Source organism: Mobula birostris, chromosome 12, assembly GCF_030028105.1.
Source record: "Mobula birostris isolate sMobBir1 chromosome 12, sMobBir1.hap1, whole genome shotgun sequence".
NCBI classification, from domain to species: Eukaryota; Metazoa; Chordata; class Chondrichthyes; order Myliobatiformes; family Myliobatidae; genus Mobula; species Mobula birostris.
The window spans coordinates 115233805-115522162 of record NC_092381.1 but is presented as its reverse complement, the minus strand read 5'-3'; the positions used below and the strand labels follow the sequence as shown (position 1 = coordinate 115522162).

General features: G+C 44.0%; 1 protein-coding gene across 1 annotated transcript; it reads left to right on the top strand.

Annotated features, from left to right (window-relative positions):
- Positions 1-136992: 136992 nt before the first annotated feature.
- ppp1r37 (protein phosphatase 1, regulatory subunit 37) lies at positions 136993-287858 on the top strand. Its single transcript, XM_072274543.1, has 13 exons — positions 136993-138734; positions 195499-195596; positions 217130-217175; positions 225098-225198; positions 228746-228865; positions 238169-238319; positions 239321-239476; positions 242532-242644; positions 245283-245424; positions 259758-259924; positions 270869-271862; positions 278782-278874; positions 281608-287858. The coding sequence occupies exons 1-12, from the start codon at positions 137273-137275 to the stop codon at positions 278862-278864; spliced, it is 3633 nt and encodes a 1210-aa protein (XP_072130644.1). The 5' UTR covers positions 136993-137272; the 3' UTR covers positions 278865-278874; positions 281608-287858.
- Positions 287859-288358: the final 500 nt, after the last annotated feature.

The window sequence follows — 288358 nt, the reverse complement described above, 5'->3', positions numbered from 1 at the left end:
TTGTCTACACATGCACATTGATCTGTTTTCTCCACATGCACACTGATTTGTTGTCTCCACATGCACACTGATCTGTTGTCTCCACATGCACATTGATTTGTTGTCTCCACATGCACACTGATCTGTTGTCTACACATGCACACTGATCTGTTGTCTCCACATGCACATTGATTTGTTGTCTCCACATGCACATTGATTTGTTGTCTACAGATGCACATTGATCTGTTGTCTACACATGCACATTGATCTGTTGTCTCCAGATGCACATTGATCTGTTGTCTACACATGCACATTGATCTGTTGTCTACACACGCACACTGATCTGTTGTCTCCACATGCACACTGATCTGTTGTCTACACATGCACACTGATCTGTTGTCTACACATGGACACTGATCTGTTGTCTACACATGCACATTGATCTGTTGTCTACACATGCACACTGATCTGTTGTCTACACGTGCACATTGATCTGTTGTCTACACGTGCACACTGATCTGTTGTCTACACATGCACATTGATCTGTTGTCTACACATGGACAGTGATCTGTTGTCTACACATGCACACTGATCTGTTGTCTCCACATGCACACTGATCTGTTGTCTACACATGCACACTGATCTGTTGTCTACACATGCTCACTGATCTGTTGTCTACACATGCACACGGATCTGTTGTCTACACATGCACACTGATCTGTTGTCTACACATGCACACTGATCTGTTGTCTCCACATGCACATTGATCTGTTGTCTGCACATGCACACTGATCTGTTGTCTACACATGCACACTGATCTGTTGTCTACACATGCACATTGATCTGTTGTCTACACATGCACACTGATCTGTTGTCTACACATGCACACTGATCTGTTGTCTACACATGCACATTGATCTGTTGTCTCCACATGCACACTGATCTGTTGTCTACAAATGCACATTGATCTGTTGTCTCCACATGCACACTGATCTGTTGTCTACACATGCACACTGATCTGTTGTCTACACATGCACATTGATCTGTTGTCTACACATGCACACTGATCTGTTGTCTACACATGCACATTGATCTGTTGTCTACACATGCACATTGATCTGTTGTCTCCACATGCACATTGATCTGTTGTCTCCACATGCACACTGATCTGTTGTCTCCACATGCACATTGATTTGTTGTCTCCACATGCACACTGATCTGTTGTCTACACATGCACATTGATCTGTTGTCTCCACGTGCACACTGATTTGTTGTCTACACATGCACATTGATCTGTTGTCTCCACATGCACATTGATTTGTTGTCTCCACATGCACACTGATCTGTTGTCTCCACGTGCACACTGATCTGTTGTCTCCACATGCACTTTGATTTGTTGTCTCCACATGCACACGGATCTGTTGTCTACACATGCACACTGATCTGTTGTCTACACATGCACACTGATCTGTTGTCTCCACATGCACATTGATCTGTTGTCTACACATGCACACAGATCTGTTGTCTACACATGCACACTGATCTGTTGTCTCCACATGCACATTGATTTGTTGTCTACAGATGCACATTGATCTGTTGTCTACACATGCACATTGATCTGTTGTCTCCAGATGCACATTGATCTGTTGTCTACACATGCACATTGATCTGTTGTCTAAACACGCACACTGATCTGTTGTCTCCACATGCACACTGATCTGTTGTCTGCACATGCACACTGATCTGTTGTCTACACAGGCACACTGATCTGTTGTCTACACATGCACATTGATCTGTTGTCTACACATGCACACTGATCTGTTGTCTACACGTGCACATTGATCTGTTGTCTACACATGCACACTGATCTGTTGTCTACACATGCGCATTGATCTGTTGTCTACACATGCACAGTGATCTGTTGTCTACACATGCACACTGATCTGTTGTCTCCACATGCACACTGATCTGTTGTCTACACATGCAGACTGATCTGTTGTCTACACATGCACACTGATCTGTTTTCTACACATGCACACTGATCTGTTGTCTCCACATGCACACTGATCTGTTGTCTACACATGCACACTGATCTGTTGTCTACACATGCACACTGATCTGTTGCCTACACATGCACACGGATCTGTTGTCTACACTTGCACATTGATCTGTTGTCTCCACATGCACACTGATTTGTTGTCTCCACATGCACACTGATCTGTTGTCTCCACATGCACATTGATTTGTTGTCTCCACATGCACACTGATCTGTTGTCTACACATGCACACTGATCTGTTGTCTCCACATGCACACTGATCTGTTGTCTCCACATGCACACTGATCTGTTGTCTCCACATGCACACTGATTTGTTGTCTACACATGCACTTTGATCTGTTGTCTCCACATGCACATTGATTTGTTGTCTCCACATGCACACTGATCTGTTGTCTCCACATGCACACTGATCTGTTGTCTGCACATGCACTTTGATTTGTTGTCTCCACATGCACACGGATCTGTTGTCTACACATGCACACTGATCTGTTGTCTACACATGCACACTGATCTGTTGTCTCCACATGCACATTGATCTGTTGTCTACACATGCACACAGATCTGTTGTCTACACATGCACACTGATCTGTTGTCTCCACATGCACATTGATTTGTTGTCTACACATGCACATTGATCTGTTGTCTACACATGCACATTGATCTGTTGTCTCCAGATGCACATTGATCTGTTGTCTACACATGCACATTGATCTGTTGTCTACACACGCACACTGATCTGTTGTCTCCACATGCACACTGATCTGTTGTCTACACATGCACACTGATCTGTTGTCTACACATGCACACTGATCTGTTGTCTACACATGCACATTGATCTGTTGTCTACACATGCACACTGATCTGTTGTCTACACATGCACATTGATCTGTTGTCTACACACGCACACTGATCTGTTGTCTACACACGCACACTGATCTGTTGTCCACAAACGCACACTGATCTGTTGTCTACACATGCACACTGATCTGTTGTCTACACATGCACACTGATCTGTTGTCTACACACGCACACTGATCTGTTGTCTACACATGCACATTGATCTGTTGTCTACACATGCACAGTGATCTGTTGTCTCCACATGCACACTGATCTGTTGTCTACACATGCACACTGATCTGTTGTCTACACATGCACACTGATCAGTTGTCTACACATGCACACTGATCTGTTGTCTACACATGCACACTAATCTGTTGTCTACACATGCACACTAATCTGTTGTCTACACATGCACACTGATCTGTTGTCTCCACATGCACACTGACCTGTTGTCTGCACATGCACACTGATCTGTTGTCTGCACATGCACACTGATCTGTTGTCTACACATGCACATTGATCTGTTGTCTACACATGCACACTGATCAGTTGTCTACACATGCACACTGATCTGTTGTCTACACATGCACATTGATCTGTTGTCTCCACATGCACACTGATCTGTTGTCTACACATGCACATTGATCTGTTGTCTCCACATGCACACTGATCTGTTGTCTACACATGCACACTGATCTGTTGTCTACACATGCACATTGATCTGTTGTCTACACATGCACACTGATCTGTTGTCTACACATGCACATTGATCTGTTGTCTACACATGCACATTGATCTGTTGTCTCCACATGCACATTGATCTGTTGTCTACACATGCACACTGATCTGTTGTCTACACATGCACACTGATCTGTTGTCTACACATGCACACTGATCTGTTGTCTACACATGCACATTGATCTGAAGTCTACACATGCACATTGATCTGTTGTCTCCACATACACACTGATCTGTTGTCTACACATGCACACTGATCTGTTGTCTCCACATGCACATTAATCTGTTGTCTACACATGCACATCAATCATGTACACTGATCTGTATTCAACACACGCACATTGATCTGTTCTCTGTGCATGCACATCGATCTTTTGACTGCACATGCACTTTGATTGGTTGTCTATGCATGCACATTGATCTGTTGTCTCCACATGCACATTGATCAGTTGTCTACGCATGCACATTGATTAGCTGTCCATGCATGCACACTGATCTATTGTCTCCAGGTGCACATAGATCTGATATATACATATATACATTGCTCTTTTCTGTGCACATGCACATTGATCTGAAGTCTACACATGCACACTGATCTGTTGTCTACACATGCACACTGATCTGTTGTCTACACATGCACATTGATCTGTTGTCTACACATGCACACTGATCTGTTGTCTACACATGCACATTGATCTGTTGTCTCCACATGCACATTGATCTGTTGTCTACACATGCACACTGATCTGTTGTCTACACACGCACACTGATCTGTTGTCTACACATGCACACTGATCTGTTGTCTACACATGCACACTGATCTGTTGTCTACACATGCACACTGATCTGTTGTCTACACATGCACATTGATTTGTTGTCGACACATGCACATTGATCTGTTGTCTACACATGCACATTGATCTGTTGTCTACACAAGCACACTGATCTGTTGTCTACACATGCACATTGATTTGTTGTCTACACATGCACACTGATCTGTTGTCTACACTTGCACATTGATCCGTTGTCTCCACATGCACACTGATTTGTTGTCTCCACATGCACACTGATCTGTTGTCTCCACATGCACATTGATTTGTTGTCTCCACATGCACACTGATCTGTTGTCTACACATGCACACTGATCTGTTGTCTCCACATGCACACTGATCTGTTGTCTCCACATGCACACTGATCTGTTGTCTCCACATGCACACTGATCTGTTGTCTCCACATGCACACTGATTTGTTGTCTACACATGCACTTTGATCTGTTGTCTCCACATGCACATTGATTTGTTGTCTCCACATGCACACTGATCTTTTGTCTCCACATGCACACTGATCTGTTGTCTGCACATGCACTTTGATTTGTTGTCTCCACATGCACACGGATCTGTTGTCTACACATGCACACTGATCTGTTGTCTACACATGCACACTGAACTGTTGTCTCCACATGCACATTGATCTGTTGTCTACACATGCACACAGATCTGTTGTCTACACATGCGCACTGATCTGTTGTCTCCACATGCACATTGATTTGTTGTCTACACATGCAGATTGATCTGTTGTCTACACATGCACATTGATCTGTTGTCTCCAGATGCACATTGATCTGTTGTCTACACATGCACATTGATCTGTTGTCTACACACGCACACTGATCTGTTGTCTCCACATGCACACTGATCTGTTGTCTACACATGCACACTGATCTGTTGTCTACACATGCACACTGATCTGTTGTCTACACATGAACATTGATCTGTTGTCTACACATGCACACTGATCTGTTGTCTACACATGCACATTGATCTGTTGTCTACACACGCACACTGATCTGTTGTCTACACACGCACACTGATCTGTTGTCTACACACGCACACTGATCTGTTGTCTACACATGCACACTGATCTGTTGTCTACACATGCACACTGATCTGTTGTCTACACACGCACATTGAGCTGTTGTCTACACACGCACACTGATCTGCTGTATACACATGCACATTGATCTGTTGTCTACACATGCACACTGATCTGTTGTCTACACATGCACATTGATCTGTTGTCTACACATGCACAGTGATCTGTTGTCTCCACATGCACACTGATCTGTTGTCTACACATGCACACTGATCTGTTGTCTACACATGCACACTGATCAGTTGTCTACACATGCACACTGATCTGTTGTCTACACATGCACACTGATCTGTTGTCTACACATGCACACTGATCTGTTGTCTCCACATGCACACTGATCTGTTGTCTGCACATGCACACTGATCTGTTGTCTGCACATGCACACTGATCTGTTGTCTACACATGCACATTGATCTGTTGTCTACACATGCACACTGATCTGTTGTCTACACATGCACATTGATCTGTTGTCTACACATGCACATTGATCTGTTGTCTCCACATGCACACTGATCTGTTGTCTACACATGCACATTGATCTGTTGTCTCCACATGCACACTGATCTGTTGTCTACACATGCACATTGATCTGTTGTCTACACATGCACACTGATCTGTTGTCTACACATGCACATTGATCTGTTGTCTACACATGCACATTGATCTGTTGTCTCCACATGCACATTGATCTGTTGTCTACACATGCACACTGATCTGTTGTCTACACATGCACACTGATCTGTTGTCTACACATGCACACTGATCTGTTGTCTACACATGCACATTGATCTGAAGTCTACACATGCACATTGATCTGTTGTCTACACATGCACACTGATCTGTTGTCTACACATGCACACTGATCTGTTGTCTACACATGCACACTGATCTGTTGTCTACACATGCACATTAATCTGTTGTCTACACATGCACATCAATCATGTACACTGATCTGTATTCAACACACGCACATTGATCTGTTCTCTGTGCATGCACATCGATCTTTTGACTGCATATGCACTTTGATTGGTTGTCTATGCATGCACATTGATCTGTTGTCTCCACATGCACATTGATCAGTTGTCTACGCATGCACATTGATTAGCTGTCCATGCACGCACACTGATCTGTTGTCTCCACATGCACATTAATCTGTTGTCTACACATGCACATCAATCATGTACACTGATCTGTATTCAACACACGCACATTGATCTGTTCTCTGTGCATGCACATCGATCTTTTGACTGCACATGCACTTTGATTGGTTGTCTATGCATGCACATTGATTTGTTGTCTCCACATGCACACTGATCTGTTGTCTACACATGCACACTGATCTGTTGTCTCCACATGCACACTGATCTGTTGTCTTCACATGCACACTGATCTGTTGTCTCCACATGCACATTGATTTGTTGTCTTCACATGCACACTGATCTGTTGTCTTCACATGCACATTGATCTGTTGTCTCCACATGCACACTGATTTGTTGTCTACACATGCACATTGATCTGTTGTCTCCACATGCACATTGATTTGTTGTCTCCACATGCACACTGATCTGTTGTCTCCACATGCACACTGATCTGTTGTCTCCACATGCACTTTGATTTGTTGTCTCCACATGCACACGGATCTGTTGTCTACACATGCACACTGATCTGTTGTCTACACATGCACACTGATTTGTTGTCTACACATGCACACTGATCTGTTGTCTACACATGCACATTGATCTGTTGTCTACACATGCACACTGATCTGTTGTCTACACATGCACACTGATCTGTCTACACATGCACATTGATTTGTTGTCTACACATGCACACTGATCTGTTGTCTACACATGCACATTGATTTGCAGTCTACACATGCACATTGATCTGTTGTCTCCGAATGCACATTGATCTGTTGTCTCCACATGCACACTGATTTGTTGTCTCCACATGCACACTCATCTGTTGTCTCCACATGCACATTGATCTGAAGTCTACACATGCACATCAATCATGTACACTGATCTGTATTCAACACACGCACATTGATCTGTTCTCTGTGCATGCACATCGATCTTTTGACTGCACATGCACTTTGATTGGTTGTCTATGCATGCACATTGATCTGTTGTCTCCACATGCACATTGATCAGTTGTCTACGCATGCACATTGATTAGCTGTCCATGCACGCACACTGATCTGTTGTCTACACACGCACACTGATCTGTTGTCTACACATGCACACTGATCTGTTGTCTACACATGCACACTGATCTGTTGTCTACACATGCACATTGATCTGAAGTCTACACATGCACATTGATCTGTTGTCTCCACATACACATTGATCTGTTGTCTACACATGCACATTGATCTGTTGTCTACACATGCACACTGATCTGTTGTCCACACATGCACACTGATCTGTTGTCTACACATGCACACTGATCTGTTGTCTACACATGCACATTGATCTGTTGTCTACACATGCACACTGATCTGTTGTCAACACATGCACACTGATCTGTTGTCTCCACATGCACATTAATCTGTTGTCTACACATGCACATCAATCATGTACACTGATCTGTATTCAACACACGCACATTGATCTGTTCTCTGTGCATGCACATCGATCTTTTGACTGCACATGCACTTTGATTGGTTGTCTATGCATGCACATTGATCTGTTGTCTCCACATGCACATTGATCAGTTGTCTACGCATGCACATTGATTAGCTGTCCATGCATGCACACTGATCTGTTGTCTCCATGTGCACATAGATATGATATATACATATATACATTGATCTTTTCTGTGCACATGCACATTGATCTGAAGTCTACACATGCACACTAATCTGTTGTCTACACATGCACACTGATCTGTAGTCTACACATGCACACTGATCTTTTGTCTACACATGCACATTGATCTGTTGTCTACACATGCACACTGATCTGTTGCCTACACATGCACATTGATCTGTTGTCTACACATGCACATTGATCTGTTGTCTACACAAGCACACTGATCTGTTGTCTACACATGCACATTGATTTGTTGTCTACACATGCACACTGATCTGTTGTCTACACTTGCACATTGATCTGTTGTCTCCACATGCACACTGATTTGTTGTCTCCACATGCACACTGATCTGTTGTCTCCACATGCACATTGATTTGTTGTCTCCACATGCACACTGATCTGTTGTCTACACATGCACACTGATCTGTTGTCTCCACATGCACACTGATCTGTTGTCTCCACATGCACACTGATCTGTTGTCTCCACATGCACACTGATCTGTTGTCTCCACATGCACACTGATTTGTTGTCTACACATGCACTTTGATCTGTTGTCTCCACATGCACATTGATTTGTTGTCTCCACATGCACACTGATCTGTTGTCTCCACATGCACACTGATCTGTTGTCTGCACATGCACTTTGATTTGTTGTCTCCACATGCACACGGATCTGTTGTCTACACATGCACACTGATCTGTTGTCTACACATGCACACTGATCTGTTGTCTCCACATGCACATTGATCTGTTGTCTACACATGCACACTGATCTGTTGTCTACACATGCACATTGATCTGTTGTCTACACATGCACACTGATCTGTTGTCTACACATGCACATTGATCTGTTGTCTACACATGCACATTGATCTGTTGTCTCCACATGCACATTGATCTGTTGTCTCCACATGCACACTGATCTGTTGTCTCCACATGCACATTGATTTGTTGTCTCCACATGCACACTGATCTGTTGTCTACACATGCACATTGATCTGTTGTCTCCACGTGCACACTGATTTGTTGTCTACACATGCACATTGATCTGTTGTCTCCACATGCACATTGATTTGTTGTCTCCACATGCACACTGATCTGTTGTCTCCACGTGCACACTGATCTGTTGTCTCCACATGCACTTTGATTTGTTGTCTCCACATGCACACGGATCTGTTGTCTACACATGCACACTGATCTGTTGTCTACACATGCACACTGATCTGTTGTCTCCACATGCACATTGATCTGTTGTCTACACATGCACACAGATCTGTTGTCTACACATGCACACTGATCTGTTGTCTCCACATGCACATTGATTTGTTGTCTACAGATGCACATTGATCTGTTGTCTACACATGCACATTGATCTGTTGTCTCCAGATGCACATTGATCTGTTGTCTACACATGCACATTGATCTGTTGTCTAAACACGCACACTGATCTGTTGTCTACACATGCACACTGATCTGTTGTCTACACAGGCACACTGATCTGTTGTCTACACATGCACATTGATCTGTTGTCTACACATGCACACTGATCTGTTGTCTACACGTGCACATTGATCTGTTGTCTACACATGCACACTGATCTGTTGTCTACACATGCGCATTGATCTGTTGTCTACACATGCACAGTGATCTGTTGTCTACACATGCACACTGATCTGTTGTCTCCACATGCACACTGATCTGTTGTGTACACATGCAGACTGATCTGTTGTCGACACATGCACACTGATCTGTTGTCTACACATGCACACTGATCTGTTGTCTCCACATGCACACTGATCTGTTGTCTACACATGCACAATGATCTGTTGTCTACACATGCACACTGATCTGTTGTCTACACATGCACACGGATCTGTTGTCTACACTTGCACATTGATCTGTTGTCTCCACATGCACACTGATTTGTTGTCTCCACATGCACACTGATCTGTTGTCTCCACATGCACATTGATTTGTTGTCTCCACATGCACACTGATCTGTTGTCTCCACATGCACACTGATCTGTTGTCTCCACATGCACACTGATCTGTTGTCTCCACATGCACACTGATCTGTTGTCTCCACATGCACACTGATTTGTTGTCTACACATGCACTTTGATCTGTTGTCTCCACATGCACATTGATTTGTTGTCTCCATATGCACACTGATCTGTTGTCTCCACATGCACACTGATCTGTTGTCTGCACATGCACTTTGATTTGTTGTCTCCACATGCACACGGATCTGTTGTCTACACATGCACACTGATCTGTTGTCTACACATGCACACTGATCTGTTGTCTCCACATGCACATTGATCTGTTGTCTACACATGCACACAGATCTGTTGTCTACACATGCACACTGATCTGTTGTCTCCACATGCACATTGATTTGTTGTCTACACATGCACATTGATCTGTTGTCTACACATGCACATTGATCTGTTGTCTCCAGATGCACATTGATCTGTTGTCTACACATGCACATTGATCTGTTGTCTACACACGCACACTGATCTGTTGTCTCCACATGCACACTGATCTGTTGTCTACACATGCACACTGATCTGTTGTCTACACATGCACACTGATCTGTTGTCTACACATGCACATTGATCTGTTGTCTACACATGCACACTGATCTGTTGTCTACACATGCACACTGATCTGTTGTCTACACATGCACATTGACCTGATGTCTACACGTGCACATTAATCTGTTGTCTACACATGCACATCAATCATGTACACTGATCTGTATTCAACACACGCACATTGATCTGTTCTCTGTGCATGCACATCGATCTTTTGTCTGCACATGCACTTTGATTGGTTGTCTATGCATGCACATTGATCTGTTGTCTCCACATGCACATTGATCAGTTGTCTACACATGCACATTGATTAGCTGTCCATGCATGCACACTGATCTATTGTCTCCAGGTGCACATAGATCTGATATATACATATATACATTGATCTTTTCTGTGCACATGCACATTGATCTGAAGTCTACACATGCACTTTGATCTCTTGTCGACAGATACACATTGATCTGTTGTCTACACATGCACACTGATCTGTTGTCTACCCATGCACACTGATCTGTTGTCTGCACATGCACATTGATCTGTTGTCTACACATGCACACTGATCTGTTGTCTACACATGCACACTGATCTGTTGTCTACACATGCACACTGATCTGTTGTCTACACATGCACATTGATTTGTTGTCTACACATGCACATTGATCTGTTGTCTCCACATGCACACTGATCTGTTGTCTCCACACGCACATTGATTTGTTGTCTCCACATGCACACTGATCTGTTGTCTACACATGCACATTGATCTGTTGTCTCCACGTGCACACTGATTTGTTGTCTACACATGCACATTGATCTGTTGTCTCCACATGCACATTGATTTGTTGTCTCCACATGCACACTGATCTGTTGTCTCCACGTGCACACTGATCTGTTGTCTCCACATGCACTTTGATTTGTTGTCTCCACATGCACACTGATCTGTTGTCTACACATGCACACTGATCTGTTGTCTACACATGCACACTGATCTGTTGTCTCCACATGCACATTGACCTGTTGTCTACACATGCACACAGATCTGTTGTCTACACATGCACACTGATCTGTTGTCTCCACATGCACATTGATTTGTTGTCTACAGATGCACATTGATCTGTTGTCTACACATGCACATTGATCTGTTGTCTCCAGATGCACATTGATCTGTTGTCTACACATGCACATTGATCTGTTGTCTAAACACGCACACTGATCTGTTGTCTCCACATGCACACTGATCTGTTGTCTACACATGCACACTGATCTGTTGTCTACACAGGCACACTGATCTGTTGTCTACACATGCACATTGATCTGTTGTCTACACATGCACACTGATCTGTTGTCTACACGTGCACATTGATCTGTTGTCTACACATGCACACTGATCTGTTGTCTACACATGCGCATTGATCTGTTGTCTACACATGCACAGTGATCTGTTGTCTACACATGCACACTGATCTGTTGTCTCCACATGCACACTGATCTGTTGTCTACACATGCAGACTGATCTGTTGTCGACACATGCACACTGATCTGTTGTCTACACATGCACACTGATCTGTTGTCTCCACATGCACACTGATCTGTTGTCTACACATGCACACTGATCTGTTGTCTACACATGCACACTGATCTGTTGTCTACACATGCACACGGATCTGTTGTCTACACTTGCACATTGATCTGTTGTCTCCACATGCACACTGATTTGTTGTCTCCACATGCACACTGATCTGTTGTCTCCACATGCACATTGATTTGTTGTCTCCACATGCACACTGATCTGTTGTCTACACATGCACACTGATCTGTTGTCTCCACATGCACACTGATCTGTTGTCTCCACATGCACACTGATCTGTTGTCTCCACATGCACACTGATCTGTTGTCTCCACATGCACACTGATTTGTTGTCTACACATGCACTTTGATCTGTTGTCTCCACATGCACATTGATTTGTTGTCTCCATATGCACACTGATCTGTTGTCTCCACATGCACACTGATCTGTTGTCTGCACATGCACTTTGATTTGTTGTCTCCACATGCACACGGATCTGTTGTCTACACATGCACACTGATCTGTTGTCTACACATGCACACTGATCTGTTGTCTCCACATGCACATTGATCTGTTGTCTACACATGCACACAGATCTGTTGTCTACACATGCACACTGATCTGTTGTCTCCACATGCACATTGATTTGTTGTCTACACATGCACATTGATCTGTTGTCTACACATGCACATTGATCTGTTGTCTCCAGATGCACATTGATCTGTTGTCTACACATGCACATTGATCTGTTGTCTACACACGCACACTGATCTGTTGTCTCCACATGCGCACTGATCTGTTGTCTACACATGCACACTGATCTGTTGTCTACACATGCACACTGATCTGTTGTCTACACATGCACATTGATCTGTTGTCTACACATGCACACTGATCTGTTGTCTACACATGCACACTGATCTGTTGTCTACACATGCACATTGACCTGATGTCTACACGTGCACATTAATCTGTTGTCTACACATGCACATCAATCATGTACACTGATCTGTATTCAACACACGCACATTGATCTGTTCTCTGTGCATGCACATCGATCTTTTGTCTGCACATGCACTTTGATTGGTTGTCTATGCATGCACATTGATCTGTTGTCTCCACATGCACATTGATCAGTTGTCTACACATGCACATTGATTAGCTGTCCATGCATGCACACTGATCTATTGTCTCCAGGTGCACATAGATCTGATATATACATATATACATTGATCTTTTCTGTGCACATGCACATTGATCTGAAGTCTACACATGCACTTTGATCTCTTGTCGACAGATACACATTGATCTGTTGTCTACACATGCACACTGATCTGTTGTCTACACATGCACACTGATCTGTTGTCTGCACATGCACATTGATCTGTTGTCCACAAACGCACACTGATCTGTTGTCTACACATGCACACTGATCTGTTGTCTACACATGCACACTGATCTGTTGTCTACACACGCACACTGATCTGTTGTCTACACATGCACATTGATCTGTTGTCTACACATGCACAGTGATCTGTTGTCTCCACATGCACACTGATCTGTTGTCTACACATGCACACTGATCTGTTGTCTACGCATGCACACTGATCAGTTGTCTACACATGCACACTGATCTGTTGTCTACACATGCACACTAATCTGTTGTCTACACATGCACACTAATCTGTTGTCTACACATGCACACTGATCTGTTGTCTCCACATGCACACTGATCTGTTGTCTGCACATGCACACTGATCTGTTGTCTGCACATGCACACTGATCTGTTGTCTACACATGCACATTGATCTGTTGTCTACCCATGCACACTGATCAGTTGTCTACACATGCACACTGATCTGTTGTCTACACATGCACATTGATCTGTTGTCTCCACATGCACACTGATCTGTTGTCTACACATGCACATTGATCTGTTGTCTCCACATGCACACTGATCTGTTGTCTACACATGCACACTGATCTGTTGTCTACACATGCACATTGATCTGTTGTCTACACATGCACACTGATCTGTTGTCTACACATGCACATTGATCTGTTGTCTACACATGCACATTGATCTGTTGTCTCCACATGCACATTGATCTGTTGTCTACACATGCACACTGATCTGTTGTCTACACATGCACACTGATCTGTTGTCTACACATGCACACTGATCTGTTGTCTACACATGCACATTGATCTGAAGTCTACACATGCACATTGATCTGTTGTCTCCACATACACACTGATCTGTTGTCTACACATGCACACTGATCTGTTGTCTCCACATGCACATTAATCTGTTGTCTACACATGCACATCAATCATGTACACTGATCTGTATTCAACACACGCACATTGATCTGTTCTCTGTGCATGCACATCGATCTTTTGACTGCACATGCACTTTGATTGGTTGTCTATGCATGCACATTGATCTGTTGTCTCCACATGCACATTGATCAGTTGTCTACGCATGCACATTGATTAGCTGTCCATGCATGCACACTGATCTATTGTCTCCAGGTGCACATAGATCTGATATATACATATATACATTGCTCTTTTCTGTGCACATGCACATTGATCTGAAGTCTACACATGCACACTGATCTGTTGTCTACACATGCACACTGATCTGTTGTCTACACATGCACATTGATCTGTTGTCTACACATGCACACTGATCTGTTGTCTACACATGCACATTGATCTGTTGTCTCCACATGCACATTGATCTGTTGTCTACACATGCACACTGATCTGTTGTCTACACACGCACACTGATCTGTTGTCTACACATGCACACTGATCTGTTGTCTACACATGCACACTGATCTGTTGTCTACACATGCACACTGATCTGTTGTCTACACATGCACATTGATTTGTTGTCGACACATGCACATTGATCTGTTGTCTACACATGCACATTGATCTGTTGTCTACACAAGCACACTGATCTGTTGTCTACACATGCACATTGATTTGTTGTCTACACATGCACACTGATCTGTTGTCTACACTTGCACATTGATCTGTTGTCTCCACATGCACACTGATTTGTTGTCTCCACATGCACACTGATCTGTTGTCTCCACATGCACATTGATTTGTTGTCTCCACATGCACACTGATCTGTTGTCTACACATGCACACTGATCTGTTGTCTCCACATGCACACTGATCTGTTGTCTCCACATGCACACTGATCTGTTGTCTCCACATGCACACTGATCTGTTGTCTCCACATGCACACTGATTTGTTGTCTACACATGCACTTTGATCTGTTGTCTCCACATGCACATTGATTTGTTGTCTCCACATGCACACTGATCTTTTGTCTCCACATGCACACTGATCTGTTGTCTGCACATGCACTTTGATTTGTTGTCTCCACATGCACACGGATCTGTTGTCTACACATGCACACTGATCTGTTGTCTACACATGCACACTGAACTGTTGTCTCCACATGCACATTGATCTGTTGTCTACACATGCACACAGATCTGTTGTCTACACATGCGCACTGATCTGTTGTCTCCACATGCACATTGATTTGTTGTCTACACATGCAGATTGATCTGTTGTCTACACATGCACATTGATCTGTTGTCTCCAGATGCACATTGATCTGTTGTCTACACATGCACATTGATCTGTTGTCTACACACGCACACTGATCTGTTGTCTCCACATGCACACTGATCTGTTGTCTACACATGCACACTGATCTGTTGTCTACACATGCACACTGATCTGTTGTCTACACATGAACATTGATCTGTTGTCTACACATGCACACTGATCTGTTGTCTACACATGCACATTGATCTGTTGTCTACACACGCACACTGATCTGTTGTCTACACACGCACACTGATCTGTTGTCTACACACGCACACTGATCTGTTGTCTACACATGCACACTGATCTGTTGTCTACACATGCACACTGATCTGTTGTCTACACACGCACATTGAGCTGTTGTCTACACACGCACACTGATCTGTTGTATACACATGCACATTGATCTGTTGTCTACACATGCACACTGATCTGTTGTCTACACATGCACATTGATCTGTTGTCTACACATGCACAGTGATCTGTTGTCTCCACATGCACACTGATCTGTTGTCTACACATGCACACTGATCTGTTGTCTACACATGCACACTGATCAGTTGTCTACACATGCACACTGATCTGTTGTCTACACATGCACACTGATCTGTTGTCTCCACATGCACACTGATCTGTTGTCTGCACATGCACACTGATCTGTTGTCTGCACATGCACACTGATCTGTTGTCTACACATGCACATTGATCTGTTGTCTACACATGCACACTGATCTGTTGTCTACACATGCACATTGATCTGTTGTCTACACATGCACATTGATCTGTTGTCTCCACATGCACACTGATCTGTTGTCTACACATGCACATTGATCTGTTGTCTCCACATGCACACTGATCTGTTGTCTACACATGCACATTGATCTGTTGTCTACACATGCACACTGATCTGTTGTCTACACATGCACATTGATCTGTTGTCTACACATGCACATTGATCTGTTGTCTCCACATGCACATTGATCTGTTGTCTACACATGCACACTGATCTGTTGTCTACACATGCACACTGATCTGTTGTCTACACATGCACACTGATCTGTTGTCTACACATGCACATTGATCTGAAGTCTACACATGCACATTGATCTGTTGTCTACACATGCACACTGATCTGTTGTCTACACATGCACACTGATCTGTTGTCTACACATGCACACTGATCTGTTGTCTACACATGCACATTAATCTGTTGTCTACACATGCACATCAATCATGTACACTGATCTGTATTCAACACACGCACATTGATCTGTTCTCTGTGCATGCACATCGATCTTTTGACTGCATATGCACTTTGATTGGTTGTCTATGCATGCACATTGATCTGTTGTCTCCACATGCACATTGATCAGTTGTCTACGCATGCACATTGATTAGCTGTCCATGCACGCACACTGATCTGTTGTCTCCACATGCACATTAATCTGTTGTCTACACATGCACATTAATCATGTACACTGATCTGTATTCAACACACGCACATTGATCTGTTCTCTGTGCATGCACATCGATCTTTTGACTGCACATGCACTTTGATTGGTTGTCTATGCATGCACATTGATTTGTTGTCTCCACATGCACACTGATCTGTTGTCTACACATGCACACTGATCTGTTGTCTCCACATGCACACTGATCTGTTGTCTTCACATGCACACTGATCTGTTGTCTCCACATGCACATTGATTTGTTGTCTTCACATGCACACTGATCTGTTGTCTTCACATGCACATTGATCTGTTGTCTCCACATGCACATTGATCTGTTGTCTCCACATGCACATTGATTTGTTGTCTCCACATGCACACTGATCTGTTGTCTCCACATGCACACTGATCTGTTGTCTCCACATGCACTTTGATTTGTTGTCTCCACATGCACACGGATCTGTTGTCTACACATGCACACTGATCTGTTGTCTACACATGCACACTGATTTGTTGTCTACACATGCACACTGATCTGTTGTCTACACATGCACATTGATCTGTTGTCTACACATGCACACTGATCTGTTGTCTACACATGCACACTGATCTGTCTACACATGCACATTGATTTGTTGTCTACACATGCACACTGATCTGTTGTCTACACATGCACATTGATTTGCAGTCTACACATGCACATTGATCTGTTGTCTCCGAATGCACATTGATCTGTTGTCTCCACATGCACACTGATTTGTTGTCTCCACATGCACACTCATCTGTTGTCTCCACATGCACATTGATCTGAAGTCTACACATGCACATCAATCATGTACACTGATCTGTATTCAACACACGCACATTGATCTATTCTCTGTGCATGCACATCGATCTTTTGACTGCACATGCACTTTGATTGGTTGTCTATGCATGCACATTGATCTGTTGTCTCCACATGCACATTGATCAGTTGTCTACGCATGCACATTGATTAGCTGTCCATGCACGCACACTGATCTGTTGTCTACACACGCACACTGATCTGTTGTCTACACATGCACACTGATCTGTTGTCTACACATGCACACTGATCTGTTGTCTACACATGCACACTGATCTGTTGTCTACACATGCACATTGATCTGAAGTCTACACATGCACATTGATCTGTTGTCTCCACATACACATTGATCTGTTGTCTACACATGCACATTGATCTGTTGTCTACACATGCACACTGATCTGTTGTCCACACATGCACACTGATCTGTTGTCTACACATGCACACTGATCTGTTGTCTACACATGCACATTGATCTGTTGTCTACACATGCACACTGATCTGTTGTCAACACATGCACACTGATCTGTTGTCTCCACATGCACATTAATCTGTTGTCTACACATGCACATCAATCATGTACACTGATCTGTATTCAACACACGCACATTGATCTGTTCTCTGTGCATGCACATCGATCTTTTGACTGCACATGCACTTTGATTGGTTGTCTATGCATGCACATTGATCTGTTGTCTCCACATGCACATTGATCAGTTGTCTACGCATGCACATTGATTAGCTGTCCATGCATGCACACTGATCTGTTGTCTCCATGTGCACATAGATATGATATATACATATATACATTGATCTTTTCTGTGCACATGCACATTGATCTGAAGTCTACACATGCACACTAATCTGTTGTCTACACATGCACACTGATCTGTAGTCTACACATGCACACTGATCTTTTGTCTACACATGCACATTGATCTGTTGTCTACACATGCACACTGATCTGTTGCCTACACATGCACATTGATCTGTTGTCTACACATGCACATTGATCTGTTGTCTACACAAGCACACTGATCTGTTGTCTACACATGCACATTAATTTGTTGTCTACACATGCACACTGATCTGTTGTCTACACTTGCACATTGATCTGTTGTCTCCACATGCACACTGATTTGTTGTCTCCACATGCACACTGATCTGTTGTCTCCACATGCACATTGATTTGTTGTCTCCACATGCACACTGATCTGTTGTCTACACATGCACACTGATCTGTTGTCTCCACATGCACACTGATCTGTTGTCTCCACATGCACACTGATCTGTTGTCTCCACATGCACACTGATCTGTTGTCTCCACATGCACACTGATTTGTTGTCTACACATGCACTTTGATCTGTTGTCTCCACATGCACATTGATTTGTTGTCTCCACATGCACACTGATCTGTTGTCTCCACATGCACACTGATCTGTTGTCTGCACATGCACTTTGATTTGTTGTCTCCACATGCACACGGATCTGTTGTCTACACATGCACACTGATCTGTTGTCTACACATGCACACTGATCTGTTGTCTCCACATGCACATTGATCTGTTGTCTACACATGCACACTGATCTGTTGTCTACACATGCACATTGATCTGTTGTCTACACATGCACACTGATCTGTTGTCTACACATGCACATTGATCTGTTGTCTACACATGCACATTGATCTGTTGTCTCCACATGCACATTGATCTGTTGTCTCCACATGCACACTGATCTGTTGTCTCCACATGCACATTGATTTGTTGTCTCCACATGCACACTGATCTGTTGTCTACACATGCACATTGATCTGTTGTCTCCACGTGCACACTGATTTGTTGTCTACACATGCACATTGATCTGTTGTATCCACATGCACATTGATTTGTTGTCTCCACATGCACACTGATCTGTTGTCTCCACGTGCACACTGATCTGTTGTCTCCACATGCACTTTGATTTGTTGTCTCCACATGCACACGGATCTGTTGTCTACACATGCACACTGATCTGTTGTCTACACATGCACACTGATCTGTTGTCTCCACATGCACATTGATCTGTTGTCTACACATGCACACAGATCTGTTGTCTACACATGCACACTGATCTGTTGTCTCCACATGCACATTGATTTGTTGTCTACAGATGCACATTGATCTGTTGTCTACACATGCACATTGATCTGTTGTCTCCAGATGCACATTGATCTGTTGTCTACACATGCACATTGATCTGTTGTCTAAACACGCACACTGATCTGTTGTCTCCACATGCACACTGATCTGTTGTCTACACATGCACACTGATCTGTTGTCTACACAGGCACACTGATCTGTTGTCTACACATGCACATTGATCTGTTGTCTACACATGCACACTGATCTGTTGTCTACACGTGCACATTGATCTGTTGTCTACACATGCACACTGATCTGTTGTCTACACATGCGCATTGATCTGTTGTCTACACATGCACAGTGATCTGTTGTCTACACATGCACACTGATCTGTTGTCTCCACATGCACACTGATCTGTTGTCTACACATGCAGACTGATCTGTTGTCGACACATGCACACTGATCTGTTGTCTACACATGCACACTGATCTGTTGTCTACACATGCACACTGATCTGTTGTCTACACATGCACACTGATCTGTTGTCTACACATGCACACTGATCTGTTGTCTACACATGCACACGGATCTGTTGTCTACACTTGCACATTGATCTGTTGTCTCCACATGCACACTGATTTGTTGTCTCCACATGCACACTGATCTGTTGTCTCCACATGCACATTGATTTGTTGTCTCCACATGCACACTGATCTGTTGTCTACACATGCACACTGATCTGTTGTCTCCACATGCACACTGATCTGTTGTCTCCACATGCACACTGATCTGTTGTCTCCACATGCACACTGATCTGTTGTCTCCACATGCACACTGATTTGTTGTCTACACATGCACTTTGATCTGTTGTCTCCACATGCACATTGATTTGTTGTCTCCATATGCACACTGATCTGTTGTCTCCACATGCAGACTGATCTGTTGTCTGCACATGCACTTTGATTTGTTGTCTCCACATGCACACGGATCTGTTGTCTACACATGCACACTGATCTGTTGTCTACACATGCACACTGATCTGTTGTCTCCACATGCACATTGATCTGTTGTCTACACATGCACACAGATCTGTTGTCTACACATGCACACTGATCTGTTGTCTCCACATGCACATTGATTTGTTGTCTACACATGCACATTGATCTGTTGTCTACACATGCACATTGATCTGTTGTCTCCAGATGCACATTGATCTGTTGTCTACACATGCACATTGATCTGTTGTCTACACACGCACACTGATCTGTTGTCTCCACATGCACACTGATCTGTTGTCTACACATGCACACTGATCTGTTGTCTACACATGCACACTGATCTGTTGTCTACACATGCACATTGATCTGTTGTCTACACATGCACACTGATCTGTTGTCTACACATGCACACTGATCTGTTGTCTACACATGCACATTGACCTGATGTCTACACGTGCACATTAATCTGTTGTCTACACATGCACATCAATCATGTACACTGATCTGTATTCAACACACGCACATTGATCTGTTCTCTGTGCATGCACATCGATCTTTTGTCTGCACATGCACTTTGATTGGTTGTCTATGCATGCACATTGATCTGTTGTCTCCACATGCACATTGATCAGTTGTCTACACATGCACATTGATTAGCTGTCCATGCATGCACACTGATCTATTGTCTCCAGGTGCACATAGATCTGATATATACATATATACATTGATCTTTTCTGTGCACATGCACATTGATCTGAAGTCTACACATGCACTTTGATCTCTTGTCGACAGATACACATTGATCTGTTGTCTACACATGCACACTGATCTGTTGTCTACACATGCACACTGATCTGTTGTCTGCACATGCACATTGATCTGTTGTCTACACATGCACACTGATCTGTTGTCTACACATGCACACTGATCTGTTGTCTACACATGCACACTGATCTGTTGTCTACACATGCACATTGATTTGTTGTCTACACATGCACACTGATCTGTTGTCTCCACATGCACACTGATCTGTTGTCTACACATGCACATTGATCTGTTGTCTACACATGCACACTGATCTGTTGTCTACACATGCACACTGATCTGTTGTCTACACATGCACATTGATTTGTTGTCTACACATGCACATTGATCTGTTGTCTCCACATGCACATTGATCTGTTGTCTACAGAAGCACACTGATCTGTTGTCTACACATGCACATTGATTTGTTGTCTACACATGCACACTGATCTGTTGTCTACACATGCACATTGATCTGTTTTCTCCACATGCACACTGATTTGTTGTCTACACATGCACACTGATCTGTTGTCTCCACATGCACATTGATTTGTTGTCTCCACATGCACACTGATCTGTTGTCTACACATGCACACTGATCTGTTGTCTCCACATGCACATTGATTTGTTGTCTCCACATGCACACTGATCTGTTGTCTACACATGCACATTGATCTGTTGTCTCCACATGCACACTGATTTGTTGTCTACACATGCACATTGATCTGTTGTCTCCACATGCACATTGATTTGTTGTCTCCACATGCACACTTTTCTGTTGTCTCCACGTCCACACTGATCTGTTGTCTCCACATGCACTTCGATTTGTTGTCTCCACATGCACACGGATCTGTTGTCTCCACATGCACATTGATCTGTTGTCTACACATGCACACAGATCTGTTGTCTACACATGCACACTGATCTGTTGTCTCCACATGCACATTGATTTGTTGTCTACAGATGCACATTGATCTGTTGTCTACACATGCACATTGATCTGTTGTCTCCAGATGCAGATTGATCTGTTGTCTACACATGCACATTGATCTGTTGTCTACACACGCACACTGATCTGTTGTCTCCACATGCACACTGATCTGTTGTCTACACATGCACACTGATCTGTTGTCTACACATGCACACTGATCTGTTGTCTACACATGCACATTGATCTGTTGTCTACACGTGCACACTGATCTGTTGTCTACACGTGCACATTGATCTGTTGTCTACACGTGCACACTGATCTGTTGTCTACACATGCACATTGATCTGTTGTCTACACATGGACAGTGATCTGTTGTCTACACATGCACACTGATCTGTTGTCTCCACATGCACACTGATCTGTTGTCTACACATGCACATTGATCTGTTGTCTACACATGCACACTGATCTGTTGTCTACACATGCACACGGATCTGTTGTCTACACATGCACACTGATCTGTTGTCTACACATGCACACTGATCTGTTGTCTCCACATGCACATTGATCTGTTGTCTGCACATGCACACTGATCTGTTGTCTACACATGCACACTGATCTGTTGTCTACACATGCACATTGATCTGTTGTCTACACATGCACACTGATCTGTTGTCTACACATGCACACTGATTTGTTGTCTACACATGCACATTGATCTGTTGTCTCCACATGCACACTGATCTGTTGTCTACACATGCACATTGATCTGTTGTCTCCACATGCACACTGATCTGTTGTCTACACATGCACACTGATCTGTTGTCTACACATGCACATTGATCTGTTGTCTACACATGCACACTGATCTGTTGTCTACACATGCACATTGATCTGTTGTCTACACATGCACATTGATCTGTTGTCTCCACATGCACATTGATCTGTTGTCTCCACATGCACACTGATCTGTTGTCTCCACATGCACATTGATTTGTTGTCTCCACATGCACACTGATCTGTTGTCTACACGTGCACATTGATCTGTTGTCTCCACGTGCACACTGATTTGTTGTCTACACATGCACATTGATCTGTTGTCTCCACATGCACATTGATTTGTTGTCTCCACGTGCACACTGATCTGTTGTCTCCACGTGCACACTGATCTGTTGTCTCCACATGCACTTTGATTTGTTGTCTCCACATGCACACGGATCTGTTGTCTACACATGCACACTGATCTGTTGTCTACACATGCACACTGATCTGTTGTCTCCACATGCTCATTGATCTGTTGTCTACACATGCACACAGATCTGTTGTCTACACATGCACACTGATCTGTTGTCTCCACATGCACATTGATTTGTTGTCTACAGATGCACATTGATCTGTTGTCTACACATGCACATTGATCTGTTGTCTCCAGATGCACATTGATCTGTTGTCTACACATGCACATTGATCTGTTGTCTAAACACGCACACTGATCTGTTGTCTCCACATGCACACTGATCTGTTGTCTACACATGCACACTGATCTGTTGTCTACACAGGCACACTGATCTGTTGTCTACACATGCACATTGATCTGTTGTCTACACATGCACACTGATCTGTTGTCTACACATGCACATTGATCTGTTGTCTACACATGCACAGTGATCTGTTGTCTCCACATGCACACTGATCTGTTGTCTACACATGCACACTGATCTGTTGTCTACACATGCACACTGATCAGTTGTCTACACATGCACACTGATCTGTTGTCTACACATGCACACTAATCTCTTGTCTACACATGCACACTAATCTGTTGTCTACACATGCACACTGATCTGTTGTCTCCACATGCACACTGATCTGTTGTCTGCACATGCACACTGATCTGTTGTCTGCACATGCACACTGATCTGTTGTCTACACATGCACATTGATCTGTTGTCTACACATGCACACTGATCAGTTGTCTACACATGCACACTGATCTGTTGTCTACACATGCACATTGATCTGTTGTCTCCACATGCACACTGATCTGTTGTCTACACATGCACATTGATCTGTTGTCTCCACATGCACACTGATCTGTTGTCTACACATGCACACTGATCTGTTGTCTACACATGCACATTGATCTGTTGTCTACACATGCACACTGATCTGTTGTCTACACATGCACATTGATCTGTTGTCTACACATGCATATTGATCTGTTGTCTCCACATGCACATTGATCTGTTGTCTACACATGCACACTGATCTGTTGTCTACACATGCACACTGATCTGTTGTCTACACATGCACACTGATCTGTTGTCTACACATGCACATTGATCTGAAGTCTACACATGCACATTGATCTGTTGTCTCCACATACACACTGATCTGTTGTCTACACATGCACACTGATCTGTTGTCTCCACATGCACATTAATCTGTTGTCTACACATGCACATCAATCATGTACACTGATCTGTATTCAACACACGCACATTGATCTGTTCTCTGTGCATGCACATCGATCTTTTGACTGCACATGCACTTTGATTGGTTGTCTATGCATGCACATTGATCTGTTGTCTCCACATGCACATTGATCAGTTGTCTACGCATGCACATTGATTAGCTGTCCATGCATGCACACTGATCTATTGTCTCCAGGTGCACATAGATCTGATATATACATATATACATTGCTCTTTTCTGTGCACATGCACATTGATCTGAAGTCTACACATGCACACTGATCTGTTGTCTACACATGCACACTGATCTGTTGTCTACACATGCACATTGATCTGTTGTCTACACATGCACACTGATCTGTTGTCTACACATGCACATTGATCTGTTGTCTCCACATGCACATTGATCTGTTGTCTACACATGCACACTGATCTGTTGTCTACACACGCACACTGATCTGTTGTCTACACATGCACACTGATCTGTTGTCTACACATGCACACTGATCTGTTGTCTACACATGCACACTGATCTGTTGTCTACACATGCACATTGATTTGTTGTCGACACATGCACATTGATCTGTTGTCTACACATGCACATTGATCTGTTGTCTACACAAGCACACTGATCTGTTGTCTACACATGCACATTGATTTGTTGTCTACACATGCACACTGATCTGTTGTCTACACTTGCACATTGATCTGTTGTCTCCACATGCACACTGATTTGTTGTCTCCACATGCACACTGATCTGTTGTCTCCACATGCACATTGATTTGTTGTCTCCACATGCACACTGATCTGTTGTCTACACATGCACACTGATCTGTTGTCTCCACATTCACACTGATCTGTTGTCTCCACATGCACACTGATCTGTTGTCTCCACATGCACACTGATCTGTTGTCTCCACATGCACACTGATTTGTTGTCTACACATGCACTTTGATCTGTTGTCTCCACATGCACATTGATTTGTTGTCTCCACATGCACACTGATCTTTTGTCTCCACATGCACACTGATCTGTTGTCTGCACATGCACTTTGATTTGTTGTCTCCACATGCACACGGATCTGTTGTCTACACATGCACACTGATCTGTTGTCTACACATGCACACTGAACTGTTGTCTCCACATGCACATTGATCTGTTGTCTACACATGCACACAGATCTGTTGTCTACACATGCGCACTGATCTGTTGTCTCCACATGCACATTGATTTGTTGTCTACACATGCAGATTGATCTGTTGTCTACACATGCACATTGATCTGTTGTCTCCAGATGCACATTGATCTGTTGTCTACACATGCACATTGATCTGTTGTCTACACACGCACACTGATCTGTTGTCTCCACATGCACACTGATCTGTTGTCTACACATGCACACTGATCTGTTGTCTACACATGCACACTGATCTGTTGTCTACACATGAACATTGATCTGTTGTCTACACATGCACACTGATCTGTTGTCTACACATGCACATTGATCTGTTGTCTACACACGCACACTGATCTGTTGTCTACACACGCACACTGATCTGTTGTCTACACACGCACACAGATCTGTTGTCTACACATGCACACTGATCTGTTGTCTACACATGCACACTGATCTGTTGTCTACACACGCACATTGAGCTGTTGTCTACACACGCACACTGATCTGTTGTATACACATGCACATTGATCTGTTGTCTACACATGCACACTGATCTGTTGTCTACACATGCACATTGATCTGTTGTCTACACATGCACAGTGATCTGTTGTCTCCACATGCACACTGATCTGTTGTCTACACATGCACACTGATCTGTTGTCTACACATGCACACTGATCAGTTGTCTACACATGCACACTGATCTGTTGTCTACACATGCACACTGATCTGTTGTCTACACATGCACACTGATCTGTTGTCTCCACATGCACACTGATCTGTTGTCTGCACATGCACACTGATCTGTTGTCTGCACATGCACACTGATCTGTTGTCTACACATGCACATTGATCTGTTGTCTACACATGCACACTGATCTGTTGTCTACACATGCACATTGATCTGTTGTCTACACATGCACATTGATCTGTTGTCTCCACATGCACACTGATCTGTTGTCTACACATGCACATTGATCTGTTGTCTCCACATGCACACTGATCTGTTGTCTACACATGCACATTGATCTGTTGTCTACACATGCACACTGATCTGTTGTCTACACATGCACATTGATCTGTTGTCTACACATGCACATTGATCTGTTGTCTCCACATGCACATTGATCTGTTGTCTACACATGCACACTGATCTGTTGTCTACACATGCACACTGATCTGTTGTCTACACATGCACACTGATCTGTTGTCTACACATGCACATTGATCTGAAGTCTACACATGCACATTGATCTGTTGTCTACACATGCAGACTGATCTGTTGTCTACACATGCACACTGATCTGTTGTCTACACATGCACACTGATCTGTTGTCTACACATGCACATTAATCTGTTGTCTACACATGCACATCAATCATGTACACTGATCTGTATTCAACACACGCACATTGATCTGTTCTCTGTGCATGCACATCGATCTTTTGACTGCATATGCACTTTGATTGGTTGTCTATGCATGCACATTGATCTGTTGTCTCCACATGCACATTGATCAGTTGTCTACGCATGCACATTGATTAGCTGTCCATGCACGCACACTGATCTGTTGTCTCCACATGCACATTAATCTGTTGTCTACACATGCACATCAATCATGTACACTGATCTGTATTCAACACACGCACATTGATCTGTTCTCTGTGCATGCACATCGATCTTTTGACTGCACATGCACTTTGATTGGTTGTCTATGCATGCACATTGATTTGTTGTCTCCACATGCACACTGATCTGTTGTCTACACATGCACACTGATCTGTTGTCTCCACATGCACACTGATCTGTTGTCTTCACATGCACACTGATCTGTTGTCTCCACATGCACATTGATTTGTTGTCTTCACATGCACACTGATCTGTTGTCTTCACATGCACATTGATCTGTTGTCTCCACATGCACACTGATTTGTTGTCTACACATGCACATTGATCTGTTGTCTCCACATGCACATTGATTTGTTGTCTCCACATGCACACTGATCTGTTGTCTCCACATGCACACTGATCTGTTGTCTCCACATGCACTTTGATTTGTTGTCTCCACATGCACACGGATCTGTTGTCTACACATGCACACTGATCTGTTGTCTACACATGCACACTGATTTGTTGTCTACACATGCACACTGATCTGTTGTCTACACATGCACATTGATCTGTTGTCTACACATGCACACTGATCTGTTGTCTACACATGCACACTGATCTGTCTACACATGCACATTGATTTGTTGTCTACACATGCACACTGATCTGTTGTCTACACATGCACATTGATTTGCAGTCTACACATGCACATTGATCTGTTGTCTCCGAATGCACATTGATCTGTTGTCTCCACATGCACACTGATTTGTTGTCTCCACATGTACACTCATCTGTTGTCTCCACATGCACATTGATCTGAAGTCTACACATGCACATCAATCATGTACACTGATCTGTATTCAACACACGCACATTGATCTGTTCTCTGTGCATGCACATCGATCTTTTGACTGCACATGCACTTTGATTGGTTGTCTATGCATGCACATTGATCTGTTGTCTCCACATGCACATTGATCAGTTGTCTACGCATGCACATTGATTAGCTGTCCATGCACGCACACTGATCTGTTGTCTACACACGCACACTGATCTGTTGTCTACACATGCACACTGATCTGTTGTCTACACATGCACACTGATCTGTTGTCTACACATGCACACTGATCTGTTGTCTACACATGCACATTGATCTGAAGTCTACACATGCACATTGATCTGTTGTCTCCACATACACATTGATCTGTTGTCTACACATGCACATTGATCTGTTGTCTACACATGCACACTGATCTGTTGTCCACACATGCACACTGATCTGTTGTCTACACATGCACACTGATCTGTTGTCTACACATGCACATTGATCTGTTGTCTACACATGCACACTGATCTGTTGTCAACACATGCACACTGATCTGTTGTCTCCACATGCACATTAATCTGTTGTCTACACATGCACATCAATCATGTACACTGATCTGTATTCAACACACGCACATTGATCTGTTCTCTGTGCATGCACATCGATCTTTTGACTGCACATGCACTTTGATTGGTTGTCTATGCATGCACATTGATCTGTTGTCTCCACATGCACATTGATCAGTTGTCTACGCATGCACATTGATTAGCTGTCCATGCATGCACACTGATCTGTTGTCTCCATGTGCACATAGATATGATATATACATATATACATTGATCTTTTCTGTGCACATGCACATTGATCTGAAGTCTACACATGCACACTAATCTGTTGTCTACACATGCACACTGATCTGTAGTCTACACATGCACACTGATCTTTTGTCTACACATGCACATTGATCTGTTGTCTACACATGCACACTGATCTGTTGCCTACACATGCACATTGATCTGTTGTCTACACATGCACATTGATCTGTTGTCTACACAAGCACACTGATCTGTTGTCTACACATGCACATTGATTTGTTGTCTACACATGCACACTGATCTGTTGTCTACACTTGCACATTGATCTGTTGTCTCCACATGCACACTGATTTGTTGTCTCCACATGCACACTGATCTGTTGTCTCCACATGCACATTGATTTGTTGTCTCCACATGCACACTGATCTGTTGTCTACACATGCACACTGATCTGTTGTCTCCACATGCACACTGATCTGTTGTCTCCACATGCACACTGATCTGTTGTCTCCACATGCACACTGATCTGTTGTCTCCACATGCACACTGATTTGTTGTCTACACATGCACTTTGATCTGTTGTCTCCACATGCACATTGATTTGTTGTCTCCACATGCACACTGATCTGTTGTCTCCACATGCACACTGATCTGTTGTCTGCACATGCACTTTGATTTGTTGTCTCCACATGCACACGGATCTGTTGTCTACACATGCACACTGATCTGTTGTCTACACATGCACACTGATCTGTTGTCTCCACATGCACATTGATCTGTTGTCTACACATGCACACTGATCTGTTGTCTACACATGCACATTGATCTGTTGTCTACACATGCACACTGATCTGTTGTCTACACATGCACATTGATCTGTTGTCTACACATGCACATTGATCTGTTGTCTCCACATGCACATTGATCTGTTGTCTCCACATGCACACTGATCTGTTGTCTCCACATGCACATTGATTTGTTGTCTCCACATGCACACTGATCTGTTGTCTACACATGCACATTGATCTGTTGTCTCCACGTGCACACTGATTTGTTGTCTACACATGCACATTGATCTGTTGTCTCCACATGCACATTGATTTGTTGTCTCCACATGCACACTGATCTGTTGTCTCCACGTGCACACTGATCTGTTGTCTCCACATGCACTTTGATTTGTTGTCTCCACATGCACACGGATCTGTTGTCTACACATGCACACTGATCTGTTGTCTACACATGCACACTGATCTGTTGTCTCCACATGCACATTGATCTGTTGTCTACACATGCACACAGATCTGTTGTCTACACATGCACACTGATCTGTTGTCTCCACATGCACATTGATTTGTTGTCTACAGATGCACATTGATCTGTTGTCTACACATGCACATTGATCTGTTGTCTCCAGATGCACATTGATCTGTTGTCTACACATGCACATTGATCTGTTGTCTAAACACGCACACTGATCTGTTGTCTCCACATGCACACTGATCTGTTGTCTACACATGCACACTGATCTGTTGTCTACACAGGCACACTGATCTGTTGTCTACACATGCACATTGATCTGTTGTCTACACATGCACACTGATCTGTTGTCTACACGTGCACATTGATCTGTTGTCTACACATGCACACTGATCTGTTGTCTACACATGCGCATTGATCTGTTGTCTACACATGCACAGTGATCTGTTGTCTACACATGCACACTGATCTGTTGTCTCCACATGCACACTGATCTGTTGTCTACACATGCAGACTGATCTGTTGTCGACACATGCACACTGATCTGTTGTCTACACATGCACACTGATCTGTTGTCTCCACATGCACACTGATCTGTTGTCTACACATGCACACTGATCTGTTGTCTACACATGCACACTGATCTGTTGTCTACACATGCACACGGATCTGTTGTCTACACTTGCACATTGATCTGTTGTCTCCACATGCACACTGATTTGTTGTCTCCACATGCACACTGATCTGTTGTCTCCACATGCACATTGATTTGTTGTCTCCACATGCACACTGATCTGTTGTCTACACATGCACACTGATCTGTTGTCTCCACATGCACACTGATCTGTTGTCTCCACATGCACACTGATCTGTTGTCTCCACATGCACACTGATCTGTTGTCTCCACATGCACACTGATTTGTTGTCTACACATGCACTTTGATCTGTTGTCTCCACATGCACATTGATTTGTTGTCTCCATATGCACACTGATCTGTTGTCTCCACATGCACACTGATCTGTTGTCTGCACATGCACTTTGATTTGTTGTCTCCACATGCACACGGATCTGTTGTCTACACATGCACACTGATCTGTTGTCTACACATGCACACTGATCTGTTGTCTCCACATGCACATTGATCTGTTGTCTACACATGCACACAGATCTGTTGTCTACACATGCACACTGATCTGTTGTCTCCACATGCACATTGATTTGTTGTCTACACATGCACATTGATCTGTTGTCTACACATGCACATTGATCTGTTGTCTCCAGATGCACATTGATCTGTTGTCTACACATGCACATTGATCTGTTGTCTACACACGCACACTGATCTGTTGTCTCCACATGCACACTGATCTGTTGTCTACACATGCACACTGATCTGTTGTCTACACATGCACACTGATCTGTTGTCTACACATGCACATTGATCTGTTGTCTACACATGCACACTGATCTGTTGTCTACACATGCACACTGATCTGTTGTCTACACATGCACATTGACCTGATGTCTACACGTGCACATTAATCTGTTGTCTACACATGCACATCAATCATGTACACTGATCTGTATTCAACACACGCACATTGATCTGTTCTCTGTGCATGCACATCGATCTTTTGTCTGCACATGCACTTTGATTGGTTGTCTATGCATGCACATTGATCTGTTGTCTCCACATGCACATTGATCAGTTGTCTACACATGCACATTGATTAGCTGTCCATGCATGCACACTGATCTATTGTCTCCAGGTGCACATAGATCTGATATATACATATATACATTGATCTTTTCTGTGCACATGCACATTGATCTGAAGTCTACACATGCACTTTGATCTCTTGTCGACAGATACACATTGATCTGTTGTCTACACATGCACACTGATCTGTTGTCTACACATGCACACTGATCTGTTGTCTGCACATGCACATTGATCTGTTGTCTACACATGCACACTGATCTGTTGTCTACACATGCACACTGATCTGTTGTCTACACATGCACACTGATCTGTTGTCTACACATGCACATTGATCTGTTGTCTCCACATGCACACTGATTTGTTGTCTACACATGCACATTGATCTGTTGTCTACACATGCACATTGATCTGTTGTCTACACATGCACACTGATCTGTTGTCTACACATGCACACTGATTTGTTGTCTACACATGCACATTGATCTGTTGTCTCCACATGCACACTGATCTGTTGTCTACACATGCACATTGATCTGTTGTCTCCACATGCACACTGATCTGTTGTCTACACATGCACACTGATCTGTTGTCTACACATGCACATTGATCTGTTGTCTACACATGCACACTGATCTGTTGTCTACACATGCACATTGATCTGTTGTCTACACATGCACATTGATCTGTTGTCTCCACATGCACATTGATCTGTTGTCTCCACATGCACACTGATCTGTTGTCTCCACATGCACATTGATTTGTTGTCTCCACATGCACACTGATCTGTTGTCTACACATGCACATCGATCTGTTGTCTCCACGTGCACACTGATTTGTTGTCTACACATGCACATTGATCTGTTGTCTCCACATGCACATTGATTTGTTGTCTCCACATGCACACTGATCTGTTGTCTCCACGTGCACACTGATCTGTTGTCTCCACATGCACTTTGATTTGTTGTCTCCACATGCACACGGATCTGTTGTCTACACATGCACACTGATCTGTTGTCTACACATGCACACTGATCTGTTGTCTCCACATGCTCATTGATCTGTTGTCTACACATGCACACAGATCTGTTGTCTACACATGCACACTGATCTGTTGTCTCCACATGCACATTGATTTGTTGTCTACAGATGCACATTGATCTGTTGTCTACACATGCACATTGATCTGTTGTCTCCAGATGCACATTGATCTGTTGTCTACACATGCACATTGATCTGTTGTCTAAACACGCACACTGATCTGTTGTCTCCACATGCACACTGATCTGTTGTCTACACATGCACACTGATCTGTTGTCTACACAGGCACACTGATCTGTTGTCTACACATGCACATTGATCTGTTGTCTACACATGCACACTGATCTGTTGTCTACACGTGCACATTGATCTGTTGTCTACACATGCACACTGATCTGTTGTCTACACATGCGCATTGATCTGTTGTCTACACATGCACAGTGATCTGTTGTCTACACATGCACACTGATCTGTTGTCTCCACATGCACACTGATCTGTTGTCTACACATGCAGACTGATCTGTTGTCTACACATGCACACTGATCTGTTGTCTACACATGCACACTGATCTGTTGTCTCCACATGCACACTGATCTGTTGTCTACACATGCACACTGATCTGTTGTCTACACATGCACACTGATCTGTTGTCTACACTTGCACACGGATCTGTTGTCTACACTTGCACATTGATCTGTTGTCTCCACATGCACACTGATTTGTTGTCTCCACATGCACACTGATCTGTTGTCTCCACATGCACATTGATTTGTTGTCTCCACATGCACACTGATCTGTTGTCTACACATGCACACTGATCTGTTGTCTCCACATGCACACTGATCTGTTGTCTCCACATGCACACTGATCTGTTGTCTCCACATGCACACTGATTTGTTGTCTACACATGCACTTTGATCTGTTGTCTGCACATGCACATTGATTTGTTGTCTCCACATGCACACTGATCTGTTGTCTCCACATGCACACTGATCTGTTGTCTGCACATGCACTTTGATTTGTTGTCTCCACATGCACACGGATCTGTTGTCTACACATGCACATTGATCTGTTGTCTCCACATGCACACTGATCTGTTGTCTACACATGCACACTGATCTGTTGTCTACACATGCACATTGATCTGAAGTCTACACATGCACATTGATCTGTTGTCTCCACATGCACATTGATCTGTTGTCTACACATGCACATTGATCTGTTGTCTACACATGCACACTGATCTGTTGTCCACACATGCACACTGATCTGTTGTCTAGACATGCACACTGATCTGTTGTCTACACATGCACATTGATCTGTTGTCTACACATGCACACTGATCTGTTGTCTACACATGCACACTGATCTGTTGTCTCCACATGCACATTAATCTGTTGTCTACACATGCACATCAATCATGTACACTGATCTGTATTCAACACACGCACATTGATCTGTTCTCTGTGCATGCACATCGATCTTTTGACTGCACATGCACTTTGATTGGTTGTCTATGCATGCACATTGATCTGTTGTCTCCATATGCACATTGATCAGTTGTCTACGCATGCACATTGATTAGCTGTCCATGCATGCACACTGATCTATTGTCTCCAGGAGCACATAGATCTGATATATACATATATACATTGATCTTTTCTGTGCACATGCACATTGATCTGAAGTCTACACATGCACTTTGATCTCTTGTCGACAGATACACATTGATCTGTTGCCTACACATTCACACTGATCTGTTGTCTACACATGCACACTGATCTGTTGTCTACACATGCACACTGATCTGTTGTCTACACATGCACATTGATCTGTTGTCTACACATGCACACTGATCTGTTGTCTACACATGCACACTGATCTGTTGTCTACACATGCACACTGATCTGTTGTCTACACATGCACATTGATTTGTTGTCTACACATGCAAACTGATCTGTTGTCTACACATGCACAGTGATCTGTTGTCTACACATGCACACTGATCTGTTGTCTACACATGCACATTGATCTGTTGTCTACACATGCACACTGATCTGTTGTCTACACATGCACATTGATCTGTTGTCTACACATGCACATTGATCTGTTGTCTACACAAGCACACTGATCTGTTGTCTACACATGCACATTGATTTGTTGTCTACACAAGCACACTGATCTGTTGTCTACACATGCACATTGATTTGTTGTCTACACATGCACACTGATCTGTTGTCTACACTTGCACATTGATCTGTTGTCTCCACATGCACACTGATTTGTTGTCTCCACATGCACACTGATCTGTTGTCTCCACATGCACATTGATTTGTTGTCTCCACATGCACACTGATCTGTTGTCTACACATGCACACTGATCTGTTGTCTCCACATGCACACTGATCTGCTGTCTCCACATGCACACTGATCTGTTGTCTCCACATGCACACTGATCTGTTGTCTCCACATGCACACTGATTTGTTGTCTACACATGCACTTTGATCTGTTGTCTCCACATGCACATTGATTTGTTGTCTCCACATGCACACTGATCTTTTGTCTCCACATGCACACTGATTTGTTGTCTGCACATGCACTTTGATTTGTTGTCTCCACATGCACACGGATCTGTTGTCTACACATGCACACTGATCTGTTGTCTACACATGCACACTGATCTGTTGTCTCCACATGCACATTGATCTGTTGTCTACACATGCACATTGATCTGTTGTCTACACACGCACACTGATCTGTTGTCTCCACATGCACACTGATCTGTTGTCTACACATGCACACTGATCTGTTGTCTACACATGCACACTGATCTGTTGTCTACACATGCACATTGATCTGTTGTCTACACATGCACACTGATCTGTTGTCTACACATGCACATTGATCTGTTGTCTACACATGCACACTGATCTGTTGTCTACACACGCACACTGATCTGTTGTCTACACACGCACACTGATCTGTTGTCTACACATGCACACTGATCTGTTGTCTGCACATGCACACTGATCTGTTGTCTACACACGCACATTGATCTGTTGTCTACACACGCACACTGATCTGTTGTCTACACATGCACATTGATCTGTTGTCTCCACATGCACACTGATCTGTTGTCTACACATGCACACTGATCTGTTGTCTACACATGCACATTGATCTGAAGTCTACACATGCACATTGATCTGTTGTCTCCACATGCACATTGATCTGTTGTCTACACATGCACATTGATCTGTTGTCTCCACATGCAGATTGATCTGTTGTCTGCACATGCGCACTGATCTGTTGTCTACACATGCACACTGATCTGTTGTCTACACATGCACATTGATCTGTTGTCTACACATGCACACTGATCTGTTGTCTACACATGCACAGTGATCTGTTGTCTACACATGCACACTGATCTGTTGTCTCCACATGCACACTGATCTGTTGTCTACACATGCACACTGATCTGTTGTCTACACATGCACACGGATCTGTTGTCTACACATGCACACTGATCTGTTGTCTACACATGCACACGGATCTGTTGTCTCCACATGCACACTGATCTGTTGTCTACACATGCACACTGATCTGTTGTCTACACATGCACACTGATCTGTTGTCTCCACATGCACATTGATCTGTTGTCTACACATGCACACAGATCTGTTGTCTACACATGCACACTGATCTGTTGTCTCCACATGCACATTGATTTGTTGTCTACAGATGCACATTGATCTGTTGTCTACACATGCACATTGATCTGTTGTCTCCAGATGCACATTGATCTGTTGTCTACACATGCACATTGATCTGTTGTCTAAACACGCACACTGATCTGTTGTCTCCACATGCACACTGATCTGTTGTCTACACATGCACACTGATCTGTTGTCTACACAGGCACACTGATCTGTTGTCTACACATGCACATTGATCTGTTGTCTACACATGCACACTGATCTGTTGTCTACACGTGCACATTGATCTGTTGTCTACACATGCACACTGATCTGTTGTCTACACATGCGCATTGATCTGTTGTCTACACATGCACAGTGATCTGTTGTCTACACATGCACACTGATCTGTTGTCTCCACATGCACACTGATCTGTTGTCTACACATGCAGACTGATCTGTTGTCGACACATGCACACTGATCTGTTGTCTACACATGCACACTGATCTGTTGTCTCCACATGCACACTGATCTGTTGTCTACACATGCACACTGATCTGTTGTCTACACATGCACACTGATCTGTTGTCTACACATGCACACGGATCTGTTGTCTACACTTGCACATTGATCTGTTGTCTCCACATGCACACTGATTTGTTGTCTCCACATGCACACTGATCTGTTGTCTCCACATGCACATTGATTTGTTGTCTCCACATGCACACTGATCTGTTGTCTACACATGCACACTGATCTGTTGTCTCCACATGCACACTGATCTGTTGTCTCCACATGCACACTGATCTGTTGTCTCCACATGCACACTGATCTGTTGTCTCCACATGCACACTGATTTGTTGTCTACACATGCACTTTGATCTGTTGTCTCCACATGCACATTGATTTGTTGTCTCCATATGCACACTGATCTGTTGTCTCCACATGCACACTGATCTGTTGTCTGCACATGCACTTTGATTTGTTGTCTCCACATGCACACGGATCTGTTGTCTACACATGCACACTGATCTGTTGTCTACACATGCACACTGATCTGTTGTCTCCACATGCACATTGATCTGTTGTCTACACATGCACACAGATCTGTTGTCTACACATGCACACTGATCTGTTGTCTCCACATGCACATTGATTTGTTGTCTACACATGCACATTGATCTGTTGTCTACACATGCACATTGATCTGTTGTCTCCAGATGCACATTGATCTGTTGTCTACACATGCACATTGATCTGTTGTCTACACACGCACACTGATCTGTTGTCTCCACATGCACACTGATCTGTTGTCTACACATGCACACTGATCTGTTGTCTACACATGCACACTGATCTGTTGTCTACACATGCACATTGATCTGTTGTCTACACATGCACACTGATCTGTTGTCTACACATGCACACTGATCTGTTGTCTACACATGCACATTGACCTGATGTCTACACGTGCACATTAATCTGTTGTCTACACATGCACATCAATCATGTACACTGATCTGTATTCAACACACGCACATTGATCTGTTCTCTGTGCATGCACATCGATCTTTTGTCTGCACATGCACTTTGATTGGTTGTCTATGCATGCACATTGATCTGTTGTCTCCACATGCACATTGATCAGTTGTCTACACATGCACATTGATTAGCTGTCCATGCATGCACACTGATCTATTGTCTCCAGGTGCACATAGATCTGATATATACATATATACATTGATCTTTTCTGTGCACATGCACATTGATCTGAAGTCTACACATGCACTTTGATCTCTTGTCGACAGATACACATTGATCTGTTGTCTACACATGCACACTGATCTGTTGTCTACACATGCACACTGATCTGTTGTCTGCACATGCACATTGATCTGTTGTCTACACATGCACACTGATCTGTTGTCTACACATGCACACTGATCTGTTGTCTACACATGCACACTGATCTGTTGTCTACACATGCACATTGATTTGTTGTCTACACATGCACACTGATCTGTTGTCTCCACATGCACACTGATCTGTTGTCTACACATGCACATTGATCTGTTGTCTACACATGCACACTGATCTGTTGTCTACACATGCACACTGATCTGTTGTCTACACATGCACATTGATTTGTTGTCTACACATGCACATTGATCTGTTGTCTCCACATGCACATTGATCTGTTGTCTACAGAAGCACACTGATCTGTTGTCTACACATGCACATTGATTTGTTGTCTACACATGCACACTGATCTGTTGTCTACACATGCACATTGATCTGTTTTCTCCACATGCACACTGATTTGTTGTCTACACATGCACACTGATCTGTTGTCTCCACATGCACATTGATTTGTTGTCTCCACATGCACACTGATCTGTTGTCTACACATGCACACTGATCTGTTGTCTCCACATGCACATTGATTTGTTGTCTCCACATGCACACTGATCTGTTGTCTACACATGCACATTGATCTGTTGTCTCCACATGCACACTGATTTGTTGTCTACACATGCACATTGATCTGTTGTCTCCACATGCACATTGATTTGTTGTCTCCACATGCACACTTTTCTGTTGTCTCCACGTCCACACTGATCTGTTGTCTCCACATGCACTTTGATTTGTTGTCTCCACATGCACACGGATCTGTTGTCTCCACATGCACATTGATCTGTTGTCTACACATGCACACAGATCTGTTGTCTACACATGCACACTGATCTGTTGTCTCCACATGCACATTGATTTGTTGTCTACAGATGCACATTGATCTGTTGTCTACACATGCACATTGATCTGTTGTCTCCAGATGCACATTGATCTGTTGTCTACACATGCACATTGATCTGTTGTCTACACACGCACACTGATCTGTTGTCTCCACATGCACACTGATCTGTTGTCTACACATGCACACTGATCTGTTGTCTACACATGCACACTGATCTGTTGTCTACACATGCACATTGATCTGTTGTCTACACATGCACACTGATCTGTTGTCTACACGTGCACATTGATCTGTTGTCTACACGTGCACACTGATCTGTTGTCTACACATGCACATTGATCTGTTGTCTACACATGGACAGTGATCTGTTGTCTACACATGCACACTGATCTGTTGTCTCCACATGCACACTGATCTGTTGTCTACACATGCACATTGATCTGTTGTCTACACATGCACACTGATCTGTTGTCTACACATGCACACGGATCTGTTGTCTGCACATGCACACTGATCTGTTGTCTACACATGCACACTGATCTGTTGTCTCCACATGCACATTGATCTGTTGTCTGCACATGCACACTGATCTGTTGTCTACACATGCACACTGATCTGTTGTCTACACATGCACATTGATCTGTTGTCTACACATGCACACTGATCTGTTGTCTACACATGCACACTGATTTGTTGTCTACACATGCACATTGATCTGTTGTCTCCACATGCACACTGATCTGTTGTCTACACATGCACATTGATCTGTTGTCTCCACATGCACACTGATCTGTTGTCTACACATGCACACTGATCTGTTGTCTACACATGCACATTGATCTGTTGTCTACACATGCACACTGATCTGTTGTCTACACATGCACATTGATCTGTTGTCTACACATGCACATTGATCTGTTGTCTCCACATGCACATTGATCTGTTGTCTCCACATGCACACTGATCTGTTGTCTCCACATGCACATTGATTTGTTGTCTCCACATGCACACTGATCTGTTGTCTACACATGCACATTGATCTGTTGTCTCCACGTGCACACTGATTTGTTGTCTACACATGCACATTGATCTGTTGTCTCCACATGCACATTGATTTGTTGTCTCCACATGCACACTGATCTGTTGTCTCCACGTGCACACTGATCTGTTGTCTCCACATGCACTTTGATTTGTTGTCTCCACATGCACACGGATCTGTTGTCTACACATGCACACTGATCTGTTGTCTACACATGCACACTGATCTGTTGTCTCCACATGCTCATTGATCTGTTGTCTACACATGCACACAGATCTGTTGTCTACACATGCACACTGATCTGTTGTCTCCACATGCACATTGATTTGTTGTCTACAGATGCACATTGATCTGTTGTCTACACATGCACATTGATCTGTTGTCTCCAGATGCACATTGATCTGTTGTCTACACATGCACATTGATCTGTTGTCTAAACACGCACACTGATCTGTTGTCTCCACATGCACACTGATCTGTTGTCTACACATGCACACTGATCTGTTGTCTACACAGGCACACTGATCTGTTGTCTACACATGCACATTGATCTGTTGTCTGCACATGCACACTGATCTGTTGTCTACACGTGCACATTGATCTGTTGTCTACACATGCACACTGATCTGTTGTCTACACATGCGCATTGATCTGTTGTCTACACATGCACAGTGATCTGTTGTCTACACATGCACACTGATCTGTTGTCTCCACATGCACACTGATCTGTTGTCTACACATGCAGACTGATCTGTTGTCTACACATGCACACTGATCTGTTGTCTACACATGCACACTGATCTGTTGTCTCCACATGCACACTGATCTGTTGTCTACACATGCACACTGATCTGTTGTCTACACATGCACACTGATCTGTTGTCTACACATGCACACGGATCTGTTGTCTACACTTGCACATTGATCTGTTGTCTCCACATGCACACTGATTTGTTGTCTCCACATGCACACTGATCTGTTGTCTCCACATGCACATTGATTTGTTGTCTCCACATGCACACTGATCTGTTGTCTACACATGCACACTGATCTGTTGTCTCCACATGCACACTGATCTGTTGTCTCCACATGCACACTGATCTGTTGTCTCCACATGCACACTGATTTGTTGTCTACACATGCACTTTGATCTGTTGTCTGCACATGCACATTGATTTGTTGTCTCCACATGCACACTGATCTGTTGTCTCCACATGCACACTGATCTGTTGTCTGCACATGCACTTTGATTTGTTGTCTCCACATGCACACGGATCTGTTGTCTACACATGCTAAATGATCTGTTGTCTCCACATGCACACTGATCTGTTGTCTACACATGCACACTGATCTGTTGTCTACACATGCACATTGATCTGAAGTCTACACATGCACATTGATCTGTTGTCTCCACATGCACATTGATCTGTTGTCTACACATGCACATTGATCTGTTGTCTACACATGCACACTGATCTGTTGTCCACACATGCACACTGATCTGTTGTCTACACATGCACACTGATCTGTTGTCTACACATGCACATTGATCTGTTGTCTACACATGCACACTGATCTGTTGTCTACACATGCACACTGATCTGTTGTCTCCACATGCACATTAATCTGTTGTCTACACATGCACATCAATCATGTACACTGATCTGTATTCAACACACGCACATTGATGTGTTCTCTGTGCATGCACATCGATCTTTTGACTGCACATGCACTTTGATTGGTTGTCTATGCATGCACATTGATCTGTTGTCTCCATATGCACATTGATCAGTTGTCTACGCATGCACATTGATTAGCTGTCCATGCATGCACACTGATCTATTGTCTCCAGGAGCACATAGATCTGATATATACATATATACATTGATCTTTTCTGTGCACATGCACATTGATCTGAAGTCTACACATGCACTTTGATCTCTTGTCGACAGATACACATTGATCTGTTGCCTACACATGCACACTGATCTGTTGTCTACACATGCACACTGATCTGTTGTCTACACATGCACACTGATCTGTTGTCTACACATGCACATTGATCTGTTGTCTACACATGCACACTGATCTGTTGTCTACACATGCACACTGATCTGTTGTCTACACATGCACACTGATCTGTTGTCTACACATGCACATTGATTTGTTGTCTACACATGCAAACTGATCTGTTGTCTACACATGCACAGTGATCTGTTGTCTACACATGCACACTGATCTGTTGTCTACACATGCACATTGATCTGTTGTCTACACATGCACACTGATCTGTTGTCTACACATGCACATTGATCTGTTGTCTACACATGCACATTGATCTGTTGTCTACACAAGCACACTGATCTGTTGTCTACACATGCACATTGATTTGTTGTCTACACAAGCACACTGATCTGTTGTCTACACATGCACATTGATTTGTTGTCTACACATGCACACTGATCTGTTGTCTACACTTGCACATTGATCTGTTGTCTCCACATGCACACTGATTTGTTGTCTCCACATGCACACTGATCTGTTGTCTCCACATGCACATTGATTTGTTGTCTCCACATGCACACTGATCTGTTGTCTCCACATGCACACTGATCTGTTGTCTCCACATGCACACTGATCTGTTGTCTCCACATGCACACTGATCTGTTGTCTCCACATGCACACTGATTTGTTGTCTACACATGCACTTTGATCTGTTGTCTCCACATGCACATTGATTTGTTGTCTCCACATGCACACTGATCTTTTGTCTCCACATGCACACTGATCTGTTGTCTGCACATGCACTTTGATTTGTTGTCTCCACATGCACACGGATCTGTTGTCTACACATGCACACCGATCTGTTGTCTACACATGCACACTGATCTGTTGTCTCCACATGCACATTGATCTGTTGTCTACACATGCACATTGATCTGTTGTCTACACACGCACACTGATCTGTTGTCTCCACATGCACACTGATCTGTTGTCTACACATGCACACTGATCTGTTGTCTACACATGCACACTGATCTGTTGTCTACACATGCACATTGATCTGTTGTCTACACATGCACACTGATCTGTTGTCTACACATGCACATTGATCTGTTGTCTACACATGCACACTGATCTGTTGTCTACACACGCACACTGATCTGTTGTCTACACACGCACACTGATCTGTTGTCTACACATGCACACTGATCTGTTGTCTACACATGCACACTGATCTGTTGTCTACACACGCACATTGATCTGTTGTCTACACACGCACACTGATCTGTTGTCTACACATGCACATTGATCTGTTGTCTCCACATGCACACTGATCTGTTGTCTACACATGCACACTGATCTGTTGTCTACACATGCACATTGATCTGAAGTCTACACATGCACATTGATCTGTTGTCTCCACATGCACATTGATCTGTTGTCTACACATGCACATTGATCTGTTGTCTCCACATGCAGATTGATCTGTTGTCTGCACATGCGCACTGATCTGTTGTCTACACATGCACACTGATCTGTTGTCTACACATGCACATTGATCTGTTGTCTACACATGCACACTGATCTGTTGTCTACACATGCACAGTGATCTGTTGTCTACACATGCACACTGATCTGTTGTCTCCACATGCACACTGATCTGTTGTCTGCACATGCACACTGATCTGTTGTCTACACATGCACACGGATCTGTTGTCTACACATGCACACTGATCTGTTGTCTCCAGATGCACACGGATCTGTTGTCTCCACATGCACACTGATCTGTTGTCTGCACATGCACACTGATCTGTTGTCTACACATGCACAGTGATCTGTTGTCTACACATGCACACTGATCTGTTATCTCCACATGCACACTGATCTGTTGTCTACACATGCACACTCATCTGTTGTCTACACATGCACACGGATCTGTTGTCTACACATGCACACTGATCTGTTGTCTCCACATGCACACTGATCTGTTGTCTCCACATGCACACTGATCTGTTGTCTACACATTCACACTGATCTGTTGTCTACACATGCACACGGATCTGTTGTCTACACATGCACACTGATCTGTTGTCTACACATGCACACTGATCTGTTGTCTCCACATGCACACTGATCTTTTGTCTGCACATGCACACTGATCTGTTGTCTACACATGCACACTGATCTGTTGTCCCCACATGCACATTGATCTGTTGTCTGCACATGCACACTGATCTGTTGTCTACACATGCACACTGATCTGTTGTCTACACATGCACACTGATCTGTTGTCTACACATGCTCATTGATCTGTTGTCTAAACATGCACACTGATCTGTTGTCTCCACATGCACATTGATCTGTTGTCTGCACATGCACACTGATCTGTTGTCTACACATGCACACTGATCTGTTGTCTACACATGCACTTTGATCTGTTGTCTACACATGCACACTGATCTGTTGTCTACACATGCACATTGATCTGTTGTCTACACATGCACACTGATCTGTTGTCTCCACATGCACACTGATCTGTTGTCTACACATGCACATTGATCTGTTGTCTACACATGCACACTGATCTGTTGTCTACACATGCACACTGGTCTGTTGTCTACACATGCACATTGATCTGTTGTCTACACATGCACACTGATCTGTTGTCTCCACATGCACATTGATCTGTTGTCTCCACATGCACACTGATCTGTTGTCTACACATGCACATTGATCTGTTGTCTACACATGCACACTGATCTGTTGTCTCCACATGCACATTGATCTGTTGTCTCCACATGCACACTGATCTGTTGTCTACACATGCACACTGATCTGTTGTCTCCACATGCACACTGATCTGTTGTCTACACATGCACACTGATCTGTTGTCTACACATGCACATTGATCTGTTGTCTACACATGCACACTGATCTGTTGTCTACACATGCACATTGATCTGTTGTCTACACATGCACACTGATCTGTTGTCTACACATGCACATTGATCTGTTGTCTACACATGCACACTGATCTGTTGTCTCCACATGCACACTGATCTGTTGTCTACACATGCACATTGATCTGTTGTCTACACATGCACACTGATCTGTTGTCTACACATGCACACTGATCTGTTGTCTCCACATGCGCATTGATCTGTTGTCTCCACATGCATACTGATCTGTTGTCTACACATGCACACTGATCTGTTGTCTACACATGCACATTGATCTGTTGTCTACACATGCACACTGATCTGTTGTCTCCACATGCACATTGATCTGTTGTCTACACATGCACATTGATCTGTTGTCTACACATGCACACTGATCTGTTGTCTACACATGCACATTGATCTGTTGTCTACACATGCACACTGATCTGTTGTCTCCACATGCACACTGATCTGTTGTCTACACATGCACATTGATCTGTTGTCTACACATGCACACTGATCTGTTGTCTACACATGCACACTGGTCTGTTGTCTACACATGCACATTGATCTGTTGTCTGCACATGCACACTGATCTGTTGTCTACACATGCACACTGATCTGTTGTCTACACATGCACATTGATCTGTTGTCTACACATGCACACTGATCTGTTGTCTACACATGCACATTGATCTGTTGTCTACACATGCACACTGATCTGTTGTCTCCACATGCACACTGATCTGTTGTCTACACATGCACATTGATCTGTTGTCTACACATGCACACTGATCTGTTGTCTACACATGCACACTGGTCTGTTGTCTACACATGCACATTGATCTGTTGTCTACACATGCACACTGATCTGTTGTCTCCACATGCACATTGATCTGTTGTCTCCACATGCAGACTGATCTGTTGTCTCCACATGCACATTGATCTGTTGTCTACACATTCACACTGATCTGTTGTCTACACATGCACATTGATCTGTTGTATCCACATGCACACTGATCTGTTGTCTACACATGCACACTGATCTGTTGTCTCCACATGCACACTGATCTGTTGTCTACACATGCACACTGATCTGTTGTCTACACATGCACATTGATCTGTTGTCTACACATGCACACTGATCTGTTGTCTACACATGCACATTGATCTGTTGTCTACACATGCACACTGATCTGTTGTCTACACATGCACACTGATCTGTTGTCTACACATGCACATTGATCTGTTGTCTACACATGCACACTGATCTGTTGTCTCCACATGCACATTGATCTGTTGTCTACACATGCACATTGATCTGTTGTCTACACATGCACACTGATCTGTTGTCTACACATGCACATTGATCTGTTGTCTACACATGCACACTGATCTGTTGTCTCCACATGCACACTGATCTGTTGTCTACACATGCACATTGATCTGTTGTCTACACATGCACACTGATCTGTTGTCTACACATGCACACTGGTCTGTTGTCTACACATGCACATTGATCTGTTGTCTACACATGCACACAGATCTGTTGTCTCCACATGCACATTGATCTGTTGTCTCCACATGCACACTGATCTGTTGTCTACACATGCACACTGATCTGTTGTCTACACATGCACACTGATCTGTTGTCTACACATGCACATTGATCTGTTGTCTACACATGCACACTGATCTGTTGTCTCCACATGCACATTGATCTGTTGTCTCCACATGCACACTGATCTGTTGTCTACACATGCACACTGATCTGTTGTCTCCACATGCACACTGATCTGTTGTCTACACATGCACATTGATCTGTTGTCTACACATGCACACTGATCTGTTGTCTCCACATGCACACTGATCTGTTGTCTCCACATGCACACTGATCTGTTGTCTACACATGCACATTGATCTGTTGTCTACACATGCACACTGATCTGTTGTCTCCACATGCACATTGATCTGTTGTCTCCACATGCACACTGATCTGTTGTCTACACATGCACACTGATCTGTTGTCTACACATGCACACTGATCTGTTGTCTACACATGCACATTGATCTGTTGTCTACACATGCACACTGATCTGTTGTCTCCACATGCACATTGATCTGTTGTCTCCACATGCACACTGATCTGTTGTCTACACATGCACACTGATCTGTTGTCTCCACATGCACACTGACCTGTTGTCTACACATGGACATTGATCTGTTGTCTACACATGCACACTGATCTGTTGTCTCCACATGCACACTGATCTGTTGTCTACACATGCACACTGATCTGTTGTCTCCACATGCACACTGATCTGTTGTCTACACATGCACACTGATCTGTTGTCTACACATGCACACTGATCTGTTGTCTCCACATGCACACTGATCTGTTGTCTACACATGCACACTGATGTGTTGTCTACACATGCACACTGATCTGTTGTCTACACATGCACACTGATCTGTTGTCTACACATGCACATTGATCTGTTGTCTCAACATGCACACTGATCTGTTGTCTACACATGCACATTGATCTGTTGTCTCAACATGCACACTGATCTGTTGTCTCCACATGCACACTGATCTGTTGTCTACACATGCACACTGATCTGTTGTCTACACATGCACACTGATCTGTTGTCTCCACATGCACACTGATCTGTTGTCTACACATGCACACTGATCTGTTGTCTACACATGCACATTGATCTGTTGTCTCAACATGCACACTGATCTGTTGTCTCCACATGCACACTGATCTGTTGTCTACACATGCACACTGATCTGTTGTCTACACATGCACACTGATCTGTTGTCTCCGCATGCACACTGATCTGTTGTCTACACATGCACATTGATCTGTTGTCTCAACATGCACACTGATCTGTTGTCTACACATGCACATTGATCTGTTGTCTCAACATGCACACTGATCTGTTGTCTCCACATGCACACTGATCTGTTGTCTACACATGCACACTGATCTGTTGTCTACACATGCACATTGATTTGTTGTCTCAACATGCACACTGATCTGTTGTCTCCACATGCACACTGATCTGTTGTCTACACATGCACACTGATCTGTTGTCTACACATGCACACTGATCTGTTGTCTCCACATGCACATTGATCTGTTGTCTACACATGCACACTGATCTGTTGTCTACACATGCACACTGATCTGTTGTCTACACATGCACACTGATCTGTTGTCTACACATGCATGTTGATCTGTTGTCTACACATGCACACTGATCTGTTGTCTACACATGCACATTGATCTGTTGTCTACACATGCACACTGATCTGTTGTCTACACATGCACACTGATCTGTTGTCTACACATGCACACTGATCTGTTGTCTACACATGCATGTTGATCTGTTGTCTGCCTAAGCACATTCATTTGTTGTCTGCATGCACATTGTTTGCTCTTTCTCACTGCAACGTTAATACATCAGTTAATGCCATCTGCTGCATACGTGCATTTACTTAATTGGTATGTAGGCGCATCTACACAACACTTGTGATCAGTAGATGTCCATTTAAGTAGAACACTAGCACCTTTTATTAGTCCCATAGAAGCTGCTGCAAGTAGTCACATTGCCATCTTGCCAGAAGCTCCCAGTCTACATTTGGCTCCACTTACCTTGTGCCACTTTCAAGGTATCTCTTTAGGATGGGTCGAAGGAGTTGTTGATTACTTGAATTCTTCATGAACAATTTCTACTTATGTGTTCCAAGGAGTAGATGGCTCCCACACCCTCAATCAAAATGGAGGTCTGAGGGATAATGGACCATCGGGAAAACATAATAGGATCAGGAAACGTATAAATGAACTCCAAAGCCGCTCGGTTCTGCAGCATACCCCAGGTCACTGCTGTTCATTGTGAAAATCCTGAGCAACACACACAAGATGCTGGAGGAGAAAAAGGCTCAAAGTTTCATTTTATTGTCACAGTATGCATGTACAACAGAACTCTGATTCTCCAGATAGCTGTTGAATTTAGAAAGACCATGGATGCTGATGAAAATAAAGTTATCAACTCCCCGCCAGCTGGCAGGAAAAAGGAAAGAAACAAAACTTGTAGGCACCAAAATGCCTCCCTCACCTGCAGCACAAAAACAGTCAACGTTCCTCTACACATACCATTCCCCGACCCCCTCACTCACAGAAAAGGACAGTGACAGTAGCACCAAATCCCAACCCCAACTCTTGCACACAAACAATCAGAAGATGACTTACCTGCCAACTAGCCACAAGAAAGAAAATAACAAGAAATAAAGGAAACTAATATACAGTCTAATAAACGTATAAATCTCAGAATATGGGAAACATCTTTTCATCTGCGTACAAGTAGAGCAGCGACACAAACTCAGGCCTTTCATAAAGAGTGACATCCAACTCAGGTCCCAAAGCCACAGATCCAGTTCCAAATACTGCCCAGCTGAGGCCAAACTCGCCGATCTGGCTGCCGACTGTCTCGCACCGAGACATCGCTGACCACCTCTGCATTCACCTTGATGCTTCAGTCTTCCTCGCTGCTTCAAGATGGAGTCATTCATGATCCCCCCCCCACCTTGTCTTTGGTCTTTTCCATGAGCCAGCTTGTGTTCTCGGACCTTTTCGGCATCCCCCACCATCCCTGATCTCAATGAGGCAGCGCTCAGCTCTCCGAACACAACATAGCTCTGGATGCTTCACCTGTCACAGGCTCCAACAGTTTCTATAACACAATCAAGACAAAAAGAACTTGCAGAAGGCATAGTAAAGTGAAATAAGTGGAAAGTTTTGCTAGCTGGAAGGTGTCGCCTGTGGAATCGTTGTTCACTGGCACCATCTTGGCCAACTCAGCAAGTCAGGCAACTTCCATGAAGAGAAACAAGCAGTCAACGTTTTGGGCTGAGACCCTTCATCAGGACAGGAAAGAAAGAAGGAAGAAAGCAGAATAAGAAGGCAGGGGTAGGGTAAGGAGTACAATCTGGCAGGTGAAGCCAGGAGAGGAGGAAAGTAGGTGGGTGGAGGAGTGGGGAAGAAGTAGGAAGCTGCAAGTTGATAGGTGGAAAAGATAAAGGGCTAAAGGAGTCTGATAAGAGAGGAGAGTGGACCACAGGAGAAAGGGAAGGACAAGGTGAACTAGAGGGACATGATGGGCAGGTGAGAAGAGAAGCGGTGAGAAGTTAGGGAATAGAAAATGAGAGTAGGAGGGAGGATGGAGAGATTACTGGAACTTGAAGAAATCTACGTTTATGCCATCAGGTTGGAGACACTTGTGTTTATGTTTTCTTATCTTGATTTGACTTTCCAAAATGCAACACCTTACATCTATCTTCCCCAGCTTACTGGAGACTCTCTGGTAGTCTGGGAGAGTAGCCAGCCCAGTGTTGGCAAGAGGGCTTGTTGAGTTCACAGAGGCCTCAGGGAAGCCATTGTGACGTCAGACTCCATGCAACAAGTCCGGAAACCTAGCAACTAGGGAGCCTTTACAGAGCAAGCAGAGTCAACTCAATAAACCTTGACAAGCAGCCCTGTGAGTGAGTAAAATGCCACATTCTTAAAGCACGGATTTTCAACGAGGTTTGTGTGTACAGAGTAACATACACCCAGTGACCACTTTATTAGGTACCTCCTAAGAAGAGAAGACAAATGTGTCTCCTGTTGCTCATCAGGGTTCGACATGTTGTGTGTTCAGAGATGCTCTTCTGCTCAGCACTGTTGTAACGTGAGGTTACTTGTGTTAATGTCACCTCCCTGTCAACGTGAACCAGCCTGACCATTCTCCTCTCACCACTCATTAACAAGGCATCTTTTGCCCACAGAACTGCCACTCACTGATTTTTTTTTGTTTTTCACACTATTCTCTGTAAACTCTAGAGGCTGTTCTACATGAAAATCCCAGGACATCAGCAGTTCCTGGGATACTCAAACCACTCTGGCTGGCACCAACACTCATTCCACAGTCAAAGTCACTTAGATCACACTTCTTCCAAATTCCAATGTTTGGCCTGAACAACAACTGAGCCTCTTGACCATGTCTGCATGCTTGTGTACACATTGAGTTGTTGCCACATGATTGGCTGATTAGATACGTACTCAATTAACAAGCTAGTGCACCAGTGTACCTAACAAAGTGACCGTTGAATGTATAATGAAACATAACAGTTTCCATTGGGATTTCCATGAGCCACATCAGCACAACACCAGATCACTGCGGCCCACTGCTCTGGTGTACTGACTATGAACTCCTCCCCTGAGGCTTTCACTTGAGCTCCTCAGTGACACCTTTGTCCCTAAACATGAGCCCAATCAAACCTCTGCTACCCTGTTCCCCCCGAGCTACACTGGCTCCCGGCTCGGCAACACTTTGACCTTCAGATGTTTCACCCCATTTCCAAACCCCTCCATGGCCTCTCATCCTGAGCCCTCGATATGGCACTGGCAGGTCAGTTTGGATTTTCCTGCTCAAGCCCATGGACGAGGTTACAAACACATGATCGCGTGGCATTATGCAACTCATTGAGCCATTATAGGTACTCAGTAGTCCATTTAGAGTATGTATAATTGAAAGAATCATCCACATTCAGTGCCTTTAACACAGTACAACAGTATAGTCTTGCTGTGATACAGCACAGAAATAGCCCTTTGGACGGAGCAGGAGCCTCAGGACTCGCACCATCAGGTTCAAGAACAAAAGGGGATAACTACATTCACCTGCCCCATCATTGAGATGTTCCCACAGCCAATGATCTCACTCTCAGGGGCTCCTTATCTTGTTATTTCATATTCTCGTTATTTATTGCTATTTATTGATACTTGCATTTGCACAGATTGTTGTCTTGTGCATTCTGGTTGATCTTTCATTGATCCTGTTACAGTTACTATTCTATAGATTTGCTGAGTATGCCCACAGGAAAATGAATTTCAGGGTTGTATGTGGTGACATATATGGACTTAGATAATAAAGTTTACTTTGGACTTTGAACTTTGATGTTTTGGCTCTGAGGACCTTTTTCAGAACTGCATTGCTACATTGGATACTCTCCAGTTCACCTACTGCTCAAACCAATGCACTGCTAATGTCACAGCCTCGGCCCTCCACTCTGTCCTGTCCCTCTTAGAAAACGACGCTTCCTATTCCAGGATGTTGTTCATCAACTTTGACTGGATATTTAACTCATTCATCCCTCAGACACTGGTGGGTAAGCTGTCCTCGTTGGCACTCAACACCCCTCTCTGTAACTGCATCTTGGACTTCTTGATGGAAAGACCCCAGTCAGTCCGAGTTGGCAGCAACATCTCAAGTTCCATCACGCTGAGCATTGGGCTGCATGCTCAACCCACTGCTGACTCACGGCTGTACTGCCAGAGTCAGTTCAAAATCACATCATCATGTTCACTGATGGTACTACAGAGGCTGGTCTCATCAGCAACAATGATGAATTGACATACAGAGAGGAGGAAGAGAGGTTTGTCAAATGGTGTGAGAACAACAACCAGAGTCTCAATGTGGACAAGGCAAAAGAGATGATTGTGGACTTCAGAAAGGCACAGGTCGACCACTCTCCAATGGCTGGGCTGTGGAGAGAGTGAGGAGCACAAGGCTCCTTGCTGTGCACATCATTGGGCAATCCACACTTCCTCATTAGTCAAGAAACCACTGCAGCATCTACACTTCCTGGGGAGACTGAGGCACGCAAAGCTCCCCCGTCCCCATTCTAACAAGTTTGTACAGGAGCACCATTGAGAGTGTCTTGTCTGGCTGCATCATTATGTGGCACAGAAGCTGCGAGCCATTGAACGACATTACAGTGCAGAGTAGAAACCAATGAGAGGATCACCTGCCCCCCTTAGTGACATTTACCAGGAACGTTGTAGATGAAAAGCCCAAAGCATTGTTGGGGATCGCCACCACCCATCTCATAATCTCTTTGACCAACAACGGTCAGGAAGGAGGTACAGGAGCGTCAGGACTAGGACAGCCAGATGGATAACAGCTTCCTCCCTCAGGCTGCGGGACTAGTGAATACCCGGTCACCACCAAGGTCTCATCACCAGGACAGCAAGTTGTTTACTCTTTTCTGTTTACCCGTGCAGTACACAGGTTGTATTTTAAAATATATTTTATTGATCATAATATTTTGTTTTACGTGCTGAGTGTGATATATGTTTTGTGGGTGCACCATGGTCCAGAGCAACACTGTCTCATTTGGTCGTATATATGTACAATCAGACGTTAAATGCAAACTTGAACGTGAACTTGACGTGGAATTAAATTAGTTAGTTAAGCTCTAGTTACATCAGTTCATCACAGAAACAGAATGTCGATTCTCTTCCTTTCCATTCTCATACCAGAGCATCTATTCTGGGACCACAACATAAACGCCAACACTGAGAAGGCACTACAGCACGTCTGCTTCCTTCGACGTTTGTGTAGATTCGGTATGGCACCAAAAACCATGACAGTATTCTACAGGACACCGCACTACAGGACACGGCACAACAGGACACGGCACTACAAGACACCGCACTACAGGACACCCTACTACAGGACACCGCACTACAGGACACCGCACTACAGGACACAGCACAACAGGACACCGCACTACAGGACACCCCACTACAGGACATCGCACTACAGGACATCGCACTACAGGACACCGCACTACAGGACACGGCACTACAGGACACCGCACTACAGGACACCCCACTACAGGACACCGCACTACAGGACATCGCACTACAGGACACCCCACTACAGGACACCGCACTACAGGACACTCTTCTACAGGACACCGCACTACAGGACACCCCACTACAGGACACGGCACTACAGGACATCGCACTACAGGACACGGCACAACAGGACACCGCACTACAGGACACGGCACAACAGGACATCACACTACAGGACACGGCACTACAGGACACCGCACAACAGGACATCGCACTACAGGACACCGCACTACAGGACACCGCACTACAGGACATCGCACTACAGGACACCGCACTACAGGACACCGCACTACAGGACACGGCACAACAGGACACCCCACTACAGGACACGGCACTACAGGACACCGCACTACAGGACACCGCACTACAGGACATCGCACTACAGGACACCGCACTACAGGACACCCCACTACAGGACACGGCACTACAGGACACCCCACTACAGGACACGGCACTACAGGACACCGCACTACAGGACATCGCACTACAGGACACCGCACTACAGGACGCTCTTCTACAGGCCATCGCACTACAGGACACTCTTCTACAGGACACCGCACTACAGGACACCGCACTACAGGACACCGCACTACAGGACATCGCACTACAGGACACCGCAGTGCAGGACACCCCACTACAGGACACGGCACTACAGGACACCACACTACAGGTCACTCTTCTGCAGGACACCGCACTACAGGACACTGCACTACAGGACACCGCACTACAGGACATCGCACTACAGCACATCGCACTACAGGACACCGCACCACAGGACACGGCACTACAGGACACCGCACTACAGGACGCTCTTCTACATGACACCCCACTACAGGACATCGCACTACAGGACACCGCACTACAGGACACCGCACTACGGGACACTCTTCTACAGGACGCCCCACTACAGGACACCGCACTACAGGACACCGCACTACAGGACATCGCACTACAGGACACCGCACTACAGGACACCCCACTACAGGACACCGCACTACAGGACACCTCACTACAGGACACCCCACTACAGGACACCGCACTACAGGACACCCCACTACAGGACACCGCACTACAGGACACCGCACTACAGGACACCCCACTACAGGACACCGCACTACAGGACACCGCACTACAGGATACCGAACTATAGGAAGGACGTGGAAACCATAGAAAGGGTACAGAGGAGATTTACATAGAAACATAGAAAATAGGTGCAGGAGTAGGCCATTCGGCCCTTCGAGCCTGCACCGCCATTTATTATGATCATGGCTGATCATCCAACTCAGAACCCCGCCCCAGCCTTCCCTCCATTCCCCCTGACCCCCGTAGCCACAAGGGCCATATCTAACTCCCTCTTAAATATAGCCAATGAACTGGCCTCAACTGTTTCCTGTGGCAGAGAATTCCACAGATTCACCACTCTCTGTGTGAAGAAGTTTTTCCTAATCTCGGTCCTAAAAGGCTTCCCCTCTATCCTCAAACTGTGGCCCCTCGTTCTGGACTTCCCCAACATCGGGAACAATCTTCTTGCATCTAGCCTGTCCAATCCCTTTAGGATCTTATACGTTTCAATCAGATCCCCCCTCAATCTTCTAAATTCCAACGAGTGCAAGCCCAGTTCATCCAGTCTTTCTTCATACGAAAGTCCTGCCATCCCAGGAATCAATCTGATGAACCTTCTTTGCACTCCCTCTATGGCAAGGATGTCTTTCCTCAGATTAGGGGACCAAAACTGCACACAATACTCCAGGTGTGGTCTCACCAAGGCCTTGTACAACTGCAGTAGTACCTCCCTGCTCCTGTACTCGAATCCTCTCGCTATAAATGCCAGCATACCATTCCCCTTTTTCACCGCCTGCTGTACCTGCATGCCCACTTTCAATGACAGGTGTATAATGACACCCAGGTCTCGTTGCACCTCCCCTTTTCCTAATCGGCCACCATTCAGGTAATAATCTGTTTTCCTATTTTTGCCACCAAAGTGGATAACTTCACATTTATCCACATTAAATTGCATCTGCCATGAATTTGCCCACTCACCCAACTTATCCAAGTCACCCTGCATCCTCTTAGCATCCTCCTCACAGCTAACACTGCCGCCCAGCTTCGTGTCATCCACAAACTTGGAGATGCTGCATTTAATTCCCTCATCCAAGTCATTAATATATATTGTAAACAACTGGGGTCCCAGTACTGAGCCTTGCGGTACCCCACTAGTCACCGCCTGCCATTCTGAAAAGGTCCCGTTTATTCCCACTCTTTGCTTCCTGTCTGCTAACCAATTCTCCATCCACATCAATACCTTACCCCCAATACCATGTGCTTTAAGTTTGCACACTAATCGCCTGTGTGAGACCTTGTCAAAAGCCTTTTGAAAATCCAAATATACCACATCCACTGGTTCTCCCCTATCCACTCTACTAGTTACATCCTCAAAAAATTCTATGAGATTCGTCAGACATGATTTACAAGGATGTTGCCTGGATTGGGGAGCATGCCTTATGAGAATAGGTTGAGTGAACTTGGCCTTTTCTCCTTGGAGCGACGGAGGATGAGAGGTGACCTGATAGAGGTGTATAAGATGATGAGAGGCATTGATCATGTGGACAGTCAGAGGCTTTTTCCCAGGGCTGAAATGGCTGGCACGAGAAAGCACAGGTTTAAGGTGCTTGGAAGTAGGTACAGAGGAGATGTCAGGGGTAAGTTTTTTACTCAGAGTGGTGAGTGCGTGGAATGGGCTGCCGGCGACAGTGGTGGAGGTGGATACGATAGGGTCATTTAAGAGATCCTGGATAGGTACATGGAGCTTAGAAAAATAGAGGGCTAAGGGTAACCCAAGGTAATTTTTAAAGTAAGTACATATTTGGCACAGCATTGTGGACTGAAGGATCTGTATTGTGCTGTAGGTTTTCTGTGTTTCTATGTTTCTATGCACAGCGGAGAGTATCCTAACTGGTTGCATCATCGTCTGGTATGGAAACACCAATTCTCATGAATGGAAAAGGCTACAGAAAGTAGTAAAGACAGCCTTATTCATCACAGATGAAACGTAGATCAGGGATTCCCAACCTTTTTATGCCATGAACCCCTGCCATTAACCAAAGGGTCCGTGGACTCCAGATTGGACATAGAGCACATTTACATGGAGCTCTGCCACAAGAAAGCAGCATCCATCATCAAAGACTCCACCATTCAGGCCATGCTCGCTTCTCACTACTACCACTGGGCAAGAGGTACAGCAGTCCCAGGTTCCACACCACCAGGTTCAGAAACAATTACCATCAACCATTAGACTCCTGAACTAGCATCGAAAACTTCAGTCACCACACCTCTGAACTGATTCTCAGAGACTCCCTTTCAAGGACTACAGAAAGCATGCTCTCAGTATAATGTACTTCTTTATTTGCACAAGTTGTCGTCTTTCGCACATTGGTTGTTTGCCAGTCTTTGTTTACGTATAGTCTTTTTCATAAATTCTATTGTATTTCTTTATTTTCCTGTAAGTGAGGTATATGTACTGCCTCTGGGGTTTAGGGCAGCAATGAAGGTCCTCCTTTTCTAGCAGTGTACAGGGCTTCCTTCATCGTGTCTGCCACTTCCTCTCAGTTTTCACCACTGTCACACAAGTCCCAGATGGAGACACAGAAAACCTGTCACACTCAGATGTAGAACGATTCTTTATTGCTGTTTCCATACAGTTTAGCTTGACCAGTCAGGGTTGTTAGTTCCTTAGCTGGACCACCAAACCTGGAGGACTGGTGGACCACTCTTAATCTAGCCTCTACCCTTTGACCTGTTGGGCATGGGTAACCGTACTAAGATCCAAAGCATAAAGCCCTAACTCCAGCCAACATTGGTCTCCGGGTCATTGAGGCACGCCGCTCTCTAAACCTGTGACAAGGTTCTAGCCATCTTGGAGGAATGTATATATACTTCAATGATAAATTTTATCTTGACTCTGACTTTCTATCTTTCTGATCATCTTCCATCTGGGATTATTCTACACATGACACAGTACAGCAACACTGTCATACTCTCTTTGTCCTCCTTGTCAGGAAGACCACCTGAGATGTACAACCAGTGGCTGGAGCAAATACAGGCCCAAGCCCTACAGAAGGAGAACCATCTCCCCCAGCAACGTCACTGGTAAGAGCCTGTTCCCTATTAGGAACAGTGGTTGGGAACAAACTGGAAACAATCAGGATTTCAGAAGGCCCCTGTGAGGCACAGTCAGTGGGGAAGCAAGTGGCCTCCATTGAAAACATGGTGAAATACAGGACAGGAATGAAAATAGGATGACACTGGAAGTAGTCAGCAGGTCAGTCAGCATCTGTGAAGAGAGAACCAAGAGTTAACATTTCAAGTCAATGACCTTTCAACAGGACTGAGAAAAGTTAGGGAAGTTTCTAAACTTTTCTTCAAGCTTAAGAAAGGCTTTCAGCCTGAAATTGGAGAGAGAAACAAGAATTACTAACATAATAACATGAGAAATAAGAGCAGGCATAGGCCTGTATTTCAAGTCATCAGAACTAGGAAAAGTTAGGGAGGAAACTTTCTGAACTTTTCTTCAGGCTGAAGAATGGCTTTCAACCTGAAACGTTAACTTCTTGTTTTTCTCTCTCTACAGAAGCTGCCTGACCCACTGAGTATTTCCAGCACTTCCTATGTTTTATTTCAGATTTTCACCATCTACAGCTTCTCTTGTGTTGGGGCTAGACACACAGCATTGATTAGAAGACACTAAAGAGTCCGACTGAAATCAGAGGGGCAGAGGGGTGGTGTTGTGAGCTGAAGGGTTCTGAATGGGAGGGGGGTGAGGGCAGGGGTTCAAAGGTTCAAAGGTCCAATTTAATGTCAGAGAAATGTATACAATATACATCCTGAAATACTTTTTCTTCGCAAACTTCCACGAAAACAGAGAAGTGCCCCAAAGAATGAACGACAGATAAACATAAGAACCCCAAAGTCTCCCCAGCTCCCCCCCCCCCCACGGCACATAAGTGGCAGCGAGCAACAATCCCCACTCCCCCCACTGGCAAAAAAAGCAATCATGGGCACCGCCATCGAGCACTCAAGTGCAAGCAAAACAATAGCAGACACAGAGACTTGCAGTTTCACCCGGCATTCAACATACCGCAGATTCTCCCTCTCCCTAATAAGGGAAAAGGCGGTGTCTCCATTTTTCCCCAGCGAGTGGGGAGACATAGCAAACAACCTGCTGGTTTATGATGTTAAAAGTCCATTACGTTGCTTTTTTCAAGCTCTGTGCTTGAAGATCGCAAAGATCCCGGGTCTTCGGGCCCATAGCAGATATCCCGACTCTCCCGACGACACACGGGTCTCCTGCCGTGACACCGACCCCCGATCCGCCCATCTCCAGAGCCCCGAGATCTCAGGCTTCTGAATTCGAGCCGAACTCTCAGGCCGAACTCTTGGCGTGGTGAACAACGACCAGTCCTGAAACCCCGAGAGCGGGTCCCATTCCCGCAAAGAACTGAAGTCAGCGTGTAACTCCGGGTCAGGGTCTTCAAAAGAACCCTGAAAGGGAAAAATAAAGATATTAAAGAAGGAAATGGAGCTGTTTCTGACTATGCAAGCAAAGGAGTTGCCGTTTAGAGCCATCTTAACTTCGCTTCGCCTTCCAATTTATAGTGATAGTTGAGCAGCATTGGAATTCTCCACCCCAGAGCTCAACCTTTCAGTTGCTAAAATAATACAATTGATTAATACAATAGATTAATACAATATTTAAAAAGGCCCTTCAGCCCAACTCATCTATTCTAACTGAGATGCCCATCTAGGCTAGTCCTAGTTGACTGCATTTTGATCCTTATCCCTCCAAATTTTTCCTATGCTGTCCAAGTGTGGTTACTGTCCCCAGGATGGCATGATAGTGTAATGGTTAGTGTAACACTTCACAGTGACAGTAACTTCATTTCAATTCCCACCAGTCTCTGTTCCCTCCATGACCATGTGGGTTTCCCCCGGGTGCTCTGGTTCCCTCCCATATTTGAAAGACATATGGGTTAGAGTGAGTGAGTTTATGGGCGATGCTACATTGGTGACAGGTGCATGGTGATGTTTACTGGGCTATCCTCAGCACATCCTCAGACTGTGTTGCAGGTTGATGGAAACGACACATTTCACTGTATGTTTCAATGTACAAATAAAGCAAATCTGTGTAATGAAATTGACCTGTATGACAAGACCATAAGATATAGAAGTAGAATTAGGCCTTTTGGCCCATTGACTCTGCTGCACCAGTGGTTGATGCTCTCAGCCCCACTCTGCTGCCTTCTTCCCATATCCCTTCATCCTTTCAAGATCTATCAAATTCTGCCTTAAATATACTCTTAGGAACCAATAATCACAATATGATTGCGTTCAACTTGAAATTTGATAGGGAGTAAGTAAAAGCTGATGTAGCAGTATTTCAGTGGAGTAAGGGAAGTCACAGTGGTATCAGAAAGGAGTTGGCCAAATTAAATTGGAAGGAGCTGCAGGCAGGGATGTCAGCAGAGGTGCAATGGTATGCGTTTCTGGGAGAAATGAGGAAGGTGCAGGACATGTGTATTCCAAAAATGAAGAAATATTCAAATGGTAAAATAGTACAACTGTAGCTGACAAGGACAGTCAAAGCTATTGTCAAAGTAAAAGAAAGGGCATACAACAAAGCAAAAATTAGTGGGAAGAGAGAGGAGTGGGAGGTTTTTAAAAACCTACAGAGAGCAACTAAAAAAATTATTAGAAGGGAAAAGATAATATATGAAAGCAAGCTAGCAAATAATATCAAAGGGTTTTTCAAGTATGTTAAAAAGAGATTCTGGTATGGTGCTGGAGGACTGGAAAATTGCAACTGTCACTCTTTAAGAAAGGAGGAAGGCAGCAGAAAGGAAATTATAGACCAGTTAGCCTGACCTCGGTGGTTGGGAAGACGTCAATTGTTAAGGATGAGGTGATGGAGTACTTGGTGACACAGGACAAGACAGTATAAAAATAAGCATGATTTCCCTCACGGAAGATCCTGCCTAACGAACCTGTTGGAATTCTTTGAGGAGATTACATGTAGGATAGATAAAGGGCATGTAGCAGATGTTGTATATTTGGACTTTCAGAAGGCCTTTGACAAGGTGCCACATATGAGGCTGCTTACCAAGTTAAGAGCCCATGGTATTACAGGAAAGTTACCTACGTGGTTAGGGCATTGGTTTGTTGGTAGGAGGCAGCAAGTGGGAATAAAAGGATCCTTTTCTGGTTGGTTGCCAGTGACCAGTGGTGTTCTGCAGGGGTCAGTGTTGGGACCACTTCTTTTTATGCTGTATATAAATGATTTAGATGATAGAATAGATGGCTTTGTTGCCAAGTTTGCAGATGATACGAAGATTGGAGGAGGAGCAGGTAGTGTTGAGGAAATAGGTAGGATGCAGAAGGACTTAGACAGATTAGGAGAATGGGCAAGAAAGTGGCAAATGAAATACAATGCTGAAAAATGCATGGTCGCACACTTTAGGAGTAGAAATAAATGTGCGGACTATTTTCTAAATGGGGAAGAAATACAGGAGTCTGAGATGCTGAGGGACTTGGGAGTGTTTGTGCAGAACACCCTGAAGGTTAACTTGCAGGTTGAGTCAGTGGTGAGGAAGGAAAATGTCATGTTAGCTTTCATTTCAAGAGGTCTAGAATACAAGAGCAAGGATGTGATACTGAGGCTTTATAAGGCAGGGGTCCTCAACCTTTTTTGCGCTGCGGACCGGTTTAATATTGACAATATTCTTGTGGACCGGCCATCCGGTTGGGGGGGGGGGGGTTTAAACTCACCTCAACATGTCTTTTACAGTTCGGGTTGCCAACTTTCTCACTCCCAAGTAAGGGACAAAAGTAGCAGTCAGATCCCGGGACACTTTACCCCAGGAAAGACTACCATGACCATGAAGCCTTGTGCGGACACCTGTGTGCGCATGTGTGACGTGCGCATATGTGGCGTGCGCATGCGCGTACGTGCCGATTTATTTCCCACAAATTAGTTTTGCCTTAATCTTCCCGACTATACTGCACGTACATTATTTCTACTTTATATAGGCTGTGTATCTATCATATCATTCCTGCTTTTACTATATGTTAGTGTTATTCTAGGTTTTATGTGTTATTTGGTATGATTTGGTAGGGTTATTTTTTGGGTCTGGGAATGCTGAAAAACTTTTCCCATATAAATTAATGGTAATTGCTTCTTCATTTTACACCATTTCGGCACGAATGGTTTCATAGGAATGCTTTACCTTAGCGGGGTAAATACAGGACAAGGGTGGTCGCGTAAGGGACAAACCAATTTAGCCCAATATACGGGATGTGCCGGCAAATACAGGACAGTTGGCAACCCTGTGTTCAAGTTCAACAGTGCATGACAGGGAATGAGGAAAGGTGCAGCTGACTCATATCGTTTCCTCGCGGCCCGGTAGCACACGCTTTGCGGCCTGGTGCTGTGGTCCGCTGTCATAAGGCACTGGTGAGGCCTTACCTTGAGCATTGTGTAGTTTTGGGTTCCTCATCTTAGAAAAGATGTGTTGGCATTGGAGAGGGTCCAGAGGAGGTTCACAAGGATGATTCCAGGAATTAAAGGGTTATCATACGAGGAACGTTTGATGGCTCTGGGGCTGTACTCGTTGGAATTTCGAAGAACGAGGGGGGAGCTCATTGAAACCTTTCGAATGTTGAAAGGCCTTGACACAGCAGATGTTGAAGGATGTTTCCCATGGTGGGAGAGTCTAGGACAAGAGGGCACAGCCTCAGGATAGAGGGGAGCCCTTTCAAACAGATGCAGAGAAATTTCTTTAGTCAGAGGGTGATGAATTTGTGGAATTTGTTGCCACATGCAGCTGTGGAGGCCATGTCTCGGGTGTATTTAAGACAGAGGTTGATAGGTTCTTGATTGGACATGGCATTAAAGGTTATGGGGAGAAGGCTGGGATCTGGGGTTGAGGAGGAGATAGAAAAAAGGATCGGCCATGATTGAATGGTGTAGCAGACTTGATGGGCCAGATGGCCTAATTCTGCTCCTATGTTTTATGGTCTTATGGTTTTAAACTATCCACCTATAGGGGGCTGCACAGTGCCCAGCCCCTCAGTGTCCAATGTTGACATGATCTCAGACTGTGGTCCTTCCCTATACAGCCTGTGAGGTGGCCTCATGAGGCTTCTGTGCATCCCATCAGTACATCCTCCTGCAGCCTGGAATATGGCAGTGTCCTCTCTCGGACATCTGCCTGTGCCAGAAGACCCAAAGATTTAGACTATAGTAGACCCCACACACCACTTCATTCCTCCCACCCCAGTCTCGCCTTGAGATTTTCAGTGCTTCCTCTCATAAGGACATAAGAAGTAGGTCCCATTGTACAATAGCATAGTGGTCAGCACAATGCTTTACAATACCAGTTCATGCTGCTGCCCGAAAGGAGTTTGTACGTTCTCCCCCGTGACTATGTGGGTTTCCTCCAGGTGCTCCGGTCTTCTCTCACAGTCCAATGACGTACTGGTAAGTTGGTTAGTTGGTCATTGTAAACCCTGATTAGGCTCGGGTTAAATCGAGGGATTTCTGGCCGGTGTGGCTTGAAGGGCCGGAAGGGTCTACTCCAGCTGCATCTCAATAAATAAATAAGAAATAGATGCAGGAGTTGGCCATCTGGCCCTTCTAGCCTGGTCCAAAACTCAATAAGACCAAGACTGATCTGACCGTGGACAGAGCTCCATCGAAGTGCCCTTTCCCCAAACATGCATCTATCTGTGTCTTAAATATATTTAACATAATTATTATGTTTGCCCTTTAACAAAGACAAACTTGTGCAGGTAAAAACACTGGAACCATTTTATTTACAGATTTACAGAATGGCTTCAGCTCAATCACATTTTACTTGGGACTCTCCAACCCATCAAGAACATGTGTGTCCCATTCACCGGTATCAATTCTGATTCCAGGAGAACTGTCCACATCACACACTGGGGAATGAAGCTTTTTTATTATGTACACACACAATAACATCGGGCAGTGCAGCGCGGCAGATTTAAAAGGGCAGACGCCCTGCTTCGGGTTTGATTCGAAGAAGGAGTCTGAGAGTCTGAGTGGGAGTGCCGAGAAAGACATTTTTGAAATTTTCGTTTTTTTTTTTTTCTCCAACGGCGTTCTGAGAGGCGGGACTGCGCAGGCGTGTGACGTCGGGCTGTGCAGCGTGGCAGATTTAAAAGGAACAGAGCCTCATAGAGCGGGCAGCGTAGTTTGCGGGCTGCGGAGTGAGCCGGGAGCAGAGTGAAGGCTTAAGGGCTTCGGCTCAACGGGCTTAGGCGGAAACAGGCGAGGAAGGTTTGGCATTCATTTTCTGTTGTTATTTGAGGAGAGGGGCAGTATGAGTGTGAGGGCAGTTTGCTGTTCTCGGTGTCAGATGTGGGAGGCCCTGGAGTCTCCAAGCCTCCCGGACGTCTACATCTGCGCCAAGTGCATCGAGATGCAGCTCCTAAGGGACCGCGTTACGGAACTGGAGCTGCAGCTCGATGACCTTCGTCTGGTCAGGGAGAGTGAGGAGGTGATAGAGAGGAGTTGCAGGCAGGTGGTCACGCCGGGGCCACGGGAGGCAGACAAGTAGGTCACGGTTAGGAGGGGGAAGGGGAAAGGTCAGGTAATAGGGAGTACCCCGGTGGCTGTGCCCCTTAACAACAGGTAATCCTGTTTGAGTACTGTTGGGGGGGACAGCTTACCCGGGGGAAGCGACAGTGGCCGTGCCTCCGGCACAGAGTCCGGCCCTGTAGCTCAGAAGGGTAGGGCAAGGAAGAGGAGGGCAGTTGTGATAGGGGAATCGATAGTAAGGGGGTCAGATAGGCGATTCTGTGGACGCAGTCCAGAGACCTGGATGGTAGTTTGCCTCCCTGGTGCCAGGGTCCGGGATATTTCTGATCGTGTCCAAGATATCCTGAAGTGGGAGGGTGAGGAGCCAGAGGTCGTGGTACATATAGGTACCAATGACTTAGGTAGGAAAAGGGATGAGGTCCTGAAAGGAGAATATAGGGAGCTAGGAAGGGAGTTGAGAAAAAGGACCGCAAAGGTAGTAATCTCGGGATTACTGCCTGTGCCACGCGACAGTGAGAGTAGGAATGCGATGAGGTGGAGGATAAATTCGTGGCTGAGGAATTGGAGCAGGGGACAGGGATTCAAGTTTTTGGATCATTGGGACCTCTTTTGGCGCAGACGTGACCTGTACAAAAAGGACGGGTTACACTTGAATCCTGGGGGGATCAATATCCTGGCAGGGAGATTAGCGGGGGCTACTGAGGTGACTTTAAACTAGAATGGTTGGGGGGTGGGAATCAAATTAAAGAGGCTAGGCGTGAGGAGGTTAGTTCACAACAGGGGGATGGGAACCAGTGCAGAGAGACAGAGGGGTGTAAAGTGAGGGTAGAAGCAACAAGTACTAAGGAGAAAAGTAAAAGTGGCAGGCCGACAAATCCAGGGCAAGCATTAAAAAGGGCCACTTTTCAGCATAATTGTATAAGGGCTAAGAGAGTTGTAAAAGAGCGCCTGAAGGCTTTGTGTGTCAATGCAAGGAGCATTCGTAATAAGGTGGATGAATTGAAAGCGCAGGTTGTTATTAATGATTATGATATAGTTGGGATCACAGAGACATGGCTCCAGGGTGACCAGGGATGGGAGCTCAATGTTCAGGGATATTCAATATTCAGGAGGGATAGACATGAAGGAAGGGGAGGTCGGGTGGCGTTGCTGGTTAAAGAAGATATTAACGCAATAGAAAGGAAGGACATAAGCCGGGAAGATGTGAAATCGATATGGGTAGAGCTGCGTAACACTAAGGGGCAGAAGACGCTGGTGGGAGTTGTGTACAGGCCACCTAACAGTAGTAGTGAGGTTGGAGATGGTATTAAACAGGAAATTAGAAATGTGTGCAATAAAGGAACAGCAGTTATAATGGGTGACTTCAATCTACATGTAGATTGGGTGAACCAAATTGGTAAAGGTGCTGAGGAAGAGGATTTCTTGGAATGTATGCGGGATGGTTTTTTGAACCAACATGTCGAGGAACCAACTAGAGAGCAGGCTATTCTGGACTGGGTTTTGAGCAATGAGGAAGGGTTAATTAGCAATCTTGTCGTGAGAGGCCCCTTGGGTAAGAGTGACCATAATATGGTGGAATTCTTCATTAAGATGGAGAGTGACATAGTTAATTCAGAAACAAAGGTTCTGAACTTAAAGAGGGGTAACTTTGAAGGTATGAGACGTGAATTAGCTAAGATAGACTGGCAAATGACACTTAAAGGATTGACGGTGGATATGCAATGGCAAGCATTTAAAGGTTGCATGGATGAACTACAACAATTGTTCATCCCAGTTTGGCAAAAGAATAAATCAAGGAAGGTAGTGCACCCGTGGCTGACAAGAGAAATTAGGGATAGTATCAATTCCAAGGAAGAAGCATACAAATTAGCCAGTGAAAGTGGCTCACCTGAGGACTGGGAGAAATTCAGAGTTCAGCAGACGAGGACAAAGGGCTTAATTAGGAAGGGGAAAAAAGATTATGAGAGAAAACTGGCAGGGAACATAAAAATGGACTGTAAAAGCTTTTATAGATATGTAAAAAGGAAAAGACCGGTAAAGACAAATGTAGGTCCCCTGCAGACAGAAACAGGTGAATTGATTATGGACAGCAAGGACATGGCAGACCAATTGAATAATTACTTTGGTTCTGTCTTTACTAAGGAGGACATAAATAATCTTCCAGAAATAGTACGGGACAGAGGGTCCAGTGAGATGGAGGAACTGAGCGAAATGCATGTTAGTAGGGAAGTGGTGTTAGATAAATTGAAGGGATTGAAGGCAGATAAATCCCCAGGGCCAGATGGTCTGCATCCTAGAGTGCTTAAGGAAGTAGCCCAAGAAATAGTGGATGCATTAGTGATAATTTTTCAAAACTCGTTAGATTCTGGACTAGTTCCTGAGGATTGGAGGGTGGCTAATGTAACTCCACTTTTTAAAAAAGGAGGGAGAGAGAAACCGGGGAATTATAGACCGGTTAGCCTAACGTCGGTGGTGGGGAAACTGCTGGAGCCGTTATCAAGGATGTGATAACAGCACATTTGGAAAGCGGTGAAATGATCGGACAAAGTCAGCATGGATTTGTGAAAGGAAAATCATGTCTGACGAATCTCATAGAATTTTTTGAGGATGTAACTAGTAGAGTGGATAGGGGAGAACCAGTGGATGTGGTATATTTGGATTTTCAAAAGGCTTTTGACAAGGTCTCACACAGGAGATTAGTATGCAAACTTAAAGCACATGGTATTGGGGGTAAGGTATTGGTGTGGGTGGAGAATTGGTTAGCAGACAGGAAGCAAAGAGTGGGAATAAACGGGACCTTTTCAGAATGGCATGTGGTGACTAGTGGGGTACTGCAAGGCTCAGTGCTGGGACCCCAGTTGTTTACAATATATATTAATGACTTGGATGAGGGAATTAAATGCAGCATCTCCAAGTTTGCGGATGACATGAAGCTGGGTGGCAGTGTTAGCTGTGAGGAGGATGCTAAGAGGATGCAGGGTGACTTGGATAGGTTGGGTGAGTGGGCAAGTTCATGGCAGATGCAATTTAATGTGGATAAATGTGAAGTTATCCACTTTGGTGGCAAAAATAGGAAACCAGATTATTATCTGAATGGTGGCCGATTAGGAAAAGGGGAGGTGCAACGAGACCTGGGTGTCATTATACACCAGTCATTGAAAGTGGGCATGCAGGTACAGCAGGCGGTGAAAAAGGGGAATGGTATGCTGGCATTTATAGCGAGAGGATTCGAGTACAGGAGCAGGGAGGTACTACTGCAGTTGTACAAGGCCTTGGTGAGACCATACCTGGAGTATTGTGTGCAGTTTTGGTCCCCTAATCTGAGGAAAGACATCCTTGCCATAGAGGGAGTACAAAGAAGGTTCACCAGATTGATTCCTGGGATGGCAGGACTTTCATATGAAGAAAGACTGGATGAACTGGGCTTGTACTCGTTGGAATTTAGAAGATTGAGGGGGGATCTGATTGAAACGTATAAGATCCTAAAGGGATTGGACAGGCTAGATGCAGGAAGATTATTCCCGATGTTGGGGAAGTCCAGAATGAGGGGCCACAGTTTGAGGATAGAGGGGAAGCCTTTTAGGACCGAGATTAGGAAAAACTTCTTCACACAGAGAGCGGTGAATCTGTGGAATTCTCTGCCACAGGAAACAGTTGAGGCCAGTTCATTGGCTATATTTAAGAGGGAGTTAGATATGGCCCTTGTGGCTACAGGGGTCAGGGGGTATGGAGGGAAGGCTGGGGCGGGGTTCTGAGTTGGATGATCAGCCATGATCATAATGAATGGCGGTGCAGGCTCGAAGGACCGAGTGGCCTACTCCTGCACCTATTTTCTATGTTTCTATGTTTTCTATGTAATACATCTTCCCCCCTTTTAAAAAAAACAAACACACTAATGTGCACTCATAAACCTACAAGGCACAAGCATGCTTTCCAAAAGATATTTACATTCACTTTAATAGTCATGGGCAAATCAGCAACTCTCAAGCAGTCTCTGAGGTAGTTTTGTTGATCCTCTTTGGTCTGCTATTTGTGTCCACAGATATATTGCTTTCGTTTGCTAATATTAGTGTCTTTCTGAAAACTCTGAACAACAATTTTATTTTTCACATCTGCTCTCGCCTTTGGTGTACTGACAGGTGAAGTGTCACAGTTATGGTTTGGAGCTTGTGGTCATAGAGCCACACGGTTTCTTCTCAGAGGCGTTCCTCATTCTGTCTGGATCTGGTAGGAATGTGGAGCAACTTCCTCTTGCACATCTCCTTGCATGGACCATGTGCCAGAATTGTGATCTCAGATTTGCATTCGATGTCTAGTCTTCAGGACTGGTAGGCTTTTTGCAGTCTTGTTGTGAGACTGTTGCTCCTTTCCCTTTCAATTTATGGTCCTTTAGGTGTCAACAGGTTTTCGTGTACTGTAAGGTTAATGCGAATGGGTCGCTCCATCAACATTTGGGCTGGTGAAAGGCCATTCTGCAATGGCATACTTCAGTAAGTCACCCAACTTCAGTAAGTCCTGTCATCCATCTTGTGTCTTCATTAGTCTCTTCACTACCTTGACCAAACTTTCTGCTTGGCTATTAGATTTTGGGTGATGCGGGCTTGAAGTTATACATTGTAACCGCCAATCAACAGCAAAGGACTTAAAATCACAGCTCAAAAACTGTGGGCCATTGTCTGATACGGCATCACATGATACTCCATGCCTCGCAAACACAGCTTTAGAAAGGTGATGACACTTTGCTGGATTTTGATTGCAGTGTTGCACCCTCTGCGTCATTGAAAAAGCAGTTTGTTACAACAATGTGGCTCTTCCCATAACATTCATCAAATTCACTCCAGCTTTGAAGTATGGCCTGTTGGGTACAAGATATGGTGTAAGCAGTTCTGCGTGCTGCTTTGGTCTGTCAATAAGACATATCTCACATGAAGCAGTGATCTGGCTGATGTCAAAGTTCATTCTTGGCCAGTACATCAACTCATGAGCCTTATGTTTACAATTCTCCTCACCAAGTAGAAATGGAAACATAGGGTCCTTCATGTATCTTCTGGAGCACTTCCTTGCATAGCAAAACTGGAATCGCAAACTCGGAACCTTCGAAGACCATAACTTTCACCACTGACAATTCAGCTCTGCATGCCCAATAATCCTGAATACACATTGGACTGTCATTCTTAGTTGTGGGCCATTATTTCTGTATTGTCTCTTTGATTACCTTCATTGTTTCATCTGCCCCTGCTCCTTTCCTAATTTTCTCTGTTCTATCATGAGATACGAGAATGGAGGTGACAACCATGTCAGCATAGGCCTGCATATCAGCATTAATCTCTTGGTCAACAGCCGGAGGAACTCAGTAGGCCAATCAGCGTCATTTCTAGCATCTGTTCATGTGGCTGCTGCCTGGCCTGCAGAGTTCCTCCAGCGTTTTGTGTGTGTTGCTCGGATTTCCAGTATCCGCAGATTTTCTTGTTTGCGAATTCATCTCTTGGTCAATTTTTTCTTTCTTGTTGACTGCTCAAGAAAACACACCAGCAGCAAATATATATTTTCCCAGTATGATCATCTTCTTGTCATATTTCTGCAGCCTTATCAACATGCGCTGAATCCTTATCGGACAGTTATTCAGTGGTTTGAACATAGTTGAACTCAGTGATTTATAGAACATAGAACATAGAATAGTACAGCACAATACAGGCCCTTCAGCCCACAACGTTGTGCCGACCCTTAAACCCTGCCTCCCATATAACCCCCCACCTTAAATTCCTCCATATACCTGTCTAGTAGTCTCTTAAATTTCACGGGTGTATCTGCCTCCACCACTGACTCAGGCAGTGCATTCCACGCATCAACCACTCTCTGAGTAAAAAACCTTCCTCTAATATCCCCCTTGAACTTCCCACCCCTTACCTTAAAGCCATGTCCTCTTGTATTGAGCAGTGGTGCCCAGGGGAAGAGGCGCTGGCTATCCACTCTATCTATTCCCCTTAATATCTTGTATACCTCTACCCTGTCTCCGCTCATCCTCCTCTCCAAAGAGTAAAGCCCTAGCTTTATGGTCTGTCTCCACCTTGTCCATAAATATACTAGTGGAACCTTTCACATGCATACATGCTGGTGGGAAGCTCTTTCTCTATCTGGACATAATTGGCTTCCACAATTGTTAAAGCCCTTGATGCATAGGCCACAAGTTGCCACGTGTCATCATGCTGCTGCAGTAGTGTTGCTTCCAGGCCATCCCAAAACACATCAGCTAAGATCCTAGTAAACCTTCCCGGATCTTAAACCTCAGCAGGAACTCTTCAGTTATGACTCTTTTCAGCCTCTGTAAACATTCGTCTTGCTTGTGAGACCAAATACACTTATTTCACTTTTCAAGGAGTAATCGAAATGGTGCTGACACAGTAGGTAGTTGAAGTAAGTCATCATCCCCAGAAAACATCTCACCTCTTCTTTGTTTTAATGGCTGTTCTCAACGGCTGACATCTTTCTTGGGTCAGGCTTCACTCCCTCTTCCAATATGACATCTCCAATGAAAGACACCAAACTCAAGTTTCTCTTTATTTAATTTCAAATTGACTTTCTATGTCCCATCTAGCACTTTTCTCAGTTGTGTCTCATGTTATTCCTGGGAGAACTCCCAAACGAATATGTCATCCATCATGGTCTCAACACCAGGTATGCCGTTAAAGATCGTGTGGATGGTTTTATAATAGACTTCTGGTACAGACAGGATCCAATACAGTACCTGAAGAAAGCGATATCTTCCCTGTGGTGTGTTAAAAGTACACAAGCTTGCCCCATCAAGCTTCATTCTGCCAAAACCCAGATGATGTATCAAGTTTGCTAAACCACTTGGCACTTGCAAAACCAAAACATGATCTCCTCCCATATTGGCAATTTAAAATGTTCTCTCTTGGTGGCTTCCTTGAGATGTACGCCCTTGGGTGTAGACATATCCACAATGCTCCAGTTTTCTTTTGCACAATGAACAGTGAGCTCACCCAATCTTTCGGTTCTTCAATTTCCTGAATGACATTTACCTGTTCCATACATGTTGGCTGTTACTTAAGTTTGTCTGTAGGTGCAAACAGAACTTTCCTGTGTGCATGGACAACAGGGGCTACTGTCTCATTTACATGGTTTTGTGTACATTAGGTAAACATCCAAGTACCTCAAAGACATCTGTGTACTCTTCCATAAGTGAAGTGTAGTCATCCTGGTGAAGAGTTTTCGAAGCTACTACGAAAACTCTTTTCACCAGGTTAAGATTTTCACAGGTACTCAGACCTAATATTGACTGTACTCTCCTTTCTGCAATCAGTAACTGTGCCTTTAGGTACTGCCCCTTGTGCTTGAAGGTCACTATACAGCCCCCTTTTACAGGAACATTCTTTTCAGTATAGCCTGTCACTTTTATATTCACTTGGTAAACCTTGTTCTTTACTTTGAGAGTCTTGACCATGGATAACAGATTTACCTGGGCTCTACTGCCAAGCTTGAATGGGATTATTGCCTCATTCACAGTCACTAGAACAACTCATTCTATCATAGCAGTACCGGCAGTCGGCAGAGAATCTACAAATATTTCGTCCATTTCCTCAGCAAACATGTGCAACCTCCTGTTGGTAGCCCCAGCTTGAGATGAATTTGAATTGACTTGAATTGAATTGGTAAGAATGGGCTCCCTCACCTCTGCCCCACTGACCCTCAACACAGGTGTCCCTCAGGGCTGTGTACTAAGCCCCCTCCTTTACTCTCTGTATACCCATAACTCTGTCACCACCCACAGCTCAATCTGCTAATTAAATTTGCTGATGACATTACACTGATTGGCCTAATCTTAAATAACGAGGCAGCCTACAGAGAAGCCATCACCCCTGACACAATGGTGTCGAGAAAACAACCTCTCCCTCAATGTCGCAAAAACAAAGGAGCTGGTTGTGGATTACAGGAGGAGTGGAGACAGGCTAACCCCTACTGACATCAATGGATGTGGGGTTGAGCTTTAAGTTGGCATGAGGGATCTTAACCCTTGGCATTAACATCACTGAGGTTGAGTAGGGATCCCAGAACAGATCCCTGAGGCACACCACTGGTCACTGACCTCCATGCAGAATATGACCCGTCTACAACCACTCTTTGCCTTCTGTGGGCAAGCCAGTTCTGGATCCACAAAACAATGTCCCCTTGGATCCCATGTCTCCTTACTTTCTCAATAAGCCTTGCATGGGATACCTTATCAAATGCCTTGCTAAAACCCACATACACTATATCTACTGCGCTACCTTCATCAATATGTTTTGTCACATCCTCAATAAATTCAATCAGGCTCGTAAGGCATGACCTGCCTTTGACAAAGTCATGCTGACTATTCCTAATCATATTATACCTCTCCAAATGTTCATAAATCCTGCCTCTCAGGATCTTTTCCATCAACTTACCAACCATTGAAGTTAGTCTCACTGGTCTATAGCTTCCTGGGCTATCTCTACTCCCTTTCTTGAATAAGGGAACAACATCTGCAACCCTCCAATCCTCTGGAACCTCTCCCATCCTCATTGATGATGCAAAGATCATCACCAGAGGCTCAGCAATCTCCTTCCTCGCCTCCCACAGTAGCCTGGGGTATACCTCATCCAGTCCCGGCGACCTATCCAACTTGATGCTTTCCAAAAGCTCCAGCACATCCTGTTTCTTAATATCTACATGCTCAAGCTTTTCAGTCTGCTGCAAATCATCACTACAATCACCAAGATCCTTTACGGTAGTGAATATTGAAGCAAAGCATTCATTAAGTTCCTCTGCTATCTCTTCCGGTTCCATACACACTTTTCCACTGTCACACTTGATTGGTCCTATTCTCTCATGTCTTATCCTCTTACTCTTCGCATACTTGTAGAATGCCTTGGGGTTTTCCTTAATCCTGTCCGTCAAAGCCTTCTCATGGCCCCTTCTGGCTCTCCTTATTTCATTCTTAAGCTCCTTTCTGATAGCCTTATATATTCTAGATCTCTATCATTGCCTAGTTTTTTGAACCTTTCATAAGCTTTACTTTTCTCCTTGACTGGATTTACAACAGCCTTTGTACACCACGGTCCCTGTACCCTACCATCCTTTCCCTGTCTCATTGGAACGTACCTTTGTGGAACTCCGTGCAAATATCCCCTGAACATTTGCCACATTTCTTCCATACATTTCCTTGAGAACATCTGTTTCCAATTTATGCTTCCAAGTTCCTGCCTGATGGCCTCATATTTCCCCTTAATCCAACTAAATGCTTTTCTAACTTGTTTGTTCCTATCTCTCTCCAATGCAATGGTAAAGGAGATAGAATTGTGATCACTATCTCCAAAATGCTCTCCCACTGAGAGATCTGACACCTGACCAGGTTCATTTCCCAATACCAGATCAAGTACAGCCTCTCCTCTTGTAGGTTTATCTACATATTGTGTCAGGAAACCTTCCTGAACACACCTAACAAATTTCACCCCATCTAAACCCCTCACTCTAGGGAGATGCCAATTGATATTTGGGAAATTGAAATCTCCCACCACAAAAACCTTGTTATTATTACACCTTTGCGGAATCTGTCTCCCTATCTGCCCTCGATGTCCCAGTTATTATTGGGTGGTCTATAAAAAACACTCAGTGGAGTTATTGACCCCTTTTTGGCAAGGTGACGGGAGAGATTGATGATGATCGGCAGTGAATGTTGTCTACATGAACTTTAGTAAGAGGTTTGACGAAGTCCCTCATAGGAGACTAATACAGAAGGAGCATGGAACCCGTGGTGGGTTGGCTGTTTGATTCAGAGCTGGCTTGCACATAGAAGACAGAGGGTACTGGTTGGAGGGACCTATTCAAGCTGGGTGTCTGTAATTAGTGGAGTTCCACAGGGATCTGTGCTGGAACCTCTGCTGTTTGTGACGTACATAAAAGACCTGGATGAAAATGTAAATGGGTGGGTTAGTAAATTTGCAGATGATATCAAGATTGGTGGAGTTGTGGATAGTGGAGAAGACTGGCAAAGAATACAAGAAGATATAGATCAGTTGTATGTATGGGATGAGAAATGACAGATAAGAGTTTAACCCAGATAAATGTGAGGTGTTGCACCTCAGCTAGGCAAATGTGAGGAGACAGTACACTGCAAAGGGCAAGGTCCTTACAGTGTTGCTGAGCAGAGAGATCTTGGGATCCAAGTTCATAGCTCCTTGAAAGTGGCTACACAGGTCAATAAGGTGGTTAAAAAGGTTTGTGGAATGCTTGCTTAACTAGTTGAGGCATTGGGCTCAAAAGTCAGGAGGTTACGTTGCAACTTTATAAAATGCTGGTTAGGCCACATCTGGAGTATAGCACACTGTTCTGGTCACCCCATACAGGAAGGGTGTTGAGGCTATGGAGAAGGTGCAAAAGAGGTTTCCCAGGATAGAACATAGAACATAGAATAGTACAGCTCAGTACAGGCCCTTCGGCCTACATCGTTGTGCCGACCCTCAAACCCCGCCTCCCATATAACCCCCCCCCACCTTAAATTCCTCCATATACCTGTCTAGTAGTCTCTTAAACTTCACTAGTGTATCTGCCTCCACCACTGACTCAGGCTGTGCATTCGACACACCAACCACTCTCTGAGTAAAAAACCTTCCTCTGATATCCCTCTTGAACTTCCCACCCCTTACCTTAAAGCCATGTCCTCTTGTATTGAGCAGTGGTGCCCTGGGGAAGAGGCGCTGGCTATCCACTCTATCTATTCCTCTTATTATCTTGTACACCTCTATCATGTCTCCTCTCATCCTCCTTCTCTCCAAAGAATAAAGCCTTAGCTCCCTTAATCTCTGATCATAATGCATACTCTCTAAACCAGGTAGCATCCTGGTAAATCTCCTCTGTACCCTTTCCAATGCTTCCACATCCTTCCTATAGTGAGGTGACCAGAACTGGACACAGTACTCCGTGTGGCCTAACCAGAGTTTTATAGAGCTGCATCATTACATCGCGACTCTTAAACTCTATCCCTCAACTTATGAAAGCTAACACCCCATAAGTTTTCTTAACTACCCTATCCACCTGTGAAGCAACTTTCAGGGATCTGTGGACATGTACCCCGAGATCCCTCTGCTCCTCCACACTACCAAGTATCCTGCCATTTACTTTGTACTCTGCCTTGGAGTTTGTCCTTCCAAAGTGTAGCACCTCACACTTCTCCGGGTTGAACTCCATCTGCCACTTCTCAGCCCACTTCTACATCCTATCAATGTCTCTCTGCAATCCTTGACAATCCTCTACACTATCTACAACACCACCAACCTTTGTGTCATCTGCAAACTTGCCAACCCACCCTTCTACCCCCACATCCAGGTCGTTAATAAAAATCACGAAAAGTAGAGGTCCCAGAGCAGATCCTTGTGGGACACCACTAGTCACAATCCTCCAATCTGAATGTACTCCCTCCACCACCACCCTCTGCCTTCCGCAGGCAAGCCAAATCTGAATCTACCTGGCCAAACTTCCCTGGATCCCATGCCTTCTAACTTTCTGAATAAGCCTACCATGTGGAACCTTGTCAAGTGCCTTACTAAAATCCATATAGATCACATCCACTGCACTACCCTCATCTATATGCCTGGTCACCTCCTCAAAGAACTCTATCAGGCTTGTTAGACATGATCTGCCCTTCACAAAGCCATACTGACTGTCCCTGATCAGACCATGGTTCTCTAAATGCCAATAGATCCTATCTCTAAGAATCTTTTCCAACAGCTTTCCCACCACAGACGTAAGGCTCACTGATCTATAATTACCCGGACTATCCCTACTACCTTTTTTGAACAAGGGAACAACATTCGCCTCCCTCCAATCCTCCGGTACCATTCCCGTGGACAACGAGGACATAAAGATCCTAGCCAGAGGCTCAGCAATATCTTCTCTCGTCTCGTGGAGCAGCCTGGCGAATATTCCTTCAGGCCCCGGGGACTTATCTGTCCTAATGTATTTTAACAACTCCAACACCTCCTCTCCCTTAATATCAACATGCTCCAGAACATCAACCTCACTCATATTGTCCTCACCATCATCAAGTTTCCTCTCATTGGTGAATACCAAAGAGAAGTATTCATTGAGAACCTCTCTCACTTCCACAGCCTCCAGGCACATCTTCCCACCTTTATCTCTAATCGGTCCTACCTTCACTCCTGTCATCCTTTTTTTCTTCACATAATTGAAGAATGCCTTGGGGTTTTCCTTTACCCTACTCGCCAAGGCCTTCTCATGCCCCCTTCTTGCTCTTCTCAGCCCCTTCTTAAGCTCTTTTCTTGCTTCCCTATATTCCTCAATAGACCCATCTGATCCTTGCTTCCTAAACCTCATGTATGCTGCCTTCTTCCTCCTGACTAGATTTTCCACCTCACTTGTCACCCATGGTTCCTTCACCCTACCGTTCTTTATCTTCCTCACCGGGACAAATTTATCCCTTACGTCCCACAAGAGATCTCTAAACATCGACCACATGTCCATAGTACATTTCCCTGCAAAAACATCATCCCAATTCACACCCGCAAGTTCTAGCCTTATAGCCTCATAATTTGCCTTTCCCCAATTAAAAATTTTCCTGTCTTCTTTGATTCTATCCTTTTCCATGATAATTATAAAGGCCAGGGAGCGGTGGTCACTGTCCCACAGATGCTCACCCACTGAGAGATCTGTGACCTGACCCGGTTCATTACCGAGTACTAAATCTAGTATGGCATTCCCCCTGGTCGGCCTGTCCACATACTGTGACAGGAATCTGTCCTGGACACACTTAACAAATCTGCCCCACCCAAACCCTTGGAGCTAATCAGGTGCCAATCAATATTAGGGAAGTTAAAGTCACCCTTGATAATGACCCTGTTATATTTGCACCTTTCCAAAATCTGCCTCCCAATCTGCTCCTCTGTATCTCTGCTGCTACCAGGGGGCCTATAGAATACCCCCAGTAGAGTAACTGCTCCCTTCCTGTTCCTGACTTTCACCCATATTGACTCAAAAGAGGATCCTGCTACATTACCCACCCTTTCTGTAGCTGTAATAGTAATGCCTGGTAGTCCCTGACCAGTAATGCCACCCCTCCTCCCCCTTTTCCTCCCTCTCTATCCCTTTTAAAGCACTGAAATCCAGGAATATTGAGAATCCATTCCTGCCCTGGTGCCAGCCAAGTCTCTGTAATGGCCACTACATCATAATTCCATGTATGTATCCAAGCTCTCAGTTCATCACCTTTGTTCCTGAAGCTTCTTGCATTGAGGTACACACATTTCAGCCCTTCTACCTTACTGTCTTTACACCGTTTATTCTGCTTCTCTTTCCTCAAAGCCTCTCTGTATGTTAGATCTGGCTTTACTTCATGCACTTCTTTCACTGCTCTATCGCTCCAGGTCCCATCCCCCTCACAAATTAGTTTAAACCCTCCCGAACCATGCTAGCAAACCTACCTGCAAGGAAATTGCTCCCCATCGAGCTCAGGTGCAACCCATCCAATCTGTACAGGTCCCACCTTCCCCAGAAGAGATCCCAATGATCCAAAAATCTAAAACCCTGCTCCCTGCACCAACTCCTCAGCCACGCATTCAACTGCCATCTCCTCCAATTCTTACCCTCACTGTCACGTAGCACTGGCAGCAATCCTGAGAACGTCACCCTTGAGGTCCTGTTCTTCAGCCTTCTGCCTAGTTCCTGAAACTCACACTTCAGGACCTCATCCCTCTTTCTGCCTATGTCGTTGGTCCCAACATGTATCATGACTTCTGGTTGCTTTCCCTCTCGAACCAGGATGTTGTGCACCCGGTCAGAGACATCCCGGACCCTGGCACCTGGGAGGCAACAAACCATGCGGGTGTCCTTCTCACGTCCACAAAATCTCCTGTCTGCTCCCCTGACTATAGAGTCTCCAATGACCACAGCTCTCCTCTTCTCCATTCCACCCTTCTGCACCACAGGGTCAGACTCTGTGCCGGAGGCCCTGCCACCGTGGCTCACATCTGGTCGGTCATCCCCGCCAACGGTATCCAGGACAGTAAACTTATTATTCAGGGGAATGGCTACAGGGGTGCTCTGCACTACCTGTCTACTCACCTTCGCTTTCTCCCCTCTGACTGTCACCCAACGACCTGCTTCCGACAGCCTAGGTGTGACTACCTCCCTGTAGCTCTCATCTATGACTGCCTCATTCTCCCTTATGAGTCGAAGGTCATCCAGCTGCTGCTCCAGATTCCTTACACGGTCTTCCAGATCGCCCAGCCCTATGCACTTCTGGCAGATGTGACTCAGTGGGAGAGGGGCGTTCCCCCAAGACTGCCACATCTCACATGAGAGGCACATCACCGTCTCAGGAGACATTGTAAAAACTAACTGTGAGCTGGTTGCTGCCTGGTTTAGAGGATACGTGCTATCACGAGAGGCTGGATAAACTTGTGTTGTTTTCTCTGGAGTGTTGGAGGCTGAGGGGAGATCTAATAGAGGTTTACAAGATTATGACAGGCAGATCAGTGGACAGAGAGTATCTGTTTCCCAGGGTAGAAATGTCTAATACCAGAGGGCATGCATCGAAGGTGAGAGGGGGTAGATTCAAGCGGGGTGGGAGGGGTAAGTTTTTTTACTCACACAGTCGTGGATGCTTGGAATGCGCTGCCTGGTACGGTGGTAGAGGCAGATACAATGGAGGCTTTAGATTATGAGGGCACTCAGTCCTCTTTTATTGTCATTTAGAAATGCATACATGCATTAAGAAATGATACAATGTTTCTCCGGAGTGATATCACAGAAGACAGGACAGACCAAAGACTAACACTGACAGAACCACATAATGATAACATATAGTTAAAGCTGTGCAAAGCAATTCCATAATTTGATGAAGAACAGACCATGGGCACAGTAAAAAAAAGTCTTCTAGTCCCAAGTCAATCGACTCCCAAGTCCCCGATAGCAGGCGGCAAAAGAGAGAAACTCCCTGCCATAAACCTCCAGGCACCGTCAACTTGCCGATGCCTTGGAAGCAGCCGACCACAGCCGACACTGAGTCCATCCGTCCGAAAACTTTGAGCTTCCGACCAGCCTTTCGAGCGATTTCGACCTCTCCCCGGCCGCTGAAATACACAAAGCCGAGGATTTCGGGGCCTTCAGCTCCGGAGATTCTGGACCACACAGTAGCAGCGGCAGCGAAGCGGGCATTTCAGAAGTTTTCCAGATGTTCCGCTATGCTCTCACGTCTGTCTCCATCAAATCAGAATTGTGCACAGTCCCCTACTTGACAGATAACAGAAATTCATCACCGAAGTGGCCGCGCACGCTGCCATCACGTCGCCATCTTCTCTCCCCTCCCGGGGGGAGACTTTTGCAGACGCACATGGATATTAGAAAGATGGAGGGATATAGACATGGTGTAGGTAGGAGAGATTAATGTTTTTTGATTTGCTTTTCAGTTGGTTTGGCACAACATTGTGGGCCAAATGACCTGTTACTGTGCTGTACTCAATTATACTCTATCGGTGTGCGCTGGACAGTGCGGCTTGAAAGGACCATGCTGTACCGGTGAATAAATAAATAAATAAATAAAATTAACTTAGCTGATGTTCTTGGAGTTTCCTGGGATCAGCCTCTGCCTGTGCAGCACTTTAAAACGCTGATTATAACCCTGGCTGAGAGTTGGTTCTGGCTCATGATCACCATCTAGTGACCACTGCTAAAAAATTGAAATCAGCATCTGCCTGGGTTGGTGATGAGAATAATAAAAGGGGCAGGTGCAGGCCATTCAGCTCCTCTATAGTAGGTGCACCTCAACTATGCTTTCTCCTTATCCCTCAATTGCTATAATTAACAAAAAAATCTGGTAAATTTAATTAAATTTGCAATTTGGTTTTTTGTTGTCATATTTAGGTGGCGGGGTGGAGCTACGCCTCTACCCAAGGAAGTGTAAGGCACTCCTTCCCTCTGTTAGCCTGCAGGTCTCCCTTGGGCAAGGTGTAGCACCTGCTAGCCTTCCTCCCCACCCTCCCCCAAGTCAGGGTCAGGTGAAGGTGGTGGATGGTCATATGAGACCATGATCACCTGCGTCATATGGCCTGGCACATAACGAATTGGTACAGTTATTGGCATTGATTCATTCTGGTCATGTATACTGAGATACAGTTAGAAGCTTGTCTTGCAGACTGTTCATACAGTCAGATCATTACACAATGCACTGAGGTAGATCAAGGTAAAACAGTAACAGAATGCAGAATAAAGTGTACCGGCTACAGAGAAAGGGCAGAACAGGTAAACAATAAAGTGAAAAATCATAATGAGGTAGATTGTAAATCCACCAGTCCATCTTATTGTACAAGAATCAGAATCGGGTTTAATATCATCAGCATATGTCACAAAATTGGTTCACTTTGCAGCAGCAGTAGAATGCAATACATAATAGAGAGAAAATAACTGTGAATTGCAGGAAGTATATGTATATTAAATAGTTAAATTAGATAAGTAGTGCAAAAAAATAGAAATAATGACGGAGCGAGGTAGTGTTCATGGGTTCAGTGTCCATCAGAAATCGGATGGCAGAGGGGAAGAAGCTGTTCCTGAATCATTGAGTGTGTGTCTTCAGGCTCCTGTACCTCCTCCCTGACGGTAGCAATGAGAACAAGGCAGGTCATTGGTGATGGGGGTCCTTAATGATGGATGCCGTCTTTATGAGGTATTGCTCCTTGACGTTGTCCTGGATACTACGGAGGCTGGTGCCCACGATGGAGCATGGATGTCTGTTAAAGGGTTCTTCAGCCTGGCCATACATGTTTTTGTATCCTCTGCCCAATGGGAGCGGGGAGGGGAGAAGAGACAATGTACAGGATGGGCTGGCTGCTTTACTGAAGCAGTGAGAAGTGTAGACAAATTGCCGGCACTGTAGAGCTTTGCACTAACTGCTGAGCTACTATGCAAAACTTTCTCTGATATCCCAACACATCCTAACATGAATAAAATTGAGTCCTATAAAATTCTAAAGCTCCACATACAGCCTGGCTCAGTAAATGTTGCACGGACCTCTATAGACTGAGTTTAGTAGCCTCGTGATTACTCAATTAAATGTCTGCACATTTTTAAGTTAATATTATTTTTTTACATTTTATTTTTAACAAACACTAATTTCTTTCAAGTATTATTAGAACATTATTTTTCAAACACTGAAACAGCTCCACACCAGCTACCACAAGCAGGACATTCCATTCCTGTTCCCATCCCCGTCGCCATTCCCATGCCCTTTCCCATTCCCTTTCCCATTCCCATTCCTATTCCCATTGCGATTCCCATTCCTGTTCCCATCCCCATCCTCATTGCCATTCCCATTCCTGTTCCCATTCCCATCACCATTCCCATTCCTATTCCCATTCCCATCACCATTCTCATTCCTGTTCCCATCCCCATCGTCATTCTCATGCCCTTTCCCATTCCCTTTCCCATTCCCATTCCTGTTCCCATCCCCATCACCATTCCCATTCCTATTCTCATTCCTGTTCCCATCCCCATCGCCAGTCCCCTGCCCTTTCCCATTCCAACGTGTTGGTCTATGGACTTCTCCTGTACCGTGATGAGGCCACCTTCAAGGTGGAGGAGCAACACCTTATATTCCATCTGGGTAGACTCCAACCTGATGGCATGAACATCGACTTCTCCTTCCAGTAAAAAAAATTCCCTTCCCCCTTCCTCTATTCCCCACTCTGACCTTTCGCTTTTTCTCACCTACCTATTACCTCCCCACTTCCCCCTCCCCCGGATCCCCTCCTTCCCTCTCCCCCAACTTCCACACTCCTCTCCTATCAGATTCTTTCCTCTCCAGCCCTTTACCTTTCCCACCCACCTGGCTTCACATCGCCTTCCAGCTATCCTCCTTCACCTCTCCCCCCGCCCCCAACACTTCTTTATTCTGGCATCTTCCCCCTTCCTTCTCAGATCTGAAGAAGTGCCTTGGCCTGAAAGATCAATTATTTACTCTTTTCCATAGATGCTGCCTGACCTGCTGAGTTCCTCCAGCATTCTGGGTGTGTTGCTTAAAACGCTTAAATGAAATTAGAAAAGAATAGAAGAAACCAAAATAATTACGTATAGTATGACATTTTGGTCTCTGCACTGTGTGTGTGATATATGTCGAATGGGTTCACCATGGTTCAGAGGAACATCGTTTTGTTTATTAGTATATATGTACAGACAGACAACATTAAACTTAAATCATAAAATAACAAGGCAAAAGAATCATTTAATAGAGTAATCCTGCTAAATTTATTTCATTGATCTATTACAGTTATGTATTATTATATTATGGATTTATTGAGTATGTCTGCAAGAAAATGAATCTCATGTTTGTATATGGTGACCTATTGCACTTTGATAATAAAGCTGATATGAACTTCTGCACTTGCTGAGCTTCTTGTGTGTGCTGCTCTGGATTTCCGGCGGCGACAGAACCTCATGTGATTTCTTGACCCACTTAGGCAGGCAAACCGGAGGATTCCCCAGGCGACCACGACCATCATTCCACACCTCAAGAAATTGAGGCCTGATCCTGGCACCCTTGCTGCCCCCCTGGGCAATGAGGTCCCCTGGTTACACTGCGAGAGAGGGGCCAGGAGAATCCCGAAGGTATTACCTGGGAACTGGAAGTGGATGGGGTTCAAGGGTGTGCCAGGATACCAAACGTTAGGAGCCCTCTCTGTCTACAAGCCTACCAATGAGCTGACCACCAGCTTATCAATGGATTGTCCAAAATTGTACAACAGGAAATCGGGAACTCATCCTATGAATTGCTCCAATCAGAAACTAGAGCTACACCATATTGACAGACTGGACCGGGATAAAAAGTATGGTTTATATACCACACAAGGTGAGTGTCAACATGGTTGTGAATAAGGACTGAAACAAATAAGCTCAATTCAATTCAATTCATTCAGCCATACCCGAATCCAGCCAAACAAGACATCATTACTCCAGGGCCAAGGTGCGAAACACAGTACCAACAGTCACACACAGCACATACAAGACAGCAACCACATAAAGGTAAGATTCAGCCATGTAATAAAGAAGTCCAGACTCGAGCCATCAATCCCGCAGAAATCTACGGTTGATCATAATATAGCAGGGGTCCCCAACCTTTTTTGCACTGCGGACTGGTTTAACATTGACAATATTCTTGCGGACCGGCCGACCCCCCCCCCCCCCCCCCCCCCAGTGTTCAAGTGGGATAAAACTCACCTCAACATGTCTTTTACAGTTCGGGTTGCCAACTTTCTCACTCCTAAATAAGGGACAAAAGTAGCAGTCAAATCCTGGGATACTTTACCCCAGGAAAGACTACCATGACCATGAAGCCTCGCGCGGGCACCTGTGTGCGCATGTGTGACGTGTGCATATGCGGCGTGCGCATGTGTGGCGTGCGCATGTGCGTACGTGCCGATTTTTTTCCCGCAAATCGCTTTTGCCTTAATCTTCCCAACTACACTGTACATACATTATTTCTACTTTATATAGGCTGTGTATTTATCATATCATTCCTGCTTTTACTATATGTTAGTGTTATTTTAGGTTTTATGTGTTATTTGGTATGATTTGGTAGGTTATTTTTTGGGTCTGGAAACGCTCAAAAATGTTTCCCATATAAATTAATAGTAATTGCTTCTTCGCTTTACACCATTTTGGCACGAATGGTTTCATAGGAACGCTCTACCCTAGTGGGGGAAATACAGGACAATGGCGGTCCCATATTGGATAAACCAATTTAGCCCAACATACGGGATGACCCAGCAAATACGGGACACTTGGCAACCCTATGTTCAAATTCAACAGTGTGTGCCAGGAAATGAGGAAAGGTGCAGCTGACTCGTATTGTTTCCTCGTGGCCCAGTAGCACATGCTTTGCGGCCCGGTGATTGGGGACCGCTGCATTACATAACACCCAATCCAGTATAACTAATCCCCTCACAGGCTCAACAATAAACTGCTCTAAAAAGCTATCTCATAGGCATTTAACAAATTCACTCTCTTGAGATCTATTACCAACCTGATTTTCTCAATTGACCTACATATTAAAATTTCCTGTGATTCCCTTTTGACGCGCTTTTTCTATTTACCGCTGTAATCTATGGTCGCATCCCAGCTACTTTTGGGAGGCCTGTATATAACTGTCTTTTACCCTTGCAGCTCCTTAACTCAACCCACAAGGATTCAACATCTTCTGACCCTACGTCACATCTTTCTACTGATTTGCTGCCTTTCTTTACCAGCAGAGCCATGTCACCCCCTCTGCCTACCTTCCTATCCCTCTGATACAACATGTAACCTTGGACATTCAGTTCCCAACTACACCCATCCTTCAGCCACGATTCAGTGATGGTCACAACATCATACCTGACAATCTCTGATACTGCAACAAGATCATCCACCTTATTTCTTATACTACGTGCATTGAGATACAACACCTTGAGTACTGCATTTGCTTCCCTTTTTGATTCTGCATCCCTAATGCAAAATGATCCTCACCCTGCTGGCTGCAATTATGTCCTTTCATCTGCCTGACCTTCTGAGCAGTCTGACTGCACCCTATTTTCGCTTTTTTACAAAATGTCCCATCCTGAGTCCTTTCATTCTGGTTCCTACCACCTCTGAAAATTAGGTTAAAACCCTCCCCACCAGCTCTAACAAACCTCTCAAGAGAATATTGATCCCCTTCAGGTTCAGGTGCAAACCATCCCTCTTGTATGGGTCAAACTTCTCCCTGAAGAGATCCCAATGATCCAAGAACCTGAAGCCCTGCCTCATGCACCAGCTTCTCAGCCACACATTTATCTGCAAAATCATCCTGTTTCTACCCTTGCTAGCATGTGGCATGTGCAGCAAACCAGAAATTACTATCCTGGAGGTGCTGCTTCTCAGCTTTCTGCCCAACTCTCTAAATTCTCAATTCAGAACCCCATTGCTTTTCCTTCCTATATCATTGGTACCAATATCTGGCTGCTCTCCCTCCCTCTCTGAAACCATGCAGACAGTGCGGGGATGGTCAGGATTGAATCTGGAGTCTCTGGACCTGTGAACCATATAGATACTGTAGGGATGATCAGGTTTGAATCTGGAGAGTCTGAACCAGCAAAGCAGCAATTCTACCTCCGAGGTAGGAAATTTCCTGGGCCATGGATGAGAGCAGTTCATTAACCAAAGTGGAACTTATTGAAGAGTGTCAAAGGACCTGTTTTCCATTGGCCAAACAGTGATTTTTATGAATGACTTGGATAAAGAAGTGGAAGGGTGGGCTAGTAAGTTTGTAGATGACATGAAGCTTGGTGGAGTTTTGGATAGTGTAGAAGGTTGCCTTAGGTTACAACAGGACATTGATGGGCTGAGAAGTATCAGATGGAATTCAACCCAGAAAAGTGTAAAGTGATTTACTTTGGAAGGTCAAATTTGAATTTGGAATGTAGGGTTAATGGCAGGATTCTTTGCAATGTGGAGGAACCGAGGGATCTTTGGGCTCATGCCCATAGATCTCTCAAAGTTGCAGCACATGTGGATAGGGTGATTATGAAGGCATATGTTGGGTGGCAGGCTGTGACGCTACCTCCGCTAGCCTGCAGGTCACTTTTGGGCAAGGTGTAGCACCGGCTTTACAACACCACCCGCCCCGCGCCCCCCCCCCCACACCGAGGGTCACGTGAAGCCATGGGAGCAGGTGGTGGATGGTCGTATGAGCAGCTGGTGCATATCACAAGTCTGGTTATGTGACCACTGACACCAGGCAGACAGTCTCTGAAGAGTATTGATAATGGCTGGGATCACCAGTCTTGTAAAGTCTCTGCCCAGAAGAAGGCAATGGAAAACCACTTCTAGAGAAGATTGCCAAGAACAATCATGGTCATGGAAAGACTATGATTTCCCACATCATAGACACAGCAGATAACAAATAAGCGAATGATTGTGTGTTGGCCTTCATTAGACAGGAGATTGAGTTCAAGAACCATAATCTGTAAAACCCTGGTTAGACAAATATTTTGTTCTGTTCCAGTTGCCTCATTATAGGAAGCATGTGAAAGCTCTGGGGGTGGGGAGGGGGGAGGCAGAAGACATTCACCAGGATGCTGCCTGAACTGGAGAACATGTCTTGTGAGGAGAGGTTGAGCGAGCAAGGGCTTTTCTCTTTTGAAGTGAAGGAGGACGGGAGATGACTTGATAGAGGTGTACAAGATGATAAAAGGCAGAGATCGAGTGGACATCCAGAGACTTTTTCCTAAGGTGAAAATGGCTGATATAAGGAGTTGTAACTTTAAGGTGTTGGAAGAAAGGTTCTGAACTTAAAGAAGGGTAACTTTGAAGGTATGAGACGTGAATTAGCTAAGATAGACTGGCAAATGACACTTAAAGGGTTGACGGTGGATATGCAATGGCAAGCATTTAAAGATCGCAAGGATGAGCTACAACAATTATTCATCCCAGTTTGGCAAAAGAATAAATCAAGGAAGGTAGTGCACCCGTGGCTGACAAGAGAAATTAGTGATAGTATCAATTCCAAAGAAGAAGCATACAAATTAGCCAGAAAAAGTGGCTCACCTGAGGACTGGGAGAAATTCAGAGTCCAGCAGAGAAGGACAAAGGGCTTAATTAGGAAGGGGAAAAAAGATTATGAGAGAAAACTGGGAGGGAATATAAAAACGGACTGTAAAAGCTTTCATAGATATGTGAAAAGAAAAGGATTGGTTAAGACAAAAGTAGGTCCCCTACAGACAAAGCAGGTGAATTGATTATGGGGAGCAAGGACATGGCAGACCAATTGAATAACTACTTTGGTTCTGTCTTCACGAAGAAGGACATAAATAATCTTCCGGAAATAGTAGGGGACAGAGGGTCCAGTGAGATGGAGGAACTGAGGGAAATACATGTTAGTAGGGAAGTGGTGTTAGGTAAATTGAAGGGATTAAAGGCAGATACACCCCCAGGGCCAGAAGGTCTGTATCCCAGAGTGCTTAAGGAAGTAGCTCAAGAAATAGTGGATGCATAATTTTCAAAACTCTTTAGATTCTGGACTAGTTCCTGAGGATTGGAGGGTGGCTAATGTAACCCCACTTTTTAAAAAAGGAGGGAGAGAGATACCGGGGAATTATAGACTGGTTAGCCTAACATCGGTGGTGGGGAAACTGCTGGAGTCAGTTATCAAAGATGTCATAACAGCACATTTGGAAAGCGGTGAAATCATCGGACAAAGTCAGCATGGATTTGTGAAAGGAAAATCATGTCTGACGAATCTCATAGAATTTTTTGAGGATGTAACTAGTAGAGTGGATAGGGGAGAACCAGTGGATGTGGTATATTTGGATTTTCAAAAGGCTTTTGACAAGGTCTCACACAGGAGATTAGTGTGCAAACTTAAAGCACACGGTATTGGGGGTAAGGTATTGATGTGGATAGAGAATTGGTTGGCAGACAGGAGGCAAAGAGTGGGAATAAACGGGACCTTTTCAGAATGGCAGGCAGTGATTAGTGGGGTACCGCAAGGCTCAGTGCTGGGACCCCAGTTGTTTACAATATATATTAATGACTTGGATGAGGGAATTAAATGCAGCATCTCCAAGTTTGCGGATGACATGAAGCTGGGCGGCAGTGTTAGCTGTGAGGAGGATGCTAAGAAGATGCAGGGTGACTTGGATAGATTAGGTGAGTGGGCAAATTCATGGCAGATACAATTTAATGTGGATAAATGTGAAGTTATCCACTTTGGTGGCAAAAACAGGAAAACAGATTATTATCTGAATGGTGGCCAATTAGGAAAAGGGGAGGTGCAACGAGACCTGGGTGTCATTATACGCCAGTCATTGAAAGTGGGCATGCAGGTACAGCAGGCGGTGAAAAAGGGGAATGGTATGCTGGCATTTATAGCGAGAGGATTCGAGTACAGGAGCATGGAGGTACTACTGCAGTTGTACAAGGCCTTGGTGAGACCACACCTGGAGTATTGTGTGCAGTTTTGGTCCCCTAATCTGAGGAAAGACATCCTTGCCATAGAGGGAGTACAAAGAAGGTTCACCAGATTGATTCCTGGGATGGCAGGACTTTCATATGATGAATGACTGGATGAACTATGCTTATACTCGTTGGAATTTAGAAGATTGAGGGGGGATCTGATTGAAACGTATAAAATCCTAAAGGGATTGGACAGGCTAGATGCAGGAAGATTGTTCCCGATGTTGGGGAAGTCCAGAACGAGGGGTCACAGTTTGAGGATAAAGGGGAAGCCTTTTAGGACCAGGATTAGGAAAAACTTCTTCACACAGAGAGTGGTGAATCTGTGGAATTCTCTGCCACAGGAAACAGTTGAGGCCAGTTCATTGGCTATATTTAAGAGGGAGTTAGATATGGCCCTTGTGGCTAAAGGGATCGGGGGGTATAGAGGGAAGGCAGGTACAGGGTTCTGAGTTGGATGATTAGCCATGATCATACTGGATGGCGGTGCAGGCTTGAAGGGCTGAATGGCCTACTCCTGCACCTATTTTCTATGTTTCTATGTTTCTATAAAGGCAATGTCAGAGGCAATTTATTTTACACAGAGAGTGTCAGATGTGTGGATTTGCAATGAGATCTCCTCCACAGTCTCCATCAGCTCAGGTGTGCTTCGCCTCTTGCTCTACTCACTTATGACTATAATGTTAAGTACAACTTCAACACAATATTTAAGTTTGCTAAGAAAGCCACAGGTTTTGGGTGAATCAAAGGTGGTGATGAATTGGCATATCGGAGAGAGCTTGAAAATCAGGCTGAATGCTAACTCAACAACAACCTTTCACTCAGCATCAACAAAACTAAAGAGCTGATTATTGACTACAGGAGGAAGAAATTGGGGTTTCAGGAGCTAGTCCACATTGGGGGGATCAGAGGCGGAGAGGATCCGTACCTTTAAAATTCCTTGATGTTATCACATCAGAAGATCTGCTCTGGTTCCAGCACATACAGTAAGCAACACACATCAAAGTTGCTGGTGAACGCAGCAGGCCAGGCAGCATCTCTAGGAAGAGGTACAGTCAACGTTTCAGGCCGAGACCCTTCGTCAGGACTTGGCCCGAAACGTCGACTATACCTCTTCCAAAAGATGCTGCCTGGCCTGCTGCGTTCACCAGCATTTTTTGTGTGTGTTGCTTGAATTTCCAGCATCTGCAGATTTCCTCATGTTGGCCTAATTATACTCCTATTTCTTATGGTCTTATGGAAACCTCCATAAGACTTTGACAAACCTAGAGAGAGTATCCTGACTGGTTGCATCATGGTCTTGTATAGGAACACCAGTGCACAGAACAGAAAAGCTGACAAAAAATGGAAGATACATTCAATGCAGTCCAGCACAGGAGGAGCTGATCTACGAGGAACACTGCCTCAAGAAAGCATCTTCAAGGACCCACACCATCCAGGCCATGCTATCTTCTCGCTACTATCATCAGGCCAGAGGTACAGGAGCCTCAGTTCTGACACCAGCAGGTTCAGAAACAGTTATTCTTCCAGTAAGACGATGACACACTGAGATGCAGTGGCCTCTCTCGATCCAGACATCCTTCACATGTTTTTATCATCTCAAGACTGCTGACTATGAAGAATATCAAGTTCTGCGCGTCTATCCCACTGGCGAATTACTCGATAGCGGTGGATCTAGACTTGTTGAGCATCGCGTTGCAGCCTGCATCAGCCAATCATGGAAAAGGGGCCGTATGTGGGGTGGTGTATGGTCCAACAAACAGCGCAAGTGTTTTTTTTTGGACGTTTTTCTTGTGATCATAAGACCCCTTTGGAAATTGGTAAAGTGGAATACAACAACTTTGGTTCGCTTGGTTCATTGGTGAGACCAATGGCAGGGGTGCTGCATAGCCTCAGTTGTAGCACAGACCAGGGCCTCATGAGATGGGCTCACCTGTTGCTGTTGGCTAGTGAAGGAGATGCTGGAGGCTGTGTGGCACCGCATCTATTCCGGCTGCGTCTTGGGGGCTTTCCGTTGGAGTTGCTCTCCAGTATTCACTCACTGGATTGTGTTCTTCTGTGGCTGCACTAACACGTGATGATCAGACTGCGTTCACCAGCAACTTTGATGTGTGTTGCATGATCAGACTGATGTGGATTTGTTCTTGCCAAGATCACCCTGATGTACCAAAAATCTACAGGTCATAACACTCAGGGATTTGGGCTAGATCAGAATCAGCTTTATTATCACCGGCATGTGACATGAAATTTGTTAACTTAGCAGCAGCAGTTCAATACAATACATAATCCAGCAGAGAGGGAAAAAAAAACACAATAATAAATAAACAAGTAAATCAATTACATATATTGAATAGATTATTTAAAAATATGCAAAAGCAGAAATACTGTATATTTTGCATGGTTGAATGGCAATTAAACTTCAACTATTACTCTACAACCATCAAGCTCCTGAACCAGCGTGGATAACTTCACCCACTTCAACACTGAACTGATCAGCAAAGCACAAACTCTGGACTCACCTTCAAGGACTCTACATCTCATGTTCTTAGTGATTATATATTTACAGATATATTTATTATTGTTTGTTTGTTTGTTGTTGTTCCTCTTTGTGCCTCATTGCATTTTTGCTGTTTCCATCGCATTTGACTGTTATTTTTTAATGAGCCTGAGCTGATAGCTCAACGCACAAACCAACATGGATGGAAAGTGTGCAAGGAGCTGGCCAGATTCAAACCCGGGACTATTCACCTTGAACTATGGTGCCTGTTGCCACTGCACCACTGGCCAACTAATTATTGTTATTTCTGCTTTTTGTAGTTGCAGTTTATCTTCTTTTACACATTGGCTGTTTGTCAGACTTTGACTCGATGTAATCTTTCATCAAATCTATCGTATTTCTTTGCTCCACTGTGGATGCCTGCAAAAAAATTAATCTCAGGGTTGAATAGGGTGACATATGCACACTTTGGTAACAATTAACTTCAGACTTTAAACGCACTCCCAGGGTGGAGGTAGAAGGATGCTGAGAGAGATGGATGAAAGAAAAATGGAGAGCTATGTGTTAGGCTGATCGTGGTTAGAAGGTTGGAAGAATGTAGGTGAAGAGCCTATACTGTGTTGTAGATAGTGATTGACCTTTGGAAGACTAAACTCACACTGCTCCCTGTTACTATTGACAGTGAGGACATGCATGTGGTGAGGACCTACAAGCACCTGGGCACACCTGGATGGAAAACTTGAGTGGAGCACCGACACAGAGGCTGTGTACGAGAAGAGCCAGAGTCACCCCGACTTCCTGAGGAGACTGAGGTCCTTTGGAGTATGCAGGCCTCTTCTTTGCAGTTCTACCAGTACAATCTTCTATGCGGTGGTATGCTGGCACAATGGCATCAACAGGCTCAATAAGCTGATTAGGAAGGTTGGCTCTGTTATAGGAGTCAAACTGGACACACTGGAGGCTGTGGTAGGACAAAGGACACGATGGAAAATTCTGGCAAGTCTGGCACCCTCTGCATGCCACCTTGCCTGTCAGAGGAGCACTTTTAGTAATAGACTAAGACAACTGTGCTGCTCCAAATAACCTCCTCTGTGCTGTACTGTTCCACATTCTGAAGATGGGCCGAAAAGCCTATAAAGTGTTGTGCTGTTCTCTGTTCTGAAGATGACCCAGAGAGCCTTTCCTGTGTTGTCCTATTCTATATTCTGAAGAGGGGCCCAGGAGGCCTTACTATGTAGTATCCTGTTCTATCTTCTGAAGATGGGCTGAAGAGTCTGGACTGCATTGTACTGTTCTATCTTCTGAAGATGGGCTAAAGATCCTATGCTACATTGCACTCTTCTGTGTTTGGAAGATAAGCCAAAGAACCACCTCTGTGCCGAACTTTGCTATGTTCTGAAAAAGGGCCAAAGTGCTTGAACTGTGTTGTGCTGTTCTTTATTCTGAAGATGGACCGAGGAGCCTATACAGTACTGTGTTCTACTGTTGGAATTTCTGAAGATGGACCAAGGAGCCTGTACTGTGTTGTACTGTTTTATGTTGTGAAGATGAACTGAACAGCCCATACTGTGTTGCACTGTTGGATCTTCTGAAGATGGGCCGAGGAGCCTATACTGAGTTGTACTGTTGGATGTTGTGAACATAGAACATAGAATAGTACAGCACAGTACAGGCCCTTCGGCCCACATTGTTGCGCCGACCGTCAAACCCTGCCTCCCATATAACCCCCCACCTTAAATTCCTCCATATACCTGTCTAGTAGTCTCTTCCGGGCACACAGCCAAGTAGTTAAGGCATTGGACTAGCGACCTGAAGGTCGTGAGTTCGAGCCCCAGCCGAGGCAGCTTGTTGTGTCCTTGAGCAAGGCACTTAATCACACAGCGCTCTGCGACGACACTGGTGCCAAGCTGTATGGGCAACTGCCAGTCTTCCATACAACCTTGCCCAGGCCTGCGCCCTGGAGAGTGAAGACTTTCCAGGCGCAGATCCATGGTCTCGCAAGACTGATGGATGCCTTTATAGTCTCTTAAACTTCACTAGTGTATCTGCCTCCACCACTGAGTCAGGCACTGCATTTCACACACCAACCACTGAGTAAAAAACCTTCCTCTAATATCCCCCTTGAACTTCCCACCCCTTACCTTAAAGCCATGTCCTCTTGTATTGAGCAGTGGTGCGCTGGGGAAGAGGCACTGGCTATCCACTCTATCTATTCCTCTTATTATCTTGTACACCTCTATCATGTCTCCTCTCATCCTCCTTCTCACCAAAGAGTAAAGCCCTAGCTCCCTTAATCTCTGATCATAATGCCTACTTTCTAAACCAGGCAGCATCCAGTTAAATCTCCTCTGTACCCTTTCCAATGCTTCCACATCCTTCCTATAGTGAGGTGACCAGAACTGGACACAGTACTCCAAGTGTGGCCTAACCAGAGTTTTATAGAGCTGCATCATTACCTCACGACTCTTAAACTCTGTCCCTCGACTTATGAAAGCTAACACCCCACAAGTGAAGGTGAACTGAACTGCCCATACAGTGTTGTACTGTTCGAGTAAGTGAGTTACAGAGGCATGAGAGAGGGACTTGCCCAGGTTGATTGAAGAGGATATTGGTGGGGATGACAGCAGAGCAGAGGTGGCTGAGGTTTCTGAGAATAGTTCACTATGCGCAGGATAGACATGTGCAACAGAAGAAGAAATTCTCAACTGGCAGGGATAGGCAACTGTGGCTGACAAAGGAAGTTAAGCACTGCATAAAAGCCAACTCAAGGGTATATAAGTTAGCAAAAGTGAGTGGGAAGTTGAATGATTGGGAAGCTTTTAAAATCCAACAAAAGGCAACTAAAAAAGTTATAAGAAGGGAAAAGATGAATCACGAGGGCAAACTAGCCAATAATATAAAGCGGGAAACTCAAAGTTATTTCAGTTATATAAAGAGTAAAAAGGAGGTGAGAGTTGATATTGGACCACTAGTAGACCAGTAGTGAATCTGTAGAATACTCTGCCACAGACTGCTGTGGAAACCAGGTCTGTGGGTATATCTAAGGTGGAAGTTGCTAGCTTCCTGATGGGTCAGGGCATCAAAGGATATGAGGAGAGGCAGGTGTATGAGGATCAGCCGTGATGGAATGGTGGAGCAGACTCAATTTGTCGAATGGCCTAATTCTGCTCCTATGTCTTATGATCTTATGTTCTGAAGATGGGCCGAAGAGCCTGTACTGTGAGGTACTGGCCTAGGTTCTTAAGATGGACTGAAAAGCCAAAACTGTGTCATACTGTTTATGTTCTGAAGATGGCTGCTTAACAAGGTAAACTCCGATGGCATTACAGGAAAGATACTGGCATGGATATAGGAATAGCTGACAGGCAGGAGGCAGCGAGTGGGAATAAAAGGGGCCTTTCTGGTTGGCTGCCAGTGACTAGCGGTGTTCCTCAGGGGTCAGTATTGGGACTGCTACTTTTCACATTGTTTGTCAGTGATTTAGATTGTTGGCTTTGTGGCAAGATTGTGGATGATACAAAAATAGCTAGCTGGTAGTGTTGAGGAAGCAATGCGATTGCAGCTGGACTTAGACAAATTGGAAGAATGGGCAAAAGGTGGCAATTTGAATAGAATATTGAGAAATGTACAATAATGCATTTTGAAAAAAGGAACAATAGTGCAGATTATTATCTAAATGGGGAGAAGGTTCAAACATCAGAGGTTCAGAGGGATTTAGGAGTCCTCATGTAAGACTCCCAGAAGGTTAATTTACGGGTTGAGTCTGTGGTAAAGAAGGCAAATGCAATGTTTGCATTCATTTCGAGGGGTATAGAATATAGAAACAAGGAGATAATACTGAGGCTTTATATGACACTAATCAGGCCGCACTTGGAGTATCTCAGAAAGGATTTGTCGTCATTGGAGAGAGTCCAGAGGAAGTTCAGAAGGATGGTTCTGGAAATGAAGGAGTTAACATGTGAGGAGTGTTTGGCAACTTTGGGCCTGTACTCACTGGAATTTAGAAGAATGTGGGGGGAATCTCATTGAAACCTACCGAATGTTGAAAAGACTGGATAAGGTGGATGTGTTTCCTGTGGTGGAGGTAGTTCAGAACTAGAGGTAACAACCTCAGAATTGGGGGGAAACCTGTCAGAACAGAGGTAAGGAGGAATATTTTTAGCCGGAGAGTAGCGAATCTGTGGAATGCTCTGCCACAGACTGTGGTGGAGGCCAAGTCCGTGAGTATATTTAAAATCGTTCCTGATCGATCAGAACATCAAAGGATATGGCGAGAAGGCAGGTGTATGGAGTTGAGTGTGATCCAGGATCAGCCATGATTTAATAGCGGAGCAGACTTGATTGACTGAATTCTGCTCCTATGTCTTATGGTCTCGTGGTCTTACGGGCCAAGGAGCCTATACTGTGTTGTATTGGTCTATGTTCTGAAAATGGGTAAAAGAGCCTATACCATGGCGTGCTGGTCTGTCTCGTGAAGATGGGCCAAAGACCCTGTACAGTGTATAGGCCAAAACAGTGTCGCACTGTTCTATGTTGTGAAGATGTGCAAAGGGTCTGAACTGTGTTGTACCCTTCTATGTTCTAAAGATGGGCTTGAAGATCCTTTAGTGTGATGCAATGTTCTATGTTCTGCAGATGGGCCGAAGAGCCTATACTGTGCTGTACCGTTCTTTGTCCTAACTGTTCTTTTTCTTAGCCTTTCTCTGACTTGTATCGTGGATGATCCATCAAAATCTTTAATGATCCATCTAAGAAGTTCTAAGGGAATAACAAGTTCATCTACTTGATACTGATGGATACAGAAAATGACTAAGAAGGCTTGTGAATGCTGCGTGTTGAAGCTAGGCTTCTTACAACAGGCCCTTTTCGCCCACAATTTTGTGCCAAAATTTTAACCTCCCCTACCATTAATCTAACCCTTCCGTCTTACATCGCCCTCCAGTTTTTCTATCATCCGTGTACCTACAGTGCCTATAAAAGGTATTCACCCACATCTTGAAAGTTTTCATGATTTATTGTTTTACGACATTGAATCATAATGGATTTAATTTGGCTTTTCTGACACAGTTCAACAGAAAAGAATCTTTTGTTTCAAAGTGAAAATAGTTCTCTACAAATTGGTCTAAATTTAACACAATTATTAAACACAAAATAATTGATTATATAGTTACTCACCCCCTTCAAGTCAGTGTGCACCTTTGGCAGCAATTACAACCTTGAGTCTATGTGGGTAGGTCTCCTTCTTTCTTTTTAAATCTTTTTATTAAATTTCCAAAGTCAAACACAAAATAACAATGTTGATACAGAGAGATTGGAATAAACTTATTGTTAATAAACATATACAGAAAAGATGTCAGATGACACAGTTATAATAGACTTCCAAACTCATGATGTAATTAATCATAGAGAAAAAAGGAATGAAAAGAAAAAAATACAAAGAAAAACCCCAAAAAGAAACAAAAAAAAAAAGAACTAAACACTAAACCCAAAAAAGCAAATGGAACAAAACAGGGCTAGACCAATATCCTAAATCGAACACGATCAATAATGTCGTCAACTCCGCTCCTCTATTCATATATTTTAAATTAATAAGAAGGATTTGGAAAGGTCAAATTTCATCACATGAAAATGTTGAATAAATGGTTTCCCAGTCTCTTCAAATTTAACCGAAGGATCAAAAATATCACTTCTAATTTTTTCTAAATTTAAACATAATATAGTTTGGGAAAACCATTGGAATGTAGTGGGAGGATTGGTCTCCTTCCAGTTCAATAAAATGGATCTTCTGGCCATTAAAGTAATAAATGCTATCATCCGACAGGCTGAAGAAGACAAAGATCTATGTTCTACCATTGGCAATCCAAAAATTGCCGTAATAGGGTGGGGTTGTAAATCAAAACACAGAACTGTTGAGATAATATCAAAAATATCTTCCCAATATTTTTCCAAGAGAGGACAGGACCAAAACATATGAGTTAAAGAAGCCACCTCAGAGTGACATCTGTCACAAATAGGGTTTATATGGGAATAAAAACGGGCTAATTTATCTTTAGACATATGGGCTGTATGCACTACTTCAAATTGTGTTAATGTATGTTTAGCACATATAGAGGAAGTACTGACAAACTGAAAAATTTTATCCCATTTCTCTATAGGTAGACAAAGTTGAAGTTCCCTTTCCCATTCATTTTTAATTTTATCAGATATATAATTATATCATAGATAGATGTTATTAATCCCTTCTGAAGAAGATTTAAACCTAAAATTTTATCGATGATATCAGTAGGGTATGAGGTCGGGAAGGTAGGTAACATAGTATTTAAAAAATTTCTTATTTGTAAATATCTAAAAAAATGGGATCTAGGCAAATCAAATTTCTTAGATAACTGTTCAAAAGACATGAAATCGTTATCCAGAAATAAGTCATGAAAATATGTTATACCTTTTGTTTTCCATATCAAAGAGGCTTGGTCCATAACCGTGGGTTGAAAAAAACATTAGATATAATATAACATAACTTTGTTCAAACCAAAAAATTTACAAAATTGAAACCATATTCGCAATGAATATTTAACTATTGGATTAACCATTTGTTTATTCAATTTAGATAGTACAAAAGGAAGTGAATTTCCTAAAATGGAAGCTAAAGAGAACCCTTGTACAGAGTGGCCTTCAAGGTTTACCCTATGTGGACTTGGAATTATATTCCAATCTTGTGTCCAAAATATTAAATATCGAATATTAATTGCCCAATAATAAAATCTTAGGTTAGGCAGTGCTAAACCACCATCTTTCTTGGACTTCTGTAAATATTTTTTACTTAATCAGGGATTTTTGTTCTGCCATATATAAGAGGAAATTTTAGAATCGATAGTATCAAAAAAGGATTTAGGAATAAAAATTGGTATCGTTTGAAATAAATATAAGAATATAGGTAAAATAATCATTTTAATAGCATTAATTCGGCCAATCAGTGATAGAGACAATGGGGACCACTTAGTAATCAGTTGTTTAACCTGACTAATTAATGGTAAAAGGTTGAACTTGAATAAATCCTTATGTCTCTTAGTAATTTTAACTCCCAAGTAAGTAAAATAGTAATCACTCTGAATGGTGAACATCTATAAATGGGAACCTGCATATTTAATGGAAAAAGTTCACTCTTCAATTTATAACCAGAAAAACTACTGAACTGATCAAGTAGAGTTAATACTGCCGGAATGGATTCTCCAGGTTAGAAATATAAAATATAAGTTATCTGCATATAGTGATAGTTTATGTGTCTCAGTTCCACAGGTAATGCCAGATATATTAGGGGAGTCACGAATAGCAATAGCTAGCGGTTCCAAGGCAATGTCGAATAATAGTGGACTAAGAGGGCATTCCTGCCTAGTACCATGGAATAAATGAAAGAGGGGATCTTTGATTATTAGTAAATACCGAAGCCAAAGGAGTAAGATATATCAACTTAATACAAGATATAAATATCAGACTAAAATTAAATTTCTCAAGGGTATTAAATAAATATGTCCCTTCAACTCTATCAAAGGCTTTCTCAGCGTCCAATGAAATGACACATTCTGGAATTCTGGGTGAAGGAGTATAAACAATATTCATTAATCCCCTAATATTAAAAAAAGAGTAACGATTCTTAACAAATCCCGTCTGATCGGCAGAAATAATTTGAGGTAACGCATTCTCCAATCTCATTGCCAATATTTTAGAAAAAATCTTAGAATCCACATTCAACAAAGATATAGGCCTATAAGATGCACACTCAGTAGGATCCTTATCTTTTTTAAGAATTAGGGAAATAGAAGCTCGATAAAAAGATTGTGGTAATTTACCTATAGATACTGTATCCCTAAAAACACTACATAGCCAAGGAGTCAGTGTAGTAGAGAAAAATTTTAAAAATTCTACTGTATATCCGTCTGGGGCAGGTGCTTTACCTGTGTTCATCGAAAGAATAGCATTTTTTATTTCCTCTACTGTATTGTGTACGTCTAGTTTTAAACGTTCATTAGATGATAATTTTGGAATATTCAATTGCTTTAAAAATTCAGGATACGTCTCTATCAGCTTTACTCATCTGGAAACTGCAATTTTTCCCTATTCTTCTTTACAAAACTGCTCAAGTTCTGTCAGATTACATGGGGATCATGAGTGAACAGTCCTTTTCAAGTCCAGTCACAAGTTTTTAATTGGATTGAGGTCTGGACTCTGACTTGGCCACTCCAGAACATTTACCTGTTGTTTTTAAACCATTCCTGTGTAGCAGGTGCTTTATGCTTGGGGTCATTGTCTTGATGGAAAACAAATCTTCTCCGAAATTGCAGTTCTCTTGCAGACTGAATCAGGTTTTCCTCCAGGATTTCCCTGTGTTTTGCTGCTTTCATTTTACTCTCTACCGTCACAAGCCTTCCAGGGCCTGCTGCAGTGAAGCATCCCCACAGCATGATGCAGACACCACCACGCTTCACGGTAGGGATGGTGTGTCTTTGATGATGTGTGGTATTTGGCTTACGCCAAACTTAGTGTTTAGTCTGATGGTCAAAAAGCTCAATTTTGGTTTCATCAGACCACAGCGTCTTCTTCCAGCTGACTTCAGAGTCTCCCACGTGCCTTCTGGCAAACTCTAGCTGAGATTTCACATGAGTTTTTTCAACAGTGGCTTTCTCTTTGCCACTCTCCCATAAAACTGTGACTGGTGAAGCACCCGGGCAACGGTTGTTGTATGTGCAGTCTCTCCCATCTCAGCCACTGAAGCTTGTAACTCTTTCAGAGTTGTCATAGGTCTCTTGGTGGCCTCCCTCACTAGTCCCCTTCTTGCACGGTCACTCAGCTTTTGAGGATGGCCTGCTCTAGGCAGATTTACAGCTGTGCCATATTCTTTCCATTTCTTGATGATTGACTTAACTGTACTCCAGGGGATATTCAGTGACTTGGAAATTTTCTCATGTCCATCTCCTGACAACGTTCTCACAGAGCTGCTTGGGGTGTTCTTTTGTCTACATGGCGTAGTTTTTGCCAGGATACTGATGTACCAGCACTTCCAGATACAGGTGTACTTTTACTACAACCAGTTGAAACACTTTGACTACACACAGGCCTCCAAAAACAGATCTCCATTTAACTAATTATGTGACTTCTAAAGTCGATTGGCTGTGCCAGTGATGATTTGGTGCGTCATATTAAAGTGGGGGGTTTCCTTGGCTGTGTAAGTCTAGGGAATACACCCTCGAGTCCCAACAAACCTGTGAGATTGAGATGGCTCTCCTAACCCAAACCCCACTTTGTGTGGATGCTGTGTAATTTGCTACCCTGTTACAACTCAGTGCCAAGAAATAATAGACGGCACACTGCATACAATTGAAGGAATTATATCTATGAATCTTAACCTAACTACAGGGTTAGTAAAGGAAAGAAAGAAAAAAAACAAGAAGGGCCCATTATAATTAAACAGTCACAAGTTGGAGCTTCAACTGGACTCTTTTCCATGGATGCTGCCTGGCCTGCTGAGATCCTGCAGCATTTTGTGTGTGCTGCTTGGATTTCCAACATCTGCAGGTTTTTGCTTGCTTGTGATAAGAGCATCCAGGTGGTCTTTTGCAAATCTGAGACGTGCAGCCATGTTTTATTTTGGAGAGCAGTGGTTTCCTCTGTGGTGTCCTTCCATGAACACTATTCTTGTTCAGCGCTTTTCTTATGGTGGACACATAAACAGAAACTTCAGCGAGTTCTAGAGATTTCTGCAGGCTTTTTGTTTTTGCCCTTTGGTTCTTTTTCATCTCCTTCAGCATTGTACGTTGTGCTCTTGGTCTGATCTTTGCAGGATACAAGTCCTAGGTAGAGTAGCAACAGTACTGAGTTTCCTCCATTTGTGGACAGTTTCTCTTACTGTGGACTGATAATTACTCAGGTCTTTAGAAATACTTCTGTAGCCTTTTCCTGCTTCATGTATCTCTACATTTCTTCTTCTAAGGTCCTGTGAAAGTTGTTTTGATCGAAGCATGGTGCACATAAACAGATCTTTCTTGAAAGGAGCAGATTCTGTCAGTACCTGGCTTTGTGTGTCCTTTTTATAGGGCAGGGCACCTCTACAACCCACACCTCCAATCTCATCTCATTGATTGGAACACCCGACTCCAAATAGCCTTTGTAGAAGGCATTATCCCAGAGGTTCACATACTTTTCCCGACAAATACATATAATATTGGATTATTTTTCTCAATAAACAGTCAATGTTTTAGGCTGAGACCCTTTCTCAGGTCTGGAAAGGAAGGGGGAAGACACCAGAATGAAAAGGTGAAGGGAGGGGAAGCCAGGAGAGGGAGAAAGTTGATGTGTGGGGGGCGGAGGGGGATGAAGTAAGAGGCTGGAAGGTGATAGGTGGAAAAGGTAAAAGGCTAAAGAAGATGGATTCTGATAGGAGAGAAGAGTGAACCATGGGAGAAGGGGAAGGAAGTGGGGAACCAGAGGGAGTTGATGGACAGGTGGGAAGAAGGGAAGGGGTAAGAGAGGAACCAGAATGGGAAATAGAAGAAGAGAGAAGGGGAGGGAGTGAAATTATCCAAAGTTAGAGAAATCGATGCTCATGCAATCAGGTTGGAGGTTACCCGGAGAGAATATGAGGTGTTGCTTCTCCGACCTGAGGTGGCCTTATCATAGAGGCCTTGGACTGACATGTCAGAATCGGAATGGAAGGTAGAATTAAAATGGGTAAGCACCTTCTCAAACAGTTGCAGGGACGATGGAGAGGAAGTTCCAGATGATAGAACAGAGGGATCGGGAATACAGATCAATAATTCCCTGAAAGAGATGTCACGGTTGTTTAGGGATGTAAAGAGAGCTTTTGTCTCATTGGCCTTCATAAATCATAGTACCAAGTACAGGAGATGAGATGTTACGTTAGAGTTGTATAAGACATTGGTGAAGCCTCATTTGGGGTACTGTGTGCAGTTTTTGGTCACTTACAAACAGGGAAAGTATCAATAAGGCTGAGCGTACAGAGAAAATATACAAGAATGTTGCTGGGACTTGAGGAACTTAATTATAGGGAAAGGTTGAATAAGTTAAGACTTTATTCCCTGGAGTGTAGAAGATTGAGAGGAGATTTGATAGAGGTATACAAAATTATGAGGGGTTTGGATATGGTAAATGTGAGCAGGCTTTTTCCATTAAGGTTGGGTGAGACTAGAACTAGAGGTCATAGGTTAAGGGTGAAAGGTGACATTTTTAAGGGGAAGAAGAGGGGAAACTTTTTCACTCAAGGGGGTTGAGAATGCGGAATAATGTGACTGTGCAAGTGGTTAATAGGAGTTTGATTTCGACTTTTAAGAGAAGTTTGGGTAAGTACATGGATGGGAGGGGCTATGGAGGGCTATGTCCTAGGTGTAGGTCGATGGAATTAAGCAGAATAATATTTCTGCACGAATGAGCCAAAGGGCCTGTTTCTGTGCTATAGATTTTTGTGACTCTATGATCCAGCAAAGATTAAGACCCAGTGATGTATTTCCAATTCAGGATGGTGTACAATTCAGAAAGTGACCATTAGAGGGCAGTGCTTCCCTGCCCTTGCAACCCGGCCCTTCTTAGTAGATTGGAAGGGAAAGAGGAAGGAACAGGATGCACCAGAGAGACATTCTATAACGATCAATAAAGCAATATCAATTGCTTGGAATCAAGTGACCTTGCTTGGTGTTTCAGAGCTGGGTATGTCTGCACTCGTGCCACCCCACCCTTGCCATCCCACTCCTTCACTGCCAACTGCCCCACACTCTTTCACGGCACACCCAACATCCTTGCTCCTGTCAGGTTACAAACTCACTCTCTACCCCATGTTGACAAATACAGTACTGTGCAAAAGTCTTAGGCATCCTAAATATATATACGTTCCTTAGACTTTTGCACAGTACTGAGCTAAAATTGCTAATTTAAACTTATACCCTGTGATTAAGCATTCTTTATAAACTTGGCTCCAGTTCCACAATTTTTTTAATCTTAAAAAATTTGAACTTTGTAGTTTAATTTATCGAAATTACTTTTTTAAGCCTTTCTTTGAGTGATCCAATTTTTTTACTTTGGAAAAATAAAGGTATTAATTCTTTTTTGGATTTATTTAAAGAAGATAGACTGATGTCTTTTGAACAATTAGTTGATAAATATTCTCTTTCTTACTCACACTTTTTACAATACCTTCAAGTTAGACATTTCTTACAAAAATATTTAAGTAATTTTCCTTACATATTGGATGCTGACCTGTTAAATACTATTATGAGTACGAACCCTTCGATGAAGGGTTCCACTGGAAGAATTTATAATTTACTATTACAATGGGATAAGTGTCCTTTATTTAAGATCAAACAAGATTGGGAAAAGGAACTCAATTTGACTTTTATGACGGAGGTTTGGACTCGGATTCTGAAGCTGGTTAACTTGTCTTCGATCTGTGCTAGTCATTCACTGATTCAATTTAAAATTGCGCATCGTTACTATTTGATGAAGGAGAGATTCTCTAAAATATTTCCTAATGTTGGTAGTTATTGTGATAGATGTAAAACTGAGACAGCTACACTAACACACATGTTTTGGTCTTGTTCTATACTGGAACAGTTCTGGAAGTCAGTTTTTTCGACAATTTTTTAAAGCAAAATTAATTTACAACCTAACAAATTAACTGTGATCTTTGGAATAATTCCTCAAAATATCCACGGTATCTCTGTGTCTGACCAACATGTTATTGCATTTGTTACATTGATAGCTAGGAGGGCCATTTTGTTGAAGTGGAAGGATACATCGGCTCCCACTTTGTCACAATGGTTCTGTCGAGTGATGCTATGTCTTAGTTTGGAGAAAATTAGAAGTCAAACCTTTGAACCTATGTTTGATTTTGAGAAAAGATGGGGTTCATTTGCTCGTTATTATCACTTGAGTTAATTGATAGATTTCCTCCACGATTTAATTGTAAATTTTTGGTACAATTTTTTTCTTGCTAGCGGTTTGATGTTTATAAGACCTTAAGACAAAGGAGCAGAAGTCGGCCATTCGGCCCATCGAGTCTGCTCCGCCATTTTATCATGAGCTGATCCATTCTCCCATTTAATCCCACTCCCCCGCCTTCTCACCATAACCTTTGATGCCCTGGCTACTCAGATACCCATCAATCTCTGCCTTAAATACACCCAATGACTTGGCCTCCACTGCCGCCCGTGGCAACGAATTCCATAGATTCACCACTCTCTGGCTAAAAAAATTTCTTCACATCTCTGTTCTGAATGGGCGCCCTTCAATCCTTAAGTCATGCCCTCTCGTACTAGACTCCCCCATCATGGGAAACAACTTTGCCACATCCACACTGTCCATGCCTTTCAACATTCAAAATGTTTCTATGAGGTCTCCCCTCATTCTTCTAAACTCCAAGGAATACAGTCCAAGAGCAGACAAACGTTCCTCATATGTAAACCCTCTCATTCCCGGAACCATTGTAGTGAATCTTCTCTGAACCCTCTCCAACGTCAGCACGTCCTTTCTTAAATAAGGAGACCAAAACTGCCCACAGTACTCCAAGTGAGGTCTCACCAGCGCCTTATAGAGCCTCAACATCACATCCCTGCTCCTATACTCTAGAAATGAATGCCAACATTGCATTCACCTTCTTCACCACCGACTCAACCTGGAGGTTAACCTTAAGGGTATCCTGTACAAGGTCTCCCAAGTCCCGTTGCATCTCAGAACTTTGAATTCCCTCCACATTTAAATAATAGTCTGCCCGTTTATTTCTTCTGCCAAAGTGCATAACCATACACTTTCCAACATTGTATTTCATTTGCCACTTCTTTGCCCATTCTTCCGATCTATCCAAGTCTCTCTGCAGACTCTCCGTTTCCTCAGCACTACCGGCCCCTCCACCTATCTTCGTATCATCAGCAAACTTAGCCACAAAGCCATCTATTCCATAATCCAAGTCATTGATGTACAACGTAAAAAGAAGCGGCCCCAACACGGACCCCGTGGAACACCACTAGTAACCAGCAGCCAACCAGAATGGAATCCCTTTATTCCCACTCTCTGTTTCCTGCCAATCAGCCAACGCTCTATCCACGTATGTAACTTTCTTGTAATTCCATGGGCTCTTATCTTGTTAAGTAGCCTCATGTGTGGCACCTTGTCAAAGGTCTTCTGAAAATCCAAATATACAACATCCACTGCATCTCCCTTGTCTAGCCTACTTGTAATTTCCTCAAAAAATTGTAATAGGTTTGTCAGGCAGGATTTTCCTTTAAGGAAACCATGCTGAGTTCTGCCTATCTTGTCATATGCCTCCAGGTACTCTGTAACCTCATCCTTGACAATCGATTCCAACAACTTCCCAACCACCGATGTCAAGCTAACAGGTCTATAATTTCCTTTTTGCTTCCTTGCCCCCTTCTTAAATACCAGAGAGACATTTGCAATCTTCCAGTCCTCCGGAACCATCTTTAGAAGCTTTATCTTTAGAAGCTTTTTGTATGATGCATGGTTCCGGGGTTGAACACCTAATGGGGTTTTTTCCCCACTTTTTCTTGCTTAGAACATAGAACATAGAATAGTACAGCACAGTACAGGCCCTTTGGCCCACATTGTTGTGCCGACCCTCAAACCCTGCCTCCCATATAAGCCCCCACCTTAAATTCCTCCATATACCTGACTAGTAGTCTCTTAAACTTCACTAGTGTATCTGCCTCCACCACTGACTCAGGCAGTGCATTCGACACACCAACCACTCTCTGAGTAGAAAACCTTCCTCTAATATCCCCCTTGAACTTCCCACCCCTTACCTTAAAGCCATGTCCTCTTGTATTGAGCAGTGGTGCCCTGGGGAAGAAGCGCTGGCTATCCACTCTATCTATTCCTCTTATTACCTTGTACACCTCTATCATGTCTCCTCTCATCCTCCTTCTCTCCAAAGAGTAAAGCCCTAGCTCCCTTAATCTCTGATCATAATGCATACTCTCTAAACCAGGCAGCATCCTGGTAAATCTCCTCTGTACCCTTATCCTTCCAAAGTGTACCACCTCACACTTCTCCGGGTTGAACTCCATCTGCCACTTCTCAGCCCACTTCTGCATCCTATCAATGTCTCTCTGCAATCTTTGACAATCCTCTACACTATCTACAACCCCTGTACACCCCTGCTTAATAGGGTTTTTTCTGTCACCAAAATTTTTTTCAATCTTTAAAATAATGTTTTTTTCTTGAAACATTGTAAGTGTTGCTTACTTCGATGTACTCGTGTTAATTTTGGATAATAATAATAAAAAGATTTGAAAAGAGGAAAGAGCTTCTCTGAACTGTAAGAGTAGCCTTGCCTTGTGGATGTGGATATTCACCTCAGAGGCAACTAGACATGGGCTACAATATCCAACCTTGCAAAACTACTACTTCTTCTTCTTGGGCCCTTAGCTCCCAGTGAAGCATGGGTCATTGATGACCTCCTATTTCCATGGTCCAAAGTCAATATTACGACGGGTGATTGATAAGTTTGTGGCCTATGGTAGATGAGTTATTAACTTCAAACTTTCTGCATAATCACTCAAAGTGTTGAACTGCATGTGCATGTAACGAGAGCTGTATAACTCATCTCCTTCTAACTTAGGCCATGAACTTATCAATTACCCCTGCTGTGGACCACCTGGAGGTCCAAGACGCTCTTGCTACGTGCACGTGCAGTTCAACTCTTTGAGTGAAAATGCAGAAAGTTTGAAGTTAGTAACTCACCTCCTTCTACCTCAGGCCACAAACTTATCAATCACCCCTGCTGTGGACCACTTCTACAAGGAAGTGATCCGTATGCTCCACAACCGCTGAACTAAGTGTGTACGTGTAGGAGGGGACTATGTTGAAAAATAAATGTGCTAGTTTTTCCAAAATTGACTCCTTCTACCTTAGGCCATGAACTTATCAATCTTCCCTTGTATGGTGGGAGTTCATCGATGTTTCTGTGATCCATTGAATCCACTGTACAGAGGAGTGGCCTGTACAGCCTCACCCTTTGAGAGGCTTCCACCCTCATCAACCTTCCAGCCTTGTACTCTTTTCCCTTCCCTCACCTTCATATTCTGGCTTCTTTCTCCTACTTTTCCGGTCCTGAAAAAGGGACTTGGCCCAAAACATTAACTCTTTATTCCTTTTTATCCTCCAGTATTTCAAAGGTTCATTTAATAGCAAATTGTACAACTCTGAAATTCTTCTTCTCCAGGTAGCCATGAAATCAAGAAAGAAAAGACCATTAATCCCTCCTCCCCGCACAAAAAACACACAAAAATGGAACAGACACATAGAGTCGCAAATCCTCTTCCCCCGCACACAAAAAAATGAGAAAGATTAGGCAAAAAGTACAGAATACAAAAAAATCATAAGACTAAAAAAGTTCATATCCAAAACACGGAAAACTTGAGCAACATTCTCCCTCCCCATGGCAGAGCAATCTCACCTGCGATAAAAAGGCAGTATTTTGTGTATGTTCCATCTGCAAGATTGGTAATGGTTTTAAAATACCTCTGATCCCTGTCAACTATTGTTATCTCTGTTGAAGGCTTGAAGAGAAAGGTGGACAAAATCGGGAGGCTGCAGAAGGTGTCCATGGATGATGGAATATCAGCCTGGAAAGTGGTGGAGACAGCAGAGGATGAGTACGTAGTCACCCAGGCAGGTTAAATCTTTCCCAAACGGCATGAGAAAAACAGCAAAAGAGGCAGAAAAGTGGGAAAATGTACAACGTAGTTCCAGGATCCAAAAATGTATTGGTTCTAACCAAGAACACAAGAAAGGAGCAAGAAGAGGCCACTCACCATCAAATGTTGCCCTTCCAATAACATCACTTTTCCTCTCTTCCCATTTTCCGTTCTCGTCCATTGACTTTGACCCCAAATTGGTTTCACCCAAACGAGCCTCCTCAGTCCTCAGTGAACTGAGTAAGTGAGAGGGAAGAGAGCTCCATCATTTATGAGCCTCCTCAGACCTCCATGAACTGAATAGTTGAGGGGGGAGAGAGAGTTCCATAGTTTATGAGCCTTTAATTAAGAAAAGTAAAAAAAACTCAATGACAAGCCTTCTGATTAATGGATCTGTGGCTAAATTTGCTGATGATACAAAGATAGGTGAAGGAGCAGGTAGTGCTGAGGAAATAGAGAGCCTGCAGGGAGACTTAGATAGTTTAGGGGAATGGGTAAAGAAGTGGCAAATGAAATACAATGTTGGAAAGTGTATGGTCATACACAATAAACAGGCAGACTATTTTTTAGGTGAGGAGAGAATTCAAAATGCAGAGATGCAAAGGGACTTGGGAGTCCTTGTGCAGGATACCCTAAAGGTTAACCTCCAGGTTCAAAGATTCAAAAAACTTTATTGTCATTCTAACCGTACGTCAGCTCTGCAGGGCAGAATGAGACAGCGTTTCTCAGGAGCAGTGCAATCATAACATAACAAACGCAACACTAAATAATAAACATAACAACAAATAGTAAAACACAACAGCCACATGTCAGTTAAAATCAAGTTATGAGTGTCCAGTGCAAGTTAAAAGTGTCCAAAGCAGAGTCAGGTAGAGCAGCTATTTAGCAGTCTGACTGCCTGTGGGAGGAAGCTGTTTAGTAGCCTTGTGGTTTTAGTTCTGATGCTCCTGTAACTTTTGCCTGATGGCAGAAGAACAAATAGTTCATGGAGAGGGTGTGAGGGGTCTTTAATGATGGACCGTGTCTTCTGGAGGCATCAACTCTGAAAGAGGTCTTGGACAGAAGGTAGGGAGACCCCAATAACCTTCTCTGCTCCCCTAACCCCTAAGGTTGAGTCGGTGGAGAAGGACGTGAATGCAATGTTGGCATTCATTTCTAGAGGTGCAGGGATGTGACGTTGAAGCTCTATAAGGCACTGATGAGACCACACTTGGAGTATTGTGTGCAGTTTTGGGCTCCTTATTTTGGAAAGGATATACTGACATTGGAGAGGGTTCAGAGAAGATTCATGAGAATGATTCCAGGAATGAAAGGGTTACCGTATGAGGAACATCTGGCAGCTCTTGGGCTGTATTTCCTGGAGTTCAGGAGAATGAGGGGGGATCTCATAGAGACATTCCGTATGTTAAAAGTCTTGAACATATTAGATTCGGCAAAGTTATATTGGTAGGGGAGTCTAGGACAAGAAGGCATGACTTCAGGATTGAAGGAAGTCCATTTAGAACAGAGATGTGGAGAAATTATTTTAGTCAGAGGATGTTAAATGTGTGGAATTTTTTGCCACGAGCGGAGACCAAGTCATTGGGTGTATTTAAGGGAGAGATAGATAGGTTCTTGAATAGTCAAGGTATCAGGAGAAGGCAGGGGAGTGGGGATGACTGGAAGAGTTGGATCAGCCCATGATTGAATGGCAGAGCAGACTCAGTGGGCCGAATAGCCTAATTCTGCTCCGATATCTTATGGTCTCATGCAGTGGAATATGTTGTTTGTGTCTTTTAAATGTTGTTATTATACATAGAACATAGAACAGTACAGCACAGTAGAGACCCTTCGGCTTTCGGCCAATGACGCTCTTCCATCGTTTCAACCTACTCTGAGATCAGTCTAACCTTTCCCCACTACTAAGCACATCTTTCCCTCTCCACCCCTCTCCACTTTCCGCAGGGATCGATCCCTCCGCGACTCACTTATCTGCACATCCATCCCCACTGATCTCCTACCCGGCACTTATCCCTGTAAGCGTAAGTGCTACACCTGTCCCTACACCTCCTCTCTTGCCACCATTCAGGGCCCCAAACAGTCCTTCCAGGTGAGGCAACACTTCACTTATGAGTCTGTTGGGGGCATCTATTGCATCCGGTGCTCCCGGTGCGGCCTCCTCTACATCGGTGAAACCCAACGCAGATTGGGGGACCGCTCCGTCCGCCACAACAGACAGGATCTCCTGGTAGCCACCCACTTCAACTCTGCTTCCCATTCCCATTCAGATATGTCCATACATGGCCTCCTCTACTGCCATGATGAGGCTAAACTCAGGTTGGAGGAGCAACACCTCATATACTGTCTAGGTAGTCTCCAGCCCCCTGGTATGAACATAGAATTCTCCAACTTCCAGTAATTCCCTCCCTCTCCCTTTCTCTATCCCTATTTCACATCACCTCCCTCATAGTTCCGCCTCCTTCTACTACTGCGCATTGTTCTCCTGCCAATCATCTCCCTGTTTCCCCTCCCCCACCCCTTTGTCTTTCAAATTACTGTTTTTTTCAACTACCAGCATTCTTCAAACCCTCCCCAAAGTTCTTCCTTCAGTCCTGACGAAGGGTTTCGGCCCGAAATGTCGACTAATCTTTTCAACTGATGCTGACTGACCTGCTGAGTTCCTCCAGCGCATCGTGAGTGTTCCTTTGACAACAGCATCTGCAGATTATTTTGTGTTAACCTTTCCTTCCCACAAGTGCTTTCAGTCCCAACATAGCACGCCCACAACTTACTGACCCTAACTGGTTTTGGACAGTGGGAGGAAACCAGAGCGCCCAGAGGAAACCCACACAGTCCTGGGGAGAACGTACAAACTCCTTACAGACAGTGGCAGGAATTGAACCCTGATTTCACAGCTGGCACTGTAAAGCATCACACTGCTGTGCCAGATATAAAACAGAGATAACTAAGTCTTACTTTTCACACCCTTTGACATTGTTCCATGTTTCTCCTCCAGGGAGCATCGCCAACGAACAATGAAACCCTTGAGATGGACCATCAACTGCCCTCACATTAGGAACGTTTCACTGAAGTACGCTTTCTGAAGCACCTGCGTCTCAGGACTCAATGCCTTATCCACAATAACTTCTTTCTAATTCCAGGAGAAGTACTCCTTCAAGCTGCTTTTGGTCAAATAACCATTTATTAATAAACAACGATCAGATTTTTGCCTCAGCTTGAGATTTCAAGTTAAAGTTTAAGTCTGTTTTCATTCAACTGTACACCTGTTCACCACCAAAGCAAAGTTCTTCCAGGCCAAGATGCACAATGCAGTACATACAACTCACACAAATACACAACTAACACACACTCACTCACAAACACAAACACACACACACGTGTGCGTGTGCGCGTGCACACTCACTCACACGCAGGGACACAACCCACCCAAACACTCACACACACCTACATATACACACTCACTCACACACACACACACGCACACACACACACACAGACCCACACTTGCACAGACATAGAAACATAGAAAACCTACAGCACAATACAGACCTTTCGGCCCACAATGCCGTGCCAAATATGTACTTACTTTAAGAATTACCTAGGGTTTCCCATAGCCCTCTATTTTTCTAAGCTCCATGTACCTATCCAGGAGTCTCTTAAAAGACCCTATTTTATCCACCTCCACCACCGTCAGCAGCAGCCCATTCCACACACTCACTACTCTCTGTGTAAAGAAACTTACATAGAACATAGAACATAGAATAGTACAGCACTGTACAGGCCCTTCGGCCCACATTGTTGTGCCAACCCTCAAACCCTGCCTCCCACATAACCACCCACCTTAAATTCCTCCATATACCTGTCTAGTAGTCTCTTAAATTTCACTAGTGTATCTGCCTCCACCACTGACTCAGGCAGTGCATTCCATGCACCAACCACTCTTTGAGTAAAAAACCTTCCTCTAATATCCCCCTTGAACTTCCCACCCCTTACCTTAAAGCTATGTCCCCTTGTATTGGGTAGCGGTGTCCTGGGGAAGAGGCGCTGGCTATCCACTCTATCTATTCCTCTTAATATCTTGTATACCTCTATCATGTTTCTTCTCATCCTCCTTCTCTCCAAAGAGTAAAGCCCTAGCTCCCTTAATCTCTGATCATAATCCATACTCTCTAAACCAGGCAGCATCCTGATAAATCTCCTCTGTACTCTTTCCAATGCTTCCGCATCCTTCCTACAGTGAGGCGACCAGAACTGGACACAGTACTCCAAGGGTGGCCGAACCAGAGTTTTATAGAGCTGCATCATTACATCGCGACTCTTAAACTCTATCCCTCGACTTATGAAAGCTAACACCCTATAAGCTTTCTTAACTACCCTATCTACCTGTGAGGCAACTTTCAGGGATCTGTGGACATGTACCCCCAGATCCCTCTGCTCCTCCACACTACCAAGTATCCTGCCATTTACTTTGTACTCTGCCTTGGAGTTTGTCCTTCCAAAGTGTACCACCTCACACTTTTCCGGGTTGAACTCCATCTGCCACTTCTCAGCCCACTTCTGCATCCTATCAATGTCTCTCTGCAATCTTTGACAATCCTCTACACTATCCACAACACCACCAACCTTTGTGTCATCTGCAAACCTGCCAACCCACCCTTCTACCCCAACATCCAGGTCGTTAATAAAAATCACGAAAAGTAGAGGTCCCAGAACTGATCCTTGTGGGACACCACTAGTCACAACCCTCCAATCTGAATGTACTCCCTCCACCATGACCCTCTGCCTTCTGCAGGCAAGCCAATTCTGAATCCACCTGGCCAAACTTCCCTGGATCCCATGCCTTCTGACTTTCTGAATAAGCCTACCACGTGGAACCTTGTCAAATGCCTTACTAAAACCCATATAGATCACATCCACTGCACTATCCTCATCTACATGCCTGGTCAGCCCCTCAAAGAACTCCATCAGGCTTGTTAGACACGATCTGCCCTTCGCAAAGCCATGCTGACTGTCCCTGATCAGACCACGATTCTCTAAATGCCCATAGATCCTATCTCTAAGAATCTTTTCCAACAGCTTTCCCACCACAGACGTAAGACTCACTGGTCTATAATTACCCGGACAATCCCTACTACCTTTTTTGAACAAGGGGACAACATTCGCCTCCCTCCAATCCTCCAGTACCATTCCCGTGGACAATGAGGACATAAAGATCCTAGCCAGAGGCTCAGCAATCTCTTCCCTTGCCTCGTGGTGCAGCCTGGGGAGTATTCTGTCAGGCCCCGGGGACTTACCCATCCTAAGGTATTTTAATAACTTCAACACCTCCTCTCCCTTAATATCAACATGCTCCAGAACATCAACCTCACTCATATTGTCCTCATCATCATCAAGTTCCCTCTCATTGGTGAATGCGCGGTTGGGAATTTTCCAAAGGGAAGGCCTCAAAATCCCCGGCTTTGCCTGCTGTTGGCGACCGAGATTGAGGTCGAATCGTTCGGACAGAGATGGCGCTCAGTACTCGGTGTCGGAGAGCTGATTCGGAGGCTCGAAGTTTTTGGATGACTCAGAGACGGATTGTGGTCGGGCATGGCAGGGAGAGTTTTTCTTCCTTCTCCCGTCTGCGTGAGATGTGGGACATTTGAGAAACTTTGAACTTTACTGTGCTCACGGACTTCTTCATCAAGTTATGGTATTGTTACACTGTTGTAACTATACGTTATAATTATGTGGTTTTGTCAGTTTTTTAAGTCTTGGTCTGTCCTGTGTTTTGTGATATCACACCGGAGGAAATATTGTATCATTTCTTAATGCATGCATTACTAAGTGACAATAAAAGAGGACTGCGTGTCTTCATAATCTAATCTAAATATTCATTGAGGACCTCGCTCACTTCCACAGCCTCCAGGCACATCTTCCCACCTTTATCTCTAATCGGTCCTACCTTCACTCCTGTCATCCTTTTGTTCTTCACATAATTGAAGAATGCCTTGGGGTTTTCCTTTACCCTACTCGCCAAGGCCTTCTCATGCCCCCTTCTTGCTCTTCTCAGCCCCTTCTTAAGCTCCTTCCTTGCTTCCCTATATTCCTCAATAGACCCATCTGATCCTTGCTTCCTAAACCTCATGTATGCTGCCTTCTTCCACCTGACTAGATTTTCCACCTCACTTGTCACCCATGGTCTCTTCACCCTACCATTCTTTATTTCATCACTGGGACAAATTTATTCCTACCATCCTGCAAGAGATCGCTAAACATCGATTACATGTCCATAGTACATTTCCCTGCAAAAACATCATCCCAATTCACACCCGCAAGTTCTAGTCCTGTAGTCTCATAACTTGCCCTTCCCCAATTAAAAATTTTCCTGTCCTCTCTGATTCTATCCTTTTCCATGATAATGCTAAAGGCCAGGGAGCGGTGGTCACTGTCCCCCAGATGCTCACCCACTGAGAGATCTGTGACCTGACCTGATTCATTACCTAATACTAGATCTAGTATGGCATTCCCCCTAGTCGGCCTGTCAACATACTGTGACAGGAATCCGTCCTGGACACACTTAACAAACTCTGTCCCATCCAAACCCTTGGAACTAATCAGGTGCCAATCAATATTAGGGAAATTAAAGTCACCCATGATAACAACCCTGTTATTTTTTCACCTTTCCAAAATCTGCTTCCCAATCTGCTCCTTGGTATCTCTGCTGCTACCAGGGGGCCTATAGGATAACCCCAACAGAGTAACTGCTCCCTTCCTGTTCTTGACTTCTACCCATACTGACTCAAAAGAGGATCCTGCTACATTACCCACCCTTTCTTGTAGCTGTAATAGTATCCCTGACCAGTAAGGCCACCCCTCCTCCTCCCCTTTTTCCCCCCTCTCTATCCCTTTTAAAGCACTGAAATCCAGGAATATTGAGAATCCATTCCTGCCCTGGTGCCAGCCAAGTCTCTGTAATAGCCACTACATCATAATTCCATGTATGTATCCAAGCTCTCAGTTCATCACCTTTGTTCCTGATGCTTCTTGCATTGAGGTACACACATTTCAGCCCTTCTACCTTACTACCTTTACACCGTTTATTCTGCTTCTCTTTCCTCAAAGCCTCTCTGTATGTTAGATCTGGCTTTACTCCATGCACTTCTTTCACTGCTCTATCGCTCTGGGTCCCATCCCCCTCGCAAATTAGTTTAAGCCCTCCTGAACCATGCTAGCAAACCTACCTGCAAGGATATTGCTCCCCCTCAAGTTCAGGTGCAACCCATCCAATCTGTACAGGTCCCACCTCCCCCAGAAGAGATCCCAATGATCCAAAAATCTAAAACCCTGCTCCCTGCACCAACTCCTCAGCCACGCATTCAACTGCCATCTCCTCCAATTCTTACCATCACTGTCACGTAGCACTGGCAGCAATCCTGAGAACGCCACCCTTGAGGTCCTGTTCTTCAGCCTTCTGTCTAATTCCCGAAACTCACACTTCAGGACCTCATCCCTCTTCCTGCCTATGTCGTTGACATCTCCTGACATCTCCTCTATACCTACTTCCAGGCACCTTAAAACTGCGCCCTCTCATGTTAGCCATTTCCGTCCTGGGAAAAAGCCTCTGACTATCCACACGATCAATGCCTCTCATCATCTTATACATCTCTATCAGGTCACCTCTCACCCTCCGTCGCTCCAAGGAGAAAAGGCCAAGTTCACTCAACCTATTCTCATAAGGCATGCTCCCCAATCCAGGCAACATCCTTGTAAATCTCCTCTGCATCCTTTCTATAGTTTCCACATCCTTCTTGTAGTGAGGTGACCAGAACTGAGCACAGTACTCCAAGTGGGGTCTGACCAGGGTCCTATATAGCTGCAACATTACCCCTTGGCTCTAAACTCAATCCCACTGTTGATAAGGCCAATACACCATATGCCTTCTTAAACACAGTCAACCTGCACAGCAACTTTGAGTGTTCTATGGACTCGGACCCCAAGATTCCTCTGATCCTCCACACTACCAAGAGTCTTACCATTAATACTATATTCTGCCATCATATTTGACCTACCAAAAGGAACCACCTCACATATATCTGGGTTTAACTCCATCTGCCACTTCTCAGCCCAGTTTTGCATCCTATCGATGTCCCGCTGTAACCTCTGACAGCCCTCCACATGATCCACAAAGGTTATAAAAGACCTGGATGAGAAAGTGGAGGGATGGGTTTGTACACCTTTGTGTCATTACCAGATTTACTAACCCATCCCTCCACTTCCTCATCCAGGTCTCTTATAAAAAATCACAAAGAGTAGGGGTCCCAGAACAGATCCCTGAGGCACACCACTGGTCACCGACCTCCATGCAGAATATGACCTGTCTACAACCACTCTTTGCCTTCTGTGGGCAAGCCAGTTCTGGATCCACAAAGCAATGTCCCCTTGGATCCCATGCCTCCTTACTTTCTCAATAAGCCTTGCATGGGGTACCTTGTCAAATGCCTTGCTGAAATCCATATACACTACATCTACTGCTCTACCTTCATCAATGTTTGTAGTCACATCCTCAAAAAATTCAATCACCCAATCACACACACCAACACATACAACATACACAATCACTCACACATGCCCCCACACACAGACAGGCACACATTCAGACACCATACATCTACACATACACACACACACACACACACACACACTCAGAAGCACACAGGGCACCTATATATACACGCACAAGCACACACCCACTCACACCCAGAGACACACTCACACACATTGCACATACAGCGAGAGAGAGAGAGACACACACACACACACCACACATACACATATACACACAGCCACACGCAGCCACATACACACACATACACTGCACATACGGGGGGGGGAGAGACACATGCCACACACACAAATATACAGAGAGAGATAGAGACACACACACACCACAAATACACATATACACACAGCCACACACACACACACTACACATACAGAGAGAGAAACACACACACCTCACACGCAAATACTGAAAGAGAGCGATAGAGACCACTCACACAAACATACAGAGAGAGATAGAAACACACACACACACACACACACACACACACACACACACACACACACACACACACACATACATACAGCCACGTACACACCGCACATACAGAGAGAGAAACACACACACCTCACACACAAATACTGAAAGAGAGCAATAGAGACCACTCACACAAACATACAGAAAGAGATAGAGACACACACACACACACACACACACACACACACACACACACATACAGAGAGAGACACACCACTGCACATGCAGAGAGAGAAACACACACACCACACACACATACAGAAAGAGAGCGATAGAGAGAGACCATACACACAAACATACAGAGACACATACCACACATATACACACACCACACACAAACATACAGAGACACGTACCACACATATACACACACCACACACAAACATACAGAGAGAGACACACACACCACACATACAGAGACACACACACACACTACACACAGACCCACTCACACCACACACATACCACATACACCCATACAGAAACACAACCATATACACACACTCAGACAAAAGCACACCCACAGACACACAACACATCACACACACCCGCACACACACATACACCACACGCGCACATACACATACAGTCACATACTACACACATACACGCCCATACTAACACACACACCTATACACACACCCACGAACACATACCACTCACACACACGCACGCACTTAAACACACACCAACAATCACACACACGTACCAGACAGTGCTTTGCATGAAACTACCTGTTTCTGTACAAAGCACATACCTACGACATCCCCCTATACGTGCCTCCAATCACCTTAAAGTTATTCTCCTTCATGTTAGCCATTTCGTTCTGGGAAACAATCTCTGGCTATCCACTCGATTTATGTCTCTTGTCACCTTGTACATTTCTGTCAAGCCACCTCTCATCCTCCTTCGCTCTAAAGATAGCTCACTCAACCTATCCCCATAAGACACGCTCTCTAATCCAGGCAGCACTCCTCTGCACTCTCCTCTGCACTCTCTCTAAAGCTTCCACATCCCGCCTATAATGAGGTGACCAAAACTGATCACAACATTCCAAGTGTGGCTGAACCAGAGTTTTATAGAGCTGCAACTTTATCTATGCCCCTTAGTTTTATTCCCTTTCTCTGGGAAAAAGACAGTGTGTATCCACCCTAACCGTGTTATACACTCTTCATTCTCCCAGTGTGAGGCCTCCTTTGGTCAGAGACAACCATGGATGTTGCGTTTCAACTGTCCAGCTACAAAAGCCAGTGCAGTACAATATGGAGAGAACCCTGTTCCCCACGCAGCAAGCTCCCCCTCTCCACGCATCTGATGAACCCAAAGTAATGGGACCTCTTCTGGGGCAGGTGGGACCTGTACAAGAGAGACGGGTTACACTTGAACTACAAGGGGACCAATATCCTTTCAGGGAGGTTTGTTAGTGCTATTGGGGAGGCTTTAAACTAGATTTGCAGGAGGATGGGAACCAGAGTGCCAGAGCTGACAGTGTGGCTGGGGTGAAAATAAATGATGTTAAAAGTTCCAGCAAAGCCGCTGATAGAAAGGTTGTGAGTGGTGGTAAAAATCTTCTGAGGTGTATATATTTCAATGCTAGGAGTATTGCGGGGAAGGCGGATGAGTTGAGGACGTGGATTGACACGTGGAATTATGATGTTGTAGCAATTAGTGAAAGTTGGCTACAGGAGGGGCAGGACTGGCAGCTTAATATTCCAGGGTTCCGATATTTCAGATGTGATCGAGGCAGAAGAATGAAAGGTGGGGGAGTAGCATTGCTTGTTAGGGAAAATATTACAGCAGTGCTCAGGCAGGACAGATTAGAGGGCTTGTCTACTGAGTCCTTATGGGTGGAGCTGAGAAACAGGAAAGGTATGGCCACATTAGTGGGATTGTATTACAGACCACCCAATAGTCAACGAGACTTGGAAGAGCAAATCTGCAGAGAGATAGCAGGCAACTGCAGGAAACATAAAGTTGTGGTGGTAGGGGATTTTAATTTTCCATACATTGATTGGGACTCCCATACTGTTAGGGGTCTAGATGGTTTAGAGTTTGTAAAATGTGTTCAGGAAAGTTTTCTAAATCAATATATAGAGGGACCAACTAGAGGGGATGCAATATTGGATCTCCTGTTAGGAAACCAGTTAGGACAAGTGACGGAAGTCTGTGTAGGGGAGCACTTTGGTTCCAGTGATCATAACACCATTAGTTTCAATTTGATCATGGACAAGGATAGATCTGGTCCTAGGGTTGAGGTTCTGAACTGGAAGAAGGCCAAATTTGAAGAAATGAGAAAGGATCTAAAAAACGTGGATTGGGACAGGTTGTTCTCTGGCAAAGATGTGATTGGTAGGTGGGAAGCCTTCAAAGGGGAAATTTTGAGATGCAGAGTTTGTATGTTCCTGTCAGGATTAAAGGCAAATTGAATAGGAATAAGGAACCTTGGTTCTCAAGGGATATTGCAACTCTGATAAAGAAGAAGAGGGAGTTGTATGAAATGTATAGGAAACAGGGGGTAAATCAGGTGCTTGAGGAGTATAAGAAGTGCAAGAAAATTCTTAAGAAAGTAATCAGGAGGGCTAAAAGAAAACATGAGGTTGCCTTGGCAGTCAAAGTGAAGGATAATCCAAAGAGCTTTTACAGGTATATTAAGAGCAAAAGGATTGTAAGGGATAAAATTGGTCCTCTTGAAGATCAGAGTGGTCGGCTATGTGCAGAACCAAAGGAAATGGGGGAGATCTTAAATGGGTTTTTTGCGTCTGTATTTACTAAGGAAACTGGCATGAAGTCTATGGAATTAAGGGAAACAAGTAGTGAGATCATGGAAACTGTGCAGATTGAAAAGGAGGAGGTGCTTGCTGTCTTGAGGAAAATTAAAGTGGATAAATCCCCGGGACCTGACAGGGTATTCCCTCGGACCTTGAAGGAGACTAGTGTTGAAATTGCAGGGGCCCTGGCAGGAATATTTAAAATGTCGCTCTCTACGGGTGAGGTGCCGGAGGATTGGAGAATGGCTCATGTTGTTCCGTTGTTTAAAAAAGGATCGAAAAGTAATCCGGGAAATTATAGGCCAGTGAGTTTAACGTCGGTAGTAGGTAAGTTATTGGAGGGAGTACTAAGAGACAGAATCTACAAGCATTTGGATAGACAGGGACTTATCAGGGAGAGTCAACATGGCTTTGTGCGTGGTAGGTCATGTTTGACCAATCTATTGGAGTTTTTCGAGGAGGTTACCAGGAAAGTGGATGAAGGGAAGGCAGTGGATATTGTCTACATGGATTTCAGAAAGGCCTTTGACAAGGTTCCGCATGGGAGGTTAGTTAGGAAAATTCAGTCGCTAGGTATACATGGAGAGGTGGTAAATTGGATTAGACATTGGCTCAATGGAAGAAGCCAAAGAGTGGTAGTAGAGAATTGCTTCTCCGAGTGGAGGCCTGTGACTAGTGGTGTGCCACAGGGATCAGTGCTGGGTCCATTGTTATTTGTCATCTATATCAGTGATCTGGATGATAATATGGTAAATTGGATCAGCAAATTTGCTGATGATACAAAGATTGGAGGTGTAGTGGACAGTGAGGAAGGTTTTCAGAGCCTGCAGAGGGTCTTGGACCAGCTGGAAAAATGAGCTGAAAAATGGCAGATGGAGTTTAATACAGACAAGTGTGAGGTATTGCACATTGGAAGGACAAACCAAGGTAGAACATACAGGGTTAATGGTAAGGCACTGAGGAGTGCAGTAGAACAGAGGGATCTGAGAATACAGATACAAAATTCCCTAAAAGTGGCGTCACAGGTAGATAGGGTCGTAAAGAGAGCTTTTGGTACATTGGCCTTTATTAATCGAAGTATTGAGTATAACAGCTGGAATGTTATGATGAGGTTGTATAAGGCATTGGTGAGGCCGAATCTGGAGTATTGTGTTCAGTTTTGGTCACCAAATTACAGGAAGGATATAAATAAGGTTGAAAGAGTGCAGAGAAGGTTTACAAGGATGTTGCCAGGACTTGAGAAACTCAGTTACAGAGAAAGGTTGAATAAGTTAGGACTTTATTCCCTGGAGCGTAGAAGAATGAGGGGAGATTTGATAGAGGTATATAAAATTATGATGGGTATAGATAGAGTGAATGCAAGCAGGCTTTTTCCACTGAGGCAAGGGGAGAAAAAAACCAGAGGACATGGGTTAAGGGTGAGGGGGGAAAAGTTTAAAGGGAACATTAGTGGGGGCTTCTTCACACAGAGAGTGGTGGGAGTATGGAATGAGCTGCCAGACGAGGTGGTAAATGGGGGTTCTCTAACATTTAAGAATAAATTGGACAGATACATGGATGGGAGGTGTATGGAGGGATGTGTGCAGATCAGTGGGACTAGGCAGAAAATGGTTCGGCACAGCCAAGAAGGGCCAAAAGGCCCGTTTCTGTGCTGTAGTTTCTATGGTTACTGGCAGAGACAGATACAGTTTGGCACCACTGGCATCGCCGGAGTTGCTACTCAGCATTAAACTCAATGTGGGACTGCCTTGGGGACTTCAGCTCTGGATTTTTCCCTTGGGGTTTACTTCCAAAGCCTTCCCTATGAGTGGGTACAATGGAGGTTTGAGATTAGTGTTTTCTTTCACCGAGATGAACTGCCAATCGTGGCTGATGAGCCTCACCTGTTTGGAGCAACTGAATTTAAAGTGTCAGTAATCCACCTCTGTCCCTTCTCCTGTCACTAGAAACAGTTCTGCTGGGCTTAGTAGCTAAGCTACGCGTGAAGGCCAGGAGCTGGACTTGGTTGTCAGGAGCTATTTGAGACGCACGCCACTGGAAACATTTAATAGGTAGTGGGAGCTTATACCCATTACCACACCCAGCTATGACAACCTTAAGGAACCATGCTCCCAGTATATCTTTCATAAGATCAAGTTATGAATCTGGGGTCCGGTCCATGAAGTCCGCATTCTGGTTCACAGTCTGGTCCATCAATTCCTTATTCCGGGTTTTCCTGTTTTCCCTTGTTCCATTGGGTGCCTTAATTGAGACACCTGATTCTCATTTTGGGCTGGCACATAAATACCTCTCAAACCAAGGATACCCTGCTGGGCTCTTCCCTTCCCCTCCCTTCTGAAGCCTTGCCTGTATCCCTGTCAAGTTCAACTGCTGGGGTGAGACCAGATCCTTGCCACACTAAGTTAAGGAACTACCTATGGTTGAATTTGGAACTATTTCTTTGTGTCCCTGTGTTTAGTGTCTGTGTCAAAGAAGAATCCTGCCCCTAGGTCCTGTTCCCAAGGAGGGGTCCTGAATCTGTGTTCTGTGTTCCTGTGTTCCAGTCCTGTCCAAGTCAAGGCTTTGTGTTCTCATCCAGTCCAGGAGTCCCTTGGCAGTTCCCTCGGCAAGTGTCCTTGCCAGTCATCCTGGCCTTGTGTCCTAGAAGGGTCCTGCTGGCTCTGAGCCTGAGTAGGAGTCCTGGTTCTGTACGCTAGAGCCTATCCCAGCCAAGTCCAAGAGCTGAGCCAAATCTAGTTCAAGAGCCATGCCCAGCCCTGGAGATTCCTCGCCCAGCCTGGAGCTGGAGTTTCCTTGTTCTGTCCAGGAGTCCCTCATCCAGTCCTGGAGCCCCTTGTCTAGTCCAGTCCACATCCAAGGCTCTGTGTTCCTGTGTTCCAAGACCAAGTCCAGGTGTCGTGTTCCAGCCCTGTCCAAATCTGAGCTTTGTGTCCTCATCTAGTTCCGGTGCCTCGCCCAGCCTAGGAGATTCCTCGTCCTGTGCTGGAGTACCTCGTCCTGTCCTGTAGCCACGTCCTGTCCTTGCCAAGATCCTAGTCCCGAGTCTTAGCCTAGACCCGGGTTCCGGTTCCGAGTCAAGATCCAGGTTCCGGGTCCTTGTCCAGGCTCTGGTTCCAGAGTTCTGTGTTCTGAGTCCAGGCTCTTAGTTCCATGTCCAGGTCCTGCATTCCTAGTCCAAGTCCTAGCCCAGGCCCTGAGTCCTAGTCTCGTCCAGGGCCTGTGTCTATGTCCAGCTGTGCTTCTTCCTGCTATGCTTTGCTTTCTCCCGGATTTCCCTCTGATCAATCCTTGCTTCCCGACTTCCCTTGCTTTCTTGATAAACTCATTGCCCAGTTCCTAGTACTTCAGTGTCTGTGTCTTGAATTCGGGTCTGCCATCAGTGCCCACCTGATGACAACATGAGATTGGAATCTGGAGCAAGACATAAAGGTACTGAAGGAACTCAGCATATTAAGTAGCGACTGTGGAGGAAAATGGACAGTCAACACCTTTGGGTCCAGACAAAAAGACTCAATCCAAAATGTTGACTGTTCATTTCCCTGATCGACTGAGTTCCTCTAAATTACAACCTGTGCCACTTTTATGGAAATAGTTTGACACTTGGAGTACTGTGAGCAATTTTGTGCCCCTTTTCTAAGAAAGGATGTGATGTCATTGGAGAGGGTCCAAAGGAACTTCATGAGAATTATCCCAGGATTGAAAGAATTAATGTTCCAGTCTGTGGTGAGGAAGGCAAATGCAATGTCAGCATTCATGTCAACAGGACTAGAATATAAGAGTGAGGGTGTGATGCTGAAGCTTCATAAGGCATTCACTAGACCTCACTAGAAGTACTGAGTAGTTTTGGCCCCCTAGCTAAGAAAAGATGTACTGGCATTAGAGAGGGTTCAAAGGAGGATTATGAGAACGATTCCAGGAATGAGCAGGTTAATGACTTAGGAATGTTTGATGGGTCTGGACCTGTACTCACTGGGGTTTAGAAGAATGAGAGGTGGATCTCAGTGAAACCTATTGAATATTGAAAAGCCTAGATATAGTGGACATGGAGAGGATGTTTTCTGTAGTGGGGACCAGAGGGCAGAGCCTCAGAAAAGAGGGACTTCCTTTTAGATGAGATGAGAAGGAATTTCTTGAGCCAGAAAGCTCTGATCTCAAACCTCCACTGCCTTGTTACTATACCCACACATGGGGAAGGCTTCAGGAGTAAACTCTTGAGGAAAAATCCGGAGCTGGAGTCCTTAAGTGGAGTGTTTTGTACACTGTGTAGGATGTGGGAAGTCTGGGAGGCCTCCAGGCTCCCAGATAGACCCATCTGCACCAGGCACACTCAGTTGCATCGCCTGAGAGAACGTATTGAGGAACTGGAGCTGCAGCTCAATGATCTTCCTCTCATGAGGGAGAGGAAGTGACAGACAGGAGCTACAGGGAGGTAGTCACCCCTAGTTTGCAGCAGGCAGGTAATGGGGTGACTGTCAGGAGAAGGAGGGGAAATGCACAGCCAAAGCAGAACTTAAGGTGTTATATTTAAATGTGTGCTGTATACGGAATAAGGTGGATGAACTTGTAGAACAGTTAAAGATTGGCATGTACAATGTTGTAGTCATCACTGAATCATGGGTGAAAGAAGGTTATAAAGGGAGCTTAGTGTCGCAGGATGCACATTGTATTGAAAGGACAGGGAGGAGGGGGTGGGGTGGGTTGCTCTGTTGGTTTTTAAAAAAAAGTTAAATCATTAGAAAGGGGTGACATAGGATTGGAAGGTATTGCATCATTGTGGATAGGGCTAAGGAACTGCAGGGGTAAAAAGACTGATGAGATTTAAATACAGACACCCAAACAAAAGGATGTGGTCTACAAATTACAACGGGAGATAGAAAATGCATGCGAAAAGGGCAATATTACAATAGTCATGGGGGATTTCAATATGCAGGTAGATTGGGAAAATCAGGTTGGTGCTGGATTCCAGGAGGAGGAATTTCTAGAATGCCTACGAGATGCCCTTTTAGAGTAGCTTGTGGTTGAGCCCACTAGGGGATCAGCTATTCTGGATTAGGTGTTGTGCGATGAACTGGAATTGATCAGAGAGCTTAAGATAAAAGAACCCTGAGGAGAAAGTGCTGGAATTCACTCTGAATTTTGAGAAGTTAAAGTCAGATGTATCAGTATTACAGTGGTGCAAAGGGAATTACAGAGGCATGAGAGAGGAGTTGGCCAGAATTGATTGGAAAAGAACACTGGCAGGATGATGTCAGAGCAGCAATGGCTGGAATTTCTGGAAGCACATCCCAAAGAGGAAGAAGCATTTTAAAGGTGAGATGACACAACCGTGGCTAACAAGGGAAGTCAAAGCCAACTAAAAATAGTCACAGTCATAGTCATACATTATTGATCCCGGGGGAAATTGGTTTTTGTTACAGTTGCACCATAAATAATAAATAGTAATAAAACCATAAATAGTTAAATAGTAATATGTAAATTATGCCAGGAAATAAGTCCAGGACCAGCCTATTGGCTCAGGGTGACTGACCCTCCAAGGGAGGAGTTGTAAAGTTTGATGGCCACAGGCAGGAATGACTTCCTATGATGCTCTGAGTTGCATCTCGGTGGAATGAGTCTCTGGCTGAATGTACTCCTGTGCCCAACCAGTACATTATGTAGTGGATGGGAGACATTGTCCAAGATGGCATGCAACTAGGACAGCATCCTCTTTTCAGACACCACCATCAGAGAGTCCAGTTCCATCCCCACAACATCACTGGCCTTACGAATGAGTTTGTTGATTCTGTTGGTGTCTGCTACCCTCAGCCTGCTGCCCCAGTACAAAACAGCAAACATCATAGCACAGGCCACCACACACTTGTAGGGCATCCTCAGTATCGTCCGGCAGATGTTAAAGGACCTCCGTCTCCTCAGGAAATAGAGATGGCTCTGACCCTTCTTGTAGACAGCCTCAGTGTTCTTTGACCAGTCCAGTTTATTGTCAATTTGTATCCCCAGGTATTTGTAGTCCTCCACCATGTCCACACTGACCCCCTGGATGGAAACAGGGGTCACTGGTACCTTAGCTCTCCTTATCTCTATCCACAAGGATTCAACATCTTCTGATCCTATATCACCACTTTCTAAGGATTTGATTTCATTTTTTACCAACAGAGCCACCCACTCTCGGTATACTGAGGGTATTCAAATATAACACCTTCAGTCCTATACGCAGCACCTTCATCAATTTTGTCCCCAAGTTGCACTTCAATGAATAAGCTCATCTCAGGCTTCCAGCTGGGTACAGGTATCGATTATAACTAACGTTTCGATGGCAAACACTGCATCTTCTTCATCAACTACACTGGGAAAGTACTAGATCCTTTTGTTTTGCACTTCAACTCATCCCACTAACTGCAATTTTGTCCTATCATAAGCCTGTCCTTCCTCACAGTCTCACTGCACACTGCATCTACTTGAATACCAATTGCCTCATCCTCATCCTTATCACTCCAGTTGTGAAACCCCTGCCAACTTAGCTTAAACCCTCCCCAACAGCTCCGCAGACATGCCCACAAGGGCATTGGTTATCCTCAGGTTCAGGTTTAATCTATCCTTTTTTGTACAGGTCATACCTTCCCCAGAAGAGATCCCAATGATCCAGAAACCTGAACCCTGCCACTTGCGCCACTTCCTCAGCCACTCGTTCATCTGTGCCATCATCCTTTTCTTGCCCTGATTGGCGTATGGTACTGGGAGTAATCCAGTGATTACTACCTTGGAGGTCCTGCCTTTCAGCCATTTCCCTAAGTCCCCAAACTCACTGCACAGAACTTCTTCCCCATTTCTACCTATGACATTGGTGACAATATGTACCACGACTTCTGGCTGCCCACACTTCCTCTTGAGAATCTTCTGAAGCCTCTCGGAGACATCTGGACCCCAGCACCTAGAAGACAGCACACCATCCTGACTCTTTTCCACAGCTATATAATCTCCTGTCTGTCCCCCTACTATTTAGTCCCCTTTCCCTACTGCTCTGCCTGACTTCACCATTCCCTGCTGAGCCTCAGATCCAGACATGGTACGACAAGCCTGGCTGTTGCTGTTGTGCCCTGATAGGTCATACCCCCAGCAGTTTTCATAGGGTTACTTGTTACTGAGGCGAATTGGCACAGGAGAACCCTGCACTAACTGCTTACTCCCCTTGCTTCTCCTGGTGGTCACCCATCTACTATCGAAAGCCTGGACTCTGGGTGTGGCCACCTCAGTAAAAGACTCATCTGTGATGTTTTCAGCCTTCTGTATGGTCCTGAGTGCATCTAGCTCCAGCTCCATTTCCTTCACCTTGTCAGTCAAGGGGTGGAATTAGATGCACGTCCTGTAGATATAGTCATTGGGAAAACCACTAGGTCCCCTGATTTCCCACATTTCACAGGAGGAGCATTCCACTGCCTGAACTACCTGCCTACACTTGTTATACCTCCAACTTCTCAAACTTAAGTTCTATCTAGCCTGTGCCTGTTCTCGCCCAAGCATGTTGAGACAAAGCCTTATGACTCTAACACTGTCCACTTACACAATGCTCAATCCCTGTTTCTTTTCATCGGCCTTTGCAAATTAACCCCCAGTTATTATTAACCCAGGCAATACCTCATTTGGTAGACAAGTCCGGACGGGCTGTGCTCGCTTTTTAAAACTGGTGCATTAAGTCCACAAGGAACCGTCTCCAACTCACTTTGCAACTTGCCACATCTCCAAATTCCAAGGACTTAAGGGTTAGTAGATTAACTGGTCACATGAGAATAATTGGATAGTGTGGGCACATTAGGCCAGAGGGGCCTGTTATCATGCTGTCTTGTATGTGCCTTGTGCTGCATGAGACTGTTGATACGATGTTTTGCACCTTGGCCCCAGAGTAAAGCTGTTTCGTTTGGCTGTATTCATGTATGGTTGAATGATAATTAAACTTTAACTTTGAACTAAAATAAAAGTAAAACTTTTGTGGAGGCTGGCAAGCAAGGAGACAGCTTAAACAACATACCTTGATGTACAAATGTTTGTACCAGGATCTCTGGGAAGTGAATTCCTTTTACTTGCCTATACCACATCATCCAAAGCAACTGAACTCAATGTTTTGATGACAATTTAAGCCCCAAGCCAAATTGGAAAGGTTGGGTACAGGCCGAATTAAGGAGGCAGGGTCCAGGCTCCACAGCCTATCAAAGCAACTGAACCCAACATTTGGATGACAATTTCCCACCAGGCAAGACTTAAATGGTCGGGGTGCAGGACCGGAGGCAAGAGACAGGCTGGTTCAACTCACTGCTCTGCTCTGCACTGAACTAAGGGTCCGTGGACAAACTCTCTTTGTGGACTTCAGTTCAAAATGCTATTTGCTTGCGTTTATTGTGTGCATGATTTAGTTTTTTTGTTCTCTCTGCACATTGGGTGTTTGACAGTCATCTTTTGTTATGGTTTTTTGAGGTATCTTTCTTTCGTGGCTGCCTGTTTGGAAACAAATCTCAAAGTTGTATAATGTATACATTATAATAAACTTTCAACTTTGAACCCCACTCCTCAACACCTGATCCACTGCTATATATACAGGGTAGGCTTCGGAGTAAGCAATTTAAATGGTTCAGCATGGATTAGATGGGCCAAATGGCCTGTTTCTGTACTGTGCTTTTCTAGTACTCCATAAAGATCCAAAAGTAATTTTTTAAAAAACTGCAGATGCTGTTCTCTAACTTCTGCTAATGCCCCACCTCCCCCCGGTACCCCATCCGTTATTTATTTATATACACACATTCTTTCTCTCTCTCTCCTTTTTCTCCCTCTATCCCTCTGACTATACCCCTTGCCCATCCTCTGGGTTTTCTCCCCTCCCTCTTTTCTTTCTCCCTAGGCCTCCTGTCCCATGACCCTCTCATATCCCTTTTGCCAATCACCTGTCCAGCTCTTGGCTCCATCCCTCCCCCTCCTGTCTTCTCCTATCATTTTGGATCTCCCCCTCCCCCTCCCACTTTCAAATCTCTTACTAACTCTTACTTCAGTTAGTCCTGACGAAGGGTCTCGGCCTGAAGCGTCGACTGTACTTCTTCCTAGAGATGCTGCCTGGTCTGCAGCATTCACCAGCAACTTTGATGTGTGTTGCAGATGCTGGTAATCTGAAATAAATCAGAGAATGCTGGAGACACACTGCAGGTCAGGCAGCATCTGAGGAGAGAGAAGCAGAATGAAAAATTAACGTTTCATAAGGATGATGTTTCATCAGACTAAATCTGGCATCAGGGTTCATGTGACTACATAGCGAATCAATATTGGCAAACTCTGCTCCAGAGGTACAGGCATTGATTTAGTCTGGTTCCATCGAAAGGAACCTGAACTGAATTCACTCTTTGTAATGTGGTTTCCTGATGCTTTCTGTTTAAGCTTGTTAAGTTTATTTTGATAGTCTTGGGGATTCCGTGCTACTTGCATTATATAAATGGATGCCTGACCAGCGCTAATCACAGCGTCCTAACTTTGAGAATGTGTTGCTTGGCTGAGCCGCTGATGTCCTGTTGGAATTGTTAGGAATCATGAAGTCAGAGCTGTCCTCCTAGGGTTTTGCTTGGTAGAGGACAAGTTTATTGTGGCAGTTCTTTTTTTCTGCACTCAAATGGATTCGGGGCCTCAGGTTGTGGGCTTGCTTGCTTTCCAGCCACTGGAGGAAGAGGCATCTGAGCCAGCACGCTGTACTGGGGGCGGCACAGTGCATTTGTGGCAACTGGAGATTTCAAAAGGACTGAGGGGTCTGGACTGTATACGTACATATTTGTGTGGTTGTGTTTTTACTAATATTCTATATGTGCCTGTATATACGAGGACTGAACCTAAAAACCATGGTGTCACCTAGCGGGTATCAGGGTGGGTCGACGGATGATAGCAAGTGGGCTGGGGAGAGGGGAATCTGGGCTATATATATGCATATTCTGTATTGTTGTATTTACTGATATTCTGTATGGGTTTGTTGACTTGTATGTGCAAAGACTGGACATTGAGTCTCAGCACGGGGGGGGGAGGGTGGGCGTTGGGACTCTTATTACATGATTGTGTTCTTGTATGTGACTGATGGTAATGTTTTCGCACCTGAACCCTGGGGTAACATGGTAACATTGTCTCACCTGGCTGTATTCATGAGTATTCGTTCATTGCTGAATGAATTGAATTGAATAAATTCCAGTCATCATCTCTACATTGGAGTCTGTCTTTCCTCCACACTTGGGTTCTCATATTGCCGGTGCACATGGTGACAGAACAGTGTTATGATCACAGAGAAGTTGCATGGTCATAGATTAGGGGTGAAAGGTGAAGAGTTAAGGGGAGCATGAGGAGGAACTTCTTCACTCAGAGGGTAGTGACAGTGTGGAATGAGTTGCCAGCACAAGTGGTGCATGGGAGCTCCATTTCAACGTTTGAGAGAGGTTTGGATAGGTACATGGATGGTAGGGGTATGGAGGGCTAGGGTCCCGGTGCAGGTCAATAGCACTGGGCAGTTTAAATGGTTTGGCATGGACTAGATGGGCTGAAGGGCCTGTTTCTGCACTGTACTTTTCTATGACTCTAAGTCAAAGTACCTTGATTATCAAAATATGTATGCAGTATACAACCCTGAAGTTCACCTTTGACTTGTTGTGGTGGAGAGGTTTGAGTTCCTGAGATCCTAAGAGTGATGCCATTGGGAGTTTAGCTGCTGGTAGGGTCACACATGGTGGTAAGGTCAAGGGTGAAGTTCTAGACCAAGAGCAATCCAACCGACGTCAACAGTGGTAGAGCTGGTGGAAGGTGATGACACATCACAACAGCACTGGGCAGAGGAAGGCTGCAGCAGTGAAGGCTCCCCAGCCATCTTGCATTCCATACCACTGGACCCTGACCCCCATCTGTCAAGGGCCGAGTGGTGGCTGCCAAAGCATCAGCCTCCCCAAGTTCAACAAAGCACACACAGGCATTCTCCACTAAGGGAATCTAACTTAACATCCCAGCTATGTGAATTCCAAACAGGCCTCTACAGCTACCTGAAGACCCTTACGAAAACATCCCACTCAGCCTGAGTGATCATATGACTACTATTAGAGACAAAGGAGAATCTTCAAGGATGTGAGGGTAAAGGAGAAAGGAACCAATGTGTAAGGATTATTTCTGTGAAGCATATTTATTGAGTTGCTGGCTCTGGGTGTGGAATTTTTTTTAGTTATAGACAGTATTATTGTTAACCTTTGAGTCATACGTCTGGTATTCTGCCTTAAGTCATTCTGTCTTAACACAAAAGGTGAAGTTGGCATAAAACCAAGCTCATATTAAGTGGGCAAATGGTCATATTCCTACAGCCAGTGTCCACTTTATTCGGTACACCTGCTTGTTAATGCAAATATCTAATCAGCCAATCATGTGGCAGCAACTCAATATACGAAAGCATGCAGACATGGTCAAGAGGTTCAATCGTAGTTTAGACCAAACATCAGAAAGGGGAAGGAATGTGATCTAAGTGACTTTGATTGTGGAATGATTGTTGGTGGCAGATGGGGTGGTTTGAGTATCTCAGAAATTGCTGATCTCCTGCAATTTTCATGCACAGCAGTCTAGAACTTATAGACAATGGTGTGAAAAACAAAAAAAAAATCCAGTTCTGTGGGCAAAAAAAGAGCTTATTAATGAGAGAGGCAGAGGAGAAAGGCCAGACTAGTTCAAGTGGACAGGAAGGCAACAGTAACTCAAATAAACACATGTTTCAACGGTGCTGTGTGGAAGACCCATCTCTAAATGCACAACATGTCGAACCCTGAGGTGGATGGGCTAAGTGAAAATATACTTAGTGGTCACAGGAGGTATCTGATAAAGTGTGCATATTATACAGAGCCTTGCTGGGTTACAGAAGACCTGACTTACAGAAAACCTACTTTATGCAAATTTTTCACAACGGGAATGTTCGTCATAGAAATGTAAGTATCTTCAGGTTATGGGATTGAACAAAAAGCTGGTAAATACAAAAGAGAACAAGCCTTCAGAGAAAAACAATTTACATATAACTTTCCCACAGTAACCAGACAACATTAACTGTTCAGATCACAGGCTGTCAGTACACACCCTGAGGCTACCTAATAAATATGCCATGGAAACTGACAAAGCAATAATTCTCTATTCAGACTTGTAAACTAAAGTTCAAAGTAGATTTATTATTGAAGTATTTATGTCACTGTATACAACTCTGAGATTTATTTTCTTTCGGGCATTCACAGTAGATGTAAAGAAATACAATAGAATCAATGAAAAACAACACAAACACACAAAGACTGACAAACAACCAATGTGCAAATGAACACAAACTGCAAATAATTAAATAAATAAGCAAACAAACAAATAATATTGAGAATGCAAGTTGTCAAGTCCTTGAAAGTGAGCCTGTAGGTTGTGGCAAACACGAGAAAATCTGCAGATGCTGGAAATTCAAGCAACACATGCAAAATGCTGGTAGAACACAGCAGGCCAGGCAGCATCTATAGGAAGAGGTACAGTCGACATCTCGGCCCCAAACGTCGACTGTACCTCTTCCTATAGATGCTGCCTGGCCTGCTGTGTTCTACCAGCATCTTTGTGTGTGTTGCTGTAGGTTGTGGAATCAGTTCAGTGTTGAGGTGAGTGAAGTTATCTACACCAGCTTGGGAACCTGATGGTGTAACTGTCCCTGAACCTGGTGGTGTGGAACCCAAGGCTCCAGTACCTCCTTCCTGATGGTAGCAGTGAGAAGAGATCATGGCCTGGATGGTGGTGGTCCTTGATGATCGATACTGCTTCCTCCTAGATATGCTCACAGGTGGCGATGGTCTGGACTGCATCCACTACGTTTTGTGTATTTTCCATTAATGGGAATTGGTGTGTCCGTGATACTCTCTACTGTGCATCTATAGCAGTTCATCAAGTTTTACCAGACTTACCAAATCTGTGCATACTTCTAAGAAAGTAGAGATCTTCTTTATAATGGCATTTACGTACAAAATCTCTGAAATTACACCACCAAGGAATTTACAGTTAATGACCATTTCCACCCCCGATCGCCTGATGAGGATTGGCTTATGGAGCTCTGGTTTTCTTCTCCTGGTCAGTAATCTGCTCTTTGGTTTTGCTGACATTGAGTGAGAGGGTTTTTTTGGCACCCCTCAACCAGATTTTCAATCTCCTCCTATATTGCAATTTGTCACCACCTTTGATTTGGCCCAACGGTGTCATCAGCAAACTTAAATATGGCATTGGAGCTGTGCTTAGCCACACAGTCATAAGTATAAAGGAAGCAGAGCAGGGGGCTAAGCACACAGCCTTGTTGCGCACTTGCACTGATGGAGATTGTAGAGGAAGTATTGTTGCCAATCTGAACTGACTGGGGTCTACAAGTGAGGAAATCTGGAATCCATTTGCACAAGGGGTTATCATGGCCTAGGTCTTAGAGCTTATTGATTAGTTTTGAGGGGGTGATAGTATGTAGTCGATGTGGAGGATCCTGATGTATGCATCTTCACTGTCTAGATGTTCCAGGAGTGAGTGAAAAGCCAATGAAATGACACCTGCCGTTGTGACGAGGTAGACAAATTGGAGCAGGTCCGAGTCACTCCGCGGGGAAGGGCTGATCTGTTTCCTGATCATCCTCTCAGAGCAGCTCATCACAGAGAATCCAAGTGCTACTGGATGATAGTCATTGAGGCAAGTTACCACATAAATACTTTATCAGGCAACGTAAGAGCCTTTATACTTTAAGATATTGAATGTGGAATGTGCTGGTTCAGTACCATTGTAACTGCACAGGGGAAGACAATACATAAACATTCACCTTACGTAATTCTTCTTACTCTGAGTCCTGAAGAAGGGTCTCAGCCCAAAACTGTTTATTCAGTTTCATAGATGTGACCTAAGGTGCTGAGTTCCTCCAGCATTTTGTGTGTGTTCCCCTGAATTTTCAGTATCTATAAAATCTCTTGTCTATATAATTCTTTTTTATATCTATTTTTGTCATTTTTTTGAATATTATTTATTTTGCATGTTGTGTTCTGACTAACACACAACAGCAATTGCTAATATATGTAAATGTACACAGACCAATTCTCATATAGGGGTCAGAAATGGAGAGAAGGAGCATGTTCAGGTTCTTAGCTGTCATTATCTCTGAGGACCTAACCGGCACACAACATACTGATGCAGCTACAAAGACGGTGAAGAAGCAGCTATATTTCATTCGTAGTTTGAGGAGATTTGGTTGTTAATTAAGACACTTGAAAACTTCTACAAATGTACTGTGGAGATCATTCTGACTGGCTGCATCACCGGGGGTGGCTACTGCACAAGATCGAAATAAGTTGAAATAATTTGAATAACTTGTAAAATTATTCAGCTCCATCATAGGTACTAGCCTCCATAGTATCCAAGACATCTTCAAGGATGGGTGCCTCAGAAAGGCGGCATCCATCATTAAGGAGTCCCATCACCCAGGACATGCCTTCGTCTCATAGTTACCATAGGGAAGGAGGTACAGAAGCCTGAAGGCACACACTCAATCATTCAGGAACAGCTTTGTCCCCTCTGCCATCCGATTTCTGAATAGACATTGAGCTCATGAACACCATCTCACTACTTTTTTATTTCTGTTGTTTTGAACTAATTATTTAATTTAACTATTTAATAGAAATACAGTATATATACTTACTGTAACTTTTTCCCCTGTATTTATTTATCATGTATTGCATTGTACTGCTGCTGTAAAGTTAACAAATTTCAAGATATATTCTGGTGATATTAAACCTGATTCTGATTCTGTTTAAGGCAAATAAAGCTGATCCTTGACCCTCAATAAAACCATTCATTTCTCACTTAAAATCCTCATTTTACCCAGCACGATATTTCCCTCAAACTGCGCTATGTTATCTTTATTCATATTTTCATGAAAGTTGTGCGTAATTTATTAAACTATATTCTCCGGTAGAGTAGTGGTTAGTACAAAGCTTTACTAAGTGCAGGTGACTGGGGTTCAATTCCCCTCACTGCCTCCCCATGAGTACGGGGTACGTTCTCCCCGAGAGCTCCGGTTTTCTCCTACTGTCCAAAGCCGTACTTGGCACAGTCGGTAGGTTAATTGGTCCTTGTAAATTGTCCCATGGTTAGGCTAGGGTTAAACTGGGTCAGCGCAGCTCGAAGGGCTGGAAGGGCTTATTCTGCGCTGTATCTCAATAGATGAATCAAATAAATCCCTTTCTTCTCACAGAAGCTGCATGACCTGTTGAGTTCTCTCTCTCTCTCAACAGTGTCCCGTACATCGTAGGTAGGGGAGGGGGAGGGCCATTGCTTTGCTGCTGCTTGTGCGTGGGAGGGGGGCTTTGGGGTTCTACCATTTTGACTGACACTCACTGATTCTTTGGGGCATTCTTCTGTTTCGTGGATGTCTGCTCAGAACAACAGTTTCATAGTGTATATTGTCCACATTCCCTGATATGAAATGGAACTGTTGAAAGATGTAGATTTTAAGTAGGAATTAAACGCAATTGGAAACAGATCTAGGATTTTTTTTACCCGTAGTTGGAGGCGCGGCGCTGGGAATCGAACCCACAACCTCTGAGCTGGCAGGGACAAGCCGGTTCTGTTTACTTCTTTTGCAAAATGGTTGCCGAGTCCGAGTTGCAGAAACCAATCGGCAGATTCGACAACACCTTCAATCGACGTTCGATAAATTACTAAAACTGAGACAGAATCACTTCAAATATATTTATGATTGATTTAAATCCGCCAGGCGGTTCTGAATCAAGTTGTCGAGGCTGCCGATTTGTATTTGACCCAGTGTCGCTCCCAAGTGCTGCTGGGCGAAAGTGCGGTTAGGAAGAAGGAGACAGAGTTCGGGCCGCCTTTCCACCCGGACAACAACCGAATCGATTTAGTTTGTGAGCGGCGGTGGCGTGTGAGCTCCGGTGGATTTCATGAGGCTGGGCGGCGTGGTCGAGACTGAGAGCAGCGGAATAGTCTAGGGAGGCATACAGGGGGCTTTGAGCATCAGCGGAGAGGCCGAGGCCCCGGCTGGGGGACTGTGGCACCAAGGTCGGGGTACGAGGCTGCATCGTTTCGGACCCCAGGGTCCAGGACAACATTGTCCCGGGCCCGGGGGTGGGGTATGGAGGCCTGTGATACCCCTGAAGAGGGAGCCCATCCTTTTAGTCATAGGGACCCCACCAACCCGGCAGCAAGCAAGTGTCACGGTACTCCAGGGGAAGTGAGGATAGCCGCACTCCAACAGGAGAGTAATGCTAACCTGATACGAGGTAGCTGCCACAGTCAGGTTAATAATAACCCGGGAGAGGCCCATCAGGAGGAGGTGAGGGTCAGCCACAGTCCTCTCAATGGTCAGTCACACCAGCAAGGAGATAATGCTAACCTGGGAGGGGGCATTTGTCACGATCAGAGTAACAACAATGTGGAAGAGGCTGATCTGGGAGAGGTGGAGGTTAGTAACTGCCACCTGAAAAGGGTGTGGCCTCGGGAAGGGAATAATACGCACGCTGAAGAGGGTTGGTGTCACAGTAGGGGTAGTACTTTACGAGAGGATGGAGGGTTCATCCCTGGAAATGGTAACCGCCGGTGTCAAGGGGAAGTGGAGGCCAGCGTAACGTTTAACTGCCGGTCGGAAGTGAAAGAGGGTGAGCAAGATGTTCACTTGCAAAATGGAAGAAGCCCAGAGGATGGAATGGGTAACTGCTTGCTAGAATTTGAGGGCTCAAAAACTGAGCTGGAGAGAGAGCAGGTGCAGGCTGGAGTGAATGTGTTGGCAGCTGAAGGGAAAAGCAGTGAAGAGACTGGGAGAACTGAGGCAGCATCACGGTGTGCAGCGGAAAGCAGGGTGCCCACACGGGAGCCTGACAGAGCATCACAAGAGGTGGGGGTGAATGAGGGCAAAGATATGTTGATGGGGAACAGAATGGAGGGAAAGGGCCCAGAAGCTGGTCTGCCTGGGGTGAATAGTCTGACAAGAGAGAAGACACTAGAAGAACAAGGGAGAAGGCAGGAAGTTTGCATGAGAGAGGAGTTCACACAGAGTGCTTCACTGGCAAAGAATTTAGAAGATGAAGCTGTTGAGAAAAGAATACAGCAGACGAGAATTGGAGAAAGTGACAGAGAGGGTAGCAGCCAAGCCTTGGAACTGAGTGTGGTGCTGCAGGAGGCTAAAAGCATCTCTGAACAGACTCCTGCAGAGTATGATGTCAAGAAGGATTTTGAACTAATTTTGGAAGCAGAGAGCAGCGTGAATTTCCAGGGGAAGGACTGTGAGGAAATGGAATTGGGCAGTGAGGAGTTACAAACAGCAGCAAGCACTGACAGCTTGTCAACATCGCCCTGTGGCAATTGGCCTTTGCATTTTGCTCCTCCTCATGTATCATTGGATGTGCTCTCCCCCCTTGGAAGCAACATAGCCCATCCGCTTGCCCTGATGCCCCCCAGCCCGGACCAGCCCGACGACTCCACATTACTCTCACCCACTGCAGACGGCCGGGGAAAGCACGCTGTGAAGAGGGTAACCTTTCCCTCAGATGAGGCCATCGTTTCTGGTGCAGTGGAACCTAAAGATCCTTGGAGACATGGTAAAGTCTAGAATACCTTATTATTTATTTTTCTGGTGGTTCTTTCTGTTCTTTACTAACCTCATGGATAATATGACCATACATTTCACTTGCCAGACCCTGTATATAATTGTTCCATGCTTCAAACTTCAAAGTAAGTCTTATAATCAGAGTACTTACAGGGCATCTCATACAACCCTGATATTCATTTTCCTGTGGGCATACTTAGCAAATCTGTAGAAGAGTAACTATAAAAAGGATCAATGAAAGATTAAATAGAGCATAGAAGGCAACAAACTGTGGAAGTGCAAATTTAAATAAGGAGAGTGTGAAATAACAAGATAAAGAGTCCTTAAAGTGAGATCATTGGTTGTGGGAACATCTCAATGGATTAGTGTAGTTATCCTCTTTTGTTAAGAGCCTGATGGTTGAGGGATAGTAACTGGTCCTGAACTTGGTGGTGCGAGTCCTGAGCCTCATGTACTTTCTATCTGATGGCAGCAGTGAGAAAAGAGCTGCATCGTGGGGATCTCCGATAGCAGATGCTGCTTTCCTGCAACAGCGTTTCATGTAGATGTGCTCAATGGTTGGGAGGGCTTCACCTCTGATGTACTGGACTGAAACCGCTACCTTTTGTGGGATTTTCTGTTCAAAGGCATTAGTGTTTCCATACCAGGCCGTAATGCAGCCAGGCAATACACTCTCAACCGCACATCTAAAGAAGTTTGTCAGAGTTTTAGATAACATGCTGAATCTCTGCAAACTTATGACAGCCCTCAATACTGTAGGTGTTAGGTTCCTAGCCTCCGTTGGTGGTGTTGTACTTGTGGAGCTGGCAAAATGTGGAGATGTAATTTCTCTTGTACCTCCCAACTGAGTTACAACCTTTTTAACTTTTTATGCCATGGACCCCTACCATTAACCAAGGGGTCTGAGGGCCCCAGGTCGGGAAACTCTGTCCTAGGTCTGAGGGAGCAGTCACCCTGCGTTCTCAGTCCAGCTCACTAAACTTGCTGAGAAGTATGTGACTATCCTAGACAGAATAATATTTTATATCATCTTACAGCTCTAAAAACCCTGGTTAGACCACAATTAAATTATTGTCACCTTGTTAAGGATGTGTAAACACTAGACAGGGTAGAGAGGACATTTACCAGAATTCTGCCGGGATTAGAGACCTTGTTTTATGAGGATAGGTTGATTGAGCTAGGGCTTTTCTCTTTGGAGTGAAGGAAAATGAGAGGTGACTTGACAGAGGCATAGATCAAGCAGAAAGGGGCTTAATTTTAAGGCATTGGGAGGAGAGTATGCAAGGTGGGTTTTTAACACAGAGTGGCGAGTGAACGTTAAGTGGAAATAGACTCCAACTACTTTCTATGTGATGTTTTAAATTTGCACTTTGAACTGAGGCTGAGGCTGTGGGCCTATTCTCACTGCTCCAGGCTTCGTGTCTACCGACTCAATTTCATTCTAAATGGTGTTGCTTGCTTTTATTCTTTACATTATTTGAGTTACATTGTTTTCTCCCTCTCTGTGCATTTGTCTGTCTTTTCTAAATGGATTCGTTCAGGTTCCTTGTTTTGTGGCTGCCGGTAAGGAGATGAATCACAGGGTTGTATAATTTGTACACACTTAGATAATGTACTTTGAATTTGAACTTAAAAGCATGAATGTTACATTTTTACACAATGTTTGCAGTGGTTTTGGCAGCAAATTTGCAGCTAGGTATGGTGGTAAAGGCAGATACATTTAAGGGACTCTTAGGCACATGGATGACAGAAAAATGGAGGGCTATGTGGGAGGGAAGAGTTAGATTGATCTTAGAGCAGGTTAAAAGTTCAGCACAACATTGTGGACTGAAAGGCCTGTACTGTGCTGTTGTTATGTTCTGTGTGTATGTACTTTGTTCATACGATCCCAACGCCTTCTCAATTTGAACATAGTGGGTGAGAGCAAGGTTGAATGTTCCGTGGCACAGTAGGGTAGGGTTAGCACAACACTTTACAGTGCCAATGGCCAGGGTTCCGTTCCCACCGCTGACCGTAAGAAGTTTCTGTGTTCTCTCCCCTTTGACTGCATGGGCTTCCTCCGGGTACTCATCTTTCCTCCCACAGTTAATTGGTCATTGTAAGTTATCCCGTGATTAGCCAAAGGCTAAATTGGGGGTTGGTGCACGGTGTGGATCGAAGGCCTGGAAGGGCCTATTCCAAGCTGTCTCTGAATAAGTTAATAAATAAATACATTGAAGACTACCCTGGTCAGATAGCTAGTGAATAACTGGCTGACGGTGGTGTCTGAAAAGAGGATGCCGTCCAAATTGCATGCCATCTTGGACAATTTCTCCCATCCACTACATAATGTACTGGTTGGGCACAGGAGTACATTCAGCCAGAGACTCATTCCACCGAGATACAATACTGAGCGTCATAGGAAGTCATTCCTGCCTGTGGCCATCAAACTTTACAACTCCTCCCTTGGGGGGGGTCAGACACCCTGAGCCAATAGGCTGGTCCTGGACTTATTTCCTGGCATAATTTACATATTATTATTTAATTAGTTTTTATATTGCTATATCTATACTCTATTCTTGGTTGGTGCAACTGTAATGAAACCCAATTTCCCTCGGGATCAATAAAGTATGACTATGAATATTGTGAGGGCCAGCAGACAACAAGGTATCATCCCCTCCTGAGCTTTTGAATCTTAACGTGTTCAAGAAGAACCTGCCTTCAGGGTAAATGCAGATTTGTTTGTTTTATTACAGTGGGCTGACGGTTTGACTGAGGTGCTCAAAATAAGTTACCTCCCTTCTTATTCCATTTATTTGAAAATTGGTACTGAGGAGCCAACTTTCTGTTTACGTTTGCTCTGTTGGGTTTAATCAATGTTACTATGATGTTGCTAGGGGTGGGGAGGGGCATGGTCACTATACATGTTACCCTGAAGGTCAACAGTGAAAAATAAATTTGTTGTGGTTGGAGATTTTAATTTCCCAAATATTGATTGGCATCTCCTTAGCGCAAGGGGGTTAGATGGGGTGGAGTTTGTTTGGTGTGTTCAAGAAGGTTTCTTGACACAATATGTAGATAAGCCTACAGGAGGAGAGGCTGTACTTGATCTAGTATTGGAAATGAACCTGGTCAGGTGTCAGATCTCTCAGTGGGAGAGCATTTTGGAGATAGTGATCACAATTCCATCTCCTTTACATATCATTGGAGAGGGATAAGAACAGACAAGTTAGGAAAGTGTTTAATTGGAGTAAGGGGAAATATAGGGCTATCAGGCATAAACTGGGAACAGATGTTCTCAGGGAAATGTATGGCAGAAATGTGGATATTTGTGTGGCGTTCTGCATAGGTACGTTCCAATAAGACAGGGAAAGGATGGTAAGGTAGAGGAACTGTGGTGTACAAAGGTTGTTGAAAATATAGTCAAGAAGAAAAAAACTTATGAAAGGTTCAAAAAGCTAGGTAATGATAAAGATCTAGATTATAAGGCTAGCAGGAAGGAGTTTAAGAATGAAATTAGGAGAGCCAGAAGGGGCCATGAGAAGGCATTGGTGAGCAGGATTAAGGAAAACCCCAAGGCATTCTACAAGTATGTGAAGAGCAAGAGGATAAGACATGAGAGAATAGGACCAATCAAGTGTGACAGTGGAAAAGTGTGTATGGAACCAGAGGAGATAGCAGAGGTAGTTAATAAATATTTTGCTTCAGTATTCACTACGGAAAAGGATCTTGGTAATTTGTAGGAATGACTTGCAGCGGATTGAAAATCTTGAACATGTAGATATTAAGGAAGAGGATGTGCTGGAGCTTTTGGAAAGCATCAAGTTGGATAAGTCTCTGGGACCGGATGAGATGTACCCCAGGCTACTGAAGGAAGCAAGGGAGGAGATTGCTGAGCCTCTGGCAATGATCTTTGCATCATCAATGGGGAGGGGAGAGGTTCCGGAGGATTAGAGGGTTGCAGATGTTGTTCCCTTATTCAAGAAAGGGAATAGAGATAGCCCAGAAAATTATAGACCCGTGAGTCTTACTTCAGTGGTTGGTAAGTTATAGAACATAGAATAGTACAGCACAGCACAGTACAGGCCCTTTGGCCCACAATGAGAGACAGACAGACTTTATTGATCCCGATGTGCTGACCCTTAAACCCTGCCGCCCATATAACCTCCCCCCCCACCTTAAATTCCTCCATATACCTGTCTAGTAGTCTCTTAAATTTCACGAGTGTATCTGCCTCCACCACTGACTCAGGCAGTGCATTTCACATACCAACCACTCTCTGAGTAAAAACCTTCCTCTAATATCCCCCTTGAACTTCCCACCCCTTACCTTAAAGCCATGTCCTCTTGTATTGAGCAGTGGTGCCCTGGGGAAGAGGCACTGGCTGTCCACCCTAACTATTCTTCTTAATATCTTGTATACCTCTATCATGTCTCCTCTCATCCTCCTTCTCTCCAGAGAGTAAAGCCCTAGTTCCCTTAATCTCTGATCATAATGCATACTCTCTAAACCAGGCAGCATCCTGGTAAATTTCCTTGTACCCTTTCCAATGCTTCCACATCCTTCCTATAGTGAGGCGACCAGAACTGGACACAGTACTCCAAATGTGGCCTAACCAGAGTTTTACAGAGCTGCATCATTACCCCGCGACTCTTAAACTCTATCCCTCAACTTATGAAAACTAACACTCCATAAGCTTTCTTAACTACCCTATCTACCTGTGAGGCAACTTTCAGGGATCTGTGGACACGTACCCCCAGATCCCTCTGCTCCTCCACACTACCAAGTATCCTGCCATTTACTTTGTACTCTGCCTTGGAGTTTGTCCTTCCAAAGTGTACCACCTCACACTTCTCCAGGTTGAACTCCATAGTTGATGGAAAAGATCCTGAGAGGCAGGATTTATGAACATTTGGAGAGGCATAATATGATTAGGAATAGTCAGCATGACTTTGTCAAAGGCAGGTCGTGCCTTACGAGCCTGATCAGCCTGGGAGACAATGTCTCCTATCCACTACATAATGTACTGGGTGGGCACAGGAGTACATTCAGCCAGAGACTCATTCCACCGAGATGCGACTCAGAGCATCATAGGAAGTCATTCCTGCCTGTGGCCATCAAACTTTACAACTCCTCCCTTGGAGGGTCAGACACCCTGAGCCAATAGGCTGGTCCTGGACTTATTTCATAATTTACTGGCATAATTTACGTATTACTATTTAACTATTTATGGTTTTATTACTATTTATTATTTATGGTGCAACTGTAACAAAAACCAATTTCCCCGGGGATCAATAAAGTATGACTATGATTGAATTTTTTGAGGATGTGACTACAAACATTGATGAAGGTAGAGCAGTAAATGTAGTATATTTGGATTTCAGCAAGGCATTGGATGAGGTACCTACCCCATGTAAGGTTCATTGAGAAAGTCAGGAGGTGTGGGATCTAAGGGACCTTGCTTTATGGATCCAGAACTGGCTTGCCCACAGAAGGCAAGGAGTGGTTGTAGACGGGTCATATTTTGCATGGAGGTCAGTGAACAGTGGTGTGTCTCAGGGATCTGTTCTAGGACCCCTTCTCTTTGTGATTTTTATAAATGACCTGGTTGAGGAAATGGAGGGATGGGTTAGTAAATTTGCTGATGACACAAGGTTTGGAGGTGTTGTGGATAGTGTGGAAAGCTGTTAGAGGTTACAGCATGACATTGATAGGATGCAAAACTGGGCTGAGAAGTGGCAGATGGAGTTCAATCCAGATAAGTGGTTAATTTACTATACATAGTTATGGGGCATTTCAATCTTGTTTCTGTTTCCATAATATCATAACATGTTTTGTATTCGTCTATGTAAGTAATGAACAAAAATATTGAAAAAGAAAAAAAACCCAGGTAAGTGTGAAGTGGTTCATTTTGGTAGATCAAGTATGATGGCAGAATGTAGTATTAATGGTAAGACTCTTGGCAGTGTGGAGGATCAGAGGGATCTTGGGGTCCAAGTCTGTAGGACACTCAAAGCAGCTGTGCATGTTGACTCTGTGGTTAAGAAGGCATACGGTGCATTGGCCTTCATCAATCATGGGATTGAGTTTAAGAGCTGAGAGGTAATGTTACAGCAGTATCGGACCCTGGTCGGACCCCACTTGGAGTACTGTGCTCAATTTGCCTGAACAGGAGGAGGAGAAGATGGCAGCGCGATGGCAGCACGCGCGGCCACTTCGGTGATGATATCTGTTATCTGTCAAGTAGGGGACCGTGCACAATGCTGATTTGATGGAGACAGACGTGAGAGTATGGAGGAACATCTGGAAAACTTCTGAAATGCCCGCTTCGGGCTGCCGCTGTTACTGTGTGGTAACCAGAATCTCCGGAGCAGAAGGCCCCGAAATCCTCAGCTTTGAGTGTGTCAGTGGCCGGGGTGAGGTCGAAGGCGCTCGGGAGGCTGTATCAGAGAGGCTGGTGGGAAGCTCAAAGTTTTCGGAAGGATGGACTCAGTGTGGGCTGTGGTCAGCTGCTTCCACGGCATCGGCAAGTTGACGGTGCTTGGAGGTTTATGGCAGGGAGCTTCTCTCTTTTGCCGCCTGCTATCGGGGACTCGGGGACTTTTGAGACTTTATTTACTGTGCCCATGGTTCGTTCTTCATCAAATTATGGTATTGCTTTGTACTGCTATAACTATATGTTATAATTATAGGTGTCACCCACTTTTCGAACGTTCGCTTTACGAAACCTCACTGTTATAAAAGACCTACATTAGCTACCTGTTTCGCTAACAGAAGGTGTTTTCACTGTTACAAAAAAAAGCAGTGTGCGATAAAAATCAGCGCGCGATAAAAATCAGCGCGCGCCTCGAGCAGCCGCTCTCTCCCGGATTCAGAACTGCATTCTCACCGGCATTGCTTAAACACGTGCCTGTGAGCAGCTGTTAGCAAGATGAGTTCTGAGGTATCGAAAAAGCCTGAAGGAGCTCGTAAGGGTGTTACACTTAGCGTAAAACTAGACATAATTAAGCGTTTCGATCGTGGTGAACGAAGTAAGGACAAAGTGAGTTTGACTTGTGGAAGTTGACGAAGATGATGTTGAAGAGGTTTTGGCATCCCATGACCAAGAACTGATAGATGAAGAGCTGATGCAATTGGAAGGAAAGGATAACAATTGAAACCGAATGCAGTAGCGACAGACCGAAAGTGAAGTCATCCAGGAACTGAACGTGAAGCAACTGCGTGAGATTTTCGCTGCAATGATGAAGTACGACTTTAATTTTGAAATGGTACGTCAGTTTAGAGCATATTTGCAAGATGATTTGAGTGCTTACAAAGAACTATATGGTAGAAAAATGCACGAGGCTAGCAGTCAAGCATACTGTCATTTTTTTCAAGCCTTCCACAGCAGACGATGAACCTCGACCTTCGACATCGAGGCAGGTAGACATAGAAGAAGATGACCTGCCTGCCCTGATCGACGATGAGATGACACCCCAGTGTCCTACCACCCCAACCCCCGGGCCACGGACAGATACCGATTCGCGGAGAATGCAGTGGTAGCCGGGAGGCACCCAACACATCTTTAAGAAACAAGCCGAAATAAACAAGCTAATTAATTAGGTGCCACTCGACATGTAATTGTCGGCCCAGATCAGAGGCGATTGCCGATTGCGTCGCCTCTGATCTGGGCTGACGTTTATGAACTGGGCGGCACCTAATTAATTAGCTTGTTTATATCGGCTTTTTTCTTATAAGATGTGCTGGGTGCGTCCCAGCTACTGCTGTACCCCTGCATACTTCGCGGATCGGTATCAGGTCGCTGCCTGGAGGGTGGGGGCCACTGCACCACCCCAAACTCCGACAACTCAGCCTAACACACCATCATCAGTGTGCTCGATGTCTTCCCGATTCCCGTAAGTGATACTACACTGTACATACATTATTGTGGGCCGAAGGGCCTGTAATGTGCTGTAGATTTCTATGTTCTATGTAACAAAACAAAAGATCAGCAGAAATCTTTAGAACTTGCTGAAGTCTTTGTTCATGTGTCCACTACAAGAAAAACACTGAATAAGAATGGTGTTCATGGGAGGACGCTGCATTAGAAACCACTGCTGAGTGATCCTTAACCCAATTGAGATGCTGTGGCATGACCTGAGGAGGGATGTTCATAGAAGATATCCCAAAAATATTGAGGAATTGAAACAGTTTTATATGGAGGAATGGTCTAAAATTCCTCCTTGTTGTTGTGCAAGTCTGATCAGTAACTAGAGGAAACATTTGATGGAGGTTATTGCTGCTAAAGGAAGTTCTACCAGTTACTAAATACAAGGTTTCACATATTTTTTCCAGCATGGACTGTGAATGATTAGACAATGTGTTCAATATGACGACTACAATTGTCTGTGTGTTATTAGTTTAGGCAGATTGTGTTTGTCTATTATTGATACTTAGATGAAAATCAGACATTTTCTGAGTAATTAATGCAGAAAACTAGGGAATTGCAAAAGGGTTCACCATCTTTTTCTTGCAACTGTATGTTCACTCCAGAACTGACAGATCAACACTTTCAAAACACCATTGGATTCTTCATTTTTCGCTTTATGTAGAGCTTTTCTATTTTTTCCATTAACTTCTGTTGATTACATAAGAGAGATCACTTCTCAGAACTGTCCGTGGTGTGCAGAGACCTGTGCATCACCTGGGAACCTTCCCAGCGTCTTGTGGAATTTTCCATCTGTGACATCATGTCATCACTTGAAAGAAATTCAGATTTTGGAGTTTTTCAGATAACAGGTACTCAACCTACAGTACGTGTGAAATCTGCCACGGATTTTCAAGCTCAGATGCTAAAGGAGGTGGATTGGGCATTTTATTGATTGGAATTGAATTGACTTTATTTCTTACATCCTTCAAAACATGAGGACTAAAAATCCTTACATTACATCTCTGTCTAAATGTGCAATTTATAATAATTTATAATAAATTGTATGTACAACAGGACGGTCAATCTAACATAAAAATACAATTGTATCAGCATGAATTTGTCAGTCTGATGGCCTGATGGAAGAAGCTGTTCCGGAGCTTGTTGGTCCTGGCTTTTATGCTGCTAGAACAGTTTATGGTTGGGGTGACTGGGGTCCCCAGTGATCCTTCAGGCCCTTTTTACATACCTGTCTTTGTAAATGTCCTGAATCATGGGAAGTTCACATCTACAGATGCGCTGGGCTGTCCACACCACTCTCTGCAGAGTCCTGCGATTGAGGAAAGTACAGTTCCCATACCAGGCAGTGTTGCAGCCAGTCAGGATGCGCTCAATTGTACCTGTGTAGAAAGTTCTTGGGATTTGAAGGGCCATAGCTTTTGCAGAAGGCATTACCCCAGAGGTTCGCCTACTTTTTTGAACTTAGACTGTGACTGTTCAAATAGTGTACTCAGTATTGCTGAGAAGAAGTACAATTGTTTGTATGTTATTAGTTTAGGCAAATTATGTTTGTCAATTATTGTGACTAGTGCATATCAGACCACATTATGAGTAATTAATGCAGAAAATTAGGTAATTGCAAAGGGTTCACAAACTTTTTCTTGCAACTGTATGCTGCTAAACTGCATGCTGACTAGATAAAAGCAAAGATCTATCTTGACAAACTAAAAATTGAAGGTAATTGTGAATACTCAGCAGGCTGGTTGCAGAAATTTAAGGAAAGACATTAAATTTTAATTCTGATTCCCATTCTGACATGTCAGTGTGTGGCCTCCTCTTGTGTCATGATGAGGCCACCCTCAGGATAGTGGAGCAACACCTTATATTTCATCTGGATAGCCTCCAACCTGATGGCATGAATATCAATTTCTCCTTCCGGTAAACACATTTCCAGCCTCCCACTCCTCCTCTATTCCTCATGCTGACCTTTTACCTCTTCAAACCTGCCTTTTGCTTCCCCTAGGTGTCCTCCTCCTTCCCTTTCTCGTACAGTCCACTCTCCTCTCCTGTCAGATTCCTTCTTCTCCAGCCCTAGACTTTTCCCACCAACCTGCCTCCACCCGCCACCTTCCAGCTAGCCTCCTTCCCCTCCCCCCCCATCTTTTTATTCTGACTTCTTCCCCCTTCCTTCCCAGTCCTGAAGAATGATGTTGGCCCAAGCATCGACTGTTTATTCCTTTCCCTAGATGCTGCCTGACCTGCTGAGTCCCTCCAGCATTTTGTGTGTTGATTTAAAATTTTAAAACATCTGCTGATCACAAAAATCTAGCAACAGAACAAGTTTACGGTGCTGATAGTTGTTATAACTTACATAATGGCATTACATTTTCAAAGTGTGACTGATGAAAATCTAACACCAGAATGCTGATTATTTTTATACCCTACATAAAACCTACAAAAAAGTAAAATACAAACACACCCAGAAAGCTGGAGGAACTCAGCAGGCCAGGAAGCATCTATGTAAAAGAGTACAGACGACATTTCAGGCCAAGACCCTCCTTCAGGACTACAAATACAGTGTATTGTAACCTTTTAATCAAAACACTGCATTATAGGTAGAGACCAAAAGCCTGCTGTTGTGTGTTATTGTTCAACAGCTGATTCCGGTATTCTTCCGATGGTGCTGTGCTGCTTTTGTTACCCTGCACACATTATATTTTCATTGCATTAATGGTATGTAATGTTCTTTACTGTTAAGTATATATCTGTGATGAACAAGTGTAAGACAAAGTCTGCTTACCCATAGCACATAAACTCACAGTTGGAAATGATGGCTATCTCTTTATATATTCCAAAATCCAAAACACTTCCCCCCCCCCCCCCCCAAGCATTTCAGATAAAGTGTACTCAACCTACATAAGTTAATCAGGTTCAGATTTGTTTATCATATGTACATTGAAACATTCAGTGAAATGTGTGGTATGTACCACTGTGCTTTATACCCTGGTTTCAAGAAACATTTCCTCATCTGTATATACATTATATGGTTATATACATGTATATAGTGAAATGACAACAAACTTGACTTGTTAACACAAATGACACATTTCAAATGGATCACACACAAACAACAAACTAAAGTGCATAAATTAAATATTGTAAGGTACAGAACAAATAGCTGGTGTCACTTTGAATACGATGCTGCGGGGGTTTCGGAAGCCTAATGGCCTGAGGAAAGAAACTATTTTCCATCCTGACCGTTCTTTTTTTTTGTGTAAGATGTTAGAAAGTCTCCTGCCTGATGGTAGAAAGTCAAAGAGGATGCTGGATGGATGGGTGGATCCTTGATAATACCAAGGGCCCTGCATAAGCAGTGCTGCTGATAATGTCCCCGATGAATGGTAGTGAGATGTCTGTGATCCTCTCAGCCATCCTCAGTCCTTTGTAGGGGCGTCTGGTCAACCAGCACAACCTAAAGATGTGGTGGGGACAAGTGTGCCAGTATAACATACCCACAATGTTCAGCAGAACAACACGAGTGGCAACAATAACACAACAAATCAAAACAACATCAGCAATTAATTAGTCATGATTGTCTGGTGGAGCAGACTCGATGGGCTGAATGGCCTAATTCTTCTGCTATATCTTATGGACATAGGTGGCTTACCCACCCCTGTCTGGGAGGTAGATGGCCATGTTTGTGAGAAACTTTGTGCCTCCGGCCAGTGTTTCACTCAGTTATTTGAGGATGTCAAAGAGTGAAATGCCAAACAGTGAGTGTTGTGGGTTGAGGAACAGGAAGAGGGCAGGCACCATAAGATATAGGAGTAGAATTAGGCCATTTGGCCCATCGAGTCTGCTCTACCATTTCATCATGGCTGGTCAATGTTTCCTCTCAGTTCCAATCTCCTGTTCTCTTCCCCGTATCCCTTCATGCCCCTGACCAGTCAAGAATCTTTCAACCTCTGCCTTAAATATACATAAAGACTTGGCCTCCACAGCCACCTGTGCCAACAAATTCTACAGATTCACCACCCTCTGGCTAAAGAAATTCCTCCTTATTTCCATTCCAAAAGGATGCCACTCTATTCTGAAGCTGTGTCCTCTGGCCCTGGACACTCTCACCATAGGTAACAGCCTCTCCCCATCCACTCTATCGGGCCTCCCACCATTTATTAGGTTTAATTATGTCACCCCTCATTCTTCTGAATTCTTGTGGCCCAGAGCCATCAAACGTTCTTCATATGACAAGTTGTTCAATCCCGGACTCATTTTCATGAACCTCCTTCGAACCCTCTCCAGTGTCAGCACATCCTTTCTTAGATAAGGGGCCCAAACCTGCTCACAATACTCCAAGTGCTTCACCCGTGATTCATAAGCCACAACATCACATTCTTGCTTTTATATTCATTGTATCATTTCTTAATGCATGTATGCTTTTCTAAATGACAATAAAAGAGGACTGAGTGTTCTCATAATCTAAATCTATATTCTAGTCCTCTTGAAATGAATGCTAATGCCGCTATTGCCTTCCTCACCACCTGCAACCTGACTCAACCCAAATCCATCCTTTAAGTTGGACCCAGTCACGCTCCTATCTCGAAATAAGAAGGCTCTGACTTCAACCCCTCCAGCTGTCAACTGAGTCTGAAAGGCATGAAACAGAGTCCTTGCATATATATGAAAGATTCCACATAACTGTTTGAAAGAAGTTCTTTTTCCCCGACTATTATTTAAACCTTGCTGAGTAGTGCTTGGATTATCCAATCACCATCACATCTGTTTTTAGAATCTTGCTGTGCATAGATTGCCTGCCACATTTCATGACTTTGTTATGTGTAAAATGCATTGGGATATTCTGAAAGGGATATAGAAGGTGAGGACTTTTCTGGGGGACTGATTCGTCAAGCACCTTTGCATCATCCGTCACGAGCGGAACTTCCTGGTAGCCAAATATTTTAATTCTCATTCCCATTCCGATGTGTTGGTCCAAGGCCTGCTCTTGGGCCAAGATGAAATCACCCTAAGGGTGGAGGAGTAACACCTTGTATTCTGTCTTGGTAGCCTTCAACTCAATGGCATGAATATTGATTTCTCCTGGTAAACAAATTCCACCCCCCTCACCCCTCACTCTGACCTTTTACTTCTCACTTTCCTGTCACTTCCCCTGGGTCCCCTCTTCCCCTATCAGATTCCTTCTTCTCCAGCCCTTGACCTTTCCCACTCCCCCGCCCTGCCAGCTTCACTTTCCAGCTAGCCTCCTTCCCTTCCCCTTGCCCCCACCAAATTGTGTTTGTCTACTGCTGTGACTTGGGGTGAATATCAGACTACATCATGAGAAATTAATGCAGTAATTGCAGAGTTCACAAACTTTTTCTTGCAACTGTATGCTGCTTAACAGCATGCTGACCATGAAACAAGCAAAGATCTATCATGACAAACTTAAAATTGAAGGTATGTGTGAATATTCAGCAGGCTGGTTGCAGAAATTTAAGGAAAGACATTAAATTTTAATTCTGATTCCCATTCTAACATGTGGGTGTGTGGCCTCCTCTTGTGTCATGATGAGGCCACCCTCAGAATGGTGGAGCAACATCTTACATTTCATCTGGATAGCCTCCAACCTGATGGCATGAGTATCAATTTCTCCTTCCGGTAAACACATTTCCACCCTCCTCCACTCCTCCTCTGTTCCTCACACTGACCTTTTAACTCTTCTCACCTGCCTCTTGCTTCCCCAGGTCTCCACCTCCTTCCCTTTCTGGTACGGTCCACTCTCCTCTCCTGTCAGATTCCTTCTTCTCCAGCCCTAGATTTTTCCCACCAACCTGGCTTCACCTATCACCTTCCAGTTAGCCTCCTTCCCCTCCCCTGCCCTCCCCTGCCCTCCCCCCCAGTCCTGAAGAAGGGTCTTGTCCCAAAGAGTCAACTGTTTATTCAGTTCTAAAGATGCTGCCTGACCTGCTGAGTTCCTCCAACATTTTTTGTGTGTTGCTTTGGATTTCCAGCATCTGCAGATTTTCTCTTGTTTAGTCTTTTTTAGTATCTGCCCAATCTGTACAACAGTGATTGAAAAATAGAAATTTCGCAGTAAGTCACTGACTGGAAAGTGTAATGGGGTTGAGTGTTTTCTTGTCTGAGGCTAAACCAGACTGTTGCAACTTTAATTGTTTTGACTCGCTCCAAGCTGAGCTCTTTGACCCTGTGTACTTGCTATCGGCCAAGCCTCTAGAGTTACTTATTCCAACAATCTCCTGGCTGGCCTCCCTCCTTCCGACCTCTGTTATTAAAAAAAAAGGCTTCCAAAACTTGTTGTTTTCATCTTAACTCAAAACAATTCCCTTCCTGCCATCTATCTCCCCCTGTGTTGTCTCCATCATGTAGCAATTTTAAGAAGTCCTTTTTAAAAAAAAATTTAACAAATGAAGAATAAAGAATGTATAAAAATAAATATATAGTCATAACAAAGTACAGCACAGAAACCAGCCCTTTGGCCCAACTAGTCCATGCCAAACTATTTAAACTTCCTACTCACAGCAACCTGCACCAGGACCATAGTCCTCCATAACCCTTCCATTGAGTGGCAGAGCAGACTCCTTGGGCCAAAAATGACCAAATGCTGCTCCTCTGTCATCTGGTATTGTCTTAGCACCTAAACAACAGGAATTCTGCAGATGCTGGAAATTCAAGCAACACACATCAAAGTTGCTGGTGAACGCAGCAGGCCAGGCAGCATCTGTAGGAAGAGGTGCAGTCGACGTTTCAGGCCGAGACCCTTCGTCAGGACTAACTGAAGGAAGAGTGAGTAAGGGATTTGAAAGTTGGAGGGGGAGGGGGAGATCCAAAATGATAGGAGAAGACAGGAGGGGGAGGGATCGAGCCAAGAGCTGGACAGGTGATTAGCAAAAGGGATACGAGAGGATCATGGGACAGGAGGTCTGGGAAGAAAGACAAGGGGGGGGGACCCAGAGGATGGGCAAGAGGTATATTCAGAGGGACAGAGGGAGAAAAAGGAGAGTGAGAGAAAGAATGTGTGCATAAAAATAAGTAACAGATGGGGTACGAGGGGGAGGTGGGGCATTAGTGGAAGTTAGAGAAGTCAATGTTCATGCCATCAGGTTGGAGGCTACCCAGACGGAATATAAGGTGTTGTTCCTCCAACCTGAGTGTGGCTTCATCTTTACAGTAGAGAAGGCCGTGGATAGACATGTCAGAATGGGAATGGGATGTGGAATTAAAATGTGTGGCCACTGGAAGATCCTGCTTTCTCTGGCGGACAGAGCGTAGATGTTCAGCAAAGCGGTCTCCCAGTCTGCGTCGGGTCTCGCCAATATATAAAAGGCCACATCGGGAGCACCGGACGCAGTATATCACCCCAGTCGACTCACAGGTGAAGTGTTGCCTCACCTGGAAGGACTGTTTGGGGCCCTGAATGGTGGTAAGGGAGGAAGTGTAAGGGCATGTGTAGCACTTGTTCCGCTTACATGGATAAGTGCCAGGAGGGAGATCAGTGGGGAGGGATGGGGGGGGGGGAACGAATGGACAAGGGAGTTACGTAGTGAGCGATCCCTGCGGAATGCGGGGGGGGGGGGAGGGAAAGATGTGCTTAGTGGTGGGATCCCGTTGGAGGTGGCGGAAGTTACGGAGAATAATATGTTGGACCCGGAGGCTGGTGGGGTGGTAGGTGAGGACCAGGGGAACCCTATTCCTAGTGGGGTGGTGGGAGGATGGACTGAGAGCAGATGTACGTGAAATGGGGGAGATGCGTTTAAGAGCAGAGTTGATAGTGGAGGAAGGGAAGCCCCTTTCTTTGAAAAAGGAAGACATCTCCCTCGTCCTGGAATGAAAAGCCTCATCCTGAGAGCAGATGCGGCGGAGACGGAGGAATTGCGAGAAGGGGATGGCGTTTTTGCAAGAGACAGGGTGAGAAGAGGAATAGTCCAGATAGCTGTGAGAGTCTGTAGGCTTATAGTAGACATCAGTAGATAAGCTGTCTCCAGAGACAGAGACAGAAAGAGGAGGGAGGTGTCAGAAATGGACCAGGTAAACTTGAGGGCAGGGTGAAAGTTGGAGGCAAAGTTAATAAAGTCAGCGAGTTTTGCATGCGTGCAGGAAGCAGCGCCAATGCAGTCGTCGATGTAGTGAAGGAAAAGTGGGGGACAGATACCAGAATAGGCACGGAACATAGATTGTTCCACAAAGCCAACAAAAAGGCAGGCATAGCTAGGACCCATACGGGTGCCCATAGCTACACCTTTAGTTTGGAGGAAGTGGGACGAGCCAAAGGAGAAATTATTAAGAGTAAGGACTAATTCCGCTAGACAGAGCAGAGTGGTGGTAGAGGGGAACTGATTAGGTCTGGAATCCAAAAAGAAGCGTAGAGCTTTGAGACCTTCCTGATGGGGGATGGAAGTATGTAGGGATTGGTCATCCATGGTGAAAATAAAGCGGTGGGGGCCAGGGAACTTAAAATCATCGAAAAGTTTAAGAACGTGAGAAGTGTCACGAACATAGGTCGGAAGGGATTGAACAAGGGTTGATAAAACCGTGTCGAGGTATGCAGAAACGAGTTCGGTGGGGCAGGAGCAAGCTGAGACAATAGGTCGGCCAGGACAGGCAGGTTTGTGGATCTTGGGTAGGAGGTAGAAACGGGAAGTGCGGGGTGTGGGAACTATAAGGTTGGTAGCAGTGGATGGGAGATCCCCTGAGCGGATAAAGTTGTCCCCTGGTCCTCACCTACCACCCCACCAGCCTCCGGGTCCAACATATTATTCTCCGTAACTTCCACCACCTCCAACGGGATCCCACCACTAAGCACATCTTTCCCTCCCCCCCCCCCCGCATTCCGCAGGGATCGCTCACTACGCAACTCCCTTGACCATTCGTTCCCCCCCATCCCTCCCCACTGATCTCCCTCCTGGCACTTATCCGTGTAAGCGGAACAAGTGCTACACATGCCCTTACACTTCCTCCCTTACCACCATTCAGGGCCCCAAACAGTCCTTCCAGGTGAGGCAACACTTCACCTGTGAGTCGACTGGGGTGATATACTGCGTCCGGTGCTCCCAATGTGGCCTTTTATATATTGGCGAGACCCGACGCAGACCGGGAGACCGCTTTGCTGAACATCTACGCTCTGTCCGCCAGAGAAAGCAGGATCTCCCAGTGGCCACACATTTTAATTCCACATCCCATTCCCATTCTGACATGTCTATCCACGGCCTCCTCTACTGTAAAGATGAAGCCACACTCAGGTTGGAGGAACAACACCTTATATTCCGTCTGGGTAGCCTCCAACCTGATGGCATGAACATTGACTTCTCTAACTTCCACTAATGCCCCACCTCCCCCTCGTACCCCATCTGTTACTTATTTTTATGCACACATTCTTTCTCTCACTCTCCTTTTTCTCCCTCTGTCCCTCTGAATATACCTCTTGCCCATCCTCTGGGTCCCCCCCCCTTGTCTTTCTTCCCAGACCTCCTGTCCCATGATCCTCTCGTATCCCTTTTGCCAATCACCTGTCCAGCTCTTGGCTCTATCCCTCCTCCTCCTGTCTTCTCCTATCATTTTGGATCTCCCCCCCCCCCCAACTTTCAAATCCCTTACTCACTCTTCCTTCAGTTAGTCCTGACGAAGGGTCTCTGCCTGAAACGTCGACTGCACCTCTTCCTAGAGATGCTGCCTGGCCTGCTGCGTTCACCAGCAACTTTGATGTGTGTCGCTTGTCTTAGCACCTATTTGTTCTGCTGTTATCAGTAATTTGTTTTATCATTTAAAGGTTGAGTGTTTTAGTGATAACAGCCATGACAACAGTTCAGTTAGGTGGAAAACCTGAACCAAGGTTTTGGAACTGAATTTCCATTTCTCCTAAATTGTTCAAAGACATAGGAACAGAATTAGGCTATTCAGCTAATCAAGTCTACTATGCCATTCCATCAAGGCCAATTTATTATCTCCCTCAACCCATATTATCAAGTTCCTGTCACCCTCCGCTTTGGCCTCCACTGTTGAGCGTGACAAGGAATTACACAGATTCATCTTTCTCTGGAAAAAGAGCCCCTCTGCTCTATCACTCTCATTTAAGTCCAAACAGTAAAAAACAGAAGGAAATGGGGTAGACCACTCAGCTCCTCAAACAAGCCCCATCCCTATCATTCTTTACCATGGTTGATTTGCCTGGGCCTCGTCTGTGTCAGTTTCTCTTCAATCCCAATTCCTTCAAAGAATTTGTCTCCTACCTACTTAAAACCTTCATCTCCTCAACCCACTGGGGTAGTAAGTTCCATACATGTGTGGTAGCGTTGTGGTTAGGGTAAGGCTTTACAGCAGTTGGAAGATCCGGATTCATTTTCTGCCACTGTCTGTCAGGAATTTGATTGTGACCGTGCTTGTTTCCTCCTGGCGGTCTGGTTTCCTCTCATACTCCAAAGATGTATGTGTTAGGGTTAGTAAATTGTGGGCGTGTTGGTGCTGAAGGCGTGGCGACCTTACGTATCTTCAGTCTGTCTTGGCCATTGACACAAATGATGCATTTCACTGTATGTTTCAATGATTAGCTTTGTCATATGTACTTCCAATCTGTCTAACCCCTAATCTCTCCCCCTGTGAGGAGGAATTCCTACACGCCTCAGGTTTAAATGATCACCTACGTATCTTGTAAATATTAGCTAGGTACTTGTTTACTGACTCAGCCTTGCCCAATTGCTTAATCTTAGTTCTGCCAGTTTATTTGCTAAACAAAATATTTTTAAATTATTGCCTGCAGCTATATATTGAAGCTTGTGTCTTGTACAGGAATATAGTGATACGGCTTGGAAACTGGCCCTTTGCCCCATCAAGCTTGTACTTATTGTCTATTACACCACTGGGGTTTAGGGCAGTAGTGAAGGTCCTCCAAGTCTGATGGTGTCCAGGACTTCCTTTGTCTTGTTGGTAGCTTCCACTCAGTTTTCACTACTACCAACCATGCAAGTCCTGGGTGGAGATTCAGAAATAACAGTTGTGCTCAGATGTAGAAGGATTCTTCTTGTAACAGTTTTGTTTGACCAGTCAGGGTTGTTAGCCTGAGCTGAACCCCCGAACCTGGAGGACTGGTGGACTACTGTTAGTCTGGTCTGTACCCTTTGACCTGTTTGGCATGGGTGACCCTACCAGGAGCCAAATCATAAAGCCCTGACATAGCTCTCTGAATCATTGGGGCATGCAAGGTTGTGGTCCTTTTGGAGGATCACTCATCAAGCTTGTGTTGACCAATAAATTCCCATTTGCACTAATAGGTAAATGTGTGGCAGCGCAGCATGGTGTAGTCACATAGCAGTTAGCACATCAGTTAAAGTGCCAGTGATCACCAGTTGGGTTTCAATCCCACCACTGCCTGTAAGGAGTTTGTACATTCTCCCAGTGACTGTGTGAGTTTCCCCTGATTGTTCCAGTTTCTTCCCAAAGTCCAAAGGTGTACAGTTATTAGGATTAGTGAGTTGTGAGCATGCTATATTAGGGCCGGAAACATGGCGACACTTGCAGGCTGACCAGCATATCCTGGCTGATTTGATTTGAAGCAAGCAACGTATTTCACTGTATGGTTCGATGTATATAAGTCCCATTTTTAAAATGCTTTTGTCATTCCCATCAACTCTGCCTCAGATTCTAACCCTCACTTGTACACTTGGGACAATTTACTGTGGCCATTCAACCTTCCTACCTACACAACCTTGGGATATGGAAAAAAAAATTGGAACGCCAGAGGAAACCCATCCGGTCACAAGGAGAACGTGCGACCTTCATACAGACTGACTAATGTCAGGATAGATCCCTGATCTCTACTTCCCTCATGGTCAAGGGGAGAACATACAGACAGCGGTGAGAATTAAACCCCAATCTTCCAATCGCTGGTGCCATAGAGCGTCATGCTAACCATGCCATGTATCCATGCAGTGATGCAGCAGCTGTGGCGGTATACCACTGCAACCCAACCTTGCAGTACACAACCAATTTACGCAGGGGGTACAGTGTAATCTTGTGGCCGCATGTGGATTTTTCAAGGTTGCAGGCTCAAGGTGGATTTGTTATCTTAGTATGTGTGCAGTATACAACTCTGAGATTTGTCTTCTCCAAATAGCCACAAAACAAAGAACCATGGAAGTTGTTCAAAGAAAAACATCAACAAAAAACAAATCATGTAAATGGCACCAAGAATATCAACCCCACTCTCCCAGCTCCTTGCACAAGAAATAAATCATGCTAAAGGTAACAAGAAAATCAAACCCAAACCCCTTCTTGCACAAAAATATAAAAACATAAAACTGAAAGAGTCCAAGCGAACTGTAGTCCAATTAATAACTTGCAGATTGGAACTTAAGTGCTATCCTGCAACAGCATCGAGAGAGAGTGAGAGCATTTGAATGCAGGGGCCTTCTCTCAGGGGCAATGAGCAAGAGACTGTCACACGCAGACACCTTCCTCTGGCAGTACTCGCTTGCCTTGATGTTTCAATCTTCCTCAAAGCATTAATCGACAAGATCAGCAAAAAAAAATGGAGTCGATCATGGTCTCTTAGCTTCTGGGCCTTGAGGCCACTCACCTCCTGGAATCTTCTCGGAGATAGCAAAGTGCAGCTCACTCAACGGATCTTCAAACTGTAGATCACAGGCCCTAACACAATGACCTCCTCTCCCTCTAGAACAGAGGTTCCCAATCTGGGCTTCATGGATCCCTTGGTTAATGATAACTCCTGTAAGAGAAACACCTGTTGATCAGAAGCCATGTCCTAATTGTAATGAAAGACCAGTCTTATAACATTGTAAACCTTAACTGCACTGTGAAAATGCCAAAGCTTTGCAACTGAAAGATCACATTGTTTTCTCCCCTGAAGTGCCTAATCTTGTTCGGTTAGATATAGATTTTATCTCTCTGAAATGAGGTAATTCATGACATACCAGCTATCCAAAATATGTGATACAACACCTACTGAGTTTTGTAGCTATTTAATGTTAGCCAGCAGGTTTACAATTGTGGTGTAATGGCTATCACGTCTGCTTCCCAATCAGAAGGCTACCTATTGAAGACCTTCAGAGCTGTGCAAAACTCTTGTGTAATATGCACTATGCTAACATTTGTGTAACATTTGCACAGTACTGTATTGGTCCACGAGTTTGTAAATCTGGCAGGAACAGAGGATCACGCAAACACGAGGAAATCTGCAGATGGTGGAAATTCAAGCCACACACATCAAAGTTGCTGGTGAACGCAGCAGGAATGTTGGGAATGGTGAGGGTTGAGTGCCACAGGAGAGGTGTGGGACAGGTGGCAGAGGAGAGTGCTGGGGTGCATTTAGCACAGGTACAGACACCCAGCCCTGAGACACCAGGCAAGGTTATTTGATTCCGAACATTTAGTTTATTGATCATTACAAAATGTCTTTCTGGTGCTTCCTCCCCCCTCCCCTCTCCCCTTTTCCAACCATGATTCCCCTCTCCCTGCCCCCTTCCCACTCTCAGTCCACAGTAGAGACCCGAATCATAAGAACATAAGAAATAGGAGCAGGAGTAGGCCATCCGGCCCATCGAGCCTGCTCCACCATTCAATAAGATCATGGCATATCTGGCCATCGACTCATCTCCACCTACCTGCCTTTTCCCCATAACCCCTAATTCCCCTACTATGCAAAAATCTGTCCAACCTTGTCTTAAATATATTTACTGAGGTAGCCTCCACTGCTTCATTGGGCAGAGAATTTCACCACTCTCAGAATCAGGTTCATCAGCACTCACATATGTCATTTTTTTGGTAGTAATACAGTGGAATACATAAAATTACTACAATACTGTGCAAAGGTCTTGGGCACCCTAACTGCAGGTGTGTGTGTGTGTATATATATATATATATATATATATATATATAATTTTTGCACAGCGCAGAGAGTTGAGCACAAAGATCTTAACCAATGCTATAGTATAGGGCAGAAGGAGTGCTGCAGTGTTAATTGTCCTTCATGTGACAGAAGGATGAGGCAACTTGTGTTCTAAATATAATTTATTTGCTTATTTATTACTATTGTCAGTGTATATGCACAATTTGTCTTTTGCACATTGGTGTTTGTCAGTCTTTGTTCAATTGCTCTATTTAATATCAGAGAATGTACACAATCTGAAACCCTTACTCTTCACGGACATTCACGAAACAGAAGGAAATCCCAAAGAATGAATGATAGAAAAATGTCAGAACCCCAAAGCCTCGCTTCTCCCACCCCCCAGCCCATGGACAAGCAGCAGCATAGCATCAGTCCTCTCCCTCTGCCCACTTAGAAACATAGAAAGCCTACAGCACAATACAGGCCCTTCGGCCCACGGAGTTGTGCCGAACATGACCCCACCTTAGAAATTACAGGACTTCCCCATTACCCTCTATTTTTCTAAGCCCCATGTACCTATCCAAAAGTCTGTTAAAAGACCCTATCGTATCCGCCTCCACCACTGTCATCGGCAGCCCATTCCACGTACTCACCACTCCCTGAGTAAAAAAAACGCCTCTGACATCACCTCTGTACCTACTCCCCAGCACCTTAAACCTGTGTCCTCTTGTGGCAGCTGTTTCAGCCCTGGGAAAAAGCCTCTGACTATCCACACAATCAATGCCTCTCATCATCTTATACACCTCTATCAGGTCACCTCTCATCCTCTGTTGCTCCAAGGAGAAAAGGCCGAGTTCACTGAACCTGTTTTCATAAGGCACGCTCCCCAATCCAAGCAACATCCTTGTAAATCTCCTCTGCACCCTTTCTATGGCTTCCACATCCTTCTTGTAGTGAGCCGACCAGAACTGAGCACAATACTCCAAGTGAAGTCTGACCAGCGTCCTATATAGCTGCAACATTACCTCTCGGCTCCTAAATTCAATTCCACAATTAATAAAGGCCAATACACCTTATGCCTTCTTAACTACAGCGTCAACCTGCGCAGCTGCTTTGAGTGTCCTATGGACTTGGACCCCAAGATCCCTCTGATCCTCCACACTGCCAAGAGACTTACCATTGATACCATACTCTGCTATCATATTTGATCTACCAAAATGAACCACTTCACACTTACCTGGGTTGAACTCCATCTGCCACTTCTCACCCGGTTTTGCATCCTGTCAACGTCCCGCTGTAACCTTTAACAGCTTTCCACACTATCCACAACACCTCCAACCTTTGTGTCATCAGTGAATTTACTAACCCATCCCTCCACTTCTTCATCCAGGTCATTTATAAAAATCACGAAGAGTAGGGATCCCAGAACAGATTCCTGAGGCACCACTGGTGACCGGGACCGATCTCCATGCAGAATATGACCCATCTACAACCACTCTTTGCCTTTTGTGGGCAAGCCAGTTCTGGATCCACAAAGCAATGTCCCCTTGGATCCCATTCCTCCTTACTTGTTTCAGCAGGAAGCATCTGGCCCCACCCACTAAGCAAGCAATAGCAAAGCCCCCCCAAAGAGACCATCTCTCCCTCTCCCTCTCCCTCTCCCTCTCCCTCTCCCTCTCCCTCTCCCTCTCCCTCTCCCTCTCCCTCTCCCTCTCCCTCTCCCTCCCCCTCTCCCTCCCCCTCTCCCTCCCCCTCTCCCTCCCCCTCTCCCTCCCCCTCCCCCTCCCCCTCCCCCTCCCCCTCCCCCTCCCCCTCCCCCTCCACAGGGAGAGATCGCTGTTACAATGCCGCAGTCTTCAGCGTTGTTTATTCAAGCTCATCAAACTCGACAGCCAGCATACTTGGTGTGTAGCTTTTCATTGTGAAAATGTTGTTGCTCCTTTTCACGCCTTGTGGTGCATCAGGTGGCATTTTTTGCCATTTCCTTAGCATTTGTCTGCTTTTTAATGGATGGCAAGTACGCAAGGAACCGTCCAAATTTGAACCCGGACCATTTGCCTCGAAGTCCAGTGCTGATGCCACTACACCACTGGCTGACTCACTTCTCATTGATTCTATTGTAAATCTTTGTTCTACTGTGAATGCCTGCAATTCAATGAATGTCAGGCTAGTATATGGTGACATATACTTACTTTGGCAATATATGTTTTGGCCTCTACTCTCCCAGCTAACACGGCTTTAGAAAAAATCTCCAACATTATTTTCAGGAAAAGCCAGAGAGTTGATCTTATGACTTCAGTAATATCTGTCCCTTAATTATTAATGTGGCAGTTATTATGTTGCTGTCCATGAGGCTTGCACTGCACAAATTGTCTGCCTCCTTTCCCAGATTACAATGGATCTGAAACACTTCATCGGATCTTTCACTGTACCTATGTTCATAAATACGTGGGTCATCGCGAAAGATACTTCAGAAATGCCAGTCTCTGTCTTTCGCTAGTCTCCTCGGTCTCCATAAGCTGATAAGTTGTTGACTTGAGAGGAAAACCCAGGGGTAATGCGTGTACTCCGTTAGTGTGTAAACACATAACAGATTTAGTGATGTTGTCTCTTCAAAGCACATTTCACAATTTTGAATGCAGGTAGCCAACGCTATTCCATTTTGAAGTTGAAAGTAAGTTTATTAGAAAAGTATATGTTACCACATAAGTTCAAAGGTTCTATGGTTCCATTTAATATCAGAGAATGTATACAATATACAACCTGAAATTTTTATTCTCCACAGACATTCTTGAAACAGAAGAAAAATCCCAAAGAATGAATGACAGAAAAAAACGTAAGGACCCCAAAGCCCTCTCAACCCTCATCAACCCTCCCCGCTTCCCCTCTGCCCTCTTATTCCAGGTGAAAGCATCAGCCCCCCCGCCCCACCATCCAAGCAATAGCAAATCCCCGAAAAATACACCATGTTCTACAGTCCCTGTACACTACTGTCCATCCCAACAGTTCGACAAGTCATAGGCTCTGTCTGTCATTTTGACAGCCATCTTTAGCAACACATCCCGCTTGGTGGCGCAATAATATCAGCGCCAGATTCCGGAGCGAAGGTTCCCGAGTTTGAACCCAAGTCAGGTTGAGCGTCAAGCTAGCAACTTGGCCTTGTAAAAACAAGAATAGCTTGCTACGGAAACACCGTCATGACGATGCTCCGATAGCTCCACTGCTGAGTTAAGGGCTCCTCTTCTTCTCTTCTTTAGCAATGTAAATTTATTACCGAAGTACATATATGTCTCTATATACAACCCAAAGATTTATTGTCTTATGGGCATACTCAACAAATCTCTAGAATAGTAGCTATAACAGGATCAATGAAAAATTAGCTAGAGTGTAGAAGACAACAAGCTGTGCAAATGCGATATAAATAAATAGCAAAAATATTGAGAATGAGATACAGAGTCCTTGGAAGTGAGTTCGTAGGTTGTGGGAGCATTTCAAGTGAAGTTGAGTGTCGCTATCCCCTTTTGTTCCAGAACCTGATGGTTGAGGGGGAGTAACTGTTCTTGAAAATGGTGGTGCAAATCCTGAGGTACTACCTTGAGATACATTTTCTAGCAGGAATTTGTAGAAAAAAAATACAGTAAAATTTACAAAAAAATGCATAAACAAAGACTGACAAACATCCAATATGCAAAAGGAGACAAACTAAATAAGCCAACACAGAGTCCAAGGATTGTGCTAGGGGCACCCTGCAGGTGTTGCCGTGCTTCCAGCGCCAACGTAGCATGCTGAAACTTCATTAACCCTAACCTGTATGTCTTTGAGATGTGGGAGGAAACCAGAGCAGCCAGAGGAAACCCTTGCGGTCGCAGAGAGAATGTACAAACTCCTTACAGGCGGCAGCAGTAACTGTACCCTGATCAGTGACCACGAGCACTGTGAAGTGTTATGCTACCCTGCTGTCCCAGCATATGGTTGGCTTTTCAAAACCTTTGCCTGAGATGATGGTGGAGGCAAATCCATTTACAGATTTCAAACTACATTTTGAATGGAAAAAAAATCCCAAAATTATGAGATATAGAGTGCTCAGCAGCATTGCTTTCTCGAGTCCTTGTGCAAGATTCCTTCAAGGTTAATTTGCAGGTCGAGTCTGGTGAGGAAGGCAAATGAAATGTTAGCATTCATTTTGAGAGGACTAGAATGTAAAAGCAAGGATGTAATGTTGAAACTTTATAGAGCACTGGTGAGGCCTCATTTGGAGTATTGTGAGCAAGTTTGGGCCCCTTATCTTAGAAAGGATGTGCTGAAACTGGAGAGGGTTCAAAGGAGGTTTACAAAAATGATTCCAGGATTGAATGGCTTGTCATATGAAGAGCGCTTGATGTCTCTGGGCCTGTATTCACTAGCATTCAGAACCTCATTGAAACCTATTGAATGGTGAAGGGTCTTGATAGAGTGGATGTGGAGTGGATATGGTGGGAGAGTCTAAGACCAGAGGACACAGCCTCAGAATAGAGGGGTGTTCTTTTAGAACGGAGATGAGGAGGAATTTTTTTTAGCCAGAGAGTGGTGAATCTGTGGAATTCTTTGCCACAGGCAGCTGTGGAGGCCAAGTCTTTATGTATGTAGGCAGAGGTTGATAGATTCTTGATTGGTCAGGGCATGAAGGGATATGGGGAGAAGGTAGGAGATTGGGGCTGAGAGGAAAATGGATCAGACATGATGAAATGGCGGTGCAGAATCAATGGGCCAAATGGCTTAATTCTGCTCATGTAACTTATGGTCTAAAGAGGTGGCTCACTTGTCGTCATTTTGTAGTATGTCGTATGATGTGGAGGATCATGGTCTTTTATGTCTTTAATCTAACTGGGGAAGACCCCCTTCACCCTGTTCTTTACTCTATCTGTGATTGTTCTTGGTAAGTTTTTATGGCAGTGGTTTGCCGTTGCCTCCTTCTGGGCAGTGCCTTTACAAGATGGTTAACCCCCAGCTTTTATAAAGACTCTTCAGAGGCTGTCTGCCTGGCATCAGTGGTTGCATAACCAGGACATGTGATATGCACCAGCTGTTTGTACGACCTGCTCCCATGGCTTCACATGACTGTGAGGGGATAAGTAGGTGCTACACTTTGCCCAAGGGTGACATGCAGACGAGCAGAAGGTAGGAGCACCTTACTCTTCCTTTGGTAGACGTATCTCCACCCTGCCACACTGGAAATGCCAAATGGCTCCCTTCATTGTTCTCACTCCAGGAGTCTGTAGGGACATACATACAATGCTGATTTAAATTGGTAAATTTGTTTATTATTGGCCTGTCTATTGAGATACAGTGAAAAGCATTCTTTGTGTGCTATTCGGAGGATACTGACATCGTATCAGAGTATTGAGTTGTTACAAGGAAAATGTTAACAGAATGCAGAATAAAGTTACAGAGAAACTGCAGGCAGACATAAGGTGCCAGGTCATAATGCAGCCGATTGTGAGGTCGAGTTCATTTTCTTATTCAATAGTCATCTAACAATGGAATAGAAGCCATTCTCAAGCTTGGTGGGATATGGTTTTAGCCTCGAGTATGTATGTATGATCTTTGGATTGATTGGTTTTATTAATTTACCATCGATCTATATGTATTTATTTGTTTATGTTATCATTTTATTATTTATTTGTTTTTTAAAATTTATTTCATAGAAACATCTCTCATTCTGGATCACTCCAAGGAGAAAAGGCCAAGTTCACTCAACCTTTTCTCTTAAGGCATGCTCCCCAATCCAGGCAACATCCTTGTAAATCTCCTCTGCACCCTTTCTATGGTTTCCATATCCTTCCTGTAATGTGGTGACCATAACTGAGCACAGTACTCCAAATGAGGCCTGACCAGGGTCCTATATAGCTGTAACATTACCTCTCTGCTCTTGAACTCAATCCCATGGTTGTGAAGACCAATACACCGTATGCCTTCTTAACCACATAGTCAACCTGCACAGCTGCTTTGAGGTCCTATGGACTCATATCCCAAGATCCCTCTGATCCTCCACACTGCCAAGAGTCTTACCATTAATTCTATATTCTGCCCTCATATTTGACCTACCAAAATGAACCACCTCACACTTATCTGGGTTGAACTCCGTCTGCCACTTCTCAGACCAGTTTTGCATCCTATCAGTGTCCCACTGTAACCTCTGACAGCCTTCCACACTATCCACAACACCCCTAACCTTTGTGTCATCAGCAGATTTACTAACCCATCCCTCCACTTCCTCATCCAGGTCATTTATAAAAATCACAAAGAGAAGGGGACCCAGAGCAGATCCCTGAGGCACATCACTTGTCACTGACCTCCATGTCTTCTGTGAGCAAGCCAATTCCGGATCCTCAAAGCAATGTCCCCTTGGATCCCATGCCTCCTTACTTTCTCAATAAGCCTTGCATGGGGTACCTTATCAAATACCTTACTGAAATCCATATACCCTACATCTACTGCTCTACCTTCATCAATGTTTTTAGTCACATCCTCAAAAAATTCAATCAGGCTCGTAAGGCACGACTTGCCTTTGACAAAGCCATGCTGACTATTCTTAATCATATTATGCCTCTCCAAATGTCCATAAATCCTACCTCTCAGGATCTTCTCCATCAAATTACCAACTAGTAAGTAAGACTCACTGGTTTATAATTTCATTGTCTATCTCAACTTCCTTCCTTGAATAAGGGAACAACATCTGCAACCCTTCAGTCCTCCAGAACCTCTCCCGTCCCCATTGATGATGCAAAGATCATTGCCAGAAGCTCAGCAGTTTCCTTCCTCGTCTTTCACAGTAGCCTGGGGTACATCCCGTCCGGTCCCGGTGTCTTCAACTTGATGCTTTCCAAAAGCTCCAGCACATCCTCTTTCTTAATGTCTATATGTTTGTTTTTCAATCTGCTGTAAGTCATCCCTACAATCGCCAGGATCCTTTTCCATAGTGAATACTGAAGCAAAGTACTCATTAAGTACCTCTGCTGTCTCCTCCGATTCCAAACACACTTTTCCACTGTCACGCTTGATTGGTCCTATTCGCTCATGTCTTATCCTGTTGCGCTTCACATACTTGTAGAATGCCTTGGTGTTTTCCTTAATCCTGCTCACCAATGCCTTCCCATGGCTCCCTTCTGGCTCTCCTAATTTCATTCTTAAGCTCCTTTCTGCTAGCCTTACAATTTTCTAGATCTCTATCATTACCTAGTTTTTTTGAACCTTTTGTAAGCTTTTCTTTTCTTCTTGACTAGTTTTACAACAGTCTTTGTACACCACGGTTCCTGTACCTTACCATCCTTTCCCTGTCTCATTGGAACATACCTATGCAGAACTCCACACAAATATCCCCTGAACATTTGCCACATTTCTTCGGTACGTTTCCCTGAGAACATCTGTTTTCAATTTATGCTTCCAAGTTCCTGGCCTGATAGCCTTATATTTCCGTTACTCCAATTAAACGTTTCCTTAACTTGTCTATTCCTATCCCTATGGTATGGTAAAGGAGATAGAATTGTGATCACCATCTCCAAAATGCTCTCCCACTGAGAGACCTGACACCTTACCAGGTTCATTTTATGTATTTGTTTTGTATTTTATCTTTAATATATTTTGGATTTAATTTTTTAAATTATCTATTTATATTTAATTAATTCAAAAATATATTATTTTTTATTATATACATTTATTTATTGAGATACAGCATGGAATAGGCCCTTCCAGCCCTTCATGCTGTGCCGTCCACCACTCCCCCGATTTAACCCGAGCCTAATCATGGGACAATTTTCAATGACCAATTAACCTACCAACTGGTGTGTCATTGGACTGTGGGAGGAGGGGAATTGAACCTGGGTTGATATCACTATAAAGTGTTGTGCTAACCACTACACTACCGTGCCGCCTGTATCTTCTGCCCAGTGGGAGTGAGGAGAAGAGGGAGTATGTGGGTTCTTTGTATTATATGTCAGTTGATTTACTGAGGCAGTGAGAAATGTAGATGCTCCATGGATGGGAGGCTGGTTTCCATGATATGCTGAGCTACGTCCACAGCCTATACTTGAAGCTGTAAAATGGGGCAATCCTGCTGTCCCATCATATCCTGGAGGTGCTGACTGGAGATGGTAGAGCCTCCCCGAGAATAGCTGCTCTGACATGTGTCTCAGGTTTTTTGCATTGTTTGAGGGGAGAGTGAGTGGAGGGTGCTTCTTCCGTGCAGGTCATCGCTGGGCAAGTTGTAGCACCTTCTTAGCACCCACTCCTCCCCCTTCCCGGATCAGGGTCATGTGAAGCAATGGGAGTAGGATGTGGATGGTTGTATGAGGAGCTGGTGCATATTCCAAGTCCTGCTTATGCGACCATTGACGCTAGGTAGACAATCTCTGAAGAGTATTGATAATGGCTGGGATCACCTGTATAAAGACACTGAAAGTTTGCCAAGAATAATCATGGTTATGGAAAGACCATGATCGCCCCCGTTATACAACACAGCACATAATGATGATGATGGGGGAGGGGGGCTGGTAGTGGTACACCATAGCAAAGCCCGTTGTTGCCTCCAAAATCAAGATTGTTTAATGTCATTTCCAGTGCACAAGTGTAAAGGAGAATGAAATAATTGTTACTCTAGATCTGATGCAGCACAAAAAACAAGCAATGAGATTTAGATTATTTAGATTATGGGGACACTCAGTCCTCGTTTATTGTCATTTAGAAATGCATGCATTAAAAAATGGTACAATGTTCCTCCAGTATGATATCACAGAAACACAAGACAGACCAAGACTAAAACTGACAAAAACCACATGATTATAACATACAGTTATAACAGTGCAAAGCAATACCGTAATTTGATAAGAGCAGACCATGGGCACGGTTTAAAAAAAGGTCTCAAAGTCCTGATAGCCCCAACATCTCACGCAGATGGTAGAAGGGAGAAACTGTCCCTGCCATGAGCTTGCAGCGCTGCAAGCTTGCCGATGCAGCATCCCGGAAGCACCCGACCACCGTCTGACTCTGAGTCCGTCCGAAAACTTCGAGCCTCTGACCAGCCCTCTGAGACCGAGCACCATCTCTGCCGAGTGCTTCGACCCCGCCCCAGCCGCCGAGCAACAAGCAAAGCCGAGGATTCGGGGCCTTCCCCTCCGGAGATTTCAGATCACACAGTAGCGGCGGCAGCGAAACAGGCATTTCGGAAGTTTCACCAGATGTTCCTCCGTGCTCTCACGTCTGCCTCTATCAAATCAGAATTGTGCACGGCATCCTAATTGCCGTGCGCGCTCCGGTGACAATAAAAATGCAAAATAAATATAAATATATAAGATTAGCTTATATACATAGTTGATTGCATGTACAAAAGTGAAGCTAGGCACAGGAGTGACTGTACATGAGGTGACTCTAACAGGAAATGGTAAAGTAGTGGTGGTTAGGCATGTGTTTCATACCAGTCTGGTGAGTGTGCTGCAAGAAACCCTGATTGATTTAATTTGTTCAAGAGATGGCAGTAGCCCTCGGTGCATGAATGGTGTTGATCCCCCTCAGCTAGTTGACAAAATTATCCCAGCCGTAGAACTCCTGATGTGATTAGACTGGACAACAAATGTTTTTGAAAGTGTTGTTTCCTCAGAATTTTATTCTTCTGTTTATGATAGACCACTTGAAGCTGAACACAGATACAGTTTCAGACTACTTGTAGGAATTTGGAGAAACAAGAAAATTAACTTTTATTGAAATATATGTTTAATTGCATAAGTTGCTTTGCAATAGTTAACTAAACTGAAGATGTTTTGTTCATACTTTTCATTTGTACAACGATAATCAGTCAGAATGCAGAAAATTAATCTTTAGTGACTCGTTGCACTTCATGGTTTTGTATGCTTGAAGCATGATGGCAACCATCTGCATGTAGTTTGGAGCTCTATAGTTGCCAAGAAAACTTTCAAGAACATCCTTAGACTATAAGACATGGGAGCAGAATTGGGCCATTCAGCCCATCGAGTCTGCTTCACTATTCCATCATGGCTGATCCCAGATCCCACATCCCACTCAACCCCATACACCTGGCTTCTTGCCATATCCTTTGATACCTTGACCGATCTGGAAACAGTGAACTTCCACCCTAAATATACCAATGGACTTGGCCTCCACCACTGTCTGTGGCAGAGCATTCCACAGATTCACCACTCACTGGCAAAAAAAAATTCCTCATTACCTCTGTACTAAAAGGTTGCCCCTCAATTTTGAGGCTCTGCCCTCTAGTTCTGGATACTCCCAGCAGAGGAAATGTCCTTTCCACATTCACCATATCTAGTCCTTTCAACATTTGGTTGATTTCAATGAGATACCTCCGTGTTTTTCTAAAATTCCAGTGAGTACAGGCCGAAAGCTGCCAAACGCTTCTCATACGTTAACCCTTCATCCCCAGAATAATCCTTGTGAACCTCCTCTGGACTCTGTCCAATGACAACACATCCTTTCTGAGATATGGGGCCCAAAACTGTTGACTTATAAAGCCTCAGGATTATCTCCTTGTTTTTATATTCTTTTCCTCTTGAAATAAATGTCAACAGTGCACTTGCCTTCTTTACTACAGACTCAGTCTGTAAATTAACCTTCTGGGAGTCTTGCACAAGGACTCCTAAGTCCCTCTGCATCTCTGATGTTTGAACCTTCTCCCCATTTAGATGATAGTCCATACTGTTCCTTTTACCAAAATGCATTATTGTACATTTCTCAACACTGTATTCCATCTACCACTTTTTTGCCCATTCTTCCAATTTGTCTAAGTCCTGCTGTGATCACATTGTTTCCTCAGCACTATCTACCCCTCCACTTATCTTCGTATTATCCACAAACTTTGCCACAAAACCATCAATTATATTATCCAAATCATTGACAAACAATGTGAAAAGTAGCAGTCCTAATACTGACCCCAAGGAACACCAGTAGGCACCAACAGCCAACCAGAAGAGGCCCCTTTTATTTCCACTTGCTTCCTCTTGCCTGTCAGCCATTCCTCTATGCCATTATCCTTCCTGTAACAGCATAAGGCTTTGCCTTGTTAAGCAGCCTGTGTGGCACCTCATCAAATGCCTTCTGAATATCCAAGTAAATGACATCCACTGCCTCTCCTTTGTCTACCTTTCTTGTTACTTCCTCGAAGAACTCATAACAGATTGACAGAAACGATGCTGTCTTTGACTTATTTTATCATTAGTCTCCAAGTACCCTGAAACCTCATCCTTAGTAATACACTCTCCCAACCACTGAGGTTAGGTTAATTGGCCAATAATTTCTTTTCTTTTGCCGTCGTCCATTCTTAAAGAGTGGAGTGACATCTCCAATCTCCCAGTTCTCCGGGACCAAGTGATTCTGAAAGATCATGAACAATGCATCCGTTATCTCTTCAGCAAGCTCTCTCAGGATGTCGTCCATCTGACCCAGGTGAATTATCCGCCTTAAGACTTTTGAGTTTGCCTTGAATGCTTTCCATGTGAATTTTCTCCGGTTTCACTAGGAGTTCTTCAAATTGCTGTCATTGATGCCCTGTTTGATCTGTGGACCAACAAAAAAATCTTAGTATCAGTTATTCTAACTTGAATTATGAATTGAAATAACAAATAGAGGTGAGATTTTAAAAAATCGTGCGTGATTAGGGAAATTTCATGGTGATTTTCACAACCAGCAGCCTAAAGTCCATGAGATTCACATCCAAAAGTATTCAGGAAGCATAATCTTTGTTATCTAGCATTATTTGCCACTAGAGCTTTGTGTTCAAGAGCAACACACAGAAATACTGGAGGAACTCAGTGGGTCAGGCAGCATCTACAGAGGGAAATAAACAGTCAATGTGTCAGAGATATTAAGAATCAAAATCAGGTTTATTATTACTGAAAAAACATAAGAAACTTGTTTTTTGGCAGCACTATAGGCAATACATAAATATACAATAAGTTATCATTAGAAATACAATGCCTCTAATGTACTTAATGAATACTTTGCTTCAGTATTCACTACGAAAAAGGATCTTGGCGATTGTAGGGATGACTTACAGTGGACTGAAAAGCTTGAGCATGTAGATATTCAGGAAGAGGATGTGCTGGAGCTTTTGGAAGGGATCAAGTTGGGACCAGGCTACTGTGGGAAGTTAGGGAGGAGATTGCTGAGCCTCTGGCGATGTTCTTTGCATCATCAATGGGGATGGGAGAGGTTCTGGAGGATTAGAGGGTTGCGGATGTTGTTCCCTTATTCAAGAAAGGGAGTGGAGATAGCCCAGGAAATTATAGACCAGTGAGGCTTAAGTGGTTGGTAAGTTGATGGAGAAGATCCTGAGAGGCAGGATTTATGAACATTTGGAGAGGCATAACATGAGTAGGAATAGTCAGCATGGCTTTGTCAAAGGCAGGTCGTGCCTTACGAGCCTGATTGACTTTTTTGAGGATGTGACTAAACACATTGATGAAGGTAGAGCAGTAGATGTAGTGTATATGGATTTCAGCAAGGCATTTGATAAGGTACCCTATGCAAGGCTTATTGAGAAAGTAAGGTGGTATGGGATCCAAGGGGACATTACTTTGTGGATCCAGAATTGACTTGCCCACAGAAAGCAAAGAGTGGTTGTAGACGGGTCATATTCTGCATGGAGGTTGGTGACCAGTGATGTGCCTCAGGGATCTGTTCTTGGACCCCTACTCTTGGTGATTTTTATAAATGACCTGGATGAGGAAGTGGAGGGATAGGTTTGTAAGTTTGCTGTTGACACAAAGGTTGGAGGTGTTGTGGATAGTGTGGAGGGCTATCAGAGGTTACAGTGGGACATTGATAGGATGTAAAACTAGGCTGAGAAGTGGCAGATGGAATTCAGCCCAGATAAGTGTGAGATGGTTCATTTTGGTAGGTCAAATATGATGGCAGAATTTAGTATTAATGGTAAGACTCTTGGCAGAGTGGAGGATCAGAAGGATTTTGGGATACTAATCCATACTCAAGGCTGTTGTGTAGGTTGGCTCTGTGGACAAGAAGGCATATGGTGCATTTACCTTCATCAATCGTGGGATTGAGTTTAGGAGCCAAGAGGTAATGTTTCAGCTCTGTAGGACCCTGGTCAGACCCCACTCGGAGTACTGTGCTCAGTTCTGGTCGCCTCACTACAGGAAGGATGTGGAAACCATAGAAAGGGTGCAGAGGAAGTTTATAAGGATGTTGCCTGGATTGGGAAGCAAGCCTTATGAGAATAGGTTGAGTGAACTTGGCCTTTCCTCCTTGGAGCGACAGAGGATGAGAGGTGACCTGATAGAGGTGTACAAGATGATGAGAGGCATTGATTGTGTGGATAGTCAGAGACTTTGTCCCAGGGCTGAAATGGCTAGCATGAGAGGGCACATTTTTAAGGTGCTTGGAAGTAGGTACAGAGGAGATGTCAGGGGTAAGTTTTTTACACAGAGTGGTGAGTGCATGGAATGGGCTGCCAGCGACTGTGTTGGAGGCAGATACGATAGGGTCTTTTAAGAGACTCTTGGATAGGTACATGGAGCTTTGAAAACTAGAGGGCTATGGGTAACAAGGTTAATAATTTCTGAGGGTTTGGCACAGCTTTGTGGGCCAAAGGGCCTGTATTGTGCTATAGGTTTTCTATGTTTCTATTAGAAGTGTTCACTACCCTTAGAAGTTTTCATGTTTTATTGTTTTGCAGCATTAAATCACAGTGGATTTAATTTGGCTTTTTTGACACATCAACAGAAACAACTGTCATGTCAAAGTGAAAACAGATCTTTACAAAGTGATATAAATTAATAACAAACATAAAACACAAAATTATTGATTCGGTAAGTATTCTCTCCCTTCAAGTCAATATTTAGTAGATGCACCTTTGGTAGCAATTACAGCCTTGAGTCTGTGTGGATAGGTCTCTATCAGCTTTGCACATCTGGACACTACAATTTTTCCCCATTCTTCTTTACAAAAGTGCTCAAGCTCTGTCAGATTGGTTGGGGATTGTGAGTGAACAGCCTTTTTCAAGTCCAGCCACAAATTCTTAATTGGATTGAGGTCTGGACTCTGACTTGGCCACTCTGGAACATTAATTTTGTTGTTTTTAAGCCATTTCTGTGTAGCTCTGGCTTTCTGCTTGGGGTCATTGTCTTGGTGGAAAACAAATCTCCTCACAAGTCGTAGTTTTTTGTAGACTACATCATGTTTTCCTCCAGGATTTCCCTGTGTTTTGCTGCATTCATTTTACCCTCCACCTTCACAAGCCTTCCAGGGTCTGCTACAGTGAAGCATCCCCACAACATGATACAGCCGCCACCATGCTTCGTGGTAGGGATGGTGTCTTTTTGATAATGTGTGGTGTTTGGCTTACGCCAAACATGCATTTCGTCTGATGGGCAGAAAAGCTCAATTTAGGTTTCATCGGACCACCGAACCTTCTTTCAGCTAACTTCAGAGTCTCTCATATGCCTTCTGGCAAACTGAGATTTCATGTGAGTTTTTTCAACAGTGGCTTTCTTTTTGCCACTCTCCCATAAAGCTGTGACTGGTGAAGCACCTGTGCACCAGTTGTTGTATGTGCAGGCTCTCCCATCTCAGCCACTGAAGCTTGTAACTCTTTCAGAATTGTCATAGGTCTCTAGGGGGCCTATCTCACTGGTCCCTTTTTACACAATCACTCAGTACTTGAGGATGGCCTGCTCTAGGCAGATTTACAGCTGTGCCATATTCTTTCCATTTCTTGATGATTGACTTAACTGTACTCCGGGGATATTCAGTGACTTGGAAATTTTCTTGTATCTATCTCCTGACTTGTGCTTTTCAATAACCTTTTCATGGAGTTGCTTGGAGTGTTCTTTTGCCTCGATGGTGTAGTTTGTGCCAGGATACTGTCTCACCAACAGTTGGACCTTCCAGATAAGTGTATTTTTACTACAATCAGTTGAAACACCCTGACTGCACATGATGATCTCCATTTAACTAATTATGTGACTTGTAAAACCAATTGTCTGCACCAGTGATGATTTGATGTGTCATATTAAAGGGGGTGAATACTTATGCAATCAATTATTTTGTGTTTTATGGTTGTATTTAAATCACTTTGTACAGATCTTTTTTCACTTTGACACGAGTCTTTTTTTCTGTTGATCAGTGTCAAAAAAAAAGCCAAATTAAATCCACTGATTCAATATTGTAAAACAATAAAACATGAAAACTTCCAATAGGCATGAAATCTTTTTCTAGGTACTGTATACAGGTTTCCCCCGCCATCCGAAGGTAGAGTGTTCCTATGAAACGGTCTGTAAGCCGGAATGTCCTAAAGCGAAGAAGCAATTACCATTTATTTACATGGGAAAATTTTGTGAGCGCTCACAGACCCAAAAATAACCTACCAAATCATGCCAAATAACACACAAGACCTAAAATAACAGTAACCTATAGTAAAAGCAGGAATGATACAGCCTATATAAAGTAGCCGAGTGCCGATTGCATCGCCTCTGATTTGGGCCGACAATTACGTGTCGGGCGGCACCTAATTAATTAGCTTGTTTATTTCGGCTTTTTTCTTAAAGATGTGCTGTGTGCTTCCTGGCTACCGCTGTATTCTCCGTGAATCGGTATCTGTCCGCGGCCTGGGGGTTGGGGTGGTGGGACACTGGGGTGTCATCTCGTCGTCGTTTGTTTCCGTTAGGGCAGGCAGCTCATCTTCTCCTATGACTGCCCGCCTCGATGTCGAAGGATGAGGTTCATCGTCTGCTGTGGCTGATGTGCAAGGCTTGCTTGACTGCTGAGCCTGGTGCATTTTTCTATCATACAGTTCTTTGTAAGCACTCAAACCATCCTGCAAATATCCCCTAAACCGACGTACCCTTTCAAAATTAAAGTCGTACTTTATCATTGCAGTGAAAATCTCATGCAGTTGCTTCACGTTCAGTTCGCTACTGCATTCGGTTTCGATTGTTATCCTTTCCTCTCCCAATTGCATCGGCTCTTCATCTATCAGTTCTTGGTCATGGGATGCCAAAACCTCTTCAACATCATCTTTGTCAACTTCCACAAGCTGAACTCACTTTGTCCTTGCTTCGTTCATCACGATCGAAATGCTTAATTGTGTCTAGTTTTACGCTAAGTGTAACACCCTTACGAGCTCTTTCAGGCTTTTCCGATACTTTAGAACTTATCTTGCTAACGGCTGCTCACAGGCATGTGTTTAAGCAATGCCGGCGAGAATGCAGTTCTGAATCCGGGGGAGAGCGGCTGCTCGGGGCGCGCGCTGCCTTTTATCGCGTGCTGATTTTTTTCGTAACAGTGAAAACACCTTCTGTTAGCGAAAACAGGGAACTAATATAGGTCTTAAGTAACAGTGAGGTTTCGTAAAGTGAATTTTCGAAAGGCGGGGGACACCTATATAGATTTTTTAAAAAATTAAATAAATAGTGCAGAACGCAAAAAAAAGGAAGGTTGTGTTCAGTTATTCTTTTGTCTGTTCAGAAATCTGATGGCAGAGAGAGAAGCTCTTCCTAAATCATTGAGTGTGTGTCTTCAGGCTCCTGTACTTCCTCCCTGATGGTAGCAACGAGAAGAGGGCATGTCATGGGTGATGGGATTTCTTAATGATGGAGGTATGCCACCTTTCTGAGGCATCACCTTTGAAGATGTCCCCTAAGCTGGGGAGGCTAGTACCCATGGTAGAGATGGCTGAGTTTGCAACCCCCTGCAGCTTTTCGTGAACCTATGCAGTGGCTCCTCCGTAACAGGTGGTGATGTAAGTTACCGTTTGGATTTTCATTTTTTTACTTTTGTTTTCTAAGGTTTTGGCAGAATGTTCTGCATTTAGCACCTATATCTAACCATCAAGAATATGCCAGTAAGTCATTATAGCTACTTGGTACACCTAAGTAGATTGCGGAGTTGTTTCAGAGAGGAGTTAAGAGGTGTTCACGTTACGGTAGACCTTCCCCAGGTTACAGCAGGGTTCCATTGCTGTGAACTGTTCATAACCTGGACAGTACTTCTGTCCCCCATCAGGAAGCCTTAAAGCCCTTCACTTCTTTCTTGAAAAGGTGCCATGAACATTGCTTTCTATAACTTTTGGTAATCTCTTTTTCCATTCTCCATTCTGGTTCGCCTCTTACCCCTCTCACCTGCCTATCTCCCTCTGGTGCCCCTCTTCTCTTCTGCCATGATTCGCTCTCCCCTCCTATCCGATTCCTCCTTCTTCAGCCTTACCTTTTCCACCTATCCCCCTCCCAGCTTCTTATTTCACCCTCTCTCCCCCACCGTCCCACTTTCCCCCTTACTGGATTTCACCTTTCATTGCCCCTTGCTTCATCGCCTCATTCTGGTTTCTTTCCCCTTCTTCTCCAGTCCTGATGAAGGTTCTTGGCCCGAAATGTCACTTGTCTCTTCCCCTCCAGAGACGCTGCCTGACCTGCTAAGTTTCTCCAGCATCTGCACAATCTCTGGTGTTCATAAACTGAATGTGTGTTTTCATGATTGTTCAGTACTAGATCATCACCAGTAATGATGCCAGATTTATTTAATTAACTCCCCAGTTTCCATTGATCTTAATTAATGCAGGTTTACTGTGGATTACTAGTTCAATGATGTCACTGCTATGCTGTCATGGAACACAACACAGGAACAGGCTGTTTGGCCTGCAGTGATGTGCCAAACCAGCTAAAAAGCAAATGAAAAACACCCAAATGCTAATTCCTCCTACCTACACCATGTCCATATCCCTCCATTCCCCTTACATCCATGAGCCCATCCAAATGTCTCTTAAATGCTTTCAATGTATTTGCCTCTACCAGCCTACCAGGCAGCACATTCCAAGGGTCCACCACTCTGGGTTAAAAAATTTACCCCTCACATCCCCCTTGAACCTACCCCCTCTCACCTTCAAAGCATTCCCTCTGGTATTAGACATTTCAACCCTGGGAAACAGATACTCCCTGCCCACTCCATACCTTTCATAATCTTGTAAACATCTATCATCTCCCTTCAGCCTCCAACACTCCAGAGAAGACAACCCAATTTTATCCAGCCTCTCATGATTGCATGTGCCCTCTAAGCCAGGCAGCATCCTGGTAAACCTCTTCTGCACCCTCTCCGAAGCCTCAACATCCTCCCTGTAGTGGGGCAACCAGAACTCTTTGCAATATTCCAGATTTACTGTGGCCTAACCAGAGTTCTATAACCTCCTGACTTTTGAACTCAGTGCTTCCGCTAGTAAAAGCAAGTATTGCATAAGATGTCTTAACCACCTTATCAACCTGTGTAGCCACTTTCAATGAGTTACAAACGTATCTCAAGATCTTTCTGCTCAGCAGCACTGTTAATGACTTTATCCTAAACAGTGTATTGTCCCCTTGTATTTTTCCTACTGAGGTGAAACACCTCACAATTATCTGGGTTAAAACCAGAATTACTGTGGATTACTACTGTTGAAATCAGTGGTATCGCTGTTTTGATGTCCTATTTTCCTTTTTTTAATTTGCTTTCTTCTATTCCATCTCTTTATAATCCACCCTTTGGGTCTGCATGTTCAGAGGCCGAAGGAGTGGTGTCTTTGTAACTGCAGCCGCTTTACAAGCTTTGGCCCATCCCTTGCCCTTCATTGCAAAGCCATCTCCAATGTTGCATTGAGTGAAACAGAATGATTTGGGGAGGGCTGTTCTGCTTACAGGTCCTGGCGGAATGAAATGGGCCTCTGATGGAAAGGACCTGGGAAAGAATAGGTTGAAAGAGGTGATGAGTTTTAATGCCAGCAAGTGAGGGTTTCAGAAAGGAGACATGCTTTAGGAGAAATAAATATCCTAAATAAAAACTTTTAGGAACCTGTTTTGGTGAGGGGCTGGGCTTGGTGGTGGGGGGGGGGGGAGGTTAGTGCTTCTGCCGGCACGGGTAGGGGTGGAAGGAGAGTTTGCTTGTGCAAAGGGGAGGGGGCTTCGGGGCTTTGAAGTTTCTGTCATTCTATGGGGTTTTGTTTTGTGGATCTGCGAAGGGTACGAATTGTATGAATTTCAGGTTTACTGTATAATTACTCTGATACTAAAATATACTTTGAAACTGTGATCCTTTACATAAGATCATGACTGAACTGTATTAATCTTTATGCCACATACCCTGGCTTTGCATGGTGCCCAAATATTAATCAGTCTTGTTTTTGACTGATCACCTGCAGTCTTCTGGGTTAGAAAATCACACAGATTCACAGATCTCTCTGTAAAGAAATGTTTCCTCACCTTTGTTCTGATGGTCTACCCTTTATCCTGAGAATGTGGCTCTATTTTTAGATTGAAAGAAGCTCGCAGTTAATTTTTAATGAGGTCACTGCTGATTCTTGTAAACTCCGACCGATATGCTTGTGTAACACTGCTAGGGTAGATACCTGATCCGCAGACAGATATTGATGCGAGGCCTCCTCAGATATCTTGTGCCTTTGTCGGACTCACTCATTTGTGAGATAAAGCTACTTCAACCCAGCAGCCCAATGAGGTCATGGAAACCAGACCTAATGCAAGCAGAAAGTTTCAGTCCATTAACCTCAGGTCATTATCACACACACTCAGAAAAAGAGCAGTTAGACTATACTCACTCAACCTTCTTTCTGGATCCTCACAATAGGGTGTCATCATTGCCATTATGTGCCATATCATATGACGTAGGCAGTTTTGGTCTTTCCATGATGGTTCTTGACAAATTTTGCTATGGAAGTGGTTAGCCATTGCCTTCTTCTGGGCAGTGCCTTTACAAGTTGGGTGACCCCAGCCATTATCAATACTCTTTAGAGATTGTCTGCCTGGCGTCTGTGGCCATATAACCAGGGCTTGTGATGCACCAGGTGCTCAAACAATCATCTACCACCTGCTCCCGTGGTTTCACGTGACCCTGATTGGTGGGAGGAGGATAACCTTGCTCAAGAGTGAAAAAGAGCACCTTTGGTAGAGACACATCTCCACCCGAAACCCAAATAGGGTGTCAGGGTTGATAATAATAGAGATGATAAGAATTTCAACAGGTAAAGGAGGAAGTATCTGTAGGAAAATATTTTGCGAGAAGTTAAACATATTCCATAGAACGTTACTGCACAGTACAAGCCCCTTGGCTCACAATGCTGTGCTGACATTTTAATCTACTCTTAAGATCAATCTAACCCTTCTACGTTACTTTCCATTTTTCTATCATCTGTGTGCCTATCCAAGAGTTTCTGAAATGTTCCTAATGTATCTGTGACCACCACCAGCCTTGACAGGGCGTTACAAACATCCACTACTCTGTGTAAAAGAAAACTACCTCTGACACCTCGCCCCCCCCCCCCCCCGCACCATATTTTGTTCCAATCACCTTAAAATTGTGTCCCCTCATATTAGCCGATTACGCCCTGGGAAAAAATCTCTGGCTGTCCACTTGATCTGTGCCTCTTATCATCTTGTACGTATACCTCTATTAAGTTGCATCATATCCTCCTTCACTCCAAAGAGAAAGCCCAAGTTTTCCTCAGCGGATATGCTCTTTAGAGTGCGGAATCTGTGGAATTCATTGTTGCATGGTGGCTGTAAAGGCCAAGTTATTGGATATATTTAAGACAGAAGTTGATAGACAATAGGTGCAGGAGTAGGCCATTCGGCCCTTCGAGCCAGCATCGCCATTTGCTGTGATCATGGCTGATCATCCAATATCAGTACCCTGTTCCTGCCTTCTCCCCATATACCTTGACTCCGCTATCATTAAGAGCTCTATCTAACTCTTTCTTGAAAGAATCCAGAGAATTGACCTCCACTGCTTTCTGAGGCAGAACATTCCACAGATCCACAACCCTTTCTGTGAAAAAGTTTTTCCTCAACTCCGTTCTAAATGGCCTACCCCTTATTCTTAAACTGTGGCCTCTGGTTCTGGACTCCCCCAACATCGGGAACATGTTTCCTGCCTCTAGTGTGTCCAATCCCTTAATAATCTTATATGTTTCAATCAGATCCCCTCACATCCTTCTGAATTCCAGAGTATACAAGCCCAGTCGCTCCAATCTTTCAACATATGACAGTCCCTCCATCCCGGGAATTAACCCAGTGAACCTACGCTGCACTCCCTCAATAGCAAGAATGTCCTTCCTCAAATTTGGAGACCAAAACTGCACACAGTACTCCAGATGGGGTCTCACCAGGGCCCTGTACAACTGCAGAAGGACCTCTTTGCTCCTATACTCAACTCCCCTTGGTTCTTGATTAGTCGGTGTGAAGGGATGCAGGGACAAGGCAGGAGATTGAGGCCGAGAGGGAAAATGGATCAGTCATGGTTAAATAGTGAAGCAGGGTAAATGGGCCAAAAGGCCTTATTCTGCTCCTATATCTTATGGTCTTATGATCTAATTCAGACAGCATCTTGGTAAATTGTCTGAGTTGGAGAATTTCGTTAATGAGCCAGGAATAGTTGGCCTGGGGTCATTTTCTTTGGAAAAGAACAGGCTGTTGGAGGACTAAAGCAGGTGTATGGCAAACTTGCCTTTTCGTCAAGGCACTGAGTTCAAGAGGCAAAAAGTTATGTTATTAAATAATAAATGTACAGTAGGTTGCAGTTTTAAAGTTGGTTTGGCAACATTTGGAGTATTGCATTTAGTTCCGGTTTTTCCAGTATGGGAAAGATGTGGAGGCCTTGGGGAGGATGCAGAAGAGGTTCAGCACGATGCTGCCTGGATTATTGAGCTAGTTCAGGCTTCTCAGCTCTTGAACCATAGCAAGTACACAGCCCAGTACTATTTAAATCTGACAGCTTCCTATAATTCTTTCAGGTGATGTAGTCTGGCTCTTCACCATGCTCTGCATGGAGAAAACACCTTCAACTCCCATGAGCATTTACTATAAGGAGAGGTTGACAAATTTCAGTTATTTCTTTTGGAGTGTTGGAGGCTGATGCGAAACTTGATAGAGGTTTATCAAATGATGAGAGGCATAGATAGAATAGGCGGCCAGTATCTTTTTCCCAGGGTCAAAATATCTAACACTAGAGGGCATGTATTTAGGGTGAAAGGGGTTAAGTGCATGAGAGATAGGCAGAGCAGGTTTTTAATACAGAGAATTGTAGGTGTCTGGGATGAGCTGCCTGAGGTTGATGGTGAAAGCAGATGCAATAGATCCTCCCATTTAAGATGGCACTGGCAAATCGTACGGCCAGATTTGGTAACAGCTTCTTTCCAACTGTGATAAGACTGCTGAAGGGATCCTGACCCGGATCTGGGCCATACCCTCCAAATATCCGGACCTGCCTCTCGGTTTTTTTGTACTACCTTACTTCCCATTTTTCTATTTTCTATTTATGATTTATTATTTAACTTTTTAATATTTGCTAATTTTAACTATTTTTAATATTTAATATTTGTAATCCAGGGAGTGTGAAGCGCAGAATCAAATATCACTCTGATGATTGTAGGTTCTAGTACCAATTGTTTGGCGACAATAAAGTATAAAGCATAAAGTATAAAATCTCAGTGACTTCTGGCTGGTGGCTAACGAAACAAAGAAAACAACTAAATATGTTGTTAATCATACTTTTTCTGACAAACAATCATCACAAGCAATAGTCTGTAACTTCTCTTTAGACTTGGGGGTAATTTGATGTGACAGGACCAAGGCAAGGTGAGTCAGTAGGCCCATCGCCGAAAGCAAGGAAGACCCGATGTTTGGACGATGACTTAAGCACCAAGCTGAATTGGAAAGGTCAGGTACAGGTCGAATTGAGGTGGCGGAGTCCAGGCATCAGAGCCTATCAAAGCGACTGAACCCAATGTTTGGGTGACAATTTAAGCACCAAACTGAATAGGGAAGGCCAGGTACAGGCCAAACTGAGGCAGCAGGGTCCAGGCACCAGAGCCTATCAAAGCGACTGAACCCAATGTTTGGATGACGATTTGATCACCGGGCCAGATTGAAAAGGTCAGGGTGAAGGGACTGAGGCGAGAGTCAGGCCAGTTCAGCTCGCTGCTGGACTCTGTGCTGAACTAAGGGTGGGTGGACAAGCTCCCTTTGTAGACTTCAGTTCAGAATGCTCCTTGCTTGTGTTTGTTGTTTGCATGATTTGTTTCTTTTCTCTGCACATTGACTTTTCTTCAGTCTTTTCTTCATGGGTTCTTTTGAGTTTCGAAGCCGGCATAAGCACCGGCCTGATGGGCCACAAGGCTTGTGACAGACTTTAAAAAATTTCATCTTCTGAGTTTTGTTATTTCATGGCTGCCTGTCAGGATATGAATCTCAAGGTCATGTAGTGTATACATATTGTGAAAATAAACACTTCAGTCAAAGTTCAAAGTTTAAGTGGCTGTTACATAGGCACATGACTATACAGCGAATGGAGGGACTTGTGTAGCAGAATGAGCTTGTTTAGTTAGGTATTAAATTACGACTTTAATTAGTTTGGCACATCATGGGCTGAAGCAGCTGCTCCTGTACTGTGTTGTTCTACGTTTAATTAAGGTGTGCAAAACTAAGCGATCATAACAGACAGTATAGGTATCTCTTTCCCATAGATGCTGCCTGGCCTGATGAGTTCCTCCAGTATTTTGTGTGTGTTATACCTATAGATAGGGCTTATAATAGGGCTCATTCTAGCAGAGAGGATGGCAATGAGCAGTAGGTTTCAATGTAGGAGCATTAGATGGGAGTTGAAGGTGTTTTCTCTATTCAGAGGATGAAGCCAGACTACACCACCTGAAAGAATTATAGGAGCTGTCATATTTAAGTAGTACAGGGTTGAGCACTTGGTGTCTTTTAAACTGCTGAGAAGCCTGAACTGCCTCAATGGGCTGAATGGCCTTCTTTAAAGAAATAGTGTTGCATCCTTGAATATTATTCTTTATGATGTGAGTTGCAGTGAAGCCAGCACCAAAACCAAGTTTAAACGGGTTAATATTTCTGCTGTAAAAATGCCATTAAATTTCTACTCAATCAACAGAAAGGAGTAATTTTTCTTTTTCCAAAGGATGCTCTGGGAAAGTATTTTGAGTGAAGTTGAAGTTTAAAGTGAATTCTCTGCTTGAATGGAAGTTTGAACTGTCTATTTGATTGTGTTTCAGAACTTTTATAGTCTAGAAATAAAGATGAGACTTTTCTGTGTTCTGGGTCCTTAAATAACTAATTATAGAATAACTTCCCTGATCATTACTTTGCTGTATGTGACACACATAAAATGCTGGAGGAACTCAGCAAGTCAGGCAGTGTCTGGAGGGGAATAAACGGTCAATGTTGTGGGCCAGTAATTTTTATTCAACAACATAAGTATTGGATATTCTGTAGATGCTGAAAATCTAGAGTATAATACAGAAAATGCTGGAGAACTCAACAGGTCAGGCAGCATCAATGGAGAGGAATAAAGAGTCGATGTTTCTGGTTAAGACCTTTCTTCAGGACTGGAAAGGAAGGTGGGAAGAGCCCAGGAGGGAAGGGAAGGAGTGAGAGCTGGCAGGTAAAAGGAGGGAAGGTGGGTGTGTAGAGGAAGGGAGGATGAAGTGAGAAGCTGTAAGGTAATGGTGGAAAAGGAAAGCTCTTTATTCCGCTCCAAGAATGCTGCCTGACCTGCTGAGTTCCTCCTGTTTTTTGTGTGTGTTGCCTTTTTTAAAATGTAACCTTCTAACAATTATTGCGGTTAAGAATTCTTCTTCTTCATGTGCCTTGTGCATTACATGCTTGGGCGATCGTGGCTCTCCACATCAAACGATCCCTCGTAGCGTCAATGATATCTTGCACACTTAGATCTGTTAATTCTTTCACAGTGTCCACATGTTTTCTTCTTTGCCTTCCTCTTCCGCGTTTCCCAGGCATACGGCCTTGTAAGGCATTCTATTTCTCCCTTTCTGATGACATGGCCCAGGAATTTAAGTTTCCTCTCATTTAATGTTCTCATTAAAGATCTTTTTGTATGGGCACATTGGAGTACTGTCTCATTAGTTACCCTATCTCTATATGATATTTTCAGCATTCTTCTAAGAAACCACACTTCTGTTGCTTCTAAGTTTCTTTGGAGTTCTGGTGTTATAGTCCATGTTTCGGAAGCATACAGCAAGATTGACCAGATGTAACATTTTAGTAGCCTAAGCCTTGTTGTTACAGAAATGTGTCTGTTGGTAAAAATGAGTTTCATTTTTTTGGAACAACACACACAAAATGCTGGTGGAATGCAGCAGGCCAGGCAGCATCTATAGGAAGAAGTTGACATTTCGGGTCGAGCCCCTTCATCAGGACTAATGGAAAAAAGAGATAGTAAGAGATTTGAGAGGAGGAGGGGGAGACATGAAATGATAGGAGAAGACAGGAGGAGGAGGGTTGAAGCTAAGAGCTGGGAAGTTGATTGGCAAAAGGGATACAAGGCTGGAGAAGGGGGAGTATCATAGGACAGAAGCCCTTGGAAGAAAGAAAGGGGGAGGGGAGCACCAGAGGAAGATGGAGAACAGGCAAGGAGTTATTGTGAGAGGGAAAGAGGGAAAAAAAATACTTAAAAATTAGGGATGTGGTAAGAAGGGGAGGAGGGGCATTAATAGAAGTTAGAGAAATCAGTGTTCATGCCAACAGGTTGGAGGCTACCCAGACAGAACATAAGGTGGTGTTCCTCCAATCTGAGTGTGGTTTCATCTTGACAGTAGTGGAGGCCGTGGATTGACATATCGGAATAGGAATGAGATGTGGAATTAAAATGTGTGGCCACTGGGAGATCCTGCTTCCTCTGGCGGACAGAGTGTAGGTGTTTAGTAAAGCGGTCTCTCAGTCAGCGTTGGGCCTCACCAATGTATAGAAGGCCACACTGGAAGCACCGGATACAGTATATCACACCAGCAGTCTCACAGGTGAAGTGTCTCCTCACCTGGAAGGATATTTTTTGGAAGTTGGTTTTGACAATGGCAATTCTTCTTTTTATTTCTACTTCTAGCATCTTGTGATATAAAGCTACTAAGGTAATTAAAGCAAACACGAGGAATTCTGCAGATGCTGGAAATTCAAGCAACTTTGATGTGTATTGAAAGTAATTAAACCTGGTCTTTTGTTCAGTCTCTTGGGTACCAATGTACAATTGGCAGTTGGGAGTACCCTGCTGTTTTGATATTACCGTACATTTGGTTTTTTTTACAGTTGATGGTTAGACCAAAATCTGCACTTGTTTGTGCTACTTTGTCTTGGAGGATTTGTAGGTCTTCTGCAGCACTTGCTATTTGAGTGGTATTGTCTGCATAACTTATATTGTTGATGGTAGCACCTCCAATTTTTATCCCGTGTAGGTCTTCTATTTCTCTGAGAATTATCTCACTATAGATATTAAATAATTCTGGTGAGGCAACGCATCCCTGTCTAACTCTTCTTTGAATTTTAGTCCGACTGCTTATATTATCAGCAATTTTTACCGCCGCCGTTTGATTCCAATATAAATTTTGAAGCGGTTGTTAGTCCCTTCTGTCAATGTTTAGTGAGAATTTGAAATAATTTTTCGTGTTGCATTTTGTCGAATGCTTTAGTGAAATCAATAAAACATTAAAAGATGCAAACACGAGGAAATCTGCAGATGCTGGAAATTCAAACAACACACACAAAAAATGCTGGTGAGTGCAGCAGACCAGGCAGCATCTATAGGAAGAGGTACAGTCGATGTTTCGGACCGAGACCCTTTGTCAGGGCTAACTGAAAGAAGAGATAGTAAGAGATTTGAGAGGGGGAGGGGGAAATCCGAAATGATAGGAGAAGACAGGAGGGGGAGGGATGGAGCTAAGAGCTGGAAAGTTGATTGGCAAAAGGGATACAAGGCTGGAGAAGGGAGAAAGTCATGGGACGGGAGGCCTGGGGAGAAAGAAAGGGGGGGAAGCCCAGAGGATGGGCAAGGAGTTATAGTGAGAGGGACAGAGGGAGAAAAAAAGAGAGAAAAAAGGGAAAAGAGAAAAATAATAATAAATAAATAAGGGATAGGGTACGAAGGGGAGATGGGACATTAACGGAAGTTAGAGAAGTCAGTGTTCATGCCATCAGGTTGGAGACTACCCAGACGGAGTATAAGGTGTTGTTCCTCCAACCCGAGTGTGGCTTCATCTTGATGGTAGAGGAGGTCGTGGATAGACATATCAGAATGGGAACGGGACGTGGAATTAAACATAAAATGACATCATTTTGATATTCAATTGCCCTTTCTGAAAGCATTCATAGTATGAAAATTGTGTTCCTAGTTTCTCTATCCTCAATAAACCCATATTGCAGTTTGTTTTTAATTCGACTCAGAACAATTCTCAACAAAACTTATGTGACTCATAAGACAGATTGTTCTATAATTTTGGCAGCCAATACTTCCAGGAATTTTTGGCAGAGTTATAAATACTGATTTCAAGAGATCGTTAGGCAATATACCAGACTCATGTATGCCATTAAACAGTTCAAAAAGAATATCTATGCCCAGATCTTCATTTCCACTGAAATTTCATCAGGCCCAGTGGCTTTACCATGTTTAATGCTTTTCATTGTTTTAGTTATTTCTTCTTTGGTAGTAGGTGGGCCAGAATTAGGGTGTTTAATATCTGGGAGTTTGCCTCTATTATCTTTAAAAAGCTGCTCTATATACTGAATCCACCTCTCACATACTTCATCTGGATCTGTTAGTATGGATCTGTCTGCTGATCTTATGCATCCTATAGAGGAGGTTTTCTTAATTCCAGTCATTTTTTAAATTTTCTTGTGCATTTCTTTGCTATATAATCGCTATTGGCATTTCCTGATATTTAGTCAGGACCAACCACCCCAGACACCCTGCGGTTAAGAATAACAGATCAGAAACATCTTTTTTTAATCATTTGGTTTGCATGTAATGAAGCACAAGTAGTCCAATTTACTCACAATTCCTCTTGGAACCTCTTCTAATAGCCTTTTGATTAAAATCTCAACTTCTTGCAAACTTAACTCAAGTATACTGAATTCATCACTGAATTGTTCCCATAACCTTGGACTCACTTTCAAGGACTCTTCATCTCATGTTCTGAATATTTCTTATTCATTCTTGTTGCCTCTGCTCCATCATGGATATTATCTGGCAGGATCATGTCTCCAACAACGAGGTCCTGGAGAAGGTTCAACTTCCAAGCATTGAAGCCATTTTGTTGCTCAAGCAGCTCCACTGCCCAGGCCGCGCGTCTCACATGGACAACTCCAAGTTACCGAAAGCAGCACTGTACGGAGAACACTCTTGGGGCACAAGAAATCAACTTAAGTAGCAGCTCTCTATGGCAAATATCAAGGTCAACGAGTGGCAGCAGCTGGCTTGTAACAGACGTGGGAGAGCGCTGATCCACGGAGCAACCAAATATTTTGTGGAATTCAGATGGGCGATTGCTGAAGAGGAGAGGATCCTAATACCCAAGCACCCTCATCCCAGCTGTTCCCATGTCCCTCCTGCTCCAGAGTCTGCAGATCCAGAATTGGCCTCTACAGTCACCAACAATCGTGCTGTCGCTCCTGAGGACTCTTCCCTCCTGATCTTGGCAAGCGAAAAAACCAGCCATCATCATCTTCAGTCTTGCTTATTTATTCTTTGCCGCAGGTAGCTGAGCTGCGGAAGCCAAGTCTTCATGTATATTCAAGGCAGAGGTTGATAGATTCTTGATTGGTCAGGGCATGAAGGGATATGTGGCAGGAGAAAGCAGGAGATTGAGAACTGAGAGGAAAATTGGATCAGCCGTGATGAAACGGTGGAACAGACTTGATGGGTTGGTCAGGGTGTGAGGGGATATGGGGAGAAGGCAGGAGATTAGGAGTCAGAGGGAAATTGGATCAGTCATGATGAAATGACAGAACAGACTTGGGTCAAATGGCTCAATTCTGCTCCTATATCTTATGGTTTTCTTCTTCTTCTTATTATTATTATTGCATTTATTGTATTCATCACATTGGTTTGGCTGACCTGTTGGTGTGGTCTTTCATTGATTGTTTATTGGATTTACTGTGTATACCTGCAAGAAAATGAATCTTGGGGTCATACATGTATATGTGTACTTTGATTCACCACCCTCTGGCTAAAGACATTCCTCTTCATTTCCATTCTTCTATTCTGAGACTGTGACTTTTGGTCCTAGACTCCCCACTGTAGGAAATATCCTCTCCATCTCTCCTCTATCTAGGCCTTTCAGTATTCAATAGATTTAAATAAGATTCCACCTCCAGTGAGTACAGGCCCATTTAGACTCAAGTGAGAGTGTTATCAACTGTGTAAGAGTGTTAAGATTCAAGTGTGATAACAAAGTTTACTCGGCTTTCAAAACACTGCCCAACAGGACTTCAATATGTGAGGTGAGAAATCAGAATCAGGTTTATTATCACTGGCATGTGATGTCAAATTTGTTAACTTAGCAGCAGCAGTTCTATGCAATACATAATCTAGCAGAGAGAGAAAAAATTATAGTAATAAAATAAAACATAATAAATAAACAAGTAAATCAATTACATATATTGAATGGATTTTTTAAAATGTGCAAAAACAGAAATACTGTATATATTTTTTAAAAAAGTGAGGTAGTGTCCAAAGCTTCAATTTCCATTTAGGAATCAGATGGCAGAGGGGAAGAAGTTGTTCCTGAATCACTGAGTGTGTGTTGTCAGGCTTCTGTACCTCCTACCTGATGGTAACAGTGAGAAAAGGACATGTCCTGGGTGCTGGAGGTCCTTAATAATGGACTCTGCCTTTCTGAGACACCGCTCCCTAAGGATATCCTGGGTACTTTGTAGGCTAGTGCCCAAGATGGAGCTGACTAGATTTACAACCTTCTGCAGCTTCTTTTGGTCCTGTGCAGTAGCCCCTCCATACCAGACAGTGATGCAGCCTGGCAGAATGCTCTCCACAGTACAACTACAGAAGTTTTTGAGTGTATTTGCCAAATCTCTTCAAACTCCTAATAAAGTATAGCTGCTGTCTTGCCTTCTTTATAATTACATTGATATGTTGGGACCAAGTTAGATCCTCAGAGATCATGACACCGAGAAACTTGAAGTTGCTCACTCTCTCCATTTCTGTTCCCTCCTGAGGATTGGTATGTGCTCCCTCATCTTACCCTTCCCGAAGTCCACAATCAGCTCTTTCGTCTTACTGACATTGAGTGCCAGGTTGTTGCTGCGGTACCATTCCACTAGTTGGCATATCTCACTCCTGTACGCCCTCTCGTCACCACCTGAGATTCTACCAACAATGGTTATATCCTCAACAAATTTTTAGATGGTATTTGAGCTATGCCTAGCCACACAGTCATGTGTATACGGAGAGTAGAGCAGTGGGCTAAGTACACACCCCTGAGGTGCGCCAGTGTTGATCATCAGCGAGGAGGATATGTTATCACCAATCCACACAGACTGTGGTCTTCTGGTTAGGAAGTCGAGGATCCATTTGCAGAGGGAGGTACAGAGGCCCAGGTTCTGCAACTTCTTATTCAGACTTGTGGGAATGACGGTATTAAATGCTGAGCTACAGTTGATGAACAGAATCCGGATGTAGGTGTTTGTGTTGTCTAGATGGTCTAAAGCCGTGTGGAGAGCCATTGAGATTGTGTCTGCTGTTGACCTATTGTGGTGATAGGCAAATTGCAATGGGTCCAGGTCCTTGCTGAGGCAGGAGCTCAGTCTAGTCATGACCAACCTCTCAAAGCATTTCATCACTGTCGATGTGAGTGCTACTGGGCTATAGTCATTAAGGCAGCCCACGTTATTCTTCTTAGGCACTGGTATAATTGTTGCCTTTTTGAAGCAAGTGGGAACTTCTTCCCGTAGCAGTGAGAGGGTGAAGATGTCCTTGAATACTCCCACTAGTTGGTTGGCACGGGTTTTCAGAGCCTTACCAGGTACCCCATTAGGACCTTCTGCCTTGCAGTGGAGGTTCTTCATCGTTCTTCATAGTTCTTCATTGTCTGTGGACCTCGAGTTGGGAACCCCTGCTCTAGAGGAAAATAGTAGCATGTTGGGTACTGTACACCAACATCTGATACGAAGACATAAACATGAGTTTCTGCAGATGCTGGAAATCTTGAGCAACACACATACATGGAATCTATGTATGTATCTTGGATACATAGATTCCATGTATGGGTGTTGCTCAAGATTATCCATGTATGTGTGTTGCTCTTGGATACATACATGGAATTATGATATAGTGGCCATTACAGAGACTTGGCTGGCACCAGGGCAGGAATGGATTCTCAATATTCCTGTATTTCAGTGCTTTAAAAGAGATAGAGAGGGCAGATAATGGGGAGGAGGGGTGGCATTACTGGTCAGGGATACTATTACAGCTACAGAAAGGGTGGGTAATGTAGCAGGATCCTCTTTTGAGTCAATATGGGTGGAAGTCAGGAACAGGAAGGGAGCAGTTACTCTACTGGGGGTATTCTGTAGGCTCCCTGGTAGCAGCAGAGATACAGAGGAGCAGATTGGGAGGCAGATTTTGGAAAGGTGCAAAAATAACAGGGTTGTTATCATGGGTGACTTTAACTTCCCTAATATTGATTGGCACCTGATTAGTTCCAAGGGTTTAGATGGGGCAGAGTTTGTTAAGTGTGTCCAGGACGGATTCCTGTCACAGTATGTGGACAGGCCGACCAGGGGGAATGCTATACTAGATCTAGTACTAGATAATGAACCGGGTCAGGTCACAGATCTCTCAGTGGGTGAGCATCTGGGGGACAGTGACCACTGCTCCCTGGCCTTTATAATTATCATGGAAAAGGATAGAATCTAAGAGGACAGGAAAATTTTTAATTGGAGAAAGGCAAATTATGAGGCTATAAGGCTAAAGCTTGCGGGTGTGAATTGGGATGATGTTTTTGCAGGGAAATGTACTATGGACATGTGGTCGATGTTTAGAGATCTCTTGCGGGATGTAAGGGATAAATTTGTCCCGGTGAGGAGGATAAAGAATGGTAGGGTGAAGGAACCATGGGTGACAAGTGAGGTGGAAAATCTAGTCAGGTGGAAGAAGGCAGCATATATGAGGTTTAGGAAGCAAGGATCAGATGGGTCTATTGAGGAATATAGGGAAGCAAGAAAGGAGCTTTAGAAGGGGCTGAGAAGAGCAAGAAGGGGGCATGAGAAGGCCTTGGCGAGTAGGGTAAAGGAAAACCCCAAGGCATTCTTCAATTATGTGAAGAACAAAAGGATGACAGGAGTGAAGGTAGGACCGATTAGAGATAAAGGTGGGAAGATGTGCCTGGAGGCTGTGGAAGTGAGCGAGGTCCTCAATGAATACTTCTCTTCGGTATTCACCACTGAGAGGGAACTTGATAATGGTGAGGACAATATGAGTGAGGTTGATGTTCTGGAGCATGTTGATATTAAGGGAGAGGAGGTGTTGGAGTTGTTAAAATACATTAGGACAGATAAGTCCCCGGGGCCTGACGGAATATTCCCCAGGCTGCTCCACGAGGCGAGAGAAGATATTGCTGAGCCTCTGGCTAGGATCTTTATGTCCTCGTTGTCCACGGGAATGGTACCGGAGGATTGGAGGGAGGCGAATGTTGTTCCCTTGTTCAAAAAAGGGTAATTATAGACCAGTGAGCCTTACGTCTGTGGTGGGAAAGCTGTTGGAAAAGATTCTTAGAGATTGGATCTGTAGGCATTTTGAGAATCATGGTCTGATCAGGGACAGTAAGCATGGCTTTGTGAAGGGCAGATCGTGTCTAACAAGCCTGATAGAGTTCTTTGAGGAGGTGACCAGGCATATAGATGAGGGTAGTGCAGTGGATGTGATCTATATGGATTTTAGTAAGGCATTTGACAAGGTTCCACACGGTAGGCTTATTCAGAAAGTTAGAAGGCATGGGATCCAGGGAAGTTTGGCCAGGTGGATTCAGAATTGGCTTGCCTGCAGAAGGCAGAGGGTGGTGGTGGAGGGAATACATTCAGATTGGATGATTGTGACTAGTGGTGTCCCATAAGGATCTGTTCTGGGACCTCTACTTTTCGTTATTTTTATTAACGACCTGGATGTGGGGGTAGAAGGGTGGGTTGGCAAGTTTGCAGACGACACAAAGGTTGGTGGTGTTGTAGATAGTGTAGAGGATTGTCAAAGATTGCAGAGAGACATTGATAGGATGCAGAAGTGGGCTGAGAAGTGGCAGATGGAGTTCAACCTGGAGAAGTGTGAGGTGGTACACTTTGGAAGGACAAACTCCAAGGCAGAGCACAAAGTAAATGGCAGGATACTTGGTAGTGTGGAGGAGCAGAGGGATCTCGGGGTACATGTCCACAGATCCCTGAAAGTTGCCTCACAGGTGGGTAGGGTAGTTAAGAAAACTTATGGGGTGTTAGCTTTCATAAGTCGAGGGGTAGAGTTTAAGAGTCGCGATGTAATGATGCAGCTCTATAAAACTCTGGTTAGGCCACACTTGGAGTACTGTGTCCAGTTCTGGTCACCTCACTATAGGAAGGATGTGGAAGCATTTGAAAGGGTACAGAGGAGATTCACCAGGATGCTACCTGGTTTAGAGAGTATGCATTATGATCAGAGATTAAGGGAGCTAGGGCTTTACTCTTTGGAGAGAAGGAGGATGAGAGGAGACATGATAGAGGTGTACAAGATATTAAGAGGAATAGATAGAGTGGATAGCCAGCGCCTCTTCCTGAGGGCACCACTGCTCAATACAAGAGGACATGGCTTTGAGGTAAGGGGTGGTAAGTTCAAGGGGGATATTAGAGGAAGGTTTCTTACTCAGAGAGTGGTTGGCATGTGGAATGCACTGCCTGAGTCAGTGGTGGAGGCAGATACACTAGTGAAGTTTAAGAGACTACTAGACAGGTATATGGAGGAATCTAAGGTGGGGGCTTATATGGCAGGCAGGGTTTGAGAGTCGGCACAACATTGTGGGCCGAAGGGCCTGTACTGTGCTGTACTATTCTATGTTCTATGTTCAAAATGCTGGAGGAGCTCAGCAGGTCAGGCATAATAAACAATTGATGTTTCAGGCCAAGACCCTTCAACAGGACTCGATCTCAGCCTGAAACATTAACTGTTCATTCCCCTTCATAGATGCTGCCTGATCTGATGAGTTCCTGCATTCTCCATCAAATTGCGTGTATTGATAGGAAGACCAAATACTGTTAAACAAAGGAGGAAACTGTAATCTAAACCTCCTTCTTCCCATAGTAGTCCTCTTGTTTTTCTATTATCCATGTGCCTGTCTAAGGTGTTTAAAGTTTTTGCCTGTACCACCACCCATGACAGGGTGTTCCTCACACCCATCACTTTCTATGTAGGGGTGGAAAAAAACTTACCTCCGACATCTCTCCTATATCAAAGTTCAAAATAAATATTATTATCAGAGTACATGTATGTCGCCATATTCATTTGCCTGCAGGTATACTAAGCAAATCTATAGAATAGTAAGTATAACAGGATCAGTGAAAGAGTAACCAGAGAGCGGAAGACAGTAAACTGTGCAAATGGAAATATAAAGTAGCGATAAATAACAAGAACATGAGATAACAAGATAAAAGGTCCTTAAAATGAGATCATTGGTGTGGGATGATCTCAGTGGATGAGTAAGTGAGTGTAGTTATCTCCTTTTGTTCAAGAGCCTGATGGTTGAGGGATAGTAACTGTTCTTGAGCCTGGTGGTGTGAGTTCAGAGGCTCTTGTACCTTCTGCCTGATGGCAGCAGTGAGAAGAGAGCATGGTCTGGGTGGTAGGGATCTTTGATGATGGATGCTGCTTTCCTGCAACAGCGTTTCATATAGATGTGCTCAATGGTTGGAAGGACTTTGCCCGTGATGTACTGGACTGAATCCACTAGCTTTGGTAGGATTTTCTGTTCAAAGGCATTGGCGTCTCTATAACGAGCCATGATTCAGACAGTCAATACACAGTATATTTTCATCCAATCACCTTAAATATTTGTCCATTAATATTAACTATTTCTGCCATGGGGGAAAAAGTCTCTGGCTTAAGTATTCCTTTTTTATACTTTTATATTTTCTGAATGGTTCATGCTGTATGTGGAGCTAGTTAATGAGTGTCTGTTTGTTTCCTGTCCTACAGCTCAGAATGTGACGGTGGAGGAGATCATTGCTGCCTACAGGAAGGCCTGTCAGAAGCTGAACTGCAAGCCGATTAACAAGCTGCTCAAACAGATCCAAGTAAGCCTGAATCTTCACTGCACTCCTGGCGGGGGGAGGGGTGGATGCAGTAAGGCTACATGCAGGATTAGATCAAGTTTTATGAAGGTGAGAAAGGTCAATTGAAGATGGTACCTAAATGCAGCATGACCTTTTGTGGGTGTTGAATCTCTATAGTCAAAGTCAATTTATTATCAAAGTACACGTGTGCAACAACATCCCACCTTGAGATTCATTTTCCTGCAGACATTTACAGGAAAAATAAAGAAATACAATAGAATTTAGTTTTTTGTATACACTCAGTGGCCACTTTGTTAGGTACACCTGTACACCTGCTTGCTCATGCCAATCAGACACGATCGAGAAGTTCAGAATGGGGAAAAATGTAACCTAAGTGACTTAGACTGTGAAATGGTTGTTGGTGCCAGACAGGTGGTTTCAGTATCTCAGAAACTGCTTATCTCCTGGAATTTTCATGCACAATAGTCTCTGGAGCAGGGGTTCCCAACCTTTTTTTAAATGTCATGGACCTCTACCATTAACCAAGGGGTCCGGGGACCCCAGAATGGGAACTTTTGCTCTAGAGTTTACTCGAGGGTGGAAGAAGTGGCAGTTCTATAGGCAAAAATGCCCTCTTAATGAGAGCGGTCAGAGCAGAATTGCCAGACTGGTTCAAGCTGACAGGAAGACAACAATAGCTCAAATAACCCTGTGTTTCAACAGTGGTGTGCACAAGAACATCTCTGAATGCACAACACATCAAACTGTGAAGTGAATGGGCTACAGCAGAGGAGGACCACAAGCATGCTGAAATGCACTCAGTAGCCACTTTATTAGCTGCTTCCTACACTAACAAAATAACCACTGAGAACATGAATTGTAGAGTCTTTGAAGGTGTGTCTGTAGGTTATGGAAGCAGTTCAGAGTTGTGAGTGAAGTTATCCATGCCAGTTCTGCAGCCTGATAATTTGGCCACATTTATCTTGGGTCATGTGTCTGCCTTTATTTCTTTAGTCAGGTTTACTGATCTTCTTTCCACTAGCTTTAATTTATTGATGGAGGCCACTTAATTGTGGCTTGCTGATCCAGTGATGGTCATGAGTTCAGAAGCACTTAAACACACAGTGAGTGACAGATGTAGGGAACTTCCTTCCAGCAACTATTCCAAGGTCAGTTATTTCAAGAAATTCAAGAAATTTCAAGAATGTTTAACATAATTTCCAGTACACAAGTGTAAAGGAGATCAAAATGATTTTTACTCCATATCTGATTCAGCTCAAAAAAAACGCACTATGATAAAGAGGGCAATAATAATTTTTAAAAAATAGTTTGTTTGCATTAATTATATGTTCTTAAAGTGACGCTAGATACACGAGCATCTGTACACAAGGTCATAGAATCATAGAGAAGTACAGCACAAAAACAGGCCATTCAGTTCACCGTGCCAAAACCATTTAAACTACCGACTCCAATCAACCTGCACTGGCACCATAGCCCTACCATCCATGTACCTATCCAAACTTCTCTCGGACATCGAAATCAAACTCACGTGCACCACTTGTGCTGGCAGCTCATTCCACACTCTGAGTGAAGATGTTAAATTTCACCCTTAACCCATGACCTCTCGTTGTAGCCCCACCCAATCTCAGTGGAAAAAGCCTGCTTGCATTTACTGTATCTATACCTCTCATAATTTTGTATACCTATCAAATCTCCCCTCAATCTTCTATATTCTAAGGAATACAGTCCTAATCTGTTCAGTCTTTCCCTATAGCTCAGGTCCTCGAGACTTGGCAACATTCTAGTAAATTTTCTCTATACTCTTTCAACCTTCTTTACTAGCAGGAAATGATAAAATATTAGTGGTTGGGGATATGGAGGTATGAGTTAAAGGGTGGAATTGTTTATCAGCCTGACTACTTGGGAAAAGTGACTACTTTTGAGTCTGGTGGCCTGGTGTGAATGCTACGTAGCCTCTGCGTATATACCCTGATGGCAAGTAGGCTGCTGCTGGTGATGCGTTGGGCAATTTTGTCTACCCTTCCTTCAGTAACAGTGCAGTTTCCGTACCATACAGTGATGCAGCATGTTAGGATGCTCTCCACTGCACATCTCCAGGGTGATGTGAGTATAGATGTTCCCTTCAGTTCTCTTCAGTTGCAAATCTATGATTAATAGCTTTTTTGTTAATCTGGTATGGTGGGGTAGAGATGCATCTCTACCAAAAGAGATGTAAGGTACTCCTTCCCTCTGCTAGTCTGCAAGGGCAAGGTGTAGCACCTGCTTAGCCCCCACCTCTCTGATCAGGGTCATGTGAAGCCATGGGAACAGGTGGTGGACGGTTGCACGAGCAGTCGGTGCATCACAAGTCCTGGTTATGTGACCACTGATGCTAGGCAGACAATCTCTGAAGAGTATTGGTAATGGCTGGGGTCACCCATCTTGTAAAAGTACTGCCCAGAAGAAGGCAATGGAAAACAAGTTCTGTAGAAAAGTTTGCCAAGAACATTCATGGTCATAGAAAGACCATGATCACCTACGTCATATGACATGGCACATAATGAACGAACGAAGGTATCAAGAGATAAGGGAGAAAGACGAAATCTGTGAGGGCACGTCACAGATGAACAGTAGTCTCATTAAGTGGCATGGTTTGCAAAATAATCTTTGTGTTCTCCTGTTCAATACACCAGTTTTGTGGATGAGGAAGTTCTGCAATAGATTCAAGATTCAAACTTATTTATCACGTACACATCAAAAACATACAGTGAAATGCGTCATTTGCGCTAACGACTGCACACCTTTGGGTGTGCCAGGGGTGGCCCACATGTGTTGCCACACATTCTTGCACCAACACAGGATACTGACAGTGCTCAGCAGAACAAAACAAGCTCCGTTCCACATCTTCTGCGCTGCTCACCTTTGTACATGGAGTGGAGGCTTGGACTTAGGCATAACCTCCAGTTGTCCCACATATCTGTCCCTAATTCTCCCCTCTATCCCCACAGCCATCCTTAAAGAAGCAATTAAAAAAAAACAACCAAATCTGAGCCATGATTCAACTGAGGGTGTAGCTTGGCACCATCTTGGACAGATAAAGAACTTCCAAATAGCTTTTTGGAGTGAGATTGACATTAATGAGACTACAGTGGCCGGCAAGTGTCAAGCCCTGTTCCTCTGCTTGTCATTTTCCAGTGATCAATGGTAGAACATGATCTGTGTGGCAATGGATCAAAGATAATTGTCATCAATTACAGTAAGACATGGGGACATGTGTGAAACTCGAAGCTTGTCCTTCGGTTATAGCATTCCGGAGAGCAAGTTGTCTCTGTTTCCATCTGAAGCAGAGAGTTTACTCCACCCTGCACTCCTGGTTGATGATCCCTATTAATCAGCAGTGAAATTCTGAAATCTTGCTCAGGCTTTGGAGGTTGTTAATGATATTAGTTTTTAAGACATACAGTAGAATTAGTCTCCTCACCATTCCATTCTAGGGTGCTCTATTATCTCTCTCAACCCCACTCTCCTGTCTTTTCCATAAGCCATAGGAGCAGAATTAGGCTGTTCGGCCCATCGAGTTTCCTCTGCCATTACATCATGACTGATTTATTATCCCTCTCACCTTTGACACTCTTACCTTTCCCTCTCACATTCTCCCCATAACCTTTTGACGCCCTTACTAAACACGAACCTATCAACCTTTGCTTTAAATATACCCAATGACTTGGGCTCCACAGTTGTCTGTGGCAAGAATTTCACAGATTCACCACCCTCCGGCTAAAGAAACTCCTCCTCATCTCTACTGTAAAGGGGCATCCTTGTATTCTGAGGCTGTGCCCTCTGGTGCTGTACTTCCCCACAGTAGGAAATATCCTGTCCACATCCATTCTAGGGAAAGTCAGAATTTTCTGAGAAACAAGATCAGCCATGATCTTATTGACTGCTGATGAGGTAGGGGGGCACAGTAGTGTAGTAGTTAGAATTACACTAATATAGCACCAGTGATCCACATTTGATTCACGTCGCTGTCTTTCAGAAGAATGCATGTTTTCCCCGTCACTGTGGGTTCCTCCCACATTCTAAAGACGTCTCGGTTTGTCAGATCATTGGTTACATGGTATAATTGTGTGGTGCTGACTTGCTGGGCCAGAAGTGTCTGTTAGCATGCTGTATTGTTAAATAAAAATAAGAGGCACGCAGCGGCTGAATGGCCTTTCCCTCTATCTCTTGCATTTCTATAGATGTAGTTTGTGCGCCACTATTAAGGATTATGTCAACGTTTCTGTACCCACCCAAATCACCTGACTGGCAACTTCTGGACGTGGCAGTTGGCCATATCTAGCCCTTCGAGCCTTCAGACAATTTATATGTGTGTGCCATTCCCTCTCTTATCTCTTGTCAACAGAGCACACACTTGATTAATGTGTGACTGGCCACAGTGTTATTTATACATGATGCTGAAATGACACAGCAGCTATAAATATGGGTTTGCCTCAGTTCCACTGAAGTACTGGGCTTGTCAGGCCTGCACTCAAGGTGATTGTGTTTTGCTGCCAGTTTAAAAAGTTTAAAATGCGAATTCTAAGGGCTGTGTTCAACTTCATAATATTTTCTTCATCTGCTCCTTCTCTTCCTTACTGTGCGATGACCCTACAGGTTGCCAGCCTTGCCCTAGGACTTGTTTCCCCATGATCCATAGAGCTTAGCAGTCTCGTTAACCCCTGATAAGAGTATCAATGCCTGTAACCTCTCATCACAATGGAAAATGAATAGGTGGCGGAGTGGTGCAACTTTCAGAGCTGCTGCCTCCCTGCGCCAATAACCTTGTGGTTCGAACCCGAGCTCAGGTGCTGTCTGCGTGGTGTCTCTCCCGGCAAACACTTAGGTTTCCTCTGGTGATCTGGCTTCCTTCCACACCCAGTGATATACAGTTTAATAGGTCAATTCCCCTCGGGTGGGTGGGCAGTATGAGGAATGAGGATGAGCTGGTACTGATTCAATTTGAATAGCTTCCTGTGTTGTAAAGATGTGGAAGCTTTAGAGAGGGTACAGAGGAGGTTTACCAGGATGTTGCCTGGATTAAAGAGCATGTCTTGTTAGCAGAGATTGAGCGAGCTAGGGCTTTTCCCTTTGGAGTGAAGCAGGATGTAAGGTGACTTGATAGATGTATATAAGAGGCAGAGACAGTGTGGAAAGCCAGAGACTTTATCCCAGGGTGGAAATGGTTAATACAAGTGTCAAAATTTAAGTTGATTTGGAGAAAAGTATGCTGAGGATATCAAAGGTGGTTTTTTGACACAGAGAGTGATCGATGTGTGGAACGGACTGCTAGGGCTGGTAGTAGAGACAGGTACATTAGGGACATTTAAGAGACTCTTAAATAGGCACGTGGATGATAGAAAAATAGAAATAAATGATCGAAAAATGGAGAGTATTGTGGGCCAAAGGGCCTGTACTGTGTTGTAGTGTTCTATGTTCTTTGAAATATGGAGTATGTTATCATCGTAGGGAGCTGGGGTTGAGAAAGGAGCTGTGATGTGCTGAGGCTCAGGCTAATCTTAGGGAAATGAGCAAGGCAAGAGATTAGTTTTGATTAATTTTGCAAATATGGTTTGTGTACTGGTGACCTTAATGACCTGTGATTCCATTGCTCGGTGCGTTGTGTGGCGCAGTATTGAACCACACAGATGAGCAGTTCCATAGTAATTGAAAAGCAAATGAAAAACAAAGAAAAATTACTGGAAATCTGAAATGAAACCCAAAAAATCCTGGAGTTATTAAACTGGTCAGGCAGCAACTCTGGGGAGAGAGAGTGTGGGGGGGTGGGGTGGGGGGGGAAGGGGGAGGGAGAGAGAGAGAGAGGTATATGTGTGCATTACTCTCTCTCTATCTCTTTATATCTGTAAAAATAATATGTGTGTGTATATCTATTATGTATAAAATAGTTAATAGGTAGTGCAAAATTAGAGATTAAAAACAGTAGTGAGGTAGTGTTCTGGGGTTCAGTGTCCAGTCTGAAATCTGGATTCAGCTATTCCTGAATCATTGAGTGTGTACCTTCAGGCTCCTGTACCTCCTCCCTGATATGAGCAGTGAGAAGAGGGCATGACCTGGGTCCTTAATTATGGACACCAGCTTTTTGAGGCCTCATTCCTTGAAGAGATGCTGGGGAGACTAGTGCCTGTGATGGAGCTGACTGTGTTTACAACATCTGCAGCTATTTAGCCCCACCATACCAGATGGTGATACAGCCGGTTAGAATGCTCTCCATGGTACGTCTGTAGAAATTTGCGAGTCTCTTCAATACCCTAATGTATATCCCTGGCAGAGAAGACTCGATGAGCTGAATGGAGTAATTCGGCTCCTATGTCTAATGGTATCTTTCCTCTACCACCATCCCTGACAGTGTGTTCCATGTACAAACCACTCTCTGTGTATAGAGCTTGCCTCTGACTTTCCTACAATCACCCAAACACCTGGGTTGCTGGAGCTGTAAGGGTGTTATGCTAACTGCTATGCTACTAATGGTAACAAATCTGAGAGCTGCAACACGTCAAACTTTTTGTTGCTGAGAGCATAGTTTGTTAGGTTGCTTATCCTGTGGAATCTGTGCCTCTTCCTCTCCATTTTCCTCTGAATTCGTGAGCTGATGTGTTGTAGGGAGCATGACAGTATTGTGTAATATTCTTCTGCTCATGTGAGGATACTGATGATGCCAGTCAGTCCGATTCCTGTGCTCTGACCTGAGTGTTTAGACTCAGTTTCCATCAGTTAAAAGCTCCTTTGTTCAAAGATTCAAAGTACATTTATTATCAAATAATGTATAAATTATACAGGTGTCCCCTGCTTTACGCCACTTCGCTTTTACGAAAGACCTACATTAGTACCTGTTTTCGCTAAGCGAAAGAGGAGTTTCGCTTTTACGAAAAAAGACATCCGCTTTAAATGTGTGTTTACCCCGAGAAAGACTACCATGACCATGAAGCCTTGAGCGGTTGTGTGTGTGTGCGCATGCACGTATGTGCCAATTTTTTTCTACAAATCAGTTTTGGCTAAATCTTCCGGATTCTGTTAAGTGAAACTATACTGTACATACATTATTTCTATTTTATATAAGCTGTGTATTTATCATATTATTCCTGCTTTTACTATAAGTTAGTGTTATTTTAGGTTTTATGTGCTAAAAATTTTTCCCATATAAATTAATGGTAATTGCTTCTTCACTTTACGCCATTTCGGCTTACGAACGGTTTCATAGGAACACTCTACCTTCGGATAACGGGGGAAACCTGTACAACCTTGAGAATAGTTTGCTTACAAGCAGCCACAAAGCAAGAAATCTGAAAGAATCCAATTAAAAAAATAAAGACCAACTCCTAAAGTTTACAGAGGAAGAGGGAAAAAAACACAAATCATACAAACAATAGCACGAGCATTCCAAACCAAATTGAGTCTTTGGATCCAAATGCCCATAGCAGCCTGGAGTAGGCCCAAAGCCTTAGTATTCAGTTCATCATTTTAGCGGGGCAAATCGCCACAAAGTTCACAGACACAAAGCAGAGCAGTCGGGGACAGTCTCACAGCCTTAGTGTTGCAGAGAGAGGAGCCCCAGTCTACCTGGGCTGGTGTTTAAATTCTCAGTAGGGGTTTTATCATTGAATCCTCCCCACTGTGGGAGAGGGATTAAACCTACTCCGAATGATCTTTTAATATAACATCTCTCCAGTCCTCCAGTGTATTTCCCATCCTTCTAGCTGCTAGCCTTTAGAACATCCATGGCCTCATATTCCAACAGGGTTTGATCAAAGTTCAGAGCCACAGTCAGTGGCTAACACAGTCTAAGGATGTGTTCTGGGCAGCTCGCAAGTGTCGCTACACTTCCAGCACCAACATCGCATGCCCGCAACTCACTGCCCCGAACCCGTATGCCTTTGGACTGAGAGGGGAAACCGTAAGGTCACAAGGAGTACGTACAAACTCCTTAAAGGCAGCGGCAGAAATTAAACTCTGGTCTCGGGTACTGTAAAGCTTTGTGCTAATCACTACTCTACCTTTTCCTCCCTCATCCCATAGATGAGTGGGTTGGTAGGCAAATTGAGTGCTGTAAATTGCCCCTGAGTGGTAGAACCTGATTCAGGTTTGGTGGAAGGGGTTAAAGTCATAAGTGTTATACAACATTGTTTGTGTCAACAACCAACACAATCTGAGATGTGCTGGGGGCAGTCCACAAGTACCAACACAGCATGTTCACAAAATACCAACCCTAACCCATACGTCTTTGAAGTGTGGCAGGAAACTGGAGCACCTGGAAGAAATGGGGAGAAGGTACAAACTCTTTACTGACTGGGGCAGAAGTTGAACCCTGATCAGATATCACTGGCACTGTAAAGCATGTTAACTGCTGTGCTGCCATACTATACATCAACAGTGCAGGGGTGTGAAGGTATGGTAGGGCTGACCTCTGGGAGCTCAGTTCTATGCTTCAACTGGGGTGTACAACAAGATCATCCAGTGTGGATTTGGTTCTCCCGTTATAAAGGAAACTGCATGGTGAGCTCTGAATATACGGACCTGAACTAAGGAAATCGCTGTTCTAACTGGAAGGAGTATAGGGAGCCCTAGACTGTCATCATTTTTAAAAAATGTAAATGAGAAATGTATTTCTGTAGACTTTCACAACCCCAGGACCTGACGAAGCACCTCAGAGTCAATGAAGAACGAAGAGTCGCCAGAGGAAACGCAGCAGTCACTCTGCACAGTTGACGTCCCATGAACAACAGTGGAGCAAACTTTTTTAGAGATTAAAGGATAAAATATGACCAGTGCATTGGAGAGAATTCCTTTGCACCACTTCCCGGCTAAGGGACTCCAAAGAAGGAATGAAGCAAGCAGCACAGACAAAATGTTGGAGGAACTCAGCAGGCCAGGCACCATCTGTGGAAAAGAGTAAGCAATCGACATTTCAGGCTCAGACCCTTCAGCTGGACTGTTCTTTTTAAAAAAAAGATGAGAAGTCAGAGCAAAAAGATGAAGGGAGAAGAGGAAGATTTACAAAATGTTAAGAGTTATTAAGTGTGAGGTGGTTCATTTTGGTAGGTCAAATATGATGGCAGAATAATAAAACTCTTGGCAGTGTGGAGGATCAGAGGGATTTTGGGGTCTGAGTCCGTAGGACACTCAAAGCTGCTGCACAGGTTGACTCTGTGGTTAAGAAGGTATACGGTGCATTGACCTTCATCAATCGTGGGATTGCGTTTTATAGGACCCTGGTCAGACTCCACTTGGAGTACTGTGCTCAGTTCTGGTCACCTCCGTACAGGAAGGATGTGGAAACCATAGAAAGGGTGTAGAGGAGATTTACAAGGAGGTTGCCTGGATTGGGAAGCATGCCTTATGACAGCGGTCCCCAACCACCGGGCTGCAGAGCATGTGCTACCAGGTCGCAAGGAAACGATATGAGTCAGCTGCGCCTTTCCTCATTTCCTGTCATGCAGTGTTTAACTTGAACATAGGGTTGCCAACTGTCCCGTTTCAGCCGGGACATCCTGTATATTGGGCTAAATTGATTTGTCACATACTTGTACCGTATTTCCCCCGTTAAGGTAGAGCGTTCCTATGAAACCTTTTGTGCCGAAATGGCGTGAAGCGAAGAAACAATTACCATTAATTTATATAGGAAAAATTTTTCAGCGTTCCCAGACCCAAAAAATAACCTACCAAATCATACCAAGTAACACATAAAACCTAAAATAACACTAACATATAGTAAAAGCAGGAATCATATAATAAATACACAGCCTATATAAAGTAGAAATAATGTATGTACGGTGTAGTTGGGAAGATTAAGTCAAAACCGATTTGTGGGGGAAAAAATAGGAACGTACGTGCATGCGCACGTCATGCATGCGCACACATGTGCCCGTGCAAGGCTTCATGGTCATAGAAACATAGAAGCATAGAAAATAGGTGCAGGAGTAGGCCATTTGGCCCTTCGAGCCTGCACTGCCATTCAGTATGATCATGGCTGATCATCCAACTCAGAACCCTGTACCAGCCTTCCCTCCAAACCCTCTGATCCCTTTAGCCACAAGGGCCATATCTAACTCCCTCTTAAATATAGCCAATGAACTGGCCTCAACTGTTTCCTGTGGCAGAGAATTCCACAGATTCACCTCTCTGTGTGAAGAAGTTTTTCCTCATCTTGGTCCTAAAAGGCTTCCCCTTTATCCTCAAACTGTGACCCCTCGTTCTGGACTTCCCCAACATCGGGAACAATCTTTCTGCATCTAGCCTGTCCAATCCCTTTAAAATTTTATGTTTCAATCAGGTCCCCCCTCAATCTTCTAAATTTCAGAGAGTATAAGCCTAGTTGATCCAGTCTTTCATCATATGAAAGTCCTGCCATCCCAGGAATCAATCTGGTGAACCTTCTTTGTACCCCCTCTATGGCAAGGATATCTTTCCTCAAATTAGGGCACCAAAACTGCAGACAATATTCTAGGTGTGGTCTCACCAAGGCCTTGTACAACTGCAGTAGAACCTCCCTGCTCCTGTACTCGAATCCTCTCGCTATGAATGCCAGCATACAATTCGCCTTTTTCACCGCCTGCTGTACCTGCATGCCCACTTTCAATGACTGGTGTACAATGACACCCAGGTCTCGTTGCACCTCCCCTTTTCCTAATCGGCCACCATTCAGATAATAATCTGTTTTCCTGTTCTTGCCACCAAAGTGGATAACTTCACATTTATCCACATTAAATTGCACCTGCCATGAATATCCACATTATGTTGCATGGTAGTCATGGTAGTCTTTCTCGGGGTAAACACAAGTGTCTTGTCAACACACACAAAAAATGCTGGTGAACGCAGCAGGGCAGGCAGCATCTATAGGAAGAGGTACAGTTGACGTTTTGGGCTGAGACCCTTTGTCAGGACTTGACTGCTACTTTTGTCCCTTATTTGGGAGTGAGAAAGTTGTAAAAGAAACTGTAAAAGGCCTGTTGAGGTGAGTTTAACCCTAATGAACACCACCCCCCCCCCACCACCACCCCTGGGTCGGCCAGTCTGCAAGAATATTGTCAATATTAAACTGGTCCGTGGTGCAAAAAAGGTTGGGAACCCCTGCCTTATGAGAATAGGTTGAGTAAACTTGGCCTTTTCTCCTTGGAGCGACGGAGGGCGAGAGGTGACCTGATAGAGGAGTATAAGAGAGGCATTGATCGTGTGGATATAGTCAGAAGCTTTTTCCCAGGGCTGAAATGGCTAACACAAGAGGCCGCAGTTTTAAGAAGCTTCAGAGGAGATGTTGGGGGTAAGTTTTTTACGCAGAGAGTGGTGAGTGTGTGGAATGGGCTGCCGGCGGCGGTGGTGGAGGTGGAAACGATAGGATCTTTTAAGAGACTCCTGAATGGATACATGGAACTTAGAAAAATAGAGGGCTATAGGTAAGCCTAGGTAGCTCTAAGGTAAGGACATGTTAGGCACAGCTTTGTGGGCCAAAGGGCCTATATTGTGCTGTAGGTTTTCTATGTTTCTATGGCAAGTACGGGTGAAACCGGGGGAAGGGGTGAAGTAAAGAGCTGGGAAGTCAATTGGTGAAAAAGATAAAGGGCTGGAGGGCAGGGAATCTGTTAGGAGAAGACAGAAGACCATGGAAGAGAGGGAAGAGGAGGAAGTACCAGTGGGAGGTGATGGGCAGGTAAGAAGAAAAGGTGAGGGGGAAATGGGAATGGAGATTGGTGAAGTGAGGGGCATTATTGGAATGAAGCAATTTCTCTATGTTGGTGCTGGTGTGTTTGCTATAATAGGATCTCAATACTTATATTTCAGGACTCAGCACAGAATTGACCCTTCGGGCCGCACCATCCAGCAAACCCCCCCCATTTAACGCTGGACTAATTGTGGGACAATTTATAGTGACCAATTAACCTACTAACCAGTATGGCTTTGGGCTGTGGGAGGAAACAGGAGCACCTAGAGCAAACATGCGCAATCACTGGGAGAACGTACAAACTCTTTACAGGCAACAGCCGGAATTGAACTCAGGTCGCCTATACTCTAAAGGATTGTGCTAACCACAGTGCTACTGTGCCGCCCTATCTCCAGAAGGTGGCTTGAACCCACGCCTAAGAGTTGCTGCTGACACCAGATGGATTGGGTGGTGAATGACAGGTAGAACGGGAGGAGGAGCAGCCTGCCCTGCTATGGCTATCTGCCCAGGCTCAGCTCGTCTTCTCTGTCAGATTCCCCCCAACCCCACCTTCAATTCCCTGACCTTTCAGAAGCAGATCTTCCTCCAACTTTAAACACTTGTGATTCAGCCACCACACCTCCATAGGGCAAAAGATTTCAGATAATCATCACCCACTGCAGAAAGGAATTTGAACAATTCGTATCTCTTTGTTCGAGACGCTCCCTCTAGTGCAGATATTGCAACATCTACCCTGGTATCGACCTCAGGATCAGTAAGGACATCTCAGATTCTTCCAAAGAAATCAGACCCAGCCTGTTTAGCCTGTCTTGACAGAATAATCCTTACGTTCTAGGGATTAATGTGATGAATTTGTTTATGGGTTGTCTTTGATGCTGTAATTGCTATAATCATACAATTTGGCTAGAATCTGTTATTGATGTTGAGTAGGAATTACATTTACATAGAAACATGGAAAACCTACAGCACAATATAGGTCCTTCAGCCCACGATGCTGTGCTGAACATGTACTTACTTTAGAAATTACCTAGGGTTACCCGTAGCCCTCTATTTACCTAAGCTCCACGTACCTATCCAAGAGTCTCTTAAAGGACCCTACCGTATCCGCCTCCACCACTGTTGCAGGCAGCCTATTCCACACACTCACCACCCTTAAACTTACCCCTGACATCTCCTCTGTACCTACTATCAACCACCTTAAAACTGTGCCCTCTCGTGTTAGCCATTTCAGCCCTGGGAAAAAGCCTTTGACTATATCCACACAATCAATGCCTCTCTTATATAGATCTATCAGGTCACCTCTCATCCTCCGTCGCTCCAAAGAGAAAAGGCCAAGTTAACTCAACACTGCCAAGAGTCTTACTATTCTGCCATCATATTTGACCTACCAAAATGAACCACCTCACACTTATCTGGGTTGAACTCCATCTGCCACTTCTCAGCCCAGTTTTGTATCCTATCGATGTCCCGCTGTAACCTCTTGACAGCCCTCCACACTATCCACAACACCTCCAACTTTTGTGTCATCAGCAAATTTACTAACCCATCCCTCCACTTCCTCATCGAGGTCATTTATAAAAATCACAAAAAGAAGGGGTCCCAGAACAGATCCCTGAGACACACTACTGGTCACCGACCTCCATGTAGAGTATGACCCATCTACAACCAGTCTTTGCCTGCTGTGGGCAAGCCAATTCTGGATCCAAAAAGCAAGGTCCCCTTGGATCTAATGCCTCATTTCTTTCTCAATAAGCCTTGCATGGGGTACCTTATCAAATGCCTTGCTGAAATCCATATACACTACATCTACTGCTCTACCTTCATCACTGTTTTAGACACATCCTCAAAAAATACAATGAGGCTCATAAGGCACGACCTGCCTTTTGACAAAGCCATACTGACTATTCCTAATCATATGCCTCTCCAAATATTCATAAATCCTGCCTGTCAGGATCTTCTCCATCAACTTACCAACCACTGAAGTAAGAATCACTGGCCTATAATTTCCTGGGCTATCTCTACTCCCTTTCTCGAATAAGGGAACACATCTGCAACCCTCCAATCCTCCAGAACCTTTCTCATCCCCATTGATGATGCAAAGATCATTGCCAGAGGATCAGCAATCTCCTCTGTCACTTCCCACAATAGCCTGGAGTATATCTCATCCAGTCCTGGTGACTTATCCAACTTGATGCTTTCTAAAAGCTCCACCGCATCCTCTTTCTTAATGTCTATATGCTCAAGTTTTTCAGTCCACTATAAGTCATCCCTACAGTCACCAATGTCCTTTTCCGTAGTGAATACTGAAGCAATGACTAATAAAATCACAAAGGAATGTTTTCCCGGAAGCATTACATGCAACATAGTACTATAGCACAATTCTGGCCTTTCGTCCCACTTTAACCTACTGTAGGATCAACCCAACCCTTCCTTCCCACATAGCCCTCCATTTTTCAGTCATCTATGTGTCTATCTAAGAGTTTCTTAAATGTCCCTAACGTATCTACTTCTACCACCATCCCTGGCAGCGCATTCCACGCACCCACCGCTCTGTGTAAAGAACTTGCCTCTAACATCCCCCTATACTTTCATCGAATCACCTTAACATTAATCCCCCTGAAATTAACAAATTTCTACCCTTGGAAAATGGCTCTGGTTGTCCCCTCAATCTATGTCTCTTATCACCATGTATACCTCTGTCAAGTTACCTCTCATCCTCCTTGGCTCCAATGGGAAAGACCCTAGCTTGCTCAACCGGTCCTCCCTAATCCAGGTAGCATCCTGGCAAATCTTCTCTGCTCCAGAGTTCAACACACTATTCCAAGTCTGGTCTAACCAGGGTTTTATAGAGCTGCGACATTACCTCGCAGCTCTTGAACTCAATCTCCGGACTAATGAAGGACAACCCATGATATGCCTTCTTTCTTTCTTTTTAAATCTTTTTATTGAATAAGTATACAAAAAGGTAAGCCATATAGGCACTAATACACTGTTAGAATATAATAAAATTACAGGAGATATTAATACAAAAAAAATGATACAAACAATGTAATTTAAACATAACATACTGAGGTAACATAATAGTATACTAATTTTTATATATATATATCAATAGAGAAAAGGAAAAAAAAACCCAAAAAAAACCCACCGTGCAACTAACTAAAAGCAAAGCAAAACAATGGGCTAACTTGGAACCAAGCAGAGTTAAAAAACTTAAAATCACGTCCTCAATCCCGACCTCCATTAAAAACAGTAAAAAAAAAAAGGGTATATAAATATGGAGCAAAAAAAAGAGAAGAAAGAAAAAAAAATTACATTAAATGAAAATATTGAATAAAAGATCTCCAGGTCTGTTCAAATTTAAGTGAGGAATCGTAAAGATTGCTTCTAATTTTCTCCAAATTCAAGCATAATATCGTCTGAGAAAACCAAAAAAAAGTAGTTGGAGCATTAAGCTCTTTCCAATGTTGTAAGATACATCTTTTCACCATTAAAGTAAGAAATGCAATCATTCTACGGGCTGAAGGAGAAAGATTACTGGAAATTTTAGGTAGCCCAAAGATAGCAGTAATAGGGTGAGGAGAGATATCTATATTCAATACCTTGGAGATAATATTAAAAATGTCTCTCCAAAAAGTTTCCAGAGTAGGACAAGACCAAAACATATGAGTTAAAGAGGCTATCTGCCCCGGACATCTATCACAAAAAGGATTAATATGAGAATAAAAGCGAGCTAATTTATCTTTGGACATATGTGCTCTATGAACAACTTTAAATTGAATTAGGGAATGTTTAGCACAGATAGAGGAAGTATTGACTAATTGTAAAATCTGCCCCCAGTCATCCACAGAAATGATAGACCCCAATTCCTGTTTCCAATCTACCCTAATCTTATCAAATGGAGCTTTCCTAAGTTTCATAATAATATTATAAATCATAGCTGATGCACCTTTCTGACATGGATTAAGGTTAATTATAGTATCTAAAATGTATGTAGGAGGAAGCATTGGAAAAGAAGAAAGTATAGTACTTAGGAAATTTCTAACTTGTAGATATCTAAAAAAAACGTATTCTTGATAAATTATATTTATTAGATAATTGTTCAAAAGACATAAGGGAACCATCTAAAAATAAATCCAAAAACCGTGAAATACCCTTAGTCTTCCAAATTTGAAAAGCACGATCCGTAAAAGAGGGAGGAAAAAATATGTTACCTAAAATAAGAATTGCTAGCCCAAATTGGTTAAGATCAAAAAATTTTCTGAATTGAAACCAAATGCGTAAGGTATATTTAACTATCGGGTTAGATACCTGTTTGAGGCGTTTCAAATCAAAAGGAAGAGAGGAACCTAAAATAGAGCCAAGTGTATAGCCCTGAACAGATTGTAATTCCAATGCTACCCATTTAGGAATGGATAGTATATCCTGATCAAGTAACCAAAATTTCATATGTTGAATATTAATTGCCCAATAATAGAATCTAAAGTTAGGTAATGCTAAACCTCCATCTCTCTTAGCTTTCTGTCAATGTATTTTACCCAGTCTCGGGTTTTTATTCTGCCAAATAAACGAAGAAGTTTTTGAGTCAACTTTATCAAAAAAAGATTTTGGAACAAAGATTGGTAATGCCTGAAATATATATAGAAATTTTGGCAAAAAAAAACATCTTAACTGCATTAATACGACCAATCAAAGTTAAATATAAAGGAAACCATTTAGATGAAAGTTGAATAATATGGTCAATTAAGGGTAAAAAGTTAATCTTAAATAAATCTTTGTATTTACGAGTAATTTTAATCCCAAGATATGAAAAATAATTATTAATCACTTTAAATGGAAAGTTATGATATAAGGGAAGTTGTTTATTAATCGGGAAAAGCTCACTCTTACTAAGATTTAATTTATAACCTGAAAAGAGACTAAATTGTGCTAATAACTCTAAAACAGCAGGGATGGATTTTTGAGGATTAGAAATATATAAAAGTAAGTCATCAGCATAGAGTGATATTTTATGGGACTTTAAGCCCCGAGTTACCCCAGTAATATTTGGAGATTCTCGAATGGCAATTGCAAGAGGTTCTAATGCAATATCAAATAATAAAGGACTAAGAGGACAACCTTGTCGAGTACCTCGAAAAAGAGGGAAAAAAGGTGAACTTAGAGAGTTAGTACGGACCGAGGCCACAGGAGAATGATATAACAGTTTGATCCAGGATATAAATTTCGAGCTAAAATTAAACATTTCAAGCACCTTAAATAAGTAAGGCCATTCTACTCTATCAAAAGCTTTCTCAGCATCTAAAGAGATAACACACTCAGGAACATTTTGTGAGGGTGTATAAACAATATTTAACAGTGTGCGAATGTTATAAAAAGAGTAACGACCTTTAATAAAACCCGTTTGGTCTTCCGAAATAATAAAAGGAAGTACTTTTTCTAATCTGTTTGCTAATAACTTAGAAAAATCTTTAGAATCAACATTTAATAAAGATATTGGTCTATAAGATGCACATTGAGCAGGATCTTTATCCTTCTTTAATATTAGAGAGATTGACGCTCTATTGAAAGATTCGGGAAGTTTACCAAGTTTTAATGAAGCCTCGAAAACCCTACAGGACCAAGGGATTAATAAAGGTGCAAAACATTTATAAAATTCTACGGTAAACCCATCAGGGCCAGGAGCTTTCCCCAAATTCATAGAGGAAATAACATTCTTAATCTCATCAGTGGTAATGGGAGTATCTAGCATAGAAGACATATCCTGTGAAATCTCAGGGAAGTCTAATTTATCTAAAAAATCATTCATATATTTAGAGTCTCGAGGAGACTCTGATTGATATAAGGAAGAATAAAAATCACAGAAGGCTTGATTAATTCCCACATGATCAAGTATCAGTCGGTCATTTTGATTATAAATCTGATTAATTTGAGATTTAGCATAATTAGACTTCAATTGGTTAGCCAGCAGTTTGCCAATTTTGTCACTGTGTACATAAAATTCACTTCTTGTTTTCTTTAATTGGTTTACAATCGAGGACGAAAGTAATAAACTGTGTTCCATTTGAAATTCAGTTCTTTGTTGATATAACTCCTCAGAGGGAGCTGTAACATATTTCTTATCAATTTCCTTAATCTTGTCCACAATTACCAACTCCTCCTGCTTCAGCTTCTTCCTCAAAGCAGCAGAATACGAGATAATCTGACCACGAATATAAGCTTTAAAAGTATCCCAAAGAATGTTCACAGAAATATCCTCTGTATAGTTGATTGTAAAAAAAAGATCAATCTGTTCATTCATAAAGTTAACAAAGTCCGAGTCCTGAAGCAACAGCGAATTAAAATGCCATTGTCTATTATTTTGTGTATTGGCCTGAATTTTAATAGAAAGCTTAAGTGGAGCATGATCTGAAATGGTTATACAGTCATAATCACATTTAATCACTGAAAAAATAAGACGAGAGTCAGTAAAGAAATAATCAATTCTTGAATAGGAATGGTGAACATGTGAAAAAAAAGAAAAATCTTTTTCCTGAGGATGCAAAAAACGCCAAATGTCCGTCGACCCAGAATCAGAGAGGAATGAATTAATCAAAGTTGCAGATTTATTAGGTAAGGTCTGTAGAGGAGCCGAACGGTCCAAAGCTGGAGATAAACAGGTATTAAGATCTCCGCCCCAGATCAATGAAAACTCATTCAAATTCGGGAACTGATTGAATAATGATTTATAAAATTCCGGACAGTCCATATTAGGAGCATAAACATTAACCAAAACTACCTTTTTATTAAATAGTAGACCACTAACCAGTAGAAATCTACCATTCGGGTCGGAAATAATATCATGTTGTATAAAAGTAACTGAGGAGCCTATAAAAATAGAGACGCCTCGAATCCTAGCGTTGGAGTTCGAATGAAACTGTTGTTCCTTCCAGAATTTAAAAAACGTAGTCTGTCCCCCCTCCGCACATGGGTCTCTTGTAAAAATAAAATTTGTGCTTTAAGTCTCCGGAACACTTTTAAAAACTTTTTTCCTTTTAATAGGATGATTAAGACCATTAGTATTCCAGGAGACAAAATTAATAATAGACTCCATAAACCCTAAAGTCAACCCGCAACAAGGAGGATTGATGATAGGCTCAACCCATGAACCCGGAAAGGGAACAGAACAAATAAGAGATACTGGGAAGGAGAATGCAACCGATACTTCAATAGTGTACATAGCCCAAGAAGAAAGAAACTAAAACGTGAAGCCCCTCCCACATGATATGCCTTCTTAACCACTCTATCAACCTCTACGGCAACTTCCCTCTGTTCCTCCATACTGCTAAGAATCCTGTCATTAACCCTGTATTCTCCTTTAAAGTTCAACCTTCCCAAAGTGAATCACTTCACACTTCTCTGGGTTGAACTACATCTCAGCCCAGCTTTGCATCCTGTCAATGTCTGTAAGACATAGGAGCAGAATTAAGCCATTCAGCCCGTCGAGTCTTCGCCAGCCATCCTGGCTGTTTTATTATACTTCTCATAGTCATAGTCATACTTTATTGATCCCGGGGGAAATTGGTTATCAACACCATTCTCCTCCGTTTGTAACCTTTGATGCTCTGACTAATCAAGAACTTCTCAACTTCTGCTTTAAATATACTGAATGACATGGTCTCCACAGTTGTCCATTGCCATGAATTCCACAGGTTCACCAGCCTCTAGCTAAAGAAATTCCTCCTCATCTCTGGTCTAAATGGACGTCCCTTTTCTGAGGCCGAGGTTACAATATCCTGTTGTAACCTACAACACCTTCTTCACTATCCACAACTCTACCAATCTTCACGTCATCTGCAAACTTCCTTACCCACCCTTCCGCTTCCTCATCTAACCCATTGATTAACAAAAAAATCACAGTGAGCAGGGGTCCTGCAACAGACCCCTGTGGTACACTGCTAATCCCTTCACTCGTTCCTGTATCGAACTCTATCTGCCACTCCTCAGCTCAGTGCTCTGTCCTGCAATGTCCCATTGTAACCTACGACACTGTCCACAGCTCCACCAACCTTCATGTCATCTGCAAACTTATGAACCCATCCAAGCATCGTTGATAGTATCTTCCTTCTCAGCAGGAGGAGCTACAACTTTACATCCACATTATGACACCATGTTTTGAAAATGTTAACAGTTTTCAGTCAAATTTCAGCAGTATTTGGATTCTAGCTGACCTCAGTTTCGTCATTTAAACCTTAAGAGCCTGCTAAATAGTGTGTTACTCAACCTGAGTCAGCAGATTGCAGGATAGAGTCTCACTCTTGAGACACAAACTGATAATCTGGGATGCTTTGACAGTATGCTATTATGGTTATCATTGTTTGAGCGAGGTATTAAACTGAAGACTTTTTTTCCCCTGAATCTTAGAGGTACCATGTCATATTCAGACATCACTAAAACCAAAAAATTTATAGTTATTTTCAGGACCTTCGCAAGGGACTGATTGTCACATTTTCTTGTCAACAGTGACTATATTTAAAAGTACATAATTTACTGTGTGAAATCTTCAGGAGTGGCGCCACATAGTGTTAGTGCTGTGCTATTACAACTATTGGGGTGTTGGAGTTCAGTGTTCAATTCTAACACCATCCTGTCAGGAATTTGTACTTTCTGCACCATGAATGCATGTGTTTCCTCTAGGTGCTCCGACTTCCTTCCACATTCCAAAGATGTACCGGTTTGTAGGTTAATTGGTCATTGATTAGGCTTGGGGTTAAATAGGTGAGTTGCTGGGCAGTACGGCTCATTGGGCTGGAAGGATCTGTTTTGCGTTGTTACTCTCTCCAAATAAAAAAAATAAAATTTCAAGGTTCAAAGTACATTTATTATCAAAGTATGCAACTTTGAGATGGGTCTTCCTGTAGGCAACCACAAAATAAACATCGTAGATCCCATTTAAAGAAACCCTCCACACAAGACCATCAGACATGCGGGAGAAATTACACACACAGCAAAAACCAAATAAGTAACATACAAAACATTAAACATCAAACCGTTGAGTCCCAAGGATCGAGTCCAAAACCGTGATCTGCCGAGGCAGATAGAGCAAGCCATGGCCTCAGCCACTGAGTTAGGCAATTTAGCACTGTGTCAATGGCTGCAGACCTTGAACAAATCAAAAGTGTAAACATCTTGATGTTAGCAAAGGAGAAAATAATCTTTCAATGCATTTATTTGTTTTGTGCGGGTGTCTACCATCATCATTGTTTATGTGACTTAGAGTGGTGAATGACTTGTTCAAAAATATTTATTTATTTATTGAGATACAGCGCAACAGGCCCTTCTAGCACTTTGAGCCATGCCAACCAGCAATCCCTGATTTAATCCTAGCCCAATCACAGGACAACGTACAATGACCAATTAACCTACTAACCGGAACATCTTTGGTCTGTGGGAGGAAACCGGAGCACCCGGAGGAAACTCACGGGGGAGACTGTACAAACCCATTACAGACAGCGGCGGGAATTGAGCCCAGGTTGCAGGTAGTGTAAAGCATTGTGCTGACTGCTTTGCTACCATGCCGCCCCTGCAGAGTAGTATGAGATGAGTGGTCTAGGAAAACACTCTCTCCCTAAACGTCCCTGCCAGTGTGCCTTTACTGCACTCCAGCAGCCTCCCTCTGACCAAGCTTTTGCTCAACTCCTAACTTATCTCATGTGGCTGCTGCTAAATTTTGTGTGGCCACATAACTTGTGAAGGGTTTTGGGGCTCTTTTTACCCTCTCCCCCCCACAATTCCAACAGGTGCTACATGAATGCGTATTGGTTTGTTTTTGCAGAAATGTAATTTTCGTGTTTCCTGTTTGTAGGAATTTAAACACTTGTCACAGAGGTTGGACTGCTTGGATCTAAAAGGTAAGGTGGATACTTATTATTATCATTGCAAATTCTTATTTGCTAATAGGGAAGATGTCCCTGAGCAGAATGTTATGAAGATTTGAGAGAGCTGCAGCAATATTTTGGGTGGCAGTGTGGATATACGGTTCTATCAGAGGAAGTGGAAGGCACTCCTTCCCTCCGCTAGCCTGTAGGTCATCTTTGATCAGGGTGTAGTACTCGGTTAGCCCCCACCTCACTGATCAGGATCATGTGAAGCCATGGGAGCAGGTGGTGGGGTGGTGGATGGTCGTATGAGCAGCTGGTGCATATCACCAAGTCCTGGTTATGTGACTACTGACACTAGGCAGGCAATCTCTGAAGAGTATTGATAATGGCTGTCACCTGTCTTGTAAAGACACTGCTGTGAAGAAGGCAATGGCAAACCACTTCTGTAGAAAAATTTAATAAGAACGAACATGTTTATGGAAAGATAATGATCGCCCATGTCATATAACATGGCACATAATGAACAAGCAGTAATATTCTGATGTAGATCAGAAGAAGTACTTTGAAGCTGTTTTCAAGCTGTTCTTAGACAGCTGGAGGAACTCAGCAGGTCAGGTAGCATCTTTTCCCGAAGTATCGACTGTTTATTCCCCTCCATAAATGCTGGAGGAATTGCAGAGTTTCTTCAACATTTTGTGTGGGTTGCTCAAGATTTCCAACATCTGCAGAATCTTTTCTAATTTGCTGCTCTTCGCTGGTTGTCTTTGTTAAATGGGATCCTCATCAGAGAATAAGAGATCACAGATTTACAATTCTCAAGATTGTCTATCACAATAGGACATATAGGTCATGAAAGTTAGCTTCTTGCAGCTGCATTACAAACTTGTGAAACATACATTAACATATACAATGGATTCCAGTTAATTGGGACACATCAGGATCAGTACATTTTGGCCCAATTAAGTGGCCGCCCCACTTAGCCGAAGTTTTATGGAAATACTTAAAAGGTATAAGAAAGACAAACTACCACTTAAGTGAGTAAAAAAAAATTATGTAAGAAAAGAATTACAGAACAAATTAGAACACGATCAATGATACGATGGTACTATTAAACCGTGTATTGATTCCTAATAGTTATCAAACGAGGAATGCATCCAGTCTACACTGTTGCATTCTTTTTGATTGACGGTAAATGAACAAATTCAGCTCAAATGCCTGGTGCAGAGAATCAAAGGTTCAAAGGTCAAGTTTAATGTCAGAGAAATGTGTACAATATGCATCCTGAAATACTTTGCAAAACATCCACGAAAACAGAGAAATGCTCCAAAGAATGAATGACAGTTAAACATGAGAACCCCAAAGTCCCCCCACCAGCAAAAGTAAATGTGCATCGGTACAATCACCGAGCCCAAGTGGGTGCTAAGCAATAGCAAAGACACAGACCTTGCAGTTACTTCAAAAGCTTTGCGTTTCATCCAAATTCGACAACCTACAGGTCCTCTCTCTCCCTGGCAAGGGAGAGGGAGTTATCCCCCATTTTCACAGCGAGCGGGAAACATAACAACAACCCGCTGGTTTACGATCTTAAAAGTCTGTTTCATCGTTTTTGTCGAGCTCGGTGTCCAAAGATTGCAAAGACCTCCGGTCTTCGGGCCCACAGCAAAAGATTTTCCAGCCTCCCCGACGACACATGAACCTCCGGCCGTGACACCGACCCTCGATCCGCCTGTCTCCAGAACCCGGAGATCTTAGGCTTCCGAACACAATCGAGATTCTTAGGCCAAACCCTTGGCATGTCGAATAGCGGCCAGTCGTGGAACCCCGAGAATGGGTCCCGTTCCCGCAAAGTACCGAAGCCTGCGTGTAACTCCAGGTCAGGGTCTTCAAAAGAACCCTGGAAGGGAAAAATAAATATATTAAAGGGTGAAATAAAGCTGTTTCCGAAGATGCAAGCAAAGGGTTCGCTGTTAGGCGCCATCATTCCTCCAAAGCTCCACCCCGACTTCATCCATTATGTGAGACATTGCTTTCCTTGAACCTGATAGTGTTGCGTATTTGTGGCCAAGAGTGCCATTTGGTGTGGCACGATAATTTTTTAAAAAATGTGTTTCATCAGGATTGTAACTATCATCTGCACAAAATTTTTGAAGCAAGTCGGGAAATTTTTCTAGATTACCATGTTTCTGTACTTACAGTATTGGCACTAGTTTTCTCGCCATGAGCTTTCTTGAATTTAATGCGGTGCCAAGATTGTTTTAAAATCTTCATGGCCAGCTTCTTAGCTAACTCTTCTGACTTTTTTTTAAAACATTGGTCCACTGACAGACAGACAGACACACACACACACACACACACACACACACACACACACACACACACACACACCCACCCCCCATCCAGTTACAAAAATAAAACATTGATTGAGGGCCTCTTTAACACCTGGATCTTTACTGTCATGGTTTTGTTTTTGGGATGTTCACGTAATCACTATTCTTCCTGCAGTTTACTTTGATGATGTCTCAAGTGTGCAGTTGTAGATTTTGGCACTCCAGTTGTCTCTGCCAGCTGATGATGAGTGGTGTAAGTTGGATGGCTTTTAATTTATTCCAGGAGGGCAATTTCTCCAGCTGGTGTCAAATCTTTTGGTGGCATCTTGGCAACTGTCTGAAATTCTTTCAAGTCAAAATAAAAAATAAAATTATCAAAAATCACTGCCTTTTTGAATCATTTCTGTCAGCCCAAATAGATAACATAGCACAAGCACACATGACTATTTTCTCCAGACATGGTGTGGTGTCTAATGACCACACAAGTACTCGTGACTGGCGCTAGTTAGGAACTGTTTGGCAAAAGTCTCCTGTCCCAGTTAAGAGGCATAGTGTCCCAAATAAATGAATCTGTTTATTTTCTTAATTAGTTCTTGTTTTTTAAGAAATGTCCCCAATAAGTGATGGCCCAATTAACTGGAATCTGCTGTATTTTAACACAAATTTCTATAGTCCAAACTTTTGGAAATTAACATTTTATACATGTTAAATTTCAAAAGTGTTATAGTGGGCAAACAAGTATTTTAGTTACTTGTGTTTAGGGCAGCAGTGAATGTCCTCCATCTCTGGTGGTGTTCCTCTTGGTGTTCACTACTGTCAATCACACAAGCCCCAGGTGGAGACTCGGGAATACCATTGCATTTGGATGTAGAAGGATTCTTCATTGCCGTTTCCATAACAATTTTATTTTACCAGTCAGGGTTGTTAGCCCCGAGCTCAACCCCTGAACTTGGAGGACCAGTGGACCACTCTTAGACTGGCCTCCACCCTTTGACCTGTTTAGCATGGATGGCCTTCCCAAGAACCAAAGCATAAAAGCCCAACTCTGGCCAACATAAGCTGTCTGGATCGTTGAGGCATGCAAACCTCCAAACCCTATGACAAGGCTGTGGTTCTTTTGGAGGCCTGTTACCATGCTTTCTCTATCTAGAAGTTTCAATTAGTGCCACCCTTTTGAAGATTTTGAAAATAAAGATTAACTTTATTTGTCACTTATGCATTGAAATACAGAGAAATGCATCAAATCAAATTAGTGAGGATTGTGCTGGGCAGCCCTCTAGTGTCGCCACATTTCCGGTGCCACAACTCACTAACCCTAACCTGTGTGTCGTTGGAATGTGGGAGGAAACTGTGTCATTTAGAGGAAGCCTAAGTGGTCATGGAGAGAAAATACAAACTCCTTACAGACGGTGGCGGATATGGAAACTCGACCTTACAGCTGGCACGGTAAAGTGTTGTGCTAGCTGTGATGCTACTGTCCTCTGTATGCTTGATGGTCGGGGATCAAAGAGATTGTGGGATGGGTAGCGTGGATCATTGACAATTCTCATTCACTGTCTATCTCTGATCTCAGCAGTGCTCACAATCCTTTGTAAAATATCGGATTGTTGTTGTTACTCCTTATGGTAAAAATGTCTACTCTAAAAGTGGGTTGTTGGAATGTATACCAAGGTTGTTTTATAATGAAATAAAAAGCACTGTATTAGAGGATGAGCTTTCTCCTTCAGTTTGGTATGCTTGGCATAACTGTGGTGTAATCTTCGTCCTGTCAGGCTTTTGATTTTCAGTGTTACACTGGAAGTTTGTTTAAGATGCACCACATAAAAGGAATGCCATGTTACAGCTAAAATTAATAGAAATGAGCAGTGCCTGGAACTGGAAGACCTTCAAGGAGGGCAGCTGTTGAGAAGACAAAGATTTGGCCCTGGTGCCCAGGGGTTGGCGGAAAGAGAGAATTGCCGAGGACTCCTTGCCCTGTTGTTATTGAGTGGCAGCATTGTGTACTCTGCCTCTCATTCAAATAGTCTGTACGCACTTGAGGCAAAAGGAATATTGGTAAAGTTCAAGTTGAAGTTCAGTTTATTGACATGCGGCCGTATACATGTATACCACCAAATGAAACAATGTTCCTTTGGGCCAAGGTGCACAACACAGTATGTATAACATAGAAATATGGAAAACCTACAGAACAATACAGCCCCTTAGGCCCACAAAGTTGTGCCGAACATGTCCCTACCTTAGAAATTACTAGGCTTACCTATTTTACTAAGCTCCATGTACCTATCTAAATGTCTCTTAAAAGACCCTGTTATATCTGCCTCCACCACCGTTGCAGGCAGCCCATTCCACGTACTCACCACTCTCTGAGTAAAAAACTTACCCCTGACATCTCCTCTGTACCTACTCCCCAGCACCTTAAACCTGTGTCCTCTTGTGGCAACCATTTCAGCCCTGGGAAAAAGCCTCTGACTATCCACATGATCAATGCCTCTTATTATCTTATACACCTCTATCAGGTCACTCTCATCCTCTATCGCTCCAAGGAGAAAAGGCCAAGTTCACTCAATCTTTTTTCATAAGGCATGCTCCCCAATCCAGGCAACATCCTTGTAAATCTCCTCTGCACCCTTTCTATGGATTCCACATCCTTCCTGTAGTGAGGCGACCAGAACTGAGCACAGTATTCCAAGTGGGGTCTGACCAGGGTCCTATATAGCTGCAACATTACCTTTCGGCTCCTAAATTCAATTCCATGATTGATGAAGGCCAATACAACGTAAGCTGCCTTAACCACAGAGTCAACCTGCGCAGCTGCTTTGAGCGTCCTATGGATTCGGACCCCAAGATCCCTCTGATCCTCCACACTGCCAAGAGTCTTACCATCAATGCTATATTCTGCCATCATATTTGACCTACCAAAATGAACCACCTCACAATATCTGGGTTGAACTCCATCTGCCACTTCTCAGCCCAGTTTTGCACCCTACCAATGTCCCACTGTAACCTCTGACAGCCCTCCACACTATCTACAACACCTCCACCCTTTGTGTCATCAGCAAATTTACTAACCCATTCCTCCACTTCCTCATCCAGGTCATTCATAAAAAGCACAAAGAGTAGGGATCCCAGAACAGATCCCTGGGGCACCCCACTGGTGACCAACCTCCATGCAGAATATGACCCATCTACAACCACTCTTTGCCTTCTGTGGGCAAGCCAGTTCTGGATCCACAAAGCAATGTCCCCTTGGATCCCATACCTCCTTACTTTCTCAATAAGCCTTGCATGGGGTACCTTATCAAATGCCTTGCTGAAATCCATATACACTACATCTACTGCTCTTCCTTCATCAATGTGCTTAGTCACATCCTCAAAAAATTCGATCAGGCTCGTAAGGCACAACCTACCCTTGACAAAGCCATGCTGACTGCTCCTAATCATATTATACCTCTCCTAATGTTCATAAATCCTGCCTGTCAGGATCTTCTCCATCAACTTACCAACCACTGAGGGAAGACTCACTGGTCTATAATTTCCTGGGCTATCTCTACTCCCTTTCTTGAATAAAGGAACAACATTCGCAACCTCTTCCGTCCCCATTGATGATGCAACGATCATCACCAGAGGCTCAGCAATCTCTTCCCTCGCCTCCCATAGTAGCCTGGGGTACATCTCATCTGGTCCCGGCGACTTATCCAACTTGATGCTTTCCAACAGCTCTAGCACACCTTCTTTCTTAATATCTACATGCTCAAGCTTTTCAGTCTGCTGCAAGTCATCACTACAATCACCAAGATCCTTTTCCATAGTGAATACTGAAGTAAAGTATTCATTAAGTACCTCTGCTATTTCCTCCGGTTCCATACACACTTTCCCACTGTCACACTTGATAGGTCCTGTTCTTTCACATCTTATCCTCTTGCTCTTCACATAGCTGTAAAATGCCTTGGGGTTTTCCTTAATCCTGCCTGCCAAGGCCTTCTCATGGCTCCTTCTGGCTCTCCTAATTTCCTTCTTAAGCTCCTTCCTATTAGCCTTATAATCTTCTAGATCTTTAACATTACCTAGCTCTCTGTACCTTTTGTAAGCTTTTCTTCTTGACTAGATTTACCTTTGTACACCACGGTTCCAGTACCCTACCAAAACTTCCCTGTCTCATTGGAACGTTCCTATACAGAACCCCACACAAATATCCCCTGAATATTTGCCACATTTCTTCCGTACTTTTCCCTGAGAACATCTGTTTCCAATTTAAGCCTCCAATTTCCTGCCTGATAGCCTCATAATTCCCCTTACTCCAATTAAATGCTTTTCTAACTTGTCTGTTCCTATCTCTCTCCAATGCTATTGTAAAGGAGACAGAATTATGATCACTATCTCCAAAATGCTCTCCCGCTGAGAGATCTGACACCTGACCAGGTTCATTTCCCAATACCAGATCAGGAGTACTTATCGTCAAGGGGTACAGCCACAGGGGTACTTTCTAATGCCTGACTCTTCCCCTTCCCCCTCCTGACTGTGACCCACTTGTCTCCCGTGGCCCCGGTGTGACCACCTGCCTATAACTCCTTTCTATCACCTCCTCGCTCTCCCTGACTAGGTGAAGGTCATCGAGCTGCATCTCCAGTTCCCTAACTCAGTCCCTGAGGAGCTGCAGCTCGACACACCTGGTGCAGGTATGGCCATCTGGGAGGCTGGGAGACTCCAGGAACCCCCCACATATGACACTGAGCACAGAAAACTGGCCATATACTCATATTACCCCCTTTCCGCAATTAACACAGTTAAACCTACCTCGCCTCGTCCCATTGAGCCAAAGCCCTACCACTCTGCTGCCCGCTGAATACGGCGGTTTTCTTTTTAAACTTTTCGCGTGCTACTGGCTGACGTCATGTGCCTGCACAGTCTTGCCCCTCTTTTACCCTGAGTAGTAAAAGACTCCCTTCGCTCCAAAAAATCAGCCGTTCATTCACAGCCTTCTTGCTCTGAATAACTCTCACACACAACACATAAAATAATATTACCACAAATAAATCAACAAATAATGTGTATTTATGATGCAAGATTAAAAATTATAAATTTATACTTTAAGTGTAACTTTAAGTTAAAAAGTTTAACGCTATTTGCACTTAATACACGGTGAGACCTGTGTAGTGGTAGGGAGTTCAGCAGTCTCACGGTCTGGGGGAAGAGGCTGTTTTCCATCCAAACAGTTCTTGTCCTATTGCTACGGTACCTCCTGCCTGATGGTAAGGGGTCAAAGAGGTTACTGGATGATGGGAGGGATTATTGACAATGGTAAGGGTCCTGTATATGCAGCGCTGCAGATAAATATCTCAGATAGGTGGAAGAAAGCCCCCAATGATCTTCTCAGAAGTCATCACAATCCTTTGTATAGACTTGCCCAGGGAAATTTAGGTCTGTGATACTATCTTAATGTATCATTGAGAAAGCAAATTCGAAAGGTGGACTTAAAGGCAGCTAAGAAGTCTATTGATGATTTTTTTTAAACTGAGACCGTTATGTCATGCTTAATGAGACTAGCACCAGAATAGAGCACCAGAGAATCTGTCAGTTTATTTAAACCCTTGAGTTCATTCAAAAGTAGTTTTTTTTTCTCTTCAGGTGAGAAACTGGACTACAAAGCTTCAGAGGCCTTGGAAGAGGTTTTCAAACGGGTTCAGTTCAAACTAGTGGATTTGGAGGCAACCAACCTGGATGAGGATGTGAGCTATTTTAATACTTTTTTTTTAGATATATAAACCTCTGTCATTGTCAATTCTTAGTTTCCATTTTCCATCTTGCTATGTGGGTTTATGGCCACATTTCAACCAATATACACTACTTAAGCACATGTATATACAGTATCTAGGGTGCCTAAGACTTTTGCACAGTAATGTATTTGCCAATGTGGAGCGGCAAGTGAGTTTGTAAATCTGGTGGGAGCAACGGATGGGACAGGTGGCAAGAAAGAGTGCCAGTGTCTCTCTGGTGCTTCCCGCTCCCTCCCCTCTCCCTTCCCCTTTTCCCAACCATGATTTACCTGGATGAGGAAGTAGAAGGGTGGGTTGGTAAGTTTGCTGATGATACAAAAGTTGGGGGTGTTGTGGATAGTCTGGAGGGTTGTCAGAGGTTACAGCGGGACATCAATAGGATGCAGAACTGGGCTGAGAAGTGGCAAATGGACGTCAACCCAGATAAGTGTGAAATGGTTCATTTTGGTAGGTCCAATTTGAAGACAAAATATAATACAAATGGTAAGACTGTTGGTAGTGTGGAGGATCTGAGAGATCTCGGGGTCCGAGTCCATAGGACACTCAAAGCTGCTGCGCAGGTTGACAGTGTTGTGTTGGCATTTGTCAACCATGGAATTGAGTTCAAGAGCCTTGAGGTAATGTTACAGCTATATAAGACCTTAGTCAGCCCCCACTTGGAGTACTGTGTTCAGTTCTGGTCATCTCACTACAGGAAGGATGTGGATCCTATAGAGAGAATGCAAAGGAGATTTACAAGGATGTTGCCTGGATTGGAGGGCGTACCTTATGAGAATAGGTTGAGTGTACTTGGCCTTTCTCCTGGGAGCGATGGACAATGAGAGGTGACCTGATAGAGGTGTATAAGAAGATGAGGGGCATTGATCGTGTGGATAGCCAGAGGTTTTTTCCCAGGGCTGAAATGGCGAACATGAGGGGGCATAGTTTTAAGGTGCTTGGAAATTGGTACTGAGGGGATATCGGGTAAGTTTTTCGCACAACGTGTGGCGGTGGTGGAAGTGGATACAATAGGGTCTTTTAAGAGCCTCTTAGATAGGTACATGGAGCTTAGAAAAATAGAGGACTATGCGTTAGGCAGTCTCTAGAGTAGGTTACATGGTTGGCACAACATTGTGGGCCAAAAAGCCTGTAATGTGCTGTAAATTTCTATGTTCTATGATTTCCCTTCTCCCTGCCCGCTTTCCCACTCTCAGTCCACAATAGAGACCCATATCAGAATCAGGTTTATCATTGCTCACATAGGTCATGAAATTTGTTATTTTTTGTGACAACAGTACAGTGCAATATTTAAAATTACTACAGCACTGTGCAAAAATCTTAGGCACCCCAGCTACATACAAAAAAATAATGAGTTTTGACAGTACTGAACATATTTGTGTTAATGCCAATCTAAACAATGTGTGTCTCACTATTGTTGTTTGTGTCAGTTGCCCTTTTTGATGCATTCCTGCTTGGTTAGCTGGCACATGGATAAAGCCCTTCTTTTAATGAACTTTGTGGCTCACTTGTGCTCTATACTCTGACTCCAGCTGGACAGATGCATCATGGGAATTATTGGGTCCTGGAAATGATAGCCCATGTGCTGAGGAGCCCTCAAAAGCTCACTGTCAACCTGTGCAGTATCCTCTGTTAACCCTTACAATATTGGTCTTGGTAACAACTTGAGTCAGCATCATATTATTGAGGTAACTAAAAATCCCAGAGGCCTACACAGAATAATCAAACCAAAGTTAACTCTGTCAAGTTCAAATTCAAGTTTGTCATTCTACTGTACACACATATACAGTCAAATGAAACAATGTTCCTCTGGACTAACGCAGTACATATAAGACCAATGAGCTATAAAAACAGAAATTAGGCCATTTGCCCCATCCAGTCTCCTCTGCTGTTTCATCATGGCTGATCCATATTCCCTCTCAGCCACAATCTCCTGTCTTCTCCCACACAACACATAGAGTAATATTCCCATAAGTAAATCAACAAATAATAAAATATATTCTAGAATATTGATATTTAGCATAAGGTGCATTTACAACACAAGTTAAAAATAAACTGTATAACACTACTGGCGCTTCATGTGTGATGAGACCTGGGTGATGGCCGGAGGTTCAGTAGTCTTGCAACCTGGGGCCGTAACTGCTAGAGTAAGCCGAAGCGATTACGGGGATTGAATACAAATTCCTTACAGACAGAGACAGGAATTGAACCCAGGTTGTTTGTGGTGCAGTGATGTTGTGTGAACCACAACGCTGCCATGCTGAACCAACAAATTTCACAACTTCTGACTACTGCCAACATAGCTCTCCAGGTTATTGAGGCACACAAGTCTGAACCAGTTCAAGGTTGAGGTCCTCTTGAAGGTGAGAACAGGAGTAAGAGCTTTAAAATGAGAAATAAAATCTCAATTCCAGGCTGCCATTAAGAACTTGAGGGAGTAAAAATGGACTGCAATATAAACCAGGAGCAGAGAATAAGAGAAAAATTTGTTCCCTATAATTTCTTGTTTTGTTATCTACGTATAATTGTAGGACTTATTGATATTTTGCATAAGGTGCATTTACAACACAAGTTAAAAATAAACTGTATAACACTACTGACGCTTCATGTGTGATGAGACCTGGGTGATGGCCGGAAGTTCAGTAGCCTTATGGCCTGGGGACATAACTGCTAGAGTAACAGAACTTCCCCCAGCCGTCTTGGACCCCACCATGCCGCTAGATCTGGGAGGGGATGTTGAGAGGGTGGGTCTGGACCTGTGCATCCTCCTACTCACCTAAAATCCATTCATGCACACGCTGTTCCTTTCTGAGGAGTGGGGTCAACCCCACTAACTGACTGAAAGGAACCATCATCAACCTATGGGATGGATAGCCAGAGAGAGATAATCGTAGGAATATGCTGTTGGATCTTTAATTTCTGATCCTCAGTGTTCTTCTGGGAGTCAGGAATGACGGGCAGTCTTAATTACAAGATCTCAGTTTATTTCAGAATGCAAACAAATATACAAATGCTAAGCAAGCTAAATAAAGAGCTGAGTGGTGTATAGACAAAAGAATAAAGATGGCACTTCTGAAAAATCTATCACTTTTATAGATAAGATCAGAGAAATTCTTTAAATAGAGATAAGTTAGTTAATAGGCTATATAATTAAAACAATCACATCACGTGGGTAATGTGCTAATACTTAACCAATGAAAAATGAGAAAGGTGATAAGCAGTTAGTTTAGCTGCTATACAGCTTTCTTCCAGTGTGAAAAATACATGAGTTTGTCAAAAAAAAAAGTACAAATCTTATAAAAAGTATTGTTTTTAAAAAGACGGTGGTTTCCAGCAATGCCTATGCCTGTTCTCTTCTATGTACACTAGAGAGTATGTGTGAGTAATTCTAAAATATGGAATGAGGATCCCAATATTGGAATATCCTTGACAGCTTTTTAACAAATGTGTTTAAAATATATTTCGCAGTTTCCAATTACCATTCTACTGTGTATTTCTATAGGGGGCGTCGGCATTGTTTGATATGATAGAGTACTATGAGTCGGCCACCCAGTTGAATATCTCTTTCAATAAGCACATCGGAACACGAGGCTGGCAGGCTGCAGCTCACATGATGAGGAAGGTAGGGACAACTCCTCACTTCTTTGATTCTGTGGACTACTTGCTAATTCAACTGAGCAACAAACACAGAGTGCTGGAGGAACTTAGCAGGTCAGGCAGTGTCTATGGAGAGGAATAAAGAATGGACATTTCAGGCCAAGACTGGAAAGGAAAGGGGAAGAAGCCTTTTCCACCCATCACCTCGCAGTTTCTCAGTTCATCCACATTCCCCCTCACCTGGTCTCACTGATCACCTACCAGCTTGGTTCCTCCCCCCTCCCACCACCATCGTTTTTCTTACATCTAATCCCCAGTTCCTTTCCAGTTTTGATGAAGGGTCTCAGCCTGAAACGTCAACTGCTTATTCATTTCCATAGATGCTGCCTGGCCTGCTGAATTCCTCCAGTATTTTGTGTGCGTTACTCTGGATTTTTAGCATCTGTAGACTACCTCATGTTTACAAGTTGCTAATTTACCTGTTTCCTTTCCCTCTGCCTGGAAGCCCCAGTGCTCCCTGCTTCTGACATTGGACCTGGCTTCACATAACCACAGTGCTCGGTGGAGATTTTATCAGGGCCGATAAGAAGGAATTGATTGAACATTCTCGTCTTTTGCAAACTTATGGTATTCTCAGAAAGGATGCTGAAAATATGAAATAACTGAAACTTCAAACTTTTCTCCACAGATCGATGCCAACCTCATGATTTATAACTTATCAACACAGTATTCAAACATTAGATGTGTGTGGGCATTCGATGTCCAGACCACACCAATCTTTGGCTCAATTGCAGAGACCCATTACAGAGACTTGGCTGGCACCAGGGCAGGAATGGATTCTCAATATTCCTGGATTTCAATGCTTTAAAAGGGATAGAGAGGGGGGAGGAGGGGTGGCATTACTGGTCAGGGATACTATTACAGCTACAGAAAGGGTGGGTAATGTAGCAGGATCCTCTTTTGAGTCAATATGGGTGGAAGTCAGGAACAGGAAGGGAGCAGTTACTCTACTGGGAGTATTCTATAGGCCCCCTGGTAGCAGCAGAGATACAGAGGAGCAGATTGGGAGGCAGATTTTGGAAAGGTGCAACAATAACAGGGTTGTTATCATGGGTGACTTTAACTTCCCTAATATTGATTGGCACCTGATTAGTTCCAACGATTTAGACGGAGCAGAGTTTGTTAAGCGTGTCCAGGACAGATTCCTGTCACAGTATGTTGACAGGCCGACTAGGGGGAATGCCATACTAGATCTATAGATCTCTCAGTGGGTGAGCATCTGGGGGACAGTGACCACCGCTCCCTGGTCTTTAACATTATCATGGAAAAGGATAGAATCAGAGAGGACAGGAAAAGTTTTAGTTGGGGAAGGGCAAATTATGAGGCTATAAGGCTAGAACTTCCGGGTGTGAATTGGGATGATGTTTTTACAGGGAAATGTACTATGGACATGTGGTCGATGTTTAGAGATCTCTTGCGGGATGTTAGGGATAAATTTGTCCCAGTGAGGAAGGTAAAGAATGGTAGAGTGAAGGAACCATGGGTGACAAGTGTTACGTACCCCGTAACTGGGTTGCCAAACTAGCAGAAATGGACCACTTAGTTGGAGTCTGGATTACTGGAACTAAGAAAATTTTTTTAAAGAAATAAGTAACACAGTACTCTAATCATAAGGATATAAATGCAACAGGTTAGTAATGATAAAACACATATGTACACAGAACTAGGATAATAGGAATCAATCAAGCTCTATTGCAGTCTAGGGGTAAAATGATCAGTCTCAAGTAACGCAGAGTTCAGTTCAGCTGAGTACAGTTCGCAGCAATCGCTGTTGTGCCGTTGGAGAGAGAGAGAGAGCGAATATGCAAATTTTCGATTCAAACAGACCTTTGATGTTCCTCGCAGTTAGCTTTCGGGCGAGCCCTTTTACTGTCTTCGGAGGTCACCGACTGTGACCCCTCCGTTCCGGATACGATCGTTCTTCCGCGGTGAACCCGGCACCCAGGCAAGGGCGGACACACACACCAGGTTCCCGCCGATTGTACCTTTTCACCCTGTGCGTCTATGGTCGGTCCCGCGACCAGACCTCCAAACTCCTACCAACTTGTGGGGGCACACCGCACTTCCAGGGTCTCGTGATCTCGTGGTGTCTGTCATGTCTTAGCGAACTTGTTCCTTTTATCCCCCTGCTGGGGTATCGCCTGTGCATCAAACTTCAAACAGTTCAGGTTCAAAGCAACTGGTCTGTCAATACTCGGAACTATGTCTCTTTTCGTTAATCTCTCTTCTCTCTCATTAACATTTTGAACGCTTCTCTCTTTGTCTCTCTTATCTCTCTCATCAGCATCAATCTTCTGATAACTTGGTTTTTCGTCACACAAGTGAGGTGGAAAATCTAGTCAGGTGGAAGAAGGCAGCATACATGAGGTTTAGGAAACAAGGATCAGATGGGTCTATTGAGGAATATAGAGTAACAAGAAAGGAGCTTAAGAAGGGGTTGATAAGAGCAAGAAGGGGTCGTGAGAAGGCCTTGGTGAGTAGGATAAAGGAAAACCCCAAGGCACTCTTCAATTATGTGAAGAACAAAAGGATGACAGGAGTGAAGGTAGGACTGTGGAGAAAGGGAGTTTGTGGAGTGCCTCCAAGGTGGATTCTTAGAGCAGCTTGTACTGGAACCTACCAGGGAGAAGGCAATTCTGGATTTAGTGTTGTGTAATGAACCGGATTTGATAAGGGAACTTGAGGTAAAGGAGCCATTAGGAGGTAGTGACCATAATATGATAAGTTTTAATCTACAATTTGAGAAGGAGAAGGGAAAATCGGAAGTGTCAGTATTGCAGTTGAACAAAGGGGACTGTGGAGCCATGAGGAAGGAGCTGGCCAAAGTTGACTGGAAAGATACCCTAGCAGGGATGATAGTAGAAAACAATGGCAGGTATTTCTGGGAATAATACAGAAGCTGCAGGATCAGTTCATTCCAAAGAGGAAGAAAGATTCTAAGAGGAGTAAGGGGTGACCGTGGCTGACAAGGGAAGTCAAGGACAATATAAAAATAAAAGAGAAGTATAACATAGCAAAGATGAGTGGGAAGCCAGAGGATTGGGAAACTTTTAAAGAGCAACTGAGGATAACTAAAAAGGCAATATGGGGAGAAAAGATAAGATACGAAGGCAAGCTAGCCAAGATTACAAAGGAGCTTTATATTCTTCGGGTATGTGAAGAGGAAAAAATTAGTTAAGGCCAAAGTTGGGCACTTGAAGACAGAAATGGGTGAATTTATTATGGGGGAACAAGGAAATGGCAGACGAGTTGAAAAGGTACTTTGGATCTGTGTTCACTAGGGAAGACACAAATAATCTCCCAGATGTAATTGTGGCCGGAGGTTCACTATCAGGCAGAAAATGGTGTTGGATAGACTGATGGGACTGAAGGCTGATAAATCCCCAGGGCCTGATGTTCTGCACCCCAGGGTACTTAAGGAGGTGGCTCTAGAAATCGTGGACGCAATGGTAGTTATTTTCCAATGTTCAGGATCAGTTCTTGAGGACTGGAGGGTAGCTAATGTTATCCCACTTTTATGAAAGGAGGGAGAGAGAAAGCAGGGAATTATAGGCCAGTTAGCCTGACATCAGTGGCAGGGAAGATGCTGGAGTCAATTATAAAGGATGAAATAGCGGCACATTTGGATAGCAGTAACAGGATCGGTCTGAGTCAGCATGGATTTACGAAGGGGAAATCACGCTTGACTAATCTTCTGGAATTTTTTGAGGATGTAACTATGAAAATGGACAAGGGAGAGCCAGTGGATGTAGTGTACCTGAACTTTCAGAAAGCCTTTGATAAGGTCCCACATAGGAGATTAGTGGGCAAAATTGGAGCACATGGTATTGGGGGTAGGGTACTGATATGGTTAGAAAATTGGTTGGCAGACAGGAAATAAAGAGTAGGGATTAACAGGTCCTTTTCAGAATGGCAGGCGGTGACTAGTGGGGTACTGCAAGGCTCGGTGCTGGGACCGCAGCTATTTACAATATACACTAACGATTTAGATGACGGTATTAAAAGTAACATTAGCAAATTTGCAGATGACACAAAGCTGAGTGGCAGTGTGAAATGTGCGGAGGATGTTGAGATAATGCAGGATGACTTGGACAGGTTGGCTGTCTGGGCAGATGCAGTTTAATGTGGATAAATGTGAGTTATCCACTTTGGTGGCAAGAACAGGAAGGCAGATTACTATTTGAATGGTGTCAAGTTAAGAAAAGGGGAAGTACAATGAGATCTTGGTGTCCTTGTTCGTCAGTCACTGAAAGTAAACATGCAGTTACAGTGGGCAGTGAAGAAAGCTAATGGCATGTTGGCCTTCATAACAAGGGGAGTTGAGTATAGGAGCAGAGAGGTCCTTCTGCAGTTGTACAGGGCCCTGGTGAGAGCACACCTGGAGTATTGTGTACAGTTTTGGTCTCCAAATTTGAGGAAGGACATTCTTGCTATTGAGGGAGTGCCGCGGAGGTTCATGAGGTTAATTCCCGGGGTGGTGGGACTGTCATATGTTCAAAGGTTGGCACGACTGGGCTTGTATACACCGGAATTTAGAAGGATGAGAGGGGATCTGATTGAAACATGTAAGATTATTAAGGGATTGGACACGCTAGAGGCAGGAAACATGTTTCCGATATGGAGGAGTCCAGAACCAGAGGCCACAATTTGAGAATAAGGGGTAGGTCATTTAGAACGGAGTTGAGGAAAAACTTTTTCACCCAGAGAGTTGTGGATCTGTGGAATGCTCTGCCGCAGAAGGCAGTGGAGGCCAATTCTCTGGATGCTTTCAAGAAAGAGTTAGATAGAGCTGGGGAGAAGGCAGGAATGGGGTACTGATTATGGATGATCAGCCATGATCACAGTGAATGGCGGTGCTGGCTCAAAGGGTTGAATAGCCTACTCCTGCACCTATTGTCTATTGACTGATTAGAGATAAAGGTGGGAGGATGTGCCTGGAGGCTGTGGAAGTGAGCGAGGTCCTAGATAAATACTTCTCTTCAGTATTCACCAATGAGAGGGAACTTGATGATGGTGAGGACAATATGAGTGAGGTTGATGTTCTGGAGCATGTTGATATTAAGGGAGAGGAGGTGCTGGAGTTGTTAAAATACATTAGGACGGATAAGTCCCTGGGGCCTGACAGAATATTCCCCAGGCTGCTTCACGAGGTGAGGAAAGAGATTGCTGAGCCTCTGGCTAGGATCTTTATGTCCTCGTTGTCCACGGGAATGGTACTGGAGGATTGGAAGGAGGCAAATGTTGTCCCCTTGTTCAAAAAAGGTAGTAGGGATAGTCTGGGTAATTTTAGACCAGTGAGCCTTACATCTGTGGTGGGAAAGCTGTTGGAAAAGATTCTTCGAGATAGGATCTATGAGCATTTAGAGAATCATGGTCTGATCAGGGACAGTCAACATGGCTTTGTGAAGGGCAGATCATGTCTAACAAGCCTGATAGAGTTCTTTGAGGAGGTGACCAGGCATGTAGATGAGGGTAGTGCAGTGGATGTGATCTATATGGATTTTAGTAAGGCATTTGAAAGGTTCCACACGGTAGGCTTATTCAGAAAGTCAGAAGGCATGGGATCCAGGGAAGTTTGGCCAGGTGGATTCAGAATTGACTACCCTGCAGAAGGCAGAGGGTCATGGTGGAGGGAGTACATTCGGATTGGAGGGTTGTGACTAGTGGTGTCCCACAAGGATCAGTTCTGGGACCTCTACTTTTCGTGATTTTTACTAGCGGCCTGGATGTAGGGGTAGAAGGGTGGGTTGGCAAGTTTGCAGACGACACAAAGGTTGGTGGTGTTGTAGGTAGTGTGGAGGATTGTCAAAGATTGCAGAGAGACATTGATAGGATGCAGAAGTGGGCTGAGAAGTGGCAGATGGAGTTCAACCCAGAGAAGTGTGAGGTGGTACACTTTGGAAGGACAAATTCCAAGGCAGAGTACAAAGTAAATGGCAGGATACTTGGTAGTGTGGAGGAGCAGAGGGATCTGGGGGTACATGTCCACAGGTCCCTGAAAGTTACCTCACAGGTGGATAGGGTAGTTAAGAAAGCTTATGGGGTGTTAGCTTTCATAAGTCGAGGGATAGAGTTTAAGAGTCGCAATGTTGGAAGGACAAACCAAGGTAGAACATACAGGGTTAATGGTAAGGCACTGAGGAGTACAGTAGAACAGAGGGATCTGGGAATACAGATACAGAATTCCCTAAAAGTGGCGTCACAGGTAGATAGGGTCGTAAAGAGAGCTTTTGGTACACTGGCCTTTATTAATCAAAGTATTGAGTATAAGAGCTGGAATGTTATGATGGGGTTGTATAAGGCACTGGTGAGGCCGAATCTGGAGTATTGTGTTCAGTTTTAGTCACCAAATTACAGGAAGGATATAAATAAGGTTGAAAGAGTGCAGAGAAGGTTTACAAGGATGTTGCCAGGACTTGAGAAACTCAGTTACAGAGAAAGGTTGAATAGGTTAGGACTTTATTCCCTGGAGCGTAGAAGAATGAGGGGAGATTTGATACAGGTATATAAAATTATGATGGGTATAGATAGAGTGAATGCAAGCAGGCTTTTTCCACAGAGGCAAGGGGAGAAAAAAACCAGAGGACATGGGTTAAGGGTGAGGGGGGAAAAGTTTAAAGGGAACATTAGGGGGGACTTCTTCACACAGAGAGTGGTGGGAGTATGGAATGAGCTGCCAGATGAGGTGGTAAATGTGGGTTCTTTTTTAACATTTAAGAATAAATTGGACAGATACATGGATGGGAGGTGTATGGAGGGATATGGTCCGTGTACAGGTCAGTGGGACTAGGCAGAAAATGGTTCGGCATGGCCAAGAAGGGCCAATAGGCCTGTTTCTGTGCTGTAGTTTCTATGGTTTCTATGTGATGATGCAGCTCTATAAAACTCTGGTTAGGCCACACTTGGAGTACTGTGCCCAGTTCTGGTCGCCTCACTATAGGAAGGATGTGGAAGTATTGGAAAGGGTACAGAGGAGATTCACCAGGATGCTGCCGCCTGGTTTAGAGAGTATGCATTATGATCAGAGATTAAGGGAGCTAGGGCTTTACTCTTTGGAGAGAAAAAGGATGAGAGGAGACATGATAGAGGCATACAAGATATTAAGAGGAATGGATAGAGTGGATAGCCAGCGCCTCTTCCCCAGGGCACCACTGCTCAATACAAGAGGACATGGCTTTAAGGTAAGCGGTGGGAAGTTCAAGGGGGATATTAGAGGAAGGTTTTTTACTCAGAGAGTGGTTGGTGCGTGGAGTGCACTGCCTGAGTCAGTGGTGGAGGCAGATACACTACTGAAATTTAAGAGACTACTAGACAGGTATATGGAGGAATTTAAGGTGGGGGGGGTATATGGGAGGCAGGGTTTGAAGGTTGCACAATATTGTGGGCCGAAGGGCCTGTACTGTGCTGTACTATTCTATGTTCTATGTTTCTATTAAGTTACCACATAGTGCTCTACTGCCAAAAGTACAGTACTGAGATTAGTCAGCCAGTGCCAACTGATTTGGTAACTGAGACCAAAAGCAAAATAAAATGAACTGTTAGAGGGACTCACGAGCCAGGCAGCATCTGTGAAGTGAAATGGGTCACCTATTGTTTCCCGTCAAGATTTTCATTTGGACTGTAAAAGTGGAGCCATCCCACTTATTTCCCTGTAACCTATTCTCGTGTGCATGCCCACGCCAAATTTCCTGTCACCCACCTGCACAATAACCTAGTAACCCTCAAGCTAGCACACCTTTGTGATCGGAAGGAGACCCACACAGTTACAGGGAGAGAGCAAACCCCACGCAAACAGCACCAAAGATCAGCGTCGAACCCTGGTTGTTGGAGCTGTAGTTCAGCAGCACTACCTGCTGAGGCAGCATTGCTGACCACTCATTTCAGGGGTAACTTGGGCTGATCAGGAAATACAATCCAATGGCAAGCACATTAAATCCTTGAATTCTCCCCCCATATCTTGTTTGATAAGTTTATTGTCCACTATGGTTCATAATAATATACTGGAGCAGTGTTAGGCCATTTGGCCCAACACATCTGTTCGGTCATTCCATCATGGTTGACTTATTTTTCCTCTCAAGGCCATTCTCCTGCATTCTTCCTGTAACCTTTGACACCCCTACTGATTAAGAACCCAGTAACCTCTGCTTTAAATGTACCCAATGACTTGGTCTCCATAGTTGTCTGTTGCAATGAATTCCACAGATTCACCACCCTGGCTAAAAAAAAATTCCTCTTCATCTCTGTTTTAAAGGAACATCCTTTTATTCTGAGGCTGTACCCTCTAGTCCTAGACTCCAACTATTTGAAACATCCTCTCCATCCCATGATCCTCTCATATCCCCCTTGCCAATCACCTGTCCAGCTCTTGGCTCCATCCCTCCCCCTCCTGTCTTCTCCTATCATTTCGGATCCCCCCCTCCCCCTCACACTTTCAAATCTCTTACTGGCTCTTCTTTCAGTTAGCCCTGACGAAGAATCTCGGCCTGAAACGTCGACTGTACCTCTTCCTAGAGATGCTGCTTGGCCTGCTGCGTTCACCAGCAACTTTGATGTTTGTTGCTGCCCTTTCAGTGTTCAGTAGGTTTGAATGAGATCCCCACCCACCACCTTATTCTTGTAAAACAGTGAGTACAGGCCCAGGGCCATCAAATGCTCCTCATACATTAACTGTTACATTCCCAGGATCATTTGCGTAGCAGTTAGTATAATGCCTTACAGTGCCAAAAATTGTGATCGGGGTTCAATTCCCGCCACTTCTGTAAGGAGTCCATGACTGAGTGAGTTTTCTCCGGATGCTCCAGTTTCCTCCCTCATTCCAAAGACACACAGACATAAAGATTAGGGTTAGTGAGTTGTGAGCTTGCTATGTTGGCGCTGGAATTGTGGCAACACTTATGGGCTGCCCCCAGCAGATCCTCTGACTATGTTGGTCGTTAGCACAAATGACACATTTCACTGCATGTTTTGATGTATATATGACAAATAAAGCTAATCTTTTAAAAAATAATTTCTTCTCTACCCTGACCAATGCCAACACACCCCTTTTAAGATATGGGGCTCCTCAGAACTGCTCACAATACTAGCTGGAACCGGTTGGAAAATGGTTCTGTTCATCTTCAGTTTGCATGTAGGATTTATCTGCAGTATCTGAAACCTACTGTGTGACTGATCAATACCAATGTTGCACTGAACCTATCATGAGATGGCAGCCTGCCTGCCAACATATACATATTCCTTTTTGTTGATATCCTGCTCTTCCCTGTTACAGACCAGCTGCCTGCAGTACCTGGATGCGAGGAACACGCCGCTGCTCGATCACTCTGCGCCTTTTGTGGCTCGCGCGTTGCGGATCAGCAGCAGCCTCGTAGTACTTCATTTGGAGAATGCCAGCTTATCCGGCCGACCGCTCATGCTCCTGGGTAAGATGCCAAATCTAGCCACGGGTCATAGCAGGGGTGGGGTTCTGTCCTCCTGTGTTTTAAAGAAGAAAAGATAAACTGAGGTAATAGCTGAATGAGATGGAGGGGTTGCAGGGATTTATCAGGATGTCACCTGATTAGAGAGCATGTCTTAGGAAGATAGGGCTATTCTCTTTGGAGTGAAGGAGGATGAGAGGTGACTTGATAGAGGCGTACAAGATGATAAGAGGCATAAATTGAGTGGGCAGAAAGAGACGTTTTCCCAGGATGGAAATGGCTGTTATGATAGAGCATAACTTTAAGGTGATTGGAGGAAAGTATAGTGGAGCTATCAGAGGTAAGTTTCTTTACACAGAGAGTGGTGGGTGCGTGGAACTGCCAGGGATGGTGAGAGAGGCAGATACATTAGGGACACTTAAGAAACTCTTAGATAGGCACCGGGATGATAGAAAAATGGGGAAGGATTAGTTTGTTCTTAGAGTAGGGTAAAGGGTTGGCACAGCATTGTGGCCTAAAGGGCCTATATTGTGCTGTACTTTTCTTTGTTCTATGAATAAACTCTGCATGCAGAAAGCAGATACCTCGAAAGTTAAGTCTGGATACCTTGACTCAAAAGGCAGATCAGTGAAATGAGCCTGTCACAGGGCAGAGCACCATTGGTATATGAATACTACACAAGACTGTAAGACATGGGAGCAGAATTAGGCCATTCAGTCCATCAAGTCTGCTCCACCGTTTGAGCATGACTGATTTATTACCCCTCTTCTCCCTGTAACCTTTGAAGCCTTACTATCAGGAACCTAAAAAGCTCTTTAAATATACCCATTGACTTGGCCTCCACAGCCGTCTGTGGCAATAAATTCCACAGGTTCACCGACCCCTGGCTAAAGGAATTCCTCCTCATCTCTGTTCTAAAGGGTCGTCCTCATATTCTGAGGCTGTGCCCTCTGGTCTTAGACTCTCCCACTATCTTACGATGTGCCTGCTCTTCCTCCTAACAGCAACTGCCCTGAAGATGAACATGACGCTGCGAGAGCTCTTCCTGGCAGACAACAAGCTGAATGGACTCCAGGACGCGGCTCAGCTGGGGAATTTGCTGAAGTTCAACTGCACCATCCAGCTAATGGATCTGCGCAACAATCACATTCTGGACTCAGGTACACAGCACAGATTGTGTGTCGCACCTTGATCTCTGGACAGCGCTAAGTCTCTCAGTACAGTCAGTGGCCACTCCTATAGCTAATAAAGTGGTCACTGAATATGTGTCTGTGGTTGTCTGCTGCTGTAGCCCATCCACATCAAGGTTCAATGTGTTGTGCATTCGGAGATGCTCTTCTGCACACCAATGTTGTAGTGTGTGGTTCTTTCAGTCTCTGTCACCTTCCTGGTCAGCTTGACCAATCTAGCCATTCTCCTCTGATCTCTCATTAATGAGGTGTTTTCACCCACAGAACTGCCACTCACTGGCTGTTTTTTTTTTGGTTTTCATACCATTCTCTGTAAACTCTAGAGACTGTTGTGTGTGAAAATTCCAGAATATCAGCAGTTTCTGAGAAACTCAAACCACCCTGTCTGGTACCAGCAATCATTCCATGGTCAAAGTCACTTAGATCCCATTTCTTCCCCATTCTAGTATTTGGTTGGAATGATAACTGAACCTCATGAGCATGTCTGCATGTTTATATGCATTGAATTGCTGTCACATGATTGGCTGATTAGATATTTGCATTAACGAGCAGATGTACAGGTGTACCTAATAAAATGGCCAGATGCGCAATGTTGCAACGTAGGTTTACGATGTAACCAATGGACTACCGAAAGATAATTGCACAGGAGGTGCTCTGTCTGTCCAAAGTCCTTTTCCCAGTTGTATATTGGATTGAAAGGAAGAGCCCCCAAGAAATAGCATGGGAACGTTTGTAGAGCTTCAAAGTTCAAATTAAATTTATTATCAAAGTACATGTATGTCACTATATACAATCCTGAGATTCAACATCTTGCAGGCATACTCAATAAATCCATACAATAATAATCGTAATGGAAATAATGAAAGACCACACCAATTTGGGTGTTCAAAACCAGTGTACAAGGGACAGCAAACTGCAAAGACAAAGAGGAAGAAAGAAAGAAACAAACAAACAAACAAGCTATAAGTATTGAGAACATGAGATGAAAAGTCCTTGAAAGTGAGTCCATTGGTTGTGGGAATATTTCAGTGATGGGCCGAGTGAAGTTGGTTTAAGAGTCTGATGGTTGTGGGGTAATAACTGTTTCTGAACCTGGTGGTGTGGGACCTGAGGCTCATTGTGGTGAGTGAAGTTATCCACACTGGTTCAGGAGCCTGATGGTTGTGGGGTAATAACTGTTCCTGAACCCGGTGGTGTGGGACCTGAGGCTCATTGTGGTGAGTGAAGTTATCCACACTGGTTCAGGACCCTGATGGTTGAGGGGTAATAACTGTTTCTGAACCTGGTGGTGTGGGACCTGAGGCTCATTGTGCTGAGTGAAGTTATCCACACTGGTTCAGGACTCTGATGGTTGTGGGGTAATAACTGTTCCTGAACCTGGTGGTGTGGGACTTGAGGCTCATTGTGGTGAGTGAAGTTATCCACACTGGTTCAGGAGCCTGATGGTTGAGGGGTAATAACTGTTCCTGAACCTGGTGGTGCAAGTCCTGAGCCTCCTGTACTTTGCCGATGGCAGCAGCAAGAAGTGAGCACATCCTGGGTGGTTGGGGTCCTTGATGATGGATTGGGCTGAATCCACTACTTTTTGTAGTATTTTTCATTCAAAGACACTGGCGTGTCCATACCAGGGCATGATGTAGCCAGTCAATATATACTCCACTACACAACTGGAGAAGTTTGTAATTTAGAGGTCACCCGGAGTCTTTGTAAACTCCCGAGGAAGAAGAGCCGCTGCCCTTGTACAAATTTATTCATGGGTAGTGGCCCCTATTACTTTTTTTTTGGATTCAAGGTAGGAGAGTGAGAAGGTGTATATAAACTGACATAGGTGAAACCAGGTGAAGGGGAAAGTGGGTGGCTGGGGGAGAGGAGATTAAGTAAGAAGCTGGAAGGTGACAGGTGGAAAAGGTAAAGGGGTGAAGAAGAAAATATTTGACGAGAGGAGAGTGGACCATAGAAGAAAGGGAGGGAAGAGGGGAACGAGAGGGAAGTGAAGGGCAGGTGAGGAGATGGGGGGGGGGGAGCCAAAATGGGGTAAAGCAAAAGGGAGAAGGAGGGAGGGGGAGAAATTACTTGAAGTTAGAGGTTAGACTGGAGGCTATCCAGATTGAATACTGTATGATTTGTTGCCCCTGCAACTTGACTTTGGCCTCCTCGTGGCAGAGGATGCCATGGACTGATATGTCAGAATCGAAATGGGTGGCCATCGGGTGATCCTGCCTTTTGCGGCAAGCAGAGTGAAGATTCTCGACAAAGCTGTACTCCCCCTCCCCCCAATCTACATCAGATCTGACTGATGAAGAGGAGGCCACACTGGGACCACCAGATGACCTGCAATTGAAGTGATGTCCCACCTGGCAACTCTGTTTAGGGCCCTGAAGGGTGATGAGGGAGGAAACGTAGAGGCAGGTGAATGCCTGCAGGAAAATTAATCTAAGGGTTGTATATGTTGACATATATGCACTTTGATGATAAATTTACTTTAAACTTTGAGGAGGGAAATGAGCAAGGAGGGACGAGTGGACAAGGGAGTCACATAGAAATCGATCCCTACAGGAAGTGGGTTCGGAGGGAAGGGAAAGATCTGCTTAGTGGTAGCATCCTGTTGGAGATGGTGGAAGTTACGGAGAGTGATGTGCTGGATATGGTGTGTCTCTGGGCCAGGCAGGAGTCCACAGCTCCTGTTTAGCTCTGATGCAAAGTGCATTTATGTAGATTACCTTCAGCTATGTGGACACCTTCTTGTGATTAAAATTACCAGTGCATTATATGACTCGTCCTGATTAAGGGTCTATCTGAAACGTTGGCTATTGACTCTTTTCCATAGGTTCTGTGTGGCCTGCTGAGTTCCTGGAGCATTTTGCATGTGTTGCAGTACATTATATATTTGCCATTTGGATTTGGCTCCAAAGATTGGCCTGGAAGGCATATCCACAAAAATAAACTCTTGTCTTCAGGAATAAAGGGAACAACCAAAGGTGAATAAAAATCAGCATAGTTTGACTGCACTGTGCTTTATTCCCAGGTTTGGCATACATATCCGATGGGTTGAAGGAGCAGAGACAGGGTCTGGTTACGTTGGTTTTGTGGAACAATCAGTTAACCCACAATGGAATGACCTATTTGGCAGCTGCCCTGGTGAGTTAAATGACCAACGCTATAAACTATATCCCTTCACTCTTATCTCTCCTTGCATTGAGCAAACTGTACACCACTGTGGGCATGAGTGACTTCCTGTTATTTCATTTCGGTTCCTTGACTGATAGAGAATGTATGCAGTATACAACCTGAAATTTGTACTCCTCGCAAACATTCATGAAACAGGGCCCCATAGAATGAATGATAGAACATCAAAGTCCTGAAGCTCCCTACCTCCACAAAAGCATCAACCTCGCTCCCCCCACTGGCGCCAGCTGAAGTACCAACCCCATCCACCCACCACCATGCAAGCAACAGCAAAATCCTCCCCCCCCCCCCCCCCCCAGAGACCTTGATCCATCAAAACTACAGTCCATAACCCAGCACTTCGGAATCTCGGACAGGCGCTCTCTCCAGCGACGGAGATGTCGCTCCTATCACAACGAAAGCAGAGACCAGCAATTCTGATGTTACAGTTTTCCACATCGCTTCTCCAAGTCCCCCCAGCTTGAGATGTAATTGCCCTATTTAATATCAAACCAGTCTCTGACCTCCTCTTGTGCCAAGAAGAATCCACCATCAGGGTGGAGAAGCAACACGTTATCTGGGTAGCCTCCAACCTGATAGATAGATAGATAGATAGATAGATATACTTTATTGATCCCGAGGGAAATTGGGTTTCGTTACAGCCGTACCAACCAAGAATAGAGCGTAAATATAGCAATACAAAAACCACAAACAATCAAACAACAAAATGCAAACTATGCCAGGTGGAAAATAAGTCCAGGACCAGTCTATTGGCTCAGGGAGCCTGACCCTCCACGGGTGGAGCTGCAAGTTCGAATATCGATTGGCATGAATATCGATTTTTTTTTTTTCTCCCACCACTCCCAACCCACTCCTCTCTTCCTCTATTCCCCACTCTGAACTTTTACCTCTCCTCATCTGCCTATCAGCTCCCCCCGGTGCCCCTCCTCCTTCCCTTTCTCCCATGATTCACTTTCCTCTCATCAAATTCCTTCTTCTCCAGCCCTTTACCTTTCCTACACACCTGGCTTCACCTTTCATCTTCCAGCCATCCTCCTTCACCTCTCCCACCTTTTTATTCTGGCATCCTCCCCCTTCCTTTTCATTCCTAAAGAAACGTCGACTGTTTATTCATTTTCATAGATGCTGCCTGACCTCCTGTGATCCTCCACCATTTTGTGTGTGTTCCTCTGGACTTCCAGCATCTGCAGCCTTCCTTGTGTTGATAATATCAATATGAACTTCAAGAAAGTTTTTACAATCTTTGACTGGGTGAGAGCAGCTTCAAGTATACGCAAGAAGCTCGATGCCATACGAGACCTTGCAGCGTGCTTGCCAGGAAACCCATCATTCACTCAGTCCGCCACCTTCACAGAGTAGTGACAGCAGTGTGTACCATCTATAGGATGCTCCGCAGCAGAATCAGAATAGCCTTTAATATCACCAGCATATATAGTGAAATTTGTTGACGTTACAGCAGCAGTGCATTGCAATACATGATAATAGGGAGAAAAACTGTGAATGTGTGTATATATACTTACGTGTGTGTGTGTGTGTACATATGTATATAGTAAAGTAAGTAGTGTAAAATTAGAAATTAAAAGAAGTAGTGAGGTAGCGTTCACGGATTCAATGTCCATTCAGAAAACGGATGGCAGAGGGGAGGAAGCTGTTCCTGAATCGCTGAATGTGTGCCTTCAGGCTTTTGTACCTCCTTCCTGATGGTAGCAATGAGAAGAAGGCATGATCTGGATGTTGTGGCTAATCTAAATTCTTAATCTGCCCATTAAGCCATTGAGGTTCAGGGCAGCCATGAAAGTCCGCCATCTTTGGTGGCGTTCACGGCTTCCGTGTCAGTAGCCTCCTCTCGGTTTGCTGTCAGTCACGCAAGTGCTGGGTGGAGACTCAGGAATACCGTCGCCCGCAGATGTAGAATCCTTCATTGCTGTTTCTGTAACAATTTTGTTTGACCAGTCAAGGTTGTTAGATCTGGGCTGAGCTCCTGAACCTGGAGGACCAGTGGACTATTCTTAGTCTTCCCTCTACCCTTTGACCTATTTGGCATGGGTGACCCTACCAGGAGCCAAAGCATAAAGCCCTGACCCCAGCCAACATAGCTCTCTGGATCATTGAAGCACACAAACCACCAAACCACAACAAGGATGTGGTCCTCTTGGGATAATTTAATGGCATAATTTTAAGGTGATTGGAGGAAAGTATAGGAGTGTTGTCAGAGATAAGTATTTTTACACAGTGAGAGGAGGGTGTGTGGATTGCCCTGCGAAGAGTGGTAATAGGTACAAGAGGGACACTTAAGAGACACTCAGATAAGTACATTGATGAAAGAAAAAAATGGAGGGCTATGTAGGAAGGATTGGTTAGATTAATCATAGAGCAGGTTAAAAGATTAGCACAATATTGTGGGCCGAAGGGTCTGCTGTAACATTCTATGTTCATGTTAATGCCAGTAAACTTTCATTGAATTACTGAATTTCAGACTATTTTCTGTACTTTTAATTAACTCCCGACAGGGAAAGTTTTCTTTCTAATGTCAACAATCTGATTAAAGTTGAATTTGAACAGATTCTTTTTCCTTCCTCTTTCCCTTCAGCCCTACACGTTGAGTTTGGAGACGTTAAATCTCGGTCACAATGCTATAGGGAATGAAGGCGTGCATAAATTAAAAGATGGGCTGATTGCAAATCGATCAGTTCTGCGATTAGGATTGGCGTCTACAAAGCTCACCTGTGAAGGTACGTGCCAAAGGACAGTCTGTTCTTGTGAGCCCTGCTGATCATACATGTGACTGGAAAATTAGGTCAGTGGTTACTTACATCAGATTCAATGGTTTAAGGTCAATTCCTATGGTGGGAGAGTGTAAGACCAGAGGACATAGTCTCAGAATAGAAGGGCATCCTTTTAGAATGGAGCTGAGGAGGAATTTCTATAGCCAGAGGGTGGTGAATCTGTGGAATTCATTGGGTATATTTAAGGCAGAGGTTGATAGATTTTTGATTACTCAAGGCATGGAGGGATATGAGAAGAAGGCAGGAGACTAGGGCCGAGAGGGGAAAATGGATCAGCCATGATGAAATGGCGGTGCAGGCTCAGTGGGCCAAATGGCCTAATTCTGCTCCCATATCTTAAGATCTAATTTCTGATGAAGTCATTTGATGGGTAAGTTGATGATGGCTGATGTACAGGAGTGTCCTAGGTTTTCTGATTCGTGTTTTAGTGCCAGATTCACTTATCGTATGTACGTTGAAACAACCTAAGGATGTGCTGGGGGATGCCGTACATTTCATCATCAATGTAGCATATCCAGATTGTTCAGTAGTACAACAGCAAAGCAAGCCCCCTTTCCTTCCTGCCATCCACCTACCCACTTACAATAACAGGGAGTCCTTCAACCCCAAGACAGGCCACCTCTTGAGGCCTGTCCACATTAACTTAAAGAGATTTAAAGGGAAGCTCCAGGGGGCATAAAAAGTTTAAGGTGACTGGAGGAAAGTATATGGGGGATATCAGAGCTAATTTTTTTCTTTGCACACCATGAGTGGTGAGTGCATGGAACGTCCTGCCAGGGATGCTGCTAGAGGCAGATACATTAGGGACAGTTTAAAAAAAAAACTCCTTTAGATAGGCACATGGATGATAGAAAAATTGAGGGCTCTATAGGAAGGAAGGGTTAGATTGATATTGGAGTAAGTAAATGGTGGATACAATATTGTGGGCCAAAGGGCCAGTAATGTGCTGTGTTCTGCGTTTTTGCTGGAGCTCCTTTACTATGGAAAAGGAACTGAGATTCCAGTTGAAATGTTATCTGGTTAGGATAGCATTGAGCTCAGGGCTGACACTCTCCCGGGTCACAGAGTCCAGTGACACTCTGGGGCAAAATATCACTGATTGCTCAGGTGATATCCACATCAGCAACAGTGGCACCGAGCTGCAGCTCCTCAGAGACCGTGTTAAGGGACTGGAGAGGCAACTTGATAGCCTTCAGCTCATAAGGGAGAATGAGGAGGTAACAGATAGGAGCGACAGGGAGGTAGTCACCCCTAAGGAGGCAGGACCTGGATGACTGTTAGGACAGGAGAAAGGGAATGAAATAGGATAAGATAAAACTTTATTTATCCTGAAGGAAATTATTGTTGCAAAGTTGCCTAGTCAGAAATATATACTTTGAAATACAAAATATTTCAGGCTTTCAAAGCTTGCAGAGAGATTTAGGCCAGTTAGAAGAGTTGGCTGAAAGATGGCAGATGGAGTTTAATGCTGATAAATGTGAGGTGCTACATTTTGGTAGGGCTAATCAAAATAGGACATACATGGTAAATGGTAGGGCATTGAAGAATGCAGTAGAACAGAGGGATCTAGGAATAATGGTGCATAGTTCCCTGAAGGTGGAATCTCATGTGGATAGGGTGGTGAAGAAAGCTTTTGGTTTGCTGGCCTTTATAAATCAGAGCATTGAGTGTAGGAGTTGGGATGTAATGTTGAATTTGTATAAGGCATTGGTGAGGCCAAATTTGGAGTATTGTGTACAGTTTTGGTCATCGAATTATAGGAAAGATGTCAACAAATTAGAGAGAGTACAGAGAAGATTTACTAGAATGTTACCTGGGTTTCATCACCTAAGTTACAGAGAAACGTTGAACAAGTTGGGTCTTTATTCTTTGGAGCGTAGAAGGTTGAGGGGGGACTCGTATTTAAAATTATGAGGGGTTAGATAGAGTTGACGTGAATAGGCTTTTTCCATTGAGAGTGGGGGGAGATTCAAACAAGAGGGCATGAGTGGAGAGTTAAAGGGCAAAAGTTTAGGGGTAACATGAGGGGGACCTTCTTTACTCAGAGAGTGGTAGCTGTGTGGAACGAGCTTCCAGCAGAAATGGTTGAGGCAGGTTCGATGTTGTTGTTTTAAGTTAAATTGGACAGCTATATGGACAGGAAAGGAATGGAGGGTTATGGGCTGAGTGCAGGTCGGTGGGACTAGGTGAGAGTAAGAGTTCGGCACGGACTAGAAGGGCCGAGATGGCCTGTTTCTGTAATGTAATTGTTATATGGTTAAATGCAAGCATTAGGGTACAAAAACAATACAAAATATGGCATTAAAAATTAATAGTACAAAATACAGCTGTGCATTGAAACCATATAGTTATATACTTAAGGAGGAGGAGTTGTAGAGTCTACAAATGTTTCAAAGGTACATTTAATGTCAGAGAAATGTATACAATATACATCCTGAAATTATTCTTTTTCGCAACCATCCACAAAAACAGTGCCCCAAAGAACGAATGACAAACGTTTGAACCCCAAAGCTCCCCCCACCCACACATAAACAGCAGCAAAACAACGATCCCCCTCCCCCATCAGCAAAAAAAGCATCAGCGCCCGCTACCAAACATTCAAGCGTGCAGCAAAGCATCAATAAAGACACAGACTTGCAGTACCCCAAAGACTACTCATTCACCTGGTAATTTGACATCCCACAGGCTCTCTCTCTCCCTTGTAAGGGAAAACGAGATGTCTCTGTTTCACAGTGAGAGGGGAGACATAATAAACAACTCACTGATTTACGATGTTAAAAGTCTGTTGCATCGCTTTTTCTGAGCTCTGTGCCCAAAGAACTCGGGTCTTTGGGCACACAACCAGCAGCCAGCTTGCTGCTTTCGATCTTCCGTGTACTCCCGCGACGTATCAGGTAGCGGTACCGACCTTGAGTCCGCTCACCCGAACCCTGAAGGCGCGCTAATCTTCTTGGCCACGTCCTCGCTATATCAAATAGTGGCCAGTCGTGAGACCCCGAGAGCGGGTCCCATTCCCACAAAGAACCAAAGTCAGTGTGTAACTCCAGGTCAGGGTCTTCAAAAGAACCCTGAAAGGGAAAAATAGAGATATTGAAGATAGAAATAGCCACAGGGATCTTCTGTGGCATTCAGTGGTGCACCTCGGTAGAGTTGGTCAGTGCAGAGTTCCCCTGTGGCCATTCCCCTCAATAATAAGTATACTGCTTTGGATATTGTTGATGGCGGGAGCGACCTACAGGGGGAAGCTGCTGCGACACGATCTCTGTCACTGACTCTCTCTCTCTGTGGCTCAGAAGCATGGGGGGGAAGAGGACTCCAGTAGTGACACACACAGAAGTTCTGGAGGAACTCAGCAGGCCAGGCAGCGTCTGTGGAAAAGAGTAAACAGTTGATGTTTCAGGCCAAGTCCCTTGATCCAGATTCTTTTCCATAACTGCTGCCTGGCCTGGTGAGTTCCTCCAGCATTTTGTGTGTGTTCTGATTTCCATTGTCTGAAGATTATATTGTCCTTCTGCAGTATTGATAAGGGGATTCCATAATTTGAAGAGGAGACAGCAGATTCTGTGGACATGAAAGGGACACCCAGATGGTATGTTGCTTCCTAAGTGCCAGGGTCAGGGATATATCTGGTCAGGTCTACAGCATTCTAAAGGAAGGGGGCTAACACACAGAAGTCGTAGTACATATTGGAACCAGTGACATAGATAGGAAAAGGGAGGAGGTCTTGAAAAGAGAATGTAGGGAGTTGGGTAGAAAGCTGAAAAGCAAGACCGCCAGGGTGGTAATCTCTGGATTGCTGCCTGTGCCACACACCAGTCAGTGTTAGAATAAGATGATCTGGCAGATGAATGTGTAATGGGGGGCCAAAATCGAAAAGGGTGATGAATGCAGGACTGAAGGTGTTATATTTGAATGCAGACAGTATATGGAAAAAGTTAGATGAGGTTTTAGTGCAGTTAGAGATTGGCAGGTATGATGTTGTGGGCATCGCTGAGTCGTGGCTGAAAGAAGGTCATAATTGGAAGTTTAACATCCAAAGACAGCCAAGTAGGCAGAGGTAGTGGTGGTAGCAACATTGGTGAAAATTGGAATCAAATCCTAAGAAAGGGGTGACGTAGGATCAGAAGATGTAGAATCCTTGTGGCTGGAGTTAAGGAACTGCAAGGGTAAAAAGACATTGATGGGAATTATATACAGGTCTCTGAACAGTAACCTACAAATTACCACGGGAGATAGAAAAGGCCTGTGAAGGAGGCAATGGGGCAATAGTCATGGGGGATTTCAACATGCCGATAGATTTAGGAAAATCAGGTTGGTGCTGCATCCCGAGAGGTATTTGTACAATGCATAGGAGATGGCTTTTTAGAGCACCTTATAATTAAACGGACTTGGGGAATGGCAATTCTGGATTGGGTGTTATGTAATGACCCAGATTTGATTAGCGATCTCAAGGTAAAGGAACCCTTAGGAAGCCATGATCATAATGTGATAGAATTCATTCTGCAGTTTGAGAGGGAAAAGCTAAAGTCAGATTTATCAGTATTATAGTGGATTAAAGGGAATTACAGAGGCATGAGTGAGAAGCTGGCCAAAGTTGAATGGAAGGGGACACTAGCAGGGAAGACCACAGCACTTGTTGGAGTTTCTGAGGCAATTGTGCAGGAAAGATACATCCCAAAGGTGAAGAAGTAGTCTGAAGAGAGGATGAGGCAACCATGGGTGACAAAGAAAGTCAAAGACAGCATAAAAGCAAAAGGGAGGGCATATAATTTAGCAAAAATTAGTGGGAACTCAGAGGATTAGACAGCTTTTAAGCACCAACAAGGCAATTTAGAAAAAGTAATAAAGAGAGAAAAGATGAAATATGAAGACGAGCTAGCCAATAGTATCAAAGAGGATGCCAAAAATGTTTTCGGATATATAAAGAGTGAAAGAGAGATTGGACCACTGGAAAATGATGCTGGGGAGGTAGCAATGGAGGACAATGAAATGGTGGACAAACTTTATAAGCATCTTGCATCAGTCTTCACTGTGGAAGACACCAGCAGAATGACAGAAATGTGAGAGTGTCAGGGGGCACCAGCTGAGTATCATTGCTATTACTAAGGAGAAGGTGCTTGGGAAGTTGAATAGTCTGAAGCTGGGTGGACTACATCCCAGGGGTCTGAAAGAAGTAGCTGAAAAGATTGTGGAGGCATTAGTAATGATCTTTCAAGAATCACTATATTCTTGAACGTTTTCAGAGGACTGGAAAATTGCAAGTGTCACTCCACTCCTTAAGAAGGGAGGGAAGCAGAAGAAAGGAAATTATAAGCCAGTTAGTCTATATTCAATGGTTGGGAGGATATTGGAATCTATTATTAAGGATGAGATTTCAGGGTACTTGGAGGCACATGTCAAAATAGGCTAATTTCAACACATTAAAAATTGCTGGTGGACGACCGAGACCCTTCAGGTCCTGATGAAGGGTCTCGGCCCGGAACGTCAACTGTACCTCTTCCTATAGATGCTGCCTGGTCTGCTGCGTCCACCAACAATTTTTATGTGCGTTGCTTGGAATTCCAGCATCTGCAGATTTCCTCATGTTTGTGTAATTTCAACAGGGGTTCCTTGAGGGAAAACCTTGCCTGACAAAGCTGTTGGAATTCTTGGAGGAAATGGCAGGCAGGATAGACAAAAGAGGGTCAGTGGGTGTTGTTTACTTGGATTTTCAGAAGGCCTTTGCCAAGGTGCCACACATGAGGCTATGTAACAAGATAAGTTACTTAACTCAATCCACAAGGATTTAGCATCTTCCAAATCTATGTGTCATATCTATCTACTGATTTGATGCCATTCTTTACCAGCAGAGCCACACCAGCCCCTCTGCCGACCTTCCTATCCCTCCAATACAACATGTAACTCTGGACATTCAACTCCCAACTACAACCATCCTTCAGCCGCGATTCAGTGATGGTCACAACATCATACCTGAATATCTGTAAAAGTTCAAAGATTCAAGTGTCCAATTTAATGTCAGAGAAGTGTATACAATATACATCCTGAAATGCTTTTTCTTTGCAACCATCCACAAAAACAGAGGAGTGCCTTATAGAGTGAACGACAGTTAAATGTTAGAACCCCAAAGTACCCTCCCCTCCCTCCTGCAGCAAGCAACAATCCCCCTTCGAAAAAAAAGCATTGGCACCCGCCACCAAGCACTCAAGCATGAGCAAAGTAACAACAAAGACACAGACTTGCAGTTACCCCAAAGACTCCGCCCGGTATACGACATACCGCAGGCTCTCTCTCTGTCCCTGATAAGGGAGAAAGAGGTGTCTCGGTTTTCCCAGCGAGCGGGGTGACATAACAAACAACTGGCTGGTTTACGATGTTAAAAGTCCGTTACATTGGTGTTTTTTTTTTTTAGCTCTGTGCCCAAAGATCTCTAAGATCTTGGGTCTCTGGGCACACAGCCATAGATACTTTGATTCCTCCGACAACACACGGGTCTCCTGCCGTGACACCAACCCTCGATCCGCCCGTCTCCAGAGCCCCAAAATCCTAGGCTTCCAAATCTGAGCCAGACTCTTCGTCTGAGCCCCTGGTGTGCCGAACAACAACGACTGGTTGTGAAACCCTGAGAGTGGGTCCTATTCCCACAAAGAACCAAAGTCAACTTGTATCTCCAGGTCAGGGTCTTCAAAAGAACCCTGAAAGGGAAAAATAAAGATATTAAAGATGGAAGCAGAGCTGTTTCCAAAGGTGCAAGCAGAGGAGTCGCAGTTTAGTGCCATCATTACTCTGCTCTGCCGCCAGACTCAAAGTACAACAAGATCATCCACCTTATTTCTTATACTCCATGCATTGAGGTATAACTCTTTTTTCTGCATTTGCTACCCTTTTTGATTCTGCATCCCTAATGCACTGATACTCACCCTGCTGGCTGCAATTTTGTCCTATCATCTGCCTGCCCTTCCTGATAGTCTGACTGCATGCTTTCTTTGCTTTTTTACCATCTGTCCTATCCTGAGTCCCTTCACTCTGGTTCCCATCCTCCTGCCAAATTAGTTTAAACCCTGACCAACAGCTCTAACAACCCTGCCTACAAGATATAGATGCAACCTGCCCCTTTTGTACAACTCAGACCTTCCCTCTGAAGAAATCCCAATAATCCAAGAACCTGAAGCCCTGCCCCCATACCAGCTTCTCAGCCACACATTTATCTGCCAGATCTTTGTACCCTGGAGGTCCTGCTTCTCAGTTTTCTGCCTAGCTCTCTAAATTCTCCGTTCAGGACCTCATTGCTTTTCCTTCCCATGTCATTGGTACTAATATGTACCAAGACATCTGGCTGCTCTCCCTCCCTCTTCAAAATGCTGTGGATGCGATCCGAGACATCCTGACCCTGGCGCCTGGGAGGCAACATACCATCTGGGTGTCCTGTTCACGCCCACGGAATCTGCTGTCTGTTCCTCTGACTATTGAGTCCTTTATCGCTACCACTCTCGCCTTCTCCCTCTTTCCCTTCTGCACCACTGACCCATCCTCAGTGCCAGAAACCTGGTTTCTGGAATTGAAAGATAAAGAAGTGCAGGAAGGTGCTGGAATCATGATCTTATCCTTTAGCACCCATTCTAGACTCTATTGCATCTGCTCTGAAAACACTGAATTCTCAACGTGCTGTGCCAAAGCAAACACTGCTGCTGTTTGACTATCAAGCTTGCTGATGTGAACTGGGGCGATCGTTCAGTATATTGTCTTGGCTGTATTATTTTTGGGCTAAGAATTCAGAGGAAAGAAAGTTCACTCAGATTCCTAATCCCATTTTGCTTTCCTCTTGGAAGTGTAGATAATACAGATTAATTTTTTATTTCAAAATATGCTTTAATTTTTTTATTTTTATTTTGAGATTCAGCATGGCAACAGGCCCTTCTGGTTCAATGAGCCCATGCGACCCATTTACACCCATGTGATCAATTAATCTACCAATCCGTATGTCTTTGAAATGTGGGAGGAAACCGGAGCATTCAGAGGAAACCCATGCAGTCATGGGGAGAACATACAAACTCCTTACAGATAGGGACAGATACAAAGGGGAATTGAATGGAAAAGAAGGGAGGTGATGCCACAACTTTATAATATATTGGTCAGGGTTCAGCAGGAGTATTACATGCAGTTTTGGTCACTGTGCTGTAGGAAGGATGTGGTAACGCTAGAGAGGGTACAACGAAGGATAGGTCATTCCTGTTATGTGGAGAGATTAGATCTATTTTCCATGGAGCAGAGTTGACTTAAATTGAAGAATATAAAGGGGTGAGGGGTATAGAGTCTGATCTATTTATTCAATTCAAGTTTAATTCTCTTTCAACCGTGCATGAATACAGCCAAACGAGACAGCATTACTCTAGGGCCAAGGTGCAAAACACAATACCAACAGTCACACACAGCACAAAGCACATATAGCGCATACAAGATACCAAGCACATGTAGGACATCAGTAAAGTACAGCCACACAAAAAAATAGTCCAGACCCCGAGTCCATGAATGCCGCAGAAATCTGCAGTCGACCACAGTACAGCTTGTCTTCTGCCAAGCGAACACTGTGGGGCGATACTGAGTCCAGCCTGGATGCAGCGCCACACCACTCCCAGTGGAGTGCACCAGCTTCAGTGCCTCTCTCCAAGTCTCCCTCAACAGGCTACTACAATGCAGCTTGAGGCCGAGTCCATGAACGGTGCAGAAATCTGCAGCCGACCGTAGTACAGCCTGTCTTCTGCTGAGCAAATACTTGGGGGGATAGGGGCAGCACCGACTTATCACGTGTATATCAAAACATAGCGAAATGTGTCATTTGCATTAACAACCAACACAATCTAAGCATGTGTTGGTGGCAGCCCACAAGTATTGCCACACTTTCCAGCACCAATATAGTATGGCCACAGTGTTAGATCGGGTACAGTTGAATTGCCTTGGAATAGAGGGCTACAGGCCAAATACTTGAAGAGGGGATTAGTACAGCTGGTCATTGCCCACTTGTCAGTGTGAACATTGTGAGCTGAATGGCCTGTTTCCATGCTGTATGACCCTGATTTTGTGACAATATTCAAGTCAATATTTTCATAACAATTTATGTTATTAATATTTCTTAACATTTACAGTTTATCAGTTATCTACTGTATCCAGTGCTCCCAATGTGGCCTCCTCTACATCGGTGAGACCTGTACTGTACAAAAGTCATAGGCACGTTTATATAGCTAGAATGCGTAAGACCTTTGCACAGTACTGTATTTGTTAACATGGAGTGGAGAGTGAGGTGGTAAATCTGGCAGGGGCAAAGGATTTTGAGAATGACGTGTGTGGAGCACTATGGGAGGAACGTGGGGCAGATGGCAGAGGAGGAGTTCCGGGGGTGGAAGGGACTGTTGGGGGGTGGTGGGGCTGCAGACATATTCAGCCCTGAGACACCAGGCAAAGTCATTTGATTCCAAACTATTGATTTATTGATCATTACAGAATGTCTCTTTGGTGCTTCCCACTCCCTCCCCTCTCCCTTCCCTTTTTCCCAACTGTGATTCCCCTCTCCCCACCCTCGCTCCCACTTTCAGTCCACAATAGAGACCCATATCAGAATCAGGTTTATCAACACTCACACATGTCGTGAAATTTGTTTTTTTTTTTGCGGGGGTGCAGGAGTACGGTCCAATACATGAAATTATTACTGTACTGTTCAAAAGTCTTGGGCACTCTAGCTATATATATGTACCGAAGACTGTTACACAGTACTGTAGGTTGGAAGACTACTTTGTTGAAGACCTTCACTCCATCTGCAACAAGCACGATTTCTTGTTGCCAGTCATTTTGATTCCAATCCCCATTCTCATTCCAACATGCCTCTGGTCTTCTCTACTGCCACAATGAGGTTGCTCACAGGTTGGGGGAGCAACACCTTTGAGTGGTATCCAAGCCAATTGCACGAATATTGATTTCTCACAGCAATTTCTCTCTCCCTCCCTCCACCTCCTTTCTTTTTCCATTCCCCATTCTGTTTCCCCTCTTATCTCTTCTCCTCACCTGCCTAGCACCTCCCTCTGGTTCCCCTCCTCCTTTTCTTTTTCCTATGGGTCACTCTCCTCCCCTATCAGATTCCTCCTTCTAGAGCCCTTTACCTTTTCCACTTTTCACCTCCCAGCCTCTTATTTGATCTCCCACCCCACCCAGCCACCGACCTACCTCCTCACCTAGCTTCATCTATCACCTGCCAGCATGTACTCCTTCCCCTTTCCCCACTGGCATAGTCTGACTTCTTCCGCCTTCCTTTCCAGTCCTGATGGAGTGTCTCGGCCTGAAACCTCAGCTCCTTATTCCCCTCTGTAGATGCTGCCCCAAGGAGCTCCTCTTGCATTTTGGGAGTGTTACTGATGTTATTAATTGTTGTTCCTTTACAACCTAACACATCCTTTTATTCCTACATCCTGCATGCCAAACACTTCACTCCTTGTAATATAGAAGATTGATAGAGGTATACAAAATTTTGAGGTGTATAGATAGAGTAAATGCAACATTCCACTAAGGTTGGGTGGGACTATAACCAGAGGTCATAGATTAAGGTAAAAGGTTAAAATTTTAAGAGCAACCTGAGGGGAAACTTCTTCACTCGGAGAGTGGTGAGAGTGTGGAGCGAGCTGCCAAAGCAAGTGGTGCATGCGAGCTCAATTTTAACGTTTGGAAAGGTACATGAATAGGGAGGGGTATGGAGGGATATGGTCCGGATGCAGGTTGATCGGAATATGCACTTTAAATGGTTTTGGCACAGACTAGATGGGCTAAAGGTTCTGTTTCTGTGTTGTACTTTTCTATAACTATTCATCTCTGTTCTCAGAGATTTCAGCCAACCTGTGTCACACGAAATTGACTCGTGCATGGTGTCTTTCAGATATTCTTTTGAAATACATCTTGCCCTACCCACTTAGTAAAGCTGGCAGACAGACATCTGTGAACCAGTACACCACCACATAGGCGCCTATCTTTTTTATCACTAATTTTTTTTATTGCAACACCAACAATTTACATCCAATACAACCATTTGCCGATCACATTTTGACTGTTTAACCCGGCCACCCCCCAACCTTCATCACCATCCCCCTCCCCCTTCCACCCCTCATCCTCTTCCTCATCCCCATCCCCCCTCTACCTCCCTCCCCCAATCCCTTGCCCCTCCACCAACCAACTGAATAGTAGTACATATACAGACAGAGCACTCCTATTTTAACAGAAGATCTTTTAAGTTAGATATCAAATTTATCCACATTGAGATTGTGTTTGGTCGTGCATCATTTACTCTTGCTAATGATAGTTCCAGGTGAGAAATGTTCTAAAAGCTCTGAAGCCAGTGAGTACTTGAAATATCATGGGGAGGTTTCCAGCGCTGGACTACAATCTTCTTAGCTGCAGTTAGGCCTGCCAGCCAGACTTTGCACGTTTTTTCCGTAAGAGAAAGGTGGGAGACATCATTTAGAAGATGTACAGCGGGGTCCATTGGTAATTGTACCCCTGTTAGTTCTGTAAGAGTACTGATAACCTTTTCCCACAAACCAAAAACCCCTGGACATTCCCATACAACATGTATAAAAGAGCCAACGGTTCTGTGGGGGCAAAATGAGCAATATGGGTCAGGAACCAGTCCCATTTGATGTCTAATTCTCGGTGTTAAATATGCTCTATGACAAAATTTCAAGTGTATGTATGATTTGGGTTTTTTGAAACAGCGGCAGCATTATCCCAAATCGCACCCCAGTCTAAACCTTGTCCTAATTCAGATATGTCCCTATCCCAAGCTTTCATTCCTGATGTGGGCATATATTTCTGGGAGTTTAATTTATCATAGATATATGACACTATCTGTCCTGGAGCACTCTGTATCCAACTTAAAATGGGATGGTCCTTTAAATCTGACCCCCAGGGAATGCCATAGGCTTTACAAGCTGGTCGTACTCTAAAGTAGAAGAGAGTGTTTATCAATATTATATCGAGATATCAGTTCTTGAAAGCTAAGGATAGTACTTGCCCCATTAATATCTTGAAGAGTAGTAATACCTTTATCCTCCCAAGTTCTGTTAGTGAATGGTTTCCCCCCTCTTTAGAAGATGATTATTGTTCCATAATGGAGATGATTTGCACCATACGCTTTTAAATTTTAGGAATTTTTCTGCTGCTCTAAACACTTGTAGCATATGGGTTAGAATTGGACCGTAATACAAATCACATGTTTTGGTAGACATACCTATAAGGAGAAAGTCCTTCAACCTTGTTGATGCTATTAGCTCTTGTTCTATGTTTTTCCATGATGAAACTTTATCCTCCTCCATCCAATAGCTAAGACTTTTTAATACAAATGCCCAGTGATACAATTTATATTTGGACATGCCAATCCCCCATCCGACTTTTTGAATTGTAGAGCTGACCACTTTATATTGGGTCGTTTACCATTCCAAACATAGCATCGTAGTAAGGAGTCCAGTTTTTGCCAATATCCTGCTGGAGGTGCAAGTGGGATCATTGAGCTGATAGAATTAATGCGGGGTAAGATGTTCATTTTAATGACCGATATACGGGCTGGGACTGATGCTGGCAGGTGTCTCCACCTATTAATATCATCTTCTATTTTTTTTTCAAAATTAAATATAAATATAAATAAATATAAATAAATAGTAATAAATAACAAGAACATGAGATTATAAGATGAAAAGTCCTTAAAATAAGATCATTGGTTGTGGGAACATCTCAATGGAAAGGGCAAATGTAGTTATTCCCTCTTGTTGAAAAGTGAGATGGTTGAGGGGTGGTAACTGTTCTTGAACCTGCTGCTGCGAGTCATGAGGCCCTTGGCAGCAGTGAGACGAGAGCCTGGCCTGTGTGGTGGACATCTCTTGACAAGGCTTTGTTTCATTGGCCAACTGTAGATCATGGAGTTTATCCAGAATGTGATAGAGCCTTTACTTCTCAATGATAACTTTGTCATTGGCCAGATTCTATCCTGCAGAACTCACTAGTCAGTCTCTGGTTAACATTTTCTCTTTTGAGATCCAGCTTTTTGTAACATTCATTGCCAAAAGTTCAAAGTAAATTTATTATTGAAGTACATACTGCATATGTCACATATGCAACCCTGCGATCCATTTTCTTGCAGGCAATTTCAATAAATCCATAACAGCATGGTACCGTGGTGGTTAGCCCGATGCTTTGCAGACCTGGCGACTTGCTGCCTGTTAGAAGTTTGTCGTTCTCCCCATGACTGTGTGCTTCCTCAGTGTTCTCCAGTGTCAAAAGGCATACCAGTTGTTGGGTTAATTGGTTATTATAAATTGTCCTGTAGTTAGGCTAGGATTAAATCGGTAGTTGCTGGGCGGCACGGCTCGAGGAGCCGGGAGGGCCATTCCACACTATTTTTCAGGAAAAAAGAATAATAACCATTATAGAATCAATGAAAGACTGCACCGACTAGGGTGTTCTGCCAGTGTGTAAATACAAAAAGAAAGAAAGAATAATAATAAATAAATGAGCACTAAATATCGCAAACAATAGCTGAGGAGTTCTTGAAAGTGAGTGCCTAGGTCATGGGAAAATTTCAATGATGGGGCATGCGAAGTTGAGTGAAGTTATTGCCTTTGGTTCAGGATTCATTGTCAATGGAACTAATTCCCAGAGTTGTTTATCTGGCAGGGTGGAGATGTGTCTCTATGAAAGGAGTTGAAAGGCACTCCTTCCCTCTGCTAACCTGCGGGTCACCCTTGGGTAAGGTGCAGATCAGGGTCATATGAAGCCACACGAGCAGGTGGTGGATGGTCATATGAACAGCTGGTGCATATCACAATCCTGGTTATGCAACCGCTGATGCCAGGCCAGGCAAACGATCTCTGAAGAGTATTGATAATGGCTAGGGTCACCCGTCTTGTAAAGACACTGCCCAGAAGAAAGCAATGGCAAACCACTTCTGTAGAAAAATTTGCCAAGAACAATCATAGTCTAGACCATGATTACCTACGTCACGCAACACCACACATAATGAATGAATGCTTACCTGGCATCATTCTGGGGCTGCCTTTGTGCAAAGGACCATGTAGGTACAAGAACGTGAAGTATTGTGCCAAAGTGTGGTGTTCATGCTGTATGACTTTATGACCAAGGTGGTTTACTACCTTGTTTTCAAGGGCAGTGAGGATGGGCGGTAGTGCTAGCCTTGCCACTAACATGCAGATGCTGGGGAGCAAACAAATATAATGCCATGGTCTTTTTCCCAGGTGCCGTGGCTGTGGCGGAGTTCATTGCTGACAGCCCCCGTCTCCTCCGGCTGGATCTACGAGAGAATGAGATCAAGACTGGTGGGCTCATGGCTCTCTCGCTAGCTCTCAAGGTCAACCATTCACTGCTGAGGCTTGACCTGGACCGGGAACCCAAGAAAGAAACGGTTAGTGTTTTTACAAATCAAATACTCAATCTCTTAAATCTCACATTCCTTTCCAGAATCCCAGATTTGGAACTTACTGTTCTACATTCTCTTCCTACATTTCACAAAGATCTTAAATGTAAATGAGCCATCAATTCCTGCTTCATTCCTGATTTCAGTTACATTGCCATGGGATGATGGTGGGTGGAAGCAAGACAGAAAGTACACTCAGTGACTACTTTAGGTACTGCATGCTCCTGGTCTCCTGCTACAGGAACCCATCCACTTCAGGGTTTGACATGTTGTGTTCAGAGGTTCAGAGATGCTCATCTGCACACCACTGTTGTACACATGGTTATTTGAGTTATGTCACCTTCCTGTCAGCTTGGATTGATGATGAGGCTGCCCTCATCATCGCTGGTGACTTTAATAAAGCATCACTCCGTCAAGTCCAATCAAGTCTGTCCGAAGTTTTATCAATACATCCAGGTGAGCACAGGGGGAGATAAACATACTCGACCAGTGCTACTCGCCCTTCTGCAATGCTTATAAAGCACTCCTCCGCCTGCCGTTTTGAAAATCGGATCCCTGCTCCATCTTGCTTCTACCGATTTACAGGCAGAAGGTGAAACACAACCGTCCGCTGTTGGTCCGACCAGTCAGTCTCCATGGTACATTACTGCTTTGATTACGTCAGCTGGAATGTCCTTCATGATGAGGATGTCTCCAGGTTTATGGAAGGGATCACGAGCTTCATCCGGAAGAGCATCGAGGATATTGTCCCCCAAGAGTCGGTCGGGGTCTATCCAAGCCAGAAACTGTGGATCAACAGTTCCATGCAAGCAGCACTAACTGCGTGAGACAGAGCTTGCATTGCCGGTAATCAGCAGGAACTCAAGAAATACAGCTACAATCCGCGCAAAGTCATCAAGGCAGCAAAATGACAATACACGGACAAGAACCAGACACAACTCTTCACCAACAACAAATGCAGCTTATGGCAAGGTCTGCACACCATCGCATACTTCAAAGCTTAAATGCAGTGGTGTTTCCAACATTGCTGCCTCTCTCCCAGATGAGCTAAATCTTTTTTACACTTGTTTTAACATCACCAGCATTGAGCCCCCAAGGAGAGCCGCCAAAACTACCTGCACCTTGGTCATCTCTGAAGCTGAAGTACGCAAGTGTTTCCAACGAGTGGACAGTTGTAAGGCTGCGAGACTGGATGGCATCCCAGGGCGGGCACACAGGATGTGCTCTGCACAACTGGCAGACACTTTTAATCTCTCCCTCTCCCAGTATAGAGTGCCCTCCTGCTTCAAAGCATCCACTATTGTCCCTGTACCTAAAAAGACCGTGTCTGAACGACTGGCGTCCTGTTGCACTCACCTGAATAATAAGCAAGTGCTCTGAGAGGCTGGTCATGCAGCATGCTTCCACCCACACTGGACCCCCTACAGTTCGCCTACTGACACAACTGATCGACAGTTGATGCATTAGTAGCCACAGCTCTACATTACTGTCCTTGCACATCTGGAGAAGGATGCTTATGTGAGAATGCTGTTTTTGGACTACAGTTCAGCGTTCAACACCATAATTCACTCCAGGCTTGACAAGAAACTCAGAGACTCGTTCTACACCCTGCCCTTGTGTAGCTGGTTCCTGGACTTCCTGTGGGCTCCCTCACCTCTGTCCCTCTGACCCTCAACATAGGGCTATGTACTAAGCCCCCCTCCTTTACTCTCTGTATATCCATGACTGTGTCACCACCCACAGCTCCAATCAGCTAATTAAATTTGCTGATGATACTACATTGATTGGCCTAATCTCAAATAATAATGAGGCAGCCTACAGAGAAGATGTCATCACCCTGACACAGTGGTGTCAAGAAAACAACCTCTCCCTCAATGTCACAAAAACAAAGGAGCTGGTTGTGGATTACAGGAGCAATGGAGACATCAATTGACATCAATGGATCTGGGTTGAGAGGGTGGACAGCTTTAAGTTCCTCAGCACACACATCACCGAGGACCTCACGTGGTCTGTACCTACCAGCTGTGTGGTTAAAAAGGCACAACAGTGTCTCTTTCACCTCAGATGGTTGAAGAAGTTTGGTATGGGCCCCCAAATCCTAAGAACTTTCTATAGGGGCACAATTGTGAGCATCCTGACTGGCTGCATCACTGCCTGTATGGGAACTGTACTTCCCTCAATCACAGGTCTCTGCAGAGAGTGATGCGGACAGCCCAGCGTATCTGAAGGTGTGAACTTCAGCCTATTCAGGACATTTACAAAGACAGGTGTGTAAAAAGGGCCTGATGGATCATTTGGACCTGAGTCATCCCAACCACACACTAGTTCCAGCTGCTACCAACCGGGAAACGATACCCCAGCTTAGAAGCCAGGACCAACAGACTCTGGGACAGCTTCTTCCACCAGGCCATCAGACTGATTAATTCATGCTGATACAATTGTATCTTTATGCTATATTGAGTGTTCTGTTTACATACTCATCATCATCATCATCATGTGCCATACTCTGCCAGAGCGTCGGTGACCACTTTCTTCTGCTGCGATTTGTCGGCAGTCAAACCTCTTGCATCTCTGGCAGTGAGGCTGGTCCACTTCTTGATGTTGTGATCCAGGTTGTCCTCTGTCTTCCTCAGGAGGGGGTTCCTTCTACTCTGCCTTCAAGCACAGCTGCGTTCCAGTGTGTCATCAGTTCTTGAGATGTGTCCAAAATAGCGAAGTTTCCTCTGGATAACAGTTTCCAGAAGTATTGGTTTTGTTCCATTCTTTTCTAGGATGAAATTGTTGGATCTCTTTTCAATGTATGATGCCCTGAGGATCCGTCTGTATGTCCACATCTCAAATGCTGTCAACTTCTTTTCATCAGCTGCTTTTGTGGTCGATGTTCCACAGCCATATAGGGTTACTGGCCAGACGAGACTCTTGAGGAGGCGTGTCTTGGTGTTAGTGCTCATAGATCTATCTTTCCAGATGTTCCAGAGTTTGGTAGTGCTTGTGCGTGCCATTGCTAGCCTTCACCTTATTTCCTTGCTGCATTCGTTTGTGTCATTTAGTTCTGCACCAAGGTATATAAAGGAGGACACTTCTTCGATCTTGTCGTTTCCGATGTAGATGTCAGCTTGAATTGCAGTTTTACTTATCACCATAACTTTGGTCTTTTTGCCATTTATCAGCAATCCAAATTCAGCAGAGACTTTTGCAACATTATTGAGTAGTGCTTGTAAGCCTTCTGTTGTGGCTAGCAGGGCTGTGTCATCTGCGTATCTTAAGTTACTGGTGGTTCTTCCTCCTGTTTTAATGCCAGTGTTGTCTGGAATTGCCAGTCTCATGATCATCTCAGTGTAATGTTAAAAAGGTGTGGAGAAAGGACGCAGCCTTGGCGGACTCCTTTCCCATTGCAGAACGATTCAGTCTCGCCAGATGTGGTCCGAAGGCTGGAGGATTGCATAGCATACAGTGTTTCTAGAAGAGACACTAGGTGTGGTGCCATGCCCAGCTGAATCATTGTTGTCCACAGTTTGGTGTATTGGACACGGTCAAATGCCTTTGAGTAGTCTATGAAGCAGATGTACAGGGGGGTATTGACCTCTCTCATCTTCTCCATTATTAGGCGCATGTTGAAGAGCTGGTCCCTGGTACCTCGGCCACTCCTGAAGCCAGCCTGTTCAAGTGCAATGTCTCTATCTACATAGTTCTTTAGTCTCTCAGAGATGATTACGAGTAGAACCTTGCTGGCGTGTGATATCAATACAATTGTTCTGTAATTACTGCACTGCAGGAGGTCCCCTTTCTTGGGAATTGGAATGTAGACAGATTTTCACCAGTCTGTTGGCCATTTGTCAGTCTAAGAAATGGCACAGACAATGCGGTGCAAGATGTGGGCCATTGAGGTGCCTGTTGCTTTCAGTAGTTCTGCAGGTATGTTGTCTGGACCAGATGCTGTATTCTTTTTAATCATCTTGATTGCTCTTTCTGCTTCTGACAGTAGTGGCTGTGGTTCATGTCCTAATGTTATCCAGTCAATGGCTTTGTCACGGTCTTCATTCTCGTGATTTTCATAGAGTTTCTTCGTGTACTCGAGCGGCCTTTCCCTCACATCTGCATCTTCTGTCAGAATTTTTCCTCCGTCATTTCTGATTGCACCAATTCTTAGTGTGAAGGTGCCGGTAAATTCTTTTACTGCAGCATAAACTATCTTGCTGTTGTGCTATTGCCTTGGTTAGCCTCATTTTCCATGTTGGAGCAGATGCGTTGCAGGTATGCCTGTTTGTGAAGCCTGCAGTGTCACTGGACTTCACACTTCAGCTCCTTGTATTCCTTACTTGTTGTTCCTTTCTGACCTTTCACCAATCTCTTCTACTGCATGCAGCGTTTTATTTGTGATCCATTCTGTGCCTTTATGCTTGCGTCGTTTTGGAATGTGTTTCTCTGCTGCTGTTGTCAATGCATCTCTTGTTGCGTTCCAAAGTTCTTCTGGTTCGACCTCTTGTAAGTTCAGCAGGGCTTCAAAACTGTAGCAAACCTCTATGCTGAAAGAGTTTGGTATGTCTGAGAGATCATATCTGACTGGTGGTTTTGCTTGTTTAACGTTCTTAACCCTGAGCTTCATCTTGGCCAACAGCAGTATCACAGTCAGCTCCCAGATATGTCCTGCGATTCAGAATATTTGATCTCCATCTTTTGTACATACTATTTACAACAAATTACTATAAGTTGCACATTTAGATGGCGATAACGTAAAGATTTTTACTCATGTATGTGCAGGATGTAAATAATAAAGTCAATTCAATTCAATGGATTGGCCTGGTTATTCTCCTCTGACTTTGTTTTTGCCCACATAACTGCTGTTCATTGTTTTTTTGTTTTTTGCACCATTTGCTGTAAACTCCAGAGACTGTTGTGCATGAAAATCCCAGGAGATCAACAGTTTTAGAGACACTCAAGCCACCCCTTCTGGTACCAACAATCATTCCATGGTCAAAGTCACCTAGATCACATTTCTTCCCCATTCTTATGTTTGGTCTGAACAACAACTGAGCTTCTATGTGCATTGAGTTGCTGCCACATGATTGGCTGATTAAATATTAAATATATGCATTAATGAGCATATATACACGTGTACCTAATAAAGTGGCCACGGAGTGTAATCATGACTGCTGGCTACTGAGAGTTGGAGCTGCCTTGATAGGCCTGTTGGCCTTTTCCAGATCTCAGTTTTGCGTGGTTGACTATAGTTTTTTTTTAAAAACCTTTTTCCCTAGATGTCTCTGTTTGAATCACGGGGTGCAGATACAAGAATATTTTGTATGGCAACACACATTGAATGTTTGATGGTGTACAGTAGAAAGGGAATTGTAGTTGTTAAAGAAAGCTATTCATGAGTAGAAGATGCATGTGAGCTTTACGGGAGAGGGTGTCTATATATGAGATCTTTGGTGGACTGAGTGTGACTTCCCAATAGGGTCGGTCGGCTTGATACTCTACTCGCTTTGTCAGTGAGAGACCTTGGTGAAGATGTGAGACAAGTCACGTGGTTGAAGTGAATTGGGGAGCTGCGTCAAGCCTTCTCTGCCATTCGTTCAGCTCACACTTCAAAAGTTCAATGTAAATTTATTATCAAAGTACACGTATGTCACCATATACAATGCTGAGATTCATTTTCTTATGGACAAACTCAATAAATCCATAATAGAATTATAACCATAATAGAATCAATGAAAGACCGCAATAACTTGGATGTTCAGAGTGCAAAAGATGAAAAAATTGTGCAAATATGAAAAGAAAGAAATGATAATAAATAACTAAGCAATAAATATCTTGAAAGTGAGTCTGTTGGTGGTGGGAATATTTCAATGATGGGGCAAGTGAAATTGAGTGATGTTATCCCCTCTGTTCAAGAGCCTGATGGTTGAGGTGTAATAACTGTTCCTGAACCTGGTGGTGTGTGTCCTGAGGCTCCTGTACCTTCTTCCTGATGGCAGCAATGAGAAGAGAGCATAGTCTGTGTGGTGGGGATCTCTGATGATGGATGCTGCTTTCCTGCTACAGTGTTTCATGTAGATATGTTCAGTGGTGAGGAGGGCTTGGGTACTTTGGTGCCAATATCCGCCCTGGTTCTATAGTCCTTAATACCTTGTCTTACAGAATCTATCAACTTTCCATTTCCAATTACTAATCAACTATCAGAGCATTTGATTGCTCTGGGCCAGAATAAGGGGGGATCTCACTGAAATCTTTTGAATGTTGAAAAGTCTGGATAGAATGGCTGTGGAGAGGATGTTTCCTCTAGTGGGGAAGTGTAAGACCAGAGGGTACAGCCTCAGAATACAAGGACATCCCTCTGGAACAGAGATGAGGAGGAATTTCTTTAGCCAGAGGGTAGTGAATCTGTGGAATTCATTGCCACAGGTGGCTGTAGAGGCCAAGTTTTTGGGTGTACTTAAAGCAGAGCTTGATAGATTCCTGATTAATGCTATGGGGAGGAGGCAGGACAATGGGATTGAAAGGGATAATAAATCAGCCATGATGGTATGGCATAACAGACTTGCTGGGCTAAATGGCTTAATTATAAGCTGTGCCAGCCTGAGCACACTCAAATATTTTATCATAATATATAGAATATTGAAGAGTGTAGCATAGTCCATGCCCTTTGGCTCACAGTGTTGTGCCAACCCTTCAACCTACTCTGCAATCTATCTAACCCTCCCCTCCTACATGGACCAGAATCCTCCATTTTCCTTTCACCCACATGCCTATCTAACAGACTCTTAAATATCCCAAATCTGTCAGTCTCTCCACCACCCCACAGCAGTGTATTTCAGACACGTACCACTCTGTATGTAATAAACCAGCCTCTGGCATCTCCACGAAACCTTCCACGTTAAATGGATGTCCTCTGATATTGGCCATGGCCATCCTGGGGGAAAAGGCACTCTGTCTGTGCCCCTTGTACGACTTTAGCGGGTTCAATGGTTCAACTTAGTATCAGAAAATGTATATAGTATGCAACCTGAAATTCTTATACTTTTCAGAGATCCACGAAACAGAGAAAGAAACCCCCCAAAGAACGAATGACAGAAAACATTGGAGCCCCAAACTCCCCCCTCCCCAACGCACAAGCAGCAACAAAAGTATCAACCCCCCACCCTCCCACTCCCCGTACTTACCCCGTCATGTAAGCAATATCAAAGTCCCCAGAGACCATGATCTAAAAACCATCAGAAACTACTGACCATCCCAACACTTTGATGCTTCAGACACGCTTCCTTCCCCCCTCCCTCTCTCTCTCCCTCCCTCTCTCTCTCCCTCCCTCCCTCCCTCCCTCCCTCCCTCCCTCTCTCCCTCCCTCTCTCCCTCCCTCTCTCCCTCCCTCTCTCCCTCCCTCTCTCCCTCCTTCCCCCTCCTTCCCCCTCCCTCCCCCTCCCTCCCCCTCCCCCTCTCTCCCTCCCCCTCCCCCTCTCTCCCTCCCCCTCCCCCTCTCTCCCTCTCCTCCCCCTCTCTCCCTCTCCTCCCCCTCTCTCCCTCTCCTCCCCCTCTCTCCCTCTCCTCCCCCTCTCTCCCTCCCCCTCCCCCTCTCTCCCTCCCCCTCCCCCTCTCTCCCTCCCCCTCCCCCTCTCTCCCTCCCCCTCCCCCTCTCCCTCTCTCCCTCCCTCTCCCCCCCTCTCTCTCTCTCTCACATGAGGGAGAAAAAGATATTGCTGCTGCAACAGTGAGTGGGCAGATCAACAGCTCATTGTTTCGATGTTACAGTCCGCCGTGTCGCTTATCCAAATTCTCTCAACACGAGGACCTACAGCCTTTCACTCACTATCTCTCGAGTGCAGGGGCCTTCTTTTGATAGCTGTGCTTACTGCCGACTATCTCAATGATTCAATCTCCCGCAACACTTCAATCGGCAAGACCAGTGAGAAATTGGGTGGTCCACAGGGCCACGCCCTGAAGGTGCATGACTTCCCGGCTGCTCCAGGAGATACTGCTCAGCTAGTTCCCAGAGTGAGTACCCACTGCCTGTGAAGAACCTTGTTTGAGTGCAGCTGTACATCACGGACTCCGACAGGATCCTAGCCACCTTGAAAAAGAAAAGAAAAAGACATGAGAAGAGGGTTTGCCTCTCGTCCTCCTTCACTCCAAAGCAAAATGCCCTAGCTCACTCAACCTTTCCTCATAAGATATGCTCTGTAATCTAGGCAGCACCTGGTAAGCCAGAGACTTTTCTTACCAGGGCGGAAATGGCTAATACAAGGAGGGGAGGGGCATAATTTTAACATGATTCAAGAAGAGTATCGGGGGATATGTCACAGGTAGGTGCTGAGTGTATGGGTGTATTGTTGCCCTGCAGTTGCGAGCTCCTGACCAGCTTCACTTGCCTCAGCATTGAATTACAGACTCCAGTTGTGCCTTGCAGCCATCGGGCTCCTGATCAGCTTCAATCACCTTCGCACTGAACTGGTTCCATGGCAATGGACTCACTTTCGGGGACTCTGCGGTTCATGTTCTGTGTTTGATTTATTTACTCATTTATTGTTTGCACACATTGGATATTTGTCTCTCTTTGTTGTGTGTGTGGGGCGGCGGGGGGGAAGGTTCATGGATTCTCTTGTGTTTCTCTTTGTGGCTGCCTGCATGACAATGAATCTCTAAGTTGTATATAGTATGCATACTTTGGTAATAAATTTACTTTGGACGTAGAATGTTTTGCCAGGCACGATGGTATGTAGGGACGTTTAAGAAATTCTTACACAGGCACATGGATGATAGAAAACTGGAGGGCTGTGTAGAAGGGAAGGGTTAGATTGATCTTAGAGTCGGTTAAAAGGTTGGCACCACATCATAGGTGGAAGGGCCTATACTGTGCAGTGTTCTATATGACCACTGGAGCTCCAAAATAATTTGAAGCACTTTAACCTGAAGCCTCTGAAGCTTGAAACATTCCAAAGTTTAAAAGTAAATTTGCTATCAAAGTACACGTACGTCGCCGTATACACCTGACATGCATTTTCTTGCAGGCATGCTCAATAAATACATAATAGAATAATAACTATAACAGAATCAATGAAAAACAGCAACTTGGGCATTCAACTGGTGTGCAAGAGACGACACCATTGCCATCACCTTGCACCTGGCCCTAACCCACCTGGACAAAAAAGACACGTACGCTCGAATGCTGTTCAGTTCAGCATTCAACACGATCATTCCTCAGAAACTGATTGGAAAGCTGAGCCTACTGGGCCTGAACACCTCCCTCTGCAACTGGATCCTGGACTTCCTGACTGGGAGACCTCAATCACTCTGGATTGGAAGCAGCATCTCCAACACCATCACACTGAACACGGGGGTCCCCCAGGGCTGTGTGCTCAGTCCACTGCTGTTCACTCTGCTGACCCACGACTGTGCTGCAACACACAGCTCGAACCACATCATCAAGTTCACCGATGACACGACCGTGGTGGGTCTCATCAGCAAGAACGACGAGTCAGCATACAGAGAGGAGGTGCAGCGGCTAACGGACTGGTACAGAGCCAACAACCTGTCTCTGAATGTGAACAAAACAAAAGAGATGGTTGTTGACTTCAGGAGGACACAGAACAACAACTCTCCGCTGAACATCGACGACTCCTCCGTAGAGATCATTAAGAGCACCAGATTTCTTGGTGTTCACCTGGCAGAGAATCTCACCTGGTCCCGCAACACTAGCTCCATAGCAAAGAAAGCCTAGCAGCGTCTCTACTTTCTGCGAAGGCTGAGAAAAGTCCATCTCCCACCCCCCATCCACACCACATTCTACAGAGGTTGTATTGAGAGCATCCTGAGCAGCTGCATCACGGCCTGGTTCGGAAATTGCACCACCTCGGATCGCAAGACCCTGCAGCGGATAGTGAGGTCAGCTGAGAAGATTATCGGGGTCTCTCTTCCCGCCATTACAGACATTTACACCACACGCTGCATCCGTAAAGCAAACAGCATTATGAAGGACCCCATGCACCCCTCATACAAACTCTTTTCCCTCCTGCCATCTGGCAAAAGGCTCCGAAGCATTCTATGACCAGACTATGTAACAGTTTCTTCCCCCAAGCCATCAGACTCCTCAATATCCAGAGCCTGGACTGACACCAACCTACTGCTCTCTACTGTGCCTATTGTCTTGTTTATTATTTATTGTAATGCCTGCACTGTCTTGTGCACTTTATGCAGTCCTGGGTAGGTCTGTAGTCTAGTGTAGTTTGTGTATTGTTTCATGTAGCACCATGGTCCTGAAAAAGTCTCGTTTTTACTGTGTACTGTACCAGCAGTTACGGTCAAAATGACAATAATGTGTTTGTGCGTGTGACCTCCTTTTAGAGAGGCATCCATTAACTTGTCATTATAAAGTATCTATAAAATATAATACAACAGGCCAGTTCTGTAACTGATAGCTTGTTAGGATGCTGGAGCAGGGATCCAGTTGCAGACCCAGTACTGTGCACACAGTGATATTAATTGAGTAACAAATCCCGAGGTGCAAACGAAGTCGACATCAAAGTTCAGGCAGAGTTCAGAACATCCAGAGAGATCCAAAAACCAGAATCGGGAAATAGTCAGAGTCGATTTTCAGATGGGCAGAGTACAGATACAAATACTGGAATGGCTCAGGAAAATTCCCTGGCACAATCTGGCAGCAATCAGGTGAAAACACAGGACTGAAATACACTGAACAGTAAACAGAGAGGCAGGTGATAGGTGGAGCACAAACAGACCCAGGTGGCAGCAAAACAGGTGATAATGAGAAACAGATGATAATGGAGTACTCAGTAACACAGGGGCCGGAGCAGAGCAGAGCAGGAGTGGGGACAGGAGCACATGGCAGTACAAAACCACAGACTGACAGCTAGGGGGAAACACTCAAAAAGACAGAGTTCAACTGGAGGTACTGACATAGCTCTCCATTTCTCTTCTCAGGTAAAGAGCTTCATTGAAACTCAAAAGGCCCTGCTCACCGAGATCCAAAATGGTTGCAAAAGGAATTTCATTCTTGCAAAGGAAAAGGAAGAGAGAGAACAGAAGATGCGGCAGTCTGCCTCAATGTCCGAGATCTCCGTGACTCTGTGCGATAAGACAGATGAGTTGCAAAATATCCAAACCTGCCCAAGGGGCGAGGAATCAGGAAATGGAGGTGCCCAGGGAAGTGTTCCGACCATGACTGAGGACACTGAGCACTTGGATGGTGCTGATAAATCGAGGGTTTCTACCCTCTCCGTGGAATGTAATTTGACTGAACAAGATGAATCGGTGCCACAGGCTGGTCTGATCAAGCCACTTAACTCTGAACAACAGCAGGCTGCTTCAGAAATGCCTTCTGGGAAGGAGTCTGTCACGGATTCCAAGGCCGATGGTGTGGATAGCCCAGCCACAGTTGGTAACCCGCAAGATAACACTGAATTATATCCCGCAAAGTCCGAAAGCCCAGTCGCTGTCAGCCCGCCAGTGGAGGTCCCGTCACGAAACAATGAGAGGCTTGTATCCAGCCCAGGGAGAGGACACAAAGTCTTTGTGGTGACCAGAGTGGAAAGCCCACCGGAGGACCCCAGTAATCGTGACGCACAGTGGGGAGAAGAAGCACTGCAGAGCGAAAAGAATAGGACCACAGATAATGAGGCAGAATCCCCCTTGGAGCCTTGTCCTGGTTCAGTACCAAGCACTACAGCAGCTTACACAGTTCCAGCCCCAGCCTCGGAAAGAAGTCTCCAATCCAGGAGCCTGCCGAATCAGGAAAAGCCGGTAGAGTACACTGAGCATGACTTTGAGACGGTCTGTGCTAAAGACTGTGATCATGTGATGCATGGGGGCACCTTACCGAATGGATTCAAAGCCGACCTTGTGCATAGACTGCCTGAATTAGCAGTGTTAGCAACAGGAACGGATGACAAAGCGTTGAGCTGCCACATCGAGCAAGGTAAGGGTTATACTCTTGTTAAGGATCATTCTTGGGCTGTGTAGTAGTAATACATAAACAGATGCTGGAAATCTAAACAACGCACACACAAAATGCTGGAGGAAGTCGGCAGGTCCAGCAGCGTCTATGGAGAGAAATAAACAGTTGACTTTGCGAGCTGAGACCCTTCTTTAGAACTGAGAAGGAGGGGGGAAGATGCCAGAATAAAAAGTTGTGGGGTGAGGAGGGAGAAGGAGGCAAGCTGGAAGGTGGTGAGTGAAGCCAGGTGAGTGGGAAAAGCCAAAGACTGGAGAAGAAAGAATCTGATAGGAGAGGAGAGTGGACCAGAGGAGAAAGGGAAGGAGGAAGGGACCTCAGAGGGAATAATGAGCAGGTGAGAAGATATAAAAGGTCAGAGTTGTTGTTCGTCCATCGTTGATGTCGATGAAGACCTCGACACCATTATTGATGGTGTCGAGACTAGCGCTTGATTTGGATTTAAGTGAAGGAAAGTTGTGCAGTGTCAGCCTCACTCTCTCTTCCCAATTCCCATCTGGGTCCAGTGGCAAGACAGAGTCGAGGCGGCTGGAGATGGGACTAGGCGCAGTGGATGATCAGGGCAACTTCTGTTCTACACGTTCCATGACGCTTGCAGAGACCGCCTTCTTGACCATTGGACCTTCCATTGGTCTCATCTGCTCAATCTACCGGAGTCTGTCTTCACATGCTGGGATAGACAACTCCCTATCTCACCGAGGGTTTGAGACCTTTCGGCTTCCCTCACCTGGTTTAGCCGGCTTGTCGAAGCCGTTGCCCAGCGTGTGGCCGCTGTCGCATGCAAACAGCTACGGGGAGCCACAGGTGAGAGCTGAGTGCCAGGTGGGGACCAAAGGTGGATTAACCGCCTTGAAAAGGACGCGACGTGTTCCCCCACCAGAGGTGCTACCCCTCCCTGACACCCCATACACCCCAAAAGGTCAGAGTGGGGAATAGAGGAAGGGGGGGGGTGTTTACAGGAAGGAGAAATTGATATTCATGCCATCAAGTTGGAGGCTACCCAGACAGAAGATAAGGTGTTGCTCCTTCACCTTGAGGGTGGCCTCCCCTTGGCACTAGAGGAGGCCATGGACCAATGTTTTGAAGCAGGAATGGGAATTGCAATTGAAGTATTTGGCCATCAGAAGTTCCCACTTGTGGTAGATGGTGCAGAGCTGCTGGACGAAGTGGTCACCCAATTTACGATGGGCCGCACCAATATAGAGGAAGCCAACCACGGCTGACAAGCTCAATCTGCCCGAAGTGACTGGTTTTATGGCACCAGTAACCTGTCTTTGCCCCTTCTCCTGTCAGTAGAAATGGTTCCACTGGGCTTAGTAGCCAAGCCATACATGAAGGCCAGGATCTGGAATTTAACTTCCAACTGATTCTCCGTGGCTAGTGAAACTAGAAATTGGATGTTGGATATTCTCAATCCTATTGAAACTACATAGGAAGACAGCAGCTGAATGTTCCTGCTATTAACTAATTGTTAAAGGTGTATCCCTGTCACTTGAAGCACATTGCAGGACAGATCTTTTTTGTCTATTAACCTTCTGTTTTATAGAGTCATAGAATTCTACAGCACAAAAGTGGGCATTAGGTCCATCTAGTCTGTGTTGTTCTATTATTCTGCCTAGACCCATCAACCTGCACATGGACCATAGTTCTCCATACCCTTCCCATCAAATGATTGCATAGACTAGGTTACTGCAATGCATTTTTTACTGGCCTTCCAAAGCAATCTCTTGACAAAGTTCAACATTGCTCCTAGACTTTTAAATGAAGCCAGGATGAGGGAGCTTATCACTCCCACCCTAGCTATGCTGCATGGGCTTTTAGAATTGATTTTAAAATTCTCTTTCGTCAGAATCAAAATCAGGTTTAATATCATCGACATATGTGATGAAATTTGTTTAAACTTGTTTTTAAAGCCTTGTTCTCAATGGTCTGGGTCCAGAGTACAGAATCACTTTTGCTTTTTTAATCCTGCTCGCACTCTCAGGTCTTCTTTTGCCAGGCTTATAAATTTAAACAATCTCCCTCAAACGATAATTGGCAGGTCAGCTTTTTTTTGAACCACATTCCTAAATTGTGGAACTCAATACTAAATCTGTAAGGGATGCAGACTCAGTTGGCACTTTTATACGCCAGTTCAAAACCTATTTATTTAACCTTACTTTTAACTAACATTTTTTATCTTTTATTTTCATGTTTGCAATTAATCCCATTGTAAAGCACTTGGAATCACATCATCATCAGGTTTTTGCAGCTGTGGGGTTCTAACATTTTCTGTCATTTATTCTTCGTTTTATTTTCTGTCTATTTCATGGATGTCTGTGAAGAGTATGAATTTCAAGTTGTATACTGTAAACATTCTCTGATATTAAATTGAACAACTGTATGAAAATTGCTCCATACATAAGTTGTTATTATTATTATTCCCATCCATGTACTTATCCAAAATTCTCTTAAATGTTGAATTCAAACCCACATCCACCACTTTTGCTGGCAACTCGTTCCACACTGTCACCACCTTCATGTTCCACTCAAATCTTTTGCCTGTCTCCCTTAACTCATAACATCTGGTTCTAGTTTCACCCCACCTCAGTAGAAAAAGCCTGCTTGCTTTTTATCTTATTTATACCCCTCATAATGTTGTGTATAAAATTTAAACGAATCCGTTGTAAATTCATGGGCCCATCCTCAATACATTAACAAAAGGGGTGTACCTTGGGTGTCTGGAGTTTGTACTTGTGGAACAGACATCAGTGTTAAACGTTCAGGAGGCTTCTGCTAGTTGAGATATACTACCATTATAAATGTGTAGTTCTGTAGATCTGCCTGATTATTTTCAAAATGTTAACTTTGGGTGAGTGATTATAGTAGTTGAGTCTGTAGTTAGTCATTTGATGCTTTTCCAGTTCCAGCTTCTGTGTGTCAGTCACAACACTGTAAAATGACAGCTCAGTCAAAGCAGGAGCTGAATTCCTTGGTTTTATTGGTAATATGGTGGAATGCATGTTGTCCCTTCTACATCATTCTGCACCCTGTCCTACCTTTCATGTTACAGGTCGACCTTCACTAATCCGGCACCATTGGGACCCAGGGAGAGCCAGTCACATTAAGCATAATCAGTGCCGGATTATCAAAGGAACCGGATTACGGGTAGTCGGATTAGTGAAGGTCAACCTGTACCACTGTTTGTTTGTTCGTTATATGCTGTGTCATATGACAAAGATTGTTGCTTCCAAATTTCTTCTATAGAAGTGGTTTGCCATTGCCACCTTCTGGGCAGTGTCTTTACAAGACAGTTGACCCCACCCATTAGCAATACTCTTCGGAGTTTGTCTGCCTAGCATCAGTGGTCACATAACCAGGATCTGTGACGCACCAGCCGCTCATACGACCATTCACCACCTGCTCCAATGGCTTCACGTGACCCTGATCAGGGAGGTGGGGGCTAAGCAGGTGGTACACCTTGCCCAGACTAGCAGAGGGAAGGAGTGCCTTACACCTCCTTTGGTAGAGACATATCTCTACCCCGCCACCCCATGGACCACTATGTACTCTAATCCATAGAGTCATAGATACATACAAAAAAGAAACATGTCTTTAAGCCTACCAAGATAGCACTGGCCATCAACAACTAATAATACAACACCAGTCCCATTTTTTTTTAAAACTTCTCCCCACATTCTCATTGGCTCCCTGCAGTTTCTACCTCTCACCTACACCTTGAGCAAATTACAGCGGCCAATTAATCTATCTGGGTGGTGGGGTGGAGATACATCTCTTCCAAAGGAGGTATCAGACACTCCTTCCCTCGCTGGCCTGCAGGTCACCCTTGGGCAAGGTGTAGCACCTGCTTAGCCCCTCCAACCCCACCCACCCTCCACCCAGTCAGTGTCAGGCGAATCCATTGGAGTAGGTGGCAGATGGTCATATGAGCAGCCAGTGCATATCCCAAGTCCTGGTTATGCAACCACTGACTCCAGGTTGAAAATCTCTGAAGTGTATTGCTAATGGCTGGGGATCACTTGTCTTGTAAAGACACTGCCCAGAAGGTGGCAATGGCAAACCATTTCTACAGAAAACTTTGTAGAGAAAAGAAAAATCATGGTCATTGACCATGATTGCCCATGTCTTACGACATGGCACATAATGATGATGATGAATTAACCTACCAACTCACACATCTTTTGAGCAGGTGAGGAAACTAGAGCACCTCGGGGGTGGGGGGAAGCCTGAGTGGACAGGGCAAACATGCAGACTCCACTCAGGGAGCAGCAGAGGTCAGGAATGAACAGAAGTCGTTGGAGCTGTAATAAGACTAGGCAGAATCACAGTTTGGCTTGGAATCAATGGGCCAAAGGGCCTGTTTCTGTGATGCTATGACAAAGTATGTAGGGAATTGGGGAATATGACATGGAAAATTGATGTGCGCCAGCCTTGGTTTTAAATGGTGAAGTTGTCATCATCATCATCAGCTGCCGTGCCCCGTTTGAGCTTTGACTGCCATGGCCCACACACTCCTGTTTCGGGTCAAGTGCACCAATTCATTGGTGTTCATTTCCAGTTCTCTGGCTGCTGTCTCCATCATCATTTATCTTTTGTCTTCCTCTTGCTTTCTTCCCTTCAATCTTCCCCATAATTACCGTGCATTTTAACTGCTCTTTCCTAATCACATTTCCAATGAAGTTACGTTGCCTTTTCATGATCTCATACATTATCTCTCTTTTTGTGTTTGCTCTGTTCATGACATCCTCATTAGATATTCGTTTTGTCCACGATATTCTTTGCATCCTCCTCAAAAACCACATCTCTGCTGCTTCAATTCGTTTCCTCATGTTACTAGATATTGTCCAACATTCTGAGCCATATAACATAACTGGATAAACGTAACATTTCAGTACTCTGAGGCGGGTTGTCATGCCTAGTTTAGTATTGGTCAGTATACTCTTCATTCCCATAAAGGTGTCTTTTGCCATCCCTATTCTTCTTTTGATGTCCATATCACATCTGCCATCTGATGTCACCCAGCTTCCTAAGTAGCAAAAGTTCTGTACTTGTTTTATATCTTCCCCGTTTATTCTCAGCCTGCAGATAGGATTCTCCTTCTTTTTGGATATCACCATACATTCTGTCTTTTTGCAATTGATAGACTCATTTTTGCACTTTCTTCAACAATTATATCAATTAAATTTTGTAGTTCTTCCTCCGTACTTGCAATTAACGCAGTGTCATCTGCATATCTAAAATTATTGACGTTTTCACCGTCAACTTTGATTCCCAAGATGTATCTTGTTTTTTGTAATATTGTTTCACTGTACACATTAAATAAATCAGGGGAGAAAACACACCCTTGTCTAACGCCTCTCTTGATTTTCATAAACTGACTCACTACTCCATCTATTCTTAAAGCGGCAGTTTGTTCCCAGTACAGATTTCTGATTAGGTGGAGGTCTTTCGAATCTAGATCTAGAGTTTTCTGTAATATTTCAAATAACTTACTGTGCTTCACTTTATCAAATGCTTTTGTGTAGTCGATAAAACAAACAAATCTTTTTGCACTTGAATAGCTCGTTCTGATAGTATCCTTGACATCAATATTGCGTTTCTTGTACCTTTGTCTTTCACAAATCCACATTGTTCTTTGCCTATTTCAGCTTGTATCTTACTTTTAGCTCTTGTCATCAAAATTCTTAGAAGTATCTTTGTGATGTGACTCGTTAAACTTATGGTCCTATGGAATTCACATTCTAATGCTCCAGGTTTCTTAGGAAAAGTGATAAATACTGATTTTGTCATCTCTTCTGATACTATTCCAGTCTCATAAATGTTATTGATTAATTCAGTAAGTTTTTCAATTCCATAATCTTCAAGGGCGATAATTTGTTCTATTACTAATTCATCAGGACCTGCTGCCTTTCCTTTCCTTCATCTTATTTATTGCATTACGAACTTCAGATTTTAAAATACTTGGACCTTCAATGTTTTTCTTAATTTTTGGTTTTTTCCTCGATCGTCTTCAAACAATTCCTGAATATACTCAGTTCATCTGTTCATAATCTCATCTTTTTCCTTTGCTTTCAAAATTCCACCTGAAGAACAGAGGAGCTTTTTACCAGTGATATTCTTGATTTGTTGATGTAACCTTTTTGGATCAGTAATAGGGATTCTTTCTATTTGCTCACATTCCTGGTTTAACCATTCTTTGGCTTTTTGACATAAGCTTTTAACTTATGTCAAAAAGCCAAAGAAGAATGGTGAAGTTATAATGAAATAAATATGGAATGAGTAATTAATGAAGTATTAAATGGCAAAGCAGTAATGAAGAACCTTATTGTCTATTTTTGCCCTCTTGTACAATGGGAAATCAGGACTTCAGGACCTGATGCCTTTTCTTTCCATCATCTTATTTATTGCATTACGAACTTCAGATTTTAAAATAATTGGACCTTCAATGTTTTTCTTAATTTTTAGACTTCAGTATGTTTTCTTGCTAATATTCTCCCACCTTCCCCACTGTTCCTTCCAACTATTCATTCCTCACTCAATTAATGGAAATGTTGATATTTCTGCACTCCACACTGTGCAAAGGTTAGTTTCACGAGCCCACCACCATCCAGGACAGTTAACAGGGCTAGGGTAGAATATGGGTCCAGGTGAAGGGTCTCGGCCAGAACGTCAATTGTTTACTCTTTTCCATGCCTGCTGAGTTCCTCCAGCGTTTTGTGTGTTGCTTTGATTTCCTGTATCTGCAGGCTTTCTCCCGTTTAGAATATGGGACTTTAATCAATTGAACCATTGCAAGCTTCTTAATACTCTAAAATCCAGTTGTCTTTTTAATTTCTGTGTTCTTTCCCTCTCTGTTAATAGATATGATTGTTTTTTTTTAAAGAGTTTACAAGTCCTAAAACTGAAAAGGAGTTGGAGAAGTTACTGCTGGAAGCGAGCCAGGAAACCTGTCGTGAAACATCCTGAAGCTGAGCCGGTAAGGAGGTTTCCCATTTCTAATTTTAAAAAAAGACATTAAAAACTCTATTGATGAATCGCATGACTGGACTTGCAGCAAACAAACTAAAACTCGAGTAAGGGGAGGAAAAAGCTACAACAGCTTCTTCCAACAATAGGTGGCTAATTTCTCTGTTGAACAACACCTGTGAGTCTTGTTTGATCTGACCTGTGCTTGACTCCAGGCCCTCACTGATATCATCAACTGACCTCTACATATATACAATCAAATGAAACCGCATTCCTCCAGACCAAGAAGCACTCACTCAGAATACATTTATCACAAATAGCACAATAAACAAAATATAACCACAAATAACTTTGTAAAATATAATTCAAATTTCATATAGCGTTCAACACAGGTATACAATAAACAGTACAGTAAATAGCTCACTGTCCTAGTAACAACACCTCGGTGTTGGCAGGGTATTCATTAGTCTTGTTCCTGCACTCACACTTAGTCCTAGTTCAAAGGCAGTTAGCCATGTACAATAAATTCTGGGCTTGCCAATGATGTCCGCATTTTGTGAACAATAAAATTATAATATCTACACTTTAGAGTCATAGAAAAGTACAGCTCAGAAACCGGCCCTTCAGCCCATCTAGTCCGTGCCAAGCCATTTAGACTGTTGACTATCATCAATCTGCACCAGGACCAAAGCCCTCCATACCACTACCATCCATCTACCTATCCAAATTTTGCTTAAATGTCTAAATCAAGTTTGCATGCACCACTTAAGCTAGCAGCTCATTCCATACTCTCACGACTCTATGACTGAAGAGGTTTCCCCTCATGTTCCCCTTAACTCATGACCTCTGGTTGTAGTCCAACCCAACCTCAGTGGAAAAAGCCTACTTGCATTTAGCCTATCTATACCCCTCATAATTTGGTATACCTCTATCAACTCTCAATCTTCTGCATTCTTCTACACTATTCATCTTTCCTTATAACTCAGGTCCTCCAGACCTGGCAACATGCTTGTAAGTTTTCCCTGTATTTATTTATTTTGCTTAAACAGTCAAAAGATCTCTGCCTCATCTGCTCTGTATAGGAGGAAATGTTTCAACAGCCCTTTACATATAGAAACAAATTCTGACCTGCTTCCTTTCTGAGAATCTTTTAAGCAAAGAGATTTTGTCACTAACTTTTCGACATGAGGCGATGGTCATTCTCAGTTATTTGCCAATTTTAAACCTTTTATTCGAATTTCTTTTATCCTGCCCCATAATATGAGTGGCAAACACTGCCTGGTTCGTCACAAGCTTTTTGTTTCCTTCCATCCAGTCCACAATGTGTTGGTTCAGGAAGACTGGATACTTGCTAACCTGACCGTTCTCTTTTCTCTCCTCTCTTCTGGGAGAAGATACAGAAGCTTGAAAGCCTAAGCAACCAGATTCAGGAATAGCTTCTTCTGCACTGCTGTCAAATTGTGAACAGCTTTGGGCCCCATATCTAATGAACCAAGATAAGAATGAGGAGGAGGTGGGGGACCCCAATGAAACCTACCAGATATTGAAAGGCTGGGAAAGAGTCAACATGGAGGGGCCTGAAGGAGGGTCTTGACGTGAAATGTCTATAGATGCTGCCTAACCTGAGTTCTCCCAGCATTTTGGGGAGTTTTCGATAGTGCGAGAATTTAGGACCAGAGCCTTGGAACAAAAGGACAACTCTACAGAACAGATGGGGAGGAATTTCTTTTGCTAGAGGGTAATGAATCTGTAAAATTCATTGTCCCAGATAACTGTGGAGGCCAAGTCATTGCGTATATTAAAAGTGGAGGTTGGTACGTTCTTCATTAACAAGGGAGTCAAAGATTAAAGGGAGAAGGCAGGAGAGGGAAAATAAATCAGCAGCAATGGAATGGTGAGTAGACAATGGGCAAAATGGCCTGCATCTGCTACAGTGACTTATTATGGACTTCCATACCGACCAGCTCCTTCACATTCCCTTTCCAGTGGTACTGTCAGGTTCTCCGGCTCCTGATTCCAGCTCTTGGTCTTCTATGATTGTCATATCAGCATTTCTTTTTACACTGCTCCAGACTGCACTCTGAACTTCCCACCATTCTGCTGTCGTATGTATTATTGTTGTGTTTATTACTGTCGTGTGCACTGTGAGCCTCCTGCAAGCAAGAATTTTCACTGCGCCCTGGTCTTGATGGCAATAAACTAATCTGAATCCTATCCCAACGTTGTCGTCGTCATCATCATTATGTGCCGTGTCTATGACCATGATTGTTCTTGGCAAACTTTTCCGCAAAAGTTGTTTGCCATTGCCTTCTGGGTAGTGTCTTAACAAGATGGGGGACCCCAGTCATTATCAATACTCTTCAGAGATTGTCTGGTGTCAGTAGTCGCATAACCAGAACTTGTGATATGAATCAGCCGCTCATATGACTCTGCACCACCTGCTCACAAGGCTCCTCGTGACCCTGATCGGGGAGGCTAAGCAGGTGCTATACCTCGCCTGAGGGTGATCTACAGACTAACAGAGGGAAGGAGCACCTTACACCTCCTTTGGTAGCAACGTATCTCCACTCCAGCACCCAAATCCCAACATACCGATATTTAAATTACCTTCCTCCAGCATTCCAAGGAGTAGGTTACATGGTCACAAGGGTGTAATTGGGCGGTGCGGGCTCGCTGGGTCAGAAGGGCCTGTTATTGTGCTGTATCTCTAAACAAATTAAGTATTTTTTGTCTTCTTCGACAGTGTCCTTTGGGTCCTGCTGGATGTACTGAAGCTGACTTTGAAGATGCCTGTGCAGTTCCCCCACCTACCTACTCTCCAATCCTTCTCCTCCTCAAAAAAAAAAGAAAAAAAGATTTTTCTCTCCGACTTCTCCTCACTGCCTCTCTCACGGTGTCAGACTGCCCACCGCCGACCTGCGTCACTCATCGCCTGCAGCATCGGCTCATTCCATCCCTCCTGCAGGGAGTGAGTTCCTGCTGACCTGGTTTCATTTTGGTTGGAGTGGGTACCAAAGACGTGCCACCCAGGGGAAAAGAGGTTGGCTTGTAGTGTGCAGTCCAGTGGAAGGGTGGTTCCTCCTCACTGGGATGAAGCTGTCCCGACACAAGAAGTGTCATTGTCTAGAATCTGAATGAGTCAACCCCTTGCACTATAGATTTTCTACATTATATTGTAAATGTATTGCATTATATTGTAACAAGGCTTGGTTTAGCCAGTGAACTGCATTTCCCTATTTCCACTATTGACGTTAGTCCTAGCAAGAGGTAGGACCAATATGTTCCCCCTTCCCAAAACTGACTTGTCTCCACTGTGTCTGTCTCTGTGTTATTGACACTATTTGTTTGTGGATGGTGGGGATGAAAACATTGCACTAGTAAAGGGAATTTTCAGCCCAGGTACTCTTTATGGTATATCTCACCATGAGGCTTTCTCCTTTAGAAGCTATTTAGTTTGGTCTTTATTGATGTTGGTTTAATGTTTTGAGGAAGTGGATCGTGCAAGGCATTCGCAGCTTGAACACTAGGATCTTCATTTAGGAGTGTGGTCGCACTGAGGTTTGTACCTGCTGGGAGCGATCTCGTTATAAACCATGTAAATAGCTGTACATGGTTATTGATCATCTCGGTGACCTACAGGCAACTGGAGAATAACTATTGAAGTTTAATGATTTTGGTCAGTGACACTAGTCAGAATCACTACAGAACAGATCATTAGTTTGCTGTTGCATTGAATGTGGGAGCTAGCTGCGTGCAAATTGGCTGTGACCTCCCTTGCTTTATAATAACAATCGCACATCAGAAGTTATTGTCTGGATTGAACTTTGTGGTGTCCTATGCCCATAAAGACACCAAATGCGTGCAAGTCCTTTCTTTTCTGGTGATGGTCCTAACCCTTATGTAAAGTCAGTCATTCTGTGTGGATTTCTGCATTTTCTTGTCAAATTTTCAGGGAACAGGAGGCTGAAAGTGATGGAAATCACTTTAATCATGATTCTTGACTCGGTTGCCAAAAATGCCTAGTGTTTTTTTTTAAAGTGTGGAAAAATAGTGATTGTGCTCTTGCGATCAATCAAATTTACACAGGAGCTGTTTTCGTTTCGTCAGACAGTGACATTTAAGACTAAAATTGCCCCTGGTAATGGATTAGACTGCAATACTTAGGGAACCTCCCTTGCTCTGTGTGAGTTTCCTGGCACAAGCACTGCTTATTTTAAACACCACATCAACCAAAACTGATGATTGCTCAAAGCCAAAGCCACGGCGTCGTTCCATTCTTCCTGCTGCGAGCCGTTTGCTGGGCAGCTGACAATGCCGCCTCTGCGGCGCTGTCTTTCCAATCAGTCAGAAAATTTACCTTGAAACCTTTGGTGTCTAGAATGTGCCGGAAAACCACCACACATCTGGCAACAAATCTCTGGGCTGGCTCCTTCGTAGAGCAGCCATTACAAGTATTAAACCATTTCTGTCCATCATTTTTGATTTTGCTTTCGATATCAGGTACCAAATATTTTTGCTTTTTAATGTAATTTTTTGGTTCCCCGATATGTCAAATAAGGCACATGGCTTCAAGCTTGTGCAGTATCCCTTGCAATGACCTGTCTACTGAGAAGAATGGTCTGTATTTTAGCTTGGCTGAGAGAGAAATCACACAGGATCCGTAAGCTTTGATGTTTCCTTATGCTGTTTCTGGGTACACTATAGAACTACATCGTTCTCTTTCTACACTGATTCCTGGAAGGATTGCTTTGTGGTACAGAGTAATAAACAAAAGCAAAGTGTGATATTGATAATATAGATCAAATTATTGATGATTCAGTCCCTCTATCTCATGCGATGTTTAGGGAAAATAAAGATTAGCTTCTTTGATATAAACTAGAGTTATCTTACCCAGCTTTAGCCGCAGTGTCGCATTACCTCAGTATTAATTTACTGCCATTTAAAATCAATTTCAACTTCAGCCTATTCTTTTCAATTGAAAGAAATTTCCACTTGGAAAAGCTGTAGGGGGTCAGATGGAAACTGGTTGCCTTGTCTGTGACAGGCGTAACGTGCAAAGAATTAAGGCTCTATTTGGTACCACAGGGACTAGACTGGGTCAGGAGCAGGATATTTGCTCCCAGTTCTACCTCGGTGAAGATGTAGTGTTTACGCTCACTGTGTTACACTCTTTTCCTTATGCAGGAAAGATTTATAGTCATAAAAATGGCAATAAGGAAAGGTTAATAATAATACATCCAACTCTAATGGAATAGAAACTAGCGTGTTTTGTAGAGAAATGAATGCTTCAATTCAGGCTGTCATATCAACATTAATTCATTAAGGCTTTCCTTTTATGTGTTATTGTCTAGGTCTGAAGTTTTTATAGGTGTGTGTGTGGGTGCACGTTTGCTTGCCTCACATGGGAGATAGGCTTGTGATTTAGGGAAGGCAAGCTGACCCTAGCATGCTGAGCAGCGGGTATATGTTACCCGGGCACGCTCCACAACCTCAGTTGCAGCTCAGGGTGTACACGGATCGTCATTTGCCAACTCCTGACCCCAGCTACGAATATACAGGCTGCTTTTTAAATTCCTGTGATGGTTGGTCCCTCTGACTTACAAGCAAACAATGAGGCACTAGCCTAGATCCTACCAGAACTCAGCATCTTCTCTAAGACTTGCAAAAGAATCGTGACAAATAGGAACACATGCATGTTGCAAGTGGACACAGACCAAGCTGAAACCACACGACGGACAATGCAAAGTTGCAGAAAGACCAATACAGACCGACTTTTCTATGAAGTGTGTAAGTCGCAATGTGCAGTCATTGGTATGAATCGGCACATGGTCCGCATGTATGACCAACTGGCGAAGGTCTCAGGATGGTAGTGGAGAGAGGAGAACTTAGCACATCCTCATTTCTTACTAGTGCATCTACAAAGTCTGCCTGCGATGCGAGCGGTGGGTTGTTGCTCCAAGAGTTGTATCTGACTGATCCCAAATGAAACTGGTGGAGTCATCTACCCTATCATCTGAGTGCTCGACTGCAGAGGTCGTCTAAAAAGTGCAATAAATGCCATGCAATGAGCATAACTGCATGCAGGTTACACTTGGACATGTATAAATAAACTGATGCTGTGACTTTCTAGCCTTTAAATGCAGAGAATCTGCATATAGCATAACACTATGTATAGAGGTACGTGTTAACGTGTGTCACAGGGCTGCTTAAAGTCTGATTCGATATTTTTTTTCCCTGATGTGTACTCTTGAGGTCTTGTTGTAATAATTGTGAATTGTTTTTCTTCCCCTCCCCCCCCCTTTTTTTTTGACTGATTCACACACTTGAGGAGTGACGTGGCTGATGCAAAGATGTTACTTGACACTGTCCGGGCACTGCAGCAGTCTGGGGAAGGAGTGGGGTTTTGCATCCTGGTAACAAACTCTGCCAGATCCAGGCTGTGATTACTACTTTTTGATTTCAGTGGGTCTTGCTCTCATTTTAAAAACTCAGCACTGAACATCCTCCATTGCAGGTTAAACATCTGCTGGAGCACCAAATCCTCTTCATAACATGTTATGAAGGCATCTAGGATCGACGTCTGAAATAAATGGGTAGATACAATGGGCCCAACAGTGGGGAGAACAGCCCTTCTGAGAAATAATACACTACAGTGACATAATTAGCTTTGGTTTACATTTCCTGCTCAAAGCAATTAAAACGAGTGCAGTGGCCTCAATCCCAGACACACTGTCAATGTAATGAGTCTGGGATCTTCCTCACAATGAGGATACATTTACTCACAACTGTTGTTCAGCAGCATTCCAACTGCATCCCTTCGAGGCTATGTGTATGAAGGTGAATACTTCTGAAACCATTTACTTGTCCCTAAATTACCCACAGGGCTTTTAGTTTTAAAATGAGCTAATTTGTTTGTGGACTATGCAGTGAGATTGGTGGATGTGTTTGGATCCATATTGAATTTTTTTTTATTATTCTTAAACTGGATTTGGGAATCACTGGTGGAGCTCGTATTTGTGGAGTTCTTTCTATTACCCTTGAAAAGTGGTGGTGGGATTAGAACACAACATTATGTTTTCCATCTACCCTTGAGAAGATGGTGGTGGTATTGGAAACTAATGAGGACTGTCTGATTCAGGGCAGGAAGGGAGTGACAGTATTATTTTCTACTGAGCCATGCTGGGTCAAGAAACCATCACATCCCCCCCCCCCCACCCCCAAGATTAACTTGCACTCATGCAGGTCAGTGATGGACTTCCCAGTAGGGCAGAGAAAAATTGGCCATGGCTCTCAACATTGGACTTGTACTGAGTCCTGGGTTGGATGCCTCCCCTCCACACACCCAAGCAGTGTCTCTGGTCAGATAACTGAATGCCAAAAGGTGTCACCACCTTTGTCAGAGGAGGGGAGGAACCTGAGGCAAAAAGCGTGTTTGCAGTGTTAGGGCAGTGATCACAGTGGGCCAGATGTCTGATTCCACAGGAAGGGAACCTGAAGGAAACAGGGACAAGATCTTGAGGATGAATTGGGTCATGGCACGTTGCAATTTGTAACTCGCAATGTGATCAGAAATCAGAGAGGGATGAGTACCATTTTCCCCACTGAAACACAAGATGCAGAGGCTGGTTGGTGGAGATAGAAGGGAAACCAACTGGTGATTCCTGATTCTACTTTATTAAGCAATTGTTATGGTTTTAAGAATTACTTGAGGTGACCTTTCTGGATGGAGAATGCATCAGCTGCAACACTACTACCTGTGGGTTCAGAACATATCAGCTTGGTTCCCCACCGCCTGACCCAGCACAGTACTCTGGACAAAGCCAGCACCAACTCCATCCTTGTATACTGACCCCTCATTGCCTCATACTAACCCTAGTTGGTCCCTATACAAAAAAACTGTCCACACCTGATGCAGTTTAAGTACGTTGAGGATTTCCTGTTTCCAGCAATACTTTGGACACAGGTGAAAGATTTTCAGTGCCGTGGAAACTTAGTGCAATCTGCCTGTAAGTGTTGTAGAGTACCAAAGTAAATCCAGGAATTTGTGATTCCACAGTTTAAAATAATTTCCACAAATGACAGATGACTACTGAGAAGCCCAGCCAATCCTGGGCCAGTTATTCTGTTCAAGAGTTGACTCTAACTAACACTAATACTAACAACTGGGATCCAGGCTAAAAATCTTTCCCGCACTGATGTCTATTAGCTGATTTACTTTTTCTTGTGCCTTCACTACCTCCCACCTTTTATGCAGCTTCTTATTGTCATGGGGTAATTTCATAGGTTGTGGTGGGATCCTTCCTGTCCACATCGAGCTTAACACAGCACTCTGTGTCTCTGTCTGCCTCTCTCTATCTCCCTCTCCTCCCACCATCACTTCTCCAATTCCACCTCACCCCTCACACCCCTTTCTCTTTCTTTTCTGTTCCATACCCAACTCTCAACCATATAATTTCTTTTGCTTCCTATCTGAAGCTCCCTGACCACAACATTGGCATTTAAAGTCACCACAGCTGTCGTTGTCACTAAGCCTAACCCACTGACTGTAAAGATGGCCAGTTACTCAGACCACCCTCTGCCATATCCTCCTGTCAACCTGAAGACTATCACAATGGTTATTAATTTCTGGAGAAATTATACACTTTGTATTTCTTTAATCAGCTCATAGGAACTGCCAGTATGCTGTGTTTTGAATCCTTTGCTAGAGTGCACCATGGAAGTATTGGGGGTTCACCTGGAGTTGTTGCTTTTTGTCCATGTACCTGTGGGTGACAGAGCATGCATCTCCGCCCACAGTCTGTCCATGTTGATGCCTCTTCAAGTACCTGCACTTGTACAAGCCACTTGATTGGTCTGTTGAAGTGGATGTACCCTCCACTGGGCCCGTCTAGGTCTCTGAGATGAACCTAATGGAATTATGTGAGTTTTAAACATCTTTGGATTTATTCAGAATCTTGGGTAATAACTACAATTAAAAAAATTCTTTAAGTTAAACTGAGTCATTTTTTGTGCTGCTCTTCCACTGTATGTATTGCTGGCTGGGAATTCAGTGATTGAACTGGCTGACGCGATGGAGCCAGCTCTATCATGGGCACTAGCTTCCTTACCATTGAGGACATCAGCAAAAGCTGAACCTCAAAAAGCAACATCCTCACCATCCAGGACATGCCCTCTTCTCATTACTACAATCAGAAGCCTGAAGACGCTCACCTAGCATTTTAGGAACAGCTTCTTCCGCTCTGCCAAAAGATTTCTCAACAGTCCCTGAACACTACCACACTATCTTCCTCTTTTTTATATACTCCTTGTAACTTATAGTAATTTTCTTTATGTACACCATTGTACTATTGCCACAAAACAGCGCATTTTCTGAAAAACGTCAGTGATAATAAACCTGATTCTGATTTACATACCTCACTTGAGGCATGTTTCTCTCAGTGCCCTATCCCAGGCAATTTATCATTGCTCTTCCTAGCAGTGTTCTTTCTTTCTAG

What these genes read in the sequence shown, in the direction of transcription:
- ppp1r37 (XM_072274543.1), top strand. Translation starts at nt 137,273, where the DNA reads ATGGAGGCCTGTGATACCCCTGAAGAGGGAGCCCATCCTTTTAGTCAT. An exon ending in CCGACCGCTCATGCTCCTGG is followed by an intron (nt 238,320 to 239,320) that starts GTAAGATGCCAA and finishes TCCTCCTAACAG; the next exon opens with CAACTGCCCTGAAGATGAAC. An exon ending in GAGCTGCCACATCGAGCAAG is followed by an intron (nt 271,863 to 278,781) that starts GTAAGGGTTATA and finishes TTTTTTTTAAAG; the next exon opens with AGTTTACAAGTCCTAAAACT.